We start from the raw sequence: 228,460 nt of genomic DNA on the forward strand, positions 1-228,460 counted from the left end.
TGTGGACTTTTGGAGATTTTAGAAGGGACTTTTTCAATGTCCTCTGGTCCAACCACCCTACAACCAGCAGGGACATCTTCAGCTGGGTCAGATTGCTCAGAGCCCTCAACCTGACCCTGGATGTTTCCAGGGATGGGGCATCCACCCCATTTCTGGGCAACCTGTGCCAACGTTTCACCCCCCTCCAGTGTTTTGCCACCCTCATGCCCTGAGCTGCTGTCACACAACCCGGCCCTTGGCTCTGCTGGTGACTCAGCCACCACATGGGAACACACACCTCCAGCTCTTCAGCCTTGGGCTCTTCATCTGGAAGCACAAAGATGGTATTTTTTAAGTCACAGCCATGCCGAGAGATGTTCCCTTATTTTAAGCTTGAAAGCACCTACATATTGTTTCTACAGCTTGAGATAGGAGATGCCACCAAAGGGAGGAGAAGAGTAGTAATTATCTGCAGTTCAGAAGTTCAGCCTTCAGAGGAGGAATTGGGCTCCCAGCTACACTTACCACATGTTTTTAAGCTGATCTTTTGAGAGAGGCTGTGCCTTTTATAATTGAGATTGCCCACCTGAGACATGAGCTTTTCACATCACTCCTGGGTTTACAGGTCATGGATAAAGACCAAGGCTGATGGTCTCCAAGAGGCACAGAGACACAAAAATGCCACAGGGAAAGCTCTAATGTCAAAGGATGTGATCCTCATCTCAATTCCCACTTTATATCTGAACAGCAGCTGGATCCACTGAAGTGGGACCTGCAAAAATACAGTGCTTGGGGATCAGCCAAGCCCAGAGGCTGATGGCTCTGCTTTGAAATGTGCTGCAGGATTTCCACTTTGAAATCCACTGGTAGGAACTGACACAATCGAGTGCTGAGTAATGCGACCCAGCCCCTGGAATGAGGTGTAAACAAATTGAAAGCAAGAAAGGATCTTGGATGGTGCAGCAGCGTCAGTATTAAAATAATCACAAAGAAAAAGTAAAACTAAATTTAAGGTGTTTCTCCATCTCCAAACAAGAGAAAATGCCTTTCCCTGTGGGGATGGATATGTCTCCTGCTATCAGAAGTGACCACAACCTAAAGAGTCCACGTCACCTCCACCTTAGGGCTGCCCTGAGTTATCACAAGAGAAGTGGACACCACTGAGGGCTGGACAGATCATTTGGGCACACACTTTGGTGCTGGTGTGCACGTGGCCATGAGGGACATGAGTGGAATTAGGCTTTTCTGAAAGCAAAATCACCTTTTCCCCCACATCAAGGCTGGCACTGAGATTTGCTGTGCCATCCCTAAACACCAGAGTATTTATTTCCTACATTTTCCTCCCAGGTGGCCTCAGATATGCAGCCTGCCCAGTGTCCCCCTCCCAGATCCCAGTCTGCCCGGTTGCTGGCCTTGGATATGCTCCAAAAATCTCAGGAGAGATGCTCCCTTCTCCTAATGACATGTGGGGCTGGGGTGTGGTCTCCTGACCAGGATTTCTCCTGCTCTGAGCCTGTAATTTGGTCTCCCATGTGCCTTTGTGTCTCTGACAGCTCCTGCAATGGGCCCAGGAGCAAATTGGACAGGGTATGATTTGGATTTCCTCCCACTGTTGCTTCTCTGTGGGCAGGCAACGTAGTGTTTATCCCATAACCTAACGCTGGTAACCAGGGAAAATACCAGGCAGATCTCAGAGCAGTCCAGAGACTGTAAGGGAAAAGGAACAACCTCACAAGGAAAAAACAAAACAAAACAAAACAAAACAACAACAACAACAACAACAACAAAAGTACATTTCTCTGCACACTATAGATTTTGTAATATTTCTTTCTTCTAAAATCATCATTTTCTCACCCAAGCTGTACAACTTTGTGCTTTTCCAGTGTACAGCATCCCATAAGGCTTTTCCTTGGCTCTGGGTAGAACCAGCCCAGGAGAAAATGTTCCTCACAGACAATCAGAGAGGATACTTTACTGTATTTTCACCTATTTCAAGAGGCTGAAGGGGAGAATTATAATCACAATTAGCTTTTTTCTTGCTTTTGTCTTGCTCTTTCGAAAAAGAGCAGGGCATGGGGAAGGACCTCCCCCCACAGATACCCCAAAACACCCAGCATGGCTGGAGGGGGATCAGCAACACCAGAATCCCATGACACCTAGAGCTACTTTGGGTGGCCTGTGCTGGAAAAGGAACTCCAGCCCTCCTCGCTGCTCTCTTTATAGCTTGTGAGCAGAGCTCAGCTGGTCACTGTGATGATGCTCCTGCTGCAACCAGGTGAACCTGTCTCTGTGCCCTGCAAATCCCTTCCCACGGCTTTCTCTTCTCTGGTTTTAAAGCATCCCCATTTTGTGTTCAGTGACAGCTTCCTCATGGCTTCAAGTAATAGAATCACAGAACCATAGAATTGGTAAGGTTGGAAAAGCCCTTCCAGACCATCCAGTCTAACATTAGCTCAGCACCCATCACTAAACCATGTCCCCAAGTGCCACAGCTACACATATTCTAAGTCCCTCCAGGGATGGTGGCTCTGTCACTTCCATGTGGGATGTGTCAAGCTTGTTCCAGTGCTTGACAAGCCTCGGGGTGAAGAAATTTTTTCTAATATCCCATCTAAATCTCCTCTCTTGAAATATTCCCCATCCCACTCTGCTTCGCAGCGATGCTGCCAAGGCTCAGCAAACACTTTTTGGTGTGGTGTGGTTGGCTCTAGTGTAACAGGACATTATGAGGCTATTGGGAGGAGGATTCCAGGCTACTGTGAACAGGGATCCATTATTTTTATCACATGCAGGCAATAAATATTGTTTTCAGTCCCTTGGAGACCAGCAGTGCCCTGCTGGAGCAGCCTCACGGGTGCTCACGTCTGCTGTCACTCAGCAGTGACCTCCTGGCCCAGCTGGCTCCAGCTTCAGAGGGAAATGGATTTGCACATCTCTGGCTTCCTACAAGTTACTGCATCTAAAGCTGCTTCCAAGACATGGACTCCCATGTACTGCAGGCAAGTTTTCCAAGAGAGGGAAATCCAGAGGGAATAAGCACCTGGGCAGCAGGGAGTGGGATGGTGACAGCTTTGTCAGTCACGCGTCTGGTGGGGTGAGTGGTGCTGTGCTCTGCACCATTTTTAAGAGGTTCTAACTGCAAAAAGGGGATAATTCCCCCTTCCCACATGCTCTCCCAGCTCCTGGCAGCAGGATCATATTCCTATGCAAAGCCCTGGTCAGCAATGTTGGACTGAAGGTCCTTCCTTCCTTCCTTCCTTCCTTCCTTCCTTCCTTCCTTCCTTCCTTCCTTCCTTCCTTCCTTCCTTCCTTCCTTCCTTCCTTCCTTCCTTCCTTCCTTCCTTCCTTCCTTCCTTCCTTCCTTCCTTCCTTCCTTCCTTCCTTCCTTCCTTCCTTCCTTCCTTCCTTCCTTCCTTCCTTCCTTCCTTCCTTCCTTCCTTCCTTCCTTCCTTCCTTCCTTCCTTCCTTCCTTCCTTCCTTCCTTCCTTCCTTCCTTCCTTCCTTCCTTCCTTCCTTCCTTCCTTCCTTCCTTCCTTCCTTCCTTCCTTCCTTCCTTCCTTCCTTCCTTCCTTCCTTCCTTCCTTCCTTCCTTCCTTCCTTCCTTCCTTCCTTCCTTCCTTCCTTCCTTCCTTCCTTCCTTCCTTCCTCCCTCCCTCCCTCCCTCCCTCCCTCCCTCCCTCCCTCCCTCCCTCCCTCCCTCCCTCCCTCCCTCCCTCCCGCCCTCCCTCCCTCCCTCCCTCCCTCCCTTCCTCCCTTCCTCCCATTTTACAAGTTTCTAACTCATCCCAAAATGTGCTCCAGAGGATACAAGAGTTGTCCAGAGCATCCAGGGCCTGTGAACCTCCTCATTTTTCCTTCTAATCCAAGCCCAAGGTGTCCAGCTTGGGGAAACCACCCTCTAACAGAAACAGCCACGTTTTACCTGTGTCCTGCAGGAATGGCAACAGGAATTTGCACACTGTGCTTTGCCTCAAGCCCCTGGAGCTGCACCTGTGCCCAGAAAAGCAGCAGACAGGGAGGTGAAATATTCAGAAGCATTCCAAGACTGACTCCTTTAGCCCGTGCGGCTCTTAAGTCAAATTTACTGCATCAGTTCATATCATGACAGAGCTGAGCCTAAGGGGATCCTGACCAGAATCATAACTAAACCCAGCTTCAGCCAAGACTTCACAGCAATTCAGAGCATTTCAGCAGTTCATACCTTTCATGAGATGAACTAAATGTGGTATTCTTAGACAAAGATACAACAAGGAAAATGCACACTTGAAAGGGTTTACAGTATACTACTTCCAATCACTTTAGGAAGAAAGTCTTTTGGATTCATCTAAAGCCAAAGAGACACCGAAGCAGTCCAGCCCATCATGGGTCTTTGGTCTCCTTTGTTTCAAAATTCTATTCCAACAGCTCATTAGCAGCTTCTTTTCCTTTGCCTCCTGAATCATGTGAGTTGTCCCGTGTCTTATTCTGCATTATAAAGTGGAGAATGTTGAACTTCATACCTGTGCCCAGATCCTTTGGGAACAATTGGGACTCCACCCAGACCGTTTCCCTTTGTGACATGGGGTTTGTGTGTGTCCAGATCCCACTGTGACCTTTGGGCCGTGCCCTGACCAGGAGGGATAAAAGGGGACAAAGAGCCTGGGGGTGCCCACTCCCAGGAGAGCAGCTCCATCAGGAGACAGCATCTTCCCGTGGGACCACAGTGTTGGAGCAACTCCGAGATGTCCACGGACAAGGAGACGAGCACTGACGTGAAGGCCAAGAAAACGTGGCTGATGTTTCACAGGAGGCAGAAGGTGAGGGGCAGAAGGTGAGGGATGGGGCAGCACGCAGCTGCCTCGGGGCCAGGCCGGGCTTGCCATCAGCCGGGGAGCTGCTGTGCCAAAGGGGCCATTTCCATCCCAGAGGGGAAGCTCATCCCCGTTCTTCTCGTCCTCTGTACAGATGTCCAGCTGTGAGGCACGGGCAGCACCTCAGAAGGCTGAGGAGCGCCATGACTCCTGTGCCGGCCCTGGCATGCAGGCTGCAGCACCACAGAGCCGGGCAGCGGCCCCGCACAGCCCCAGCTGCCCCCCACCCACCCCGCTGGAAGCTCTTGGTGGGCAGGGGGCAGGGGCAGAGCTGGTGGCTCTCCCAACAACAGCAGATGGTGAGGAGAAGGCCTGCTCCAGCCCCAAGACGGACTGGGAAGCGAGCAGCCCCAAAGAGCTGTCCCAGGGGGAACAGGACCCAGAGCAGAGCTGCAGAAGAGAAGTGAGGCCCCCTGTGAGGCTACACGAGGCCTGGGTAGAGCACAGCAACCTTCCCCCATGCACAGCCTTAGGCCAAGCCTCGGCTCTGCCCAGTAGAGCCTCTCACAGCGGGGCAGAGACCTCCAGTTCTGAAACAATTCTGGATCACTGGCCCCCCAGCCCCTCAGCAAGCCAGGTGGAAGCTCGCAGGCAGTGGGCAATAGCAACAGCGAGGATCCTCCTGGCAGGGCTGCAGAGTGAGGAGGGGGACAGCTCAGAGGATGTCCAGGGCAGCAGCAGCGGGGATGAGAGCGTCTGTGTGCCCCGTGAGTATGAACCAAAACCTCTGGAGCCATGCAAAGGCACAGGACTCTTGGAGCTTACTCCCCAAAATGGAGATCAGCCAGATGCCAAAGAGGAAGACGGGAAGAGCAAGGAGCCGCCAGAGGAGACGTGCACTGTCATTGCTCTGCGCACCATCTGGGTGAACCCCCTCTACCCACAGCTCCTGGTGCACCCTGACACGCCGCTGGAAGAAGAGGAAGATGAGGAGCTGCCCAGCACATCTCATGCCCTGGCAGCTCCCAGGGACATCCAGCTAGGAGCTGCTGCACTGGCCGGAGCTCCTGAGGACAAGGAGCACCCTGCCTTGCCAGAAGAGGTGGCAGAGACAGCAGCTTCTGCGGGTCCTGGCGGGCAGGCAGCAGAGAGCCGGGCAGCGACCCCGCACGGCCCCAGGGCCTGTGGCCAGGCTCTGCTGCACTCCCTGCAGCGCAGCTCCCGGGCCATCCTCAGCAGGGTGGCGGCTGTGATCCGGCGACGCAGCCACCAGCCGGAGACACAGCAGCACCTGCACCAGGGCGTGGAGGCAGGGATGGCAGCGAGAGCCCCTGCAGTGGGGGCAGAGAGCCAGGCAGCAGCCCTGCTCAGCCCCAGCAGCCCCAGCAGCCCCTCGCCCACCCCGCTGGAAGCTCTTGGTGGGCAGGAGCCAGGAGCAGCAGAGGAGGCAGCTCTGCCACTGCCAGCGGATGAGCAGAAGGCCTGCCTCCCTCTGGAGCCGGACTGGGAAGGGGACAGCCCTGAAGAGACGTCCCAAGGTTAATGAGACCAAGACCAGGGCTGGGGAATGGCAGAACAGAGGCCCCCTGCAAGGCCGTGCGAGGCCTGGCCATAGCACAGCAACCTTCAGCCGTGAACAGCCACAGGCCAAGGCCCAGCTCTGCCCAGCAGAGCCCCTCACAGCGGGGCAGAGGCCTCAACTCCAGGCCTGCTTCCAGAGCGCTGCCCTGCAGCCACTCCCCGAGCCTGCTGGAAGCTCCCAGTGGGCAGGGGCAGGGCCCGAAGCCAGCCATGCCTGTCACTGCCACCAGACAAGGAGGTCTCTGGCTCCAAGGGACCCACGACTGTCTGAAGTGTGGCCAGCACCTTCCACAGCGTGGCCAGAAGACACCTGGGCTGGAGCACTGAGGAAGAGGCGAGTGCCTCGCGGTCCATCCCATGTGTGCCTATGCTCATACCAGGAACACGAGGAGAATAAACAGGAGTGTTAATAGAAACTGTATAGAAACTCTGAGTTGTAGAAATTAGCAGTGCTCGCTGCTAGGAGTAAAGATAACAGGATGAAGGCCTCATGCCTTCTGTTCCTGTTTAATTAATGAAATACACATTGGATTTCAACATAGGAAGTGATATAAAAAAGCCAAGGGGTTAACATTAAGAGTCCTAAAGGCTTGAACTAGAGGTAACTTTTTTAAAAGAAAATTGTTAGGAAGCCCTTTTTGGTTTTGATAGATAATATTATGTTTGGAATATGTTTGTCTGAAATATGTTCTGTAGTCAGCTGAGTTGTAGCTTCTGCTAAGTTAGAAGCGGTTCAACTGGTGCTTTTGTTGAAAGAAAAGGACAGAATGAATGAATCAGAAGTGCTTTTTATTTTCATTGCACTGTGGTCATTGATTTGGAGGGAAATCCTGAAGCCCTTTGGTTCCCAGGGTGGTGCAGTGTGTGTGATGTGGGGCAGAGGAGAAAGGGCACTGCCTGGGCTGGGAAGGATGTGGGGACACCAAGTCCTTGTGCCTTGTGGCACAAGGCATTTGTTGGATGCAGGACCCCATTTTTTGTCCCCAGTTCTCCTCCTAAAGTGCTGCCCTGGTGCAGAGGTCATTCTGGAGCATCTCTGAGGGAAGGAGTGCTTGCCTGACATTGCAAATGGGAGCTCCTCAGCCACCAGGAGAAACAGATCTGAGAGCTGGCAGAGCCCCAGCACCTCTGTAATTCCTAACATCTGCACTGGGTTTCCTGGTTGTTCTGTAAGAGCACGAAAAGCGTTAACAGAGTGCAGAAAATAAAAATCTGTGCTTTCAAATGAACATTGTAGCCATGAGAAGAAGGAGAAGGGAGGTCAGATCTAAGCATGAACTGGTGTGATCAAGGACAAACCCAGCTCCATTAAGGAACAGCTGCCCAGCTGCTCTGCTCCTCACACCTGATATCCCCTCCTGCTCAAAATCCAGGTCCCTGCAGCAAAGGCCCTGGGAGTGCAGGAGCCCCAGAGGCCTCCTGGCCTCATGCAGGTGAGTAGCCTGGGAAGCCTGAAGAGCTTCAAATGCACACAAAGAAAAGCCCAAAGCCTCTTGTTCTGCCAGCGAGATGAGCACTGCAAAACACACAACCCACACAAACACGGAGCACACCGCATGAGGGAACTACAGAGTCACTTCAAAAATATTTGCACCCCTCACTCTCCTCTCTGCAGATCCCCTTTCCAAAGTAGAGGAGCACAGACTGCTTTTCCAGCAATCAGCTGCTTTCAGAGCCCGGGAACAATTGGCAAAAATGGCTTCTTTCAGGTACCTTACAGCTGAGGCAATTAAAAAATAATTAAACTGACATTTCTGACTTGCAATGCAAGAGGGATGTGCAGTCATGAAATAATTCAGAGCTACTGCTGGCAAAATACTCTTTTCACCTGTCTGCTGTAAAGAATAAAAAGGCAAGAAGAATTTTTTCCTTTTTTCCCCCCTTTTTTTCTTGTAATTAGTTTCTAGTTATTGCTGCATCCCCAAATGCCAGAAGCCAGGGGTTTTCCAAACAATGAGAGAGAGATTTAGTGCTTGGTAACTGGTTTATCCAGCCTCACTTGGTGACCAACAACATTTTGCCAACAAGATTTCCTTGCTCAAGTGATTCCCATGAAGAGCTCAGAGCTTCCTTTTCTGCTTTCCAGGCACCTTCTTCCAGTTTGGGGACAGAGCAGAGAGAGGGCTTCCCCTTGTGCTTTGGTGGTTCAGACCTTCACAAGGGCACTGCTGCCAGCACTGTCCCCTGCACTTTGGGAGGATATCCCACATTGCTCCCACAGATGGTTTTTGTGCATTTCTTATTCTGCCCTTCATATGGTCAAAACCTGCTGAAGAGCCAAGCCAATTCTCTGACCACCTGGCCACGCAGTGCTATTGAAGGCATGTGAATATATCTATGACTTGATAATATAGAAATGTGCTGCTAATTATTGTGCTTTTATTGTTACAGTACTGTAGCTGCCAAGGATGGGGGAAACCAGCTGTATTTTTCACTCTTGCAGTGATCACTTTGTGATCATTACAAGCATGATGCTGTGTCACAGTCTGCAAACAGAGAAGGAAATTATGTAGGTGAGCCTGGGGATATTATTTGTGTTTACATGAACTCCCCTGTGCTGTAGCTGTTTTAGAGCTGCTGTTACATCTCAATTGACTAAATTGGAGATAAATACTCTCTATCTAGTTATGAATGCCATGGACAGTCTAAAAGACTGCACCAGGTGGAAAACAACCCCAGTTCTCTGGATTTGGTGCCAGTAGCTGAGGCAGTGTGGTGTCAGTGCCCTGCTTTTCCCATATAGTAGCCCTAAGGAAGATTTTTTTTTTTTATGATGAGGGTGGTGAAATGCTGGCACAGGTTATCTAGAGAGGATGCCTCATCCCTGGAAACATCCAAGGCCAGAAACCATGGAAGTCACTGAGCCATTCCCTAAGAATCCCTTACAGCCAACAGGATGTGTGCTGGAAGCTTGAAGAGAAACAGAACAAATCACTGCTCCTGCTCTCAGGTGGAAAGCACTGGAGCAACAATTCCAACAGATCCCTTAATGAGAAAAGGAATTTATTGCTGTCATGCTTTTTTCAAGCAGATAAACAAGAAAGTCATTACATGAACTTCAGGAGCACATTGAGCACACTCTCCTCTGGGAAACAACATTCCTACAGAGCAGGGGCGGTTCAGCAGCACATCCTACAAGGAATTTACAAGTGGGCTGCACTCTGGTGCAGAAACCTGTATTAGCTGCTTCAAGGGCTTGCTCCCATTCCAGGCTTGCTCTTTGAAGATGGCTCTAACCTTGCACAGGCCCACAGCAATTTGCTGAAAGCATCAGACAGCTGAAATCACCCAAAAAAAAAAAAAGCATCGTTCTCCTTTCTATTTCCAGATTGTTATCCTAGGGAAAAAAAAAAAAGCTCTTCATCTGCTGTTCTGTTGGTGAGAGCTCAGCCCCTGCTCGGTTTCAGTCTGCAAGAAGGAAAAGTGCAGTGGGAGCTCCTTGTTCCAACAGAAACTCCACAAGGTCAGAGGCAGATGAAGCCTCACTTGAAATAAAATCTGCCTCCTCCAGAGATATCAATGCCCTTTGCTGGGGTTAACTGACAAATGATGGATTGCTTGGTGCTCCCTGTTTACATGGGAGACTCCTGCTTCAAACTTCTCCTTGCCAGGAGAAGACAGGCAGTGTAAGAGGAGGAGGATGCTGTGCAGGGGGACAGAGATTGTACAGCAGCAGCAGCTTTTCCTTTCTTCAAAGTGTTGTATCCACACTCCTCAACAATGGACATATTTAGCATCAACACCTTTGCTAGCAAACAGATTTACCATCCACATCTTTGTTAACAAAGTAAGAGAACAGTATCATAGCTGCCAAGGATTGTCTGGTGATTCCAGGTCAGTGGGGGCCTGGAATCTTCAGGGCTGGATCTATTTTACCTTCTTAGTTTTGAGAACACTTTTCTGTGATGGAAATGAGTTTGGCAGAAGTCATATAGGGGAGCAACAGAAAAATTAGCAAAAAGCAAAGGGTATTCCTATGTTCCACTGTTGACAAATACTATCCAGTGATCAAATCAGGATCCTCTGCCTAGCTCAGGGCTCCAGCCCTGTGTGCTCAGCTCATGTCCAAGGGCTTCCTGTAATGCCCTGGCAATGAGGGCTCTGTGAACACAGTGCCAAAGGAATTGTGTCTTCCACGGCCTCTACAGATCCAAATGAGCTAACGGATATTCTGGCCCCTCTGGACAAAGAAAAATTACTTCTGCTGAAAGCAGACCCTTCAAACCTTCCCTAATGCTGCAGAGCAGGTCTATTTGCCCCATGTCAGCTACATGTCATGACTAGCTGTGTCTGTTTTAGGCTATCACCCACTCTGACTGACACTGTGAGAGGGTCAGGGCCTGGGAGAGACTTCCAAACCTTTATGTGAATAATGTAGAGTGCAGAAGTGCTGATTTCTGGGTTAAATTAAGCTCCACGGGATCTCCTGTACCTCACACAGGAGTTGTGGAAGTTTCTTTGAGGAGAGTTCTACACACTTTTCCCAGAAACCATCATACATTTTAATTACTCCTTTCACACATTCAAGCACTTTATATGCAAGTCAACCTTCCAGGCAAGTGTCTTTTTAATAACTTTTTAGTTAAGCCTGGTACTTTTCATTTCACCAACCATTTACTCTTCCCATATAACAGACCTCTGCTCAAAATACTTCCACCATTATGCCAGAGGTACAAATTCCTCTGACTGTTAGCACTAAAAAGCAGAATAACTGGATGTTCCCAATTACCATAACTGCCTAAGCAGAACTGTCACACAACATAAAGGTGTGCATAAGTGATTAAGTTTAAATGGATATTGAACCACTCTACAGCAGGAGCATCCCCATACCCAAAGGAAAAGCAGGATGATGAACACGAGAGATTGTAGCTGATAACTTCAAAATGGGATTAGAAAATGGGTGTGGAAACAATGCATGATAGCCTCTGGGAACAGCTTTGTCACTTTGCTGTCTGCCCTCTCTCCAGGTCACCTCAGATGGTGCTGAACAGCACGGTCCCCACAGAGCATCACTGGTGACCTCCCTCTGCAGATCACTCACCCACAGCCAGCCAGGATTCTTTTCATGCAAAGATCTTTCCTCTCTGAGAGGCTGAACAGCCTTCAGATAAGACTGAGCTGTTGCTAAGGGGCCCCATCAAAGGCCTTTGCAAACCTAAAACCAAGCTGGAGCTTCCTGCAGAGGGGACATTGGAGAAATCTCACTCAGGGCCCAGCCATCCCCGAATTACAAACACACACAGACCACAGAACACATCCCTCAGGGGCAGGATGCACATCGGTTCCCTCATCTGGAGATTTCTTTAAGGAATGAAATGGAAATGATCCATTAGTGACACCAATTAGTCTCCCATTTATAATCAAGCTAAAGTTTTGCTGTGAACAGTGGTAAATCTTGATCTGAGCCAAGAACCTGACATCAAACACAACAGGACCCGCTGTGTGACACCTCAGCTGCTGCACAGATGGGAGGTGCTGAGCTGCCAACATCCCTTTTTGTCCTATCAAATATGGAAACAAACGGCACAATCAGTACTTTATATTAAATAAACGGGTAATAAATAATAAACCTGGCAAAGGTACATTACCCTGGAGCTCTACCTTCATTCTGCTGCACAACCTTCCACTGAAAAGGCAGAAAGCCCTAGAAAGAAATTAATTTATGGCAGCTGGTAAGGAAAAAGGAAGCAAAGAAGTAAAACCTTCTGACATGGAAAAGAAATTCAGGCTGCACCTTCAGGACAAACTGGATGTTTCTACCACAGTGATTAACAGCAAATTTAAAGCCATTATTAATTTTCAAAGTTAAAGCCCCATTGCTGACACTGAGGCATTACACACCTCTCAGAAGTTACAGCCTTGGGAGATTTGTCAACACCTGCCCAAGTCTGCCAGTCTGATTCCTAAGGAAGTTTTTCTTCACTAACTTTAGATTCATTTCACTAAGTTTTCTTCACTAACTTCACTAACTTTAGATTCATTTGAATCTAAATCAAAGTGAAGAGTCTAACAGACACTTTGGGTAGTACTTGGACACACCACAGAACTTGCTTTTGTTACCGGAAGCTTCCCTATGTGTGAAAAATGTAAATGAAGAAGGTTCTTGTGCAATGAGTAGCAAAAGTGGCTTCAGTTTGGTCTTTTTCTCTTTGAATTTTGTGTCCTCAAACACTTCCTTCCACAATACTCAGCTGGTTAGATTTAGTGTGCATGTTTCCATCAGAGACACAAGTGTCACCCCAGGAGCATGCACCACCATAGCCAAAATAAAGCCTTCACCATTATTAACAGACATTCAACCCACCACTCAAAAGTGCATAAAGTATTGGTACTCTCTCAGATAGAAACATTCTGAAATACAGCTGGTGACTGTTGTGTTTATTAAGGAACTGATTTGTAAGTGGAGTTTGTTTTGGGTTTTTTTTTAATAACCAACACGATACTTCCCCTTTCAAATAAAAAGAAGTGTAACAGAAAGAAAAATTCAGCAAAATACAAGGAAAGAGGGACAACTCTGGACTGTTCTAAGTTAGCGAGTTAAGAGATCTCCAAACCCAAAGAGGCATCACACTCATGAGGGCAGGGCCAATTTATCCAGTGAATTCTCCCAGCCTCTGCTTGCAGATCCTGCACAAAGCTCGAGCGGATACATCGCCAGTCCAGCAGAGCCAGTGCAAGCACATGCGAGTGGTTTCAGTCTCCTCAAGTCTCCCATTTCATTACTCAGCGGTAATTAAGTTATTTTCTCATACAAAGCAGTTTAAAGCCAGGCAGTGCAATCCTTCTCAGTACAAGTTCCAGAGCTCCCTGTGATGCAGCATTGCTGCATCAGCCACTGCTGGGCAGTGGGTCTGGACTGCGCAGAGCACACACCACAGGGTGCTTTTCCAGCCCAGCCCAGCAGACCTCATTCAGGTACAACACAACCACAGAGACCCCAAATTAAGGTTTGTCCAACTTGTGTGTGCGCTCATGCCTCCGTAGGGTCCCTGACTCGGTGAAGGAATGGCCACAGAAATTGCAGGAGTAGGGCTTCTCTCCAGTGTGGATGCGGTGATGGCGCTGCAGCGATGCCAGCCGGGTGAAGGTCCCTCCACACTCCTCACAGTAGAAGGGTCGTGCCCCAGAGTGAGTCTGCTGGTGTCTCTTGAGCCTGAGCAGCTGCACAAACGCCATGCCACACTCCTGACACTTGTAGGGCTTGTCCTCCCGGTGGATCACCTTGTGCTTGGACAGCAGGTTGGGCTTATCAAAGCTTTTACCACACGTCGGGCAGGCGTAAGGTTTGAAGTCATCCTCCTGAGGCTTTGGGTTTGCAGCACAAGCCTGATCCGGGCACTCGGCATTGTGCTGCTGGCCATGGTGCACCACGGACCAGGGGTTCCTGGCCATGCCGCCGGCCAGGATCACCATGGAGCGCTCGATCTTGTGCACGTTGCGCAGGTGCCTCCAGACGTCGGCCGTGCGGATGAAGCCCTTGTCACACTCGGGGCACTTGTGCGGCCTCTCGCTGGAATGGATGAGCTTGTGCATGCGCAGGTTGGCGGCGCGGGAGAAGCCTTTGGCGCAGATGGGACAGCGGTAGGAGTTCTCCAGCAGGTGAGCTCGCCTGTGCTCCTGCAGCTCGCCCATGCCGTGGAAGGAGGAGCCACACTTCTTGCATCGATAGGGCAGAGCCTCCGTGGGGACGCGCTCCAGCTCCTCTCCAAGAGCGGCACTTCTGTTGTCCTCACGGAGTTTTGTTATCATCCCTGGTTTCCTGGGGTGCTCAGAGGAACAGGGATCTAAATCCTCATCTTCTCTCTGCAGGTGGAAGCTGGTGCTAGAGGGGGAAAACTCCCCACCTTGTTCCTGGCAGTAGGGGTCACGGGTTTCTTTGCCTCCACACCGCAGGTCTGCGGGAAGCTCCTGCTTTCCCACAGGTCCAGCAGAGTTTCCAGGAGGACTGCGGGAGTAATTAATGTCCACCTCCTTCTGCGGCCTACAGCTGTGGCCCACCTGCTTCGTGGCCTTTCTGGGATAATTTGAATTCTTCCCCCCTGTGTCACAAATGTTATTCTCACTCACATCCATCCTCTGAGGCAAACACTGTGTTTATCTGCAGCTCACCATCACCCAGAGCTTTGTGTCTTTCATGGTAAGTCCATTCTCAGCTCTTCTGACAATCTTCCCTAGAAAATAAAACATCTGTTTCATCAGTGATTCTTCTGATATTATAAATTTAGAACAGTGAAGGTATTTTTCTGATTCAAAGAAAGGGACAGATGATTAGATATGCAGAAGAAACAGAATCATCTACTATTAGTAGAAAATACACATTCAGCACATAAAACATAGTTCAATAAAGTTAAATCCACTATCATCAGCCGGCCTTCACTACCAAATATAAATTGATAATTCCAATTTTAAATTTTTCTAAAGATGAGAAATTACAGTATCCCAGAATGGTTAGGGTTGGCAGGGACCTCAAAGACCATTTCATTCCAACCCCCTGCCATGGGCAGGACACCTTCCACTAGCCCAGATTGCTCCAAGCCCTATCCAAACTGGCCTTGAACACTTCCTGGGATGTGGCAGCCACAGCTTCACTGGGCACCCTGTGCCAGGTCATCACAGTAAAGAATTTCTTCCTAATAACTAATCTAAATCTCTCCTCTTTTAGTTTAAAAATGTTTCCCTTTGTTCTATCTCTGTAAAATGTTGCTCTCCTTCTTTTCTGTAAAATCCCTTCAAGTACTGGAAGGTGAGATAAGACATCTGAGTATAAGCATACATATCAATAAACACATATATGTAAAAACATAAATATTTCTGTATTTCCACATGTACATAAACGCAAAACTTGCCTATTTAGTTTCAGCAGGCTTATCAAATGCAGTGATCAAGGCAGTGCAGCAATGTGCCTTAAGTGAAAGCTCTTATTCACATTCCAGAAAGGCTGGCTCCATCAGCAGCACAAGCCACGCTTTCTTCTGCTGGAGACATGGAAAACAATCTGGATTAGTCCTCATTAGTCACTGCCTGGAACAGCGTGGCTCGACTCACCCCCACTCCAGCCATTCCCGACAATTTAATAAGGAGCTGCTAACAGCACTATTCCTCACCTCCTGCCCTCCAGCTGAGCTGCCGATGCCTTTGGAGCGGGAAAACTTTCCAAGGGATGCTGGCGCTGCTTGGCTTAAGGGAACTCCATAACCACGGCTACCCATTTCCTGCAGAAGGGGAGGGTGTAGAAACCACGGCGTGGCCTGAAAAACAATCACATCAACAATAAACACACACACATACATATATATGTATATATAATAAAAAAGAAGAATTTGTTGTTGTTGTTGTTCCAGGCAGCATGACCCCCCCCCAACTTTTCCCGTTCCCTGTTCTCCCGCCCTACCTGGGCGCTGCGGGTCCCGGTGCGGCCCCGAGCATCCCCCGCGCATCACCTGCGCATCCCCCGCGCATCCCCCGCGCATCCCCCGCGCCGGCGCGGAGCCCGCGTTAGCGGCACCGGCGCAGTGGCGGCTCGGCCGTGCTGGAGCTGCCGCCAGCGGGGCGGGACCGGACACCGTGTCCCCTCCCCGGCCACCGCGTCCCCTCCCCGGCCACCGCGTCCCCTCCCCGGACACCGCGTCCCCTCCCCGGTCACCGCGTCCCCTCTCCGGACACCGCTCCCCGCCCGGCTCCGCGGCCAGGCCCTTCCCACCGCCCCGGCCCGGGGGATCCCGGTGCTCCAGGAGGCTGTTCATGGAATCATGGAATGGTGTGGCTCGGAAGGGACCTCGAATGTCGTCTCGTTCCAGCCCCCTGCCGCGGGCAAGGACGCTTTCCTCTAGACCAGGGTGCTCCGAGCTCCATCCAGCCTGGCCTCGGACATTTCCAGGGATCCAGGGGCAGCCAGAGCTTCTCTGGGCAGCCTGTGCCAGGGCCTCACCACCCTCACAGGGAAAAAAAATCTCTCAATATCTAATCTAAACCCACTCTCTTTCAACTTGAACCCATTCTCCCTCGTCCTGTCACTCCAGCTCTTGCAAATAGTCTTGCCCCATCTTTCATGTAGGCTCCCTTGGCGTACTGCAAGGCCACAATTAGGTCACCCCAAAAGCTGAACACCCCCAGTTCTCTTGGCCTTTCCTCATAGCAGAGGTGTTCCATCCCTCTGATCGCCTTGGTACCCTCCTCTGGACCTACCCCAACAGGTCAGTGCCCTTCCTGTCCCTCTGCTCCAGCTCACAGCAATTCATGGAGTGTCCCCTGTGCCCCCCACCATGACAATAACTCTGCATCCATCTTCCTGCAGGAGTGTGGCAGGGATTGATTCCCTCTCAGGCCCTGCTTTGTCAGAAGAGAGAGGCTCTGCCCCTGTCAGGAGGGATCAATCCACCTCCCAGCATTGTGTCCCACTTCCTCCTGGAAAAGTCTGTGCACCCAAAAGGACATTCAGCATCTTCAGCCACGCCTCACTGAGCCCTGCACAGTGGCACCAGTTCCTTGGGGAACTCCTTTGCCCAACCATCACCTGCCTTTGCCAAAGGCACAGCAGGATCATGGTCCACAGCTGAAACCACTCTCCAACATCTCTGTGTAATCCCATGGAGATTGTTCCAGCTTTTTTTGGGGAAGCTTTGTACTGCCTTTTCCTAGCAAAACTCCTCCAGCTTTGGGAAATGGGCTCCACGATTAGCAGCAAATACAGAACTGAAATGACAAATCAACAAGAGTGTACACTGCCAGCATGCAGATATGGTATAGGAGAATGCTCCAAGCTCTGTATTATTTTTGTGATTGCACAGATCTTGCTAAAAATAGACATGAAACCAGAAACTGCTCTACTGGGAGTTGAGGGTGAGGAAAAGAAATGTATGTACTCCTTCCACATGGAAAAGCAGGTTCCTTCTGAGAGCACACTAAGTGGCAGTTCAGTTCCTTCAGAGGAGGCACTTCAAAAATAAGTTTGCAACAATCCTTTAATGGCAGTCCTTGAATCCATGAGGAGCCCACACTCTGCTTGGAGTGGCAAACCTTGCAGGGGAAGAACTGTCATTCCAACTTTCCCAAACTAGGAAAAAAAAAACAATACAGCTCAGAAGATTTCTGTTGTTTTTATTGTATTTTTTTTCAGAATTTAAATGCTTAGATGTGTCTTATCTGGGCAGGGTAAAGGCTATCTCCCACCTAGACCCAGGATGCACAGAATCACACACCCCTTCCACATCCCTCATAGAAGACAAACACACACCCCCTCCCCTTTTTCATAAGGAATACTCTAGGAATAAATAAGAACATGCATGCACATCCTCACAGCCAAGCAAGATGATGAATGGCCAGTTTTTAAAAATTCCAAATTGTGATTTATCACAACCACCAAGGAATGGTGTGGTGCCAGCAGTGTCCTTCCTCTGAGGGATCATGGAGGAAAAGGCTCCTTCTCAAAAGCATCAATAAAAATGACATTTTCCTCATCCCCACTTATCCTCCCTTGAGGTTCCTCAGAGTGTTCAGAGGAAAAGAATTCTCAACATTCATCTCCACGCTGCAGGTCAGGCTTGGTGGGTTGATTCAATCACTCTTTTGGTAGGAGATTTTTAGGTCTCCTCTTCTTGGCACTGCAGATCCATATGGGTTTCCTGTTGGACTGGAGGTCTCACAGGATGCACCTAAGGCTGGAGCGTGCTGAGGAATCTTCCATCAGCTCTAGCTTCCCACTCTTTGGGAGGCTTCTGTGGCATCACCTGGGTGTTCCTCACCTTTGTGACAACTGTGAGCACCAGGAAGCAAGCCTGCCTCCCACCTGTGGTATCACACAGTGCTCACTTGCTAGGAGCCGTGGAAACTCTCAGGCACTGCAAATTCCTGTGCCCAGCCGTGTCTGGCTTCTTTCACGTCAGCTGCCTCGGCAAAAAAACAAGAATTTCATTATCTGCCAGGCAAAGTTAGTATTTAATCTGTCAGTTTAATTGGAAATACTTCAGTGGTGGTAAATAATGCAGAGCACTGCAAATGATGCCTCGTGGGTGAGATCAAAGACCCCGGGCAGCACCAGGCAGGGCCTCGTGGCTGCTGTTGTTGGGCTGAGATGAGACAGAGGAGGATTCTGTAACAAAACCAGCATGGACACACCCCACGCCAAGACTGGAAAAGTGTCCCCACACTCATCAAATCCATCAGCACAACCCCAAACTTCCCTTCTGGCTTTGATAACACTCTGTCAGGGTCTCCCTTTCAGCATAAAATAACAACAAAATTCAGAGATCTTGCCCTGTTGGTCCTCAGACAAACACACTTAGCTCTATCAACTTCCACATATTTTGATTTTTTTCTCTTAATGTTGAGGTATTGAAATGTTTTCTGCTTTCTCTTTCACATGTTGCATCTGCAAGCCCATGATTTCATTAAACTCTGCATTCTGAGCCTTTCCCATCAGCCTTGATGAGTACTTCCAGCACACACACACACAAAAATCAGCTGCAATCCTCAAGGCAAAGGCAAAAAAACTAATTGAATCACCCACTTCCTTGCAATATATGATTCCTATTAAAACTGCATTGTTGGTGTTTTGTGCCTGCCCTACATTCATATATTCCCAACACACACATTTGTGGACGCCAAATCCTTTTTATTTATGCTGCCTCACTTTAATGTTTCTTAAATGTGAAGAGTCTGTCAGGACAGATGAGGATCTCTAATGTATTTGCCAGTTAGATCTGCTCTGGAGAGATTTCTTAATTCAAATTTTCTGTTAAATTCACTAAAATATGTGAACTCGTGGTTCACATTGCTGTTACAATGGGAGCTTAATACATTTTGTGAAGGGTTTAACATCACATTCCATCAAATTTGAAAATTTTATGGGTCATAGAGCTTTCTGACATCTGGCTACTCTGTTTTAGGACTGCCATAAACACTTTAAACATATGACAGCTTCCAACTTTTCTATGTAAAACAGGAAAAAAAATCTTAAGCAATGTTTCTTCTAAGAAGGAGCTGAATCAAGAGAGATTTCACTGATATTTGGCTGAAGTTTGAGCTTTTATCTCCCCAGGGGGAAGCTGGACCCCCTTCAGCTCACTGGACTTAAACCTGCAGTCCTTTTGGGGACACTGAATTTTTAAAGGACACCCACACAGGACCCAAAGAGTTCAATTAAAAGAAGGTTCAGGAATTGTTTCACTCCATCCAGCTCCATCCTGTTACCCTAACACACCTTTTCCTGACATTTTCCAGGATCTTCCACATCTTTGGGTCCAGTGAACTGGCGTCTCATGAATGAGGCATTCAGAAGAAACCCTGAAAAAACCCAAATTCTAACTACACCTGTTGGATAAAGCTTTTTCCTGACTCAGAGAGGGGGTAACTGAGAGGTGTTTTTAAAATTTTTATTCTGTTTTTAGTTTGATGTGAAGGGTGAGATAATATATACGATATACACTATATAATATATAATATATAATATATAATATATAATATATAATATATAATATATAATATATAATATATAATATATAATATATAATATATTATATATCATATATTCTATATTCTATATTCTATATTCTATATTATATATTATATATTATATATTATATATTATATATTATATATATTATAGAATATACTATATAGAATATATCTTAATTATATATTATATATATTCTATATAATGTAATATATTATATATATTGAGATATGAAATGTTATGATTTACACTATTATAATAGAACCAAACTATTTCTTAATTATAAAATACTATAAGTGCTTTTTTGGTTTATTAGCTTTTGTTACACTATGTTGTAAATGCTTTAAAGCTAATCACCTAAAATTACTCTTTGTGGGTCTTACTATAATGTATTTTTTTCAGTTTTATTTTTCTAAAGTATTTAGTCTTATTTGATAAGGCTATCTTTTGAAACTTGTTTTTAGTTTAATTTCTCTCTCAACAATATCTGTCCTATTCTATGGCATTTCTATGTCAGCATTTTTATCTCAATGTTTGCATACAGATGAACACTATGTGAGCTCTCTGTCAGGTTTTTTGGGAATTTTCTACAAATCCATTTCCCACATACACCAAAAGCCAGACAGAGGTCAAAATCCTGAATGAGGCTGTAAAGAACATGGAAAAATTAGCAGGAACAAACCAAGGAAGGGCTGTAAGAAACAGTCTGGTTGAGAAATAACTTCCTGGCGTGCTTTAGCTTCCCAAAGTTGCATTTTCCTCTGCACATATTGATGGAGACTCAGCAAATTTCTAGGCAAAAACTGCTGTCTGATTCTGTAAATACTCCTGGCTGGGGATCCGGGACTGTAAAAGAGCCTGGCGGGGAATAACCTGACCCTTCTAGTGCTGGATGAAAGGTGCCTGTGCAAGAAATTCCTCATCTGTGAGTTTGGAGGAGCTGCATCTCTGATCTGGGGTCTGGAAACCCCAAAAATGCATCCACGAGCTTGCTAAAGAGTAAAGGGGGAAATCCCTGCCTGGGCTCTGCACTTATTAGTTTTTTGATCTAACAGAATTCCTAGATTGGCTCAGGACAGCATTTAATAATCTATTCAATAAGCGTTCAGCACAAAGGGTTTTTACTGCAGCTCTTCATGAAGTTTATATGAGAAGATTTTAGTGGTGTCCCAGGAAATTTTGTGGTATCCCAGGAAAACTCTCGGCGAGGTCTTTTCTTTCCTCTTTTTCATGCCCCTGCTCAAGCAGAAAGGCGGGGCAAGGTGATCCAGAGCGGTCCCTTCCAACCTGAACCGTTCTGGAATTTAAAACGGGAACTGACCGAGCAGCTCCGGCTGCACCGGGGCCACCCCAAAAGCCTGCCGGAGGGATTGCCCCAGCCTGTCCCAGGGGCTGGGGTCAGCCCCTGTCACACCCCCTGTGACAGGCAGAGCCAGGGATCAGCCCCTGTCACACCCCTGTGACAGGCAGAGCCAGGGATCAGCCCCTGTCACACCCCTGTGACAGGCAGAGCCAGGGATCAGCCCCTGTCACACCCCTGTGACAGGCAGAGCCAGGGACCAGCCCCTGTCACACCCCCTGTGACAGGCAGAGCCAGGGACCAGCCCCTGCCACACCCCCGGCAGGGCGGACACAGCTGGGGACAGCCTCTGTCACACCTCCAAAGTGACTGACACTTGCCAGGGACGTCCTTTGTCACATCCCCGGTGTGACAGACACGGACAGAAACCTCTCCTGTCACACCTCCAGTGTGACTGACAGGGACGGGGACATCCCCTGTCACACCTCCAGTGTGACTGACAGGGACAGGGACATCCTTTGTCCCACCTCCAGTGTGATTGACAGGGATAGGGGACATCCTTTGTCCCACCTCCAGTGTGACTGACATGGGCAGGGACCTCCCCTGTCACACCCCCAGTGTGGGTGGCACCAGTGCGGACTGCCCCTGTCACACCCCGAATGTGACTGACACCGCAGGGACCACCCCCTCACCCACCCCCCCATCATAAGTGACGTGTTGTCACCGTCCCTGTCCCCTGTCGCGCTGCCCCTCAGTCATGGCACACACCTTGTCAGGGCACAAAAAACCCCAAAAGGAATGAAAGTGCCCCAGGGCTGCTGTGTGTCCAGGCCCAGCTGCTCAATCCTGCTCCAAAACACTCCTGTTAAATTTAAATTCAACACTCAAGTGCCCACAGACTCCTCACATTCCAGGGGAAAATCAGGGTAAGGAGCGCTCAGGTTTGGGGTGACAGCTCCTTTTCCTGCCCCTCATCCCGATCCCTTGCTGATAATCCCATTTTAGGATTTTTTTATCCCCCCCAAAAGCATCACACACCTTCAGCAAGTCTGAGGACAAACTTGTGTGCAGCTGCCAATCACAGGTCGTGGCACTTGGGAGATTGGACCCTCTGCTGGGACATTACTTTAACCTCACGCGGTTTTCCACACCAAACACTCTGGCTGTGGGCTCACACAGGTTTTTAATGCTCAGGATGCCTGGATAGAGTGTGGAAATCCAGGAGCTGTGTCCCCGTGCCAGGCTGTGCCAGGCTTGTGGCACTCTGTGACTCCTCCAAGCAGCACAGAAAATGGAGAAACGACAGCACAGGAGAGCACCAGTGCACGGGGGGTGTGTGTGAGCAATCCCTAAATATTCAGCAGAGATGGGAGAAGCCTTGGGATCCAGGACTCTGCTAAATCGAGGCAGGGGAATGATGCCTGTGCTATGCAGATGAGCTGTCATATTGTCTCCCACACAAGAGCGTCTCCAAAGGAACCTACACCTACTGCAATTATCCTGCAGCATATGGGCATTTATAGGTCAAAAAAAAGAAAAAAAGGAGAGTAATGGTTGGCCAAAAAAAGCAGGAGCCCAGATAATTCGCCAGTGTTATTTTGGAAAGTGCAGACACTGAGCAGGATAAATTATACATACCTGAGAGCCATTAGAAAATGTCAGGTCGCCTCTAAAACACGTTAGAAGGGGGGAAATGTCTCCAGCTTTCTTGTGCAAGAGGAGAATGTGGTATGTAAATAATATTCCCTAATAAAAATCATCACTGGAATGAGTTTTCAAGCAGATTCTGACCCTCTCTTGTGCTGGGGTCGGAGTGTGGAGCTGCATCCTGAGAGCCAAAGACATCACTGAGCTGAAGCTCTGCACTTTCATTGCTGGAGCAACCATGATGTACAACCCAGGAGCTCCTCCCGGAATGATTTCAGAGCAAACCCAGAATATTTGTTACCCTTCTCTAAATTTAGCTGGGGAAAAAAAATATAATAACTTCTGCTGCCAACTCTATGAAAACAACACATGTATCTTGACAGCAAATGATTTTAAAAATGAAGACCGACCAACAATGCAATGTTCTGGGTGTTGGGGGAGGAAGAGGACTGGAAAATCCTGAAGTTTGCATTTCCAAACTCTCAGCATTCACTTCCAGCATGTACCTGCCACATCCCCAGCTTTATGCACCATCCTCAGTGTATTTTTCCAAAGCTTCAGCCTCTGGTAAGAATCAAATCCTCTGCTGAATGATGCTTCTGCTGGAGAGCTGAGATTTCTATAATTAGCATTAGAGATAATTTAGGGAGGGATCTGTCTTTTTTTTTTGTTTGTGTTTGTTTGTTTTTTTTGTAAATTCGGATGTTACACATTTTAAAACAAAACACTTAAAACATCAGCACATTGGTTCATAATTGCAGAGTGGAGATGAGGAGCACGTCAGTAGTTGAAAAAACATTAAATTTGCAGGAAGTGACTGAAATGTTTGCACAGAAGGGGGCAAATGGAGATAAGACAGGCAGGCTGCTTGCATTCAGCTCGAGAAATTTGTACAGCAGAGATTTACCCTTTCCAAGAGAAGGAAGTGGGGGGAAAGCTTGCAGGACTATGCTGGGAATTATGTTCACAAAGAGGTAGAATACCTCTTGCCTGGATGTTTTGGTCATTGCTGGGATGACCAGGGTGCTGCTCTTTGCCCATTTGTATGAATGCCTTTTCCTTTGCCTTGTCTTAAATTCTCTTTGTCAGAATCTCCAGGAAGAGTCACGGCTCACAGATCACAGGATGGTTTGGGTTGGAAGGGACCTTAAAAGTGATCTGGTCCAACCTCACTACAGGGACACCTTGCACTAGGCCAGGTTGTACAAACCCATCCAGCCTGGCTTGAACACTTCCAGGGATGGAGCTTTCCAGGCTGAACTGCTCCAGCAAAACCCCTTTGTGCTGCCTGCAGCCACTGACTGCACAAGGAGGACACCCAAATTGTTTTAAACACACAGCAAAGTCCCTCTAACCCAAGAGAGACAAAAAAGGTCTGGTTTGATTTGCATTGCTCAGCTTTCCTGACCTGAGCTGTAACAGGCTCAGGATCATCTCGTCACACTGGGGAGAGCTCATGGAACATACCTGAAACAGAGGCATCTCTTCTCCATCTGGGAAGAAAACAAGCTTAACATTTAAATCTGTCTGCAAGGTGGGAGCAAATGAACTCCTGAGCAGCTGCACAAAGCAATAAGGGTGCAATAAAACTAAACAGGTAATTACTGATGGATTATCTGGAGGCACAGGCTCACACCAAACCAGCCAGGAGAGAGAGCTTAAAAATACCTGACAGTCAAAGCACAGCTCCAGAGCAGAGAATGGTAACAAGCAATCTCACCCTTGACACCTATGTATCTGATTTTTTATTTTTTTTTAATAAGAACAGCATTTATTCAGATCAAAAACCAGCCCTTGCATGAATCCAATTAGGTTCCTCACATCACTTTGCACACAGCTAATCTGCAAGTGCCTTTGTGACCACTTGGAAAGTAAACTTTATACAGGACAATTGCCAAGTAAAATATAGGTTTTCCTACTTTTTTTTCCCCCCAGAACTGAAACTTGAACTAATGGATCAGAACATGTAAAATGATCCCAAAACACCTGGACGGGAGAGGTTAAAATAGTTATCCGTGTTCAGCTGAAGAATCTATTGATTATCTGTCCTAGATTTAATTAGCAAAAACCCTAAAGATTGACTAGCTCAGCACAAAATTCCTGACCCGAGCCAGTTTCATATTTGACAGGATAAAATACAGCTACTTAGGAGAGCTGGAAGAACACACCTACGACAGGTGAATGCTGATGAGCTTTCAGAGGGGAAAGGGCTCTACAGACCCAGCCCTGTACTGAGGAAACAAATTCAAGATACTCAACAAGTGCAAGGAGTAACCTTTGGGAATAACTTTTGGGTGCCCAGCGCTGCCTTGGGGTGGGATTCTGGCTGCTGCACCCTTTTGGGTGACTTTTAAACTGAAGGAGCAGAGGCAACACAGAGCAGCCAACACAATCGGAGCCACTGTCAATAGGTAATAACTTCAGGATTCCCAAATTGCTGATAAATCCATGATACTCACATAAAAATTAATGACCCATTGGCTACAAGCAGCAAAGTACAAGGCAAAACCAGATTTGTTGCTGTATCTATTTGCCATTTGCTGCCTGCCCTCACACTGGAAGTGTTTCTGGTTATGGTTGCTGTTAATTGCTTTTTATCTAACAGTGGAGCTTAGAAGCTTCAGCTGAGATGAGGTTTCATGGTGTTAGGCAATTACACAAACATGCAGATGCACAGAAATTCCCTGGTTTGTAATCTGGATGAGGCAGAACACAGTGTGATATCTTGGGCCTGAAGAGAGGCTTCTGATTCAGAAAGAAAACAAGGTCTGACTGACCAAGGCAGCATCAGGGAAGGTTAAAAACTGACTCACTGCCTCTTTTCCTTGTGCTTCACCTGTTAGAGCTCCCAGATTAAAAATTCAGCCACGGCTGCTTGGATTTTTAACTCATCAACAGGAACACACAGAAGCATCATGTTTTCAAACACTCCACATCTTCAGGAGACATCCCTCCTAAGGAGGGCTTCCTTGTGCAGTGTCATTATCTCCGACAGATCTGCCTTGGAAATTTCCTCTCGGGGCTCCTCCACGCTGACAAGTGAATTCTCTGCATCAGAAATATTTGTTCAGAGGCTGCCAGGCTCATCAGTCACTTCCCTGTGAAGGAGGCAGTCCAGGGGGGATTCTGCTCTTCCCCCTCCTGTTACCCCTGCAAAAATGATGTTATTGAGGAGACAACGAGGACAGCCACTTGTCCCTCTGTGGTGATGCTCATTTCTCTGTGCCAGGGCTGGGGACAACGCTGCTGCCTTGTCCTGGCTTTCACAACCACACCAAAGGTGAGAGGGCAACCTGGGCTGGCCCAAGCAGGACCTCCAGCCCCGTGGGCTCCCTCCTTCTCTGGGGTTGGAGGGCTCAGATATTCCTGCTGGCTGCCAGCCACTGAGCTAATTATTTGGGAGCTACCCATGCACCCAAGCATCCTAGGAATGGGATTGTTTAAGGAGCACCTTTGGACTGATGGCAGCTCTTCACAGACTGCACGAGTGATTTGTGGTGTCTCCGTGTGCATGAGGGGAGGATTCAGGCAGCATCCAGACTGGGGGGTTACCAAAGGCCTCCTGTGGCTCCAGCCTCACCTAAGGAAGAGCTTCTTCCTCCAGCTTTTCTTGCCACTTCATCATTAACAAAGCACTTAGCTGTTTTATCTCTGAACAGGGAGATTTCTTGTACACACATAAATCTAGCTGGAAAGCTCAGTTTTCTCCTGGCCAACCCTGTCTGAAAGCAAAGGCTCTACCACAAGAAGGAAAAATATCTTCCCCTATTCATTCTCAGACATGGTACATGACAGGCTTTTCCCTTGCTGAAATGTAATTTCATCCCATGTTCACCAATTATGAAAATAATTTTGCTTAGACAAGAGACGAGGAAAACACAGCGCAGCTCGTTCTTGTTTGTGTCACCAGAGAAGGCTCGGTTTGGCCTCTTTGAAAGATGGCTAAGGACTCATTTGTCCTGATTATTCCACTTTGGAGCTTGTGCTGCTCTCCTACACGTTGGGAACCAGATGAACCCAGTGGTGAACATGTCAAGCTTTGAAAGGTGTCACAGGAGGAGAAGTGTTATTATTTCATCGTGCTAACAAAGGTGCCACGCTGGATTTCCAGCCTCTCCCTTGCTGCTGTGTCTACGGTTTCTGAAGCCAAAAGGCAAAGGCTCATTAATTAACAAAAGAAGCTGGGAGATAATCTTGTGATTAAGTTATTGGAGTGGGACCTGGGTTGATTTCTCAGTCCTGGGCTGGTTGCTATGTGATATTATTCAAATCCCTGCCTGGAGACGAGCAGGGAAGGCGGCGGTGGCAGCTCCCCATAGGCTGCTGGGGCTGTGGGCAGGGGCTGCAGCTCAGCACATTCCTCATTATTCCAGCTGGAGTCACCTCTGCCGGCAGACAATGGGAGAGAACCCCCCAACTCCCAATGCACTGCACGTTCTGCAACTGGCCTTTGCTCAAAAGCTTGCTGTTTTTCCAGAATCTCCTGTGATTGACTAAATCACTCCTCTTAGTGGGTTTTTTTCCCCCCCTTTTCTTCTGTTTCCTAGTGAATGTCTTTACCTTCTGTCTGTTGCAAATGTGAACAGTTTTAATTAGGTGCTGTTGAAATGTCTTTTGCAGTTTGGCATCCTGTTTGGTTTTGCTCCTCTCGTTCTCTTTGCAGTTCTGTTCCTTCCCACATTGCTTATGTTTTCTTGTTTGTGGAAGCTTTTCTCTATATGCATAATTTAATCATGCTGCACTTCAATTTCATCTCTAATAAGCATAAATAGGGAAGAGGGCAGCTGAAGCCCATCTCTCCAGATGCTCCTTAAATAATCTTCTTTTCCTCCAGAGTGTCCCTCAAATGTCTCCAGCTGAACCCAAGGACAAAGCTCTCAGCTCAATAGATTTGTTTTCAAATTATATTCTTAAATGACTTGTTTTTTTTCCACAACTTCAGAGACCAGACTGAGCCTACACCTTCAACTTAGGTCCAGAACAGCAGGGAAGTGTTCATGAAACTCAACAAAGAGCCAAAACCCCAGAGGAGGTGCCATTAATCCAGTTCCTCATCCCCTCCTTTTTCCTGCTCTGGGGTTGAACTAGTGAATTTTGCTTTTGCTCAAATTGTCCTTACTGAGACAGCAGCAAATCTACAGTCTTCTCAGGTAGATTTGGTTTTGGTGTCTCCCTACTCCATCCTCAGTGCCCTTATCTATGTGCACTTGGTGTCCTAAAGTCATTTTTTATATATTAACCAGATCACTTTATCACCATGATCCAGTTACATCCAGCTTATCTGGGGAAGTCAGTAATTTCAATTAAGCTGCATTATGCATTTACTTCTAGTTATGTAAGAGAAGACAGACTTTCCTTTTTATTCCTCCTGATCTGCAGCAGCTGTCCCACGAAAATCATGACAAATAGGGCTGAAGTGAGGGGCAGAGATGGGACAGCTCACCTCTGTCACCAGGGCGTGGTCATCTGCACCTAAATCCACTTCAGAGAGGGAACTCTGACAGCTCCACACAGAACCTTTTCAGCTGCAGCCTCTGCAATCCCTCCCAAGAGCTGCTCCAGCATTTACCTTACACCCATCAGGACCAGGTTTCCTCTCATCCTCTGTTGGGCTCAAACTGCATGTGGTGAGCAGGATTTGTGCAAATCCTGTGTGTCCTGTTATCAGACCTCCAGGAGAAGCTGTGGATGCCCTGTCCTTGGAAATGTTCAAGGCCAGGCTGGATGGGACTTTGAGGGCAGGCAATGCACCCCTGAGCAGCTGCACCCCACCAAAATAGGATGTTTGAGAGGCAAAGATGAGCAAGATTCAATTTCTGAGGAGCAGCTAAACTCCCAGCAACATTTCTTGAACATTTATTTTGCTGAGGTTTGACATGAGCCATCCCCTGCCATCACATTATCAGGGACAAGTGCCTTGCTGCAGGGAAATCACTGAGCCAGGCGTGGGAGAAGAGAGGATTAGGCAGGAGAAGGCTTGGGGTGTGATGAATGGGATTTGCAGGCAAGCCCTCGCTCTGCTCCATCCTTGAGAGGGGGCCGCAGACTGAGCTGAGCTCTTCTCTGCAGCACTTTGTCCAGTCAAAAAGTGCAGGACCTCACCACATTCTCCTCTGTGCTTTGGGGTGTGGGCAAAACACTTTGAGGGTGCTCTGGGGTGGGATCTGTGACTTTGTCCTGCCCTTGGGAAGCACAAGGGCTTGGCCCTTCTTCCACACACGGTGGGAGCACACCAGCAGAGCTGTCCTCAGCTGACTTGGGGCTGCAGTTCCATCTCTGCATGCAGTGAAACCAGGAATTCTGGTTAAAGATGTGGGGTTTTGCTCTTGTGTCATCAAATAAGGACACCAAAAATACCCAAAAAACAAACAAACAAGAAAAAAAAACCAACCAAAAAAAACCCCCAAAAAAACAACAACAAAAACCAACCAAACAAAAACCAAAACCAAACCAAACCAAAACAAAAAAAACCCATAAAAAACCAAAAAAAACCCCCAAAAAACCAACAAACCAAACCAAAAAAAAACCCCAAACAAACAAACAAAAAAAAAAAAACACAAAAAAGCCCCCAACCAAACAAAAAAAATAATAATAATTTAAAAAAAAAACACCCCCAAACCCCAACACCATTCTGTAGTGTTTTCCAAAGTAAATAGCACTTCATGACCAGCTGCTCCTAGCTCAGTCCTGGGGGACACCTGTTGAATTTGATTCCCTCCTTCCCCTAAGCCCTTACTGGAAAAGCTGCAGCCCTGCACTCCAAGCTCAGAGGTCTGTTCTGGGTTCATTGGTAAAAATCCAAATTGTTAACAAATGACCTTTCCCCTGCAGCAGATGAAACCAGCACCCCAAAAATCAATTCCTTCAGTGCAATTTTCAGGCTTCCCCGGGACAATTTGGAGGATTCAAAGCTTTGATATGACTCGTGGCTTGAATCCTTTTTAATTCCATCCCCACCCTGAGACAAGAAGGCCCAAAACACCAGCAAAGTTCTGGGCATGGGATGACTCAGCCAGAAGAGAAAGACTTTTGAAGAAACCCTTCTCAGGACAGTTTCCTGCTCAAGTTTTCCACCCTGAATTGAAGTGACCTCCAAAATTACCCAGTGTGTTGCTTAGCTAGGGCAGGCTCTGACACATCACAGGTTTGCTCCTGCTTAATTGAAGCAGGAGCAGCCCTGAGTAACCTGGCTGTGACAGGCACTGCTGACATTTTCTTTCTGAGAGGGGAAACCTCAAAGACACTCCTGCCTGATAAGGTCTGCCTGTTGCCACATTTACACATTTACAAAAGAAACAGGTAAAAATATCTACAGCTCCTTAAGAAGGGGGAAAAAAGCCCTTTTTGCCATGCAGAGTGGAAATCCTAGCTTCAGAATTAAGGCAGCTAAAATCACTAGTTGCCTTTTTGAAATGCTGGCCAAACAGCTGCTGTTTGACGTTTGTGTGTGCAAAGTTACTGTACAGAAAAAGGAAAGAGGGGAGACGTGTTTGGAAGCACAGAGAGAGCTGCATGCAGGGAAAAAAAAACCACATGGCTCTTTCCAGCCTGGATTGTGTGTGATTTAGTGCTTGCCTGGATCATGGAGCTGGAGGCATCACATCTAAGCTTCCTGCTGGTTATTGGCAAAAATTTTTTAAAAATTGCTTTACCACTTGGGGTAAAGCAGTGATGTGAACACTGCCAGGGGGATCACCCTGTTTGGGTCATCTCTTGTTGGAACCCAGGTCCTGACCCCCAAGGGAACACTGCTTTTGACCTTTCTTCTGGGAGAAAGCTTCCAAGACTTTGCGATGAATTGGAATCTATGAGTGTGTGAAATAGACAGTGGTATAGCTTATCACAGGGTGAAAAACGTAAGAGTTTTGGGTTTTTAGTATGGAGGTAGATAGGAGACAAGATGGAGGATTTGGGGTGTTGTCTGATCTCCTTCTTGTTCTTCATCTGCTCCATTTTCTGCAGTGTAGTGAGCGCAGGGTGATTGGTTAGAAAGAGCCACAATGCAGGTGTTGCATGGACAGAAAAATAATTAGTTATTGGTAGAAAGGTAGAAATAAAATACGTTCTAAGAGTTAATTGGACAAATTAGCTTTAAAACACCTTGAACCTGTGTGTCTTGTGACTTTTGGTGCCTTCTCTTTGTACTGTAAGTCTGAGATGTAGACAGCATGCAGAACTTCTGATAAGAGGGAAACAAACAACAACCTGAAGACAAAAACAAAAACAACCAAACAAACAAAACAAAACAAAACAAAAACACAAAAAAAAGCACAAAAAAACCAACCAACCAAACAAAAAAACCCAAACCAAAAATCCCATCCATCTCTCATTCCTGGCACAGAACTTTTTAGGGGTCTCCCCATCAGGGGAGGTTCCCACAATCCCATCCTCCTCCCATCAATGTAGACAAACTCCAGGGAGGATGCTGCTTAACGTGGGTGCCTTTTTGTGCTCCTGGGTGGCAGCCAGACCTCCTCCAGCCTTTGCCAGGGGTCTGTTGAGCAGCAGCATCTCCACAGGACTGGGCTCACTCAGGGTGGAGGAGATGCTCCAGGTCTGCCAGTGAGGGAGCCAGGAGCCAGAGCAGGGTGCCAGCAGCACTAAAGTGACATCCAAGGAAGCCTCACAGCTGGAGAGGACACAGTGAGATGGATTTGGGGTGGGAGTGCAGATCAGGGTGTGCCTCTGAGCTGTCAGAGGGCCAGACTGCAGCGTCAGCACCCAGCTCATTCCTGCTGCCAGCAGAACGGGAATGCTGGGCCAGCAGTGCCAGCCAGCAAGGAATGCCCTGGGGAATAGTGACAGATGGCTCCAGGAGGCCTTAAAATAACACTGGAGCAGGGCAGAGGGGTGGATGGAGCTGTGAAAGCTGAGCTGATGGCCTGAGCCCCTTTTCCAGCACAGCCCTGTGGCCACGAGAGGTGCAGCTACAACACAGCAGTGAGAGGTGCTTAATTAGAGTGAAAGATGGGGGGAAATGAAGAGAATCTGAAAGCCTTGAAATGAATGGACAGCAGAGCACAGCCTGTAGAGCTGCAGTGCAGAGAGAAAGCACCGCTGAGCCTGCAGTGGGAGAAAATCAGGGAAGAGGGATGGGAAAGAGGGAATTCCAGGCTCTCTGTCAGGCTGCCCCTGGGACATCAGCTCTGCCCTGTGGCAGCAGGATGACCATCGTGGCCGTGGCAGCAGGGGGATGATGTCCAGCTCTCCCCTCCTTTCACAGCTCTCCCTGGCTGCCAGCAAGAAACCAGACACCACAAACTCCTCGGCTTATTCGTCTTCATCAATATTTTAATAGATCCTGGTTTTTTACTGTAAGAGACATCACTTCTTGTTAATTTGAGTGCTGGAATGGCACTGGCAGGCAGAATACCTTGGCTCCAAGTGAACCCTGAGGGGCAAAGGGAAATATATTCCTAAGAACACCAATTGGAAAGAATGTAATTCAATAATAGATTTTGTTTGGTATCACTCTGGCACCAGCAGTCATCTTCCTGTTATTTTTAGGTTCTGATGACGCCAACAGGTTTTGTTGTTTTTTGGGGGTTTTTTTTGGCTTTTTTTCCTTTATGCAAAAAAAAATCCCCAGGAGAAAATTTCCATAGTTTAATCACACGGAATGAAATCACAATTATTTCCAGAATTTAAGACTTGGTGCTTAAATTCTCAGCGAAATATTCAGAGTTTTGCTAGAGTCTAGAGAGGAGGATAGGGATCCTTGGGGTTGGGGTTTGGGGAAGGAGAGAGGGATGGGATGAGGACAGAAAACAAATACGTATTTACCCAGCCAGAGAATAACAGGGTTTTAGATGAAAGATGTTACACAGCTCAAGAGGCAGAATTTGAGCTTAGAAATACAAAACAGACATCAAAATCATCCTGTTTCATGTGACAGCCTCTTTCTTTGTGCTTCTTCTTTCCAAGGGATTAGTCACGGAAGTATTTATTTGAGATATTAGCTGCAGTAGCTACACAAAACCAGCCACCAAATATTATGAATTTCTGTCCCAGTATTGTTTGTGCTTGCCACCAAGTCATGAAATTCCTGATCTGTAAAAAAACGTCGGTTCTGAAGCGCTTTTCCCTATGATTTCCTTGTCTTTGTGCTTCATGAAGACCTTTTTTTTTCATTTTTTTAAATGCACTAAGTGGCTTGATAGCAGGCTGAGGATGGAAATCCACCCCCAAAGCCACCACCAGCTGTGCACCCAGGGTGCTGCAATAGGGGAAAGGTGTCTGCTGCACCCCAAACCCCTTTTTTTTATCCCCTCTGGAAGGAGCAGCAAGCAGGGGAAGGTTCTGTGCAACATCCCCACCTCTTCCCAGAACAATGTGGCCAAGGGAAAAGAAAAGACCATCAGCTGTTCCTGCACAGCCAATGGTGACAAATTCCCAACCAAAGAAAAGATGATGTTCCAGGGCTGGCCAAAATGAGAGTTAACCAAACCCTTAGAAATGAGGGAATTTGGACTCAGGGACAGCAGGATCTGTATCCCTTCCCCACATTTACTGCCAGGCTTGAGGCATTTTCTGTTCTTTTTGGAGCACTTGGGATAAAGAGACATTGGTTATAAAACTGCTTGGCTTTGAGGAATAACTATAAATCCCTGTTTTCAGGGTTTTTTTCCAAGCTTACACGTCACTTCTGGGCTCCGAGTCATGTAAGAATCCCACATTTTTCAAGGTTTAATAACTGGTGAATTCTTGCTGCTTTGGATTTTTTTTCCTTTTAATTATTATGTTATTTTTACAATTACAAAAGGTATTTGCAAAACATTTGTTTTTTACCCAGATAGCTTCTGGCTGCTTTCAAGCTGAAATTTGGCAGTTGGCACACATCTCTTGTTCAACAACAGACACAGATTCTGCACTTTAAAACTTATGGTGATTCTGCACTTTAAAACTTATGGTGGATACATACCCAATAGATTTTTCCCCCTCCCTCTTTTCTTTCAAATCTGCATTAAAATCATGCATGATTTTTTTTTTTTTTTGGTTGTTTTGTTTTTAAAGCAAAAGCTGCCACAGAAAACCCAGGTCTGTGTGTTAACAGCAGCCTGTTAGCCACAGGTGGCTCTTGCAGAGAGGGTTTTTATCAACCAAAAAGCCTTGGAAGCTGATGAATTTTACAGTGGGGTGATTTGATATTGGGAGAACAGATATTTTGCCTTGGATGTAAAGCAGAAGTGAGGATGTGTGGCTTGCCAGCTAACATCAGCTTTTCCTGGCTGCCCCTGGTTGGGGCAGGAATGATTTGGGATTTGGACCTTCATTAGCACTGCTGGAAGGGATTTCCTGGCTGCTCCTGCTCCCCCTGGCCTTTTGCATCCATCACCTATTTCCCTGGAGGGAGGCACATCACAGGAGAGGGAAAGGCACACATCTCATTTTAACTTTGAAGCGGGGGAAATGGTGGCAGGGATTTTTCCTGGAGCTTCTTCTTACTCTCCCCGCTCCCTCCTCGCCCCAAATATCTTCCCAGACTTTTTAAAACCTGCTTGGTTTGAATATGCAGAGGCTTTCCTAGCTTTCCTAGTTTGCTCTGACCGGTGCCTTGGGGTAGCTTTTTGAAAAACATGAGGAATTAACATTTGAAAAGGTATTCCCACACACTCTTTGAGCAGGAAATGTGGCTTCCTTCTCCACCCACTGTATCACTAAGCAGCTTGGAGATAAATAACAGAGACTTTCACGGCCATTGTGGTTAAAGAACGGTCGCCCAGGCTGGGATAATCCTTCGAGCCTGTCTTTGTGAGCAGGGAAATCGGATGGTGAGCTGCACCTCGATATCTGTGTGTTGTCACAGCCATTGCCACCCACAGACCTGTGCACCCTCAGATCTCTGCTTCCAAGAGTGGCAAATGCAAGATCATGAAACAGTTTGGGTTGGAAGGGGACCTTGAAGATCATCTCATTCCAAGCCCCTGCCATGGGGTCAGGCTGCTCCAAGCTCCATCTGACTTGGCCTTGAGCACCTCCAGGGATGGGGCAGCCACAGCTTCTCTGCTGCCAGTGCCTCGCCACCCTCACAGTAATGGATTTTTTCCTAAAATTCAATCTAAACTTTTCAGTTTGAACCCATTCTCCCTTGTCCTGTCACTAAATGCTGCCCTATCCTTCCTGTAAGTTCTCCTCAGGCACTTCAAGGCTGCGATTGGGTCACCCCGAGTCCTTCTCCTTTCCAGGCTGAGCAATCCCAATTCCCTCAACCTTCATGGAGCAGGATGGAGTAAGCCATGTCCAGAAACACCTTTAAAGCAGTGCTGGCCCTGCCAGACCTCTCTTGCTGGCACTCAGTGAGGCTGGAGAAGATGCTCTGGTTCCTTGGTGCCTGTCCTTGACTCCAGACACACAACCACAGAATTGGCAGCTTAAACCAATCTCCTGGCATCCCTGGGCAGAGCAGCTTGTTTAATTCCTGTCCCATGAAGATGCCAGGCTTGGTCTAGGACCCAAATTTGTGCTGGTACTGACAGACCACCTTGTTTTGGGGTGGTGTGGGGAAGGAAGCAAAGGCCTTTGCAGGAGGGACGTGTCCTGAGAGGTAAAGTCCAGGACAGGGTCATGAGAAAGAATTGTCGTTAAAAAGATGGCAAATATTTTAGGTGGCCTGCACCAAAAATGGAGAAGAATGGCTGTACCAAATGGAGATAAAATTTAGGAATATCAGGAAGGCAAAGATCTCCTGAAGGGCAAGTTTCTGTGCAGCTGTACCCAGGACACTGCAAGCAGCACCTTCACAAAAAAAAAAAAACCAAAAACAAAAAACAAAAAGAAAGAAGGAGAAAACCAATTTGCCATCCAGGCCTCAGTGTTTCCTTGCCCATTTTCCCATGTGCACCAATCTGCCAAGCCAGATGTCCAAATGAGCTGTGTGGGCAAACAGGCACTCGTGTGAGCAAACACTGCCTTGATGTGGGCACGGAATCAGGCACTGCACTTGGCAGGAGCAGGAGTGGGGCTGGGGGAGGCTGACCCCTCTCCTGGGCCACACAAGACCTTCCCTGACACCAACAGGCCACGACAGCCAGGCTGGAGGAGGCTCAGGAAGGCTGGCACTGCTGCAGGAGCTCCTCCCAAGCAGTTTCCCCATCAGGCTGGGCCATCCCACCTTGCTGGTGAGGGTTTGCCAGGCTCCACATCCCAGGGGATGTGATCACAGTCACAAGGACATCCAGGCTCCTACCTCATCTCACCTGTGAGCTCCTGCCTTGCCCAGGCTGAGGAAGGACCCCCAGGGAAGTGCTGTGCCACCCTGATGTGACATGGAACACTGTTTATCTTCTACTATCTATGAATAAGCCATTAAAAGCAGAAGCAATGCATTTGCCACACTTTCACAAGCTATTCAGGAGCATTACAACAAATGAGCAGGTAATTAACCAGCGTCTCAACCCCAGTAATCACATATTGTAATTCCAGCAGAATCACAAAGACTCTGTAATATTGACTCCTCTTGGAAGGAAGCAAAATTAACATTATAGTCTGGATCCCTGCTCTTAAAGCAAATTCTCACAGAAACAGCAGTGGAAAGGGAATATTTTCCAGCTCAGTGCCCTTGGAGCACCCTGACAATCCTCAAGCATCACTCCTGACAGCTCCAGCTGAGCAGCCCCCTTGGGCAGAGCAGGTCTGGGAATGGCTGAGAAGGATTTGCCCTAGAGACAGCCTCAGCTGCAGGGTGGCCACGTGTGGCTGGCTTGGGATGAGCACAAAGAGCCATTTGTAGAAAAGCAGGGGCCTCTCAAAGCACATCCTTCCATCTGTGTGGGCTGGGGAGCCCTGGGCCTGTGCCATGGTGGATTTGGCAGTGCTGGGTTAGCAGTGGGACTCAGCGACCTTAGAGGTCTTTTCCAACCTGAAAGGACCAGCTCTCAGTGGGAAGGGGACATCAGACAGGGTGGAAGATCTTCATTCTAAACCCTGAGAGCCATGTGTGACCATGGATTCCTCTTCGTGTCAGAGACCAATTTCCTCTGCCTCAGGGCCTGGCTCACTCTGACTTGGTGGAAAGCAGAAAAAGCCTGGAACACCCTAAAACACACCCCAGGGCCTGAGTACGAGTGTGCTGCAGGTTCCTCTGGGTTCAGTAGCCCCACAGCCCCTGGAAAGGCCCAGGGTGGCTGAACACCAAGGTGACTGTGAGCAGAAGGAGCTGACACACGCAGCTCCTCCTGCAGCTCCCAGCACACTTTGGAGCACGGCTCTGTCTGATGCAGAGGATGCCAATCTGGCATTGAATTCCTCCTTTAAAATATTCCTCTCTCAGCTCTTGAAACATCCTCCTCCCTCCCCAAAATAAACAAACAAGTTAGGGAGCTCACGAGCCTGGGAACGGGCAGGAAGAGATGACGGAGCTGCAGCGTCCCACGGCGGGGGGGGGGCTCCTGAATCCTTCCGGCTCACCCTGGACTGATGCCTCAGGTTTGAGCTTTTCTATTTTTCAGATTCTCTGCTGCTTTAGTGTGTGGGTCTGGGCTTCATATTAGGGGATGGTGAGCTCTGTGCACAGAGCAGGGAGACAAAACAATTCCTTCTCCAGCTGGGCACCAAGGACAAATGATCCAAATCTCAGCCCAAGAGCACAAACAACATGGGCTGAAGAGAGAAAAACAAGGATGGAACTTCATGAGCTAAAACTATAATTAAACAATTAACTCCAATATGCAAATGGATCAGAACTTATAAAAGTGAGAGACCAGTTGTCCATTTTGTGGCCATTTTGGGTTGTGCTGCCCAAGGTGGATCCATGGAGGCCTCTTAATAAATCCCTACTTTATTCTTTAGCTCTGTCCAGTCTCTGTTCTAGCTCAGCCTGCACAAGGCATCAGGTGCTTTCTGGCCCCTCTGTGTCACCCCCAGAGCTCAGCTCCCTGGGGTGGCTCACGTGCACACAATGTCACATGCAACCAATGCAATGTCACAACAGGTCAGGACACGTCAGAGACACAGGAGACACAGGACAGACAGACACGGCTGGCACTGGGTGACCTTCAGGAGAGCCAGGCTGAGGCTGTGGGGCTGGTGGCTCGCTGGGGACACGTCAGATGTGTGTTGTCAGCTTTGGACAGTAATGATTTACCCCCGTTCCACAGCACAGCCAGTGGGACAGGAGCCCTGGCATGGTTTGGGTTAGAAAGGTCTCTAAAGATCAGCGAGGCCCCACCAAAATCAAAGGAGCCAGGAAAAGGTTTGGATGATTTCAGCCTCCTCCTCCCATCAGCAAGGACAGGATGAAGGGATGCTAAGGCTGCTCCCATCTGTGCCAAGGGCTGAGGCAGCTGAATCATCTCTCCCCTCCCTACCTAAACCTCATCTGCCCTTTATAGGTCTCTGCCCCCTCCTTCCTCGACAGCAACAAAGCAAAGTGGAAAACAGAGGCTTTATTACAAACAGTACCTGTTTCCATAGAGACTTGCTAAGAAAATTACACGAGACAAAGATGGAAACGAGTGAGGAAAACACAAGGGCTCGTCCTTGTGCATCAAGTGATGCCTCACCCACCTGCAGAGCCAGCAGCCCCCACCCTCCTGGAGGGGGTGATGTGGGTGAGGGTGACAAGCCCCCCAGCCCGTCCTCACTGGCCACAGGAGCTGGTGTCCCCTGCCACAGCACATCTCCTGGCACCCCCATGGAGATGTTCCCAGCCAGCCCCCTCCAGAGCTCAGCAGTAAACAAGAGCCCGGCTGTAAAATGGCAATGAAAAAGGCAGGAACAACATCTCCTTAAGATGGACAAGCTGGAAAAGTGTGAGGGGTGCAGGCAGGGCAGGGCCTGCCTGTCTGGCAGGCTCTGAGTCCCACCCCAGCGCTGCAGCTGCTGGAAGGAACAATCCTGCTGGTCCCACACATTTGGTAAAGCACACCAGGGGATGCAAACAGGGAATTAAATTGATAAGACACTTTTAGACCGTGATGTTTTCTTCAAGAAAGGCACACAAACTCCAAGAGAGCAATACCAGGCAGGGCTTGGGAATGCTGGCACTCAGCTGGAGAGCCAATGCACATTCCTGTGCCACAGGAGAGGTGTGTTCCTGCCAGGAACCTGCACCCCTCTCCTCGAAGCAAAGATCCTGCCTCTGCACTGTGGCAGGGACACTTTCCACTATCCCAGATTACTCCAAGCCCTGTCCAACCTGGTCTTGGACTCTTCCAGGGATGGGGCAGCCATAGCTTCTCTGGGCACCCTGTGCCAGGGCCTCAGCACTCTCACAGGGAAGGATTTCTTCCTAATATCCAATTTAACCCTGCCCTCTCTCAATGCAAAGCCCTTTCCTCTTGTCCTGTCACTCCATGCCCTCATTAGAATTCCACCTTGGAGCTCCATTAGGCACAGGAAGGGACTCTAAGATTTCCTCCAGAACCTTCTCTTCTGTAGGCTGAACAACTCCAGCTCTCTCAGCCTGTCTTCATAGGAGAGGTGATCCTCTGAGCACCTTTGTGGCCCTGCAAAGATGGACTTTATTGCTATTTTTGGCTGCATGGAGTCTCTCACACGTGTACAAGGCTGATCCATGAGTGTAGGTGCAACTGCTTCCCAAGAGTCCAACAGAGACAAGTGCCCCCAGAGCAGAGATATAAGAGTGGCAAACACCTCTCTCAGCTAAACAAACCCATGGATTCACCAGAAGAAAATGACCACAGACTCGTGAGGGACACAGGCTTTGCCACACAGGGGCAAACAAACCTTCTCCCTGAGGAACAGCCATGCCTCAGCCCCACCAGCTGGGAAAAACAACCAGACAGAGCCAGGCATTTCCTTAGCACAGGAAATCCTCACTGGGGAGAGGGCAGGAGGCTGCCCCTGCTCATTCCCACCCCACGTGAGGGAAAGAAGCCAAGTGTCCTGCTGTGCCCTCCTGAAGGAGCACCAGTGCTGTCCTGGCCACCCCAGAGCCCTCGGTGTCACTCTGATGCCACCTCTCCTGGCAGACAGAGTGGCAGCCTCTTGTATTTTTTGGGTCCCCGACAAAGGCGAGGAAATGATGAATCTGACTCTATGTTCTTAGAAGGCTAATTTATTATTTTATTATTTCTATTATATTAAAGAATACTAAACTAAATTATACTGAACTATACTAAAGAATACAGAAAGGATACAGACAGAAGGCTAAAAGATACTAATGAAAACTTGTGACTCTGCAGTCTTGACACAGTTTGACTATGATTGGTCATTAAGTCAAAACAATTCACATGAAACCAATGAAACAATCACCTACCACATTCTAAAGCAGCAAAACACAGGAGAAGCAAATAAGATAATATTGTTTTCCTTTTTCTCTGAAGCTTCTCTGCTTCCCAAGAGAAAAATCCTAGCAGAAAACCAAAAAATCCAAAGGATATAACAGTAACAGCAGCAGGGTGCTGGTGCTGCCCTCCATGCTCCGTGCCCACAGAAAGGGAGGACAGTGGTGTGTCAGCCCTTACCAACAGGGCTGGGAAGTTTCAGTGCCAAGGAGCTCATTTGGTGCTGTCTTAGCTGGGCATGTGGGGAAATCACCCAGCTTTTACATTCCTGCAGAGCAGGAGATGCTCCCCACTGCCAGAGCCTCTGCTGAGGAAAGGAGAAATTCCTGCCCCCTTGGCTGTGCCTGCAGGATCAGTGCCCAAGCACTGGAGCGTGGCTGCAGAACAAGGACAGGCCACACCACACGTCCCCCAGGGGGACAAGGGGGGTGGTGGCATCACAGGAAGAGACCAGCAGCTCAGGCTGCTTGTCCCTGCAGAGCAGCTGCTGCTCCCAGCTGTGAAAACCACGTTCACCCTCCTGTGAAAATTTAAAAAGTCTCATAAAGGACAAAAGGAGACAAGGACAAGGTTATTAAGGCCGGGTGCATCTTGGTATTTTGGAATCACCTTTTATATACCATTTCTATTACATCAGCCTGTTACATATTCATAGACCCTTATGCATAGTAAACTTTCCCCCCAAATAGTTTACATATTCCAAGAACTGTTTAGCATGGCTCCTCCTCAGTTCCACCTTTTTAGAGCACGCAGATTCCTTGGTTGTGGTTTTAGTGCATTCTTATCAACTCCAGGTTTTGGGCCTTGGTCCTCACTGTCTTCAGACAGTGAATGCTGATAGCTGACATATCAGTAGCAGGTTTCCTCTTCATGTGTTCGTTGGATGTTATCCCATCCAAGCAGGCATTTTAACACAAACATACTGATATCAGCTATTTCACTAAGCTTAACTAACAACAGAAATAAAAAATGTGTCTTTATAACCAAGTTACTTTAACACCACACATCTAGAACCCACTTTAATATTCGAGAAAAGCCAATATTATATTATGTATAATATCCATAATATATATTATATATAATATATATAACACATATAATATATATTATATATATTATACATATTATATATATGATATATAGGCTATATTATAAATATTATATATGATATATAATATATATTATATATATTATATATAATATATTATATATTATATATTATATATATTATATATATATTATATATATTATGTATATTATATGTATAACACAGGGGATGTGAACTGCGAGTCTGGGCCACCTCTCTGTGACATTCCTGGGCCACCTCTGTGACATTCCTGGGCCATCTCTGTGACAGCCCTGTGTCATCTCTGTGTGACAGCCCTGGGCCATCCATGACAGTCCTGGTCCATCTCTGTGACAGCCCTGGGCCACCTCTGTGTGACAACCTTGGACCACCTCTCCGTGACATTCCTGGGCCATCTCTGTCTGACAGCCCTGTGTCTTCTCTCTGTGACAGCCCTGGGCCATCTTTGTGTGACATTCCTGGGCCACCTCTGTGTGAGAGCCCAGGGCCATCTCTGTGTGACAGCCCTGGGCCACCTCTGTGTGACATTCCTGGCACGCAGCAGACACACAGGGACAGCTGGGAGCGCAGCACAGCGAGGGGAGGAGGAGGAGGAGGAGGAGGAGCAGGTCTCATTTGAAAACCACAGACCTTGTGCTCACTCTAACGCTTCAGCTGAAGTGCCAAAGCCCAGCAGGACCCACAGCTGGATGGGCAGGCTGTCAGCAGCCACGCTGACTCACCCCACAGAGCTCCTCTTCCTGACTCAGCCCTCAAAGATCCAGCAGGGGCCTCCTGGGAGAGGCTCTTAGGAGACACTTCTGTGTTCACGGCTGCTGCTGGAGAGCTTCCAAAACGCCAGCATACCTTTGCACAGGGGATCCTTGCTCTGCTGCCCTGGGAAGCTCGTGCAGCTGCTGGAGCCTGCTGGAGCACACCTTTTCCAGCCTCAGAGGCATTGCCATGCAGCCTCTTTTGCTGACAAACTCCCATATTTCACATTCCAACACCCAGACTTCTGTGACACCCCAGATCTGACCAAGCCACAGAGCACAGGCTGACTGCTGGGTGCACCTTGACTGTCTGAGGAGAGATTTTTAGATTCCATGACCATCGCTGCAGCCCCAGCAGCCAGGCAGGCGTGCAAAGTGGTGCCTTGTGAAGGCTGACCTAGAACTAGATGGAGCTAAAGAATAAAGCAGGGATTTATTAAAAGGCCTCCATGGATCCACCTTGGGCAGAACAAGAGCCCAGCCAGGGCTACACCAAAATGGACCCAAAATGGTCACAAAATGGACAACTGGTCACAGGGTCTCACACTTTTTTAAGTTCTGCTCCATTTGCATATTGGACTTCATTGTCCAATTCCAGCTTTAGCCCATGCAGTCCCATCCTTGTTTTTCTCTCTTCATTCCACGTTGTTTATGCTCTTGGGCCTGAGATTTGGATCATTTGTCCTTGGTCCCCAGCTGGAGAAGGAATTGTTTTGTCTCCCTGCTCTGTGCAGAGCTCACCATCCCCTCATATGAAGCCCAGACCCACACACTAAAGCAGCACAGAATCTGAAAAATATAAAAGCTCAAACCTGAGGCATCAAAAGAGCCCCATGCCAGGAGAGCTCAATGTGCACTGGGCAGGCAAGGCAGGAGCCACTGCCTGCACAGTGAGAGAGCTGCCTGCAAGCATCCAAAAGCATGTTCTGCTGCCTGCACTGCTGAGAGCTCACACGATCAGCGACCTCGTGCTCAGAGCCAGGGCTGGGATGCTCAGGACTCAGCATCACCTCCAGGACAGTCTCCTTCTCCCATCGACGGAGCTGCTTGTGCCTCCATGAAACAGGATTTGCTTCTTCCACCCTGAGCTGACACATTTCAGGGAGCAAAGGCTGTCTCCTCCTGTGCATCCAGATGGCCTCGCCCCCAGGATCCCTGTCCCCACTGAGAGGCAGGCTGTCACTGCAGCACAAAGCACCAGCCAGCCCGGGCCTTCCAACAGCCTCAGAGCAGCACCGAGAGAGCTTTTGGTGCAAAAGTGGCAGCACCTTGCAGGTACCTTGCATCCCATCCCTGCAAGTGCTCCAGGCCACGTTGGACAGGGCTCTGAGCAACCTGGTCTAGTGGAGAGTGTCCCTGCTCCTGGCAGGAGGCTTGGAACAACGAGAGCTTTAAGGTCCCTTCCAACCCCAAGCGTTCTGTGATCTGTCACCGTGGCCACGTGAGCACCACAGCTCTATTCATGAAAAGCTGTTAGCTTGCAGCTCCCTCCTTTCATCCTCACGCTCCCAGGGGCTGGTTTTCCTTAGGATGGGTCTTCATGGGTCACCACCAGCCCTGCTGCTCTCTCCCCTCCCTTTTGATTATGTCCTCCCTCCCTCCTTACACCCATCACCCATTTGGTGGCACAGTGACATTTAATCCTGTGTCGTAGCCAATTCCACCAGACAAGCCAAGATCAGGTTTGGACTCACAGCCCAAAAACCCACTGAAAAAATCCCCCCCACATGGTTCACCCCCCAATTTCCAAGCCACCATCACTGCTGGGATGACACCAGGAGAGTTATTGAGTCTGGCAGCTGCCCAAATAGCCCCCATAAAACAGAGATATAGCAACTCATGGTCCTTTAGTGCCTCCACTGCCGAGTGCACCACAGGACCCAGCCTTCTGCCAGAGCCCTGCAAACGCAAATTAAAACATGGCTGCTCAAAAAAAAAGGGAGGTTTTGCCATTCCCATGCCCTAGCAGAGATGAATTTTGCAGAGCCACGTTTCACATCTGTCCTCACACGCCGCGGCATCACGAACAGACAGGAGACAGAATTCCAGCTGCATCCCCACATAAATCCGAGTGCAGTTCTCCTGCTCGCCTCTCGGCTGTCCCCTCGCTCCTGCCTGCCTCATTTCTCCTTCTGCCAAGGGGGGTGATGGGCACAGCCAGGGTGTGACCCTGTTCAGAGGAAAACCTTTCTCCCGGGGACCAGGGGGGGCTGAGCAGGAGGAGGATGCCCAGGAGGGTCCCCTCCTTGGTGACACTGGCAAAAAGGGGCTCTCCTTCCTCTCTGCAGCACATCTTGGCATTGGCACTGGGCTGGGGATGCCAACCAGCATTCCTACATGGCTTCTGGGCTTTATGGCAGCTCCAGGTCTGTCCGGTCTGCTCCTCATGGGGACACCTCTGCCACCCTGTGCATGACACCCCACGGCTGGGCTCGGCTTCCAGCCCTGCAGGACCCAGCCTGGGGCTCTGCATCCCTGCTCAGGAGCTTTGCTGTGGCCTTCTGGAGGGCCCAACGACCTGCAGGGAAGCAGGAATTGCAAACACTCAAGAAGCTCCCTCTGCCTGAGCCCCTGCTTTCTATCCAAGCTGTCCTGACAGGCGTTTGTCAGGAACAGAGGATACAGTGTTCTCTGTCTGCAGCGTGTCTCCGTATGGCAGCGCTGGCAAAATCAACCATTTCTACTCAGGGCTGTGAAATTCAGCCTGCGAGGTCTGTCTGACCCTTCTGACCTCAAATTTCCCAGCTAAAATAACTTTTTGTTGTTGGGAGAAGAGCCAGACTCCCTCCCGGCACTGCTTAGCCTCTCCCCCAGGCTGTGGGACAGCATTCTCCCATCTCCCCCATGCCTGCAGCGCTGCAGAGCCATCCCCCTCCACTGTGAGCCCCAAAATGGGGCAGAATATGGGGGGAAAATACCTATTTGTCAGCCTGATTTCATCCAGGAGATGATTGTAGAGCACCACTTACCCACTTTCCCTTCCCAGCCTGAAACCTGACCTGTCCTCATAGCCTGTAATAACATCTCTGAGTTAATTCACTGGAGCTGTAGTCACTTGTGTGCAAAAATAGGGCTGAAACTCTGTCCCTTGGTGCAGAGGGGCAGGTGAGAGCCCTGGGGGAAACAGGGCAGCAGTTTAGCCCCACCAAGAGCAGCCCTGGCTGAAAGCCTCCTAAACTCCCACCAGAGGGCAAAAAAATTAAAAAATAAAAAAGGATTTCTGCAGGGGGGAAAATCTATGAAACACAATTAAAATATTCAGGCAGCAAATCCACCAAATCTCCTTCTCCAGCAGTTTCCTGCAGCCCTCTTGCTTTGGCTGACCCTTCCAAAGGATGGTTCTGAGGGAGTTGGGGGTGTATTTATCCTGGAGAAAAGGAGACTCAGGGTGACCTTATCACCCTCTATACCCCCCTGAAAGGTGCCTGTGCTCAGCTGGGGCTGGGCTCTGTCTCCAGGCAGCACTGACACAACCAGAGCACACAGCCTCAAGCTGCAGCAAGGGAAATACAGGCTGGATATTAGGAAGAAGTTTTTCACAGAAAGGTGATAAAGTTCTGGAATGGCTGTGTGGGGAGGTGGTGCAGTCACCATCCCTGGGTGTGTTTAACAAAGCCTGCATGTGGCACTGGGGGCCAGGGTTTAGCTGAGGTGCTGGGGCTGGGTTGGACTCCATGATCTTGGAGGTCTCTCCCAGCCCAGTGATTCTGGGATTCTGTGAAGGGGTGACAGAGGCAGAGCCTGCAAGGGCAGCAGCTTTACAGCCAGGGGTGACAATTCAGAAAGGCTTTTCCCCCGAGAGCTGCCGGGCTCTGCAGCACCCGAGAGGCTTTCCTGGGCACGCTGCAGAGGGAAGGCAGCCCTGCTCAGAGCCAGCCCGGTGTGTTTGAGCTCCCACCAGCTCTCCCAGACAGCGCCGGCGCTGTCAAACGCCAAATCCCAAATCACTGTCACTAGCACGGGCTGCAGGAGTCAGTGCAGGGAAAAAGGAGGAAAAGACAAGGAGAGAGCTGGCACGTGTGACTCCTGTCCCATCTGCCCTAGGTCTTCCTGCCTTCCCGGGTTGGAAGAGCAGGTGGAAAAGACGTTCTTCTTCCCAAACCTTCACTTTTGAGTCAGAAACAACACAGAGTCCAAAAGCAATCAGAAGGCACAAAGGCCAAAAGCCTCGCTTTCATTGAGACATCTTCTTTCTATCCAGACACAGGTGGGCCTGATTGGTAATTTAATCAATACATTTCACATGACTGACTAATCAAGACGACACCTCTAGGGAGTAAACAACGTGTTACAAATACCAGGTGCAGCTTGCTTCAAATTCCTTCTCTCCAGCTCCCTGAAGCTTCCCAGACCGATTCATGGGAAAAGCTTGTGTAGCTTTCTCTCTCTCTGACCAGACTATTGCATCCACAAAGCAGGGGTTTGCCAACATTCATCCCAAAAACGCAAAGAGCAGCGTGTGAGCTTTTCCTGCCCTTTTTTTTTTGTTTGCATCTCCCACCGCTGGGTGATGCTGGGGACGAGGATGTCTGTCCTGGCAGAGGGGATGGGGACACCTGGGGACCCCAGAGCCGCTGTTCCAGGGCTGTGGGTGGCACGGTGGCCGTGCCCGTGTCCTGGGCAGGGTGCAGGGATCCCTGCTGGTGTCCCCCGTGCCCCTCCGGCTCCTGCTGCGGGAGGCAGCTGCAGCTATTCCTGCTGGGAGGTGGAAGAGGAGCCTTTGCCAAGGGGCAGGGGAGGCTCTGCTCCTTCGCAGCTCCTTGGCAGAGCTCTCGCTGGTTTCCTGACGCGCTGCTGGCTGCTTGGGAGGTGAGACTTGCTGATCCAGCACGATGGCACATGCTGCAGGAAGAGGGGCTCAGGCTGGGACAAGCCCTGGAAAACCTAGGGCTGTGTAAATGGGGGCTACCCTTTGATCAGTGGGGGGGAAAAAAAAAACACCAAAAAAAAATCCAACCTAAAATAAAATTAAAAAACAAAAAATCTTTTAAAACCCAAAAAAGCCCCCAAAATTAAAAACAAAACAAAAAAAAACAAAAAATCCCAAAAAAACAAACCAAAACAAACAAAAAACAAACAAAAAAACCCCCAAAAAACCAAAAAAAAGAAAAAAAAACCAAAACAAAAAAAGAGCTTGATTGCACTCCCCCCCCAAGTAAATTATTATAAAGGATATTTGCAGGCCCCTGTCAACACTTCAGAGGCCAAGGGAAGGGGCAGCTGGGACTTGTGGCTCTGGCTGATGGTCCTGCACACTTCATCCCTCACCCAGAGGCCCCAGAGATGTACAAAACCCCCTTCTTTGCCCTGATACCATAGGATTGAATTTTGCTGGGAAATATAACCTTGGGTTTATTTTGTTCTCTGCTCTTCCTCTTTTGGAAAGGAAAAAAAAAAAAAAAACAAACCCTGCACAACTCCTCACATCGTTCATGATGGCCATGATTCTGTAGATCTGTGAAAATCAATCTGTGAAGATCACATCGTCTGTGGCAGAGTGCTCCATAAATTCACTGAGTCCCTGGGGAGCGTGCGTGGGAGGCAGGGAGAGTCTGGCCTAGGCCTGGCTTTAAAAAATAACCCATCCTATCCCTGATCCCTCTGCCTGCACCCCAAGCATCACTGGTACCTCTGCTGAGGTCTGGAGCTGCCACACCCGTGCCAGGGTCCCTGTGGCAGCTCACCCATGCACTGGGACACTGCAGGGACACCCAGCTCAGCCCTGCAATGCCTCTGAGCTGAGCACAGAGCGTGGTTTGGGGTGATTCTGGCTGCAGATCATCCCCTGCTGGGTTTCCACCCACTCCCCCAGCCCTCCCAGCATCCAACTGCCCAGTGCCAGGGACCCCCGGAGAGCCCTGCTGTGGGCACAGGGAGGTACCAGCTGGGGAAGGAGAGCAATCCGTGCTTTTGGCATTCATTTAGAAGCCAGAATTGTGTTGGCTTGGGGTTATTTTTAATTATCTACACAGAAATAGCAGAGTCAAATGAACAGTGGGCTCTTTCCTGCTCAGTGGAGTTGCAGCAGGAGATGGGATTGTGAGACCAGACAAGCTGAGCCCTGCCTACCCCCTTGCTCCCTGCTGCCTGTAAAGCCAAAGGGTGACAAAAAAGAGCTCCCAAAAACCTCCTGGGAGTCAGCAGTACCAGCTGGCTCTCCTGTGAACAGGTAGGGGTCAGTTTCCAGGGAATTCCGTGGGATTTTAGCTGCTCACCAGGCCCCTGCTCCCTGTGCAGATGTGCAGAGCTGGACACTGAGCAAGGCAGGTCAGTGCCAGGAGACAGAAATAAAGAGAAGAACAAAAAACCTGAGGTGCTGACCCCAGGCCAGGCTGTTCCAGCCCTTTGGGGAGCACAATCCCTGTGGGGAACACAGGGAAAAGGAGTGGGGTTGTAGGGGGTGGGTTGTCAGCGGGGTGCTCACCTGGGAGGGGATGCTCATCCATGGGGGGATGCTCACCTCTGGGAGTGAGAGGAATGAGGGATTTGTCTTTACAAACAGACTCTGGGTAGATAAAACTAGCACTGAGAGATAGAAGAAGCAATGGGGAGGATTCCTCTGTTTGATAAAGGGAATGAGAGAGATTTGTCTTTACAAACAAACTGTGGGTCTGCTGATTAATACAGTCAGATACAGTGAGATGAAAGGAACAATGGGCAGAACCATAAAGTCCATAGGAATTCCACTGGTTGACACAAGGTACAGAAAAAGGTGGGGAATACATTAGAGGGGCATCTTAGGCAGTAGGATTTTGGGAAGTCTGTACCTCTCAAGTAGCTCAGCCAATGGGGAATGAGAGTGGGAAATTAGGATAAAAAGGAGGCTGTGTCCTCTGGAAATTTGAGAGCCCCAATGGGAAATGCCCATGATCTGTCCCTTTATTCAGATAAAGTTACAGGACTCCTCTGTCTCCTTTTTGGACACAAACCTCTGGTGTTTGTGGGTAGATGTTCCTGGCAGGGGGATGCTCACCTGAGGGGGGATGTTCCTCCCTGGGGAATGCTGTCCCGAGGAACTGCCGGTGCTGGCCGCCCACGAGCCGGCAGCTCCACGTGGCTGCCGGTGTGAGTAAGCACCAGCCCCTCTTCAGAGCCCACGCACGTCCTCGGTGTGCTGCAAGTGCCACCAGAGGAAGGAAGGGGAAGGAGGAGGACGAGGGCCACCCCGGCGGCTCCATCCCAGCCATCGGCTGTGCCCCCGGGGGGAGCAAGCCCTGCCCCTCAGCCTTGAACCGATGGGTTCTAAACACCTCACTAGGGTGGGGAAAAGGAAGAGAAAAGGGTTTATTCTTTCGAGTTCCTGCCGCTCTTCTTGTCCTTTGCACCCTCAAGGAGCTTGGGTTGGCTCCAGCAGCCTCACAGCCAAGATTCCCTTGTGTTGCTGGAGGAGTGAGCAGATGTTTGACCAAAGGACCAGAGCCAGGCTTCCCTTGCAGGGATGCACAGTTCCTGACGTCCTGCCTATAAAATAATCCGGGAAGCCTTTAGAGAAGTGCCCGTGCCTGCAGAGCTACAGACACACCCGGTGTCGTGGGCTTTCATTTGGCTTTGCAGGAGGGAAAGCGGGGCAGAGACAGAGAGAAAAAAAATCCAGCACGATGAAGAATCCATCCTTCTCTTCCCAGGAAGGTCTTTTCCCAGGAGGAAGACCCATGTTATGAGGTGATGACCTGCAGCTGTCCCAGGACAGGACTGTTCATGTCCCCCAGGCCATGCACATCCCAGGGGCTGGGATTGCTCCCACGGGAGCCTGGGCAGCTCTGCTGGGACCGGGACTTGGAGGGGTCCTGGAGCACTCAGGGCAAGCTGAAAGGAGCACTCACAGCCCAGGATTTTGGGCTTTGTGGCCCTGCCCCCAGTGGCTCCTCGAGGAGGAGCAGCCCCGGCACTTCTGGCAGCCACATCTGTTTCTGGGGTACTTTTGTTCCCAATTTATCCCCTGTCTCCTGGAGCTATTATAAGCAGGTACAATCTGCATCGCCATTGTTATTCAGATGATGTACAGATAATTTTAACCTTTCTGTTCCATTTGTCAAGGGGCTTTTTTTAGCCTCTGTGCCTGCCAGGCAGAGCTCTGGCTCTCCGACAGCGAAGGCTCCCCATTTTGCAGCACCAGTTTCCCTTCTCAGGGGGAAGCTCTGCCTCTGCATTGCTCTGGGTGTATTCTCCATGGCCCCAGATATATTAGGGGATTTGGGGAAATGTGGTCATGCACTCAAGCAGCTGCATCCACCACTCATCCTCGTATCTGAGGTGGGGTTCCATGGGATGTCCATCACAGACCTGCACACTCCCAAGGCTTTCAGGGCTTTTGGAGCAGCTCATACTAAAGCAGTCACTTCGAGGAATGTTAATGCAGCACTTCTGGCCCACTCAGGAGGACATCCTCTCCTCAAACTGCTTCCAACAGCGCTGCAAAGGCCTCAGTGCTGAAGGTGGCATCACCACCCTGCAGAGCCTTCCCCACAGTCAGGACTGCAGATCACTTTTTTGGCTATAAAATGGGAACTCGCTTCCCAGCCTGGAAAAAATGCTGGGCTGTCATTGCATACATCGCCTCGGGAAGTGCTCTCAAAGCTGGGCCATCTCCTGGAACTCCACACTTCCCACTGAAAACTTCTTATCACTTCATGAGCCAGAGAAGTGAAAAGCAGATCTGTCAGCATTTGGGAAATAAAGGGAAATTCACACAAAGTGAAGGGCAGGATAAAACCAGATCCTGCTGCAGGTCATTTGGGCTCAGTCCTTGTGAAACGCACAGGATAAAGCTCAGCTCAGGGGGTCCAGAGGACACGACTGCCTTCATCCTTCCCTGAGCTCTTCTTGGCACAGTACTGGGAAAGAAGGAAAGTGTTCTTGAAAAGCCACAAACCATCCCTGTCACCCCAGCTCAGCCTGGAGGCTGCCACAGGCTGCTGCCTCAACTCTGGCTGCTGGAGAATTTTTCACACTTTAAACACTCCTGCAAAAAAAAAAGATGTGACTTCAGCATCTTTGCTTGACAATTCACCCACAAGCTTTGGACCAGGCAACAGCATCTGCAGCCACCTGACGTGGAGGGGTAGCCAAGCTCTTTGGGTGCCCCCAGGGCACAGATCCCAGCGGGGTTTCCAAGGCTCCCTTGCATTCCTGCAGTGACAGGATGGCACCGGGATGCTCTTGGCTTCCCCTGGCCAGTTTGCTGCAGTGGCACCATGAACAGCTCCTCAGGCTCCCGGCCCTGGCTCTCCCAGCTCCCCCAGACCCCAGCACCCCTCAGCCCCTGTGTCTGGAAGCAGCCAGGTCCGAGCCCAGGATATCTCAAATATCCTCCCTGCCCCTCTCCTCCACAGCCCCCCGCCCTGCCTGGCGTTGCAGAACACCCCATCCCACATGATGGCAGTGCCAGCACAGGCTCTGTGCCTCCCCCTCCCTGCCATGGGGACATTTTCAGGGGTCTGTGACATTGCCCAGAGTCCCCACGGCCCCCCCAGCACGGGGGGGGGGGGGTGCCAATGAGACCAAGCCGGCAGCAGTTCTTTACAACAAGGTTTTATTTTTCTTTCCTTTTGACAAAAAACATTGAGGAGTTGTACATTGTTGGTGGTCAGCTCGGTTCCCCGTTCGGGTCCAAACGAGCAGGTTATGTTACAACATCCCACCCCAGAGCCTGGGGGATGAAGGCAGAGCATCTCCCACCCACCCTCCCCGGGAGACACCAGCCCCACTCCTGAGGGGTTCTGCCATCCAAGGCCTCCTGGGGGGACAGCAGGATGGTGCTGGGACAGCCAGCCTGGAGGGGACAGCTGGGCTCCGTGTGCCAGGGCTGTCACACCTCCTCACACACCCACCACAGCCCCCCCAGGAGATCTGCAGGGCTTCAAATCCAGCCCCAGCACCGAACTGGGAACCAGCTGCATGCCACTGGTGAACTCCTGCATGTCCTGTGGTTGAAACACATCCCCCCCCGCCCATCCTGCCTCCCGTGGGCCAGCAGGCACCGAGTGGCACAGTCCTGGTGTGCGGGAGGCTGCGGAAATGTCCAAAAATCCACAGAGGAGAGGTTGCACAGCAGCAAAGCCGAGTCCAGCGCCTTGAAAGCAAGGCTGCAGTGGTGCCCCGGGGCCGGCTGACCTCCCCTCTCGGCACAGTCCTTCCCGTGGCTCTCCTGGGGGTTGTTTTTGGTTTCAGAGACGCGCTGTGGAGGTGCCACCGTGTCCCCCCCGCCTGTCCCCCACCGAGGCAGAAGCGGGGCGTTTCCGGACCCTTTCCGGGTGAAAAGGGGCTGTGTTTTGTTCCGCACAGTTTCTGTATGTTAGTTAAACGCAGGGCTGACATGCCAAAAAGCTCAGGTTGGGGCGCTGCGCCCCGGGGGCTGTGCCCCATCCTGCGCCGCATCACCAACACCGCTCGCCGGCCCCATGCCCGCGGCTGGGGGAAAGAAAAGCGCCCCAAAAAGCTCGAAATCCGCATGAAACGTGCCCCCGCTTGGAGAGCATCGCTGCCTCCCTCCCACCCGCCAGGCACAGACACAAAAAGCCGCCTCCTCCCCCCCTCCGCGGGCTCTTACTCAGAGCCCGGCGCATTGTCAGACACCTTTCCGCATTTAGAAGGAGACGATACCGACACCTATATTTAGAGCAGGTACGGCATCGCCTTCCCCTGCCCCCAGCAGCACCGCGTCCCCTGTCCCCGGCCCCACGGCATCCCACGCTGCCCGCCAGACCCGGCTCTCCCGAATTCCAAAGCTCCGCAAGCTTCAGGGTGAAGCCACGAAGCTGGAAGGGAGCAGGCGATGCCCGTGTCCCCGGCCACCAGCAGGGACCTTCCCTACGGCTGCAGGGGACATGCTTTGTCCCCAAGAGCCCAGAGGGGGGGATAAGCAAGATTTTGGGATCCCTGGGCAGGTGGAAGTGTCTGTTTGGGAAGCAGCAGGGACGGCAGAGGTGCCCCCCACCATCAGGGACTGCTTTGGGCCCTGTCAGGGGGCACAGAGGGCACTTTGGCCATGAGAAGGAGGGGGTTTGGTCCATGCACGAGCCCTGGAGCAGGAAGCCTTCAGAGCCACTGGGATTTGCTTCTCACAAAGCAGAGCTCCCTCGGGGGAGCTCACGAAGCGATCAGAGCGTGATCTGCACATGCAGGAGCAGGGCAGTTTGTGCATCTTTCCATCAGGAGAACACATGAGCTATCCAGGACCAAAGCAAAGCCTGAGCAGAGCTGCTGCTCAGCTGGACAACAGCCCCAAAGGCCCAGACCACAACAACCTGCAGCAAAGCAAAGCTGTAGGCAGGAGGAAGGGCAGGGAGAGGGCTGTGCTGCCTTCACCTGCCCGTCCCCACGTCCCATCTCCACTCAGGGCCACCACGCCTGGTCCAAACACACCGAGCATCCCCCAGCCCTCAGAACAAGCCCTTCCCTGAGGCTCCAAAGGCACAGCTCCCTCCAGCTCCCCAGGACCACGCTGGGGCTGACAACAGACACAACTCGTAGCAGAAACACAGCACTAGTCCCCAGGGCGAGCCACCCGTCACCACGGGCCACCAGCAGCACCTCCCCGGGCTGGCAGGCACAGCACTGCACCCACAGCGGGGATCCTTGCGAGCTGACAGCACATAATTAGCAGATTAATTAATGACTGGCGCTGGAAGGCGGCCCTGTTCTGCATTCTCAGTGTTTGCAGGAGGGCTGAGCCACCCTGCTCCTTCCCAAAGTCTGCCCAGCTCTTGGACACCCACACTGGAGCCGTGGGGTTTGCACAGCCAGCCCCCCATGGCAGCCCTTCTCCAAAGGGGTGCCAGGCCCCCAGAGGGGCCATGGCTGCAGGGGAAACTGAGGCAGGGCTGCTGCAAACCCGGATGCCCGTGCCCAGAGGAAAGATCTTAAAGGTACATCATGCACTCACAACATCTTCACTCCCCTGCAGACATGGATATCTTCTTTTCCTGGGAAGACAAGCAAAGAGGCCTCTGAGAGAGAGGTTTGCCATCACCCCCTTGGCACTGCAGTCTCCCTGGGACAGCTCTGTCCTCATCCCTTGGGCATCCCCCTCCTGCAAGCACCGAGCTGCCCAAGGAGCCCTCGCCACAGCCATTTCTAAGAGAGAAAATGCAATTCCCAGCGCTGGAAACCCCTGGGAGAGGGAGCAAGGTGACATTCCCAATGCTCTGTACAGCAGCAGCCCCCCGGGGATGCTCGGTCCTGCCCCCACCAAAGCAGGGTGCAGGCAGCAGGAGCCCCAAGGGGCTCGCCAGCATTGTCAGGTGATTAAAACAAATCTATGTATGTGTATATCTTTATATATACAGCATATAAATATATATACACACACACACCCCGTATATACACACACAGGCACACCTAGAGTTCTCCGTATATAAATAAATATATGTCAGCAGGACACAGGGTACATTCGGCAGCACTGAGCCCCCCACCCCCAGTACAAACCGGGAGTTTTGCCCCCTCTGGCAGCCAGAGCTGCTCTGGTCTGTCTGGGTGCACCCCAACCCCTCATCCCCTGCCCCCCACCGTCGCATCGTGCCCCTTTTCCAGGCAGGATGAGACCCTCGGGGAGGGAAGTTCAAAGCCACAGCAGCACAAGCCCAAGCGACAGAGCAAAGGGGGTTCCTTTGCTGGGATTCTCCGGCCATAGGGAGCAAAAAAATCCCTCGGGATGAGCTTTCCCGGGGATCCCTCTCGGGGCAGGGAGCAGGGCTGTGGCCGGGGGGCTCTCCCTTGTCCCCCAGCACACCAACCCGGCCGGGCTGCTCTGCTGCCCATCAAATGCTTCTCTGTGCAGAAAAAAAAAGTGATAATAAAAAATGAAAGTCGACAGATTTTAATTTTTTTTTTTTGCACAAAGACTTTTTTTTTTTTTCCCTTTCTTTGCTGTTGGGTTATTTTTTCCTCTCGTTTTCCTTCCCCCTCCGTTCCGGTCAGTTTGGGGTGGGTTTTTTTTTCATTTTGTTTGTTTGGTTGGGTTTTTTTTTGTTTTGTTTCGCTGTGTTTTATTTTCCCCCTGCGTTTGGTTTTGGTTTTTTCAGTTTCATTCCCAGGCGTGGCGAAGAGCATGCATTGGAGAAGGGCAGGGCGGGATGGGGGGGGGGGCAGCCGAGGTGGGGTCGGGTGGCGGGTTGGAGGCTCGGGGCGGGGGACAGCTTCTAGCACTTGTCATCTTCCTCGGTGTCGCTGAGCACGTCGATGCTGGCCCCGCACATGACGCCCTGCGCTGCCCCTCGCCTCCGCCGCCGGTAGTGCCCGTTGGGCATCTGCCAGCTGTGCCGCAGCGGCGGCGCCGAGCCGATGGTGTTGGAGCGGCCCAGGCTGGTGGCCACGGCCGCCTCGAAGGTGAGCGTCTCCTCCTCACCGCAGTCTGAGGCGTGCGAGTCGTCGTGCAGCGCCAGGTAGGGCTCCGAGATGTAGCGCTGCGGCGTGGACTGCCGGCTCTGCTTGCCCGCCGGGGAGCTGGAAGACTCGGCCGGGCCGGCCGTGCTGGGATCCAGGGTGGAGGAGAGCAGCGGGGAGCCGCCCTCGCTCTCGTCGGCCGGAGGAGAGGTGTCCCCGGCGTGTCGCAGCATGGAGGCGTAGGACAGGAGGGGACGCGGCTTGGGGGGCACCGGCGGCAGCTGGCGGCGGCCCCGCCGGGGCGTGCTGGTGTCCGAGATGGAGGGGATGGAGCTTTCGCTCAGGGAGCCCATGCCCTGCAACGCACCGGGACACGCTGGGGACTGCGGGCGGCAACACACCACAGCACAGCACCACAGCACAGCACCACAGCACACCACCACAGCACACCAGCACAGCACAGCACCACAGCACACACAACAGCACACCACACACACACACCACAATACACACAACACCACACAAAACACCACACCACAGCACACAACACACAGCACCACAACACACCACAGAACACACAACACCACACAACACCACAGCACACCACACACAACAAACACAGCACGCAACACACCACACACAACACCACACAGCACCACACCACAGCACACAACACTACATACCACACACAACACCACACCACACAACACCACACAGAACACACCACACAACACCACACAGAACACACCACACAACACCACACCACACACCACACAACACCACACACCACACCAGACACAACACCACAGCACACCACCACACACAACACCACACCCCACACAGCACAACAGCACACAACACCACACTATACCACACACCACACCACACACCACACCACACACAACACCACACCACACCCCCTCTCCCCCCACCCTGAGCACCCTTAGGAAGCCACCTCTGTCTTGAAAGAGAAGTTCTGCCCCATCCCTGCCCCATGAGCTCATTGTGGTCTGCGGCCTCCTTACAAACAGAAGCACACGGGCAGGCACTGATCACCCTGGTGACAGTGACAGGACCCAAGGGAACAGCGTGAAGCTGTGCCAGGAGAGGTTTAGGTTGCATATTTGGAAAAAGTGTTTCACCCAGAGGGTGGTCACACATTGGAAAAGGCTCCTCAAAGAAGTGCTCACAGCACCAAGACTGACAGAGCTAAAGATGCATTCAGATAATGCTCTCAGGCACATGGTGGGATTCTGGGTTGGACTCAATGATCCTTGTGCTCTGTTCCAACTCAGGATACTCTATGATTCCATGTTCTTGGTGGTCAAAAGCAAAAAGCACTCCCAAACCACTGTAGGAAGAGCTGATGGCTTGCCATCTGCTGCTCTCCACGGGTGGCATCTCCATGGGTGGCTTCAAGCTCACTCAAGCACTGGCACCTCCAGGCTGGAACACCTTGACCTTGGCAGGGAGTGGATGCCATAGCAGCAAGAGGACCAGCAGGGGATCCACCCCTGTCCCCAAATACTCTGCAGGGTGCCCGAGCAGCCCCAACCTGCTCTGCTCACGGGAGACACAGAGATGCCACCACCAGGAGATGAGACGGTTCAGAGCTCCCAGAACCGGGGCTTGTCTTCCTGGTTTTTCATTGTGCTTAGGAAGGAATCCAGCCACCCACCTGCCTGCTGGGTGTCTGTGACCTGCCCTCGCTGGGTGACCGGGACTCGCGCCGCCGCTCCGGCGACTCCTCCTGCGCCTGGGGACTCCTCTCCTCGGAGTTGCAGCGGGAGATGTCAGGGGACAGCAGGTGCTTGCGCTCTTTGGATCGGCCCCGCTCCCTGCCCGAGCGGTGCCCCTCGGACCGGTGGCCTGCAGGACAGCCCCGTCAGTCCCCAGCAGCACGCCCTCTGCAGCAGCCCAGCTGGAGGGGTTTTTGGGTTTTTTTTGGGCTCACCCGAGTCAGCGTTGAGGCGCCGGGCGGACAGCTGGAGCGAGGAGTGGTAGCTGCGCCGGCGGGACTTGTAGGTGTTGTCGCTGCTGCGCTCCATGGAGAACTCATCCAGCCAGGAGCTGTTGGGCCGCTTGTCCCGGATGGTGGAGAACGATCTCCGCATGGAGCTGGTGTCTGTCACCACCTGCAAGCAACCCCGGCCAGCCGGGGACAGCATTAGCCCCAGGCTGGGCTGGGGGTCAAGAGTGACCGGTTCACCCCCACCACGGGGATGGCCATGCTGTGGGATGGGGAAATTTGGGGTGGGGGGCAGCCAGCCTGAGAACAGCCCCCCCAGATAATCTCTGCACAAATCAGGGGTGGGAGGAAAGCGGGTTTTAGCCCTGGAGCTCGTGGGCTGCCCTTCCCCAGTGGGCTGGAGCTGTGCTGCACAGGCAAAGCCAAGCCCAGGGGCTGGGGGAGAGCAGCAGCACCTGCCCCTGTGTGTGGGGACACAGAGGGGCACCAGAGCATTGCCCCCCAGCATCCCTCCCCACTACGAAAGCAGGGTCAAGAGGAGCAATCCTTGAAAAGATTGTTGGCAGAGAGGGGTCCCCCAGTGCCCCTTGCTCTGTGTTCATTTTTCCAGCTGCCACCACTTTTCCACACGCCTCCCTCCTCTTCCTTTATTCCCACATCCCCAACCCTTTCCCCTGCATTCACTCCCTATCTCCTCACCCATGCTGTTGTTTTATCTTCCCTTTCCTTTTCTTTCTCCCTTCCATGCTTCTCCTTCCTACCTTCTCCCCTCGTTACACCCTGTGTTTTCACACGTTATGAGGAAAACATCACCTCCTTCCATAATTCCTTTGCTTAATTCTAGCAGCTCTTTGCCACTGCAGCCTCAGGCTGTTCTCCATCTCCTCTCACCTCTCCTGCTCCCATCCCCTCCTTCTGCTCATCTCCTTTGCTGCTGAATGACCAAGAAAGCCCGAGACAAAGCCTCCCTTTGTCTTCACACCCCCACAAAGTGCCACACCAGCACTTGGTGCCTGCACCAAGGCGAGACAGCAGACCCAGAGACTTCACAGCAACACCACACCCCAAAAAAACATCTGTGTCTTGGGGGAGGCTGAGCACAGGACAGAACAACAGAGAATCCAGGCAGACAGATGAGGAGGTGAGACGTGGCCTGGGTTCCCCTGGACAGACAGAGAAGTGCATGTGTTGGGACGATGGGAAAGGACGGAGAAGGCATTTCATCACCTGTGGTCATCTGACAGCTGGGCTGGGGCTCCTCAAACCTCAGCCAGTGCCCAGGGCTGGAGGAAAGGAGGCGAGAACATGATCCTGGACCTCCCCCACCAGCCTGGAGTTGGATCCCCCACGCTGCTCTCTGCTGCCAGCATGCCCCTTGTAGGGCAAGAGCAGCTCTCCTTGTGCAGCACCCAAAGAAGGGGAGAAGCTCCGGTATCAGGGTGCTGGGGATGCCACGGGGCTCAGCACAGAGAGGAGCTCCAGCGTTATCTGGCAGGCTTTGATCAGACCCAGCACCTGTGGGGGCTTTGCTTGGTTTTACCTGGGGATCCACAGTGAGACGAGGCATGGAGGAGGCCCTCCCAGAGACAGCGTGGTCCTGAGTGTCCACGGGAAGGTAGCTGCCACGGTTAGAGGGCTGCACTCTTTGAAACTCCCTAACCTCTGGCTCCTGGAAATAAACACACAGCCAAGCTCTTGGGATGGGCTTGGAGCAGGGCAGCACGCTGCTTTGGCCCTCTTGGCAGGGGACAGCCCTGCTTGCTCAGCCAGGGGCAGAATTTAAGCTGGCCAAAAACTGGTGGTAAAACACTAGCACGGGTTGCCCAGAGAGGTGGTGGATTCTCCCCCCCTGGAAGTGTTCAAGGCCAGGCTGGATGGGGCTCTGAGCAACCTGATCTGGTTGAAGATGTCCCTGCCCATGGCAGGAGGGTTGGAAATAGATGAGCTTTAAAAGGTGCCTTCCAACCCAAACTATTTGATGATCCTATGAAAAACAGAGTCTAGGCTATTAGAATTCATCACATTGCCACTGAAAAATACCCTGCAGTTCACAGTCCCCAGGTGAGCCCTGATGTGGTGCTTCAGGCTTGCCTGATGACCAGCTGCCCTTGCACCTCTACAGCAGCAGTGGAAACCCTGCCTGGGTCTGGGGACACACTGATTCCTCAGGATTTAACTCCTTCTGCCAGGAGGGGACAAATGGATTTTCAAAAAAATCAAATCTTCCTGGCCACATCCCTGTTAAAAGAGCACACACTGCCCAGAGCACTTAAATGCTTTGGTTAATTCCCAGTTTTTAGGGGACTCTATGGATGTTCACGTTCACTCACGGTGTCGAGGAGACGGGCACAGAGCGACCCTGGAGGTCACTGGAAGGTGACTTTAGGGGGCAGGGGGAGTCTGAGCTGCCCCCTCCCCACGTGGCTGGGGTGGCTGAGGCAGGGGACGCCTGCCTGTGTCATACACAGGTGACACAGAGCAACAGACCCTCGGGACACGGAGCGGGCTGGGGACACACTGCGCCGGGTGGTGCAGGAACGCAGACATAAAGAGATGTGTGATATATATAGATGTGTGATATATATAAATATGTGATATATATATATACACACACAGACAGACAGGAGGCCAGAGAGGGCTGCTCCTGCTGGAGACAGTTTGACAGCTTGGCTGGGGACTGGGGACGCCACCACTGACAACAAAATGGACACGAATCCGAAAACATCAGATACCATCACTCAGCACGGGGTAACCCACTGACATGAGTGCTCAGTGGAAAAAATAGCCTGTGGAGAGAAGGATATTTTACTGCAGGACATTGGTCATGGCTCTCACCCCAAAAGAACTTGTGCTGCCTGGCCCCACGGATCAGGGCAGGTCTGTGTGCCCAGTGCCAGAGGCGAGGGACAGGACATCCAGGGATATTTGTCCCCTGTTTTGGGTGTGTGCATGACCCAGCAGCTGCCATCCCTGAACTGTGCTCACTCCCCACACCTCCCCGTGCCCACCAGCATCCGTGCTGGGGCTGCAGAGGAGCAGTGCCTGACTTTACCAGAGACTGGTGCTCCTGGAACTGCTCCTGGGCTGGATCCATGCACGCCAGCTGGAAGATCTCCTGTGGCGAGAGCGGGCTCAGCGAGGGGAACCCGCCTCGGCTGCTCCTGCAAACACAGCCCAGCTTCAGGGAGGCCACGGCCCTGGGGTCACCTCTCCTGCAGTCAGAGCTGGGGAGCCCTGTGCCTGCCCCCCAGGCTGCTGAGACCCCATGTTTGAGACAAACATCAAGTTCCCTGCAGAGCTGAAGTGGTGCCCCAAGGCAGGACAGGACACCAGAGCCCCGAGTCCTGCAGCAGTAGAGGGACATCCCAAGGGGAGTGATATCCCTTATCATCTCATTCCCACCAGCCAGGGTGCTGGAATTCCCCAGTGACCCTGCACTGTTCAACAGCTCCTGGGGTCTAGTTTCACCCGGGGTGAAGAATGCCAGGATGATCCTGCAGGAAGAGCATCCACAGACCCCTGGCCATCTCCTTTTCCCACATCGGCTGCTGCTGGTGGTGCTGACACACACCAGGTACCCAGAATCCTGCCAAAGCTTTGTGCCAGGAGATTCCTCCCTGCTCCCAGCAGCAGTTTAATCCTTTCTGCAGCCCAATTCAGCTCCAAGAAGGAAAGAAGGGCTGCAGGACCAGAAAAGTGACTCACAGGCCCGAGAGGGTGTCCTGCTGGAGGTATGGCAGAGCCTTGGCATTGGAGATGATTTCCTGTGGCAGAGAGGACGGCTCCATGCGCTGGAACATGGGGGCATTTTTCTGCATTGGGGAGAGGAAGAAACTGAGCCTGTAGGAAACGTGGATGAACACCCAGTGCTTCCCCAGCCAAGCTCCCACCACTCAGAAAGAGGACACTGTGCTCGTGTTCCCTGCCAGGGACTGAGGATGACCACAGACGTGCCTTGTGGTCCCCAAACCCTGACCTGAGCCATTGTTTTCATCCCAGCTGGCTGCATGTTGGGTTGGGAGGTGATGGGAAAGCAGAGAGGGTGATCTGAGCGTCCCTGTCCTGCCCTGGCTGAGCCTCACCTGCTCCTCCAGCTGCTGCCGCTGCTTCTTGGCCTTGCTCTGCTTGTAGTAATCCATGATCATCATGGCTGCATATATTTTCCCAACAGTCAGGTCAGAGGCTGGGAGCGTGACAGGGAACAAAATGGGGTCACTTGTGTTGTAAGAGAAGGCACCAGCATGGATATTGGGAAGAGCCCTGCACTGGGATACCCTGGTGACCCTCAAACTCTTCTCAGCACTCCAAAAAAGAGAGTGCTGAGCACCCAGACACTCCCCATGGAGATAAAATAGATGGAGATGGCTTGAAATCATCATCACCCTGAGCCACCAAGGCACACGTCCTCATCATATCATCAGGTGTGTGTAGGAATGTGCTTTCTGTTGACGGAATGACAAAATTATCTTTTGTCTTCTAAAAAAGGAAAAAAGCTCAGAAGTTTCTCTTTTCAATTAGGTAAAAAGACACTTCATAGGACCTTAGAGACTTTACCTCAAACTTAAGGATAGCCAAGTGGACAGAAGCCAAAAAGTCTCTCCTAACCAATTTACTAGAAAAAGAAGAGAACAAAGAAACTAATCGCTTTTGTGACGTGTTTTACCAGGAGCAAGAACCTCTTGCCCTAGCTCAGTTTTTCTCTGTAAAGAGCTTTGTTATTTTGCTTTTTATTAAAACTGTTCTGTTTCCAACAGTAAAAAAAAACAAAAACACAAGAACAAAAAATAAACCAAACCAAACAAACAAAAAACAATTTTGTCACTCTGTCAACAAAAAGCACATTCCTACAGGTGTGCTCAGCCTCCCTCCCTGCTATGCTCCAGAGGGGATTTACAGGAGACTGGGGCTTTGGCAGGAGTAGATCCCTGCAATCTGGGTGGTTTTCCAGAGAGTTCCCAAGCAGAACAAGGCAGAACAAACCCTTCCCCCACTTCTCCCCGAGCTGGGGATGGGTTTGGCCAGTCTCTTTGGAAAGAAGTTGGTGTGGGTATGAGGGGAGTTTGAAAGCAATGACAGCCCCCCAAGAGACTCACTTTTTGGCATGGGTACCAAGAGGTCAAGCATCTTCTGGGAGAGGTGAGGCCAAATGGTCAGGATCTCCTTTTGAAGCTCAGAGTCCAACTGCTGCCAATCTGCACCACCTTCAACAGCAGGGAGCAAAAATGGCCCAAACACATCAAACCTCGGCACCAGAGTCCCAGCACCCCCCCTTTCCCATCCTGAAGTGAGGTTCCACCTCAGAATCCATCTCCCTGGGCTGGGAGGGCCATCTTGCATCAGCGAGCCTGGTCTCCTGCTCCCACAGGGAAACCTTCCCACCATCCCTTCCATATGTGCCTCCATCTCCCCATCCCCTGCCCTCCCACTCAAAGCTGCCACCTTCAAGCTTGCCTTGGGTCCGTCTCTGCAGCTCCAATCCCACTCCAGCCCACTCACACCTGCTGCTGCCCCACTTTCTTTTTGCTGGTGAGCAGATCATGTGCTGGTGGAAGAGCAGCTCCGCTTGGTAAATCCTGAAATGCTCGGCGAGGCGGTGCACGGAGAGCAGAGCTCTCTGGCCAGGGCTTTGCTGAGCTTAGGAAGCCCCAGGACCATCAGAAGCTGTCAGCGTGCCCCAACAGAGCCACCCAAGCACAGGGGAAATTTGGGTGAGCTGTAGGACACCCAGGTTCAAATCTCTGCTTTGTCTGGAGGGGTTTGAACCCATGCTTGTTGTCTGAGCACTGGGCTTTGGATGACATCTTACCCTGGGCTGGGTTTTCTCCCGATAGCTGAGCTGTTCCTAGGGGATGTTTTATTGAAAATGCCATGTTTCTGCAGGAAGTTTTTGATCTGATGAATCACAGCCTTTCCAGTAACAACAACAAAGGAGGTTTTCCTGCTCTGAACATTTTATCTTCCCCGAGAGACAGAGAGGTTTCTTTTCCCCACAGCCTAAGGAAGCCAAGCACGTATTTTCCATCCTTGGTTTGGCTTTTTACATGGCGAGGAAGGGGAACTCTTTCTCCTCCATTATACAGTGGACATCGAGCTGTTTCATTTCTCTAGAAACAGCTTCTGATGAAGAATTCTCTACCTCTTCCCTAGAGAGATAGATTTTTTTTTTAACAGAAAGTGGCAGAAATTTGCCTGTTCAATGTACTTGCTCCCATCCATGTGCATCCAGGCTCTGGATCCCAAATTATCTGTGAAGTCCTCAGCACGGCCAAAGAGAAAGGATTTTTTTGTGAGGTGATAAGACAAGGAAGAAGGATATTAAGCTGAGCGAGGGTAGATTGATCTTGGATATTAGGAAGAAATTCAGGAGGTGGTGAGGCCCTGGGGCAGATTGCCTAGAGATGCTGTGGATGCCCCATCCCTGGAAGTGTCCAAGGCCAGGCTGGATGGGTGGTGGGAGGAGGGTGGAACAGGATGATCTTTAAGGCTCTTCCCAACACAAACCCATGCTGGGATTCTACAAAAGGACCGTGGGCAGTCCGCAAAGCGTTGCAGAGTGCCCCTCTCTGCCACAGCCTTTACCTTTGGCAATTTTGATGTCCAAGGCCGTGCGGATCAGGGCCATGAGGGTGGAGGTGAAGTGGACTGTCATGTCCTCGGCCACGGGCATGTTCATCAGCACCAGTCTCTGCGCAAGAGAGAGAAGAAAACAGCGGACGGAAAACAATATCGAAAAACACATCGACCAGGCTGGAGGAAAAGAAATCAAACATTAAACAAAAGGGGGGTAAAAAAAAATAAAAATCGAAATTAAAAAAATAAATAAATAAAAAAAATAAAAAGCAACAAGGAGTGTCAAAACAGCACAGCCAAAAAAGAAGGGCAAGGATCACCCCACCGCCCCCCCCACCTCCCCGGCTCCTTCCACCCCAGGACACCGGCTCACTGCCTTCCAGGGCTCCTCCTGCACCCCAGGAACGGCCCCTGAGCCCCCCTCCCCACGGCACCGGGGCTGCCACAGCAGCCCCTGGCACTTTTGGGAAGACACACCCGATCCGTCAGGGATGCGGGCACGTGGGATGTGCGGGAGGGGAGACGGGCTCAGGTTTCCGTTCCCGGGTGGTTTGGCTTTCCAGCTCTCAACCCTTCCCAGCTGGGGCAGGGGAGAGGAGGGTCCCTAACCTTCAGGGACTTCAGATCGGCTGGATTCCTCTAGCATGCTACATCCTGGCACTCCCTTTTTGCGTCTTTCAGAGATGAAGTTTGCCAGCACATGCAGGGGGTCCAAATTATCCATGGGTGGGGAAGGGAAAGGAAGGGAAGGGGAGGGTGGAAAAAGTGCAGAAGGAAAGAGAAAAGGGCAACCAAGGCAGGTTAGACACGCCATGCTCCTTCCCACCCTAGCAAGGCGGGGTGCAAACCGAAGTGACCAGATCCACTTTCCAGAGAGTATATTTTGCTTTGTGAATACCTTGGGTCACCCTTCCCTGCCCATTCCTTTTCACCCAGCTTCTCACATCCCTTTCCTGCTTTCAAGACTCCCTTTTTCCCCTGGACAAGTGTGATGGTGGATGTATGCTTGTGTGAACAAACTCATGAGAGCCTGAGAGGGTGGAAGCGTCTTTGGGAGTGTGCAGGAATCCCTTTGTGCTATCCCTGCTAAAAGGCTGAGAAAACTCCTGATTTCCTCCTCAACAACAGATCCTCCTGTAGCTCTGGGCCTTGTCCTGGCCGCTGCTGCCCTGAGAAAGCCACACAGCTCCCACTGCACATCCTCCATGGCTTCCCATGCTCCTGATCCGTGCCTACACAACCGGGATCTGACTGACAGCCACCATTCCAGGTGGGACAACTCAGAGCTGCCTTTGGAAGGCCCCTGGCTTTGCCTTGCTCAAGCAAGGGAAAGGGCTGGGACAGCCCCTGCTGATGGTCCTGGCTCCTCACTCACAGCAGGCCTGCTCCTGTGGGATTTGGGATTTGTCCCCACTGCCCACCTGCTTCCCATCTCCATGGGCTTCTGCACCAGCTGGGATGAGGATGGTTCCAAGGCCCTGGGCACGAACCCCTGAGGATATCTCACTCTCCTAACTGTGCTACAGGGCTGTTCCTCACCTCACCTCACCTGCAGCCCTCCCACCTCCACGCTCCTGCTGATCCTGCCCCTCCTTGTCCCCTCGGAGCTGCGGGCGAGCACGGCAGCGTCACGTGCGTGGGGACCAGCCAGCGTGGCCAGGGCTCTTGTGGGCACACCGGGCTCCCCAGGAGTGAGCCAAACACACGTTGGACACCCCAACAACTCCCCAGCTCCCCACCTCCCGCAGGTGGCCCGGCTCCTGCTGGGCTCTAACCCCCAGAGAAGGAAGGGTTGATCTACCTTATAGGCCACTTTGGAAGGACATCTCTTGCCGAGGCCTAGCGGTGGTGACATAAGAGTCAGCATTTCATACATCTCAGTGTAATGGATTCGGCCACTGCTCATGGAGGGGGAAGGGGAGGGAGGGAGATGCAGAGAGAGAGGAGGCATTCCCAGAGAGCGGAAAAAAAACGTACGAACGGAAAATAGTACAGGAAAAACAGGAGAGAAAAAAAAAAAACAAAACAAAAAAAAAAAAAAAAAACAAACGGACAAACAGGAAAAGAACAGGAAACCCGTTAATCAAGGCAAATCATACATGAGAGACTGTCCTGATGTGGATTTATAGCACTGCTCACACAGACCCAGGAATGCTGGCAGAAAGCGACTCACCCCTCTCCTCTCTGCTGCTGGCCTCAAGCGCCTGTCTCGCTACCAGCCTGGGACGACTCCTCTGCTCTCAACCCCTCTCCTAAAGCCCTCCAGCAGCCCCCACCTCGTCCCACAGGTTCCAGGGCTGTGTGCGAGTGGTATAAATCAGATACACGGCACTCGAGCCATGGGTTATTTGATACAAGGGTGGTTTGCACCACGGTGCTCTGTGGCCTCCGGAGCGTCTTCCCTCCCGGGGGGGTGCCTGGAATTGCTTGGCATGGCCACCTAACCCATAGCCAAAGGCTGTGTATCCCCAGCTGGTGGGGTCTATGCAATTGGGAGGCAGCATCTTGCATAGAAGGCAGTGGGCCAGGGTCACTTGTCAAAGGAAGATGCCCAGTTGCTTCCGTCTGGCTCTGCGGATGGACCACTTTCCCACCATGCACCAGTGCAAAAAAGGCATGCTGAATCGGCTGGAAAAAAAAAAACGGGAGGAAAAGTTGGGCATGCCATGCTCCCGCCCTGGCTCTCTCCCACATGCGGCTGCAAGTTCCACCAGGTTGGAGTTTAAAGAGTCTCAGCAGAGGCAGCTGTTTGGGCCTTCCAACATCGGGGTTTGTTTGGGTTTCCCATGGGAGCAGTTAGGGCAGGACCCCCCACTCCCTGCCTTGCACTCCTCTGCTCCATAAGGACCTGCCTGGGATTGCTGAGCAAGGAATGCCACCAAAAACGAGCCACCCCAGGCTGCCCTCTGCCAGGCTGGGGTAGCTGGGCTGTGCCTCCCTCTCTCTGCACGTCCACATCTCCCAGGGATCCTGGGCTGGCTCACCTCTTCTTCCCCTCATGCCAGGACTCCATCCTGCACTGCAAGGTTCAGGATGGTTGATGGGCTGGGGCAACCTCGTGACACCAAAGGCATCAACCCTCAATGCTGGACAGCAGCCATCTCAGCTGGGGTGCCCTGTGAGAGAGGGCACTGCCAAAAAATTCAGCATGCCCACGGGATCTTGGCTTCTGCCCTAGAATGTGCTGAGAGCAGTGTGGAAAGGGGAGATGAGGTCTCTTCTCAGGAAGATCCCCCTGGTCAAAAAGGCCTCTACCAAGATAAGTCCTGACATTTCAGGTGTGAACAGAACTGATGGCAGGAGCTGTTTGGGGTGCAGGCACAGAAGGGCTGGGCCAGTCACACCCAAAATATGGTTGATAAGAGCTCTGGAGAATGATGAGCAGCATGATCAAGAGGAAATATCCAGGAGTCCACAAGCAGCACCTTGGCAGGGCTGGATGAGCACCAGCTCAGGGTGAGATGACTAAAATTTTCATGCATTAATTCAGTGCAAAAAAGGAAAGAAGACAGTGATCTTCCAGCCATCCTTCCTGGCAGGGGGAATTTTGGGGAACCAAGCATGAAACAGGCACTGCCCTCCAGACTGAGATTCTCCACACAACGAAGGAGGAATGGAGTCCATGAAAGGAAGAGTTTGCGTCAGTGACCAAGAGGGATCCCATGAGAACTGCACACTTTGCTGCTCCTCAGAGCAGAGATCTTGGAGGTTTCTGAGCAGCACAGCTGTGCCCAGACACCACTTCCCCATGGAGTGAAGCACAGGCAGGCACATGGAATGACATCCATCTGAGCAGGATTGATGCCTTGTGAAGGCTGAGCTGGAACAGAGACCAGACAGAGCTAAAGAATAAAGCAGGGATTTATTAAAAGGCCTCCATGGATCCACCTTGGGCAGCACAAGAGCCCAGCCAGGGCTGCACCCAAGATGAGCCAAAATGGCCACAAAAAATGGACAACTGGTCACGGGGTCTCTCACTTTTATAAGTTCTGCTCCATTTGCATATTGGAGTTAATTGTCCAATTCCAGCTTTAGCCCATGCAGTCCCATCCTTGTTTTTCTCTCTTCAGCCCACGTTGTTTGTGCTGCTGGGCCTGAGATTTGGATCATTTGTCCTTGGTGCCCAGCTGGAGAAGGAATTGTTTTGTCTCCCTGCTCTGTGCAGAGAGCTCACCACCCCTTTACACGAAGCCCAGACCCACACACTAAAGCAGCACAGAATGAAAAATATAAAAGTTAAAACCTGAGGCATCAAGATGACTCCCAAGAGCTGGTCCAAGCACAGGCACACCGAGGATGGGGGATCTGACCCATCTATCCATCTCTCTGGACAGAGATGTGACCCACAGCTACAGTACAAGGTGGGCACCAGGGATTAAACCCCGTAAAACCACCAGGCATTAATGGCTTGGCCCTGAGAGAAGCCTGTGAGTGGCAGGGGAGGAAATGTGGGAGACAGGACATCTGTCCTCCTGTGGTTAGGAAATAAGTGCTGTGCCACATAGTCGTTAGGAAGGGAGCAGCAGGAGAGCTGTGAGAGTAGATTCAGGAAGGGGTGAAGTCCACAGGGATAATTTCTGTGGAGCATTCACCTGGCAGGCAGGGCAGGCTCACTGAACTGAAAGGTGGCTGCAAGCTGACTTGGCATATTGGGATCTGGCAAGATGCAACAACCACGCGGAATTTTTTTTTTTTTTTTTGGGAATTGTTCCAGGGCAATAGGAACTCCTGAAAATCTCCTGTTCTTGAAATATCTCCTGCACAGGGAGGAGGAGACTGAGGTGACACAAGGTAGAGATGGGGATGTCTCCCCCACATGACAACAGAAGCTGTTCTTAGTACTCTTTGCTTCTTCCTCTCCCTGAGTTTATCCACCTTCATTGCTCTGCCCATCCACAGTCAGCAGAAATCCGATTGCTCTGAGACTCCCTCTTCCAAGGAAGCATTGCAGGTGAGCTCCAGGTGATCCAGCTTGGGAGAGCAGCATCTGACAGTGGAGCCCTGTTGGGAAGGGCTCAGCGCTCCTCCCAAAGGTGTCTTCTGCCTGCAGGGACCTGAGCAAGTGTCCTCAGCCATGCTGCCATCTTCTGCCAGGGATGCAGCAGCAGAGAAGAGTGGAAAGACTCCAAGAAGCCTTTCCTGGAAGAGATGACCCCATCTGAGATTATTGCAATAAATCCTCCGTTCCTAAATCCATCTTCCTAAATGAGGTGACCAATCATCTGGGCCTGGTCTTCTTTGTGCTGCTTTGCCTCTAGCAAAACCGTCCCCACGTCCAGCTGTGGGGGCTGACAGAGCTGTTCCAGGGGTGGCATCTGGAAGGAAAGCCTTTCTGATGTTTCCAGAAGGATGTGGTGACTACACCACGCTGCAGCAAGGAACCCTCCTCCTCTGCAGAGGCAAGAGCAAGGGCTGGGGTTGTCTGAGTTCCCTTGTGCACCTCAGAAGCTGTGAGGGATGCAGAAGGAAGAGCAAGCTCTGTGATTCATCCTTTTGTGCCATAGGCACAGACAAAGGTGTCATGGCACTTCAGAGAAGGCAGCAGATGCGGGATTTTGCTCAAGTGTCCCCCCAAAATAAAATATTCAAAAAACCCCTTCAAGTCAGAGAGACACAGGAGACCAAATCGCTGCCCTGGACTCACAGCCAGCAGCCAGGAGCTGAGCTCAAGGGACAGGAGCTGCCAAGCTCCAGAGGTGTGCCCTGGTGTCACCATCTCCCAGGCAGATCCAGCACGCTGTGTGCAAGACTAGCAGGAGTCCTGCTCCTCAGAGACGTGATTGCTTGTCCTGCAAAGTGCCCCACTTGAGGACAGGGCTGTTGGGTACAGCACAGCATCCCCCACGGGCAGGGGTCACCCTGGCCTCCTCGTCCTCCCCCAGCCCTCACTGTCCAAAACAACAGCAAAGTCCCCAACATCCTCCAGCCTTTGCTCCCCCTTTCCCTTGTGAGGAGCAAACCCTCCCCAAAACCTCGCTGTCCCCGTGAGGTGCTTTGGGAAGTCGAGCAGGGACAGTGGCATTTGGCCTGGTGCCCCTCGGGGCTCTCTGCACCGGCAGGACGGGGGAGGGGGGCTTGCTGGGGGGCACAATTTGTCACAACCCACCCCGGGAGGCTCTGAGCCCCCTTGCCCCACTGATGCCTCCCCTGGAGGGGAACAGCTGCTGGCTCTGGGAGGCAGTGGACCTCTTTAAACTCGAAGGAAAGCAACGTCAGGGTTCCCTGGGGAGGCGCGGTGGCAGTGGAGCGGGGAAGGAGGGGTGGATGGTGTGTCCCGTGGCCAGGTTGTGGCAGAGGACTGGGAGGCAAACCTTGCACGCCACCCTGTAGGGGCAGTTCTCTCCTAGGCCCAGAGGAGGCGAGATCACCCGTACTAATTTGTACATATCCTTATACGAGATCCTGCCGCTGCAAAGGAAGCACAGGTGGGTTAATAGGACACTGAGAGGGTGGAGGGGAGGATGGAAAGCTTAACGGGGGGATGCTGGGGCCATCTATGGGGCAAGACCCCCAGCAGGGCACAGCTCTTCTCCTTCTGGCTCTGTCAGACCCAGAGAGGAGAAAAAGCTGTGAGCATCAGCTACTGCCTTTTCCACCATGAGAGCTGGCTTGTATCTTCTCACACTGTCCCATCTTCACCCTGGAGAAGGACAGTTTTGGTGGTGGACACCATCCCATGACCCTTCCTCATCGTGCCCCTGACCCCTGCGCCTGGTGGGAGAGGGCTGGGATTTTACACAGGGTGAGCCTGCAGCTTGGTGGAGATCTAACCCATGGAGTGGTGCCCCATCACATCACCAGAGCCCCTGTCCTCACACAGCCAACCCTCTGAGACCCACGAGGTCGCAGTGAGGTTGGCAGCTGAGCCACTCGTGCCTCCAAGATCTGGGGAACCTGAGACAGGGAGGGATAATGTGACCAGCTGGTGGCTGTGGCACCTGGCGCTCTCCAGCCCAGTCCTGTGCTCTGACCACCAGCCCAGCTCTGCCAAGGGTGCACATTATTAGAAGCAGACCTCCCCAAACACACACCCCCCTTTCCTCCCACGGAAGCACATCTGCCCAGAGCCGGTGCAGCCATCCCAGGATACGGCCGTATCCTCCGGCACCACGGGGATGAGGAAGCAGCCGAGGCAAAGAGCTGGCAGGAGGGGGTGCAGGATGCTGAGCTCCCCACTCTGCTCCAGCCCAGAGCCCTTGGGGAAGCGTGGGGTGGAAGTGCTGAGGTGCAGCTGCTGCAGCCTCCTGGGCATCCTTGGACAAGCTGGGAGGGAAACCACGCGGGGAGGCAAAGAGCGGCGTCACCATCCTAGCCGGCGCCTTTGCCTCTGGTTTCTGTCTCCTTGCTCCTCTCCCATCCCCTCTCCATTGCTGGCCAGAGATAAAGAACCAACCAGACTCCAACCATGTGGACAAAACCCATCCCTGCTCCCCCCAGTGCTGGATGTTCTCCCCAGGAGAGCTCCGCGTGCTGCTGTCGGGATGCGCTGGGAGCTGTTGGGATGTACTCACCCATTCCTGGCCCGGCAGCGGGGCCAGGGCTGCCACCACTGCCTCCCGTGTCCCCTAACCACTGGCTACAAGCATGGCTTGCTCAGGAATCAGAGGGGGACATGGCATGGACAGGAGCTCAGGCTTGTTTCACAGTGGCTCCTGGACACCAAGGCCACCATCATGGGCCATCATAAACTGGCCACCGGCCACCATCAAGTGCCCGGTGTGAAGAAACCCTTCCCAAGAGCCACCCCACAGCTAGCAGCTGGGTGTTTCACTGCTCCACCTCCTTTTCTTTCCCTGGTTGGAGCTGATAATGGGCATAGAAAAATACCTTGGGTGGGGCTGGTCTCCTGAGGGCAGGACATGGAGGCAAAGAGTCTCCAAAAGGAGTGTGTGGGGGTGACAAGGCCGAGAGTTAAGATGGCACAGGCTCCCTGGCAGTGGTGGAACACGGGCCCAAGAAGTCCCTGGGCTCTGGAAGGGGACACACGAGGCACCCTGGTGGGGCTGAGTGAAGGACAAACAGGTTCCCAGAGTTTCCAAGGGTCTCCCATTGCTGTAGGGGTGCTTGGCACCATCTGAGGAGACGGAGCAGTGGAGAGCAAGGCCTCTGCAGCAGCAGAAGGAGGAGTAGAGCCAAAATCTGGCCACCCAGAGTGTGTATGGGCCCTGTGAGCCCATCCCACTACTGGGAACAGGCTGCAGCCTCCAAACAGGAGCCCTGTTCTCCAAGGTCCTCATCAGCAAGGGCAGGAGTGCAGCAGCCAAAGCACTCCCACCTCCAGAGGGGTGAGTGGGCTGGCCAGCACAGAACACAGCTCCCAAAATGCACCCCAAACAGGTCCTGTGCAGGTGGTTTGGCAGGAACCCAGCAGATCCCTATGGTGGGAACAAGCCCTGCTCAGCCCTGCTCTTATCAGGGGCTGTGGGTGCTGGGGAGCAAGGGATGGAGCCAATCTCAGGGCAAAGGCTCCCAGCTGGTGCATGGGGACAGGAAAGGAGGCTCAGAGGGATCTGCCTGCTGGGCAGGGAGGAGAGGGAGAGCAGGAATGTCCAGCACTCAGGATGAACACCCCATGGCAAACTGAACATCACCCAAGACGCCTGTGCCACCAACCAGTACAAGAACCAGCTGCTGCCCTTGTAATGACCACAGGTGACAGCAGCACGTCCCTGACTGCCCAGACATCACTGAGAACTACACTTCCAGTAGGAGAACACAGAGACCCTGGTTTAAAACCAGCTCTGAGAGGTTGCTTGGAAGAGAAGGAGCTGGCTACATACCACGCTGCTCGGTCATACTCTGCCCAGATCCGGACAAACTCATCCAGATGGTGAGGGCCCAGGATGGAGGAATCCCGTGTCAGGTACTCAAAGTTGTCCATGATGACTGCCACAAACAGGTTGAGCATCTAAATCAAGGGGGGAAAAGGCAGTGAGAAAGGAAGGTGAGGGGAGAGGGAGCAGAGAAGGGAAGGGAGAGAGTGGGGGGAAAGTGGGGGAGAGGGAGCAGAGAAGGGAAGAGAAGAAAGAGTGATTGTGGGAAGGTGATGGAAGATGACCTGATGGCTGGGGTGCTGACAAGGGGGATCCCCAGAGCCCGCAGAGGAGGCAACTCACCAGGAAGGAGCAGAAGAAGATGAAGGACACGAAGTAAACATAGGCTAGGTCGGTGCCGCAGCGCTCGTTCTCGTTCTGCCCGGACGTCGCCGTGGTGTCCGGCTCGCAGCCTTTGCCCTCCAGGCAGGACAGCATGATCTCCTGCCACGCCTCTCCAGTGGCACTCCTGTTCCCAACACAGCCCTGTCAGCAGCTCGTGGTGGCATGGGACAGAGCCAGGCTGCCCCCAGGGGAAACCTCACCACCCCCTGCCCAAATTACACACATCTCTGGCACGCAGAGGAGCGTTTTCCACGGCTGCTCACCTGAAGAGGAGCATGAGGGAGCCCAGGAAGCTGCGGAAGTTGTTGTGCCGGTTAATGTGGCTTTCCTCATCTAGTTTGATATTGCCAAAAACCTGCAGAAGGGAGAAAAAGGGCTCAGCTCTTCAGGCAAGAGCTCATCAGCCAGGGAAGCAGCCGCACATTCATATTCCTGTCCTTGAGAGCATTCCAGGCTGGGCTGGACGGGGCTCTGAGCAACCTGATCTAGCTGAAGATGTCCCTGCCTTGGGGCTGGACAAGGTGGCCTTTAAAGTCCCTTCCAACCCAAAGCGTTCTCTGACTCTGTGATTGCACAAAAAGTGCCCCAGCAAACACAGGCTGGTGCACAGCCAGCGTGCCAAGGAGCTGGTGCCAGGCAGCCATCGGGGAAGGAGACTCTCCTCTCCTTGGCAGGGATTTGCTGTGGGTGGCAAAGGCTGCGAGAGGCTGAGCTACCATGGAAACAGGAGCATGGAGGGCCTGGGATCAGCTGAGTCCAACCATTCCACATCCATCCCTCAATGCCATCTGAGCACCACATGGAACCCAGCAACTCCAACTACGCTGGAGGTGCAGGGACAAAGTCCCACCGTCCTGGGTGGGTGCTGGGTCACACTCCTGGACATTCCCAGGAGCTTTTCCCTTGGTGGAGAAATGGTCTGTGATGCTGGGGACAGGAACAGCTCTGCAAACTGGGTGGAGAAGGGTTCAGGGAGGGAGGGACAGACCCCATCATCCCCAGGGCCAAGAGAGGCAACAAAGATCAAACTGTGGGCAATATTCTAACAACAACCCTCAGCCAAGGCTGTGGTAAGACATACCGAATGTTCGTAAAGTGCCTCAAATTGGAAATATGTGCTGTTATTACTGTTAAATATTTATTCCCCTTTCCCTGAACCTAAAAATACACCAACTGCAGAGTATTTTTTCCCTGTACAGGTTTTTTGGAATGTGTAATTGTAGAATATTTTCTGCCTCCAGCTATTTTGCTCAAATAACGCCCACAGACTTTACTGCTTGGGGATTTGTTCACAATGGTGTTAAAAAAAAAATAAAAAAAATAAATCCAATACTACCACCCGGCAGGGAAGGGGGCTGAGTCAGATGGCGGCTGTTTAGGAGAACACCTGGAGCCGATGCCGTGGTGAGTAGGACAGGGTGGCAAAAATCAGCCACTGGAAGACCCTAAACAGCAGAGCTGCCAAGCTCTGTGAACCCAAAATCAGGCACTGGGTACTGTGGCAGCTCACTGGGCAGCTGCACATCCCCAGTGCTCGCCGTCGAGGATGCTTTGTCACATCTCCAGCGTGGGATTTAGTCACAGCAGAGGCGAGCCAGCCCTGCAGCACGTGCGGGCTGAGGGCTGGTGTTGTATTGCACTAAACCAAAGGCTCACGTGCCTCTTATTCACCAGCTGGAGCCTGTGAAGCTGACTGTGCTCTGCAGACCCCCCAGCAGCTGGGAGATCACAGCAGGGCCCCAAATGGGAGCACCCAAACAGACTAACAGCGGCACAGCTACAGGGACAAGATGGATGGCTGTCACCGTCATATTTTCTGGAAAAATCTCCTTGCCCAGGATTCTTCTCCTGGGAAGCTGAGAAGCCTCAGAGAAAAAGGAAAACAATATTATCTCGTTTGCTTCTCCTGCGTTTTGCTGATTTGGAATCTGGTTGGAGATTGTTTATCCAACAGGTGATTGTTTCATTGGTTTCATGTGAATTGTTTTGAATTATTGGCCAATTATGGTCAAGCTGTGTTGAGGCTCCGGAAAGAGTCACGAGTTTTCATTATTATCTTTTTAGCCTTCTGTCTGTATCTTTTCTGTATTCTTTAGTATAGTTTAGTTTAGCATTCTTTAATATAATATAGTATCTTAAAGTAATAAATTAGCCTTCTAAGAACATGGAGTCAGATTCATCATTTCCTTCCTTCGTCTGGGAACCCCACAAATACAAGAGATGGCAGGCACCCAGCTGAATCCCCAGGGCCACATCTCCAAAGGTACCAGTTGGGAAGGAAGTTGTGGAGCTTGACTGAACAAGCCCATGGCAGCTTCCCCAGTGCCCTGCAGCTCCCAGAGAAGCTGTTCCACCCTCAGCATCCTCCTGGCACTGTAGCAATGACAGGCAGGCACAGGGCTGGCTCCCATGTGCAATACTGGGGACACGCTGGTGTCACCGTCTGTGCCACAGGGACCCACGGACACGTCTGTCTCACCTGCATCCCAATGATGGCGTAGATGAAGAAGAGCATGGCAATCAGCAGGCAGACGTAGGGGAGTGCCTGCAAGAGAAGCAGATGAGTCATCTCATCTATCACAGGCCCAGCCCCAGAGAAGTACAGAACACACAGGTGAGCTGTGCTGGTCCATCTCTCCTACAAGGCCTTGGGAACAGCCTGTGTTTGGGAGCAGCACCACATCCCTGTGGCCTGGGGGAGGCCAGGGCACAGGAGACTGACCTTGAAGGACTGCACAAACGTCCAGAGCAGGATGCGGATGGTGTAACCCTGGCGGAGCAGCTTGATGAGCCGAGCAGCCCGGAAAAGCTTCAGGAAGCTCATGTTGAAGCTGCTGGTGTTCACCAGCTGGGAGGAGATGAGAGGGTCAGAGGGAGCTGGGAGGTCCCACCACCACCCCACAGCCCGCTGCTCCCAGCCCCTGCTCCACCTTGGTGTCCGTCAGGATGATCTCCGTAATGCTGCCGATGACCGTGATGAAGTCAAAGATGTTCCAGGTGTCCCGGAAATAATTCTGAAAAAAGAAAGAGGGAGAGAGGGAACGTGGATTTGAGCTCAGGGATGGCAGGTCTGAAGGGTGCTGGGCCACAGGCCAAAGCTGCTCATGGCCAGTGGTGGAGACCTCGCAGCCCATTTGTATGCAGCCACAGTCTGGAGCCTCGTCCTGTGTCTGAGACAGTGGCAGACCTGAGCATGCCTGCAGCAAGCAGCTTTTCCTGGGAGATAATTCATGCCTCCAACAGACCATCCTGGCAAATGGGAGCAGGAAAAGTAGCCACAGCCTAGGTCAGGCTGCAACAGCTCGCCACATTGACCCCCACGGCCAAGAGGCTGCTTTGGCCTCCTCTTCACAGACACCTGGACACATCTCAGCCCCTGCTATTTGTGCAGCTGTGTGGGAAATAGTAAAGGTAAGAAGATTTTCAGAAAGCTGTGAAAGCAGGCCTTAGAAAGAGAAAGAACAGAGAAATGAGAACTAGCCACAGCTGCAAAGTCTGAAAGTAGAAAACGTTAAAATAGTACAGCAAGCAAGGACATGAAACAATAGATTGAGTTTTAGGCTTGGCTGAGATAGACCTTAAGACTACAGAAAAATATGCTGAGCAAGATAGTAGAAGGTTTTAAGCTTAATAATGAAATATTGTGTATTGTTAACAGAGAGCAGACAAGCAAGCATTGGGTGAAGCAGGTGTATGGGTGCTTTTAGTGATTGGATAGAACAATTGTCTGTAAGCTTTAGCAATGTGCTATTGGCTAGAAAGTTTTTTAAATGCTCTGTAACAAAGACATTTTCTTTGGCTACTGTTGGCAAGACAAGAGCTTTTGCCATCTTTTTATTGTCTCAACCATGTAATGAGGCTGATGCTGCAATAAAACCCAAGGAATGTATCCCATTAATGTCCCATTAGTGGAAAACTCCAAACACAGCAGCTGGCACAAGACCAAACGTGACCATGACTGGTGCTACTGGGAGTAAGGAGGGTGGCCAGAAACCCTCCTGACAGTGGGCTTTGTCTCCCATAAGCAGCAAAGAATAGCTGAAGAAACAGCAATCCATAGTTTCAGACCCCACTGGAGGACTGGGAATCAATCAGGGAGGTCTCACTGCTGCTCAGGTACAGCCCAAGGACAGAAGTGCACCAGCACCTCCTGACTTGTGGGGACAAGGGAGCACAGCCACCAGCCTGTGCAGCAGCACTGGGCTCTAACAGCAGCAGCACAGAACACGCACAGCCCAGGCACAGAGCACAAGGCAAGAAGCAGCACAAGCCACAAGCAGTGTGGCTTCGTCCACCAGCAGCATCCAGCACTGGGAAGTGCAATGAGAACCAAAGGACTCCAGCCCAAAAGCAGCTCTCAGGCCAGGATCTAAAATAAGTAGCAGCAACCTTACATTATTAACACCTTCCCTCTGTGATCTGTGCGCTGCCAAAGTGCAAATTAACACCCTCATAAAGAACAGGAGCAGGCACTCACCAGGAAGCCGAAGGCAATGATCTTGAGGACGCACTCCAAGGAGAACACCATGGTGAAGGCAATGTTCAGGTACTTCAGGGCCAGCTCATAGGTGTATGGAGCAGAATAGTACTGATGGAAACAGAGACAGCACTAGCCAGGAGAGGGTCTGCCAGCCTCGTGGCTGATGATTGTCCCAGCACAGACCTGACACAGCCTGTGTTTGCTGCCTGGCTGCCTCCAGAATTCCTTCCTTTCCTCACCCCTCTCTCAGAACAGGCCTGTGGTGGTCCATGTTCCTTGCCTTGGGGGCATCAAGAACATGTCCTCCTTACTCTCTCCACCCCTCTCCCAGGACAGATGTCACTTCTTCTAAGAAGGGACCACAGAGAAAATCCAGATCTGCCTGCAGCAGTTAAGAGATCTAAATAATTTGGGTAATTTCCTTTAGAAAAGGTGCCACTCCAGTTTGGGTCCTGCGTTGTTTCACAGGGATGTGCCCAAGGAATTCACGCACTGTCTCAAAGCATCTCCACAACCAAAATTCCCTCTGCTCCCATCCTGACTGATCCCACTGCTCCAGACAAAGAGGACAGCCTCCCTCTGACCCCAGCTCACCTTCATCATGAGCACCACGGTGTTGAGGGCTATCATGGCCATGATGGTGTACTCAAAGGACGGGGACACCACGAAGTGCCACACGCGGTACTGGAAGGTGTGTCTGTTCTGGGGCATGTACCGCGTCAGGGGCTTGGCGCTGATGGCAAAGTCAATGCAGGCCCTCTGCAACAAAATAACGCCCATCAGACCCCCATGGACACCTGGGAGGTGCTGGTGGCTGCCACAATTCTTTCCTTCATTATCTGGGAAGGCAGCTGGCTCGTGGGTTTCTCACTTTTTCAACAGCAAGGGAGTTCCAAGCTCTCAAATTGCTAAAAACCCCATGGAAATATCCCCCTCCCCAGACCATACCTCATTCTTCTCCAGGCTGCACTCCTCCATCATTTTGTCTCCTTGCTCTTGGAAGGTGATGATGATGAGAGCCACGAAAATGTTGACGAAGAAGAAAGGGAAGACCACGAAGTAGACAACATAAAAAATGGACATCTCCATGCGGTTGCTGCGGCTGGGCCCGCGGTCCTCCTCCGTCACATCCACCGAGTGCTGCAGCACCCTGTGGGCAGAGAGGTGAAGAAAAGCAACCAGGGATACATCCATCACTTCCAATGGGACCCAGCTCTGTCTGTCCACGCTTGTGTAATGACAAGGTAAAGCTCTGTCCTAATCTGCTTTCGAGGATGACCCTTTTAAATGGCTACAGCTTGTTTTATGGTGCTTTGCCACATCCCTGATGGAAAATGGATTTTCCCGTGCTCTGCACACAGAGAAAAAAATATTGCCCGAGCTCACACGAGCATTTAGAGAGGTCCAGTCCTACCGTTATCCCTAATATTGACTTAAAATGTATCTCCAGGCCACACAGAAAAGGCATTATCCATCATTCACTCCCTGAGGAAGAACCTAACCCCAGCCACGGCTCCAGCCTCATAGTGGGGCTAAAACCTCTTTTGTACTGGTATAATTTGTTATTCTCTCTGACTCCCCGCCCAGCAGCTCCTCTCTCAGCCTCACTGAGTGTAACCTGACCACTCCAACAGGGTGACCACCCCTGTGCAAGGGGACAGATGGAGCAGAATACTCACTGGGGCCACCCCTCGCCGGTGGACACCGTGAACAGGGTGAGCAGAGCCCAGATGATATTGTCATAGTGAAACTCGTGCCGCTTCCACTCCCGGCACTTCACCTCCATCTTGTTCTTCTCATGGTCCACGTAGTTCCCTCTGCAAGGTGAAGAGGGAGCAGTGACCTTGGGGTTTTGGGCTGCCAGAGTAGGGGATGGTGGGTTTGAATGCGGGGGACAGCGTGGGTGTGTGCGGGGGTCACCTCTCCTCCCGCAGGGAGAAGCTGGATAACGACAGTGAGGGAGGGGAGGGAGAAGGGGAAAGTAAAACAGAAGAGAAAAGGAGGAAAGAACAGGAGCAAATTAAAGGCTCTGCACCCCACAGAAGGATGGGCCACAGCACTGGGGGCAGAGCTCAGCCCATGCTGTCCCCAGGAGCAAGTCAAGCCAAGGGCTCAACAGGGACCCACAGCAGACATGACCCAGCACCCTGCCCTTGCCAGAGGGGTCAGGAGCACCAGAGCTACTCCACAGGGCACCTACATGCAGTCCTTCTGCGTGTCCTTGGAGCTGTCAGTGCAGTAGAAGAACTTCCCCTTGAAGAGCTGCACGGCGATGACGGCGAAGATGAACATGAAGAGCTTGTAGACAATGAGGATGTTGAAGACGTTCTTGAGAGACGTCACGACACAGTCAAAAACCGCCTGGAAGAGAGGGCAGAGCTCACCCTGGGGGACCCACAGCCCTGCACCAAGACCGGGTTACTTGCTGGGAAAAGAAGGAAAGAGCTGGGCCTTCTCCAAGGCCAAAAGCTACTTAGTGAATGAGGTTAACACACAGAGCACCCACAGCACACGTGTAGGCACCATGCAGCCCCTGAGACAGCACCAGGGATGCATATTTGTGTCCTCAGAGTTCTCTGCAACCAGGGAAGCAGATGGGGGACCATCCTAATGATGCAATTAGCAGCACTCAAGACTAATTAGCGAACACTTCATCATTTTGCATCACCCCGAGTAACAAGGCAGAGCAAATACCTCTGCCTGCCACAGCAGCACGTTCCTTAGTGCTCTCAGCCCTGGCTCTCACAGCACTTCAAGTGGGGATTGTCCTTATCCCTGTTTCATGATGGAGACGGGCACTTCCATAAAGGAACTAACACGGGCTGACTCCATCCACTGATCAGGAAGAAAAGCTGGGGTCAACCCCCATGTTTCTGGGGTGCCACCCTGGGTCTCATCAATCACCTAAACCACTTACAAGTTTTAAAAAAAGGGCTTCCTCAGTATCATACACTTTTTTGGCCCTGTACCCCATCAGCTAAGGCAGGGAAATTTATAATCCTACCTGTGATGCAGAAATAATGCCATTATTGAGATGGGAAATCCCTCTTCAGTGCAACACCATGACAGCACAGCACACAAAACCCCGAGCTGTTTGCAACCTGCTCTGGTGGGAAAGATGAAAAACTTCCCAAAGAGATTTGAGCTCTCCAAAACCAGGGCAGCCTATTTTTCAGGAGAACATCCGGGCTTTGCTCCATTTTATTCACTCAAGCCCCACTTTCCCTGGCAGAAGAACTACTTCTGGACACCTTGCAGTGGTCCAGGCTTGTTTTTAAAAACTCACTGCACCTCCAGACATGAAGCAGTCTGAAGGGTGTGGTGGTTGCACACGGGGCTCCTAGAACACCCCAAAAGTTTTGAAAACAACATTTTTATTGCTCACAAACAAATCACTGTGGTGGTCCCTGCTCCCAGAGAAGAGGAGAAGAGGATGTAAGGCAGGAGATGGAGCTCGTTACCTTCAGCTTGGGCAGTCTCTTGATGGTTTTCAGGGGCCTCAAGACCCGCAGCACACGGAGAGACTTGATGGTCTTGATATCCCGGCCCTTGTTGGTCCTGCCACGTTGGAGGGAGGCACACGCACCCAAAAATGGAACAGAGAGACAATAACCTTGTAGACCTGGGTGCCCTGGGGAGCTGAACTGCCGAAAACACCTCCCCAGCACGTGTGCAGATGGGAACAGGAGGGGCAGAAACGCTGCTGAGCTCTCAGCCCACCTAAACGCGGCTCCTCCAACACGCGCTGACAGCCGGCAGAGATGGAAAACAAGGCAATCCTCTCTTTCCTGGGATTAGCACCCTTCCAGTGACCTCAACAAACCCCCTGTTGTGGGGCAGGCAGTGCCAGGAGGTTTGCCCCTTCAGGCACACGCTGTTTGCAAATGGGGCTTGCACAGGGTCACCACCGCTGCAAATTGTTTTCTTCCCGTTGCAAGAAATGCAGAATAAAATGAGGAAGGTTCGCTCAATGGGGTCTACATTGCCAGGGAAATTGTGGGTGACTCATCCCTGGAAGTGTTCCAGGCAAAGTTAGATGGTGAACAGCCTGGTCTAGTGGAAGGTGTCCCTGACTGAGGCACAGGGGTTGGACCTGTGGGAGGGTCTCAAAGGTCTCTCCAGATCAGGGCTACTCTTGCCTTCACCCCAAGTCAGCTGAGGGAGGCAGAGCTTACCAGGAGAATTCTTTTGAAAAGCCCCCTCATGACCCTCATTTCTTGCATATCATGATTATTCCCCAACCACAATACCAGGTGGGTTTTTTTTTCCTTGTCTTTTAACTAAAGACTGGATCTCGAGGTCCTGGTGAAGGTGGCACAGCTTGGATCCACCAGGCACCCTTGAAAAACCTCAAGGAAATTACTTGCAACAACAGATGCTCCCAATTACACAGCTCCTTGGCGAGGGTTAATGCAACAGGGAGTACAATAATGGGCTTAATCATTATGAGATGTAAACAAAACCACTAATTAATAGCCCTCCCTAGGAGCACAGCCCTCACATGCATGGGAAGCAACTGTACAGACGGACCTAGGACTCACTTTTCTCCTGTTTTGCTCAGAAAGAGGGCCTGGATAAAGGCCTGGGACATCTGACTGAGGGCTGGGGTGAGGGTTTGAGGGCAGCACTCAGCTGGTGCAAGTTGTCACCAAGGGCACCCCAACTGCAGTGTCTGACACCTGCTGAGGGGGGATCCCTTCAGCCCTCAGGAGTGCCTGCAGAGCAATGTGCTGCAGCCCCTGAAAACACAGCTGAAGGTCAGCCCAGGTGTGGGACAGACTGACATCCACCTGCACCCACCCCCCCTGCATTCCCAGGAGCAGCATCCCACAAGATCTCGAGCACCATAGTTACCCCAAAGCATTCCTGTCGGCGATCCAGCCCAGCAGCCACCGAGCAGCACCAGCAGAGAGATGGAAAAAGAAAGAGAGGAGGAAGGTAAGAAGAGGGTCAGGGGAGCTGCATGGGGACCCTGCAGCAGCTGCCCACCACCCCAGACCTCAGGAGAAAGGCACGGTGTGTAGACCATGCTGTACCCTTCAGCACAGGGCACATCTCCAGGGAGAGACTCATCCAGAAGCCCCTCCTGCCCTCCCTGCTGGAGGTTTTGGGTAGGGGGCACATGGTGAAAGCTCTGCTGCAAGAGGAACCTGCATGGAGTGGGACAGTGGGCAACAGCAGGAAGGCACACAGTCCTCCTCAGCCATGAGTTGTGGGGTCAGTGAGCCAAAGGCAGGTACCTCCAAGGGAACCTACCTGAAAGCCACAATAGTTCCCATCCAAATTCTGCTAAATCATCTCTACTGAGAGCTCCACTGAGTCCGAGCTGCAGTGCAGGATCTCCTGCAAGCCAGCAGGACGCTCAGTTGGACAAGGCATGGTGGGCTCCAAGGTCCCTGGTTGTAACCAAGCCCCTGTCCCTGTCTCAGCCAAGTCCCTGCCACGTGCACACAGAGTGCTCAGCACTGGGGGCAAAGCCTGTAAGTAAAACTTTTCCTGAACCACATAACTCCAGCCCCTGGCTGTGTGTCAGTCCAACATGTGGGAGATGTGCTGAAAAGGTGACAATTTAACTTTGCAGTGCTTCTGTGGTGGGACCTCTGCCCTGACCTGCCTCACACCAGGTTATTTTGCAGTACCTAGGGGTCCTTCTCCCTTCCAGGCCCTGGTGCCAATGGGCACAAGGAGATGCTGCAAGGAAAGAGGCCCCTCTGCTGGGTAATCAACCCCTGCACACCAAGGGCTCCACACTGGCCACTCAAACCTCTCCACCAAGCTTTCCACCAGCCCTGGACAGCTCTGCAAAACTGCTGAGAACTGCAGCCTTGGAGGGAGGCAAAGGCAAGCAGGAACTTTAGTTGTGGTCCTGGTTATTTCAGCTAATTTAATTTGAACTCTTCGGAGATTTACAGCTTTTTATTTAGGCTCTGTATGGATTGATGTATTAGCTTTCCATGTGGAAAGCTATGGGTGAATGGAGACAGCCTCTCTCAGGATCTGTGGCCTCTGAGGGAGCAGTGGACAAACCACAATGGCTCACAGAGAGATGGCTTTGTGGGTGGACACTTGGTGATCACTGATTTGGATGTGGCACAGACAACCTGTGGATGATGGTGGCACTCCTGAACCAGCTCAAAGACCTCCTGCTGTGCCCACAGCCACCCCTGTGGGAAAACCAGAATGCAGAGGGGAGGCAAGAGGGGCAGGAAACCTGCATGGCACATCCCAGCATTCCTACTGGGAAGTGCTGGACTCGGGCACCAGCTGCTCTCATCCAAGTAATTGCTACAGGCACTCCATGGCCACTGCTGTTCCCACCCAGCACCATGAAGGAGTGGAGGAGAAGAAAAGGAGAAGGAGAAGGAGAAGGAGAAGGAGAAGGAGAAGGAGAAGGAGAAGGAGAAGGAGAAGGAGAAGGAGAAGGAGAAGGAGAAGGAGAAGGAGAAGGAGAAGGAGAAGGAGAAGGAGAAGGAGAAGGAGAAGGAGAAGGAGAAGGAGAAGGAGAAGGAGGAGAACACTGCCCCTGCCCTGGCCCCACACCAAAGAGCTCACAGAGGGAGAAGAAAAGGAGAGGACTGGAACATCACCACCAGAGTTTTCCCCTGGAGATCAGGAGGGAGGGTGGCAGGCTGGGACATGGAGAGCTGGTGAATATCCTGCAGCTCCCGCGGCTGCGGCGGTGCTGGGCTGCTGAGGGGAGAGGCAGGTGTTCTTATAAATGCTTTATAATGTATGAACCCATCGGAAATCACCGTGGTGCCTTTGTTCCCTTCACTGCCGAAGCCATGAGCTCATCTCCTCCAGCAGGAGCCAGGCTGGAGGCGGGGCAGACGGACAATCCTGCGGGTTTACATGACAAAAAGCCCCGTCCATGGCACCAGCAGCTCAGCATCTCCCCAGCTACAGCTGCAGGAGAGAGCAGGAGACACCAGTGCTTGCTGCAAACGCATGTGGAGACGCCGAGGCCTCCTCCACGGGAAGGGCTTTGGTGCCACGGCCCATGGCGGGCCTCACCCTCGAGAATTCAGCTGCCCCATGCCCAGAGGGAATGTGTTTCCCTCAGGAGGAGGGGGGAGGCAGGCAGGCGGAAAGCAGGCCTGGAAGGTGCCGGCACTTCCCCACACGCTCGGTGCTGGGCCCTGCCTCCGCAGCAGGAATTGTGCCACCCTTGTGGGGCGAGGGCAAGGGGACAGTAAGCAATTCCTGTGTGTGGTGAGGACGCCCCTCCACCCAGGAGCAGGCTGAGCCAACAGCCTGTGCTCCTTCAGCCGTCGAAATTCTTGATGGAAGTCGCCGTGGAAGGAAAAGGCTCCCTTGCCCTCCTCCTCCTCAAAACACCCAGTGCATCTTCAGGCTGCTGATGCCCTTGAGCCCTGCCAGACACACGCTGAGGGTGGCAGAGCAGGGATCAGCCACACCCTGGAGATGCTTCATCCACCCTCGTGGTGGCCTGTGTGGCCTCCCAGAGGCTCAGAGCATTGTCCCCAGGCAGCAAACCTGCCCCAAGCCCCTTCCCCATGCCAGGGTCTGTGGTCAGCCCCCTGCCCTGCCCAGGGGCTGCTTCATCCCTGTGCTGGGCAAGCTGAATTCTCCCGTGCTCTTCCCAAGGAGAGAGCAGGGGCTGGAAGCACCAGGCGAGGAATGGGGTGAGGAGGGTGAGGAAGGCACAAGCAACGAGCCAGAGTGGGACAAGTGGGTGAGAACCAGGAGAAGGAGCTGCTGCCCAGTCCGGGGTGAGGTGGGAGGGATGGATTATGGGCTGTAATCCATTGAGGGACCTCATGGGCACCCTGAGAGCCCCGCACGGTACCTGAGCTGTGGACAAGGCCAAGGCTCCCGTCTGCGTGGCTGCCAGGCCTTCCCCTGTCACCAGCCACTGCTGCCAGTGTCACAGGCACAAAGAGTGAACAACAGCGTGACAAAGGAGCCTGAACCTCTCCTCTCTGCTCCTCTCCCTCCTCGGGCACCAATGGGGCAGCACAGCCCTGGGGACCAGGGGATGCCCCTTCCCTGCAAGCACCACACATCCCTCCCTGAGCTCACTGCACCCCCTGCCCCAGCCAGCAGCACAGGGCACGTCAGAGCAGCAGGAAACTCATCCCTGTGTGCTCCTGCCCTCCATGGCACATCCCAGCACCCACAGGTGCCACAAGCTCAGTGCCAGGGCCCAATCTCCAAGCAATGCTCAGTGGGGACGCAGCAGGGAAAGCACACAGCCTTCTCCGTGATGCCTCAGAGGATACGGGCACAACCCCCACCAGCCTCATCCCCATTCCTGCAGGGCTCCAGAGCAATGTCCGCCTCAGAACAGAGGAAAAGTCACCAGCCAGGGCTACCATTTCCAGCACAAATGTGTTCACAGGACAGCTCCACCTGGCAGGCTGCTGCTTTTGCTGTCTCAGCACACCCCAAAATGCATAGCAGGTGTGTAACTCCAGCTCTGGCACCTTTAGGCCATTTTTCCCCTCTGTAACAGCCCCTTCTGCTGTATCAAACCCACTTGCACCACCAACTTCTTCCTAGCATCTCCAGCTTGCCTTGCCTTGCTCCCTGCCTGCTTTCTCACCAGCTTCTGCCAAACAAGGAGAAACACCGGAACAGCCAAACACCGCTGCCAGGAGCCATACCAGAAGGGCGCAGAGAAATAAAATACAAAACAAAATCAGAGTCTAGTAGCCATAACACAGAGTTTCATCCTTCTCCCAGCCCAGCCCAGGGGCGGCAGGGAGCTGACAAGGACAAGGGCCACTTACGCCAAGGCAAAAGCCACCAGCGCTCCCACCACCACGATGAAATCCAGGATGTTCCAGAGGTCTCGGAAGTAGGAGCCATCCTGCAGGATCAAGCCCTGATCAATCATCTGGAGAGGAGATACAGAGAGAAAAACAGGCAGGGAATGAGCAGCTCAGACACCAAGCTGGGGGACCAGGAACACTGCAGACACATCCCAGTGTCCTGGGTGCAGGACTTGGTATTTTGGGGAAGCCTCAAGGCTGATAAAGGAGCAGCTGAGCACGCTGGACCAGCACTGCTGAGAAACAGACTTAAAGGTCTCCACCATCTAAATTTAGAACAGAACTGCAAAACGGAGCTATTTCCCAGGGCTGCTGCATCCTGTCAGGGCTCTTACCTTGATCACCATCTCGAAGGTGAAGACACCAGTGAAGACGTAGTCGAAGTACCTCAGCACCTGCAGAGAGGACACAGGTGCACTGCAGCTGCTGCCGAGCAAACCATGCCCACCCAGACACCCAGCTGCAGCAGCTTGCCTGGCTCAGGGGCAAAATAGGGTTGATTTGCTTGTCCCAAACCCAGTCTCATCTCCAAGAGTTCAGGACAGCCCCGAACCCAGCCTGTGCAGGAGGAGGGAATCATTCCCCATGCAAATGGCTTGGAAACGACACTGCTAGCCAGGATCACGGGCCCCACACCAGCACCAGCATCTCCTCAGTCCAAGTCACTTTACAGCTAACCAGGCATCCTGGTCTCTCCCCAGGCTCCAACCCCCACGTGTGGGAATCTGGGAGTGACTCCCACAGTTCACAACAGAAGGTGATGGGGGAAAAGCCAGATTCCACAGCACGGTGCGAGTGCCATCACCAGCTGCCCTGATCCTACAGATCCTACAGAGCTAAAACCCTGCAGGAGCTCTGCCTGCACTGGCAGTGGGAGGGGGTTGCAATCACTTTGTTGCGGTCGGAGTTGGTGAGGACGGGATCCTCGGCAGCGAGGGCGATGCTGCTGGCAGCGATCACCAGGAGGATGCACATCTCGAAGTAGCGCAGGTTCACGATGTAGTGGCAGGCCCTCCTCACCCTGCAGGGACACAGCCCACACCCCACCTGTGAGCCCCTGGCAGGCCACAGCCACAGACAGCCCTTGTGCAAAGCCCACCCCATAATGCCACCTTCCAGGGTGGGGAGGTGGGCAGGAAAGCCTGAGGAACAGAAGAAGGGAGCCCAAGGGGTGTCTGGGCTTGTTGATCCCTCTTCTCAGCTGCCTCAGCCCCACAGCCAGCCAGGGAGAGTTCCCAAGAAATTGGGGTGCTTGCTCTTCCAGGCTGCTGGATGTGGGGAAGAGCTACAGAGTAGCAGAAAACTGCAGGTAAGTATGACAGTCAATGAACAAAAATCCCAGCTTAGCAATCGGCAGCTGGGAGAGCGAGCCATGTGCCATGCCACAGAGAGAGAGCTATGTGGGGCTTGGGGAACTCTGTGGCTGCTTATTAAGCCTGTTTGGGAGACACTCAGCTCCCTTCTCACAGGGATTCCCCGGTTTTGGTGATATCTGGGGTCCTTCCCCTTGCAGCCCTCCCCAGCCCCAACATGAAACACATCTCACGGGTTGGTGGTGCTGAAGATGAACATGGAGCTGTGCGGCACCATGGCTTTGCCCGTCTCGCTCTTTTCCTTCTTCCTCTTCTTCTTCTCCATTTCTTCCTCATCCTCTTTGGTCTCGGCCTCCTTTAAGGGGCTGGCTTCGCCGTCTGTCTTGTTGCTAACTGCAGGAAAGCGAGAGCCTTTGCCCGACCTTGCACCCAGACAACACCCTGGGGTGTCCCTGCCACCCGAGCAACCCCCCTCTGGATTCCTGCTCTGAACTCCTGTGCTGTCACAGGGAGAGGGACTAGGTAGGAAGAAAACACACCAGCTGCTGGGATGGAGCAGATGAAATGGGTTTAACAAGGCCAGTTTTCACCTTGCTGCTTAATTAATAACACTGTTTAAAGCAGCTCACCTTGACAGCTAGGATGCCGCTAAGGGGTTTGAGTGACAGTGAGCTGCCGGAGGCTACAGATGTTCCAGGGAAAACAGGGAATGCCAGAGTTTTGCCCAGGCAGAGAGGAAGGAGAAATGATGGATCCGAAGAAGAGGTGGTGGGAAATGATGGATCAGATGAAGGGGTGGATGGGAAGAGGTGAGAAAGGGACAAACATCCCAGGGGATGCTGGTGCATCAGCGCTTGGGCTCCTGTCCAAAACAGGGGTGAGGCGCTGCAAGGAGCAGCACGGAGATCCCCCCAGCTGATGGATGCAGACAGGAAAAGCCATGCAAGCAGCCTTTCACCCCCACAGGATCCCCGAGGGCTGGGAGGGGGGCTCAGGAAAGAGAGACGGGTCCTCACTCTGTACCACAGCGGAGTCGTGGACATCGATCATGATGGCCGTGCTCTCGGTGGCCTTCTCGGTGTTGGGGGTGATGGAGGAGAGGTCGGGCTCGCTGCGGCTCACGCTGCGGCTGGGCTCCAGCAGCGCCTGCTCGCTCGTGTCCGGGCTGCTGCAGTCCTGCTCCGTCAGGGTGCCCGTCTTCCCCTGGGAGAGCTCGGGCACGACGTGCGGGGGGCTGCCCTTCTTGGTGCTCCCAATCAGATCGGCGTCGCCGGCAGGGACCCCGTTTGTCCTGCAGTAGAGACAGGGGGGGAAAGGAGGTGTGAGGAGCTAGGGGGACAGCAGAAAAGAATACAAGCAGCTGTGGGGACAGCAAGATGCCCTCTGCAGGTACCAACCTGATGGACTCCCCGCTCGCCTCTGGCTCCCCCGGAATCAGCGCCTCTGCCGCAGCCACGTCCCCACGCCGGTCCCCATCCTGTGTCCCTTCTGCGGCGCTGGCCTCCTCCAGCCCCATCTCCTGGCTGGCCGAGCGGCTGCCCAGGATGCCAGCCGTGTCCTTGCCCTCCACGCGGGCTCTGCGGTGCCGACTGCGCCGCTGGCTCTGCCTCATCCTCGCCCTGTCCTCGATGCTGCCTCCTGCCCCGTCCTGCTCTCCTGGCTCACAGTTCCCATGGCAAGACTTCTGCTGCCACACGTCCCGCTTGGCCCGGGGCGATGTCCTGTCCTCCCCACCGCCGGGGTTGGCCCCCGGGACCGGCTGCTCGGGTCCCTCGCGCTCTCCCTTGCCCTGCTCCTCGGCGCATTTCTCCAGGGTGACACCCTCCCCGGGTCTCTTCCTGCGGAAGATGCTGGCGTGGGGATTGATGAGGGGCGGCTCGTCCTTGTTGATGCCCTCCTGGCTGGACATCTGCATGTGCCGGCGCAGCTGGCTGGTGCGCTGCTCCCACACCGACATGTGGTGCCGCCGGCGACGCTCCCGCCTGCAACGGGGTGGGGACAGCGAGGGGTCACCATCCCGGCTGCCCACAGCATCCCCCCGGTGAAGCACCCACCCCGGATTTCATCTGGGAATCCCAGGCAGAAGGAAGTGCCACCGCCAGGGTTACAGGCTGTGCTAAGGCTTCGTCAGTGTCATTCTGGTGCTGGGAGTGCGCTTGTGTCCCTTCAGGAAGCACCAGGCTGATGGGTGACCAGCCCCAGCAGCCTCGCTGCTGCCCTGAAGCTTTCAGGCAGCACGTCCAGCTTCTGGGAGCAGCCAGCATCCTGGTTTGCCCTATCCCAGACAGGCTGAGACCACCTTCCTCTTGTGTGACTGCCTGGGGACACCTTAAACGCGGATGGCCAAGCCCTCTTGCTGCATCCAGGGACCTCTCCTCGCCTCTCTCCCAGCACATCCCGGGTAGAAAGCCTGCCCTGAGGCTTGAGGAGCAGCGACTTTGAGGGGAAGGAGCTGCACTGGGCTTCTGGGCCACGCCACGGAACCTTTGCAGCGTGGTGAAACAACACTTTGGAGAAGACAAGACGTGCCCTTCCCGACACCCCCGCGGCACAGGGAAACACCCAGGAGCACACAGGGGCACGGGCACTGCTCACACCCCACGGCACACCCACGGGCAGCGAGCGACGGGCGCCGGCACAGCCGGGGGAGCACGGGGCACACGGATACAGCACACACACACACACACACACACACACACAGTGAATTCCCACTCCCGTCCCTGCCGGCCGGGCCGGAGGGGAGCGGGGTGTGCCCCGGCCCCGCGGACGGACGCACAGACAGCACAGGAGGCACAGACGGACACGCGCCCCCGCCGCCCACATACAGGTGGCTGCTGCGTGGCTCCCACATCGACATGTGGTGTCTCCTCCGCCTGTCTCTTCTGCGGAGGAAAAACAAACGGGTTCAATCCCCTCCTTCCACTGGTGTGGGCAGCGCACAGAGCTGTCCCCCCTCCCTGGGCAGGGCTCATCCTGGCCCTGTGCTTCCACAGCGAGCCCCCACGGGCACGCTGGTCACGGGCTGCCCACTCTCACACTGGCACTCTGATCCCTGGGAGCCTTCCCCACAGGGAGAGCAGTGCAGGCTCCAGTCCTTCAGAACCTCCGAGACATCCTTGGATATTTAACCGCTATCTCAAACTGCTCCAAATTCACTTCTCCCAAGAAACACGTGGCAGTTGGAAAGAGGAAGCAATGCATCAGGCCAGCCCTGAGCTGCTCAGAGCCACCACCGTGAGCTGATGCTGCCCTGGGAGCACAGAGGGGAACGTGAACTTCCCCAGCAAACACAAGGCACAAGGCCAGGTTGAGATGCCACAGAGCTGCTGTCACCTGAGCAGCCCCCACACAGAGCAAGTTAACAGGGCTGGCAGGGTGAGATTCCAGGTTTTAACCTTTGCCTCAGCATAGAAAATATTCGGATACACACAGCTCCAAGAACGCTGCCCTGAAATTGTGCAATCATAGAAACACAGAACATCCTGAGTTCGAAGGGACCACAAGGATCACTGAATCCAGCTCCTGGCCCTGCACAGGAGAACCCCAAGAATGCCACCATGTGCCTGAGAGCACTGTCCAAATGCTTCTCAAGCTCTGGCAGGCTCGCTGTCATGACCACTTCCCAACAGTTTGAAGGCATTCCCCCTTGTCCTATCATTTATCAAAAAACACCTTGTCAGAAGTCCCTCCTCAGCTCTCTCAAGGTGAAGATCTCCAAGCTTAACAACCTCAATCCTCCCAGCTCACTGGAGAGGTGCTCTCTTCATGCTGGTCCTTATGGTCTCCATGGATCCCCATGCATGGGGAGGCCTCAGTGCCACGCTGGAGCTGCCAGCACCCACAGCATTCCCACAACAAGGCTGCTGAGCCTGCAGACGCATCCACGCAGCGCATCCAGCACCAATGCATGCTGGTGCATTGCTCAACACGCGCCACCTGCACCCAGGTGCAAACACAGAGCTCCCACGGGCACCAGGGCCACCCTGGCCATGTGGGAACACCCATCCATGCCCACGCTGCTGGCAGGAATGCCCCTGCCAGCCTGCATGCACCAGGTACCCGCGGGGAAATGGAGCCACAAAGGCAGGGCCCGGCTCTGAGCTCCCTGCTGGGCCAGCTCTGCTCTGCCTTGGCCACCACTGTGCTGTCCCTCCACAAGCTCAGCACCACCAAAAGCTGACCACACCATCAAGCCTAACCCGTGGCATCTACTGCCTGGGCCTGACCCCAACCCATCCTGGTGAGTGGGAGGAGCTGGAAAAAAGCCCCATGAATATCAATAAAAAAAAAGTCCCATGAATATCAATACCTCCCCTTTCAATTCCGCCAGAACAACAAGGAATGGTTGGAAAGATCTGTTTTCCCAACCAGCTCTATCTGGCGATGACTAGAGAGCTCTATCAGGGATGTGCAGTGTGGGCAAATCCTTCACTGCGCTAATATATTCCATCTCCCCCTCTTCCTCTCTCCTATCTGTCCATTCCTCAGCCTCTCCCGCAGCCTAAAGCTCTCTATTCCCTCACTTTATCCAACACATTCCCACTGGCATCCAGAAACAGAGCCAGCATACAGACTCCACCACCTCTGCCCTAAACCCCCCTCGTACTTGGGCAGACAGATTTATTACAAACACCCCATCAGCCCCAATCCAGGGTAAAATCTGTGGCTGCTGGGGGCATCAGACAGGCCTTACAAGCACACCCTGTTCCTGCTGGCCCTAAAACCATGCAGGGTGCAGGACCACAGCTTCCCACCACTGCCAAAGCAGGGAGGGGGCCGTTCCCAAGGCTGCCTCTGACCCCCCCAGATCAGCACTCGCCTGAAGACAGCAGTTTCCCTCAGCAAATCTGCAAGAGATTCTGCCGTGCACAAGCTTGGCTGGGTTTCAAAGCATAACGAAACCTAAAATTCCCTGGGAAGGGATTCTATTTAAAAAAAAAAAAAGAGGGAAAAAAAATAAAATAATCCCTTCAGCTGTACTGAAATGTACTGTTTTGGGAAACAAATCAAAACGCCTCGTTCCAATGTTGACTTTGAAAGTTTTATGTGATTTAGACCATATGACACCGCAAAATAAAGAGAAAAAAGGCAGCTAGGAAGGAAAAAACAGAAATTTCTCCTGCTGAAATGCAGAGACAAGGCTTCTTAACACCATGCTGGAGGTTTATGTGGTTTGGGGCTTTTTTTTTCTCACCCAAATCAAATTTTTGAACAATCAAACATGGTTTCACAAACCCGCTCCATCTTTCCTAACTGCATTCCCTCCCAAGGAAGGAGCCCGAGGGAGATTTGTGACACCACAGCTCCCTTCTCCCCCAGCCCTGGCTGCTCTCCTGCAGCTCTGCCATGAAGAAACACTCCCCAGGAACAAATATCACCCCTCCTCAAGAATAACTTGAGATACCTTCCTCCTCCCCAGCCTCCTACCCTCAGCCCTGAGTGCTTGAGCTCTATATTTGGGGCAGAAAGCCTCTTTTAGCATATTTTTGCCATGCCCAAGCACCGAGACTGCAGCTTGGTGTAGAGGTTGGCAATTTCAGGAGCTCCCTGGAGAGCTGTCACCTCTCCAAAAGCACTGCTGCTCATGGGGAGCACACTCCTAGACCTCCATCCATCCTCAGGAAGATGCCCAGAGGGGGAGTCACCCCATGTGGGGACCCCTTTTTTCTTGTTGGCAGCCCCCCCAACCAGCCAGGCCAGGCTGCAGCTCTGTGCCCTTCTAAGCCTGGCTGGGCTCGAGGGGGGTCACCAGGGTGGTGTTGGGGAGTCACTCACTCGATAGCAGGCATGTTTGGGGCAGACATGGGGCTGACTTCTTTGGCTTTCTGAAGGGCGTGCTTCTGGTTAAAGGCCTCCTCTTCCTCCTGCTCATCCTGCAGAGAAAAGAGGGCACTGCTCAGTGGGGCGTTGGGGCTCTGAGGGAGAGCTCAGCCACTGGGAGAAGTGCAGGGCAACCCTTGATGCCAAGGCTCGGGGGATTGAGGGGGACCTGTACTTCTGATGCCTTGGAGTGGCTGCCTAGAACAGAGGCTAGATCAGGTTAAGAGGATAAAGTGGGTATTTATTGAAGGCCTTCAATAGGCACAGCTTGGGCAGTCAAAGCCTCCCAGAGGGGCTACACCCAAGAGGGACAATGGTCATGAGTTTTTCAGATAATTATCAGTTTAGTCCATTTACATATCAGGGGTTAATCCTCCAATTACAGCTTCAGGTAATGAAGTCATTTACCCCCAGTTTGCTCCCCCCCAATTCACTTTTGTTCATACTTTTTGGTGCTTGAGGCTGTAGGGTATCCTTGAGTTTCAGGCTCAGAGGGATTATTTTATCTGACCAAAATGTGAAGACAGAAGCTAACATTCTGTATGGAGTTCAGAGTTGTAACTAAAGCAGTACAGGATTTGAAAAAATATCCAATTTTAAGGCATCACTTCCAGAGACACTATTTCCTTTGTGCTGTGGGGATGCAGGTTCCCCACTACACCAGGTCTTCCCCAAGGCATCAGTGCTGCTCAAATAAGTGAACCCAGCCCACTCCAGGCAAGAGCTGGGCTGAGCACGGTGGGACAACCCCAGACAGCGCAGACCAGCTCAGCCCTCCCTTCTTCACAGCCACAGGGGCCAGACAGGCATGCCCCAAACCGAGTGGGAGGTAAGGCATCCATGAATGACCCCGGTAGAGACCGGGTTGATTTAATGAGTATGGTTGTGTCTCCGGAGCAAAGAATGTCATTAGGAGTCATTAGCGAGCATTCAGCCTTTTCAAAAACTCAGCGCTCTCTTAATTGATGCTGCTGACACCCGTGAGGCTCTCCCATCCCTCGCACCCCCGCGGCAGCCGGCAGCACCTGGAAGTGCCTTCTGCACCCTCCCAGCGTGGGAGGACCCCCGCACACAGCCCTCAGGCAAACCAGCACCGTGCCAGGGTCAGATTTACACCGGTGTGGAAGCCTTCCAGGGAGCCCCAGGGATGTGAGTAATAGCACGGGCTCCACAAAAATCTGGGCACCACAGGATGATCACTGGTCTGCTCCAGAGAGTGGCACTGACCCTTGCAGCTCCCTCCTGCTCACCGTTATGCAGATGGTGCCCCAACAATTTCGAGTTCCCCAAATATTCCCCAGCATGGTCTTGAAAGCAGCTGAGCACCAGCCTAAATTGCATCCTAAATCACATCTGCTGCCCTATAGGCAGATGGGGAATAAATATTGACACCACTGGAAAATGCTTCCCACTCCACATCTCCAGAGTGCTCGGGCAGATAAGAGTCCCCACATCAGGTCACACCCAACAGATGAGGGTTATCTCCATCTGACTGATGGCAAACAGGACTGGGAACTTTACATGGAGAAACAGTTAAAGCCATACTTGAAGTGTGGGTGTTCCTGGAAAGACCAGCAGGTTTAGGCGTTTCCCTAAATCAAAGCCGAAATGGCTTTGCCCCCCCTCTCTCCACGGGAGAAGGAAAAGGAGCAGCAGGAACGTACCTTGGTGAGCTCCTGAGCGTTGGCCAGGTTGTCCACGGCAATGGCCAAGAAGACATTCAGCAGAGTATCTGAGAGCAGCTAAGGATGCACAAGCCGTGTGTTAAGGACATGTGTATCTGCAGCTCCCAAGGAGCCCAGCCAAAGGCACAAACTCCTCACCCATCCCACAGCCCTCAGTGCCCCTCCCCACAGCTCCTCCTCTGCCTTTGGGGCACCCGCAGGCGCGTGGTGGGTGTCCCTCAGCTGGGAGGGGAAGAAGGGATGCCCCCAGAGAGGGTGAGGAGGTGTCAGCACCGTCAGCACGGCAGCCCAGTGGATACAGTTCCCAAACAAGGTGAGGACGATGAAGTAGATGGAGGACCACATCCCTGAGCGTACGCCTCCCTGGGAGCGGATGCCGTTGTACATCACCTCGTTCCAGTCCTCGCCTGTCAGGATCTGCGGGGACACGGGGCAGCAGCTCTGTCACCTGCACTGCCCATCTGTGCCACCAACACGCAGGCACCATGTACAGGGACTCCCTGCAGTGGAACACCCAGCTCTGCAGCACCTCCGGGAGATCCCACTGCACACTGATGAGGATTTAAAGCCTCCTCAGAAGAGTTTTGAAACTCTTCTGTAACAGAGGTGGAAGAGTTTCCACCTCCTTCCATCCGCTTTGTTGGGTAGGAGAGGGAAGAAGCAACAGCTGATAGAAGGGAACTTGTGTGGTGCAAAGAGCCCCTCCCAGCCATGGGGGAGAAACCAGGTGGTGCCAAGTGCCTTTTCTTGGGTCTCCTGGCAGCCCAGCCCCTACCTGAAACACCGTCATGATGGCTGCAGGGAAGGTGTCAAAGTTGGCCGAGGGAGTCCCATCCATGAAGTTAAACCTGGAAAGGGAACCAGCTGGGTGAAATACCAAGGTCACCAAACCCCTGGCTGCTGTGCTACCAGTTCTCTTGAGTTTAGGAGGACCTTTCCCCACTCTAGAAAAGGTCTCCCTGAGCATTTGGTGCCAGAAAACAGAAGGTCTCCTGGCTGGAAGGACCCACACAGCCCAAAGGCAGCCCTCGAGCAGGGATTTTTGTCTGGGAGGAGACTGAGGGGGAAGGTACAGTCTTGCTGGGCCCCTGAAGAGGGTGTCATCACTTGGCTTTAACGCCAAGAAACTCCGGTTCCTCAGCCTTGAAATGACATACCTGCCTCCAAACAGCTGCATTCCCAGCAGGGCAAAGACCACAATGAAGAGGAAAAGGAGGAAGAGCAGACTGATAATAGATTTCATGGAGCTCATCAGCGAGACCACCAAATTCCTCAGGGATGCCCAGTACCTAGAAAACAGATACTGCTGGAGCACTGCCAGTGATGCTGGAGAGCAGGAGTGACTGGATCTGGGCTGCAGCCACAGTCTGAGGGTAACAGGCACTGCTGGTGGGTACGCACTTGGTTATTTTAAATATCCGCAGGAGACGAAGAGCTCGTAGCACACTGATCCCAAAAGAGGTTCCTGGTCTGAATATAGCCCAAACCACTTCGAAGATGCTTCCCACTGTGACCTAAGAAGCAGACACAGCCACAAGTCAAAGACAGGCTCCAGATGGGCTAATGCAGGGAACTTTAACATCCCCTAAGACAAGGCACCCACCACCCCATCCAGGACCCGGTGTCTCAGGCTGTCCTGGCAGAAAGTGCTCCCTGCCCACTGCGAGGGCCATCCTGATCCCCCCTTGGTGCCTTGCATTGCAGAGCCCTGCCAAGCATCTCCCCCCACACCCACAGCATCCCTGGGGCCGCTCACCCCACAGTCGAAGCAGTTGAAGGAAGAGTGGAAGTAAAGGCGTGGCCCCATCCCGTACATCTTTAAGGACATCTCCAGAAGGAAGAGCCCAAGAAACAGGAACTCTGCATAGTCTGGAAGACAAAACCCAGGCGTGCTTGAGGCACTGATCTGTGTGGAGCACACTGCTTGCGTGCACCAGGTGAGCATCCAGCACACCACAGAGATGGGACAAGTCAAGGACCACACTGCATCCCCAAACTCTCAGGGTTTGAGATGAGGGAATTTGATCTGTAAGGAGCAAAACCATATGTAATAGAGCATCAGGCCCATGAGTTAATCATTCAGGGGAGATGCACCAGTGTCCCAGGGGATTGAGAGGACCAGACATAGCCAGCACGGAGCAGAGCAGCTCTTTGGCATTAAACCACGGTGGCTGAGGAGCCTACAAAGGCATTAACCACATGAAACTGTAAGGGAATACTATCAACCTGGATTAAAATCATTGCATGGCTGGAATTTGGCCAGGAAAACAGAGCCAAACAGCCAAGAGCCAGTGAAAAGCCTTTCCAGCTATTTGATGAACATTTAGCAGGCAAGAGCCTGGCTCTTCACCTTTCCCAGAAGATGCTTCTCACCACGACCAGCTGCCACACCACGCTGCAGCGTGCTGGGAGCTCAGCAGGCCTGAGCCTACTACTGCAGATTTGGGTAGAGCTGGGGCTTGACAGGGACATTTTCAAGGTGAGGAAGAATAACATGTCTGAGAAAGCAGCACTGTCCCCACTGCAGCAGCTCAGGAGTGACACACGTGGGGCTGACCACGCTGCTCTGCAGTAGCCCACACTGCAGTGCTTCCAAGACCTGACCTTGTGCCCTGGCCAATGCTGGGCTCAGGGAGGCTCCATAACTGGGAACCTCCAAGCTTGGGATTCCCTCACCATGCTCTGCACTAGTATTTTAACCAGGGTGTTCTGCCACGACCAGTCCCATCCCTGCAAATTTACACCTTTCCATCAATGGCTTGTGCACATTCCGAGGTGGTTCTCCAGCAAGCTTTCCATCACCACTGTTCATAATTTTGGGCTAAACTCCGCTGAGGCTGTCAGTGTTTCTCTCTCATGACTAACACACCAGACCTGAAGGACACAGAGCCTCCATGTTTGCTCACAAGGCTGAGACAGCCCTCAGTGGCCATGAGGCCAAGGGCAAAGCTGAATTAAACACCTCTACATGGTCTTTTGTTATCAACAGTGGATAGAGCTGAGGTTATTCCCCATCCAGCTCCACACCAGCACGACTGTGGTGGGATTTATCCCTGTGCACATCAAGGCAAGCAGGGAGGGTGTGCTGCAACACTCTCCCACCTACACCAAGCCCAGGGACTCACAGAGGAAGTGGGTGAGCCAGGCTGGCTGGTTGTGATGGACGATGGCCACGCAGGCAGTGTTGAGAGCCACGAGGCTCAGGACGATCCAGTAGAAGACCTGGGATTTGACCATGTGGCGGACGGAGATGCGCAGGAGTCGCTCCTTGTGCCTTAAATAGGAGGCACCGTCCACCCTGGCACCTTTGAGGCCAGAGTGACTCGAGGGGTTGCCTAAAGGAAAAAGAAGGGGAACAAGGAGTTGGATGCTCCAGCCTCTCCTGTGATATGAGACAGGACAGATGGCTCACGGACATTGCTCTTATGGGGCACAACTCATCCGGAGAATTTTTATGTGGCAGCAGGAGGTTTGCTGCTAAACTAGCAGAGATATCTGGTTTGTGATGCTCTCCACATGATGAATGGGACTCTGGGAACCCAACCTGCTGACAGAGGTTTGGGGGAAGCAAGCTGCAGACTGCACTGACCCAAGGTTGGATGGAGAGGTCTCCTCTGTGCCAGCCTCCGCTCGCCCACGGAGGAGATGTCGACACAGTGCTCGTCACCCGACATGGCATCCGTGCGGTTCCGCTTGATGGTGGCTCGCCTGAGCACTGGGAAGGCAAGAGGAATAGCTGCTGGAGTCTCAGTGGCCCAACTCTGCCAGTAGCCAGCCCACTGGATCAGGACCTGGTGGTCAGTACTCAGGTCTGGTAACAGGATGAAGACACCCAGGTGATCCTAGTCCAGAGCTATCCCTTGTGTGGGATCAGACACCTCCCAGCCTTCATGCTCTCTCCGGAGTTAGGGTGCCAATCCACCTCCCCTCACCCCTCTCTTGGGCTGCAGACCCCACTGGGGCCTCCCCACCACAGCTGGAAGGTCTGAGCCTCCAGCTCTAGCCAGGCAGAAGGAAGGGCAGGCAGATTTTAAGGGCATTGCTGGTCTTACCTTCTAAGGCTGAGGTCCCCGAATTTTTGTTCTCTTCAGCCAGCATGACTTCCTCTACGCAAAACACACAGTTCAGCATCAGGAGACAAGGCACTGGCACATGTCACTGCCTGGTACTTAAGAACTTCCCCCAGCCCAGAGGCTGGCTCTAGATTGCAAACTCTTACCAAGTATTGGTTAAGGGCCCAAAAGCAAATTCGGGAGGGTAACAAGTGGCAGCTACCAAACATCACATCAGAAAGAAGAATTACTTGTGATCAGCCCTTCTCCCTCCACTGTCATTAAGCTCATTAGAGAAGTTGAAAACTGTAAGCAGGTTGCTCAAGCAACCCAGCCCAGGGCTAAAACTGAGGTCTGGTGCTCAGGACTCATTTGAAGACACCCATCTTTTACAAGTCTGAATGTTGGATGAAAGTGTAAATCTTCTCTTCCTGAGCTGAATGCACTGGCCTCATTCCTAGGAGGAGCAAGCAAGGACAGGGGCTGTGGCAGTTTGGGAACCAACACCCACGGGCTGTCATGCCTGGTGTCAGGAGGAAGCCTGGAACCTCCACCACCCCCAGCCCAGGTCCAGGAGTCCCGAGGTAGGAACCAGTAAGTTCATCCCCTCCAGATGGCTCCAGGAGCAAATTTAACTGGAAAACCCTTTTCCCTATTGACTGCTCTTCTTTCCCACTGCCCACCACTGCAGGGGACTCCAGCAAACACCAGGAGAGAGGAAACCATGGCAGAGCACAGCTGACAGCCGTGTTGCTCACAGCCTCCCGGGAGGTGTGGCATGCTTTGTGCACAGAACGTGACAGTTTCATGCCACAGAACACGAGGACACACCGGAGGTTGGTGATGTCCTTGGTGGGACCAAGCTCACCCATTCACTCAACATCACCATGCGAGCACTTTGGACACTTCAGGACTCAGGGATTCCTTTCTATCTCCACCACCCCACATGACCAGCAGTGTGTTGTCCCCCCAGACGTCCCCTGGCCACCATCCTTTACCCGCTTTGTCTATCCACGCCCGGTAGCCGTTGAGCTCCCTCTCGATCTGCTGCTGCCGCCGCAGCTTCATGAAGGCTCGGCGGTTCTCCACACGCTCTCTCTCTTTGGCAAACTCCCTGGGGAAGGGCAGAAGGGAGGGCTGAGAGCAGGCCCAAGGGGCAGCAGGATGCCCAGGGGGCTGGGGAGCCACAGCACAGAAAGCAGGGACCAAGGTGGTTGTTGGGGATGTGCACGGCTACCCCCAGCCAAAGTGTGGCCAGAGGATGGGTGAACAATCAGGGAGGAGAAAAGCAGGACTGGATGGATGTGAGCAGATGCTCTGCTGGATTGCTCAGTCCTGCACGCTCCAGCTGGGAGCTGCTGCCACTCAGGGAGGATGACCCCAGTGCCACCCAACTCCAGAGCCAGCTCAGCTTCAGGGAATAAAAGCTGGGCACTGTGAGGAGGCACTGAGGGGATGGAGGAGGGAAGGTCCTGTCCCTTGCCTTCACCTCCTCCTCTTAATCCTTTTCCTTTCCAGCCTCTCCTTGGAGTATTTTCCCAGAACTTGAGACATGGCTGTCCTCCTCTGGATCTCAGGGTCTCACAAGAGCTGTCCAGGTGTGATGACCAGCACAGAAACTCCCTGCACCTACAGAACTCCAGCCCACACCCTCAGTCCCTTCCCGGTCCCAGGATGCTCCGAGGGAAGCAGATTACAAAGAGCAAATGGCACTGTTCTCTCTGTGAGAGGAACATCTCTCTCCCCAGAGACCAGCAGCAATCTCGGGCCTCAGAAAAATAAAAACTATTCCAAAGAACGGAAAGAGCTGGTCTGTCTGCTGCAGAGAGCGTTCAAGTGCATTACCCCAGCTGAGCTATTACACCCTGATGCTGTGTGGGCTTTTGCATGTGTGTGTGTGAGTGTGTTTGTGTGGAAAGCCCGGAATGTTCCCTGCATCTCTTGTTTAAGATCCCCAGACAATTCAAGCGCTTTTAATTCCACCCCAGGAAGGTGAAGTTTCCTGCCGCTCTGGCATTAAGTGTCAAATGACTCCCCCTCCAGCCCTGGCTTTTAGACTGAAATGAGACTTTCTTCCTGGGGCAGGGAAGCGGGGCGGGGAAACAAAAGGCAAGGAAGAGAAAAGCAGCCTAAGTGAAGGGAAGGAGGGTGGGAGGAGATGGGGGAGAAGGAAGGACCTCCCCAGCCAAGAGTGAAATGCGCTCACAGTTTTGGGCATGCCATGCCAAAGCACCTCCTTGCTCTAGCTGGAGGAAAGGCAGGAGCATTTTGGCTGTGCAATCACCCCCACCACCCTTTGTCTGGAAATTTGGGATGTCAAGGAATGAGAAAATGCTGTGTAGAGTCAGAGTTGGAGGGGAAGTTTCCTGTCCTCTGGAAACTCTGCCCCACAGGCCATAATTCCATGGCAGCCTTGGCAGCACTTTTCCCAGACCCCATTACAAATCCTAGAATGATTTGTGTTGGAAGGGACCTTAAAGACCATCTCATTCCTTGCCATGGACAGGGACACCTTCCACTACCCCAGGCTGCTGAGAGTCTCATCCATCCTGGCCTTGAACACTCCAAGGACAGAGAAGCCACAGCTTCTCTGGGCACCCTGTGCCAGGGCCCCACCACCCTCACAGGGAGGAATTTGTCACTAATATCTAATCCAACCCTGCTCTCTGACAGTGAGTAGCCATTCCCCCTTGCTTATAACTACATGGCCTTGTCCAAAGTCCCTCTCCAGCTCTCTTGAAGCCTCTTTAGGCACTGGAAGTGGCTCTCAGGTCTCCCCAGAGCCTTCTCCACTCCAGGTTGAACAATCCCAGCTCTCTCAGCTTATGGGCAACTGGGAGAACTTGGGAAGCACCTCCTGATGTGTATCAGCTGGGAACGTGGCCACTCTCTGCTGCCTCCTGCTTGCCCACCCCTCTGTCCTCCAGCTCCTTTTGCTGCATGGCAAGAGAAACCATCAACATGTGCCCACAGTGGAAGCCACCCAGTGGAGCCTCAATCACCTCTTCCTGCAAAGGGGAACGGGGGCACTGGAAAAGGTGCTCATCAAGCAACGCTTCCCCCCTTTTCCTAAGGCAGCCCTTTTGCTCGTGGAGCACTAATTTACAGGAGGCTGGTGCCACACACACTCAGGGACAAGGTCCGTGCGGCTGCGGCAGCGTCTCCGAGGGAGCCACTTCCCACTCACTTGATCCCTAATGGAGCTTAATTGCTTTTGTCCATTAGAAGGAGGAAAGGGTGGCAGAAAGGGGAGGGGGGAAATAAAAAAAAGTTAATCTGAACTTAATGAATTATTACATTTCAGAGAGACACGTTCCCGAGCAGGGCAGCAGCGGGGGCTGGTGACATCTGAGAGTGGGTAGGCGATGCTGACAGATCAAGGATTGCTCAGAGCCAATTTGCAGCAGCGGGTAGAGATAATACTGTGTGTGAGTGAGAACAGGGCCAGCCATGGTGACTGACAACGCTTGGGAAGGCTCCAAGTCACAGGCAGGGCAGCCTGGCATTGCCCAGAGAGCGGGTGATGTCTCCCATTGAAGGGCTCTGCTCCAGCTCTCTTGGGGTTACATCACCAGGGACGGCCAAATTCTGCCCTGCAAAGAGCCCAGGGGTCCCTGCCCAAGATCCCAAAGCATCCCAGCAGATTGCACAGTCTCCACCAGCAGCACCTCTGCTTGTCCACCTGGGTCTTCTGGCCCCAAATCCCGATGGCTCCAGCTCAAAAACATCCACCCTGACAGCCAAGATCCGTGACGCCAACCTTGTGTCACTGCAGCCCCTCTCTGCCCAGCCTCATGAAGCCAAAGACACTCAGACAGCTCTAGAGGTGACTGCTGAAGGCCCTGGTGGGGTTTGGGGACCAATGTGCCATCTGTCCTCCTGCCCCCAAAGGCACCATTCCCCCACAGCCCATGCCCAGCCTGCTGGGGCAATGGGAGCACAGATGCTTCACTCCTCCTCTGCCTGCAAATTCTCCTCCACAGCCTTGGCATTCCCCTCATGTGGCCTAAGAGCATCTCTGCTCCTGGCAGGAGACCCTTGGGACACCACCATGCTCAGCCACATTCCTCTCCAGGCCCCCCCAGCCACCCTCACACCAGGAAAGAGATGGTTTTAGTCTGGAAAGCCCAGGCCTTTCAATGGGAGAACCACTTGTGGAAACATCCAGCTTGAAAACAGGTCCCCTCTTGAAGAAAACAAAAACAAAACACATGAAAACAGGAAAAAATCCCAAACAACCAATTACAAGAAAACCAAGAACCAAAAACAAGGTAAGAGAAAAGAGCATCACAGCCACTGTAATCCAATTTTTTCTACATTTTAGACCATTTTTGAGTTCAAAGCAGGTAAATAGTGCTGTTCACATCAATGTTGTGGCCTCCATGCTTTGCAACAACAAACCATCTATCTTCAAAGCCATCAATTCATCACCTCTTGCCTCTATTATAAAGATGATTCCAGTAAACCAGTTATCAAATCAGCCCTAAAACAGCTTGAGGCAGCAGAAAGGATAGGATGGAAATCAGAGAAATACTGGATTACACAGTGAGGATGTGGCAGCAGCACCACTCTGCTATGAAAAAACCCCAAATATAATGGGATGCATAACAAGAGAGACCATCTGTAAGACATCAGGTAACACTACTGCTCTCCTCGGGTCTTGGCTCGTGGCTCCACTTCAGGTCTGAGCGCCACAATCTGAGGAACACTGCCTCTGAGCTCCAGGAGGGTGTCAGAGGTGGTTATGGGACAGAACTGACAACAGACGGTGTGGCAAACACAGCTGAGACAGTTGCAAACGGGGGGATCAGATGGTATTTACCCAAGAGGTGTGCAGGAACTGAAGTGAGAGTGTTGAACTGACTGAGCAGTCTGTAACCTGGAGCCTCAGCTTAAACAGACGGTGACAGCAGAACTGGCGCTGCAGACTGGGATTATTGCACTGAACCCACGGCAGAGGCAGCAGCAGGGTGTCCAAAAGGCACCAAAACCTCTGCAGGGGTTAGGTGCCTGCTTTGAAGGAGACCACAAGTTTTCCAGTGAAGGTAATTGCTTGATTTAAGTTCACTTGAACTGCCAGAGCCAGAGAAGATCCAAGGCCAGGCTGGATGGAGCTCTGAGCAACCTGGTCTAGTTGAAGATGTCCCTGCTCGTTGCAGGGGATTAGACCAGATGGCTTTTAAAGGTCCCTTCCAACACAAACCATTCTGTGATTCCTTAACAAAGCTGTGCTGTCTCAAGTCTTCTCTGACCTTGAAGGACAAGGAACACAAAAAGAAAGACAAACAGCATCACCCTGTTTCTTGTACTGCCTGTCCACCAGCTCTGATCAGTCCCATGCACTTGGACAGCAGCTCCTGTGTCACCACGTGTCACCGTGATGTTTTCTGGAAAAATCCCTTTGCCAGGATTTCTTCTCCTGGGAAGCTGAGAAGCCTCAGAGAAAAATGAAAACGATAATTATCTGATTTGCTTTCCCTGTGTTTTGCTGCTTTGGGATGTGGTTTGGATATTGTTTACCAACAGATACATGCTTCATTGGTTGCATGTGAATTGTTTTTACATATTGGCCAGTTATGGCCAGGTGTGTCAAGGCTCTGGCGAGAGAGTCACGGGTTTTTCATTAGTATCTTTCTAGCTTTCTCTCTGTATCCTTTATTCTTTAGTGTAGTTTAGTGTAGTTTAGTATAGCATTCTTTAACATAATATAATATCATATAATATCATAAATTCTAAGAACACGGAATCAGATTCATCTTTCCTCCCTTTGACAGGGGACCCCGAAAATACCACAGCCAGGGTGTGACAGAGCTGCAGTGGGAGCGCACAGCTGACGCTGCTGAGGAGAGCACATTTATAGAGCACTGGCAGTCACACGAGCTGGGGAAGGGAGAGCTGACAAGCTGTTGGTGACATGGGAGGGTAAAACGGGAAGGAGCTGGGAGATACCAGCCCTGAGATGACCCATTACATCACTGTCCCAGTTAAGAAGGGGCAGATGTTGATGGGTGCCTTCTACCTTGCGGAAAGTTTGTGGTTGTCCACCTGGATTTCTCCAAGGCCAAGTGGGCTGATACCAAACCGAGTGGGGAAGTGGAGACTTCAGAAGGGAGAACAATCCTGCAGGAAGATCTGGGCAGGCTGGAAGAGTGGGCTAATGAGAACCTTATGAAGAGAAGCTGTGGCTGCCCCATCCCTGGAAGTGTTCAAGCTGGATGGGGCTTGGAACAACCTGGTCTAGGGGAAGTGTCCCTCTCCATGGCAGGAGGGTTGGAATGAGACAACCTTCACAAGGTCCTTTCAACTCCAGGCCATTCTCTGATTCAGTTGTAAGGTTTTGGAGATGGGAAAACAAAATCCAGGAGGGCAGCACAGGCTGGGATCTACCCAGCTGGGGAGCAGCTCTGTGGAAAGGGACCTGCAGGTCCTGGGGATGAATTCAGTATAAGTGAGCAGTGTGCTGCTGCAGCAAAGAAAGCCAGCAGGGTTCTGGGCTACATCAACCACGGCAGAGAAGAGAGCCACAAACATTCTAGCTGTAGACTCTCAATTTCATCATTTTGCCAAGGATAACACCGCTGAGGTTTGCATCGCTGTCCCACTGCCCAGAGAACTCTGTCTGCAATGCTGCACCAAAGGCAGCAATAGCACGTTCAGCCCACGCTGCAAAGGAGCTGCAGAAGGGTGGCAGAGGGTCTGGCAGCCCCAGCAGCAAGGAGCAGAGATGGCAGCTCGAGATTGTGCTTCACTCTTATCAGGCAGGACTGGCATAAGCAGCACAGCTTCAATGCTTCAAGAGCCCCGGGCTTTGTTCACAATCACTCCCACTGGCTCATGCAGTGCTGGGAAAATGTCACTCCTCCCTTTCCCTCCTGTGCTCCAGTTTTTATCCCCTCTGTAAGCAGAGAACATCTTTATAGTCTCCTTTTGCATGCGACAGCAGATGAAAGGTGTGTGGTCAGTACTGCAGGTGAGACGTAGTACGGGAAGAAAACCCCACTTCAATTTCCAGCCTTTCATCACATTCACTTCCCAGGAGCTTCCAGCACTCCAGTCAACACCTTCTTCACCCAACAGCAGTGCCCAGCACCCCTTGCCAGGGTGGAGCTGCTCCTGGAGGAACTGGGCATCTCCAAAGCCATCCACTGGCTCAAATCGCTGGAGCCACGCGATTGCTGCTATCGACCAGGAGGACAGAAATTACCATAATCTGGAACAAACAGCTCCGAAAGCAATCTGTAAGCAAGCACTATCTGCTGAATGCCTTGTTGAGAGGATCAAAACGGAGCCTTTTCACCCACAGCCTGCAGACCACAGGCAGTCCACGGAGCAGATTTGCAAGGAGGCAGGAATAAGAGCAATTTTGAAGCAGCGGAGACATGCTGGCAAATAATTTGCCAGGAGAAATCAAAGGGGAAACTCAGCGAGTCATCTTTTTGTTGTGGATTTTTTTTTTTTTTTTCCCTTCTCACCCAGCTGGCTGTAAGAGGAGTCATTATTCCCTGTAACAGCAGAGGATCCAGCACAGCAGCCACGCACGCCTCTTGTCAGGCAGCTTGTTTGCACGGGGCTTGGAGCCCTCGGCAGAAAGGTGGCCCAGCGAGCACGGCAGAGAGGCATGAATATGGATGCCCACCTGCCTGCTGAATAGAGATGAAGGTCCCCAAGACTGCTCTGCCTGGCCTGTGCTCAAAGACCACGGTGATGACAAGGAGCTTCCCCAGAACCAAGTGACGAGCGTGGATGTCGCTCACGGTGGTGCATCACTGCCCTTCCCTGTGACACCCACTCCTCCCTTCAAAAGGGGTCTCAGCTGCTGAGTTCCCAAGCACAACACAATTGCAGACATCTCACATCTCATCCCAGCCATGCCCTGAGATCCTACAACCATTCCAGGAAAAAGCCAACGTGATGCTTCCAAGCTTTCATACTTCCAACTCTGTATTTCTTGGGCATAGAAACACAGAGTCATTCAAGTTGGAAAAGCTGCAGCTCCTCGAATCCACCATGTTTACCACTACAGAATGTCCCTAAAAGTCACATCCACATGTTTTTTGAACACTTCCAAGGACAGTGACCCCACTACTTCCCTGGGCAGCCTGGTCCAATGCCTGATCATTCTAATGGCGTAGAATTTTGTTTGCTGACATCTTGCTGGGAGTTTATGGTCTCCCCACAAGCTTTCCTGCATTCCTTGCATGTCCCCCACTTCTCCCTCCAGGAGTCTTTGAGACATTGATCCTCTTCTCAATGCTTTTGGCTTCAAAGCACCAGATCCCGGTCGAGCGTGTGGGGCCCAGTTTTTTGTGTGGAGCTGGCAAAAAGAACCTTCTCTCCATTGAAAATGTACACTTGTTCCCTTAACACCCTTATTATTAATTGCTACAAAACTTAATTTTATTCATCGTTTGTTATGCATCCAAATTGGATGGGGAAAAAAATTCAAATTAACTGAAGTGAAAAGATTTCAGAAGATGGTACAGAAGGCTCCTGAAGGAACTGAAGAAAACTCTCCGGAGACTGGGAACGCAGTGCTAACCCAACCTGAAAGAAAGATCTTAAGACAAAGAAATCTTGCCAATTTGATCCTTTAATTATAACATTAGTCGTTTCTTTCAAAGCCTTAGTGTAAGAGCTGGGGGTGGGGGGCAGAAAAGACTTAAAGGGAGAAAAGACTTAACATCACCAGGATGAGTGGAAGCAATTAGGAGGATTTAAATTACTCTCTTGTTTGGTACAAGGCAGATAGATTTCATTTTTCTTGCCATCCTGCTCGACTTCTTGCTCTGCCATTAGCTTCCAGAGATCTTCTCCTTGGCTGGCCTGAGGGCCCAGTCTTCCCAGGTCAGGCAGCATCTCCTTCCACTCTGCACCCACTCTGCTGTTTCTGCAGACCAGTGACTAGAACAGCTCTGACACCCTGGAAAGGGGCTGGATGCACAAGACTGGATATGGGGATGGAGTCTCCCAGCTCTCAGCAGAAGGATGATGCTGCAATGAATGGAGGAGGGTGATTGCAAACCAAATTTTTTCTGCAGAGGCTGTGGAAAGGGAGGTGGGAAAGAGTCAGAACGCAGCCTGTTCGGTACTGAAGCTCTGTATGAGTCCTCAGGCTGTGGCCACTCCTGGGGCGGCACTGCTGCCACTGGCACATGACACCAGCAGCAGGGACAGAGCACTGTGGTTCTCGTCAGGTCTCTGCTGCTCCAGAGACAGAGCCCAAACACACACGTTCAAATTGTTTTATGTGAGAAACAGCTGAGGGGAAAAAAAACCCCAAAACTTAACGATTTCACCAAAAAAAAGGGAGAGCAGATCTTTGCAAATCGCCAGCACGAGCAATTCCTCCGGCCACAAGGCAGCTTCAGGTAGAAAATGGCATTCTAGTGGATGCTCCATCCTCACTGACTCTCCTCTGCCAGGATTATCTCAGTAGCTCGTGTAGCTTTAAAAGCTGAGCAGTCACATCTCCTTGGGCTCCGTACCTGCTCCCGAGGAGGAACGGGGCCAATTTTTTTATCTTTTCCTGCTTTCAGTCAGAATTAATTGATCCGTAATTGCACCCATAGAGGGGGGAAGTTAATAGACACGGTGATAAATGCCAAAGCCACAGCAGAACTGGCTCTCCCAGACCCTGCCTGGAGGAGCTCCATCTCCTCTTAATAGAGTCTGCATGCGATTCCAGTGCATGTGTGCCTGTTCGTATTTAGGGAGAAAAACTGAGGAGCCTGCTTATGATGAAAATCATTTCTTTTCCTCTCCCACATACTTTGTGCTTCAGGAGCAGATGGATCCAGGCTGTTTACATCACAGAGGTCATGCCTCAGCTTAACAGTTGGGGAACTGACTGTTGGGAGAGATGCTCATCGCAACCAGGAGACTGCTAAATCTGGGCTCCGGCAAACTTCTGCTGGTGGCAAGTGAAACACACAAATGTCCTCCTGCAGCCTCTTCTCGTTGGGGACCCACCCCGGCTGGTGGGCTGTTTCACCAAAGGGAGCCTCTGCTGAGACGAGGCGAGGGCAGAGGCAGCTCCTGAGCGTGAACCTTGAGGAGAAGGCTGGAAATCCCGAGTGGACCTTGTTATCCAGCGATGCAGATGGTGCAGTTTGCAAGATACATGGGACCAGCTTTCTGCAAGGAGGCTCCCAGTGGCCATGATTTCAGCTGAACATGGCCTGGCTTCCCCAAAAGCTCTGGTGTAACTTCCAAGGAAAGAATTCCGTCAGTGGAGGTGTTTCCACGGAGCTCATTCCCAAAGTGACCATCTCTTCTCAGTTCAGCACAGCCACAAGTGGGGGAATCTGGCCAGGCCCTGCCTGTTCATTCAGCTGAGAGCTGGCAATGGAAAGGTCACACCTCCCATCCCCCAGCAGAGCCAAGTACTCTCTTCCAGCACAAGAGGATTGTGGTGAGTGCTAAAACAAGAAGAGCTCAGCAAACAGAGCAGGGAGCGGGGCCCTTCCTGCTGCACTCAAGCACTGGTGTCCACAAGCACCTTCTCCTGCCCTTAGGTCCTACTCCCCCACAGCTCCAGCAGCACCTTTGGGTGATTCACCCAGCCAAGGTGCTGCATCCACTGAGCCACAAGGATGTGGCCGTGCCCAGGCAGGGGGACACCCACAGTGTCACAGGGTGGCAGAGCCCAGCTGGCCACCTGAGCCCACCTCCCTCAGCCCTCCGGGGAGCTGAGCAGTCCTGCTTTACCCTGGATATCTGCCACGCCACGAGAGCATCTCTGTTGCCAATTAGGCCACCCACCCACTTGCATCTTTCCCCAGTACAAACCCTACTAGCAATAAACAAACAGTGGAGATGCCAGCCGCTGCCTGGGAAGAGTGCATCCAACTCAGCGGGCATGGCAGCGGCTGCCTCGGGCAGCCCTGGTGCAGGGAAGCACCAAGGTGGGCCAGGGCATGGCCAGGCATTCCACCAGCCCCACTGTGGTCCTCTGGCCAGAGTCTGGCTGGTGTCCCCAAGCTGCTTCCAGCATCGCGCCAGCACCAAAAGCACCACACAACACACGACGCCGACACGATCCAACGTTGTAATAATGTTGTTCCCATCTTCCTAACTTTCCTTCTCCAGGCTTTTCTAGGAAAGCTCCTGCTTGACATCGAGACCCAGCTGGACTTTGCCCCAGTGCCCAAGCTGGATGTGGCATAAGAAGTACAAATTCCACCCAATGCTGCTTGGATATCTTCATCCCCCACAAGAATTCCCTCTCTGCAAGGCAAAGTGAGGCCCTTCCTGCAGTCTGTCCCCAGAGCCCCTGGACCCAGTCAGGCCCCAGAATGAGAGCTGGGAAAATTCAGGCCAATAACAGACCCCAACTTGCCACTCTAGAAACTCCTGAAACCACCACCATCACACTGGGACTTCCAGAGACACTCAGGAAAGGGACAGAGATGACCAAGGCCATTCTCCACCCTGACCCTTGCAGCTAAGGGCTTTCCATCTGGCCAAACCAGTGCTATGATGAATTTTGCATTTTGCCACGATGCATAACTAGCTAAAAAATGACCTGCTTCAGTCAGAACAGAGGAGCCCACATCTTCCCCCAGTGCAGGAGAGGGCACACTCTCACCGTTCACCAGCCCCTGCCAGCAGCTGAGGATGTGCTGGTGCAACCACAGTTCATTGTCATGGAGACAAGAAGAGATTTTGTCTCCAAACCCAGCTTAATGGCTTGGATTAAAACTGCCTTCCCCTTGGGAAGTGCAGGACAGGGACAGTTGCTTTGTCCCTACTTCCTTATTTTATATCTGGGCTCATCCACGTGCACCCCAAGCATCCCTGTCCTCACCAGCTTGCACCCCACCAGAGCAGGGCACATCCTCCTGGTCACAGCACAGAGGTGCTCTGTACCACTCCCCAAACCCATCCCAACCCACGCACACCCCACCACCAACAGCCTGGACTCAAACACATTCTCACAGACCCCCTCATGTCTCTCCCCTCTTGCAGAAGCCAAGCAGCCAGAAGATCCCCAGTGACCATTTCTCACACAGGAACCAAAAGCAGATCTTCAGCAAGGTGAAATGACAGTAAAAATAATTATCTTCAGGGCTGTCCCTTTCCCAGCTCCCCAGGTTGAGGAAAAACCAAGCACAGCCAGGGAGCAATCCCCTGCAGTGGGGCAGGCAGGTATGGAGGGGATTGGGACACAGGGACCAGCCTTAGGTGCCAGGAATGTGTGACAGGCACAGCTCAGAAGGAATGACCGCTCTGCTTACCCTGACAGCACTCCCAGGACAAGGTTGAGGACGAAGAAGGATCCAATGATGATGAGGGGGATGAAGTACAGCCAGTTCCAGGTGGCTCCTAAGGCATCATTGGTCTGGAGGAGAAAGAAAAAAACCGTGTGTGACATCACCTCCAACACCAGCAACGAGGCAGAGGGAGGGTGTGTAACTTCAGTGCTCCAGGCTGACACACCAGGCTCCTCAGGGTGACGTGGCCATGCCTGCCAAGCCTTGGTGAGCACCCTTCCCCACCACAAGAGCCCTGGCACCGCTCAGCACCCTGCCCCAGCCATACTCTCCAGTCTCCAGCCCTCATCAGGCAGGACCGCTCTCCCTCTCCTCCGCCCCCTCCAACCATCCCTGCAGAGACTGTAAGGGATGGGTATATCTGGAGGTGCAGCGTCCTGCAGCCCAAAACTGGGTGCTGAGGGCGAGGGGTCACCCTGAGCATGTTTTCCCCAGCATTTTGGTTCAGGGCCCCCATGCACATCCACTAGGATGGGGCAAAGCAGCCCCACGGCAGCAGGGCCTGCTGAGCACAGATTTATAGGGTGCCTTAAGACCAGGGAAGGTGGCATCTAAAGAAGAGGCAGCGAGTGTTTGTCCCTTCATGCACGGTGGGAAACCTCCAAAGAGGCATTTTGCTGCTGGCATCATCACTAACACCTTGCAGACACCCTCCCACCACAGGCAACATCCCCCAAAGCCACAGAGCTGAGACCAGACGGGAGCTCTGAGCGCAGGGCACAGCCCGACAGCTGCAAAGGCTCCTGATGAGCCCTGCCCAATCCCTCCAGACATTAATTCACCAGAGGTTTTAATAAAGCAGTGCCCCTCTGTCCCTCCCAGGCCCCATTTGTCCTCTGGTGTCAGGCACGGTGCGCATGACGCCGGGCTGAGGGTGATGCGGCAGAACGTGACTGTCTGGGGGAGGTGGTATCAATCTTCTTGCAATGAAAGACTCTTTCTCTTTTCTCTCTCTTCCCCCCTCTGCCTGTGCTAATTAAGCCCTCATCTTCATCTGAGTCATTGGCACCACATCTCCTGGTCGGCCAGTGCAGGAGCTGAGGCTCTGCGACGGGAGGAGCGCGGTTCCGAGGAGCAAAGAAAGTGTGTGATGGAGCCTTCCTCCAGTGGGAGCTTCTGCTGGGTGTCCCCGTCACCCTGACACTGAGCCCAAGGCAGGAAGGGTGACACCAGCCCAGCCCAGCAACAGGTATTGACCACAGCAGCACTGGGATGGGGGATGTGGGCAGCGATCCCAGTGACAAGGCATGCAGCAGCCGTAAGGGCTCTGAAAGCAGCCCTGGAAGGACTCACTGCTCTCCCCCTTTATCCCTGGGGAAACCACACATATCCTCTCAAGATCCTGCTCTTTTAAGATCCCCAGTTCACCTCCAGCCCCTTTCTTTAGGGCCATGGGACTGGCAGGGACAGGGAGGAAGGAAGGATGCACGGGAATTCCTGACATCCAGTGATCACCACAGCCCTACAGAGACCCCAGGGCTCTGTGCTCTGCTCTGGCAGCACCATCTCCCGTGGCATCAGTCTTCAAGGCATCGTGCAACCCTCAGCTCAAGCTTGGCAGGGCTTCAGCTCGCTGCCAAGATGCCACTGGGTACCTGCCACTCATGTCAGGATTGCTTGCCTTTGAAACTGGCTCCTGCCCAAAAAACACAGGCTTTCCCCGAGGTCTTTGTCACGGGGAATACAAAACAGAGGAGCTCCTTTCCTACACGAGAACAAGGCATCTTCCCCCAGAACTGGGCTATCACCATCCCTTCTTTAGCCATCTCAGCAGGAGAGAAAGAGGAAAATAGGAAAATCGGCAGTTTTCCCAGGGTTATCAGTGCCCAGATGTCTTCCCTCTCCATTTTTCAGGCACAGCAAAGCTGGTGGCACTGGGGACCTGCAGCAGGGACAGCTGAGGCAGGGGCTTGGCAGGACTCCGGTGGCGTGGGCTGACTGTGATCCCAACCTCTGCATTTGAGTGCCTGGCTCCCCTGGGGATGGAGGCAAAGGGGGTTGGAGAGATTTTTAAGGGAATTTGGGAGGTCACAGCATCACTTGCACCCAGCAGCTGCAGGAGGGGCACTTCTAGGGCAGAGGAGGAGATGAGGAGCTGTGGCCATGGACCCACATACTCAAGGGGACAGCACTGGCCACAGTGAGCTCAGGGATGGTCCCAAGCACCCAGGCTGCCACCAGCAGCTCCAGGAACAGCACTGCCACCAGCAGCCACACGGGGCCCCCTGGCTGGTGCCAGCTTTGCTGACATCCCCAGCCCCAACATGAAATCTCCCAGGGGACATCCCAATGCTCCCTACAAACCCAGGAACTGGTGATGCCCAGTCTGGATGCAGTGGCTCCAGACCATCATCTGGTACTTGCTCGGCCACTCAGGCTGCCAAAAACTCACTACCCCCACTGGAAGCCTCCTCAAGCAGATGCTCCAATGGCTGCAGTAATTTCCAGCCTAAATTTATTTGTGGTCATTTTCTACACCACTCCATTCTTTTGCCAGCACTGGCCTTTGGCTGAAATAGCTCTTTTCCTTCCTCTTTCCATCCTGATCTATTTCTGGACAGCAATCACAGCCATCTCCAGCCTCTGCTTTGCTGGCCAAAGCAAGATTCTTCCAGGTCTCTCTTGCCCAACTGGCTCTCCTGCCCTGTTTTATCCAGTAGCCCCTTCCCTGCTCCAGCCCAGGCTCAGTTCGTCCTTCCCGGACAGAGGAGACTTGAGTGAGCAATTTGAGGGGTCACACTCCATCCCTGCGTGATGCCACAGAGACTTCAGCATCTCCCCTGCATCCCACCATCCTCCCTCCTCCTTTGTGCCACCCCTGCCCTGCAGCCACCTCATGGTCACCCCGATGTCACCATTCACCCTCTCCTCCTCCACGCCGCTGCTTCCCAGCCAACAAGACCTGAGCTCCAAGGAGAGATCTTTGCTGCTCCACAGCAAGTGCTTGGATTTCCACTTCTCACTGCATCCATCATCTCAAAGGCCTCCCAGCCCAGGGTGGCAGCCTCTGTCCCTCCATCTCTGGGAAGCCAGTGGATGCTGGAGGCAGGAAAGCCCATGACGGATCCCCAAGGACTCCACGAGTCAATGACATCCCCTTTGTCCCCTCAACACCATCCCAGCACTGCTCACTTCCCCACCAGCCTCACAGAGCCCCTCATGGGGCGGCGTTTCTTGTTTGGACTCAGATGTTTATTAGTTCTTATCTATGTTACAGTCTCACAAACCCTGAGCTCTGCAGCACTTCACTCTTACAAACTCAAAATGGAGCCCTGTCTCTCTCTCTACAAGAACTTTTAAGGATAAACTGTCCAAGTAAGAAATTACACCTAAATTATTTTCACTTTTAACCCAATAACCAACCACCCATGGCCTGCAATGTGGACTTTTTTATCCAATTACACAAAACCACCCAGACCCATGGGGAAGAAGGTGAAGAAGAAGGACCAGCCTCTGCCCTAAAACCTCCATCTTGCTTTATAGATATTACTATATTCTAACACCTTAAACTGTAAGTTTTACCCAGTGATACTACACACTTCTATTTAAACTACACATCTATAATCTTAGTTCTATCATTCCATTTTGGAAGCCTTCTCCATGGCCTCAGGTCAATGCAGAGTTCTCTTGGGGGTCAGTACCTGTCAGCACAGAAAATCTAAAATTCTCAGCAGCCAGGGTTCCAACACATCCCCTTCCCCTCTTCCCCTCCCAATTTCCACTCTCCCACAGCAAACCCTTTATTACAAGGAGCAGCCCTAGGACATCTCCAGGCCTGCGATGCCAGGTTAGCCCGGCGTGACCTACCTTTGACAAACCCATGATTCACTTTCCTCTCCTGCCTCCCAAACCTGTTCTGAAATGCCACGAGATCGAGGTCAGCCTCACAGTCCTATTCCTGCCTGCCTTACTTTTCCTCCCCTCCTCCCCCCGATTTTAAATATAGGCACCGCGTTCGCTATTCTCCAGTCAGATGGTGCCTCCCCCAACTCCATGGAGCTGTTAAAAATACTTGTTACCAGACCTGCCATTTCATGTGCCAGCTCCCTCCGAGCTCGGGGGGAAGCCATCCCAAGCACCCAGGCTGGTGGGCACGGGGGTCTCAGTGCTGGGCTTCCATGGCTCCCACGTTGGCCATGCCCTCGTTGCCTTGTCGCGCCTTTTGCTGCTCTGTGTTGGCCAAAAGCGGGGCTGAAATGTCCATCTGTGCCCAAATCTCTCCAGATGTCATTTCACTGGGCCTTGCTTCCGTCTGCAGAGGTGGGGAACTGCTCACTGCTCCTCCGGGAGGTCTGTGTCAACACAACTTTGCTGCGGTCCTCATTGCACTTCCCAGCTTTTTTAGCACCAGAATGTTGTCTTGGCTGAGCAGCCTCTTTTCCCATTCCTTTGGGGCATCATTTCTTCTTGATATCCCTCTGTAGTTCATCATCTTGGTTCACTGTGCCTTCCCATAGATTTTTTTTCCCCTTTGTTGAAGGTATCAGGAGGTTGTTGTTTGCAGAATTCAGGGTAGACGCAGGAATTTTAATCCCTAAATTACACCAACTCCTTTCAAGAAGAACTTCCTGGTTCCTGCCTTGCTCCCAGCAGAGCTGAGCAGGTCCCATCACTCACCCAAGCACTTTGGGAGAGGCTTTTTCTATTTCCTTTGGGAAATGGAGGAGCTGCTTGGTGCCAAATCTTTGCTGCTTCTTCCCTTCCCTTTGAGAGGCCTCCTTGTCATTATGCACCCCACCCACCAAACCCTTCTGTGGCCACCAGACCAAGAACCACCACGCTCACATCTTGGCATGACCCATCCTGCTGCCAGGAAAGCCCTCTGAGCCTACAAATGGCACCACCAAGGCGTGGGAGCAGGACCCTCCTGAGGGAAAGAGCCCCCACCAGCTCCTGCTCCTCAACCCCCAGGCACAAGGTTATTCTTTAGGCAGCTCTTGTGGTGTTTGTTTGGGGTTTTTTTTTTTGGTTTTTCTTTTTTTCCCCCCCCAAAGGGCAGGAAAAGGCGCGGGAAGCTGCAAAAGCAGGTCTCACTCGGGGGGCCAGAAATCTAAAGAAATCTAAATATATCCTCAAGTTGAATGCACAGCACAAGCTCACAGCCCACACGTCCCCTCCCTCGGGCTGCGGCGCATGGGAACCTTCAGGATTTCTTTGCTATAGGGGAAGGGAGGGGGGAAAACCTCAATAAACCCCTCAAAATCAGTCTCTCCTGGCTAAAAATAAACAGAGAGCAGGTTCAGTCTTGTGCAGGGAGCCTTCGTGGCCACTCCATTGCTCACCAGGGAGCAGTTCCCTCACTGGGGAGGGGAACTGGGGACCTGTGGGCACCCAAAGCTTTCAGGGAGCAGCAGGGTGTGGATTTATTCTCATAGAGGTTTGGGGATGATGGGAAAAGCCATGGATCTCAAGGAGCTTTGCCCTGGGAGCTGTGCCTGCCTTCCCCAGCACTTCTCAGGTGCTTGCAGAGCAGGACAGCAGGTGCAAAACCACCACAGCTTCCATGGTTTGCGCTCCAAACCCTTGGCTTGGCAACTTCCAGTGGTCTTTTCCTGGTGGTGACACCCACCATGGCTGATGGTGTCCCCCAGCATCACCTCCCCAGCCCCTGACCTGCTCCCCAACTGCATCCAGCTGAGAATCACACACAGGGCAGCAGCCACAGCCTCACAGCCCAGCCAAAGGGGGAGAAAATGAATTATAAAAATACCTCTCAGCAGATTCCCTGGCCTAAGCAGCTCCCTGCAGACCCTGACACCCGCTGCTGCTCTCCCCAGCACAGTAATAGATCTCCCTGTTCCCCTTAATGGCAGTAATTGAATCTCCTGCATGCAGGGCCATGCTTCACTCCCTGCCTGGGATCCATCAGTGACCCTGGCACTGGACAAGATCTGAATGGAAATGCTTTGCTTTCCCAAATCAGGTTAATGAGGAAATGGGTGCATTTCCTCTGCAAGGGCCAGGGTGGAACACATCCTGCCACGGCCAAGTGTCAGGGTCTGCAGGCAGGGTGGGCACCTCCTGCCCCATGCCTCCCTCCAGCACTGCCCTCCACTGGCCCTGGGAAGCTCTGGGGTGCCAGGGACAGGCAGGAATAATGCCAGAGGAGGACACAAAGCTCAGCACAATCTTCTCTCTGAGTGTATGCAGGGAGGGAGGGAGCAGGGAAGCAGGAAAAGGACACGATGCATTTCATTTTTCTGTTTCCTAAATGGAATGCAAAAAATGCGCTGCTAGAAGCATTACTAAAAATCAAACATTTTTCCAAATATTTGAAATAGGCACTGAGACCAATTTTGGTGCTGTTCTCCTCCAACCCACCAAGAAATTGCACCCAGATGCCCCAGCATTGATGCACAAACCCAGTCCTCGTGTGTGCCTCCTGCTCTGCCTCTCCCCACATCATCCCTCATTGTGATTTTGCTCCCAAACTTTCACTTTCCCCCCTGCCCAGACCCCTCCTGCACCTTCCCAGCACCACTCCTCAGGCAGGATGAACTTTTCCTGATGGAGCATTTGCAAAGTTTCACAGTTCTCTCCAGAGCAGACGACATGCCAGCACCACTGCCTCTCCAGCTGGACACTGCAGCAGGGCATGGCTTCCACAGGATCAGCTTTAACGCTGTTTCCTGGATCCCTGCTTTGTTTTGGGCACGCTGCAAGCCCAGAGAGGCAGCTTGGGCCCCACAATATGATTTTCATTGTTGTATTACATTCCTACATGGAGGAACATCCCCAGCTTCAGCTGTGCTGCTCTGGGGCAACACATCCCTGCAGAACCTGACTTACAGACCCCAACAGCCCCACAGCCCAGCCCTGGAGCACTAGGAGGTCTGGAACCAGCTTTCCAACACCTCACTGCCACATCCATATTTTCTGAAAAATCCCTTCGCCCAGGATTTGCTCCTGGGAAGCTCAGAAGCCTCAGAGAAAAAGGAAAACAATAATTATCTGATTTGCTTCTCCTGTGTTTTGTTGCTTTAGAATGTGTTTGGAGATTGTTTATCCCACAGGTGACTGTTCCATTGGTTTCATGTGAGTTGTTTTGACTCTTTGGCCAATCAGGGCCAAACTGTGTCGGGACTCTGTCAAGAGAGTCACGAGTTTCATTATTATATTTTTAGCATTTAGTAAGTATCCTTTCTGTATTCTTTAGTATAGTTTAGTATAGTATTATTTAATATAATATTATAAAGTAATAAATTAGCCTTCTGAGCACATGGAGTCAGATTCATCCTTCCTTCCTCCCACGAGGGACCCCCACAAATACCTCACCAACACCAGCACCAAACCTGCTAATGGAATTATAAATCCTGGGCTTATCAAAGATGAGCAAGGCAGCCCTGAGGCCCCCTGCCACCTCCCACCCTTGAGCCTGGAGCTGCTGGGTGATGCCAGAGCACCCGTGGTACCCCCAGCAGCCCCCTCAGCTCCCCCAGTGCTCCCAGACTTCCCCGTGCGGGCAGGGAGGAAGGTGTGGGCAGGGAGCTTTTGCTAGAACATGCCTGGAAGATGGGATCCAGCAGACACAGTTTGTTTCTTGCTGTGTCATTTCATCGCATACACACACACACACAGAGGGAAAAAGGGGAAGAAGGGAATTAAAAAAAAAAAAAAGGCAGGAACATTTGGCAAGCTGGTGAGGGTCTGGCTTTGCTGAGTGTGGGGAAAGAAAGTGCTCTGTTTTTCCAAAGGGAGGAGAGGGGAGAGCAGGCTGGCTGCCACACACGTGCCTGGCAGCACCCACGGCTGGCAGCACGGGCACCAACTGGAGCCATTTGGGGGAAAACAGCTCATTTTTTGAGTTCGGAAGGGTTTGAACCATTGGGGTGGAACCTGCAGCCTCCTTTGTGAGTCTAAGCATGTTCAAGGCAGAATTTTGGAGCAGGGAGGAGGAAAGGGCTCTGTCCCACGGTGCCACAAGCACTGGGGACTTTTTGGCAGCCTCCATCCTGCAGCCGAGCCCATCCCACCAGGAATAGCTGTGGAGGCACCGCGGGCTCTGCTCGCTGCCGAGCTGCTCGGAGCTCTGGGGGCTGATTAAATTTTCATACCTCCCCGCCAGGATATTCTGTGTGCACTGTGTCTTAATTTCTAGCACATAATTCTTGTTCCCCTCGCTGGCCGGAGACCCTGGTGCCATCCCAGAGCACACAGAGTAAAGAGCTGTCACCGTGATATTTTTATGAAAAATCCCTTCCCCAGGATTTTTTCTCCTGAGAAGCTGGGAAGCTTCAGCTTCTCCCTGTGTTTCTACTTTGGAATGGAATTGTTTATGCCAGCACATGAATTGTTTTTACTTAATGACCAATCCCAGTCCAGCTGTGTCGGGACCATGGTCTGACACAGGTTTTTATTATTCATTCCTTTCCAGCCTTCTGGTGTGCTCCTTTCTCTCTATAGTTTAGTATAGTTTTAGTATAGCACTTTTCAATATAATATCATAATATAATAAATCAGCCTTCTAAGGAATATGGAGTCAGATTCATCTCTTCCTTCATCCTGGGACCTACAAACACATCAACAAAGAGCCAGGTGGTTTCCCTCTTTTTGCCATCCCTCCCACCTCTCTCTCTTCCTCCTCCTCCTCCTCTTCCCAGCTCCTTGCTATGCATCACACTCCCAGCTTCCTGCTGTGCCGAGCTCCTCCAGCCCATCACTGCGGTGTCAGGGCTGGTTTTGGGATCTTTGCACCACCAGCAGAGCTCCCACAGCCCTTGGTGCACGGCTGGCACTGCTGCAGCTCTTGCCCTGGGAGCCCAGGAGGCAGACGTGTCCAGAGGATCTGCAGAGCTCCTGGAAGTACTGGGGTGCAGGGGAGGTTGCCAAGCTCATCTCAGGCCTAAGCAAACCCCCTAAAAAGAGGAAAACCCTCTCTGGTCAAGGCAATTTTGCTGCCTCTATGGAAAGCCAGGCACTGTCCAAAAGGTTGAGGAGGAATCTCCCCAGAGCTGCTCCATGCTCAGGTCTCACTCACACTGCTCACACAAAGGTGCTTCAGGCAGGGCAGGTAAGGCTGAGCACCCCAAGGGATGGCTGTGAAACCCCAGAAATCAATGCCAACATGCAATGAGCAATTTTGTACTCACACACGTGGAAAAACAACTGTCCTGCAACAGATTGCTCCTCTGACCCCCTCCAAGGGTGACTGGGGCAAATGGGGCAGGAAGCAGACGAGCACAGCCTTGCTCACATCTCTGACCCATGTGCTCTGGCATGAACAGTGACACCAACACACCTCCCTTCCCCAGCATCCCAAACCAGGCTGGCCTGAGCAGCCCCTGTTTCAAAAAGGATGGAGGTGCCACTGCATTTCTAAGGCAGCCTCCAGCAGAAGACCTTCAGTACTTTAATTGTAAGGAAGACGAGGACAAACATTTCAGCAGGGCCTGTTGTCACAGGACAAGGGGTAGTGGTTTCAATCTGAAAGAGGGTTGATTTAAATTAGATAGAGGGAAGAATTTAATGTTCTGGAATGGCTGCCCGGGGAGGTGGTGCAGGCACCATCCCTGGGTGTGTTTAAAAAAGCCTGGATGTGGCAGTGGGTGCCAGGGTTTAGTTGAAGGGTTGGACTCAATGATCTTGAAGGTCTCATCCAACCCAGTGATTCTGTGAATTTCTTTCCAAGGAGGCTGGTCTCACACTGGCACAGGTTGCCCAGAGAGGTGTTGGATGTGCCATCCCTGGAAGTGTTCAAGGCCAGGTTGGATGGGGCTCTGAGGAACCTGGACTAGGGGAAGGTGTCCCTGCCCATGGCAGAGGAGTTGGACTGGATGATGTTTAAACGGCCCCTTCCAACCCAAACCATTCTGTGATCCTGTGATCTCAAGTTTGGTGCTTCACACACAAAACCAGTCCGAGCAACTTGTGCATACCCAGCACGAAATGCACATGGTGAGATTCACCAAAACCCTTCTGCACCCCACGCCTCGAGGAGATCCCAGACACTGAGGGGATCCTCCCCTCCTGGCCCCAGCCCCTCCAGTGTGCTGGAAGCACGTGGGGGTTGAGTCACACATGCTGCAAACCCCCGTCCTTGCAGCAGCTCCTGCTCCCAGCCACTCCTGCAGCGTGCCCGCACACACAGCTCACACTTGGCACCCAACCCACGGCCCTGCAGCCTCCTGGCTCTCTGCTGCAGCTGCAAGACCCAGACCCACCTGCCCCGAGGCCATGGGCACAGCTCTGCCTGCCACCACTGCATTTTGGGAGGTGTTTTTGGAAGCCATCTGCAGCTCGGTGTTCTTTCCCCCAGCAAACACTCCCCTCCTGCAGAAGCACCCAGAAGGCTCTCAGCACTCAGCCCTGGCATCCCCTAAGGCTCCCTGTGCTGTTGGACCCTTCTGCCTCCCTGTGGTGCCAATCCCTGGTGCCAGGAGAGGGTGAGGAGTTCAGCCTGAGAGGCAGATCATGCAGGGAAGCACGCAGCAGGCTCAGGGCCTGTGAGCAGCGCCAGCAGCAACCACAGCAGCGTTTGGGGTGGGAAAGCCCCTGAGGTCACCCAGTCCATCAACCCAGCAGTGCCAGCACAACCACAGCAGCGTTTGGGCTGGGGAAGCCCCAAATTTCACCCAGTCCAACCATCAGCCCAGCAGTGCCAAGGCCACCACTCAGCCATGTCCCCAAATCTGCCCATCTTTTAAATCCCTCAGTGTTGTGACTCCAGCGCTTCTCTGGGCAGCCCATGCCAGGGATTGACAACCCCTTTGGAGAATTTTGTCCTGATATCCAATCCTGGACCTCGCCTGGTGCAACTTGAGGGCAATTTTTCTCACCCTGTTGCCTAAAAAGAAGAGACCAAACCCCATCTGGTCACAACCTCCCTTCAGGGAGTTGCAGACGTGGTGGTTTTAGTTTGAAATTGGCTGGAAAATGTTAATTTTATGTAGTGGTTTTGGGTTGTTAATTTCAGATTTTCTTAATTTTGAGATGTTTTAATTAATGTGTTGATGAGTATGGTGGGTTCTAGTGTTGGTTAATTATTAGTGTATTTATTTTTTGTTGTGAGATAGGATTAGGAGAAAGGTAAAGAAGGTTTAAAATTTTAAAAGGTTATAAGGAAAATTTTATTAATAGTAATTAAAAGCCAGAAAAGTAGTAAGAGTCAAAATAAACTCTTTAGATTACTTCTTTTTTCTTTCTAATTTTTTCTTTTCTATTTTTAATGTGAAAAAATAAAACTTAAATTTTTTGTTAGTTTACATTTAAAATAGGGGGTTTTAAATTTAGTTAGGGAGAGAAACTTTGTTGTTAAGGTTATGGAGATTTTTTTATAAGAGGAAAAAAACAGTTCCCTACCATGACAGTAGGGAAGTGAGAAAGTCCCCCCCTGAGCCTCCTTTTCTCCAAGGTGAGCCTTCCCAGCTCCCTCAGGAAATTAAGATTTCACAGGACAGATCAACAGGGGACACAGATCCCCTTTGCCTGCTGGGATGGTGGGAGCTGGGCTGAGCATCCGAAGCCACCAGTGTCACCTGTGCCCCCGTGCTGCAGCCCTGCCACCCCCCAGGCCCCAGCAGCACTGTTTGATGACAAATGCATCCCTGCCCCAGGCTGGCACACAGGCAGAGAAGCAGGACAGGGAGTCCCTGTACTTCGCTCTGGTCCCTGCAGAAACCAGGCTTGCTCTGGAGCCAGCCCAGGGAAGGGGCCTCTGCTCCAGGACAAGAAAACCAAAATACTTCTTAGCCCCTGTTTAAAACCACAGAGGCAGCCCCAAAGCCAAACTCCCCCCCAAAACAAATCAAAGCCCTCCAGGCTCCCAGGGACAGGAGCTGGAAAAGCAACAACACCCCACAATTCTTTTATTTCGACCCATACTGTGGTTTTTACTTCATGAAGGCAAAGCTGACACAAAGAAAGCAAAAAGCAAGCACAAGGATGAAATAAACCATGTGGAAATTAGCTTGTTGTCATGCTGCCTGCAAATTCCAGGAGCCACACTGGCAAACCTGGTAGAATGGTGGAAAAACAGATCTTAAAATCATGATAATAGTCACACAGGGGAATTCTGTAGTAAGCAATTTCTTTGAGAGATTGCTAAAGTGGTTTTCGTGCCATCTCCCTCTCCCCTGCAGCGTTAATCCACAAGGACACAGCCCCCCATCACTTTATCCCAGTGGGAAAGTGGAGCCGCCCAAACCTGGGGCATGGCCTGGGCATGGTCAGCAGCAGGAGCCTGCCCTGCCTCGCTGCCCCAGGTGATGATGGTGATGGCAGAGCACCCCTGTGGTTTCCCAGCCCTCCTCCTGCATCCCCCAGGGACCGCATCCCTCATCTTCTTATTAAAACAAGAGAGACAAAAATCCATTTTTCTGTCTCCAAGAAGCAAAGGGACCGAGCACCCACAACCTTTGCAGCACGAGGCCCCCTGAGAGCCCCTGGGGAGGACGGGAGGTGCAGCCCAGCAGTGCTGGGAACTCCAGCTCTGGCCACCCCCCCGAGGTGAATCAGCAGCATTTAATGCTACCAAGGCCACAAACTCTCATTCAGTTAAAAGCCAAGGAAGGTCCCTGCTCCTTTCCACAATAATTGGTCAGTAACAGCTGGTTCTTTGCAGAGGAACAGGGAAGGGAGAAACCTTATTTATGGTCCTGGGAATGTGGAGACAGAGTGTGACAGTGACAGAGCAGCTCTGCCCAGCTCTGCTGACCGGGCTGGGAAGATGATTTGGGTCCCCACAGGGGTCCCAGAGAGCCCGCAGTTCAGCAGCTAGGGGAGGGAATAGGGGTTCCTGCACGGGAGGCACAGCTTTCAGAGCTCCCAGATCCCAGATGATGAATCAGCAAATCCCAGACACTGAAGGGATCAGCTCCAGCCTTCCCAGCAAGGACACCCCGAGCAGCAGGAGGCCAGACTCACTCAAACAAACCCCTGAGGTCCACCAGACCATAAACTGCCTATCTGCTCCCCATCCCCTCACGCCCCACCAGCAGGACTGGAGCATGGGCAGCACTGCTGCTGATTGCTGCAGGCTCCAAAGGCTGGGAAGGGGGAGACATGAGGAGCACTGATGGAAGAAGGTTTTGTAGGGAGACAGCCATCAACACAGGAGCAAGGCTCAGGGCAGGTGGCTGGCACCAGCCCCAGGCATGCCCAGGCTACACTGGCAAACCACCTTCCCTGATGTACTCAATTACACCTGGGCAACAGGTGCTGTGGGTGAGTCTCCAATCCCACTGACACGCCAGAAACAGACACAAAATTGAAGTTTTTTGGCCTGAACTCTCAGGTGGTTCAATCCTGATTCATTCCCCCACTGACACAGCAAGATCCTGACACTGCTGTCTCCTTCAGGAAGAGGAAAACCAAATCCTCGCGGAAAGGTCAATCCTTTGCAATGAACTCTCCCCTTTCTACTCCAGTCTGGGTTTCACAATCCATCTGTGCACACACGCCATCCTGCATCCCCAGAGGGACCCTGTGACAGACCCAGCAAGGAAGGGGGCCCCAGTGCTGACAGGCTGGGGTTTCAAAACAGCCTTTCCCCCGATGCCAGCGTCCCTCCTGCAGCAGTTTCCCCACCACATGCCATCCAATTTGCCTCCCGCAGAGCAATGCCACTCTGCAAATCCCCGGGCGTTATGGGAACCAGGGTATAAAAACATTCCCGGCGCAGTGACGCCAAAATTGATGCTGAAATTAGGCTGGGAACAGAACAGGCACGGGTGCTTCTAGCCCACAAACTCAAGCATGCCTATATGGCCAGTCGCCCACGGCACTGTGGCACTCTGGGATCGCCTGGAGCTTTTCATCCAGCTTTGCCCTCAAGCTGCTCTCTGGGCACCCCAAGGGCTTGGCCATCAGCAGCTGCAAACCACAAGAACTCAGCCCAGCTACTCCCTGCTCCATCAGCACAAAGATCCCAGCTCCCTGCTGGACGCTGAAATGCTGTCCCTGCCCCAGAGGAGGGATCTGAGTCCAGCTCTGAGGCTTTCCCAGGCCACCAGACATCCTCTGCCCACTCTGCAATGCCCAGAAAACGTGTCCACTCTCACAGAGCTGCTCTGGGGAGCACAGCAGGAGCAGGCAAGGCAGGAAGCCTCCCCAGGCACAGCCTTTGAGCAGGAGGATCACTGCAGGACATGCCCACGAGGCTGTGCTCTCTGAAGTGAGTCAGAGATGGGGACCAGGCCCTTAGAGCTCCCTTTGCCTGGAGGCACAGAACACACCCAAACTCTGGAAAAATTAACCCCATTTCCATGTCAGAAATAGGGACCAGGCCCTTAGAGCTCCCTTTGCCTGGAGGCACGGAACACACCCAAACTCTGGAAACATTAACCCCATTTCCATGCCAGAAATAGGGACCAGGCTCTTAGAGCTCCCTTTGCCTGGAGGCACAGAACACACCCAAACTCTGGAAACATTAACCCCATTTCCATCATGAAGGAAACTCTGGATCTTCTGAGCTTCCAGCACACAGAAACAGCCTCCAGCTGCTCAGCCCGAGCAGCAGTACTCACGTTGTACAGGACTGTGGTCCACCCTTCCATGGTGATGCACTGGAAGACGGTCAGCACAGCAAAGAGGATGTTGTCGAACTGCGTGATCCCGTCGTTGGGACCGATCCACTCCCGGCACTCGTAGCCCGGGGGGCAACCCTGCACCCCACAGGGATGGGGAGGGTCCAGCTCCTCTAGTTCACCTGCAGCACACAGCAGAGAGCCCAAGGAGGCACAGGTGAGGGACAGCTCATCCCAGCTCTTCTCCACTCGTGGGATGTGGAGAGGGTGCCTGTCACATTCATATTTTCTGGAAAATCCCTTCACCCAGGTTTTTTCTCCTGGGAAGCTGAGAAGCCTCAGAGAAAAAGGAAAACTATATTATCTGATTTGCTTCTCCTGTGTTTTGCTGCTTTGGAATGTGGTTGGAGATTGTTTATGCAAGAGGTGATTTTTTCATTGGTTTCATGTGAATTGTTTTGGCTCATTGGCCAATCAGGATCAAGCTCTATCAGAGCTCTGGAAAGAGTCACGAGTTTTATTATTATCTTTTTAGCCTTCTGTAAGTATCCCTTCTGCATTCTTTAGTATTCTTTAGTGTAGTTTAGTATTCTTTAATATAATTTAGTATCTTAAAATAACAAATTAGCCTTCTGAGAACATGGAGTCAGATTCATCATTCCTTCCTGTCACGAGGGCACCCCACAAATACAGCAGGTGCCCAGCCCTTGTGCCCACCTGAATTGTTTGTGTAGCAGGCTCGGTGCAGCTTCCCGCTGTAGAACTCCAGGCCGATGATGGCAAACATGAGGATTGCAAAAAAGAGCAGCAGGCCGATCTGCAGGAGAGGCACCATGGCCTTCATGATGGATTTCAGGACAATCTGCAAGCCTGGGAGAGGAGAGGAGAGAAAGGGCACAGTTCAGAGCAGCAATGCAAACCCCTTTCCAGGGACACATCCATCCCAAATCTGGCAGGAGGAAGACGGGGAGCTGAGAGGATGGACAGCCAACAGAGAGGTGCAAGAGACCAGCACAGCCTGGAGGATCCCTCTTGGCAGGAGGATCCTGGAGGAAAGCACCACTGCAGGGCAGGGAAAGCCAAGCTACAGAGCAGCCTCCAGCAGAGGTTGTTTCTGGCCCCCACTCCAATGTCCTGCCTGTCCCTGCCCCACCAGGACTTGGTGGGACATGGCTTCTGCATCTCTGTCCCCCTTGCTGCCCCCAGGGCATGGATCCAGCCCTGCCAGTGCCCAGGGCAGGAGGGGCAGGAGGACTGGTGCCAGCAGCAGCCTAGTTTCTTTATTTATCTCCGTGCCAACAGATGAAGTCTTGCAACAAAAAGTAAAAAAAAAAAAACACCACCAAGAAATCTCCCCTGAACCAACCCCAGTCCTGAAAGGATCCACCCACTGCCTTCTGGCCAGGGAAGAGGAGCTGCCAGCAGGCTCTGCAGGGGACAGTGCCACCCAGGGACACCAAGTGCTGCCACCTTTGAGTTCCCACTAGATGGAAAGGTGGGATTGATGCCTCAGGTTTGAGCTTTTCTATTTTCCAGATTCTGTGCTGCTTTAGTCTGTGGGTCTGGGCTTCATATCAGGGGATGGTGAGCTCTCTGCACAGAGCAGGGAGACAAAACAATTCCTTCTCCAGCTGGGGACCAAGGACAAATGATCCAAATCTCAGGCCCAAGAGCACAAACAACGTGGGCTGAAGAGAGAAAAACAAGCAGGATGGGACTGCATGGGCTAAAGCTGGAATGGGACAATTAACTCCAACATGCAAATGGAGCAGAACTCATAAAAGTGAGAGACCCTGTGACCAGTTGTCCATTTTGTGACCATTTTGGTTCACCTTGGGTGCAGCCCTGGCTGGTCTCTTGTGCTGCCCAAGGTGGATCCATTGAGGCTTTTTAATAAATCCCTACTTTATTCTTTAGCTCTGTCCAGCCTCTGTTCTAGCTCAGCCTTCACAAGGCATCAGGACAAGGTGGCACAAGGACCCCTCTCCCCCCAGGGACATCAGGGACAGATGCAGACACCCAGGGAGGAAGATCAGGAGCATCCAACTTACTGGGGATGCCCGAGACGAGCTTCAGCGGCCTGAGCACGCGCACGGCCCGCAGCGTCCGCAGGTCCACGTGGGTGTTGAAGTGTGTGCCGGCCGTGGCCAGGATGCTGTGGGCACACAGGGACAGAGCAGAGTTAGCCCAGGAAGAGCCCTTGGCCAGTTCAGTGCCATGTTGTCAAACCAGGCCACAAGCCTGAGATTAAGAGTGCCGTGCTCTGCTGACTGAGCTAGCCGGGCTACAGCCCACCAAGGGGACTTTCTGAGTTTGTCACCTCTTGGGAGCAGCAAGACATTTTATTGTTTAATATTGTTCATTTTTGTACTTGTGCCTGTTAAATAAACAGGTTTTTTCCCACTTTTCTCCAAGGAAATATTTTCCTGAACCAGCTGGGGAAGCCATGAAGCTTCTCAAGTTCTCAATCTCTGTCCCTGGGCAGGGACAGAGATTAACTCCTCCCAAAGGTCAGCGAGCCTCCTTTGATGCTCACACCCAAGTTCATGGGCAGCTATGACCAGACAAAGCCACACAGGGACCCCCCAGCCTCAGCAGCCCTCCATCAGTGCCCCCACACCCCAGGATGGCCGGGGACAGCCCCACATCACCCACAGATCCCATTTGGGGTCTCAAGGATCCCTCCCAGGAAGGTGGCACGTGGCCCAGGAGCAGCACCTCGGGGATGTGAGTCCCTCCCCTCCGTGCTCCTGTGGCAGCACCTCCAGCCATCAGCTGCCCTGGCTTTTTCCACACACGGAGCTTCCTCAGAGTCCCACCTCTGGGACTGCTGAGAAGGAGCCCAGAACCTCGCACACATTCCAAAATCTATAGTAATGAAAATTTGATGACCTTGGAAGGCAACCAGCAGGCACAGGAAGGACTCCAGAGGTTTTCTTTTAAAACACAAAGATTTTTTTTTTTTTCCCAAGCCCGTCTCTGGAAAACAAATTGGGGCAAGGAGGGAGCTGGTGCACACTGAGTCCAGCAGTAGAAACTGCTGCACCTGCTCTGGGAACAGGGATGCTGCACCTCAGGGAAGCTGGCAGAATCCTCTCCCATCCAGACTTGGTCCCCAGGTGCTGGGTGAGGAGCAGAGAAGTTGCAGCAGGGGTGGGAGAGGAGGGGATGGGGAGGAGAACGGGACAGAGGGAGGCAGCAACCTCAGGGCTGTTTGCAGCAATCCAAAAAACTGAGGGAAATTGGGTCATTGTTCCACTAATTCATCTAATTACAGGCCAGAGCAGCTCTCTGGCGTGCTGAGCAATTAGCACTCTTTCTCTCACCCTCTCCCTGAGGTACAGCAGGTACCAACCTGTCCCTCCAGAAAGGCGGCTGGGTTTCCTAGGATACCCTGGCAGCTCTCACATCTGCAAACCCGGAGCTTTCAGCTCCTTTCCCCAGCCTCCTCTTCCTCCCTGCCCCGGTGCAAGGCCCCTGCAGCAGTGGGATGCATCACCCACAACCCGCTGTGTATCACACAGCTTATCCCTGATATTTACAGGGATCTTTTACCCTTGCTCGCACTTTCCCTTTCTACACCCAGTCTCGGTGCCCCAGCCCGTGCCCAGCCCCTGCTGCCCACAGGACTGACAGGAGAGCAGAAAAGGGACTTAATTAAGTCAGGAGCAGCCAGAGCTGTGCTGTTAAATTGGTTGTAAGATCAAAATCAATAAGTTCGATAAAGCACGGCCACTCAGCAGCACGAGGGAGGCAGAAGAGTCACTTCCCACCCCTTCACCCACCCTGGCAATGAGAGCAGGGTACCCCAGTGCTCCCCAAAATGCCAGCACAGGAGACACACCGTGCTGGAAACCCTCCTTCAGCTTTTGCTCCTGGTGTCCCAGCCCCTGGAGTGCCAGCACCTCCCAAAGGGGCAGGAACAGCCGCAGCTGGGTCCAGCCAGGACTGAGCAGCTCCGGGAGGCCGGGGATGCTCCCGGGCAGGATGCAGGCTCCAGCCCAGCTGGAAAGGGCCCCAGCAGAGCAGCACTGGCATGGGCAGCTCCCTGCTCCCACCACGGATGGAGGTGGAGCCCTCGGCACCCCCCGGTCCCCGGGGCAGGAGCAGCGCCCGGCTGCCAAGTCCTGGGCTAACCCAGATTTGTGTGAAGGGCTCCGGAGCGCCGTGCTGAGCCTCCAGGCAAGGCTCGGGCGGTTTCAGGGCACTCCTTCCCCGCGCTCCAAATTAGCTGCTAAGAATGGGACTCCTCTGTGGCAAGGTGACATGCTCCTTGTCCTCTCCGGGGGACAGGGGACATCACGAGCTCTGTGGGAAGGAGGTTTGGACAGATCACCAGACCGAGGAGGTGGCACTCGGAGCTGTCACCCAAGCGGTGACACGGCTGACCCGTGACACAGGTGCTGCACATCCTGCTGCAGGGACACACGGCAGCTGCCTCCAGCCAGCCCAGAGCCCCTGGGCACGGGCTGAGCAGCCCTACATCACCCTTACACCTAACAAAGCGGCTGGGAAAAGCAAACCGAGCTTCCAGGCACGCCAGCCTGGCTGCTTTTCCCAAGCCCCTCTGTGGCTGGAAGTTACACACATCCCCTCTCCTGGATAGCCAGGCTTCCCAGGTAGGCACAGACAGCACTGCTAATTATAAATCCAGTGTTACAAACACACCGTGCTGCTTTGGACTTCAGCATACCTCACCTGGCAACTGTTTATTAACCCTCCAACCATGCCTTCTATTAATTTATTTTTTTAATATAAACTCTGTCAGCCAGAACTTTCTGAATTCAGGTTTCTCACAGCTCCTGAGATGGGACTTGGGCTGTGACAGACCTTTGTGCTGCCACAGGGCAGCAGCCCCGGTATCTGTAGAACAATTTAAACCCTTTTCGATCACTTACAATATCCACGTCTGATGTGCTAATAATTATTCTTTATTTTTAGGCAAGGACCCAAACTAAAATTACATCTCACCATCCAAGTTATTTGAAAAAAGCTGCCAGATTTAGGCTATAAAAATCCCAATGATCTCATGCTTTTCATCATATGTACTGGAGGAAAAAAAGAAGGGGGAAAAAAAAAAAGTGAAGGCGTTTTTATAGGTCACCCAGGCAAAGGGGTTAGTTTTACTTCAGAGGAAAGGGGGAAGAGAGACTTCAGGTGGAGAAAAGAGCAGAGAGGAGCTTTTGGAAGGATGCAAATGAGAGAGGAGGCAGGATGGGAAATATATGCTAATCCCCCGAAGTATAATTGAATAGTGAGCAATCACCAGCAGACAAAAACACTCTTTCAGGAGAGGGGAAAAAAATAATAATCCATTGCTTTGTGTTTGCAACCAGGATGATTATTTGATTTTATTTATTTGGAGGCTCCGGGGAGGGGGGCGAGCTCCCGCTGGGGCCGCCACACCTGCGGGCTTGGGGCTGTGCAGAGCCGGGCTCAGCCCCCGGCGCCGCCCCAGCCCGCAGCCGCTGAGCAGAGCATACGCCCTCGCCTCCAGATGAAGACCTGCACCTTCAGAGCTCCTCCCGCAGGGGTCAAAAGAAGGGAAAAAAAACCCAGAATAATCTCGTTTTAAAGGATTCCTGCTCTTTGGGACAGTGAAGAATAAAGCATGAGTGATGCTCGACAGCGGTGCCCACGCGAAGGCAACTCTGGATTCAGGCACTGTCCCACTCTACAGCAGCCAGAGTGGCCCCTATGCCTGTGTATTGCTAGGCTGCCATCCCTATCAACATCCCATCCCATCCTATCCTATCTCATCTCCATCATCATCCCCATCATCATCCCATCCCCATCATCATCCCATCCCCATCCCATCACCATCATCATCATCTCATCCCATCCCCATCATCATCCCACCCCTATTTTCATCCCGTCCCATCCCATCCCTATCATCATCTCATCACCACCATCATCCCATCCCATCACCATCATCATCATCATCCTTCCATCCCATCCCCATCATCATCCCATCCCACCATCATCCCACCCCATCCCATCTCACCATCATCCCATCCCCATCACCATTCCACCCCATCCTATCCCATCCCCATCCCATCACCATCATCATCCCACCCCATCCCATCCCCAGCTCTCAGCCCTAAGGAACAGCACACACAGCTCAGAGCTTCACATCAGAGATTCCAAGCAAAGGCTGAACCCCCAAATTACCAACCTGACCCTCGATTCACCCCCCCTGACCCCAAAGTGAGCCCCCCTGCAGCATTCCCCTCGGGGAGCACTGCTGAAGCTCACACAGACAAACTGTCCCAGCCAAGGGTGTGCTGGGTGGGGAGAGGCACAGGCTCAGACAGACTAATCTCAGCCCAAAATCTGGGGCAGGCAGGGTGCTGGCTGGCATGCAAATTAATATTTATAATTAAGTGGAAAGGCCCCTGAAGGCTTGCACTGCCACCTGACTCTATGAGGGAGAATGCTTCATAATTAATACACTGGTCAAACGGCTCACAGAAAGGGAGTTACCTGATGGGCTCACCCCATTCCTGCCCCGGCTGGGGGTGAATCAGTGGGGTGAATCCATCCCTGCCCGCTCTGCAGGCAGTACCACGTGCAGCAGGATATTCTCACATTTCTTGGGTGCCACCCAGGCTCGAGGCAGGGCCAGCAGGGTCAGGTCACGCACTCTGAGGATGCCACAGCACAGCACAGCCTTGGGGACGCCAAGGGACAGGGACAGCAGGGCCAAGTCCCGCCCTTGGCACAGTTCAGAGCAACGTCAAAGGCTCCACCACCTTGGCTTGCTCTTTCTAGGTTTCGGGGCTGTGACCCAGGTGGATTGAGCTGCTGCACAGCTCCTGCTCCTGCCCCTCCCAGCAGCTTGGAGACGGCTGGATGGGCACAAGTGACTCCCTGAGCGGTGTGATGAGGCTGAAGGACAAAATCTGCCTTTTTCAGCCTTTGATCTGGGGGCTGAGATGATCCCCCAAGGCCACCCCTTCCTGGAGAAGCCCCCAGGATTTGGGGCATGAGGGAGCATCCCCTGTCCTGGACCCTGCGGGTTGGCCAAACCCCACGTGTCCCTCCTGCCTCCATCCCCACACTGCCCCTCAGCAGATGCAGGATTTGCTGATAAAACTGCATTTGCACACCCAGGAGCTGGTGGAAACCTAAAGCCACCGATAGCAGAGGAGAGCTGGCCCCACGGAAGGAACAGAGAACAGGAAGGGCTGATCACAGCAGGGCCTGTCTGAGCTCGTGCCAAAGGAGGGGCAGGAGTCCCCAGAGCACCCCAGAGCCCACCTTCTCACTGAGGATGAGGAGGAAACAACCCCCTTTCCTCATGCCATGCCCCCACCCCATCTCCCAGAGCAGTGCAATGAAGGCTTTACCCCCAGAGGACAATGAGGGCAGGAGCTCTGCCAGGGTGCAGCAGGAGCCCCTGGGGACCACAGGGGTGCCTGGCAGGGAAGGCAGTGCCCCCAGGGACCAGCAGCCACGTGGGAGGGACTGACTCACTCTGTGGCTTCAGGGTGGGAAGGATGGAGCCGGGATCGCGTGAGCGGCACGCGGGCCGGATCCTGCACTGGGAAAAGGGGGTGCCTGGCTCCCCCAAAGCCAGGGCCAGAGCTCTGCCTGCCCAGGTGATGCCTCAGGTTTGAGATTTCATATTTTTCAGATTCTCTGCTGCTTTAGTGTGTGGGTCTGGGCTTCATGTAAGGCAATGGTGAGCTCTGTGCACAGAGCAGGGAGACAAAACAATTCCTGCTCCAGCTGGGGACCAAGGACAAATGATCCAAATCTCAGCCCAAGAGCACAAACAATGTGGAATGAAGAGAGAAAAACAAGAAGGATGGGACTTCATTGGCTAAACCAGTAATTAAACCATAAACTCCAATATGCAAACAGACCAAAACTTTTAAAAGTATAACACCCCGTGACCAGTTGTCCATTTTGTGGCCATTTTGGGTTGTGCTGCCCAAGGTGGATCCATTGAAGCCTCCTAATAAATCCCTACTTTATTCTTAAACTCCACCTAGTCGCTGTTCTAAGTCAACCTTCACAAGGCATCACAGGGATCTCCACACCCCATTCCCAGCAAAGGGAAGCTTTTTCCCTCACCAGCAGTCTGTCTGTCCTCTGGCCCAGCCAGGGGAGTGGTGCTGCCCTTTGTGTGAGGTGCTGGTCCCAGGGCTGTGGCATATGGCACATGAATCATTCACCAAGCTGGGAAATTAATTATTCATCCAAACGAAAGACCAAACATTTTGCTAATTGTCCTGAAAGGAAAGAGCTGGGAAAGGGGGCAGGCATCAGGTTGGATACTGCCAACATTCATGAAAGGAAAAGTAGGAAAGAGGGGGGAAAAGGTCTTGTATGGTGTGATCAAAGTATTGCTGGGCTTTTGGGCTTGGGGTTGTCTCTTTGCTGGTTTATCCCCATAGCACAGCACTCCTTGCAGTGTCTCAGGACACCCACATCAGGATGCTTCACCTCTGCTCTGATTCCACACTTGTTCTCCAAACCTCTTACCCACTCCCCCAAGCTTCCTCGCCTGGGTGTGCACTGCACTCCCTGGGTGAGGGGAATGCAGGTGTGGCACTGTGGGAAGAGCCTGTTCCCAGCCCAGGTGTGCTCCCACACCTGTGGGGCCAGCACCCCAAACCACCAGGGCATGTAGCACCTCAATATTGCCTCAATATTCCATCTCTGGAACTCTAAGACTGAAAAGAGCATCCAAACGCACAGAACTGGGCTTGTGCGAGGTGCACGAAATTCCTGAGGGCAAAACATCCCTGCCTCTCCCACGAGGGAGCTCAGGGGGAACTGTGAAAAGGGAACTTCCCAGGACAGTCGTCTCAAAATCCAGGCAGCATCAAAACCAGCAAAACAGCCAAGCTGCCCTCCTCATCCCTGGGCTCACCTCGCAACCCTGCAGCACAGCAGGGAACACCTTCCTTGGAATGATTCCATCCTGCTTCCCACCAGCCCCAGCAGGAAATCAGGGCACAAACGTGCACAGGATTTCCCTGGGAGGTCAGAAAGAGACACCAGGCTCACAGCTGCTGCTTGGATTTTGGGACAGGGCTTGGAAAGCCAGGCTTTCCTGGGCATGGCTGGCAGTGCCAGCAATCCTTCACTCCTGCTTTCCTTTGGCCACGCTCCACCCCACAAAACCCTTTAATGAAAACCACCGTGCCCAAGGGCTTCACAAAAGGCACCCAGGTGCGGAGGGTTATTAAACCCTCCCAAAAACCCTGACAGCAGCGCTTCCTTTTAGTGACCCTGGTGTTTTTATCCAGCTTTTACAGTGGCTGCTTCCCCAGCTCCTGAGCAGAACAACTTCACAAGGGCCTTTTGATTCCCGTTTGGATTTTTTTCCCCATTGTGAGCAGCGTTCCCCCACCCCTTCACCTCTCACGTGTTATTGTATTGCTGCTATAAAAAAAAAAGCCAAGGGTGCTTTGATAATGCTCAGGCACCGGAGTGTGTGAAGCACACACCCACCTGGATATTTGCAGAGGGAGTTTAACCCTTCCTGCTCCATCTGGCAGGGTGTAGGACAAAGCAGGCAGCTGTAGGGTCCCTGTGCCCTATTCCCAATGGCATCCAGGGAAATCCTGCTCCAGCTGCTGGTGGCTGAAGCTCTTTCAGCCTCACTTTCTCAGAGCCACCAATTAAGAGGTCACCAACCTTCCCCTGCCCTTTCTGACCATTCCTGAGCCATTCTCCCTTTTGGTCCAGGTCACACTGCACCAAGCAGGTCCCAAATCCAGCCCAAATCAGCACCCAGCTGGCTCTGGTTCTCACAGAGACAAGGTGAGTATTCCCAAACCCCAGGGGAAATGCAGATGTTCCCCTTGCTGGTTCTGCCTCAGAAAGAGTAAAGGTATTATATGCACACTTCATATTAAATTATTTTTAGCTGGGGGAGAACAGGCTGTTTTTTCAGGCAGCAATGATGATTTGGAAACCACAGGTTACAAAGAGAGCAGGTTTACAAATGTGACTATTAGTTCCCCGGTGGAAGCTTTAGCATCAGGGAGTTTTAGGTGGGTGTTGATTTCCACTGAGATGAAAAAAAAAAATTGATTTATTGACAGAAGAAGCAAACACCAGTTGAACTATAGTCAGTGCCATCCACTCCTGCACAAGGTCCCAGGAGGCCACTCATGGGAGAAATCCCTCATTAGGCTTGTTTACAGCAGGGAGAGGGTGAAGAAAATCCCACTGCTCACAGAAATCCCAGCATGGTGTCTGTCTGCAACCATGATGCCACCTGCACTAAGGACCTCTCCCATCAGATACACAGCAAAAAATGATTCCACCTGTACTGAGGACCTCTCCCACCAGATACACAGCAAAAAAATGATTCCACCTGCACTAAGGACCTCTCCCACCGCACACAGCAAAAAAATAAGTCCAGAAAGGAGCAGTAACACCTGTGTCACAACTGGAGGAATGCTAGCTCCCTCTGGGTCAGATCCTGGGATGGATCCTGCTCACATGGATGTTTTCTCTGGCCCATCATGGGATGCACCAGCATCCAAACCCACGAAGCACACCCTGAGGCAAGCACCACCCTGCACTTCTGATCACAACATCCCCTCCACCACAGCCACAACCTTTCAGTAAGCCACAACAACATCCCCACGGCCACCAAATCTCCATCCAGACACTTTTGCATTCACCAGGCAGAAAGTTTGAGCCGCAGAGGCGATCCCGGAGCTCCGCCGCCCGCCTTACGCAACCGACACAGAACGAGCCGCCAAGTGCAAACCTTCTCCCACAAGCTGTTTGCAAGGCATTTGCCAGCCAAGGATTATTTGCTGCAGGAATTTGCCAATAATTCAGCAGATTAAACAGGCTGAGAGTTTCCTGCATGGGAGGCGCAGCCGTGGCACCGAGGAGCAGCAGATTTGGCAGCACCGCAGGGCAAAGGCGGGAGATGAACGGTGACAAGGAGCCCGTGGCCTGGTGCAGCTGATCCCAGTGACCCCAAAGCCAGCCCAAGGTGAAAATCCATGGGTTGCCTCCACCACCCACCGCAATACAGGATTTGCCCCACGAGGTGGGTGAGGCAGGCAGTGCTGGGGCAAAGCCAGCAGGTGAAGGGGCATTCCTTGGGTTCCACTCTGCCGGGCGAATATCAGGATCTCAGGGCAGGCACTGCTGGGGAAGCAGACCCTGGAGAGCTGCACCCTGTGGCTGGCAGTCCTGGGGGGCACACGGGTACCTCCTGCCAGGGTGGGCAGCAGGGTGCTCGCAGCCCTTCATGGGCAGTGCATTGCCTGGCACGGGGCCCGGCTCAGCGCGGCACCGAGAGGAGCTGGCGCGGCTGCTGCCAGTGAGTAATTGCTGAGCGCTGACTCAGCACCAGCCCGGGTGCAGCAGCGAGCCCAGAGCCCTGGGGAGGGCAGGAACAGGGCCCTGGTGAGCCCCTCCTTCTAGCCCAGTGCTGCCCACGCCCCAAAGGATGCCCAGGTCAGGATGCAGGGGATGGGAATTTCCCAGCCCCGCCCATTCAGGCCAGCGAGGCCAAGAGCCCCCACACCAATGTGTGTCCCATGCTGTCCCCAGGGAAGTGAGCACCTTTGGAGCCACAGAACCCTCTCCATGAGTCACTCTGCAGATGTGGGAGAGCAGCAGCCTCCCATGTGAGAGCTGCACCTCCCACAGGCCGCCTGTGTGCTGCGCGTCAGAAGTGTTGCCCACCACCAGCACACCCTCCATTCCCAGGTGGCGTGGTCCCACTCCCCAGCAAGGCCACCCAGGTCCCCACTGGACCAAGGGAGTCAAAATGTCCCCAGCCATGCTCTCCTCGAGCCTCCCCTGGTGCACAGCCCCAGCCTGCACCCCCCAGCACACCCCAGCAGAAGCAGCCTCTGCATTCCCCCTCCTCCTCCAAACTCCCAACCAGGTGTCACATCCCACTCGATGCCACCAGCCTGCAAGCCAAGAGCCAGGACTGTGCAGCAGGAAGCTCTGTAGAGACCCCAGGTGTCCTGCCTGGTCACCATGCCTCAGTTTCCCAGCCAGCCCTGCAGCTGCTCTGTGGCCAGCAAAGCTCACGGAGCACTCAGACCCCGAGGCTCCATCTGTTTTACACATCAAACCAGCTCCTCTGAGCGTGACATTTCCATCAGCAGGCAAAAAGAAATAATTTTCCTGGCCTCCACACAGAGAGGGGCCCAAGGGGTCACCTTGGGTGGGCTTCTGCCCAAGCTGACTTCCAGTGCTGGCTAACACAAGCCCAAATGCCCCTGCCTGTTTCTGTGCCACCAGGACAGCCCAGCACACGGCAAGCAGGACTCCAATCTGGGCCATGTCCCCGGCAGGTGACACCACCAGTGACACGAGCAGCACACGTGAAGCTCTGTGTGCTACCACCCCCAGCAGCCCTGCTGCGTGCTGGGGTGATGAGCAGCATCACCTGGGAACGTGACCCTGCCCAGACCTCACTCCCAAACCTCCAGCACCAGGGCAAGCCTGGAAAGTGCTTGGGAAAGCAAGAGGAGATGCAATTTCCACCTCCCCATGAGGGTTTGACCAGAATCTCTCCCAAATCACATCCAGTTGCTTATCAGGTCATGCCACCACCTTGTCCTCACCTTGCCTGGTATTCAGGTGGGTGACAGGCCACCACCAAGTGAGGAAAGCTAGACATGGTGGCCTCAGAGCCAGCCCTACTGCTCCCACAGGGAACCTCGTCCCACCATCAGCAAAGCCACCACAGCACCTCCAGCACAGGCAGCCATCGTCCCCTCCCTCATCAGGACAACAAAACACCAGTGACAACAGCAAACCAGGGGCCTTCCCCACGTCCTGGAGCTCGTGTCCTCGCCAGGATGAGCCCCCAAGTGGCCCCAGAGCAGCCACTCACCCGCTGAGGACCACGATGAAGTCCATGACGTTCCAGCCGTTGCGCAGGTACGAGCCCTTGTGGAAAACAAACCCCAGGGCCACGATCTTAATCCCAGCTTCGAAGCAGAAAATCCCAATGAAGTAGGGCTCTGTCTTCTCCTGCCAGAGAGAAATCAGTGACCCAGTGAGGGGAGGAGGCTGAGTAAACACAGCACCAGGCATTTCACACTGACCCAGCTCGTGTCCCATCCCACCTCACCCAGACCTATCATCTCCTCTGGGACCTTTCCTCAGCCAGCAGCAACCTCAGAAATAAACAGAGGGTGGCTATGACATGCTCAGGTTGCCCAGTCCTTCCCTACCCCTTTTTAAGGGGCTTAAACCTCCCTGAACCTTTTCCATGGAGAAGGAATACGTTACAGCAGCCCCAGGAAGGCTGGAGGAGCTAGTCCCAGAGGAAACCTCCCATCCAGCCACCCCAAAATCAGAAGAAATTGCCTGGTAGGACTGTGTGGCTGCCCTTGGCTCAGCTCCCAGCCCAGCAGAGAGGGGTGGACACGGGGTACTCACTAATCTCCGTGACATGGGCGTCTTGTCATCCTCGGGGAGGTGCTGCTCCAGGGCCAGCACGATGCAGTTGGCAATGATGGTCGCCAGGATCATGTACTCGAAGGGAGTGGAGGGGAGTTAAGGAGCAGAGAAGAGCTGGGTGACACCCCCAACCCTCCAGCCCACCCTTGGTTTCACCTGCTCAGCCTCTGCTGCTGCTTTCCCCACAGGAACACCCACACACGCTGCCCCAGGCAGGAGGGTGAAGCCCACCTTGGTGTTGTTTGGAAAAGAGAGGGGTGAGACCTTCCTCCCTGCAGACCTGCTGGGCCTCATCACCTCCTCCCCAAGCTCAGGGGACATCTTTGCTGGGATGAAAACTCCCGTGGGAGAGATGTTACTTGTGCAAGGAGCCCAGAGGGTGGGCACAAGGTGTGAAGAGGGACATTCCAGGCTGGGCTTTGCCTGGAAGAAGGTTTGGCATGGTCCTTGGCAGAACCAGGGAGGCTCTCCCTGGCATGGCACACTGCTGGCCACGGCTGGCATGTCCCTGTTTCCTGCTCTGTTCCACCATCCCATCAGCAGCAGATGGGGCTCAGAAAGGGGAGGTGACACAAGGCAGCCCCTTTGTCCCAAAACATCCCCATGGGATGCACCTGCACAGCCTGAGGAGGATGGAGCATCCCTTGCAAGTCCTGGATCAGTCCACCTTGTGCCCTTGCCAAGTGCCCTGTGGGCAGCAGGATGAGCCCAGGTGGCACTGGGAGCTGCAGAGCACTTGGCTGAGCATTCCCAGCTCCAGGCACTGATGGCACCTGGCTTTGAGCTTCGGCTCAGGCAGGGTGGAAACTCCCTGTGGAGATATCCCAGCTCAGCCACACCCCAGCAAGACCCCACAGGGCAGCAGCACCTTGCCAATAGGACCTGGTTGGACCCTTATGAGCAATCCTAAATCCTACATCCACGACTAGGTCTTACACAACCCTTCTCCAGGAGCTGCCCTGAGAAGTGGCAGCAGGGCTGGTGTCTGAGGAAGGAAAGAGCAGGCTGATGCCCAGGAAAGCACCCCAAACTCAGCTTCTTCCTGCCTTTTGATTCATGGGATCGAGGGAGGGACAGGGAGTCTCTCCTGCCTGGCCCAGGGCCGAGCTCTGCAAACAAAGCACTTCCAAATGACAGCACGGCCATATCTTTCCAACTTCCCATCCATCTTTCCCAGTTCTCCACAATAAAAGCCCTGTTGTCCTCAATAACTGAATGTGGAGTGATACAGCAGCAGGCAGCACACCCCTGATTCTGCTCCCTCCTTGCCAAAACAGCTCTGTTACTGTCACCACTGGCACCAGCAGCCACCCAGGGAGAGGACTGCCACCTTCCCTTGTGGAAAGGGGATGTGATCCCAGCTGGGATGGACTTGCCCACGAAGGAATCATCCACACTCCCACCATCCCAAGCTGGCTAAGCCCCACCACACCAAGCTTCTCCACACCCTCAGGCTGGCATATTTCAGGAAGGAGGTGTCCAACACCCATCCCATCAGCTCTGGGAAAAGGGGTGATTTTCTTTTCCAACCTCACCTTTTGGCCACTAACAACAGCAAAATGCTTTCAACCAGTGGCCCTGAGCCCACAGGCAAGGGAAGACACCTCAGTGCCAACCATGAGCATGGGAAAAGGGAAAGCATGACATGACCCCAGCCCAGTGATGCTGGGCACGCTGGCAAGGCAGGAGCAGGGATGGGCACAGAAACAGAGGGACGGCCAGGAGAGGCAGCCAGAGAGAGCCTGTGGGAGCTGGGATGTATTTAACCCAGGCAGGAAGAAGAGCCAGCAAAGATGCATCCAAGGCGTTTAAAAAGCCACTCAGTGAAATTAATGGTTGCTACGTTAGAGGCAAACCCAAAGGGAGAGGCTGCAGAGCTCCCTGCTGCTGGCTCAGACCTTGCTGCCAGCCAGGCACGGGGCAGGAGCAGCTCCCTGTACTTGGGGAGGGGGGCCAGGCTCCAAAAGCTTTCCTCTGAGGCTCAACACAAGCGAATATTTCCCCGCATGGCTCCAGCAGAGTCCTCTCCTGCATCCCACCTCTGGCCGCCCGCGACCGCGGCGCTTGGCCCTGCGCCACCAGCCCATTCGGGATCCTTTTGCAGCATTTTCCTGAAAGTCTGCGAGCAATTAGCACCGGCTTAAGAGGCAGACAGCGTGTTAGTGGGGCGGGGCAGCAGCTCCCCAGGCACCAGGCACATTTGCCTAGATGAGAAGTGCGGGAACGGCGCGGAGCGTCCGTCTGTCCGCCCCGGCGCAGCCCAGCACCCCGCACTGCTCCCTGTTCCCGTGGGAGAGACACCCAGGTGGGGAAAACACAACTGCAGCAGCGTCAGAAGGGCCTGGGGGGCTCAGGACCACCTGGCCACAACATCTGGCTGACAGCACGAGGTCAGTGCACATCTGTCACAGCCCTGCACAGGACCACGCTCCTGCTGCACCTCCAGCAAGTGGGGGAACAGATGTCACCAAGCCGAGGAAAGAGCTGGAAGGGACCTTAAAGACCACCTCATTCCCACCTCTCATGGACAGAGGCCAGAGTGCTCAGAGCCCTGTCCAACCTGGCCGAGCCTAAAAGGGCAATCGCTCCCCAAAGCACTGACCTAAGGAGTGATCACTTTTGGTCACTGCCAAAAGTGATTCCCCAAACCCCGCTGGCCCAGTTTCTCCAGGAGTTGAACCTGGGTCATCACATCCAGAGCTGTGTGAGACATCAACCCCATGGAAACCAGCCCCCATAGCTCCAGCTGTGCCAGGTTTTGAGTTCCAAGAGGAAAAGAACCTCCCAAGGGACAGCAGGAACATCTGGCTGAACTGAGGGATATTTTACCCCTGCTCTTTACTTCTGCCAAGCCAAGCATCCTCCCAGTCGGGGCCACTGGACAACCCTCTATCAGTGCTTTGTTTTCTCCCACATCAGATGAATAACTACAAAACCTCACAGCCACCCAAAATGCAGAGTAGCCCTTGCCTCCCTCCAGGCCAAGTAATGAGAGCCCATCTCCCTCCAGCCTTCTCCTCCTCCTCTTCCGTCTGGCTTCTCCTGGAGGATCATTAGGGAGCCGATAAAAATAGGTTTTCTTATTGATTTATCTCCTTTACCCAATGCTCTCTCCCCTGCACCGTTGACTTGTTTCCTTAGCAACTGGGCCGATCCCTGTGCACGCCACACCTGCAGCTCCACACTTCCCTCCCGGTGCCTCTGAGGTGGGGACAGTGACCCCAGGCCATGGGGGCATCCCCCAGACCACCTGGAGCAGGGCTAACCCCATGCCTGGAGCTGGAGCTGCTTGGTGGGTCTGTCAGGAAGATCTTCCAGCTGTGACCTTCCTCTTCACCTTCCTCGCCAGCCAGAAGGCCAAACCAGCCCAGCCAGAGCACCCACCTGGATAGGGCAGGGAGTGAGCCCAGCTCCAGCTCCTGGAGGGGTTTGTGGGTTTGTGGTGCTGATGGGACATTGACAAATCTCCACAGGAGGCTGGGTACAAGATAAATCCCTCCCCGTATGCAGGCAAGGACAGGAGCTATGGAGGGATCCCCTCCATCCCATCCCTTCTCTCCACTCCTGGGCAGGCAGGTGGGGAAGGAGCAGAGGAGCCAGAGGAATGAGGCCTTGGGGAATGCTACCTTCCAGTGCCACCAAAAGAGCAGGAGCAACTCCAGCCCTGTCCATGCCTGCGTCATCCAGGTTTTCCAACATCTAGAAAGTCGTGTCTCTATTTCCCACCTCTCCCCACCCCTCCCCGGGGACCTGCTGCTCCGAGGGGCTTGCCCTGCTCCGAGATGTCAGGGAGAAAAAGCCTCAGTTCCTACACCTGTGGACTTCATCTTGCTGGTCCCACTCCCAGCACTGCTGCCTGTCCCACACAGACATGGCACAACAGGACCAAAGATCCACATCTTCAGCACCCACCCTTGGGATGCCCCACTCCTCCTCCTCTCAGCTCCACACCCCACCAGGAAGGAGCAGCTTCTCTCCAAGGTTGTTTTCAAAAAAAAAATCACAGGGTGTTTTGGGTTGGAAGGGCATTAAAGTCATCTGGTTCCAATCCCCTGCCACAGGCAGGGACACCTTCCACTAGACCAGGTTTCTCAGAGCCCCACCCCATCAGACCTTGAACAATTCCAGGGAGTCCACAACCCCTGTGGGCAAGTGAGGTTTTTGGTTTCCAAGAAAAAAACGAAAGTGCCAAGTAGAGCAAAGTCTGTGAGTGGCCCTAATTCAACTCTGGGATTCCCCATCCCCACAGTACCTCCCTGGCTTGTCCCTGGGGACACAAGGGATTTCCCTCCACTGATAAGACTATCCAGAGAGTTGTGGCCCCTCCTGGCTCCCTCTATCCCTGTGTCCTGCCACCCAGCGCTCCCAGCCCATCCATGCTGGGGGAGGATTGACAGAAAACAACATCCAGACCCCAAATCCTCCCGCTGGGAACACGAGCCAGCTGCTGCCTGCCTGCTACACAGAGGCTCAGGAGAGTGAACACGGGTTGTGCTTGCGTCCTGGAGCACCCAGCCCGCCTCAATCCCCCTGCAGGGACACAGGAGACCACCCTCCCTCCCTGCAGTCACAGCCTGCACGGCTCCAAAACGCAGCGGTGTGGTTTCCATCAAGGGTTAAACCGAAGGCAGGGACAGCCAGGAGTCCAACGGGGCAGAGCTGCCCACACTGCTGCCGCTCCCGTAGGGATGCAGGATGTGGGATGCCTGCCTGCCACGTGCAAACAGCTCCATGGAGAAGCGTCTCCTTCTCCCCCACCTCACCCTGGAAATCGAATCTCTCTCCTCTCCTCCTCCTTTTTTTTTTTTTTTTTTAAACAAAAAAGGACCACATCATGTGATTTTCCTGCCTTAACATCAGTTTTTTAACTTTGGTTGCCACAGCAACAGGATGCAACTTGGCATCACCATGACAACAGCTGCCTCTGTTTAAATTCACCATCTGACAGGCAGCCTCGCTCTCCCCGGCTGTCAAAAAGATGGACCTGCCATTACACCTACTCGCCCCTCCCAAAAAAAAACCTTCTAAAAATCTGATGAATGGAGGGCACAGAAAACAGGCTGGGAGCAGGGGGAGGGGGAAATGCTCTTGGGGAGGGCAAGGATGGAGCTGCCCAAGGATGGCACGACATGGCGCAGGCTCTTCCCTTGGGAAGGCGAGACCTGCTGGAATTTTGGCTGAGGAAAAGCCCAGGTGCCTGGCCAGGTGGGGTGTGGCATCACCAGGGTCCCCGAGGGGCACTGCCCATGCAGCACCAGGTCACAGGGAGAGCCATGGTGAGCAAAACAGCTCAAGCCACTCGTGGGTGTCCTTCCCGTGGAGCAAAATCCCCCTGACTGTTGGGATGGGGCTCTGAGGGCGCTCCAGCTGCTCCAGGCCAGCCCAACGCCAGATCTGGCACCCAAAGGGGACGAGAGAGGTGAAATCCCTCAGCACAGGGAACATGGACATCCTCTTCCCCTGCCACGCCGGGGGTAGGTGCAGTGGGCAGCCTGCAGCCAGATGCTGTCCTTGGGGACACAGCCAGAGGCACACAATGTCATCTGGCCTTCCTGGGGCGGGAGAGGGATCTTATCCAGGTCAAATGTGATTAAGCGGATGAGGAACGGAGCAGATATAGATGAGCTGCAGCCCATCTCGTATACTAACTGAATTGGAGCCTTCCAGGCAGCCAAACAAATGAAATCAGGGTGAAAGGCCTGGCCATCAGCAGGAGGAGAGCAGGCAAGAGGACAAGGCTGCGTTTCCCAAGGAGAAGAGAAGGAGATGTTCCCTACAGCCAAAACAGCAGCTGCCCCGTGGGTCGGGCAGGACCAGTTTTAAAAGAGCAGCTCCAGTGGAGGTTTCCAGTGAGCTTTCCAGCCAGGAACTCGGCAAAGGCTTGCCTCCCGTGGAGCTGCATCCCAGTCCCAGTTGCTCGTATTTCTCCTCCTTCTCCTCCATGCATCATCCCTATTTACACTGGGAAGCCAAACTGCAGAGGCTGCTGGTTATAATTACACAGTTACCCAGCAGATATCCAGGCCTGAATCACCAGATATTTTTAGCCCTATTACCTAGTCAACCAGAGCTGGATGAAGAAGAGCCTCCACTCGGCCCCGAGCTCCTCTCCAGCCCCTTTGGCTTTCCTCAGTGCTGTGCCCACCCTGACCCACAGCACCAGGACTGGCCCATGGCCCTCCCAGGGCCAGCAGCTCCTACTGACCATGGCCAAGATCCAGTGCTCTCCTCCCCAAAATGCCCTCACCCAGGAGAGATGCCATGGGCTCCAGGCCAGGCAGCTGAGGTGCTCACATGGTTTTTTCTGGCCCTACCAAAAGGCACCAGCTGCCTGTGCCAGGCTACAACTACAAGGATGCGAAGAACTGGCCAGGCCAGCCTGACAAAACTCATCACCAAAAGGCCTTGCCCGTTCCCAAGCCCTCAAAACTCCAGTGGTGCAGAGAAACATGCAGGGTGGATGCGTTTTTCTGGGAAAGAGATGGCAGCGGGGCGGGGGATAGGCAGGAACACCGAGCTCCCGCGCCTGGAGCACGCCTGTTCCCAGCACTCACATGGGAATATGTCACTTACTTCTGGAAAAAAAAAAAAAAAAAAAAACACAAAATGAGCCCATCTCCCTCATGCATTGCAAATTCCAGGGGAGAATAATGCTGGGGAGTTCTGCTCATGTGGTGGTGGTGGTGGTGGAGCTCCAGTCTCTAGGAGACAGCGCTGCCTGAAGATGAGACATCACGCCGGCACGGGACCCCAGCCCACGCCGCGAGCGCCGGGCCGGTGGCAGCACCCCAGCTCCTTCTGCCTCCCAACAAAAGCTGGAGGGGCGAGAGCCCTCCCACACCGTGCTGGAAAAGCACATGAATAATTTGGCATATTCTGGAAAGGCAGGCAGCCGGCCTGGCCGCTGCCCTGCAGGGCTCTGCGCTGCCACAGCCCCACGCTCCTGCAGCCACCCGCCCCAGAAGGGGCAGATCTGGGGATGCCAAGGGGAATTCAGCCCCTCCAAGCCGGCCCTCCACGCCCAGGTCACCCCCTGGAGCCTGGAGGTGTCACAGCTCCCCAGGTTCCTGCTTGGCAGAGGTTTGACCTGACGCGTGGGAGCTGCAAAGGGTCAATTCCCCTGCCACGCTCTGCAGGGAGGGTGACCTGTCCTGCACCCCTGGGCCTCACCCAAGGCTTTCCCCCGAGGCACCTGTTGCACCAAAGCAAGGCGTTGCTGCCTGGCACCAGGGAAAGCTCTCCCGTGCCCACCGGAGGAGCCAGGAACTCCACCAACAAGTTGCAGGGAGAGAAAGCGGCGGCAGCAGGAGCTGCATGGAATCACTGCTGCAGAACACGGCACGGGGAGGCTCCTACAGCCACAGCGCGGCCACGCTGAAGTTTTCAGGCTCAGATCCTCCGTGGGGGCAAAGCCCTGGAGGTGTCTCGGGGCACTGAGCCCAGGCTGGTGTGGGGCTGAGGGCTGTGGTGCTGGGCAGCAGCCAAGGCGCCCGGGGGCACCCACAGGGAGGGTGGGAGGAGAGAGAGGTGCGTGGGGAGCTATGAGAGGATGGAGGAACACGGGAAGGAGTGGGAGAGATCTGCACCCTCCACCCTGCGCTAGGAGAGGGGTCCCTGGGATAAAATCGTGGCTCCCCTGTGCCTGCCTCCCCAAAAAAAAAGGCCACGGGGCACAGCCAGAGGCTTCCAACATCCTTCCCTCTGCCGCAGGGAGGGGGCAGCCGGTTCCCAGAGCCACCGTGGGGGGCCGGGGGCTGCAGGGCGAGGACGGCTGTGCCCCTGCCGGGCACGGTCTGCAGCAAAGAGGGCACACACAGCAGGGACAGAGCCACCACCCAGCAGGGACTGGAGATCCGTGGGGCTCCCGGGGGGCCCAGGGTGACAAAACTCCACGAGACACCGAGGCACAGAGAAAAGGCCACTGCCTCCCAGCTCCCCAGGCGCACACACAGAGCATCCCAAAGCACGCGGGGATCAGAGCGCCCCATTAGCACGGGGATTTAATGAATCCAAGCCTCAGGAGGGGCTGGGGGACCCCCGGGAGCGGGGAGAAAGGGCTCGGCTCCTGCCAGGAGCAGGCAAGGAGCCGAGGACAGGAGGGAGAGCAGCAACAGGGAGAGGAGAGCATCCCCAGGGGCCGGGGCACCCCTCTCGGCACAGCTTACCTGCCCGAGAGTGCCACACACACGTGTCCTGGGCAGCCAGCGAGGCGAATCCCGGGGGCTGCAGAAAGGATATGGCCAGTCGATGAGCTTCTTGGCGTATTTCCTGACTATGTTCTCTTCCCCAAAGAGGAAGAGCGATCTGTTGACGGTGAAGCAGTTCTGCCGGACGGGGATGGGGTTGTACAGAGCCATAGTCCGGGCTCTCTGCGCTTTGGTTTGCTTGAAGGCTCCCGGGCTCCCTCCCGCAGGGGCAGGAGCTCCTTGCCGGCTCCGGTTCTGGTCGGAGCCCCCATCTCCGGAGCCCAGCCTGCCGGCCACTGCCTCCCCAAAGCGAGCCATCCTGGAAGAAAACACACAGGTGAGCCAAAGCAGCAGCACCGAGGCGGCGGGGTGGGGGGAGGGTGGGAGAGAAGAGGGAGGGGGTTGCGGGGCGCAGTCCCAACCACAGCCCCCTCCTCCTCGCCGGGTGATGCTCAGCTCCGTCTCTCCTCCATCCCCCTGGGGGAGCGGGGACCCGCGCGGACGAGAGGCGGCACGGGGGGCAGCCGGGCCCCCCCAGAACGGCCACCCGGGCAGCGGGGCGGACAGCGAGCCCTCCTCCTCCTCCCTCTCCGTGCCCAGCGGAGTCCCTAAGCGCCTTCCCCCTGGAAGCGAGGGGTTGAAGCCGGCCACATCCTCCCCACGGCGGAGCCCCAAGCAGCCCCCCTGACCCCCCCAGCCCCCCGCAAGGGCAGGGAGCCGAATCCCCGCGGCCACGGTCGGGAACAGCACCCAGCGCAGCAGCCGCGGCCGGGGGAACAGGTTGCAGCGTGGTCCAGCCTAGTTGGAGCCAAGTGTCCAACTCCTTCCTCCCGACTCCATCTTCAGCATCCTGCGGGAGCCGGGCCGCCCATCTGCCGGCGGGCAGGGGCAGCGGGCAGGGCTGGAGGGCCGAGCCCCCGGGCGGGCACCTGCGGCGGGCAGGGATGCCCAGCCCTCGGCGGCCAGGGCAGGAGCACGCTTCCTGCGGCGGCGGCGGCTTCCCGCAGGAGCCGGGCCACAAAATTAAAGGCTGCCGCGCCTCTGCAGCTCGGGGACAGCTCGCTTTAATGAAGTCAGTGGCAACACAGGCGCACACCAGCGCGCACACACGCGCAACACGCCCGGCTCGCTCCCTCGCTCCATCCAGCGCGTTCTTTTGGCAAGCACGGGAGCTGCCGCAAAGGAAAATCAGAGGCGAGGGGTGGGTCTGAAGGGAACAAAGGCAATGGGGGAGCCCCCACCCTGCCAGGAGCGCGCACACATCCCCCCCCGCCCTGGCTGCAGAGGGCTTTCCAGCACACGGGTGCTCCTGGGTGAGTGGCTAAATTGGGGAGCATCGGGGGGCTCCCCTCCCTACATCTCCCCCTGCGAGCATCTCTCTGTGGCCACACGCATCCCCCCGCCCCCATCCCCGGGGCACTTCGGGGCTGCCGGAGCCGCCCGGTGGCAGCGGGTGCCCGGGGAGTGCCCTGCTGCTCCCCCGCATACAGATGAGCTCCACTCCTCGGCGTTTTCCTCCTCTTGACACACGATGCTGTCTGGAAGGAGCAGCGGCTCATCCGAGAGGTGTAAACACCCCGGGCTGGATGTGCCCTGCAGGAGCTTCCCGGGGGTGGGGGTGACCCTACTGCACCCCTCCAGGCACCCCTTTAAGGGCAGGGGAGCGGGGATGCTGCTGGTGCTGCAGCCACACGTGTGCCAAGGTCACCCCGGGTCCCCTGGGGCTGTGCTGGGCCGTGCCCCGGTGTGGGGGCTGCCTGCCCACCCACCCACCTTTGGGGAACCCGCCCTGCCCTCCTGGCACACACAGGGCACTCCCAGGGATGTCCCCAAGTCCTCTTGGCACAGCAGGGCACAGCACACCCTGCCAGCTGCTCACACGCAGGGTCCCCCGCCCCTCCTGCTAAACCCCGAGGCCACACAGCTCCCCAGGGCCTGTGACACTCTCCACCTGCATTTCCCACAGCCACGGCTCCAGCCAGCAGCACAAGACATTCCGTGTCCCTGTCATGCTCATCCCTCGTCCACCCCACCTGCCCTGCAAGGACAGTGCCTGCTGCCCTGTCCCTCACACCTGCTGGGGGCAGCCAGGACTGCTTGAGGCATTTAAATTGTAATAAATAAATAAATAAACCAATCAAGCTCCTAATCACATGAATCATTGACTCGTTTGGGCCAGGGCTTCTCCCTCTGTGCAGCACCTGACCAGGGACTTCCCCACTCTGCAGGCTGAGAGTGCCTGAAGGGCCACAGGGTTTGTTTTTTGGCCCAGGCTGTCATGGGTGCACTGCCAGGAGCCCTTGGGCTGGCTGGGTGAGAAAGAGGAAGGGCCAGATCCTCCTCAGCAACATAACACCGGAGTGTTTGCAAAAGGGGTTGTGGGATCACTGCCCCAACCTCAGCCAGGCACCGAGAGCCCACCAGCTCTGCGTGGCACCCAACCCTTCCTCCAATGATCCTTATAACCCAACCCTTCTTCCAATGATCTACAACCCAACCCTGTCCTTCCAATGATCTTTGTAACCCAACTCTGTTGTCATCTTATTGCAAAGGTTTCATACCCTCTCGGTGGTTTCTCAGGGGCAGCTCCTCACAGCACTGACTTTTTCTTCTTCTCAGCACAGCCAACAAACTCCATCTCCCCCCTCGACCAGCCAACCTGCTCTTTTATAATACCCCTCTTAACTGGATCCAGCTGTGGCCTATTAAGGGCAGGCTTGTTCTTAATGCTTGATAACTAGCACAGCTGTAACTCCTTAGGGGTGAGATTACTATCACCACTATCTCTAGTCTCCTACCTTCTATCTATCCACACAACTCTGTCCTTCCAATGTTCTTTATAACCCAACTCTCTCCTTCCAATGATCTATAACCCAACCCTTCTTCCAATGATCTATTACCCAACTCTGTCCTTCCAATGACCTTCATAACCAAAGTGGGTTATCTGGGGGGTGCACAACAAGCCCCTGGTTAGCTCACTATAACCCTGCAGCACAGAGTGGAGCAGAGGTGCTCAGATCCCTCCCAAAACACTTCCCAGGTCACCAGCCAGCCAGAGTGACCCTGGCTTTTCATTCTGCTGACATCAGGAAAGGAAGTGGCCACAGCAGCCACCAGCTAATTACAGTCCCTTCCATCCAGCCCAGGCAAGACACTGCCCTGAACGAATCAATCATTATTTGGGGCTCACCCCACCTCCTCTCACCCTCCTCCTCCTCGTCCCCACCACTGGCTGTTGCCACCTCTGAGCCCTTTGAGGCACTGTGGATGAAGCCCGAGGCTGGGCCGACGGCCAGGAGCAGATCCTCAGCCGTGCAGAGCTCCTGCTCCTGCTGCCCCAGCCCTCTGCCATCCCAGGCCTCGCCCAGCCGAAATTCAGCTCTGCGTGGTACCCAGGGCCCGAGGACGATGGGGAGGGCTGCACCCAGCACTGCCCTCCATCCCTTCCTGGCTCAGGGCAAGGGCTGAGGGCGAGGAAGGCAGCCTTCCTCCTCCATTCCCTGAAAGCAGGGGTGCAGCCCTTACCTGGACACTTCTGCAGGGGCACAGGGCTGTCCCCTGAGCCCAGAGCTGGCTGCCACCTCTGCCCTACACTCACTGCTGCAGAGCAGAGCTCAGGATCACCCTGCTGGGAGCCTCTCTCCTGCTCAGACAGTGCTAAAGGATGGGATATTTATGAGAAAGCAGCTCCTTAAGAGAAGATTGAGAGCCAAAAGGAAATAAATAAGTCTCTGGCTATGCCAAGAGATGCAGGCTCTGTTTCCCAGGATGTTTATTGCCATCCTCGTCTTGACCCTCACCCAGCACGCTGGGATTTGTGAGTCAGGGAGAAGCGTGGCTGATGCCCACATGATTCAACATGGCACAGGGATTCAGAGCCAGCTCCTGGGGCTGTTTGGGTTTTTGTCAGGGGAGGAAACGGGAGAAGACAGGGAACAGCAGGTGCCAGGACAGGAAGGCGCTCGGGATGCGCTCGGTTTTATGGACACAGGCTAACACCCCTCCAGCTCCAGCAAGCTCCGAGGGGGAGCAGCTGAGGGAGCTGAGGGGGGGCTCAGCCTGCAGAAAAGGAGGCCCAGGAGAGACCTCAGTGCTCCTGAAAGGAGGCTGCAGCAAGGTGAGGGCTGGTCTCTTCTCTCGGGCAACAAGTGACAGGGAAGAGGAAACAGCTTCCAGTCATCCCAGGGGATGTTCAGGCTGGATTTTAGGGAAGGTGCCTCCTCCAAAAGCGTTCTCTAACCCTGCAGGGGTCTTTTCTGGAGCAGGCAGCCCAGAAAGCGCTGGAGTCACCAAGCCTGGGAGGATTTGAAAGACATGTGGCACTTGGGGACACGGCTGAGTGGTGGCCTCGGCAGCGCTGGGTTGATGGCTGGACTCGGTGAGTTTACAAACCTTTTCCCACCTCAACCACCCCGCAGTTCCGTGACTCTCACACCAACACCGCCTTCAATCCCCTCCTTGCTCTTCCCGCCCCTCTCCCAGCCCAGCACGGCGGGACAGGGAGGGGACACGGGGCTGTCCCCGCCGGGACCCCCAGCCCGGTGTCACATCCCCCGCCCTGCGCGGCCGCCGCCGCTCCGGCATTGCCATCTAGTGGCTGCTGTCCCCTGCTGTCCCCTCCCGAGCCTCCCTGCCCTGGGATGCTCGGATGGGATGCGGAGCCCCCGAGCAGTTCCCGCATCCCTTCGTGCGGCCCTCGGAGCGCCCCGGGATCTCCTGGCTGAGCGTTGATGGGCACAGGCACCCAAAAACAAACAAAAAAAAACCTAAACCAAAACAAAACAAACAAAAAACCCCACCTAAACAAAAAACAACAACAAAAAATCCTAAAAAAGAAAACACACCAAAAAAAACCAACAAAAAAAAGCCAACAAAAAAGCCAACAAAAAAATCCCAGCAAAACAAGAAACAACAACAACAAAAACCTAAAAACCAAAACACACCAAAAAAACCCACCAAAAAAAACCACAAAAAAAGCCAACCAAAAAAAAATCCCACCAAAACAAAAACAGCCAAAAAACAAAGCACAAAAAAACCCACAAAAAACCAACAAAAAACAAAAACAAAACAAAAAAAAAACACCAAAAAGAACAACAACAACAAAAAGACAATTTAAAAAAAACCACAAAAAACCAGAAAAAAACCCAAAACAAAAAAAAAATCAGAAAAAAAACCCCAAAACAAAAAACCAAATCAACCAAAAAAATCCCAAACAAACAAAACAAAACAAAAAACCTCCAGGAAATAGTGTTAAAAGCATCCTCTGCCAAGCCCCAGGCTGCTCAGAAAGCCAGAGCTGCTCCTCAGCTTGGAGGGAGCACCAGGCAGGGCAGAAGTCCCTGAGGGGAGGCTGAGAGTTTGGGGTTGTTCAGCCTGGAGAAGGTTCTAGGGAGGGTTTAGAGACCCTTCCAGTGCCCAAAGGGACTCATGGGGACTGGAGGAGGACTTGGGCAAGGGCCTGGAGTGACAGGAAAGGGGAAATGGCTTCACACTGACAGAGGGCAGGGTGAAATGGGATATTGGAAAGAAATTCCTGGAGACAGGGTGCACAAGAAGCTGTGGCTGCCCCACCCCTGGAAATCTTCAAGGCCAGGTTGGAGGTGGTTTGGAATAACCTCGTCTAGGGAAGGTGTCCCTGCCCATGGGACTTTCAAACCTAGGTGCCTTCAAACCTAGACATTCTATAATTCTAATACAGGGTCTGGAGAAGGAGGACAGGCTCCCCTTCCATGACTGATATTCCCAGGAGATGTGATGGACTGCACTCATCTTAGAAAGTGGCTTTTGGCATCCTGATTTATTTTTAAAATATGGCTGTGCTGAGATGAAAAAAAAATAAAATTAGGAAAAAAAAAAAAAAGATCAAATGAGAACCATCTCTCCAGTGTGCTCTGGCCAAATTTCAAATTGGGACTGAGTAGCTGTGACTCAGAAGGGTGTTTATAACCATGCAGGAATGCAAGGTTTTTTCCAGGAACAGTTTCATTACCTGCTGGATTAGAAGGAGGATGGGGATGCAAAGGAGAAGTCCTGCTGAGCCCAGCACCCCTGCAGCAGCAGGGACACAGAACCCCCGGGCTGGAACACACCAGCCTGTGCCTGATGCTCATCTGTGCAGATGTTGGCAGCTGTGGCACAGGCCAGGACAGCCCTGGTGGCATTTCTTGTGCCAGCAAAGCCCTGCAGAGGCTCTGCAGCACCTCAGGGCAAGGCAGCCCTCACCAACCCAGGGAAAGGGTTCCTCTCTGCCACCTGCTCCCACCTCCTTCCAACAACCCCAGCAGGATGTGAGGTTCTTCTCCAGCCCTGACAGAGGTGGGCACCACCATCCTCACAACCACCAGGACACGTTCCCCACACCAACCCAGAGCTGGGATTCTCCGGGATTTATCCACTGAGGGGTCAGAGGGCTGGGAGAGAAGGGAGAGGCAGCAGATCTCACACCAGGCTGTGAATTCTGCACTCCCTCACCTGCCCTGGGCTGCAGCAGCCACTCCAGTGTCACACAGCAGCTGTGGCAGGAGAACTTGGATGTGTGGGGCTGGAATTATCTGTGTGCTGCCATAAAGCATCCCCACACCCACAGACACTGCTGCTTTAATCACCAGGACCACGAGGCCAGCCTTGGCATCCTCCAAATCAACAGGAAAACAATATTGTAAAGCTCTCTTTTGCTGGGATAAGGGGATAATTCTCTGGGAAAGGAGATTTTGGTGGCTGTACCTCCCCCCAGACAAGCTTTTGCAGGTGATGGAGACACAGGAAAAGCAGTGCCAGAACAGCTCTCACCCAGGCTCCCCCCTGCAGCCCCTTCCCAAGACCCCAGCTGCAGCACACCTTCACTCCCACCCTTTTCCTGACCTCTCTGTAAGTGTCTGCCTGGACAATCCAGCCCAGAGCATCCCTGGTCCCACCTCTTAAAATGCCTGCCAGCTCTCAACTGCTGAGCAAAACACAACACAGCACAAACCCGAAGCAAAATGCCACAAAAACACGAGGGTAGCAGGTCCCACTCGAGGCTCCCAAGCCCACAACATCCCACCAGAACCCACCAGGGCCTCCAGCTAGCCTAGGGGTGAGAGGCAGCCCTGGGAGCATCCATCCCTTCACCTCCTCCCAGTGATCTGTGGTGACATCTTCCTGTGCAAGCCAAGGGGAGACACATTAACGCTGTCTCTGATGTCATTATGATATTTTTTATATATTTTTAGTGGTTTTAACATGCATATTTGTAATTTTTTAAGTTTAATCATTGAGCATAGTTTTGTATTTTGTGAAGCTAAAAAACCAAACATCTTAAAAACTTCGCAGTTAGAAGCTAAAAAGTCTCTTGTTACTTTGAAAAACTAAAGTTTCTTTTAAAGTACATCTAAAAAGTCCCATGTTACTTTGAAAAACTAAAGTTTCTTTTAAAGTACATCTTATAAATTAAGGTTAAACTCGTTTAAGGGAGATGTGGCCCCACATTGCACTGCTGTGGGAGCGGGGCAGTTCATGCACAGAGCTCCTGATACAGCAGAACATTAATTAATTAATTAATTAAAGGTGGATTTAACAACAAAATGGTGGGACCACAGAATGTACTGGGTTGGGAGGGACCTTTAAAGGCCATTTAGTCCAATTCCCAGTTTTCAACTAGACCTTTACATGATGGCAGGCTTGCTAAAGGACAGCAAAGGAACCTCCAGTCCTTATGGGGCACTTATGGGACACAGCAGGGATGTGCATGCAGCCCCACACAACCCACAGGAGCTGATTTGGGTGTCCCTCTGTCCCTGTGAGGCTCAGTGCCTGCACCAACCCACCCACAGAGGCTGCTCAGCACTTGGTACTCCCCAAAAACACCCAACCAAAACCCAGAGCCGCCTTTGTGGGTGCATGGCAGCACCCAAGCAAGCTCAGGGTTGTTGTTGATGATGCTTCCCCCAGCCTGACACTGCCTGCTCTCCCCTTTCCACCCCACTCTGAGAGCTCCTGGCAAGGCAGAGCTCCTCGGGCTAGCCCTGCCTTAGCCCTGGAGGCTTTGTGGCTCAGCTGAAGGGCCCTGCAATAATCAGCCATTAATAAATTGCCTGCAGTGCCCTGCTGCTGTGTTTAGCTTTGCCAGCCCAGGCTCTAATTGGCGTTTGCAGTCACATCCTGGCTGCTCTGGGCAGGCATGCAGCAATCCCCCCTCTCAGGGAACAGCTGCCCACCCTCCCCTCTTTGCCATCACATTCAAGAGAATTTCCAGCCCTGCTTCCAACCCCCAAACCCCTCCACACAAGCTGTGCCCTCAGCCAGAAGCTGTGGAGCATCCCAGGCTCACTGTGGCAGGAGGTGAGGTCACAGATCTCCTCCATCTCACACAGGTCCAGCCTTGGGCAAGAGAGGTCCACGTGAGAAGATCCAGTGGGGGAAAAATAAGAATATTTCAGAATGGCCCTGCCCAAAATATTGGGACTGAGCAGCATGGAGAAAGGGAGAGCAAAGAGATGAGGAAGGGATGGAGCAGAGACCAGGGGGATATTCCCCTTCTTGCCTCCAAAGAGCCAGACACCAAGCTGCCAAACTCTACATGTGTGTGGGAACAAGCTCAGAAAATACATCCTCAGAGCCATCCATAGACAGCCAACAGCAGAAAACTTATTTCTAGCCTGTCAAAGGGTTGGAGAGGGATTTCTAAAAGCATTTTTTCAACTGCTGCACTTCCCACAGCAAAAGGAAGCCCCCAGCATCCTCATGATCTCTCTGGCACAGCAGTGCTAGCTCCTGCCAGAGCCACCAGGGGATTTTCTTCTCCCTTTGACCCTTTTTCTTCTCCTCTTCACCCCTCCAAGAGGCAGGTCCATGCCTGAGGAGCACCCAGTGCCTCCTCTGATCTCTGCCCACCCTGCAAGGCTCGAGCTGGATAAACCCAGCAGAGCACCCTCTGCCAGGAGTGGGATGGCAGAGGAGTCTCCTTCCTGCCCTTGGGCTGCAAACACCCCCTGCAATAAAAAGAAAGCTGGACCAGAACTCCACCAACTCCACCTCCAACCCAATGCAACCAAACTCACAGGCTCAGCTTTCTCCAAAGCACCCTGCTAGCAAACAGGGGTGGCTTTGACAAAACCACGTTGTCAGGACAAGCGCCAGGAGAAGACAGAGCTGTTGAAATTTTTTTTTTTTTTTTTTTTTTCCAGCAGGTCTGAACTTGCACTGAGCAGCTGATGCTCAAGACAGCCAGAGAAGCCCCATCCCTGGCGTGCAGCCAGGAAGGAGATGCTGCTTCCCTCTCCCAAACCTGTGAAAGAGAAAAGGCCACGGAGCAAAACCTCTCTCTGAGAGCTCCTCAGTGCTGGGAGGTGTGAAAAAACGTCCCCCTTGCTGCAGTGACAGGCAGGCAGCTCAGCAGCCTCCCTGAAGGCAAACACCCTCAGCAGCCAAGGCTGAACACGGCTCCGAGACTCCTCAATGGGGAAAAAAAAAAAAAGTTCATTGAGGAATTTTTAGGCTTAATTCCATCAGGGAAAATGCAAGGGAAAGGAAGTTACAGCATATCAGGTGCTGTCTCACGAGTTGTGGAGGGGTGAGGGGGAAAAGTAACTCCTGTGAGGCTCCTCTGGTGCCAAATGAAGGAGTTGGGATTTGTAGCAGAGCTTGTGGAGATGTCACAGGTTCCATCACAGCATCACCCACCATGGTGGGGCGTTCTGAGCTGCCAGGAAAGCTCCTTCCCACCAAAAAAGCTGGTTGGCATCACCCAGGGAAGATGGGACAACACCAGCTGGGATTTCAGGTGGGTTTTGGGAAGGACAATGTCCCACTGACCTCCTTCCCCACGGCTGGGATAAGCACCAGAACATTTGAAAGCTGCTTTAGTACAAATCCAGGAACCTTCCTGAAGCTTTAAAGAATCATGGAAGGGTTTGTGTTGCAAGGAACCTTAAAGATCATCCCATTCCAACCCTTTCCATGGGCAGGGACACCTTCCACCAGACCACACTGCTCCAAGCCCCATCCAGCCTGGCTTCCAGGGATGGGACATCCACAACTTCTCTGAGCAACCTGTGCCAGGGCCTCCCCACCCTCAGTCGAGAAAATGCCATTTTAGGAGTGCCCAGTGAATGATCAGTATTTTTAAATTGATCATTTGAGTTAAATGAAAAATAAGTGATCGTCTGATCAAACTAGATACCTGCTGAGGTCCCTGAATTAATCTATTACACTGTCATCCCTGAAATTCAAACAGTGGGTGAGGGTGGGAGGGGCAAGGCAGGTACTACACTCATTGAAATTGAGAGTAAATAACATTAACCCTACAAACTGGAGAGGCTGGAAAACACCTCTGTCACAAACAGCAGCCACCCTCCCCTCAGAATCACACAGGGACAGCTGGGGGCTGCCGGGGAGAGGGGAAGAGGATGAATTATTCCAGGGGAGGGAAAGGACGAGGATGCAAACGAGCAGGAAATGTCAGAAGTTTGGGTGCTGCACCGATCACGCTCTGCCAGGGCAGGGAGATGCTGAAAAGCAGGCAGTGCTGAAGGAGAGGGCTGTGCTGCCATCCAGAGGGACTCAGCAGCCTGGAGGAACAGCAGAGGAGCAGCGTGGAGCTGGAAACACCAAACGCTGCACTTGGGGAAGAACGAACCCATCCGTGCTGGCTGGGAAGGGCTGGGCAGGGAGAGCCCCGCAGAATTCACAGAATCCCAGAATCACTGGATTGGAAGAGACCTTCAAGATCATCGAGTCCAACCCAGCCCCAACCCCTCAGCTAAACCCTGGCCCCCAGTGCCACATGCAGGCTTTGTTAAACACACCCAGGGATGGTGACTGCACCACCTCCCCGGGCAGCCATCCCAGAACTTTATCCCCCTTTCTGTGAAAAACTTCTTCCTAATATCCAGCCTGTATTTCCCTTGGAGCAGCTTGAGGCTGTGTGCTCTGGTTGTGTCAGTGCTGCCTGGAGACAGAGCCCAGCCCCAGCTGAGCACAGGCACCTTTCAGGAGTGATGATGGCACCCCTAAGTCTCTTTTTCTCCAGGCTGAGCACCCCCAGCTCCCAGGTTTGTGTTTCCAGCCCCTCTCCAGCCTCGTTGCCTCCTCTGGATGTGCTCAAGCATCTCAACATCCTTCCCAAACCGAGGGGCCAGGACTGGCACAGCACTCAGGGTGTGCCCTCACCACTGCCAAGGACAGGACCCAAGGGACCTGGTGGCCACCAGCACTGTGCTCTTAAAAAAATTGGCCAGCAGCCCCCTGGGATGTGTAGGCAAAGCCAGTGGGTCGAGGAGGTGGCCTGTCCCCTTCCTTTAGCCCTGGTGACACATGCAGAGTGCTGTGCCCCACAGGACAGGGGACATGGGCTACTGGAGCAGCTCCAGCCAAGGTGATGAAAGGACAGGAGCTGGCAGGGCTGGGGCTGCTCAGCCTGGCTGGAAGAGGCTCACAGAGGATCTGATCCATGCACAGAGCACCTGGCAGGGGGGGAGAGGCAGAGCTCCTGTCTGCAGCACCCAGGGGTTGGACTTCAGTCACGCCAGAGCTGCCCCAGCCCTATTGCCCAGCCCTCCCAAAGCCCTGGGGTCAAGGCAACAGGCACAAAATGCAATAAAACAATGCCTGGACAGAGGAATACACTTTTTCACTGTGAGGGCAACTAAATATTTGGGACAAGCTACCCAAGCTACCCCATGGACTCTCCATGTTTGGAGATGCTCAGAACCCACCTGGACATGCTGCTGGGAGAAATTTGGAGGACTGTGGAGCCTGCTCTAGGTGACCCTGCCTGGGGCTCTTTGCCACTCACTGCCTCACAATAATTCTGTTTCTGAGCCATGGCCAGCCCCAGGCCAAGAGGGAAGCTCCTTCCAAAGGCTGGCTCCTGGAAAGCACAGACCACAGCCTGAACACTGCTCCAAGAGGAGCTAACAAAGCTTCCCAACACCTGCAGCTGGGATTCCAGTGAGGGAAGCAGGAACTGCCAGGATGCAGTGGCAAAACACAAGGCAGCAGCTCCTGAGTGGAGGCATCTCCTGGGAACCACCTGAGGAGCTCCCTGGAACCACTTCTGAGCCTGCATTATTTCTGAATAAACACAAGAACAATCAACCTTAACAGAAATCAATCTTAATGGGAAAATGCTCTTAATTAACTCAATGGAATAATACTACCTAACACTACAATGAAAATAACAACATGAGAAATTTACTGGAGAAACTAAAAAGGGTATAAAAAGCATATTATGGTTTTAGGAGATTCTGTTTTGCTTGCAACCACTCGTGGCTTCATCAAAAACAAAGCAATCATTGTGTTCTCTTTTGTCCATATTGGTCCATATTAGTCTAAAACTTTTTCCATTCCATATTTAATGATTTTGTTCTGCTGGCAGGACTCCTGTCTCCCCCACTCTGCAGAAATAATAATTAATGCCTCCTGGGGGGCATCTCCTGGGAACCACCTTGTCCTTCCATGCTCAGCTCCTGAGGAGCTCCCTGGAACCTCCTCTGAGCCTGCAGTGGCTCAGCCACACGGGAAGGCTCAGCCTGTCCCACCCCTCTGGCAGCCCTCGGGAGGCTCTGCAGTCCCTGGAATTAACTCAGGGAATTCCTGCAGGGTGTGCCAGAAACCCAGGCGTTGAGGAAATTGGGTGAAGGATGCTGCTATTTCCATGCTGTTGCCAGGATATTCAGTGGAACTCGAGCTCGTGCCAAACTCCTGCCCAGGATGCCAACCTTGGTCTGCACTGGAGGAAGCAGGGGCAGCACAGGCAGGTTCAGGGCAGGTTCCTTTTGGAGAGATGTTTCTCTGCTGCTCAAGGCAAGGAGCCATGGCAAAAGGCACATTTCAGGGCACTCATTTCCAGGTTTAGCACGCCCAGAGTCCTTCCCACTGCCTGCACTGCTCCTCGTGCAGGGTGAAACATAAACAGGCAGAGCCCCGTTAACAAAGAGACAGTCGTTAGGCTCAGAGAAGTTAATTGCTTTGCAGGGTGTTGTAGAAGACTTGGAAGCATGGGTGGATGCACAGGAAGGATGCTCCCAGGTATGGAATTCCCAGCATCACCTGCCACCGAGGTCTCAGGGCTGCAGAGCCCCCAGAGCTCCTGCCTGAGCTGCCCCAACCTCATTTCCCAGCCCTCCCAAAGCCCTGGGGTGATGGCAACAGACATCTGAAGAGGAGCCCGTGGTGGGGAAGGACAGACCCAGAGGGTGCTGTGTTGGAACCCTGGCTGCTGAGAATTTTAGATTTTCTGTGCTGACAGGCACTGACCCCCAAGAGAACACTGCATTGACCTGAGGCCGTAGAGAAGGCTTCCAAAATTGAATTATAGAACTAAGATTATAGATGTGTAGTTTAAATAGAAGTGTGTAATATCACACAGTGGAAAACTTACAGTTTAAGGTTTTAGAATATAGTAATATCTATAAAGCAGGATGGAGGTTTTAGGGCCATGGTTGGTTCTTCTTCTTCACCTTCTTCTCCATGGGTCTGGGTGGTTTTGTGTAATTGGATAAAAAAGTCCACATTGCAGGCCATGGGTGGTTGGTTATTGGTTTAAAACTAAAACTAATTTAAGTGTCATTTCTTAATTGGACAGTTTATCCTTAAAAGGCCTTGTAGAGAGAGAGAGACAGGGCTCCATTTTTACCTTGTTAAAGTACTGTAGAACTCACAGTTTGTGAGACTGTAACATAGATAAGAACTAATAAACGTCTGAGCCTGAACAAGAAATACCATCTCATGCATGTAATCCCAACCTTGGCAGAAAAAAGAAGAAAAAGAATCGACAGTGCTGGGGAATATGCTGGGAGACAGCGATGGAACTGGCAGCCCAGCACACACCAAAAGGGCCCTTTGTCTCATTCAGCACCCGTAAAAAGAATTTAAAAAAAAAAAAAAAGGGGGGAAAAAACCCTCAGCTTCATTTGTAATCTGGGATGCAGAGCGTGCACATAACCAGACAGAGGCTGCCAAGTCACAAAAAGCCAGTGAGATGTGTGAGCAGCACCCCGTGTGTCTGCAGCCTGTTCTGCTCTCTCCTGTTCTCCTTCCCATGCAGCCACACGGAGGCAGAGCTGCAGAACGCCCCAGCACAAAGCTCCCTGGAGCAGGGATTTGCTGGGTCTGCTTTTCCTGGGAGCTCCCTAGGCCCCCAGGAAAACACACCTTGCAAATTCACAGCACAGAGACACGAATTGAGGTGCTGCAAGACAGGACATCACTTTTATTTCCATTACCCTTTGGGTCACTGTGCTCACTCAGGGACACTCAGACCCTCCACCCATCACTCAGGGTTGGGATATTGGGACACAGGACAGATGATGGACTTTGGGCCTGGCCAGCATAAGAGATTTGGTAACAGGATGCCTTGGCAAGAGCAAACAGAACTTTGAGGATTAAATCATAATTACAAGGAGATTCAATCAGACAGGTTTACTGGAAAAAGAAAATTGCATCATGACTTCTGCAAGCAAGAGATGTTTACAATGTGTAAGTTTGTTTATGTGATGATCAACCCAATCACTGTAGTAAAACATTACTAGCCTTCCTAGAATAAGTATAAAAGCAGTTGTACTCCACAGTAAAACTGGATTCTTTGACCACCTCAAAGTCTTCCCCATCTCTCCTCATCACCGATACCTCAGGTGCTCAAAGGCTGAATTACAGCAGCCACGGGTCTGCTGCTTTCCCCCCAGCTCCTCCATTCCCTGCCCACCACCTTCCTGGAACCAGGCTTTTCCACACATCCTGCCTCTAAACATCATCCCAAAACGAGGGCACAGCTTGCACTCCCCAAACTGCACAAGCCAAGCTTAACAAATCCCCGTGCACACGTGGGTTTCAGCCATGCAGAGCAGGACTGGGTCCTGTGGGCTTCAAATTCAGCCCGAAGCTTTTCTGGGATGTGCTCCCTGTGTGGCTCTGCCTGTCCTTACCATCAGCTAAGGAAGCAGCTGCTGCTCCTGGAGAAGCCACAGGAGGTTCCCTGTTTGCTTATTTTGATGAGGAGCTTTCCTTCTGAGCTGTCTCTAAGCTCCACACTATCCAAAGGATGCTGCCAGGCATCCAGAGCAAAGACAGCAGTGATTCTACCTTGGAGCACTGCAGATCTCTCCAGGTACCTCCATCCTGGCCCCAAGGTGTGAGCACAGGGATGGAGGGCAGGGCAGCAGGCTGGCACTCTGGAAAAATGGGGTTTAGGGTCTGCCCTGGGCTGAAGCCCCTCAGACATGAACAAGGTGGGCTGGTATATTGATTTTTCACCGCTGCCCCACAGGCACTTTGTGTTTTTTGTTCTCCGCCTTGGTTTCCTCTTGGAAAAAAAACTCAAAAAGCCAGGGAAAACAGCACTTTACCCTTCCTATTCTTATTCCACCTGTGGAATTGCTTCCCTGGCAAAAGGCAGCAGAGATGGAGGTTTAGTGAGGGTCAGACCTGCCAACACTGGTGAGCACAAAAGAAGAGCCTTTCTTCACTACCTCAGCGCAACCCAGATGGAGAGCAGCTAAGCCACATCTGGCTACACACCAGCAATGCCACATCTGCAAGGACAGGGGGGCAGGGGGCTCACGCAGCACAACAGAGGCACAGGCAGCATCTTTGGCTGTGCCCAGCACCCTGCAGACCACCCAGCCACTCAGACATTTTCCATGTTTCCCATGTCCCATTTAATGCCCTCCACCATGCTGGAGCTATGGGAGAATACCCTCCCCACACCTAACCAGAGCCAGACTGCTCCAGTGAAAGCCCCCAGGGTGATGCAAGGCACGTGAGATGGGCCCTTTGGAAAATGAAATCACAGGGAAATCGCATTATTACTAATAAAATTACACATAAGGAAATTAATTTGCTTTTTCTCACACATAGGGTAGCCATCTATTCCCAGAAAACATCTCTGCTGCTGGGGTTGCTGGTTCTGCACACCTGCCTGGGCTTTGGCAAAGCTCTTGGGGAGAACACTGATGGCTTGTGCCAGAAGGATGGAAAGGTTTGGATTGGAAGGGACCTTCAAGACATCTTGTTTGAGCCTCCCTTCCACCTGACCAGGATGCTCCAAGCTCTGTCCAACCTGGCCTTGAACACTTTCAGGGATGGGGCAGCCACAGCTTCTCTGGGCACCCTGTGCCAGGGCCTGCCCACCCTCACAGTCAAGAATTCTTAACCTTAAACCCACTCACTTCCAGCTTAAAGCCATTCTCCCCCATCCTGCCCCTGCATTCCCTCATCAAAAGTCCCTCTCCTCCTGATGTTTGATGTTAAAGCAGGACCCTCTGGCACGTGGTTTCTGTGGGCTGATGGGGTAGCAGGGTACAGAAATCTGGGAAAGGAGCAGACCAAGCCCCTTGGTGCTCACCAGACCCCAGGAAGGGGCCTGGCAGAGGCAGGCAGTGGGGCTCTGGTGCTCAGTGGGACATGGGGTCTGCTAAGCCCAAGGGCCAGAGCCCATTGTCCTCCCCAGGCTTCCAGAAAGCCATCACAAAGTGGGATGAAATCACAAACCCAGCACCCAGGAGCTGGGAAATGCAAAGACAGGACCCTTCCAGCCTGGGGGAACGTCCTCTTAAACCACATTGGGATGGCAGCACTTGGCACTGCTGTCTGAGCATTCCCACTGCGTTAAAAACAGAAATATTGGACTTTCGGGCTTTTTTTTTAGATATTGGGTTGGTGGATGGAGCAACTGAGGGCAGCCAAAGGTGGGCACATCCCACCAGCAGGAGCAGGAAGAGCTCCAGCTCCACGTCCCTGCCACCAAGCAGAGCTGGGGAGCTGCAGGCCGCTAATTAGAGAGCCGGCAATTAACGAGGCCACCCCTCGGCTTCCTGCCCCGCCATGATTTATTCATCTGGCACCCCCAGGGGGCTGCAAAAGATAACGAGGCACTGAGCCCCTGCTGAGCCCATATGGCAATTTATTATTTCCCCTGCAAAGCTGCCTGAGTCAGGCCAGGAGTTTCCCTGGGCACAAAGGGATGAGCAGGGCCAGGGAGAGCCCAGCCCCAGCCATGGGCTGCTCTCCAAAAACAGCAGGGCAGCCTCAGCCCTATCACAAGTGTTTTATCATGGAAACCATCCCAAAGAAACCCTACCAGCCTCACACGAGCAGCGGAGTGCTGACCTAGATCTTGCCAAAGCAACGTGCCACATCTAATTAATTCGGGGGCTCCCCTCTCCTTTGGGTGTTTTGTTAAACATTATTCCCCAAATCAGGTTCTGGAGGCAGGGAACTGCTCCACACCAGTGATAGTGGAGTAGGATGTGCTGCAACAGCTTATCCCAGGCTGATTACTGGGCAGGCACAGGGAGGGGAAGTTTATTAATAAATATAAATATAAATATAAATATAAATATAAATATAAATATAAATATAAATATAAATATAAATAATTATTTTATTAATGTATCGTTAATATTGATATGATTATCATTAATAATACTTATTTTTGTTAATCTTACGTTATTCAATGTGGGACTGAAGCACGTGGCCGCAGCCTTGTCACACAGTGAGTGTGGGGTGAGAGAGGCTAATCCAGGACTTGCAGCTGGGCTTTTCTCACAGCACCAAGGCAAACCATGAGAATAAGTTGATTAAAGGAAAATAATAAATAAAACCTGCAGGTCCTAGCTCTTGTTTTCTCAAGTTTGTTAATGTCGCAGCTTGCCCTGATTCAGGAAGACTTCGGTGCTTTTTAGAATTGAACACAAATCATGGAAAAAACCTCTAAGATCAAGTCCAGCCGTTGGCTCAGCACTTCCAAATCCCACAAAAAATGTCTCCAACCACCATATCTACAGATAATCCCCTCTCAGCTGGGTCAAGCCACAGCAAAAGCAGAAAAGCAACAGCCCCAAACATTATCTAAATACCCAGACACAGCCAAGGGAAACTGCCTGGAGGACTTCCAAAACAGAGAGCTTCCAACTTTTGCCTACCACCCCCCAGTTTGGGGACACGCCATTCCCACGGGATGTCACCCTCCAGCTCAGAGCCAGGAGACGGAGCACAGCTGGCCCTGGCTGCCCCACAGGGAGCCGAGAGGACACCTCCAGTCCCTCCCAGCTGCCCCACACAGGAAGGGAATGCTCCCACTCCCCCCAGCTGCCCACCTGGGCTGGGGGCTATTCCATTTGTAGGGATGCCCTGATGAAGGCAGGAATGATGCATCTGATTTTATGTCTTTAGAAGGTTAATTTATTATACTATATTATATTGAAGATTTCTATACTAACTATACTAAAGAATACAGAAAGGATACTTACTGAATGCTAAAAAGATAATAATGAAAACTCGTGACTCTCTCCAGAGTCCTGACACAGCCTGGCCCTGATTGGCCAAAGAGTCACACGGGAGTCCAACCAGGCAATCACCTTTGGATAAACAATCTCCAAACACATTCCACATGAGCACAACACAGGAGAAGCAATTGAGACAAGAATTGTTTCCCTTTTCTCTGAGGCCTCTCAGCTTCCCAGGTGAAAAATCCTGGGTGAAGGGATTTTTCAGAGAACGCGAACACCACACGGGGCTCTCCGGTACTTACTCCCACTCCTTCCTCCGCGCCTGGGGCGTGCTCTGCATCTTGTGTGCCTCGTGCGCCTTGATGATGTCCCTCTGCTCGATGAGCCCTCCCCGCCGCCGCTTGATCACCTCGGGGCTCACGGCCACCAGCTGGGCCAGCCCCAGCTCCACGGCGCCGGCCGCCTCGCCGTCGCGGCAGCGGGAATCGCACAGGGCGTCGAAGGAGGCGGCGCGCGACACCAGGGCCTGGGCCAGGCTCTGGGGCTCCAGCAGGTTGCAGGACTGGGTGTTCTGCATCAGGCCCAGGCGGTGCTGGCGCCACGTCTCCTCCTCGGGCAGGGCCAGGATGCAGCGGGACGAGGCGGCGTCCAGCTCAGCCGCCCGCGCCGGGGCGCCCATGGAGCACGTCCCGAATCCCAGCATGGCGGCTGCTGCTGCTGGGGCTCATCACTCTGGAAGGGAACAGCACAGGGAGGCTCAGGGGTTTGCTGGGTTTGCCCCACAATTCCCTCCATTCCTCCCACATCAACCAAAGGTCCCATTTCTCCTTGGTTTGTCGGGCTGGGGTTTGCTGGTTTTGCCCCACAATTCCCTCCATTCCTCCCACATCAACCAAAAGTCCCATTCGTCCTTGGTTTGTCGGGCTGGACCCTCTCACAGCAGGACACACATCACTGGATCCCCACGGTTGGGGCAAGGGGCAGCACCTCCTGCCTCCCTCATCCTTCCCAACTGAACCTCTTGAACCTGCAGCTCCCTGACCCTTTAGCCAGCCCTCCCTGGAGCAGCACAGCTCGATGAGATGGGAAAAAGCATTTGGGACACATGGATCAAGCCACGCCGGGCTCCTTCCATTTGGTTGGTTTTCCTCTACGCCTGTCTGGAGCATCCAGATCCCCCTCCAGCCCCACACTCAAGGGACCCCTAGAGACAGGCACCTGATGGGGCTGGATGGGGAAATACCAGCGTGGCTGTCAGCTGGGAGCTGCACAAGGGAACCAAAGGCAGGGGAACAGTGCCAGGAACACCACACGGAGCAGTGCTCTGCTCCTTGGCCAAGCAAAGCGGGTGATCTCCTCTATCCCTACAGACAGGAGATGCTCGTGGCCAAGACTACACCCAAAGCCATGGTGAAATGCTTTATTTTCATGTTGGAAAAGTTCTGTTCAACCTATTATTGGTGCAGGAAAGGCTTTGATTTGGCAGTCCCAGAAATTGCCTGTATAGCATTTGCCCGTGATGAAGGTAGAAGAGGGGATGAGAGAAAGCAGCAGGCAGCCAAAGCCATTGTTCCCTTCCTAACTCCATCTCTAATGCAGGAGAAAGCAACCCAGCAAGGAAAAGGAGGATTTGAATCCCTCAGTCATGCAGCAAGCTAAGCACATCTTCATCATAACCCCTTCCCAGGGCATCATTTGGAGATACCTCCAGAACAAACAGGGAGGTGAGAAGAGAGGATGGGATAAAGGCTGGGGAGCACCACACCAGAAGCAAAAATAAATTAAATACAGGGGGGAAAAAAATACAGTAACTGAGGGGACAACATGGCCACAATACTTGTCAAAATAAGCCTGCCATTCCTCACGAGGGGAAGGGATAATTCCCTGGGGAATATCCCATTTCCTTCAGGTAATGCTCTGTAAATAGAAAGCATCCAAAGTCACCCTCAGATTTAAAGCAGTCCAGCCCAAGGGGCACTCAGCCCTTGGCGAGCTCTCCGGAAAGAAGAAGGCAACTGCCAGCAAGAGCCTCAGCAAATTAATTAGCACATTGATAAGAGGAGTTTGGCTGCTCCCACTGAGAGCTATAAACGGATCCTCCACTCCACTACTTTGCTTACCCATGCGACTTTTTTTAGGAGCATTAATTACTTCTTCAAGTCAGTTCTGGACACCTTCATCATATCTCATTTCCACCAGCTTCTGCTTTTCCTTTTCATATTGCTCTGCTCATTCTCAACCCTCCCCTTTTAAAGTTTAACTCCAGGTTTCTTTGGGTTTTGGGGGCTTTTTTTAGGTTTTGTTTTTTTTTTTCCTGTGGTTGGTGAGCTTTCTGGTTTGGTTTTTTGTTTGGTTAGGTTTTGTTCAGCTTCTGTTTGTTTTGTTCTGTTTTTTTTTAAACAGCCATTAGCCCTGTTCCTTTCCTAAACATTTCCCTGGCAAGGACAGGAGGATTTCATGCACACCACGCGTGAACACTCCAGGTTTCAGCCATGCCTGAGGACAATTAGCCAAGAGCAAACGAGGATAAATCCCAAGGGCAGGTCCAGCACCCCCACAGACCCTGGCTCTGCTGATGCCTCCCAGGGCATCTCCCACTCCAGCTGACCCCCAGGCTTGGGGGCAAGAGGGAAAGCTCAGGAAGAGCCCTCAAACAAAACACTGAGAAAGTTTGAGGAAATAAACAGAAATAATTAGCTCTGCCTCCGCCCGAGCAAACAGGGCTCACGCTGCCAGCAGAACGAGCCACGTTCCCTCTGGAGAAGTGACAAGGAGAGAAGGGAGGATGCCAGAACATTTTGTTAAGGAAAGCTGACGAGGTTTCACGCTAACGAGGGATGCCACATGCCAGGTACAGAGCATCTGGCACCAGGGCACCTGCCCCTCTTCTGGCCTTTGGACCCCTCCTCACACACTGAAAACAAACACTTTATTTTTACCCAAAGTCTGAATTAATGGGAAAAACACCACATTGGCTCACATAATTTGGTTTCTGCTGTTTAAATGCCAGCCCTGCCCCTGTTGTTGGGGACCCACAGCTTGGGCTGTGCTGGAAAGAGGCATGGCCAGGGCCAGGACCACGGAGCCAGCCAGCAGCCCTGCCTCGAGCCTGGATTTTCTTAATAACATAGAACTTACGTGTGTGACAAAATGGCCTGGGTTGGGAAAAAAACTTTAAATTCATCTTGTTCTAACTCCCCTGACAAAGGCAGGGACACTTTCCACTAGACCAGGCTGCTCCAAGCCCCATCCAGCCTGGCCTTGGACACTTCCAGGGATCCAGGGGCAGCCACAGCTTCTCTGGGCACCCTGTGCCAGTGCTTCACAGGGCAGAATTTTCTCCTAATATCTAACTTAAACCTTTTCTGTCCGTGTGAAGCCACTCCCCTTTGTCCTGTCACTCCAGGCCCTCAGAAATAATTCCTCTCCATTTTTCCTGTAGGCTCCCTTCAGGTTTCAGTGCCTCTGAGCCCTTCCAGCTGCAAACCAACCCTTTCCTGGGAATAAACCCAGATTGCCACACAGCTCCCTGTTAACAGCAGGCAGAAAATGACTTCACACCTCCACTAATGACAATTAGAGGCTAAGAACAGCACAGGAAAACAGCACATCCACCTGTACTGACGCCCCTGTGGTCCCACATGTGGTTTCCCAGCCCCTGCCACAGGAACAGGGATGTCACTGCCCAGCTGGTCTGTGTTTGATACCAGAGACCCAAGGAACCCTGCACTGTGACACAAATCACGCTTCCAATACATTAAACTGAAGCCTCTAGAAGCTCTCACCTCCCAAATTTCATTCTAAAAGCAATAAAAGTTGGGAAAATCACTGTTAGCTCCTGCTGCGGAGAAATCATCTGAATAAAACCATGGCCACGGGGCACTGAGAATGGCCAAACTGAATCAGAGAGGGGATATTGAGCTACAAAAACATTGGCACTTGTGCTTTTCCTCTCCTTCCTTCCTTCCTGAAGCCCGTCCTTCCTTCCTGGAGTCCTTCTTTCCTGGAGTCCATCCTTCATTCCTGGAGTCCTTCCTGGAGTTCTTCCTTCCTGGAGCCCATCCTTTCTTCCTGGAGTCTTTCTTTCCTGGAGTCCTTCCTTCCTTCCTGGAGTCCTTCCTTCCTTCCTTCCTTCCTTGGAATTTCCACAGCCAAACCCCGAGCAGCCCTGGCCCCGTGGCCTGTACATCAGTGTGGGCTGAGATGGGACACAACAGCAGCACGCCCACCCCACAGACCACTGAGAAAAGGCTTTTTCAAGCACAGGACCACAAATGATGGAAGAAGAAGCACACAGAGATCCTCTATAGAGCATCCTGGAGAGACCCAGCCCGTTATCTCAGCCCTGTTATCTCAACCCTATTATCTCAACCCCGTTATCTCAACCCCAGCCACGTGCCACAGCCCCAGCAGGCAGGAGGAGACCCAGAGATCTCACACCATGCTTCATTTTTCTCCCCCTCTGGCAGCTGATTAACTAATAAAGAGCCGCAGGGAGGAGCAGGTTCGCAGCAGCAGCGAGGAGGAAATTCCTTTTAGGGTTTTTCTGTGCGGGTGTTTGTGTTACAATGGCAGCAATCAAGCCTTTAGCCAAGTGGAAGGTGTATTACCATAATAACTACACTCGGCACTTAAGGCGCTGGGTGAGCTCTTTGCTTCCATTAGCTGAACAACTTTTACCAAAACCCCCGGAGTTAAAGCAAAAGGTTTGAATGCTGTGCTGCTCCACAGGGCTGAGCTTCCCCGGAGAGCAGGGAAGCAGAAGTCCCTTCCCAGAGAGGGCAGCATGGACAAACCCTGGCTGTGGCGTATTCCACAGGCAGCCAAGCTGCTCAGCAGCCTTCCCTGGGAATTTGGAGGATGATTTTGACAGCAGCATCAGAGCAAGAAGCTGTTAAATATATGTATGCATGAAAAATGTGCATGATACTAGCTATATATACACATCATAGAAATCTGTGTGAGAGCATCTAGGATGCTGCTCCCAAGCACCAGGGGACACCTCAAGTCAGGAAAGGATTCTCCATTTCACCAGCCCACAGGAGCTTGGCTGGTCTCCCTGGGAGCTCACGTGCTGGGACATCCTGGCCTGGTTCCACCTTCCCGAGGCACGGGGATGCTGCCCTGCTTCTCCCCAGGTCAGGGCTTGGCTTCCAGGACAACCAAGAGCCTCCCTCCACCCAGCCATGCTTGCCCCGAGCTGCTAATTACCAGTCCCTGCTAATTAGCAGCCCCTGCTCCAAGGGGGAAGGGGAGCTGAGGCAGTGTGGAGAAGCAGAGCACCGAAGCTCTGAAGAATTTCAGCGTGGGGCCCTTCCAAACAGAGACAGATGGGCTGCGAGAGAGGCTGATTCATCCTCGTGGCCTTTTCCTCTCCTGCCACGTGCACTTCCCCTGGCAGTGACATGGATGCTGGGGTGGGTAAGCCCTGCCCGGGTCAGCTCTGGGCCCCCCTTGGGTGCTCCAGCCCATCTGGGGCTCTGCAGAGCGGTGCCAGCTGGTGAGTGGGTTATTTTTAGTCATTTGATGCTGGGTGAAGGTTTGTGGGATTAAACCCCCCTCCCAAAGCCCCCAGCACTGGCAGATCTGCAGTGGTTCTGCTGGGAAGAACTGCTCCCAGCATCCCTGGGACCCAGTGAGAGCTGGGGCTGCATCCAGCCTTGGGAGCTTTGTACAGCAGTAACAGAGGGATTTAAACAAGGTGGGAAGGGAAGGGAAGGGAAGGGAAGGGAAGGGAAGGGAAGGGAAGGGAAGGGAAGGGAAGGGAAGGGAAGGGAAGGGAAGGGAAGGGAAGGGAAGGGAAGGGAAGGGAAGGGAAGGGAAGGGAAGGGAAGGGAAGGGAAGGGAAGGGGAAAGGAAAGGGCTGCTTTACAGGCAGAGGTTTCTTGCACAGATTTAGTCCTACACACAGCAAAAGGTGTGGATGAAAGGATCAGGTCAAATGTACCAAACTGGGAGAGTCAGGAAAAGCAGGATCACATGTGCCAGTGTGTTGAGGGCAGAGGGACATGGTGGAATCAAAGAAAGGCCACTTGGCTCAAAAAACATCATTCTCTCATCACCCACGTGTATATTACGCACTATTTTCTGGGCCATAGCAACACCAAAACAACACAAAAAAGACTCCTGGAGCACCTGCAATGATCAGATGGAGGAAAGAGCAGAGCTCAGAACACCCAGGAGCTGCTCCGGGCCGGGAGAACCTTCAGCAGCAGACATCAGAGAACCTTTTGTCTGGGAAACAGCTTTTGTTCTGCCACACCAGCATTGTCACAGCTGGAGTGATGCTCCAGCAGCAGAGTCCACTCCCAGGGCTCAGCACCACTTCTGCTTCCCAGGAAAAGATGAGCCCAGGTGGAGCTCAGGCCCCATCCCAGGCAGGAGGCATCTCCAAGGCCAGCGAGCTCCCAGCAGGTTTGAGGGCTCACCTCGGGGGGCACAGCCCTGAGCACAGGAGCCCTCCTACAGAGCACCCCTCCCAGGGGATCAGCTTCAGGAGTACCAAAACATGAAATCATCTCCTCTCTCCTTTAAGAGCAACTGTTAAACAACACCACCAACTATTTATATAAATGCATGTCAAAGAACTCAGCACAGAGAGCCAGGAGAGACAGAGACTGCTGGGGGGCAGGACCCTGTCCCCAGGAAACAGCAAAGCCCAGCCCCAAGGATGCTTTCAGAGCATGGGCAGGCACACCCCTGCTGCAGTGGCAGTGAGAGACGGGGCTGTCTGGCCTGGCACGGGGGCAGAAGCAGGCACAGAGATTGGGAACACCCATCCTGACAACCCAAACCTCTTCCAGCACCTCCTTTGAGACAGCCTCATCTCAACCCCTCTGCCTGCAGGGCAGGCAGCTCTCTGCATCTCATCACACATCCAGCACACCTACAACCTGCCAGCCCCAATTCCAGCTCCACAGCAGCATCCCAAACCCCCAGGAGAGCAGAGCAGAGGCAGACAGACAGACAGACAGACCTGAGGGGGTGTGTGCCATCCGCCGTGGGCAGGAACGGGGAGGACGGGACGAGCCTGGCACAGCTCAGCGTTCCACGTAGAGCTCTTCCAGCAGCAGAGGAGGGGGATTGCTCCTTTGGGAGCAGCTCTGCAAACAGCAGGGACCAAGCTTGGCAACAGGAATAATCCAGGATGGGAGAGCCAGAGGGATCCGTGCAGCAGCAGTGTCCAGAGCCCAGCAGCGCTGAGCACAGGCAGGGAGCGCGCCCTCAGGAGCTTGCTTTCCAAAGAAGGGCACAGCCAGGACTCCTGAAGAGAATTTCCAGGCCACCCTCCAGGAATTAGCTCTGCTCCTGCATCGGAGTACAGGCTGCCACCCCTGTGGAACCACGCTGCTCTTCTCCCTCTGCTCCCAGCACGAGGAGATTCCCCTCGGAGAGGCTGAGCAGCCCTCCTGGGCTCCCTGCTTCTGTGCCCAGGGCAGGGCACGCAGCCAAGGCAGGGCACAGCTATGGGAACAGCCTCACGCTGTCCCCTTGCCCAGCCACAGGCACAGGGACAGTGCCATCTGCACGGCCCAGCCCACCATTCCATGGATATTTGGTGATCCAAGAGCCAGTGCGTGCAGGGGGCCATGGGCAGAGCCCCACCACCACAAGGACAGCTCAAATCCACATTTTTTTTTGAGTGCACAGCAGCAGCACTGACTCTGCAGATCACACCTCGGCTGCTCCCACACCCAGGGAATGGGAATATGGGAAGCAGTGCTGCCAAGCCTGGTAACTCAGCCTGAGCTGGCACACTTCAAAGGGGACGAGAGAACCTGTCACTGTCATATTTTCTAGAAAAATCCCTTTGCCAGGATTTCTCTCCTGGGAAGCTGAGAAGCCTCAGAGAAAAAGGAAAACAATAGTATCTCCTTTGCCTCTCCTGTGTTTTGCTGCTTTGAAATGTGGTTTGGAGATTGTTTAGCCAACAGGTGATTGTTTCATGTGAATTGTTTTAACTTAATGACCAAGCACAGCCAAGCTGTGTCGGACTCTAGAAGAAAGAGGCATGAGTTTTCAGTAGTATCTTTCTAATTTTCTGGTTGTATCCCTTCTGTATTCTTTAGTATGCTTTAGTATAGCATTATTTTATATAATATAATAAAATAATAAATTAGCCTTCTAAAATCATGAAGTCAAATCCCTTCCTTGCCTCGCCTTCGTCGGGGCTCAGACAATACAAGAAGAACCCACAAAAAATCAGAGCTCAGCATCAGTCCCCATCCCCCTGAGCCCTAAAGCAGCTGAAGGATTGCCAAGGTACAGAGAGGAGCAGGAGCCACCCGCACGAGCCAGGGTGTGTTAGAAGTTGCTGTGCAACAGGGAAAGAAAATGCTTTTAAAAATAAATAGAGCAGCCTCTGGGAAGCACTGCTGGCAGAAGGCAGCCAGCCCTGGCTCACTCCACCTGGAAGGAGGCAGCCTGCAGGAAGGAGCTGAGAGCAGGGCACTGCTGCTGCTGGGGGACATCAGGCCAGCTTGAAACCACAGACATAAAGAGGATTTGATGCAGGTGGAGAAGGAAAAATAGGGAGCCACACATGAAGCAGTCAGTTCTCCTGTGCACTGCCCTGGGAAAAGTTTGCTTGCCCATATCAGGGCTGAACGTGTGTGGTCCCAGGATCCCAGAATGATTTGGCTTGGAAGGGACCTTAAAGCCCATCTAGTTCAAACTACCCTGCCATGAGAAGAATAATTTTTCCCAAATATCCCATCTAACCCCACCCTCTGTCAGTGTGAAGCCATTCTCACTCTCCTGCCGCTCTGTGCTCTTCTTGAAAGCTGCTTCTTCTTGCTCTTCTGGATCCTCTCCAGATCTCTTGTAGCCTCTTTTAGCACTGAAGGGGCTCTAAGGTCTCCTTGGGGCAGGAAGGACACCCAGCTTGGATGGCAGCATCACAGGGGGTGGCATCCCGTGGCCACGAAATCAATGTTTGACCTGGCAAAGGCAGGGAAAACAAGCTCTGATTTCCAACAGTGCCTTGGCTGAGGTGACTCACGAACCACAATGTGTGTCAGTGCTTAATAGACCTGCACAGGTAATTACTCCATCCTGGAAACAGCAGATTCCTGGCAAAAGGAGTCACAGCACCCCTGAGAGGGGAAAACAAAGGGATGCCACCAAGGTGAGCGACAGCAGGCTTTATTCTTCTCTGACTTCTGCTCCCATTACGCACAAAGATTTGCTGAAAAGGTCTCATTGTTTGTGCAAAAATGAAGACGATCTCTTGCACAAATTGCACGGTGAAGAAGGGAAGGGGATAAAGGAGAAGTCTGGCCTGCCATGCTGGACAGGAAGAAATTCCTCCTGGTGAGGGTGGTAAGGCATGGGCTGCCCAGAGAGGTTGTGAATGCCCCCCACATGCCTGGAAGTGTTCAAAGCCACTTTGAGCAGCTTGGTCTCATGGAAAGTGTCCCATGGGGCTGGACCAAGATGATCTCTAAGGTCCCTTCCAACCCAAGCCATTCCAGAATTCCATGGAGAGCACGTGCTGTGCATCCTCCACCGCAAGGTCCTCACCAGCAGCTACAGCCACAAGCACTAGGACAGTGCAGAGCCCTAAATCCCTGGTAAACAGAGCAAAACCTTCCTGATCCCACCTTAAAGGAGGAAAAGTAGGCTTTCCTTTTGCTCTTGCTCTTTACCCCAGAGAGGATTTGCCTTATCCTGGCTTGAGCAGGGTTGGGACAAATGGACAATAAAAAGAAATTTCTTGCCCTGGCAGCATCACACACGCTGAAATCAGGCCCTGAGGACCCCTCAGCAAACAACCAGCTTCCCTACGGGCTAGGAAAGCATGTCCCAGGACACTGCTGCTTAGGGCCAATAGCCTGGACCAGCCCCTCCCCTTTCTCATCCTTCCCTGTTCCTGCCATCCTCAGCCACTCCAAGCTGCCACACACCCCCAGAGCTCATCCTTTGAGCCCAGTCTCTCCCACACTTTGGGAGATGGGAACAAAACAAATAAATGCTATTGTGGAGCTAAAAAGAACATTTCAGCAATCCTGCTTCTTCCACCAGGACTAATAACCTGGCTCAGCAAGCACACAGTTCTCACCTCCTACTCAATGCACACACTCCCAGGAAGTCCCAGGGGCCCCTCTCCTGCTCAGGGGACACCACCAAATCCCTCAGGAAAGCCTGGCTGCTTCCTCTTGGCTGCCAAAGGCTGGACCCTGCAGAGGGTCTGAGCCAGCCTGGCCACGAGCCCAGCTGCTTTGCTGAGGTGTCTGTGCTTCTGGAAACCATCTGGGCAAGGAGACAGGCATGAAGCACAGCATTTGGAGGCGCTGCTCTTTCAGATACACCCAGCTGGACCCCAGCCACCATCAGTGGCCTCTTCTCCCTCCAGCAGCACAGCTCTGCCCCAGCTCTGATGCCAGCTCTGCTCCAGACCGCAGCCCCAGCGGCGCTGATCACCCCCATCTGCCTTGCCTCCTCACAGCCAGCAGCTCCAGCACCTCCCTTTGGACCAAAGCCACTGATTTATCCTTGGGCTCCCTCCTCTAAATGGTTCTTTTCCCAGCAGGAGCTCACCCAGCGCTGCTTTCCCTTCTTTTATCCGCTCGCTACAATCGCTGGCGCCGAGCCGTGACTGCCTTCCCTCCTTCTCCTCTCTGTGGCATTATTTCCTCTCTGCTGTTCCATCCCTCTGAAGAACGTTTCTCAGAATAATTCCTGCCACAGCAACCTTTCAGCCAGACAGCTGCTTTGTGGCACACTTAAGCACGGTGCAAATGAGCTCAAATTTAGGATGAGACTAATTTGTGGAGGAGAAGAGGGCAGGCACAGCCAGGAATAACAGCCTAGCCCCAGCCTCCAAGCTGAGTGCTGCTCCAAGCTGGAGCCTGGGAAGGTCCAGCAGGAAAAGAGCAATGCACATCCCATTTCTTCTTTGTATAAGACCTGCATCAGTTCAACCCAGCATTCTCCACAGCCCTGGCTGAGCAGCCAGCCCAGGCACGGAGCTTTGCTCCGACCCAAGCTGACTGCTGCACTCATCAGCTCCATCTCCCTGCTGAAACGATGCCCCACAGTTCCTAATCCACCAGATCAATCCCAATTCAATCAGTTCCTAAATCCACCAGGGAACTGGCCCTTTTGCAGCAGCACGTGCCCTTGGAGCTTGGACTTCACCATGTTTGTGGTGCCTCTCACGCTGCGCTGGCTGCTCGCTGGTGGCCCTCCATCCATCCCTCTCCAGCTCTGGAGAGGCTCCAGACGAGGCTCCTCCACAGGCCACACACACACACGGAGCTCTTTTTACACCAGGGAGCTGCCATCTGGAACTTTTAGACATCTCCGGGATGGCGGAGGCCCGGCGGCGCGAGACTGCCGGCGTGTGCCGCCCGGCCTGCACACACCACGGGGCTCTCCCCAGCCTGGCACTGCCCAGCTGGCACTGCCCGGCTGTCCAGCACGGCCCTGTGCTCCCCACCAACCCACAGTGGACACCAGCAGAGCCCATTGGCTTGCAGCCCCTGGGCAGGGCTATTTCTGGCAGCGTCACTCCCCCTCTCTCTCCTCTTGCCCACTCACTCCTTCCTAAATAGCTTCGCACTGCTGATTTTCCCCATGCCAGCCATGCACCGTCTGCCAGCAGGATTCAGAGCCCCAGCAGCACGTCTGAGCTGGGGAGAACCAGGCAATCATCCTTCGTGGCCCCCAGCCCCCACCTGCACAGCTCAAAGTGGCAGCAACCAAAATCCATCCCTCCCAGAAGGGACCAGGCTGACACATCCACCCTCCCCAGACTGGCACTGATACATGACTGCCATCCAACATTTTGGGTTTAAACCAGGTCATTTTCTTGCTTTGAACCTTGTTTGTGTGTCAGCTGCCAACTGAAGCGCTTGTGAGGGCTCCAGTGTTCCTCCAGGCTCTGTGGATCTGCCTGGGGTGCATCAAAACTCTGTCACAGCAGCACAGAACCACCATTTGGGAATACCACACTCGTGTGGTGCTGGGTTTTACACCCTTCCCTCTGCCTGAAACGGGCTGGACAGTCCCTAAGAACAGTCCCAAGCTGAAAACAGGGGGTGCTCAAAGCCTCTGAGCACCCAGAGGGGATCCCCCACCTCAGGGAGTCCCTGGCTCAGGGTCCACAGGGTCAGCACTGCAGCCAGGACCAGGCACCTCCAGAGAAACCAAGGCTTCCCCTGAAGCTGTGGCTGCCACCACTGAGTTTATGGCCTCTCCAAGAGCTGCTCACAGGCTCTGTCACCCTCCACAGGCATTGCTCATTGGTCACCCCCCTGCAAGTGACACCCAGCTCATCACTGCACTGGGGCTCATGGAATGGTCAGACCCAATAAATGGTTTGGGCTGGAAGGGACCTTAAAGATGATCTTGTTCCAGCCCCTGTGCCATGGGCAGGGACTCCAGGGTGCTCCCAGCCCTGTCCAGCCTGGCCTTGAACACTTCCAGGGATGGGGCAGCCACGGGTCCAGGCAAACAGGTGAAGGCAAAGGGTCTGTCCTGGTCCTTCTTCCTGGGAGGGAACAACTCCAACATGCCAGCAGGGAGTTAGCAGGCCTTGTGTCCAGAACCTTGCTCTTCCCTCCTGCCCTGCTTGTGAATGCCCTGGAGCCCCTGGAAGTGTTCAAAGCCACTTGGAGCAACCTGGTCTCATGGAAGGTGTCCCCCCATGGCAGGGGTGCCAGACCAAGATGATCTCTAAGGTCCCTTCCAACCCAAACCATCCCAGAATTTATTGAGGAAGCACCAACTGGACACAAAGACATAAATCTGGCACATCTCCTCCCAAAACACCCTTGAGCCAAAGCACTGACACCTTCAAGCTAAAACCACTCCTCCACATGAGCCAGCCCATGACAGAGCAGATCCCTCACGTTTTTCCCACCTCCCACAGCCCCTCGGGAGGGATCCCCAGCCTTGCACACTCAGGCTGCACCTTGGCTCATTCCTACCACGGCCAGGTTTATTTTGCAGAGAAAACCTGGCCCCAAAAGCTCAGCAGGGAAGGTTTTCAGCACCAGGGAGTGCCCAAGGAAGGTGTGGAGCCACCTAAGATCTCCCCAAGCTGCCAGCATCCCTGCAGTGCCAGGAGGCACAAGACTCAACAAAGCCCTGGCACCTAAGGGACCCTTCTGGAGAGGCTTTTGGGAAGCAAGGATAATCCACAGTGGTTCAAGGCTCTTTGCAGGCACCTTGGATCTCCAGCAATCACCCAGAGCCTGGTGGGGATCCAGAGCAAGCCCAGGTACTCAGCTCACTTCCAGGTGTGTCCAGGAGCTGAGCCAACACCTCTGTCCAAGATCCCTTCACTTCCAGCCCACGTGGAAAGCAAAGCACCACAGCACAGACCCCACCACATAGCCCAAACCCCAAACAAGCCTTGGCTGAGGGTGCTGCACACCCAGCAATGCATCTCTCAAAGAGGTTTGGGTGCTTTCCACACCCACAGGAGCTGTAACACTGACTGTTTCTAAAAATCTCAGCCTGCTGGGAGACGTGGAGCCCCGTGGATGCAGAGCCTGCTTGAAACGGCTAACGGATTGCATTTTTCCCAAGCTTGCTATTTCCATATGCCAGGAGGAAAAAAAATAATAATAGAAAAAAAAAAGCCCTAAATCAGAGCAGTGATAAATTTATAAAGCTGCTGTAGAAAAGGAAGGAAAAAAAAAATAAAACCACCAAACCTGTAGTAGAAGCAGCCTCCCAGAAATTCCCCTGTGCTGCAAATGGCAAATTAAGTCAAAAGGAAGAGGAGGGGGAAAGCCACTTCCATAACAACATATTGTGGACAAAAGGACAGCAGCAACCACGGTCTGTCACTGCTGCCATCGACTTCAGCATTCACTGCAGCAGCTCATTATTTAAGGAGTCAAACCTGCACTTTCACCCCAGGTCCAAAGCAGGGCATGGAAACACAGGCTGGCCCCACACTGCCTTGGGAGGGTAAGAAGCATGGGGCCACCAGGCTGTCACCTGATGGGACTTGGGGAGGAGTGGCAGGGATGGGAGCTCCCCCTAAACCCAGCAGAACTGGCCTGATTTCACCCTTGCTGCTGGGCTTCCCCCCGAGCCCCAGAGGCTGGTGCAGAGAGCTGGCACATCTCCTGTGCCAGGCGCCTGCTCTCACCCTGCACGGCAGGGAACGAGGGGCTCGACCCCTCATCCAACCTGCACAGAGCCCCCCAGCACCCCCAGGGTCAGCTCTGCCCCAGCTGGAGGTCTGCCATCCAGGAAAGGCTCAGGCAGTGAGATTGCACTCCCAGCATGACCCAAGCTCAGCCCCCACGTCCCTCCATGGAGCTAAAAACTCGGTGTCACCTCAATCCACCACAGTGCACCCTGCAAACCTCGGGATGCTTTGGTTATTTATGGGGTCTGCAGGCAGGAAATCAGGGAAAATTCAGCTCGCTCGAGGGGAAAGGCTGGCCCAGCCCAAGGTGCTGTGCCATGGAGATGCAATCCTGGCTCAGAGCTGGAGGAACAGCAGTGCCTGGCAAGTCCCAAAGCAGCCCCAGCCACTGAGGCTTCAGGAAAACACACACCGAGCAAGCTGCTGATTTACTGAAGAGTCTAGAAAAGAAGCATGATGTGGAAAAACATGAGTTTGGGGAGGAGATGAGAAATGCAGTTATTTGGCATTCACAAGAGGAACTAGAGGCAACAGCCCCCTCAACTGCACCAAGCATCGCTGAGAGGCCACCAGAGTAAAACGTTCCACAACCAAAATAGGGCTGGACCAGAAATCCCTCCAGCCCTCCCTCCTTGTGCCCAGTTTCAGACAGACCTGAAAAAGTTAATACAAGAAGCCAAGAGTTAATACAAGAAGCCAAGAGTTAATACAAGAGCCAGTGTTTTCCAGCTATTTTTTTTTTTTAGGTGACAAACTAAAAGCCTCACACATTTCTATATCCCAGTGCAATGTTTACATTCCTCGGCTGAAGGGAGCAGCAGGATCAGCCCAGAGCCTGCAGCACTCAACCTTTGAATCCACAAAGCTACAGATCCGCCCCAGAGCAAGGGGAGAAAAGGGATTAAAAAGCCAAACAAAGACATTTATTGCGGCCAGCACACAAGGAGACCTTTTCAAGTCACCCACAGCCTCCAGCCCTTTGGACACACATTAAGCAGTCCAAGACAGATTTTCTATATCGTGCTGGGAACCATGCATGGCCCGAGGGAGGTGATTTGTCTTCTCCCCACAGTGCTGCACAGCCACAGCCACGAAGCCAGGGTGATTTGAGGGGTGCAGAAGGTGCCCCAAGGCACAAGAATCACACAGGCAGCCTCTTTCTGCAGCCACATCCACCCAGCCCAGCTTCAGAGGAGCCCCTAAAGCTGAGGCAGGGGATGGGGAGGTTATTCCCACCCCAACATGCCACTGTGAGTTAGCCCATCACACCTGGGCAGATGGAAACCTTTCCCAGTGCAATCCCACACAGCAATAATAATAATAATAATGTGCTGCAAGACAGGGTGATCAATTCCTGGTGTAGGGTACTTGTGTTTTCCAATAGCAAGGATCCAATATCACCCAGAAGGGAGAGCTGTCAAGGCTCAGTACTTACTCTGTAGCTCCAGGAGCCACATTCCACTCATTTGCCAAGTCTGGTCTGTTTAATATAGAAAAAACCCCACCTGAATTATTAAAGGAACTGAGGAATAACAGAGGGCGATGAAAACACCTCTCCAATCTGATTTTTTTCCAAGCATTTAAATCCTTGCTTTGACTCTGGTCCTGCTGCTGGGCACTTCATTCACAGAGGAAGCCTTTATTAGTAAAATACATATTTGAGCCATCACAGCAGCTTCAGCTTTTCTTTTCATCACCTCACCCCAGCTCATCTTGCAAAGAGCTGCACGGTGAGGAGAGCAGGGAAAAATGCATGCAAGAGCTTAACAAATTCAAAACAAAGAGAGCAGCCCTTGGGGAACAGAGCAGCATAATTAAAACATTAATTCAGGTTACAGCTTTTGCTCTGGGCGAGCTCCAGCCACCCAAAAATCCCAGCAAGGGACAGCGCCAGGTCAGAGCCCAGCTCTGAGGCTCAGCCACAGCCCCAGGCACAGCAAAGCCCTTTCCATCACCCCCTCTCCGAGGCAGAAGCTGAAAAACCACCTCCCTTCAGAGGGAATCGTAGGGAAAACAAGCTCCAGCTCTCAAGAAGCAAATTAAATACCTGGAATAACAAGTAGGAAATAGGTGACGGCTTCGAGGCTAATAAACGCTCTGAGCAGCACTAACTGCTCCCTGCATGAGCAACACAGCCAAAGTGACTAAAACAAAGTCATGACAGTCACAGGCGAGCCGAGGGAGATGTGGCAGCCACAGAGGGAGGTTTGGCAGGTGCCTGGAAGCAGGGCTGGAACAGGAGGCAGGCAGGGCACACCGCAGCATCCCCAGCCACGCAGCGCGGGGACAAGGGAAACAGCACCCCAAAGGTCCAGATCCAGAGCCTGGACCACCCCAAAGGTCCAGATCCAGAGACTGGACCACCCCAAAGGTCCAGACCCAGAGCCTGGACCACCCCAAAGGTCCAGACCCAGAGCCCAGACCATAACTCAGTGGGATAGGGGAAAAATCATGCAGGAGAGTGAGGAATTCTCCCTGCAAGATCTTTAATAGCACACACAGGTGCTGCCTGCCAGGGTGTGGGGTGGTAGCCAGGCACAGGGCAGGAGAGATCTGCTGGGGGCAAAAGTGCCAAGATGGGGGGACAAGAAAGGAAAAAAGTCATTTTGTCTGGTGGAAAGTGCCTACTCCAACACAGCAGACACACTTCACTTCAGTTTTGCTTTTTATGTCACATCCACCACAGGAAAAACAGCACCAGATTTAAAAGATGGCTTTCAAACCTGAAGCCTCCAAACCTTCAGCTTCCTATTGCATACACCATTAGATCTGGATGCTTTTAAAACTTCTACCCTCTTCTCACCCTTTTTACTGGCTCTCATGATTTTGCCTGGTGCAAACCAGCTTCACACCACAGAAGCATTTCAGTTTCTACCAAACTGCTGCTTCCAAGGCTGTGGGGACATCCCTGTCCATGGTGTGCTGGTTTTGCACCCTGGTCCAACACACAGGATTCCCTGGATCACCCTGAGGAGCTGATTTCCTCCCTCCTTGCTCAGCATCACTCCAACCCACAAAAAGGCATTTAAGGGCATTCCTCACTCCCTGTGACAGTGCAAAGTGCTCCAAGACCCAACAGCACTTCTGATGCCCCAGGATCTGCAGAGAGCATGGCCCTGGGACAGCTCCAGGGGTGACAGCTCCGGGACAAGAAGGGCTGGAAGGGGAAGGAGCCTCTCCCAGAGCTCAGGATGCAGGGAGAGGGTTTCCAGGACAGCAGGCTGATGTACAGGGTGCAAGGCTGGTGCCTTTCCAGCCTGGACCAGAAGCAGGCTGGAAGGAGAGGGGAGGGGCTCCACAGACAGGTGTGAAGGTGAACCTGGATAAAGCAAAGTTCTTCTGGCAGGACCAGCTTCCCACAGCTCCAGAGCAGCTGCCTTCCAGCCCATTCCTGCTGCCTGTCCATCCCAACCAACCCTGGACACAGTGCAGCTGCTCCCGGGCAAGGAAAAGGGCTGGAAAGACAGGCAGGGACAGGCAGGGACACCAGGAACCCAGAGCAGCCTCCAAAGATGGAACAGGGAGGCAGCAGCACCACTGAGCACAGAGCAAGGAGGACCAAAAGAAAGGACAAGTAGAGAGGAAGGAAGGATCCATAAATCCCCATGCAGATGTGGAAGAGCCACGTGAGCAGAGGACGCTGGTGGAGCAGCAGCCACCACACAGTGGCACAGAGCAAGAGATCAACCCAGTCCCCTCTTCCTCTTCCTCCTCCTCCTCCCAGGAATCCGGCACCCTGGAAAAACCTGCCCAGCCTTTGCATTCTGCAAACCTCAGCTCTAAAAATAACGCTGGGTGCAAGTGACACATTTCGCTGGGAGCCGGCGAGCGCAGCCCACGGAGCCAGACAGCAGGGACAGGTTCTGTAAACAGGGCTTTTTTAAGGTTTGGGGAGCCAGAACCAAACACCCAAAGCCAGCGTTGGGTGGGGCAGAACTGAAGGAGGGACCCCATCACGGGGAAAAATCCCACAGGGGAAAGCAGGGAGGGGAAAACTCAAGGGCTGCCCCTGTTTCCCAACACGTCCCATCTGTCTCAACTCACACTCGTAAGATTTTGGGATGGAATTTCTCACCCTGTATCACACCACAAGAAGGGTCCCAGCTTCAGCCATGCCCACAGCAACAATACTCCCCTCACAAGCTGCTTCCAGAGAGAAAATCTCCTATTTTTGAGGAAAGCAGAGGCTCAGGATGGCCAGACAGACAACCCCACTGCTGGGTGTGATCCTTCCCTGCCTGCTGCAGCCACTCACTCCCCAGGGGCCAGGATGAGAGGCAGAGCAGGAGGAAGAGTAGCCCAAAGTGTTGCTCAGTTAATGACAGTAATTAGCCACCATCTTGAGCGACTCCCATTCGGTACAGCCTGATTTGCTCAGGCACAGGCAGCACACGAGGTTTCAATTAAAACTCATCTCAAAACCGACGTGGAAGTACCACCCTGACCCGCCACGGGGCTCATCCAGGACACGGGAACATGATTTCACATGAGCACAAGAAGTGCTCTTTTGCTTGAAGGGCCCAGTTTAATTAATTTTAAACCAGGTTATGATTTCCCAGCCCTGCTTGGGAAGCCTCAGCACCTTCTGCCTGCAGCTTGGACAAACAAGGCAAGGGGAATGCAAATGCTCTTGGCTGCACCAGGAAACTTCACAAAAATATTAGCCACAGCTTAATGAGCCCTCTCCAGGGATGTGCTGTCAGGGGTAAGGCTCAGGCCTGCCCACACCTCTGTGCTTTGAGGCACCTTTCCAGCCTGGTTTGTGCTTATTTATAGGCAGCAGTCCTTGCAGAACCATGGGATCTGAGCCTTGATCCACTTCCCCTTGATAATTTTGAGCTTTCTGCTGCCTTTCCTTCAGAGATCAGGCTCAGACATCTCCAGTGCTGGTGGGCAGGGGCTGCACACCAGGAGTTTGGGGTGTTTTTAATGGGATCCCCCATTCCCTGCTCGTTAAGTGAGAGGAAATCGAGTGTTTTGGCACTAAAGAAACAGAACAATAACCCAGAACCAGGCAGGGAAGCACAGATGCCTGTGGAAGGCAAACTGCAGAGCGGGTGTTTTGGTGCCCGTGCTGCTTCCTTTAAACAACTGCCTGGAAAACCCAATACTGGATTTAAATCCACAGCAGGCAGCCTCTGAAGCAGGGAGCACAGATCCCAACAGATCTCTGCCAAAGAAGAGGAAGAACAACCCTTCTGAGCCAATAAACAGCACGATGGGAGGGTCGCCTTGACATGGGATTTTTTTGGGGAGAATCCCACCCCCCTCACTTTGCAGATGCCACATCCCAGCATCGCTGGGGAACTGTGCAACAATTGGTACCAGGGAGCACCTGAGCCAACCTGCTGGCTGAGAGCAAAGCCAGGATGATGCCAGAGGTGCCAGAAAGGGAGAAAGCCCAAAGCCTTCACGCCAAGGCCCTGGGCTCCCGCCTGCCCTGATCATTCCTCAGCCTGACAGAGAGCTCAGCAGCCTCTCCCCAGGCACGAGGCCTCACGCCCGTGACTAATGGTATGTTTTGACATCCCTGAAATACTCCAGCACTTCATTTCAGCCGCAGGGAGCAGGAAGGAAGGAGGGGACCTGCTGGTGGGGAGCCGGCACCGGGAGGGGAGGATGGAAAGAGCTTTCGCAAGAGCAACAGGCAGGGATAAAGCAAAGCAGCATGGAAAAGTCTCGGGAGATGGATGAGGGGCAGGCTGAGACCTGGAAGGCACCTGGGGAGCCTGACTGGTCTCCTCTGCTCCTTGGCTGTGCCTTCCCTGGAGCTCTGTGGTGCTGCAAGGCACTGGATTTATTTATCATCTCCAGCTAGACACACCACTGGAGTGGGGACACAGGGATGCTCCACTAACCCCAGCAAGCCTGTGGGTGGCTGGGGAGGAATGCAGGATGGCTGGAATCCCTGTCTGAGGCTGGGGAGGGATGCAGGGTCCCTGGAATCCCTGTCTGAGGCTAGGGAGGGATGCAGGGTCCCTGGAATCCCTGCCTGAGGCTGGGGAGGGATGCAGGGTCACTGGAATCCCTGCCCATGGCTGGGGAGGGATGCAGGCTCCCTGGAATCCCTGTCTGAGGTTGGGAGGGATGCAGGGTCCCTGGAATCCCTGTCCATGGCTGGGGAGGGATGCAGGGTCCCTGGAATCCCTGTCCATGGCTGGGGAGGGATGCAGGGTCCCTGGAATCCCTGCCCATGGCTGGGGAGGGATGCAGGGTCCCTGGAATCCCTGTCTGAGGCTGAGGAGGGATGCAGGGTCCCTGGAATCCCTGCCCATGGCTGGGGAGGGATGCAGGGTCCCTGGAATCCCTGCCCATGGCTGGGGAGGGATGCAGGGTCCCTGGAATCCCTGCCCGTGGCTGGCTCGCTGGAATCCCTACCCGGGGAGGCAGGAGAAGGCAGCGTGTCCCCAGGCTGCTCCTTTGGACTGTCTCCAGCAGAGGCAGGAAGGTGACAGCCAGCGGCCCCCGGGGAGGTTAATTAGCGAGTCTCTTTTGAGTCCCAGCGGGCACCTCCGGCCCCGGGGGAGCGAGCGGAGCCAGGGCAGCCGAGAGCAGCGCCGGCACCAGCCGAGCTGGCCACCGCCATCTGCCAGCCACCAGAGGAGCAGCCGGAGCCAGGGGGGATCTGGCGCTTTTCCTGACAGCTCTTGCTCATCACCAGCTGCTCAGCCGGGGCTCAGACAGCGCTGCTGCTCTCGGGGGCTGCGGAGAGCCCAGAGCAGGGGCTCTGCGTGGGGCTCCACACCACCGAGGCAGTGGGGGGAAAGAGAGCGGTGATGGGAGAACCAACCCAAAGGCACCCCTGGCCTGAGGGAAATGAAGGCTGTTCCCTCGGGCTCAGAACAACACCACAGTCACCCCAATCTGGCAAGCAGAGCACAAGAGTCACCCCATGACTGCATCAGCCCAGTGTCCACCCATAAATGCAGCCACGAGCATCCTCAGTGGCACCACGGATCCAGGCAGCCACGGGATGCAGGAGTGAGCAGAAACTCCGGCTGCCATCACCAGAGTGCCACTCACAGGAGTTCCTTGGGTCACCGGGAGCCCGCCTGGCAGCAGCAGAGGTGCTGGGGGAGCGCCGGGGGGACAGGTTTCTCTTCTCAGCTGTCACCAAAGTCAGCGGTGTGGCTGTGAGTGATTCACGGCAGTGCATGAAAAGCTGTGAGTCACACGCTGGATGCGGTGGGTGGGTGCATTGACTCAGCCACACCGGGGATGGGGCACGGGGGGCTGCAGCCTCACACGGCCCAGGGGACGGGGCTGCTGGCCTGGGTCACAGCACAGCTGTGGCCTCACACACATCCTCAGGGCCCCCTTAGTGCCCTCAGCAGCGTGGGTGAGCCAGAGCATCAGCATCAGCCTGCCGCCTGCCCCAGAAAGGTGCCAGGGTGCCAAGGGCCGTGCCCTCACCCAGCCTCCACTGGCAAAAGGTTTGCACTGCCCTGCGAGGCAGCAGAGGAGGAGGAACCCCCCCAGGCACTCCAGGGGTGCAAATGCTTCCCAAACTACAGCGAACAAACTTTCCAGGTATTCCAGGAGCGCTGAGGAGCGAAGCAACTCTGCCAAGCAGCAGCAGAGAGCAGAGGGGAGCCCAGTGCCAGGGCCTGATGCCACCAGCACCTGTATTCCTGTAGTGCCCCATCCAGGGGAGCTCAGCCCACCTGCCTTGGGCAGAGGGGCTGCAGGAAACCCTCCCATTTGGTGGCACTCGGTGTCTCCCGTCACTCAGAGGGTGGTGGCTGTGCCCCAGCCTCCGCTGGAGCGCCTCCCGTGCCGCCCTGCCTCCTCTGCCAGGGCAGACCGGGGCCAGCCCGGGGCATCCCCGCACCCAGGGCACGCTGAGCCCGCTGTGCAGCGCAGAGAGAGCCCCGAGATCACCCGGGGGACATCTCGGGAGGTGTGACCCCGGGGACACCGCGCGGGGAGGGTGCGGGTGGCACCTGTCAGTCCGGGATGGCAGGGATGTGACATCCCTGGCCCCGCTCCAGCCGCTGGAGCCACGAGCACCCAAACACAACGCCAGAGGAGCTGGGAGAGCTGGAACAAGGCGGCAAACAAGCCCTGATTTAGGACCCCGCTGGTCCACCACTGTCACCAGCGACACCCAGGCGCCCGGGAGCAGCACCTGACCCACAGAAAGGGGGAATGAGGGGAGAGAGGCACAGGGAGGGAACAGGAGACAGAGCCGTGGTGCCGAGGGCAGGCAGAGGAGAGGAGCAGAGAGATCCCGCACATCTGGGGAGCCCTGGGCTGGAGCCGGAGCAGCCCAGAGCATCCCAGCCAGGGCTCCCAGGGCACCCAGGCAGGTGAGCAGAGGGGTGACACCCCAATGCGGCTTCACCGCTGGGGCATGCACTAACACACGATCTTTCCCGAGGGTGGCGGGTCCCCCGGGACCCCCAGCCCCCCCAGAGCACCCCGAGCTGAGAGCCGAGCCTCCCTCAGTACAAACTTTGCCAGAGCCGATCCCCGCGCCTCGAAAACCTCGGGAACGGGAAAAACAGGGAGCCGGGCTCCAAACTTGGGGTGTCGTCCCAAAGCGCTGCCGGAGCCCCGGAGGTCGCGGGCGGAACCCACCTGTGGCCGCTGCCTGCCGCCGGCTCCTTCCCCCGCGCATCCCGGAGAGCGGAGACAGGAGGGAGGGGAGGAGGTGTCCGCCGGGAATCGCTCAGAGGGAGGAGGAGGAGGAGGAGGAGGAGGAGGATGGAGACAGCCCCAGCTGGCGGCTCCCGACCGTCCCCAACAGGTAGCAGCGAGCGGGGGGGGACACACGCGATGTCCCCGCGGACTTTGGGAGAGCGAGCGGGAGCTGGCCCAGGGCCACCATCCCGCTGGGCATGGCTTACCTGGGCACGGAGGCATGGATCCGGCCGGGGGTTGTTCCAGAGGCATGGTTTGTAATGGGAAAGGGAGGGAAAGAGCCGTGGGGAAGGGAGGGAAAAAAGGGAGGGAGGGGAGAGGGAGGGGGGAGGGAGAGACGAGAGGAGCAGGGAAGGAAGGGAAGGGGGAGGGGGGGATAAAACGAAATTTAAAAAAAAAAAAAGAAAAAAAAAGGGAAGAAAATAGAGACAGTTAAAATCTGTCTCCTGCCCACACAGTGAAAAAGAAATTTCTGACAATCGGAGGAAGGGAACTCGCACGTAAACCAGAGGGGGCAGACGGGGGATAACAAAGGAGGGAAGGAGCCGAGACAACACACGGCGGCAACTGTCCGGGCACACAGCCCCCGGCACAGCCCCGGGGCAAGGACGGGGCACACAGCCTCCCCTCTGCCCAGCCAGGCCCAGCACGGCCCGGCAGCAGCGCCCCCAAACCTGGCAGGGGCCCCCCACTGCCCCCCAATCCCTCCTCCTCCTCCTCTTCGGTCACCGGGGCATGGTGACCGTGACACCCAGCCAAAAGAAGGGCAGCTGTGGGGACAAGGGACACGGATGCGTGTCCCCCACCCCGCTCCCGATGGGCCAGGAATCGCTGCCGGGAAGGGGCTGTGCATTCCAGGCTCCCTCTTCAACCCCGTCTGCTGAGGTGCATCTCCTCTCCTTCTGCTTGGGCTCTGCTTGCCTTTCCCAGGCTGGGCTGGAGGTGACACAGCCGCTCCGTGTCACTCCAGGAGCCCCAGCACTGCCACAGATTTCTTCTATTCCCCCTGGCCCAGCTCAGCACCAGCCCAGCTGCTGGGCACGGCAGCCCCCAAAATCTCACTGCTCCTCTGGGAGACCACAGCCTGCAGGCTCCTTTGGGTGGCCCACAGCACCCTGTCCCTTTGCCTGGGCTTTTTCCTCCCACCACACTGCAAAGTATCCCAGGAAACCTGCGTGCCTTGGCAACACCCAGCAGCATCCTGGGCTTTTAATCCTCCAGGGCTGGCCCCAAAGCTGCCCCTGAGCCTGGGCAGGTGCTGCTCCGTGGCACACAACCCCTGCCCTAGCACACACCCCAGGGCTGGGACAGCACTTCTGTTCCCTGTGCCTTGCCAGGACACCGTGTGGTTCTGCAGCATCTCTGCCACCCCCTGACAGGGACACCGTGCCACCCAGCCTGGCTGCTGTCTCTTTAAAGCCTTCACCCCCAAATCTGAACGAGGAGAATCCTGGAGACGAGTGCTTCATCTAAACATCCAGCACTCCCTTCGTTCATTCATTCATGCTCCTGCCAGCACCTCGGGGAGGAAAACCTACATGTTCCCATTCTCCTTGGGATGGATATAAATCCCTCAAACAGCTCCCAGGACCCTGCACACCAAGATCCAGCCCAAGCAAGGCCGTTCTGGCACGTACAGAAGGGTGCAAATGCTGCCACAGGGTCCACTCCTGTCAGTAATCCTCCCACGAGCTGGCACTGGTGGGGATGAGAACATTCCCAGTTAGAGGGCATCCCTCCAGCTCCCCAGAGCAGGGCTTTGCCACCACCTCACACCCAGCCCTGCCTGCACGGTGCTCCCAAACCCTGCTTTCCGTGGCCTCTCTGAGCTGGGACTTACCCAGGTGGGAGCCAGCTCGAAGGCTCCAAGAGCACAAGGCCAGGGTGTGTTTATTTAAATACACACGTGCTGTTCCTCGGGGAGCCTGCCTTGCATTCAGATGTCTCCATGGTTACCTGCTCACGGTGGGAGCTGGGGGTGATTGGGCTCTGGGCAGTTCACCATCCAGCGCCCGTCTCCCTGTCCCCCTTCCCTTCTCCCGCTGCTCCCAGCTCCAGCGGGAGGAGAAGCCAGGTTCTCCCCAGGAACTCGTTACGTGAATAATTCTGCCGGCTCCGTGGATGACTGAGCACGAATGCAGATCAGCTTCCTCATCCCGAAAGAAAAGACACTCCTGATCAGCGCCGAGACAAAGCTGAGCATCTCCTCCCACCAGCCGGAGCCAGACAGGAGTGAAATGTGGAGCGACAGCATCGGGAGCAGCACCGACATCCCAGCGCCGAGCTGCTGCCGTCCCTGGGGGGAGCAGCGGCACTCCCGGGGAGCTGCAGGAGCCTCCCCCAGGGGAGAGCCCAAGGAAAAGAGCAAAAAAAATGCAGGGCTGCAAAGCCCAGCTAGGCTGGAATGAGCATTTGTACATCCAGGGGTGTCTGACTTTGAGCAAAGCCTCTGAGGTTCCTGGAAGAACCTGCAGGGTGTTGTCCAAAGCACTTGGACCCGATCTGTTGTACTTCTTACACTGATCCATGGGCTCTGCTGACCCTTTATCCCCACCCAGCAGCACTGTGCAGAGCCACCTCAAGGACCTCCAAGGCTCTAACCCACAGCACAAAACCCTAACTGGTTTTCCTCCTCCTCCTCCTTCTCCTCCTCCCCACACCTACAGCCACAATCATTCCAGGTGCACACTAACAGGGGGCAGCTCAGAGGGCAGCAAAACACAACTTTCCAGGGGAAAAATTTGGCCTGGAAGAATCAGATTTGTCTAGTCTGGGAATCAGAAGAGATTTGGTAGCAGTCTTCAATTATGTAGAGGGTTGCTGCAAAGGCTGTGGGAATAAATTGTTCTGCATCCCCACAGGGAACAGGACGAGGCTGTAAATTGTAGATTAGACTAGAATAAGAAAAAAACACCTCAGTGGCAAGGATTATTTAAGCTGTGGGATAGACAAGGGGGAAGCTGCTGGGATTTGAGAGCAGGGGAGACAAACACCAGTGAGGTGGGCTGGAGGAAGGGACCCCCATGCAAGGTCTGCTCTTGCCCAGGCATTGCAGCACTCAGTGCCTACTTCAAGCTGACTTTTCGCTGCTTTCTGCCAAGCAGGAGTGGACCAACAGCTTTTTTGGGGGTGATGCCTCCACCTTCTGCAGTGCCCATGCTCTCTGTCCATGCCTAGGACCCACAGCACATCAGGGAACACCACTCAGGGAGCACCTTCCCTCCCAGGGAAGCTGCAGCAGGATGGCATCACCCCCCCTCCACTTCCCAGCAGGAATTAGTGGTGGGGTCCATCTCCTCACCCTCTCTGGGGCCATCAGGACCTGTAAAGTTGACCAGTCTGGATCAGAAACTTCAGCTCCTTGTGCCTCTTTTGAGTACCACACTCATGCCTTTCAAGCTGATCTGCGTGGTTTTTCTAACCAATAAACCTCGGGGATTTTAAACAGAGCAAAAGAGACAAGAGGTGAAGCCCAGGGCCAGCTGAAAGCATCTTTAAAAACAAAGAAACCCAGTGAATTCAGCAAAACCTTCAGCCCAAATTGCCTGCTGGTCCCATCAGGTGCTGGGAGCAGGAGAGACCCAGATATTCACAGATTTCCATCAGGAGCAAGTCCTGCTGCCCTGGAGAGAGGAAGCTGCAATTGCCACAGGGAAGAGAAATTGGGCAAGGGGTGCTGTGTGCCTTCCACAGCTGGCAAATCCTCAGAATTCTACCTTGGGGTGAAAAAAGCACTTTCTAGTAAATGCCACACGCTCACACTAAGGTTTGTTCCCAAGCAGCTGCCTGTGCCAAACTACAGAATTCTGTTTAACAACAGGAGAGCCCATGGAGCTTGAAACATCTTTAATAATATTTACTCTCTCGCAATAATATCAACGCTAACAAGGCCAGAGGAGGAAAAAAAAAAAATCGTCCTACATCTCAGGATGTTTATGTAAAGTGAGACTAAACTTTCCTGAAGTAGGAACTTTTCCAAAACCAGACAATCCTCCCTGGAAAATTTAAAAAAGAAAAAATAAAACTTTTCAGTAATAAATTTATGAGAGGAGGTTGCAAAAGAAAAATACCAGAGTGCTGTGGGAGACAGAAAAAAACATGGATACTTCTCTTTTGGGATCTTACTTCTGGGCAGCTGAATGACAAGGAAGCTGCATCCTGAATGGGATGATCCAGAAGCACTAAACTTGTCTGAAAAAACATCCTAAAAATCTCATTTACCCATCAGCTACTCCAAGAAAAATTTCAGCAAATAAAAATATCAGCAAATTTCCCCCTAAATGCTCTGGCTGAGTTTTGTCACCTGGGTTATGACCAAACAGGCAGCAGCTGCAGCCTGTCACTGAGACCTGAGCACAAAGGAGAAGCCTTTGCCCTGCCTGCTGCTCCACCTCAGACCCTCAGTTTATTTCCATTTCTGAAACAAGTGCTGTTCTCCACTTCCCAGATCCCACCTTTCAGCTGGAGCACAGATTTTCCTGGCACTCGTTCTGCTTCGCCACCCATCCTCCTGTGTTTAAAATGTCTGTGCCATGTGGGAAGCACACAGGGACCTGTGCTCTTCCCCTGCTCCTCTGCACCTGCAGGTGCCTGCATTTCAGCACAGAGACATTTTTATCCACTTCCCCACCCTCCCCATCCCTGCCTGGGCTGTTTGACTCAAATCTGAGCCATTTCTCAGGGTCTGTCTCACAGCCCAGTCAACACAGAGGAAACGGGTGCCAAAAACCCATTTCTTTCTGATCTGATTGTTTGTTTTCCTGCCTTTCCAGTTTGGGATTTTTGACAGGGAGCCATGTGAAACCAACTGCTCATTGTTTACTGGGAAGCCTGCGGCAGCGTTTTAGTCATTTCGCTCGCCAGAGGACCCGAGGAGATGATGGAAAGTCAATTAGCTCCCTGCAAAAACCTCTTTGGCAAAGCTCTTTGGTGTCCACACACACTGAAAGTCCAACCCAAACAGTGGCCAGGCAGGACCAGGGCAAAGCTGCTGCCCAGTTTCCTCCTCCCCTGCTCCTGGTCCAGGGCTGATCCAGAGGGTTTGGAGAGAGGCACAGCAGGGCAAATCCTGTCTCTTTAAAACCTTCATCCCCAAATCTGAATGAGGAGAATCTTGGAGATGAGTGCTTCATCTAAACATCTCACCCAGCACTCCCTTTATTCATTCATTCATGCTCCAGCATCTTCCCAGCTCCTCCAAAAAGCTCCTTGTGCTCAGTCAGGATGGGCAGGACCTCACCCTAAAGCTCTGGTGGCAATCCAAGAGACAGATCCAGCCAGCTCCTCCCTGAGACAGCCCAAACACACCACCAGGTACCTTGGCAGTGTGGCACTTCTCCCCACAAACCCTCAGCATCTTTCTTTGAATCTGCTCCAAGGCAACTTCTCAGCATCCTCCTGACTGCAAAGCAGAACAGGGTGTTATCCCAAGAGAATAAATAAAACCAGTAGATTTTAAATGGCTGTATTTTTAAAACTTCCTTGGCACCTGCTGGCAGCTCCTCCCCAGCTCCAGGGCTCATCCAGGTGGTTTTAAGCCAGGCTCTGATGGATTTTTCAAAGCCCCTACTCCTCTCCAGCCACTCATTTCCACCCAAGCAGTGCAACAGAGTGCTCCAGATTCCCAAACACCCAACAGCAGCAGCATTTTGTCCTCTTCAGCTCCTCCACCCAGCTGCAGACCTCACCAGAAGCTTTGTTGTGTTTCACATTATTAAAATATTAGTGAATTATTAAAAATATTTTTAACGAGCACAGCTTAGGGCTGGGTCCCAAATGGTTCCAGAAACAAACATCTTGTAATGCTCCTGCACTTACAGTAGCACTGAAATGGACCAGAAAATGTTTTACTCACTGCAAGTTCTGACTTCATTCCTATCCAAGTCAAGCAGAGCTCCAAAATCACTGCTTTTGTCTATTATATTTGGGATGCTATCAGTTGTATGCCCTTCCCTCATAAAACATTTACCTTCACCAGATGAAGAGAGGGTTCAGCACTCCAGCTGCAGTAGGCAGCCAGTTTGTCACAATCTGTTCTAAAGACTCCAAAAAAAGTCAACATTTAACAGTTTTGCCTTTTCCATGCTGTTTGTAGATGCCAGAAGATGAACAGGGCCTTTTGAGAGCCCTGTCAAGAGCAGCACAGAAATCATGCAGGCTGCCAGTGGGAAAAATATTTTAAAGGTAAGACAACTTTTAAAAAGTTGAAAAAGTAAGTTTTAGAAACACAAAGAGTAGCAAAACTTAGAATTAGTTGTAACTGTAAAGTTTGGAGGTATAAAAAGTTATAATAGTACAGCAAGCAAAGATATGAAACAATAGTTTGAGTTTTAAGCTAAGATAGACCTTAAGACTACAGAAAAATCTGCCTGGCAAGATAGTAGAAAGTTTTAAGCTTAAAATGGAGAATTGTGTATTGTTAATAGAGAGAAGACAAGCAAGCCTTGTGTGAAGCAGGTGTATGTGTGCTTTTAGTGACTGGCTAGAACAATTGTCTGCAAGCTTTAGCAATGTGCTGTTGGCTAGAAAGTTTTTAAAATGCTCTGTAACAAAGAAATCTTTGGCTGCTTCTGACAAAACATGAGCTGATATATCTTTCAATTGTCTCAACCGTGTCATGAGGCTGAGGTTGCAATAAAGTTCCAGAAAAGTATCCCAGCAACTCTGTCCCAGCTGTGCAATCTGCCTTCATCTCCCCCATCTTCTCCAGCCTGGCCTGGGCAGAAGCAGGGGCCAGGCACAGTTTTATCCTCACCCCAGCTCCCAGAGCAGGGAAGCCCAGGAAGCTCCAAAGCCACCTGATATTCCTGTTCCAAACACACTGAGCCATCAGGCTGGGCCTCATCCACTCATTTGGGATGTCCTGGGCCTTGGCAGCTCCAGCCTCATTCACCTGCTTGGATCAAGAGGAATTTAGCACAAAACATCATGGAATGGAATCACTTAGGTTGGAAAATGCCCACAAGATCATCAAGTCCAAAGGAATCTGTCCTTTCAACTCACTTTGATCTCCAGAAACGAAGAGGATTTTGTTCCCCAAACCTTCAACCAATGGATTTACAAAGAGAGTGGCTCCCCCAGTGGGATCTGACCCACAGATTTGATGCCAGAGAGCTGCAAAATGACCTTAACACTGCAGATGGGGTCACTGCACAGCCCAGCCACGTGCCAGCCTGCCCCAGATTTATCTGAACACACCAAAGAGCTGAAGACCCCCTGAGCAGAGCTGAGAGCTGGGGATGGGCATCCCCAGGGAGCCCCAGTGCTGTTTGCATGGGGGTGATCCTGCCCAGGGAGCAGGGAGGCACACAGCGAGGCAGCCAGAATCCCCAGGGCTGCTCAGGCTTGCAGGCACAGCTCCAACACATGATAAACAACAATATTAGTGAAATAATGTCTAAACAGAGCCAAACAGGATCCTCTTGCCAGCAGGCAGGGAGGGAGCCTCACTGCAGGAGGCACCCAGAGATATATATACAAGGGAAACCTAATCCTGAAGAGCTTCTTTTTGGCTCCTCTCCCCTCCTGGTGCAGTTTTTTCCCTCAATCCCAGTCTCTGAGCAGTCTCTCCTCTACACCAGAGTTTTTCCTTGCCCCATGGCACTCCTGGTGGGCCACTCAGGAGTATGTATGGATGCAGAGTCACATCCTCCAGACAGCTGGCCTGCAAAGCCCCCATTCCATGGAATGCTTTATCCCATCCCTGGAAGGGCTCCAGGCCACACTGGAGAGGGTTTGGAGCAACCTGATCTAGAGGAAGGTGTTGGCAACGGGGTGGAACTGGGTGGTCTTTAAGGTCCCTCACAACCCAAACCATTCTGTGTCTGCCACCCCTGCCCAGAGGGAAATCCCTCTCTTAGCCCCAAGGGTTCCAGCTTTGGGCAAACCAGGCCCCAGAAAAACAAATCCTGAATGCCTCCCCTCTCCTGGGCATGATGCCTTGTGAAAGGTGACCTAGAACAGAGACTAGACAGAGATAAAGAATAAAGCAGGGATTTATTAAGAGGCCTCCATGGATCCACCTTGGGCAGCACAACCCAAAATGGCCACAAAATGGACAACAAGTCACAGGGTCGTATACTTTTATAAGTTTTGGTCTATTAGTGTATTGGAGTTAATTGTCCAATTCCAGCTTTAGCCCATGCAGTCCCATCCTGCTTGTTTTTCTCTCTTCAGCCCATGTTGTTTGTGCTCTTGGGCTGAGATTTGGATCATTTGTCCTTGGTCCCCAGCTGGAGAAGGAATTGTTTTGTGTCCCTGCTCTGTGCAGAGAGCTCACCATCCCTTTACATGAAGCCCAGACCCACACACTAAAGCAGCAGAGAATCCAAAAAATAGGAAAGCTCAAACCTGAGGCACCAGGCATGCAGCAGAGCCACAGCTCAATGCTCCAGTGCTCCCACCTAATCCCCAAGCTGCTCACCTGGAACCAGCACAAATCCTGAGCCCTCCTGCCCTGCCCTGATCCCTCTGCTTGCTGCAGCCACTGGCAATGGGTGTTAAAGCCTTACAGGAGCAGCTGTATTTGTGAAAGCTTGAGCTCTGAGCCAGCTCTTATCAGCTTTAGTACAGCTCTCCCCATGCGTCTGCCAGGAAAAATGAGGTTTCAAGGGGTTTTTGAGGAAATGTGGATCCAGATAATTCAGCTCAATCCAGGGGAAGCTGATAACCCCAGAGGAAAAACATCACCTGCAGCACACAGAAAGGCAGCACAGCTTTCCTCAGATGAAGGCCAGTGTCCCAGGCACTCCCCAGGGGCCAGCAGGATGCTGGAATGTCACAGCCCAGCTGTGAATTCCTCCAGGACAAACCTGGAGTGGTGGAGTTGGCTGTGCCAAGGAGAACCTGCAGTCCCAAAATCATGTGAAAAAAAAAGAAGATTCTAAGAATCAGAGGAACACAGAAACGAGGCCTACATGTACCAGCTCTGGGCACAGCCTGTTACACCCAGCTGATGTGGAACAGAAGCTTCTGCACTATTTTTAAAATCTGGAAAAGCAGACCTGGGTTGAGCAATGGAATAAGGGGGGAAGGAAATGGTTCTCATGAGCTGGAGCTGAGTGTCCCTGCTCTCACCTCCCCTCCTTGTGCAGGAGCTGCTAGGCTCCCCCCAGCCCACCTCACCCGGGCAGGCTTCAGAAAGCTTCTCCCTGTTCCAGGGTTTCACCTCAGGGCTGCCTGATGGGAACGGTGCTCCAAAACAAGAGCTGCAGCTCGGCTCTGAGGAGAGCAAGGAGAAGGTTTCAGCTCCTCAGCCCAGGATTTCAGCAGATTCAGCTGCAGTGCCTCCCCCCTCGCCTTCCCCAGAGCTCACATTTGGGCAGCTCCAGCTGAAGGCAGCCAGGAGCTCAGGGAATTGTTGCTGGGAAACTGTTCAGGAGCCCTGGCTGGAGCAGCACCTTCAGCACAGGGCACAGACAGCAAGGCTGGCCCCTGGATCCAAGCACTCACTCCCAGCCCAGGAAGCTGCAAATCACACCCTTGTTTAGGATCCTGATGGGACCAAATCACACCCTTGTTTAGGATCCTGATGGGACCAAATCAGACCCTTGTTTAGGATCCTGATGGGACCAAATCAGACCCTTGTTTAGGATCCTGATGGGACCAAATCACACCCTTGTTTAGGATCCTGATGGGACCAAATCAGACCCTTGTTTAGGATCCTGATGGGACCAAATCAGACCCTTGTTTAGGATGCTGATGGGACCAAATCAGATCCTTATTTAGGATGCTGATGGGACCAAATCACACCCTTGTTTAGGATCCTGATGGGACCAAGTCAGACCCTTATTTAGGATGCTGATGGGACCAAATCACACCCTTGTTTAGGATGCTGATGCTGATCACAAGAACACATCTGCTAAGCAAGCAGGATGGGGTGTGTGGCCTGCTGGATCCCATTAAAGGGTTTCTGGGGTTTGTTTTTTCCCCTCAAAGCACTCCAGGGCTGGGGTGAACTTGCTCCCCCTTGGTCTCCAGGTGCCTGGAGCAGCTTCTCCCCTCTGGCTCTTTTCCAGGGTGGATCCATGAGCACTGCATCCCTCTGCCTGGGCACAGCTCACTGCCACCAGGGACACCATCCTTTGCCATTCTGCAGGCTGGAGATGAAGCCACCACCCTGGAATGCCCACCTTTGTCCTACCTGGCACATGTCAGAGCCTGTAAAGAGCTCTGCTCCTCTGCCACTGCAGGCCTTGGGGATTTGGCTGGCTGCTTCCAGCCTCACAGAGGGACCCACAGCAACCCAGGGGATGCAGGAGGCAGCTCCCTACATTAAATAATACTGTTTCCAACATTAAAAAATATGATTTCCTACATAAAGAAAGCCTCTCCTTGTGCTGTCTTGCTGAGTAAACTGTCCTATCTAACACTCCCAGGCACAAGGTGTGAATTTTGGGACTGTGCAGGGCCAGCAGTTGGGCTCGATGATCCTTGTGGGTCCCTTCCAACTCAGGATATTCTGTGACTATAAAATCTGTATTTTGCACAAGATGGATCTCTTCCATTTCATTATAAGCACACACAGCCCTACTGTAAACCTGCCTGCTGAGCCCCACCAGCTCCCAAGCATTACAGGAGGACATGGAGGGTTTCACCCTCCCTTCAGGGTGGGTTTCTGCCTGCCCTGAGCCCAACAGGACCCACCTCCAGCCTGCTGCCACACGAGACAAATTTCTTCCACTCCTGCTCCAGCTGTGCTCGCTGCCAAACTCATCCAGCACAGACGGCAGATGGTTAAATAAATGTTTGGTGCACAAGGCACGGCCTTGAGGTGCTCTTTTGAGCTCCAGCCCTTTCCCCAGTGCCCAGCGTGGGGATTATGGAGAGCAGATCCCTCCTTCCTCTTGCTCTGAGGCTCCCATTGCACAGCTGGGGTGCAGCCCAGGGGACCTTGGCTTCAACAGCTGCAGCTCCCAAATCCAAACCTGGGAGGTTGAGGGCAGCAGATGACCCAGCATCTTGTCACAGGCCCAGCAGATGTGATGGAAAGAGCCAAGCACGGCTCCAGAGGCAGCAGGAACAAGCAGGGATGGAGAGTGATTTATAGAAAGCTGTTTCTATAAATAAGTGTGCCCCCCAGGGAATCACTCCCATTTCTGGGGAGAATTCAGGAGGAAAGCTCAGAGCAGCAGAGCTGCTGCCCCACACCATGATCTGCTTTCCCTGCAGGTGAAGGATGCTGCTGGCCTCCTCAGTGCCCCTCCCGGGCCAGGCTGAGCACGTGTGGGACCCAGATCTCAGCTGGGCCCCGAGCGCTGCCGTGCAGCTCTAATAAAGTGGGATGACAGCAACTGCAGGGTGAATTAAACATATGAATCACTTCCTCTCCTGGCTTTTCCTGCTCCCGTTGTTTCTCTTATCCCCTTGGTTGGAGCTCAGTGAGAACATCCATTTCCTGTGCCCCCCTCTCTGCAGCGAATGCCAAGGGGGGTGATTTTTGGCTCATGTTTCCAGCTGGCAACCAGGGAGCTGTGCCAACGCTCCCAAGGCCATTTCTCCATCACGGGGCAAAGCAGAACCCTCAGCCTGCCCCTGGCCCTGCCATCCAAACCTCACCTGCCTGTCCTGATGCAGCCTGGGGCTCTCTCCACTCATGCTCTTTGTGCAGGTTCCACGTTCCTGCAGGATGGGTGCACAGCACCCCCAGACCTCTCAGCACCTTACAGCCCCCCTGGATGGAGCTGGGCACAGCTGCCACCAGCCTTCAAGGCTACCAGACACCCCACTGCCTTTGGAAAAAAAAAAAAAAAAAAAAAAAAGAATATTATTTCTCCCCCAAAAATTGCCATTTCTCCCCACCAGCTCAGCCCCAGCCTGGCACCAGGGCATCAGTGGCACAGCAAAGGACAGCTCCAGAGCCCTGAGGTGGCTCGTTTGCAGAGGACACTGTGCCCTGCTGCCATCTCCCCCACCCTGGCAGCAATCCTGCCAGCCCAGCCTGTAATTAGGAGCAGCAGAGAGCTCAGGCAGCCCTGGGGGGGGTCTGGTCCCCCCACCCTGGTGGCACATGGCAGCACCAAGGTCCCCTCCCCTTTATCTCAGCTGCTACATGGAGTGCTCCAGCTCCCAGCTAATTACTGCCTGCAAGGAGCTGCTGCCAGAGAAACCAGCCAGGAGGGACACCCCGAGCCAGCAGAAAGCCTGGCAGGCACAGATGGGCACAGGACATCCTGCTGCAGCTGAAAGGCAGATGGATGCAGCCAGCAGCACCCGGAGTGCCCATTAAACGCCTCTGCCCACGGGCTGGGGAAGCAGCACAGCAGGGAAAGGCTTTGGCTCCAGCTCTTCCTCCCACTCTGGGGCTCCTGGGCTGTCCCTCCTCGCCTGGCTGCCAAGGGAAAGGATGCAGAGCTTGCAGCAGCCCTAAGCCAGGCTCTGGTGGGACCAGGAGGCTGCAAAGTCCCTTTGGGTTGTCAGGGAGCCACGGCCACTGCAGAGGTGCAGGAGGCCAGGAGAGACAGAGCCCTCCTCATCTCAGCACCAGGAGCTGCCCCAGGGGCTTGCTGCGTGTCTGGGGGTCTTCAGTGCACACCTAGGAGGGCACTGAGGGTTTGGGGTGGCAAATGAAGCTGCAGGTCCCTGTCCCAGCAGGCAGAGAACAGGGCCAAGGCTCCAGATCAACCTCCCTCGCCGTGATGGTGCTGAGGGGAGAGATGCAGCTCGGGTCAAACACCTCAGTGCACCAACTGGGAGCACTCCAGAGCCCAGCTCTGAATTCCCGTGCTGAATAATCACCTTTCCTTTGCTGTCTGAGACAGCTGAGCACTGAAGCACTGCAATTTCCTAGTGGGGAAAACTGTTTTGTCAGCTGAAGGAAGACTAAATTGGTGCAGTCAGAATTTTCATCCACCTCCCCTCAACGTGAGCTCCTCCTGTCCCCCACACAAGGCAGTCTGAAGGCTTCCAGCACCTCGGGTGCCAAGCACAAGAGTTCCTGCCACGATCCATAAAGAGCTAAGGAAAAAACTCCCAAATTCTGAGCTGCAAAGAGGGGGTCACACCACGGTGCCAGAAGATGCTGCCACCACCTGCGTCTCTAAGAAAGGTCAAAGCAACAGCAGAATAGCTCCATTAAAGCAGCAAAAGCAGATTTAATCATAAAAGGACGATTTTACGAGTCCCTGGGGGATCCCACAAGACACACACCGATGCTTCTGTGTTGCAAACACTTCCCAAGCTGCAGGGAGTTTGCAACAAGAATTCCAAGGAAGAATTCCAGCTCCGTGGGAGACAGGGAGGAGCAGACCAGGACATCAGGGTGTCTGCAGAGATCCCAGCCATGGTGAGACTGAGGAGAGCTGGGATTCAGGAGAGAGCAGCACTGGGATGAGAGGTGGGAGCTCACAGTGGTTCATCACAACCAAAACCAACAGAAACAGCCCTGAACTCATCCCAAAGCACAACGAATTTAGAGCAACAGACAGATCATCTCCTTGGTGTTTGGTTTGTTGGAGTTTTTTTTCCTTTATACACAAAAGCAATTAACCTGTGGGATTCATCAGCACACAGCTAATTGAGAGTGATGGCTGGAGGGAGCTGCACAGAGAGCAAGCAAAGAGCACACACAGCAAAGAGCACCCATGCTGCCTGGGGATGGGATAAAATACCCCTCAGGGTGGTGCTCTGGCTTGGTTTGAAAAGCCAGGTGTCTGCTAAGGAAGGCTGGAGCCTCCCTTGAAATAGAAAATGTAAACCCCTTCCTCCAAATTATTATAATTTTGAAATTAAGGAGTTCTCAGGCAAAGATATGGGAGTAGGAATAACAGTTCTTTACTAGGAAAACTAAAAATACAAATGCAACAGTACAAACAAAAAAAAATAACCAGTGACAGAGTCAGAACAGGACCTGACACCCTGCGGGTCAGGGTGTTGGTGGCAGTCCTGTTCAAAGCTGTTCCCAGAGGAGCAGCTTTCTCCTGCCCTGCATTCCCAGAGGAGCAGCTTTCTCCTGCCCTGCATTCCCAGAGGGAGAGCAGGCCCATCTCCAGCAGCCCTGGAGCTGCAGAGGAAAACTCCCCCCTTGTGCAGGATCCCTGCTCCAGCAGAAGCACAGCTGGCACTGCAGGAGGGCTGAGCCCCCATGGGATGGGACTGTGCCACCACCCTGACCCACAGGGTCAGCTCCTGCTCTGACTCTGGCAGTGGTTTGTTTTCTTTTTTGTACTATTGTATTTGTATTTTTAACTTTCCTAGTACAGAACTGTTATTCCCTCATCATTAGGAGAGCCTCTTAATTTCAAAATTACAATAATTCAGAGGGAAGGGGTTTGCATTTTCCATTTCAAGGGAGGCTCCTGCCTTCCTTAGCAGACACCTGTCTTTCCAAACCAAGACATTTAGTCAGATCAGAGAGAAATCAAGGAGAAGTGAGTCCATCTCAGCCAGGGGAGGTTATGGTGGCTTTGGAGAGGGCTGGCACAAGGAAGGGGTTTGCCTTTCCTGGCTAAGCACTGGCCATCTCCAGGGGCAGACAGGAGGGCAGGGAGCTGGATTCCCCCACATTTGGGGTTCAGGGATGCATCCAGCCCTTCTCAGCCCCTCTTTGTACACAAGGGGATCACCAGGCAAACCCCAAACCTCCCCACGCTCCTGAGGAGCTCCTTGAGCTGCCTGTCCCACCCCAGATCCAAGCACTGCCAGGAATGAGGATGAGGAAAGCAAACCTTCCCAGAGATTTCTGCAGGGTAGTTCACTCTGCCCAGCAGCCAAAAATCACTGCTGAAATCCACTGCAACTGCTGCCAGGGAGGAGAAGTGTTCAGAGGGGAAAAGGGTAGTGACCCACTGCCTCACTGCCTCCCATCCCCTTCCCTGTGCTCCAGAAAGGCACAAACCTCCCAGTTTGCCTAATTACATCCCCAGTTAAACCCCACTAATGAGAACGAGTTGATTCTACTTGCAGCACCACTGAGACAGTCCCAGCTCCACATGGGGCAATGCCATCACCTCTCGTGGCCCTCCCGGCTCTCAGAGCCTGCCAGCGTGGTGGCAGAGCACAGACAAACTCAATTTTATTTCATAGCCCTCTGTAGTCTTCCCTTTCCAGACTCTTTCACCACCTGAGCTCAGAATTAGTTTGGTTTTTAAGCACCCACAGCTCCATGAATCTGGATCCTGGGGCACTCCTGATCCCCTCCCAAGAGCACAGCAGCAATGCTGACAGTCATCTCCCAGCCAGGCCAAATGTTCCAGGCCATTCCTCAAGTCCCTTGGAGCTGTCCCCAGGGAGATGGAAAGCATGAGGAGAACGAGGAGCCAGGAGTGACAATGCCTGGGAGAGGATGTTTTACAGCTCGAGCCAGGCAATGAGAAAACCATTCATCTCCACCAACTCATTCAGCACCCAGGAGGTTTTTATTTTATTACTTTGGAGATGGCTGAGGGTGATTTATTGATCAGAGATGCTGCTGAACAATTAAAGTGAAAGCTGCATCTGGATGCTCACAGGACATCTGGCAGGAGAGTGCCAGGGATGCCTTGAGAAGGCTGAGCTAGAACAGAGACCAGACAGAGCTAAAGAATAAAGCAGGGATTTATTAAAAGGCCTCAGTGGATCCACCTTGGGCAGCACAAGAGCCCAGCCAGGGCTACACCCAAGATGAACCAAAATGGTCACAAAAAATGGACAACTGGTCACAAGGTCTCTCACTTTTATAAGTTCTGCTCCATTTGCATATTGGAGTTAATTGTCCAATTCCAGCTTTAGCCCATGCAGTCCCATCCTGCTTGGTTTTTCTCTCTTCAACCCACATTGTTTGTGCTCCTGGGCCTGAGATTTGGATCATTTGTCCTTGGTCCCCAGCTGGAGAAGGAATTGTTTTGTCTCCCTGCTCTGTGCAGAGCTCACCATCCCTTTACATGAAGCCCAGACCCACACACTGAAGCAGAAGAGAATCTGAAAATATAAAAGCCAAACCTGAGGCATCAAGAGGAGCAGCCTGGAGTGCAGTGCCAGGAGATGCCTTTGGAGGCATTCAGAGCAGGGAAGAAGCCAGGGGGACATCCCAAACGGCTGTGGGGTGCTTGGGCACAGCAGGAGCAGAGGGGACAGCACAGGACACAAGCATTCACCCACAGGGTCCTCCTGACCTAAACCTCCCTCTGGTCCATCAGAAGTGCCTAGCTGCAGACCACTTCTGTTTTAAAAAAGGAGAAGAAGGTTCCAAACAGACAGCAAATCCATGCTCTGGTGCCAGAGCATTCTCTACTCCAGTATTGTCCTGACCTGAGCTCAACCCCCAGCCCAGGAAAAAGGAAAAACAACACCAAGACTTGATAACTCACTGCAGAAATCCTGCATTTTTGGTACAACTCCACCACAAGGATCCCTCCAAGGGGAAAGAGGCCCCCCAGAGCATGGCCAGGAGCAGTTCAGAGGTGGCTTGGGGCCAGGCTGAGGATTCCTTCACCCCAGGTGTGCCCAGGTGTGTGCCTAGGCTCAGCACAGCAAGGAAAGCGTGGAGGAGATGCCGAGTTCAGCTGCCGTGAGACAACGAGGAGGCAAACACAAAAAGCCTGTGCAACGAGGCAGAAACTCTCCAGGAGGGGCTGGGGTGGGGAAGCATCCCTGGGGCACCCCGGCAGCGCCTGCCCGGCTCTGCAGCCTCCTCTGGAGCAGCTCGCCGTGGGCAGGAGCCCCATCTGCCGGCTCGGCCACGGAGGATGCACATTCCAGCTCGGCAGGGCCAGGGGAAACCTCCAAGGCACACAGCTCCGAGCTAAACAGGCAGCAGGGATGCTCCGAGGCAAGCAAGTCCACGTCCAGCCCTGCTTCCCCTCTGCACTCCACCAGAAAACCAGCTTCACCAGGCAACCCAAAAAAAATCCAAAAAATCTGCAAAAGAAACCCAAAAAAATCTGCCGAAATCACCTGCTGCCAAGCAGGCACAGCAAAGCTGGGGACTGCTTTGCTCCTCGGACACAGGAGCACAGAGATGCACCCACTCCCCACCAGGATGCAGCAGCAATATTGTACCCCATCAGGGTGGAAGTCAGCCCCCAGAGCCCGAGGAACAAGCCCCTGCTGGCAGCAGCAGAGAAGGTGGGCTGGGAAAACCAAGAGGCTGCTGCCAGGGGAGCAGAAACACTAAATATTTACACAGCCTGCCATCAGCCCTCAGGCAAGGGGGTGGCAACTCTACAATTTGAGAATTTAAAATTGCAGCCAGCATAACAATTTTTGCATCACTAAAAGTGCAAGAAAATTACTTAAACGTACCCAACAGGGGGAGTTAAAGGCAGCCAGGACAAAGGGAACCAAGTGCTTAAGCAGTGCAAAGAAAAATCCCAGCTCCTGGGGGTTTGCTGGGGTTTGCTGGTCAGGAGGTACAGTGCCTGAAAAACATAAAGGAACTTCTCACCCACCACCAGAACAGAGCCAGGACTGGCGTGGGAAATCACTCAATATTGTCAGCAGCACCAAAGGGGTTCGCAAGGAGGAAATATCCCCTTCCCTGGGTGCTGCAGGAGAGCAGGGAGGGAGATGTGTCCTGGTTTGAAAAGACAGGTGTCTGCTAAGGAAGGCAGGAACCTCCCTTGAAATGGAAAATGCAAACCCCCTCCCTCTGAATTATTGTAATTTTGAAATTAAAAGGCTCTCCTAATGATGAGGGAATAACAGTTCTGTACTAGGAAAGTTAAAAATACAAATGCAATAGTACAAAAAAGAAAACAAACCGCAGCCAGAGTCAGAGCAGGAGCTGACCCTGTGTGTCAGGGTGGTGGCACAGTCCCATCCCATGGGGGCTCAGCCCTCCTGCAGTGCCAGCTGTGCTTCTGCTGGAGCAGGGATCCTGCACAAGGGGGGAGTTTTCCTGTGGAGCTCCAGGGCTGCTGGAGATGGGCCTGCTCTTCCTCTGGGAATGCAGGGCAGGAGAAAGCTGCTCCTCTGGGAATGCAGGGCAGGAGAAAGCTGCTCCTCTGGGAATGCAGGGCAGGAGAAAGCTGCTCCTCTGGGAATGCAGGGGGCAAAGGCTGCTGGGGTGTCCCAGGCTCAGATTGTATCCAGGTAGGAATGCTTGGCTCCTCCCCTGGACAGAGCATCTCCCAATGGAGGATGGAATTTGATCAGCCATGCAGGGACACTCACTGGCTATGAACAGAGGATAATCAGTAATTAATGGCCCATGAACAGAAGAGATCTCATGGAGGGAAGACTGGTTCTGGAAGAGATAAAGAAAACTGCCCCATGAACAGCAGAGAATGCCCCAGCTCTGACAGATGGCAACAGAACACACACAGGCCCAGACACATCTTGCAAGCCTGGATGAGATGCTATTCCAGTCTGATCCACACCCCTGCCTTCATGCACCAGGCAGGGCCAAAGGGAGCCTCAGAGGAACAGAACAGCCCAACCTCCCCCAAAGAGCAAAACTAGGAACTAAGAGCCCTGGGCTGAGCTTAAATGCAGCCTTTGGCACAGGGTGTGGGTGGGATGCCCAGGTGGGAGCAGTTGGGAGCCAGCTTTGCAGGTGTGAGAGGTGAGAGCAATGTCCCATCACCCAGGGGCCACTGACACTGTGACACTCCCAGGGGAGCCAAGACACACTGCAGTAAATAAAGTGTCACCTTGGGAGTGTGGTGGGGGACAGGACAGGAGTAACACAAAGCCAGCCACTGTCCTGCCCACGTCCACCCTCTTGCACCTCCAGGAGGAATTCTGGGCCCTCAGTTTGGGAAGGACCTTGAGATGCTTGAGCACATCCAGAAGGGGCAACAAGGCTGGTGAGGGGCTGGGAACACAAACCCTGTGAGGAACAACTGAGGGAGCTGGGGGTGCTCACCTGGAGAAAAGGAGACTCAGGGGTGCCCTCATCACTCTGCACAGCTCCCTGAAAGGTGCCTGTGCTCAGCTGGGGCTGGGCTCTGTCTCCAGGCAGCACTGACACAACCGGAGCACACAGCCTCAAGCTGCACCAAGGGAAATACAGGATGGATATTAGGAAAAAGCTTTTCACAGAAAGGGTGATAAAGTTCTGGAATGGCTGCCCGGGGAGGTGGTGCAGTCACCATCCCTGGGGGTGTTTAACAAAGCCTGGATGTGGCACTGGGGGCCAGGGTTTAGCTGAGGGGTTGGGGCTGGGCTGGACTCCATGATCTTGAAGGTCTCTTCCAACCTAGTTAAATATTTTTTTTAATTGCCAGTGCCTCCTGTAGGAAGGCAGGGAAGCCATTGCAAAGCAGTGTCTTCCTCATCCCAGTGTCTTCCCTCCTCCCAGCCAGCACATCTGCCCCAGCAAGCTTGGGGGTTACTGGTGTTCATGCTGTTCCTTGGCTTGGCTTCATCTCTGAGCCTCTTTTCTGTCAGGCCACCCCACAAAAAGTCAGCACCCTGTGCTGCTGGCCCCAGGGAATTATCCCTGCCAGGGCTCTGGGGATGTGCACGGGGGCTGGGGCAGATCCAGGCAACAGCAGCTCTGGAACAACCACACACTGTGCCACCCTGGCATCCCTGTGCCAAGTGCCACAGGCTGGGGGTGTCTTGTGGTGTCCTTGCAAGTGCATAAAGAGAGCCAAAGTCACAACCATTTCCCCCACCCTTTTTTTTTTCCTTTTTTTTTTTTTCTTTGAGGGTTCCAGGTGCCAAGCATCTCCCAACACAGCCAAGAGAGCAGGTTCAGCAGCTCCCTGGAAAAACCTGGGAATCCCCATGGGATGGAACACAGCCACACAGCGCTGAGGTGCAGATGGGCACCTCAGGGGTGGGATGGCACCTCTGGGTCTGTCCCACCTCCTCTGAGGCTGGGGTCCCGGGGGGACAGAGTGGCAGAGAGCAGACTGCATCCCCCGGGAGCAGACAGCACATTACAGCAGCCAGGTTTTCCCTGGCAAGCTACTGCCAGCCTCCACGAGAGGGCTTTGCTGCACAAGGAAAGGAAACGAGAGGAGCTCCTGCTTCCAGTCAGCTCCTGCTTTTCCCCCACATCTCAGCCAGGGCTTAGCAGGACACAGTCACCAAGGATTGCACCCGCATTGGTATGGTGGTGACGGTATTGACGCTTTTTTTGGTCACTGTAGCCTCTCTTCCCATGGTGAGCTGCATCCCAGCGTGGCCGCAGCTGAGCCCAGCTTTCCCAGGGGACTCTGGCACTGAAGCTGTCCCCAAAGCAGGGACACAGCCCTCGGCACCCCTGGCACAGGAAGGTGGCCAGCGCATTTGGAGGGGCAGCGGGCTGTCACCGCAATCCCTCCGGGCAGAGCCGGGCTGGAATCCCTGCCAGCCATGCCCATCTGCTGATGGATGGGCAGCGCCCCTGTTCCCACGGGGATAAGCACCGCTGGCCGCCGCCGTGGGAACTCGCAGGGCACAGGAGGAGCAGGAGAGAGGATGATGAGTCTCCTGCCCCCGGCACGGCCAAAAGGATTCACCCTGATTTCCGTGCGCACTCACTGGGCTCGAGCAGGAGACGTGAATCACGGCGCAGGTACGTGTAGGGACAAGCCAAAGGCCACCGGCTCCGGGAAATGACAGCGCTGCACCTGGCCTGGGCGTGTCCTTCCATCACCAGCCCCTCACCTGAACAGATGCCGCTGGGGCTGGGTAGATGAAGATCTCCCAGACCGCCGAACCTCAAACAAATCCCCAAAGCGGCGAGGTCTGGGCTAGCACAGCCGCGGGGGCTGAGTTCCACGAGGCTGATCCCTTGCCAGGCTCTCTCCAGGCTGGCTGGAAGCACGCAGCATCTCTCAAGGTCACTCCAGCCTGCTCCACCCGCATCTAACACGGATGGGAGCCGCAGGGAATGCGCGGCTGCTCCTGCCGAGCAGCTGAGTCCCTCCAGGGCTGTGCTGGGAGCAGAGCACCGGGCGAGGCATGGCTGAGCCCCCGGCCGAGCTCCCCCTGCCCCCGGAGCTTCCCCGCAGCCCGAGGAGACACGGCCAGCCCCGCACCGGGAGCTCCGCGGCTCCGAGACCGCCACGGGCAGCGCCAGAGGGACGGAGCAGCCCAACCTCCCCCAAAGAGCCAAACTAGGAACCAAGAGCCCTGAGCTGAGTTCTAAATGCAGCCTTTGGTACAGGGTGTGGGTGGGATGCCCAGGTGAGAGCATCCCCACCGAAGCGGGATTGCCGGGCTGCCCTGGGAGCCGGGAGGGAAGGAGCGAGCTGCGGCAGGGACAGGGAGGCACTGGGGTGACCTGGGAGGGGACTGACCTTGCCAGCATGGCAGGGTTGGGAGCAGAGCCCGGCTCTGTGCTCGGCTCGCCAGGCAGCACAGCCGCTCTCCTCCCTCCTGGCGCTTGTCACCGTGTTTATTTTGAACAGCCCTCCCTCCTGCCTGGGGGTGAGCCCCCCTGAGAAGCGTCTCTCACAGAAACAGCCAGCCCTGTGGCACTCTGCGAGCCCAGCGTGGCTGGTCCCTCCCCACCTGGCCGGCGACCAGGGACATCGCGTCACACTCTGCCGAGCTGAAGGCAAACCTCGCTCCCTCGCTGTTTCCAGGAAGGGAATTTCAGCGAGCCCGGTGCAGGGAGCGCTGCCAGCACCGAAGGGAGACAAGGTCAAGCACGAGGCATGTGTCACCCCGGCCACCACCCTGCACATTGGCCCTTTAACACAAAACAATTCCTCCTGGGAAACCACAACAAGGACGAGGCTGGGAGAAATTCAAACTGCAACCGTCTCACCAGTGCTGTGTTCTAAGGACAGAGCCACGCTCTGAGAGGGATGGGAGAACAACACCACAAATATCCAGGGGGTTTATAGCCATCCTTCCATCCAGGGTTCACACCCTGCTGGCATTTGCTTTTCACTAACAGCAAAACCCAGGGCAGGGACACAGCAGTGAAGGAAGTGGAACGGGCTGGGTGCTGCCATGGCCCTTGCCAGGTGCCATTTGTATGAGAAGGTGAGTGCGGCATGGGGTAAATCCCTGCTTGAAAACACCACACAGGGTTTGGCAATTCTCCCTGGCCACCCATGCCACACCACAGAGAAGGGAATCATAGAGTAGTTTGGGCTGGAAGGGACTTTAAAAGATCCAGTCCTCCTGCCATATATACCCATGACACTTTATCTCAGGTTGCTCCCATCCAGCCTGGCCTTGGACACTTCCAGGGATAGGGCATCCGTTTATCTGGGAAACCCGTTCCAAAGGACAGGAAGAAAAGTCCCGGTTGCCTGCCCTGTCCGTCCTTCCGTCCCTCCTGCCTTCCCATGGGAGCTGTGCCTTCCTCCGGATGTGGCTCCTCCCAGCCTCCCCACCACGTCCAGGGCTCACGGGGTCAAACATTCCCAGAGAGCACACAAGGCTGCAAAGTGGCCAGCTCTGCCCTCCCCACACCCTCGTCCTGAGGGGTTTCCATCCACTCAGCCCTGGCTGGGGACAAGTTTGGGCTCCAGGGGTTTCTCTCTCACCCCACAGAGGTGAGGCTGTCTCACAAGTTGTCCATTCCCACAAGACTGTAGATGCTTGTTGCACTCTGACTGCTGTAAAACTGCCCTGGGCCAGTTTTGGGCCAAAAAAAAAAAAACCACATCAATTCCTCCTGCCTTAAAAAACAGCAGTCCCACTGCCATGGAGCTGGAGCACTGCACTGCTCCCACAGCCTCCTTGGTGGAGGCAAGGCAGGGACACTTGGTGCCCTTGGGGCAAACCTGCCTCCTGCCCTGGCTCCTGGCGTGGCACTGCCACCAACACACACTGCCGCCAGCATGGTGGATGGAGCAGCTGGCACGTAGGACATGAAATAACACAACTTGGACACGCAGCTCTCCCAAGGTAAAAAAGCACTTTTAATTTCTGGCTCCAACATTTATAGGTTTCCAAAAGTGACAGTGGATTGGAGGGTGAAAGTGCCACCTCTCCAATGACACTGGACAAACCAACAGTCCATCAAATTTCTCTTCCTCTACTAAAGAATGCAAAACAGTAAGTTATTTACATAAAGCGTGAGAGAAAGTTTGTTACAAGAATGTAAACATCAGAAGGCTTAGAAAAACTTATAAAATCAGATGGATTTTATGGAGAAGCACGTGTGCTGGCAAAGCCCACCTGCCTGCACTGCTCGATGCCCAAGTTAGCAGGAATAAATCTGAGGAACCGAGTGGGACACACTGAAACACACTGCCTCCTTTTTTTCCTAGTGATGCTCCAGCTGGGACCCCAGCAGGAATCCTAGTGATCCTCTGCTGCTTCCAGGAGGGGAGCAGACCCCCACAGCACTGCCACAGACCAAGCACTGCAGCTCCCACCTCTGCATCCCACTCCGGCCACGCTCCCTGCTTCCTGCCCTCTCTCCCCCTTCCTGCCTCTCCCAGCCCACCCTCCAGATTTCCGAGCCGGCCGTGTCCTTCCTGCCCTTCGGAGCAGGGCTGTGTCCCATCCGCCCAGCCAGCCAGGCTGCTTCTCCATTTCCCTCCCTGCTCCCCATTCCCTGCGCTCCCTGAGCCGGACCGCAGGGCTGCGCTGGCAGGGCGGAGGCTGGGGCTTGCCAAAGCAAACAGCACACAGGAGCAGGAGGAGGAGGAGGAGGAGGGCGGCCGAGGCCGGGGCAGGCAAAGGGCAGAGTCCAGAGCGGACCCTGCTCTGTGCTGGGCAGGTCCCTTCCCCTGGCTCGGCTCCCAGCAGCCGCAGCGTGGCAGGCAGCCTTGGCTCAGCAGAGCCCGGGGTGCTGAGCACCTGTGGGAAATCAGTTTGTATTCTCTATTGACCTTTAAATTATTTATTTACCTTTTTTTTTTTAATTACCTTAATAAAACTTAAAAAAATTTAAAAAATTACACCTTGGCTCAGCAAAGCCCAGGATGCTGAGCAGCACCTCAGGGGGCTGAGCGCCTGTGGGAAATAAATTTCTATTATCTACTTACCTTTAAATTATCTATGTACCTTAAATTTATCTATTTACCTTTTTTTAAAAAAAAATTACCTTAATAAAACTTTACAAAATTCAAAAATTCACACCTTGGCTCGGCAGAGCCCAGGATGCTGAGAGGCACCTCGGGAGGCTGAGCGCCTGTGGGAAATCAATTTCTATTATCTATTTACCTTTAAATCACCTATTTACCTTAAAATTATCTATTTACATTTTTTTAAAAATGACCTTAATAAAACTTTACAAAATTCAAAAAATTTACACCTTGGCTCAGCAGAGCCCAGGATGCTGAGTGGCACCTCGGGAGGCTGAGCACCTGTGGGAAATGAATTTGCATTCTCTATTTACCTTTAAATTATTTATTTACCTTTTTTTAAAAATTACCTTAATAAAACTTTACAAAATTCAAAAAAAATTTACACCTTGGCTCAGCAGAGCCTGGGATGCGGAATGGCACCTCAGGGGGCTGAGCACCTGTAGAAAATTAATTTTTATTTTCTATTTACCTTTAAATTATCTATTTACCTTTAAAAAATTACCTTAATAAAACTTTACAAAATTCAAAAAATTTACAAAATACATGATTAAATTATTCTTAATCCGACAAGCACCCTTTGTGCCATCCCTGCATGGGTCTGGGGTGGGGGCTGAGCTCCACGAGGCGCAGGAGGCCAAGGGAAAGCTGATCCCGGCTGGAGTTCTCCTGCAAGCAATTTAAAGCCAGGTCTTTTCCTCCCGCTCCGCTCGCTGCCAGGAAAAGCAGCAGGAAAATATTTCCCTGGGAATTGTTTTTGTTCCTTCCTCTGTGTCTGTACGCATGGAGCTCTCCTCCCTCCGCCTTGGGCATGCCTCAACCTGTCCCGAGGCTCGGATTAATCCCCTGCACCGCCAGGGACGACAGCTGAGGTCAGACGCTGTCAGCACAGGCCAAGAGGAGGAGGAGGAGGAGGAGGAGACCTTCCCCCTAGGAAAGCACACTCGTTCCCAGCCGGAGCAGCATGAAAAAAGCCAGCCCTGGCTGCCTCTCCCGGGCGGGAGGTCACCCTGCCACACAGCAGCACACCAGAGCATCCCGCAGGACAGGGACACCTCGCTGCTGGCACTGCTGCAGAGCCTAAGCCCGGCTTAAGTGTGAAACTGGGCTGAGCCGGGCTAGCTGCAGGCAGGCAGGTCACAGCCTGGCACTTTTGGGGCACGCAGGTGCCCGAAAACAAATCGGTGACAATGGGTAGCTCTGCTTTTCTGCCAGCCTGGGAGAGGTCTGGCTGGCCTCCTTGGCTGTAGGAGAGGGGGAAAGGATGAGGTGTCACCCCTGGCTGCCCCGGAGAGGAGAGGGCAGGGCCATGAGAGCCAGCCCAGATGGCTGCAGCAGCTCTCAGCACCCCACTGCCTCGGGAAGGGAGGAAAAGTGGGGAAACCGGGATAGAGGGAGAGGGCATCCACCTCAAAGCCGGCCCTTTGGTGTGCAAAGTGCTCCAACACCACCTGGGAGCAGCCGGGAGAGCCCAGCTCCGGTAAATGATGCTCCCCAGCCCTGCCCAGCCAGTTTACCTCCCTCTCCTCCCTTTTCCCCTTGCCTCGCGTGAGTGCTTGGGAAATAAGCAATGACTATTTGCCTGCAGCTCCAGGCCCTTCCCTCCCCCTCTCCCCAGGCTCCATCACCAATAAATCACCCCGCTGGGAGAGAGGGCCAGAGGAAACCAGAGGCACAAAACCTCGAACAGAGCTTTTTTTTTTTTTTTTCCTTTTTTTTTTTTTTTCTTTTCCCTGCTCTCCCAAGCAGCTCTGCATTTCATTAGGCGGCCAGGCCAGCCCTCGCCCAGCTGGGGAGAAGGAGGGAGGGGAGGGGGCCCCTCAGGGTTTGCATGTCGGGAGCAGAAATCACAACCAGAAGGCCGAGAGAAGGGAGCTGTTTGTGTTTGTCGCTCATCCCGGGGCTCGCCTGGCCCTGACCCTGCCTCCAGGAGCCCGTGCTGGCCTGCAATAATTCTCTTTATTGGGTTTCCTCCTTGCCAAGGCAGCTCTGGGCACCTTCCAGCCAGCCTCTCCCCACTCCAGCCATCCCCTCACCGTGCCAGCCCCTCTCTCTGCCCCGCTCCAGCCTCTCAAAGGATCTTCCTTGGAAGAAGCCCTGGAGTTTTCCATGAGGTTTAGCCCTGCCGGGAAGCTCCACCGCCTTCCCCCTCCCTCCCCCTGGGCTGGACCACCCTGCCCAGGAGAACACGGAGCCTCTCCTGCTCCCCTGCCAGAGCCCCCCGGCCCTCTGGGGACCGGGGAGGGGGCTATATTGAGGGTGGGTCCCCCCACCCACCCTAAATATATATTGGCAGAGCATCACTGGCAAGCACAGTACATTGGAGACAGATGCAAGCCCTGCAGCAGCACGGGAGAGCCAGGCATGCCTCTCCCCAGCCTTTGGAGCTGTCATCTAAGCACGCAGCACTGTGCCACAGCACAGCCCCACCCCTCCTTCCCCCCCAAAAAAAAACCTGTCCTGGGGTTCAGCCTTTGGAAAAACTTCCAGAGCTGTTCTGCTGTCCCCGGGCTCCCCAGGCAGGGAGAGGCCCCTGGAGGTGCAACCCCCAGGGATGCTCCAGTCCCTCCAGGCAGGGAGAGACCCTAGGAGGTGCAGCCCCCGGGGACGCTCTGGTACCCCCAGGGAGGGGAACTCCTCAGGAGATACAGCCCCCAGGGATGCTCCAATCCCTCTGGGCAGGGAGAGACCCCAGGAAGTGAAGCCCCCAGGGATGCTCCAGTACCCCCAGGCAGGGAGAGACCCCAGGAGGTGCAGCCCCCAGGGATGATCCAGTCCCTATGGGCAGGGAGAGACCCCAGGAGGTGCAGCCCCCAGGGATGCTCCAGTCCCTATGGGCAGGGAGAGACCCCAGGAGGTGCAGCCCCCAGGGATGCCCCGGTACCCTGGGGCTCCCCGAGCAGGGAGAGGCCCCAGCAGGCTCAGCCCCGCTGCTGGGCTGCCTCCCGCCCCCTCCCTGCAGCCTGCCGGATTCCTGAGCGCTGACACAGGATGCTACAGCAGTGAGTGTGCGGAGCCTTCCTCCCCTTCCCATGCCGCAGGAGATGGCCGGGTTGCATCAGGCCAGGAGGGAGCGAGAGCAGCCAGAGTGAAAGGTGGAGCTCCTGCGAACCCCTGGCTGCCCAGCGGCTCCCAGCCCCGAGGGTCCCCCCCTATCCTCGAGGGATCCCCCCAGCCCCGAGGGTCCCCCCCTATCCCCGAGGGATCCCCCCAGCCCCGAGGGTCCCCCCCCAGCCCCGAGGGTCCCCCCCTATCCTCGAGGGATCCCCCAAGCCCCGAGGGTCTCTCCCAGCCCCGAGGGTCCCCCCCCAGCCCCTGTTGACACCCGGCCCGGCCAGACACCTTTAAAGGCGGGGATGATTCACACCTTTGACACTCCCTTCCCGGGAGTCATTCCCTCTCCCCAGCAGGTATCCCCGAGGAGAGCCGCAGCCTGGGATTGCTCCCGGATGATTACAGCAGGAGAAAAGTGAAAGGCTGCTGCTGCCTGCCCTCCTTCCCAAGCACCACCCCGGCAGCCCAGCTGCCACGCTCCCTCTGCCAGCATCTATCCCAGCCTCCGGCTGTGCTGGAGGATTTTCCCAGCACTTCTCCTCTCCCACGGGAGCTGACCCGGGCTGGGGGAAGGGCAGCAGCCGAGGCCAGCGCTTCCAGCAGCTCGTTGCTATTCTAGGAAGGGTAGGATCCTGCCATCTTCCCATTAAGTCATCTCCTCCTCGACCCGGTGAGGCAGTTTCCATAGGAGTCACCCTCTGTCCCCAGTGATGGAAGTTTTTTATTTTTATCTGGCTTATTTATGCGCTTCTCTTCCCTCTTTCATCATTGGCCTGGGCAGTGAGTTTGGGTCATTAGCCTCGGCTTGAGCTCATTGCTTGTCCTTGCTCAGCTGTCCCCTCTGTCAGACTCATTCCTGGCTCTGTGAGCAGACGAAAAGTCCAGGGGTAGAAGCAGCACAACAGAACAGAGATGAACAAAGGAAAATAAACCCAGCTTAGGAAAAAATTATTATAGGAATTGGGGGAAAAAAAAAAAAGGCACTGAGTGAGTAAAAAATAAAATAAAACAGAAAAATCAATTCCAAAAGCAACACAGTGCCATTATTAGGGGTCTTTTCGATGTGAGGCTGGTTTGGCACAGAGCTCACCAGCAGCTATCGCATCTCTGTTGTTATTTTTTCTGTCCCCCTCAGCCACAGCAGCCAGAGGCTCCCTGGGGACACGCACGTCGCAGGGAGCAGACCCCACAGGTAAAAACCCAGCCACGGATCAAACGAGGCGTGTGGCAGCACAGCAGATGGAGCTGGGCCGGGTCTTTCGGGGACACGGCTCCACGGCCATGAGCTGGGAGGGGAGAACTCCACGGGAGGTCACACCAGCCCGAGGGAGCTGCGTGGGCATCCGTGGGCAGTGTCTGCCCTGCTGGCAGAGGCCAGCAGCAATTGAGGTGTTGCACAACTCTCCCCTGGAAGACAGAGTAGATCCGAGCGCTGCTGGGTGCTCTGTGCCAGGGGAGGTTGGGTCTTGTCTGTCTGAGGACACCAGGGCCACACCAACCAGCAGGACCAGGTGATCTTCCAGGGGCTGGATGCTAGAAAACTTTTGGAAATGCCAAGATCAGGAGTGCCCCCATCCTATTTTCGGGATTTGGAAGGTGGGCAAAATAATTCACTTCTGTGGAGATGCTGCTGGTGGACAAGGAGCAGGACTGGAACCTTGGTAAGGAACCAAGGAGCAGGAGGCTGTTTCCATCCTCTGACCTTAAGAGCAGGAGAGCTGGGGGAGATATCTGTGCAGCTATCCTCCTTTCTCCTGTTATTCTTTCACTAGAGATCCTCCTCGCCTCCCTTGAGACAGGAGTGAGTGTGGGGTTCTCCTGGAAAGCACATGTAGGAGGGAAGCAGGGATAGCGCCTTCCCATCACCTCCCAGAGGTCAGTGAGTGAAAAGAAATGTCTCATCACACCCCATTTCCTTGTGTCAGCTACCAGACTGAAATTGTGTCACCATTAGGTGCAATTACCTAGAAAATTCAGATGGCAGGACTTTTGCTTTTACCTAAGAATGAGGAGCTATTAAATTGTACACCAAGTAGCAGGGCTGCCTCAGAGCCACCCCAGACCAGGCAGTTTCTCCCAATCTCTCCCATCCCCCCAGCCCAACACCTCCAGTTTCTCACAGGCCCAAGGTGTTAAAACCCCCACGTTGGTAACTTCTCATGCCCCCACCACAAAACAGGCTCCCAAGGTTCAGCAAGATATCCCAGGCTGCATTTCACAGCACACAAACATCTTCAACTTGCCAGAGACGCAATCCCCAGTTGAAAAGTTCATTAATTAGGAGCAGAGAAGCCTCTAGTGAATCTTCCAGCAAGAAGCAAAGTAAGAAAAAAAATTCCCCCACAATTCAGTCTAATTACAACGCCTTCGGGCACTCCACTCACTGTGAAGCCGAGGCCAAACTTTTCTCCCCACCCCTAACAGCAGGAACTTTAACCCAGTTATAGTTTTACTGATAATGAAAGAGAAGGGAAAAAAACCCTCCTGATATTTATCGTTTGAACTGTTCTGCAAGTAACAGCAAAGCAGAGGCACAGAATCACTTCTTGCAGAGCAGCAGCTGTGTTCTACTGGGTAAAACCCATTCGCAGTCCAGATCTGTGAGCAGGCACTGCTGGAGGCCAGTGCTCAGCCCAGCTGTGCCACAGGCCGGGTCAGGCTGCACCCAGCTGCTCCTCAGGGATTTAGCAACCGCTTTCCACCCACAGCCAGGGACTCTGCACATTAGGTACTTTCAGAGAAAGACCTCAAATGCCACGGCAGCTCCGGCGCCGAGAAGAGGCTGCAGCCAGAAGAGCAGTGGGAGCACCTGGAAGATCCCGGGAAGGACTCCAGGCACCCTGACATAAGTTCCCTTTCTTCCCCGGCTCCCAGAAGAGCTGGACTCCAACCCACCCCAAGCCTCTGGCGAAGCTGGGTGGATCCAGCCGCAGACATGCAGAACCACACCCCGGCTGCTGCCTGCCCTCCTCCCCCTCGAGCCAGCGGGGTACAAACAGGAACTAGGCTCATACAGTTGAAAATATTTAATACGTGTTGTACACGTAGAAATTACATTTTATACAAAACATGATACATCACTGAAGGAGAACACTGTACAAAATTCCCTACGGGAGCCCCAAGCCTTTATACAACAAAGACCGGGAGTTACCAAGCCTAACAAACAGGCTCAAGGACTTTCCGTCAGAGCGTCTGTAAACTTCGTTCCTCTCAATAAACACTTTTAAAAAGCACCATGTAATAGTCCTGACCTAAACCTTTCCAAAATAGACACTTTATTTAATAAACTTAATACTTTCCAAGCTTAAAATATCACCCGCCGGGGGCGCCCCCGGGGTCGGCGGCAGCCGAGGAGCCTCCCCCGGGCGCCGGGGAGGGCGGCGGCTCTGCCGGGAAGGGGAATTCCGGGAGGGCAGGGCCGGGGGCGCTCCCAGGGCGGGCGCCGGCAGCCGGGACCGGCCGGGGAACGGGGAAGCGCTGCCGCCGCTGCCCCGCGCTCCCTCCCGCGCGGCGGCCAAGGGCGCCGGGTCTGGCCGGCGCCGGAGCCCCGCGGCGCTCGGTGGGTGTCACCTCCGGGCCCCCCGGCCCGCGGCGGGCAGCCAGTCTCTGCGGCCGGGGCATCAGAAGGCCACGATGGCCGTGCTCCAGGGGTTCAGGGTCCGCAGCACCGGCTCGTCGCAGCAGATCTGTCCCGGCTCGGCCGCCGCCTCGGCGGGCGCCGTGCCCGCCGCCGCCTCGCCGCCGTCCAGAGGCGGTCGCCGCCGGCCCTTGGGCTCCTTGCTGAGCAGTCCCGAGAAGCTGGAGCCGAAGATGCTGATGAGGCTGGCCACGTTGCCCGTCTCCATGTCCTCCTGCTCGCCGGGCGGCGAGGGCGGCGGTGGCGGCGGCAGCGGCGGCGGCTCCTCTTCCTCGCGGCGGGGCTTCTTCACCGGGGAGCCCGCCTGGCCGCGCTCGCCGGCGCTCCGCTTGCGGGGGCAGTGCGGCGGCGGGGGGGCCCCGGCGCAGCCCCCGCGGTTCTCGCCGCAGCAACAGCGCCGCGGCCGGGGGCCCTGGCAGTCCCTCCCCGCCTCGTCCTGCGGGGGCGGCGGCGGCAGCGGCGGCTCCTCGGCGGCCCAGGCGGCGGTGCGGGGCGGCGGCTCCTCCTCGGGGGGCCCGGCGGCGGCGGGGGGCGGCTCGGGCGGGCAGCCCGGCTCGCTCAGGTAGACCTGCCGGGCGCTGCGCAGCACCAGCGACACCAGGAGGTTCTTGTGCAGCTTCAGGCCGCCGCGCTGGCCCCGCGCGCTGTAGATCTTGCCCAGCGAGATGCTGACGATGCGATGAGCCTCCAGCTTGAACTCCATGGGGAAAGCAGGCGGGCGAAGGGGGGGTGGTGGTAAAAAATTTAAAAAAAAAAAATTAAAACTCCGGGCCGAGCGGGGATCCGCGCCTCACGCCAGCTCCGCACGCCGCCCCTTCGCGCCGCAGACTGAGCGAGCCCACGCGCCCGCCCGCCTTTTATACCGCCTCCGCCTCGGCCAATCAGGGCGCGCCGCCGGCCGCTCCAACCGCCGGCTGGCCCCCGCGCGCGCGCCGCGGCCAATGGCGGCGCAGGGCAGCGCGTTCGAAAGCTCGCCCCGCGGAGAGGGCTCTTAAAGCGGCAACGCCAGCGCGCCGCGCGCGGTGGGGCCCACCGCGGCGCCCCCGGCTCGCTGCACCCCAGGCGGGCAGCGCGGGGAATTCGGGCCTTGGAAAGCGATGGAAACGCTCCTCGGGGAGAAAAAAACCAAACAAACCCAACAAAACAAATCAAACCCAGCGCAGGCTCCGTTTGGTCAGGTTTCCTGCAATTTCAGCCCCTTGTCTGGGGTCTTAGAGAAGGAGCTGGTGGTGCTGATGGCTGGAGGGCGAAGCGTGTCTGTGAGGATTTCAGGGAAAATCTGCCCTGATGTGGAGCAGAAAGCCGTGCTTGCCCAGCTGCCAGGCAGAGTTCTGCTCCAGGGGTCTGGCAGTGGAGCTCTCAGAAAGCCCAGGGCAGAGAGAAGATCCACGAGAGGGCTGGGAAGGGCCACGGGAGGACAAATAGGGCATCTCCAAGGGGATGGGCACCACGGCAAACTGGAGCACCTTGGCTGGCAGCTGGAACATCACTGGGCTGTAGCTGTGAAAGCTGGTGGCAGGATCGGCAGGGTGGCTGGGGGACACAGCGGGTGACACTGTCACCCCCAGACACAGCTCCAGGCACCAGGAAAGCCTCCAATAAAGTTTCAGAGCTTGGAGTGCAGACCCTCCTCCTTCCACCAAGGGCTAACCACCATTTGCAAGCAAGAAAAAGAAGTGAAAGGGTCGAAAATTAAGGAAGTTCAACGTGGTGCCCCAGAGTATGTTTCCACTCCCAGCTGACACATGACAGCTTGCTTCCATCCCTTTTTTCCCAGGGGATGAACCCACAGACTCCCCCAAAAGAAAGCCACAGGCTGTCATGACATTTTGGTGGCCTGTAATCCTGTCCTGGCTTTCTAGAAGGACAAAAGGGTGGCTGGTCTCAGAGGTAACAAAAAAAAGGGTGAAGATGAGGCCACACCAACGCATAGTTGACATAGCAAGAGCCTTCTCCAAAAAAAAAAGAAAAACAACCAACAAACCCAGGCTCAGGACAAATGTATGTTTTCCTCCTGGTCCGACACAGATGGAAAACCTCAAAATGCCACTCTCTGGGTGTCAGACACAGCAGCGTGTCAGCCTGGGTGGTGACATCTCAAGATGCCAGCCCTCCTCCACCAAACCTCCGCGCTCCGTCCGGGGCACGCTCAGCCCCACGGCCAGAACAGCCGGGCCAGCTCCCCCCACAGACAAAAAGCGCCGGAGGCAGGAGGTGCCAGGCGAGCCCCCAGCAGGGAGAGCCTGTCCTGGCCCCGGGAGCGGGGCTGTCCCCTCCACACCCGGCGTGGGAGGCCGCAGGGACGCCGGCTCCGGCGGTGGGAACCGGGGCTCTCCCGACCTGCCAAACCTGCTCCCCGCACCCCAGGGGCCAGCAACACCCTGTCCTGAGCCCTCAGGTCAGCCCAGCCAGCCAGGGCGGGTCTGGGCTTGCGTGCCTGGGACTGCAGTCACGGCTCTTCACCCACATCTGCCCACCACCAGTGTCCCATTGGTGATGCATCGCCGGCTCCGGGATTGCTGTTTGTCAGATCTGGGTGCTTGCATCTTCAGCAGAGGGTCAGAAAGTCGGATTTATACACCCCAGCTGGGCATATCCCAACTCAGGGACAGAAAGCAGCAGTGCAAAGTCACCACACCAGCTGGGAAAAGCCCAGGGCAGGTGGAGGAGGCAGAGCGTGGGAGCTCTGTGGGGTGAAGATGCCTGGATGCGAGCAGACTGACCTGTTCTGCTGCTCACCACCTCACCCTGATGGCACGAGGTGCAGGCACTGCCTTTTGGCCTGGGAACAGGCGGCTCAGCAGCCCCTCCCGGCCCTGGGCAGGGATGAGCAGGACGGGGATGGGGACTGAGTGAGCCCTCATCCCCCTCAGTGCTCACACAGAGCAGCAGCAGGGAGGAGCAGGGGGGCAGAGCTGGTACCCAGCAGCACGAGTGTCACCCACCAACACCATTCCTGGTGTCAGGCTCAACCATCAGCACGTTTGTTGTTCCTGGGCCACCAAAGCCCTGCCTGGACACCTGCCTGCTCTCTTTGCAGAGATGGAGTGATGGTTTTCCCTTTTCCACAGCAACATCTCATCTCAGAATCATGGTCCAGGACGTCTGCCAAAGCAAAGGTGCATGCACACTATATTTATTATTATCTGAAGTGGGCTGCTTCACAGACACATTTAATTCTCATCCCTGGGAATGACCTAAAGGCTGGCTTTATTTGTGTGTTGTCAAAGCCATCTCTTTCATTTGTTTCCTAGCAGGCACTACCTTGGATGGCAATCATCCTGGGGGGGGATGCAGGGAGGAGGCGGGCGGGGGTCTCCGAGCAGCAGCAGAGGCAGAGGCAGAGGCAGAGGCAGAGGCAGAGGCAGAGGCAGCCGGTTGAAGGCAGGCAGTATTTTGGTGGCAGCCCAGCCGCTCCCTCCCAGGCTGATGTCATGCTTTAGTAACTTTGAGGCAGAGTCACATGGCAGCTTCTGAGGTCAGCGCCCGGGGTGGCTTTGTCTGCCTTCCTTGTGCCTGCCCCGAGGCTCCTCCGTGCCTGCACGGCCACCTCCGGCCACCCCCGGCTCGGCATCCCGGCGTGCCACAGCTGGGCACAGCTGGATCCGCCCCTGCCCTGCGGTGTGCCCGCGGCGGGGACACGGCCCCAGCCCCGCGGGTCAGGGGGGGATGCAGCAGGAGGGAAAGGGTGTGAGCGGCCGCTCTAATCTCCTCATGTGATCCAGCGGGCTTGGAAGGGGTTAGGCGAACAATTAACAATCCTCCGGCTCAGCTGCTGGTTCCCGAAATAGCTCTGGCAGCAGCGGCAGCAGGAGGAGGAGGAGGAGGAGGAGGAAGGGGAGGAAGGGGCGGCCGGGCTGGCTGGCAGGCAGACAAAGGTGGCCTCTCCGCGACAGGCACGGTGGCCAGGAGGCAGCCCCGGTGGGCCACCTGGAAAGGAAAGCAGTGCGACACAAAAGCAGCTCGAGGGAGGGAGGGAGGGAAGGAGGAAGCAGCTTGCGGTGCCACTGATAATCGCAGGGGGCTGCGCGCACACCGCCGGCTTTTTTTGGAGGCTTTTTTTGGGAGGCGTTTCAGCTCAGAGCAGAGCAGGTCGGCGCCGGGATGCTGGCCGGGGATTCGGGAGCGGGCCGGGATGCTGGGGAGCCCCGGCCCGGCCATCTGGCTGCCAGCGGGGCACCCCGGGAACGAGGATGTGGTTAGCGAGATCCTGCTCCTGACCCCCTCCCGCCCCCCTCGCTGTCACCAAATGTGCGGGCCAGGCCCCGGGGGGGCCGGATGCGGTAAAGAGGTGGAAAGCCCTGGGATGGACGGTGAAATTCGGGTCTGAAGCACACGCTGGAGTCATCCATCACCAGTGCCACTGCCTTCCACCACTGCCTCTCTCTCCTACTCAGAGCAGGGTTCAGGAGTTAGACCCTTCCTGAGAGGAGGATGGGAACAAACCCATCAAAAACCCCTCACCAGCAGCGGTGCTGAGGCTGCCCGGAGCAAAAACAGAACTTCAGGACGGCCAAAGCCCCTGGGAGATCCAGGCACGTCCCCCAGGGATTGCTGACGTAAACCAAACAGGACAGGGAGGAACATTTCCAAATGGGAATCTATCCGCAGCTTGAGTCCATTTCTGGATGGGAATAAACATCTAAATTGCAAGGCACCCATGTGGAGCTCGGGAGGAAGAGGAGGAAGGTTGTCTGGGGTTGGTTTTTTTTCCCCCCAGAAAAATCAATGATTCGTGTGGATGTGGCCTGGACCTGCCACAATCAGACATTGGTAACTAATCCCCCGGGGTTCCCAACTGCTCTGCTTCATCCTTGCTTGGAGATAAGGTCAGAAGAGCTGGGAAACATCCCAAAACACAGCCCAGAGAGCCAAACGCTAATCGCTGATGAACGAAAGCCAAACACAAGTGAAACAAATACAAACAAATCAATACAAACCCAAACCCAAAGGAGAGGAAGCAGCTCCCTCGACTTCTGAGAGCGCTGAGAGACCCGCCCCAAAACCACAGTGAGGTGTGAGCCGGCAGCACAGCCATGCACTAGAAAGCAAAGGGGTTTTCCAGGGTTAAAACCCTCTTCCCATGGCAGAGATCACAGTGCTGCTCTCCCAGGCAGGCAGGACTCTCTCCTACACTTTATTTTTTTTTTAATTTTCACCAGTGATCTGGGATTCCCCCTTCTCCCCCTGCACAAATGGTTTAAAATTTCCCTTCCCTCCCTCTGAGCCACTGGCTTGGGATTTCCCTCAGCTCTCCTGCAGAACAGTGACCTGTCCCTCTGCCCATCAGATATCCTGCTGCTCCTCCAGCAGCCTCTCCAAACACAAAGAGAGGGGGAAAAAAAATCCCACTCCCAGCTATCAGCTTCTTCAGGCAGCTGTTTCCCTTGGAAAAAATGTGACCCCGACATCTTTCAGTGGGTTATGGTACCGGCTTGGGTTTCCTGGGGAAAAATGCATTTATTTGTCTGGGGTTTCCTATCAGACAACCCTTCTATTGTAGTCCACCTTCCTGTATGTTTTTTGCCCTCTCTGATACGCCTGCAGTGGGTCCTGTGCCACTTCCAAAGGCTGCCTTGTGTCCAGGGCATAAAGAAGCAGGCCAGCCCTGCCATGCAAAGCCCGTGTTTTTCACTGGAGTGATTTTCTCCCCAGCAAACTCTGAGCTTAAGCAGGCAGCAGCCTCGGTGACAGGGGCTAAACATCTCCAATTAATCACAGGAACTCCACAGCTTTGTCTGCCCAGAGGAGGCTCTGCCTAATTATCTTTCCCCCCTCTCCCTGCATCTCAATGTCACCTTCCTCGTAGCCATGGGGCAAATGACAGCCGCGTTCCCAGAGTGCAGATGTGTCCTCGGTGCCACTGCTCCCCGCTTGGGTGGGATGGGGAGGTGGCACAGGGATGCTCCGAGCCACGGAGCTGCCTGCTCTGCTTCCCTCTTCCTTCCAGGTCCCCCAGGGCCACCGGGGACCTTGGGACCTGCTAGAAAATCACACCACAGAGGAGCAGCCACCGCTGAGAGCAGCAAGGGCAGAGCAGATCCTCTGCAAGGGCAGAGCAGATCCTCTCTGTGTCAAATCCCTCCTCCCACCAAGGGGAACTGAGAAATGGAACATCTGTGCCTGGCAGCAGGGGTTGGTGCCTCGGCTCCTGCTGATCTCTGCCCCTTCCCTCTTCCTGGCACTACCTTGTGCTTCTTGTGGTTTGTGGAGAGCCTGGAGCCCACAGAGATCATCCATGGGCACAGGGATTATGAGGAAGGTTTTAGGGTTTAAAGGCTGCCTGGGAAAAGTTCCTTCTAATTTCACCCATAACAAGGACCCTGGCAGTCCAGCACCTCGCTGCTTCTGCAGTTGAACAATCTCTTTTTGGATCCGTGTAAGACGTCAGCATTCCTGGCACCCCACGGCAGGCAATCCCAGGGATTCATCCTGCAGAAAGCAATGCTGCCTTTCCTCAACTTCATTTCCCCCTTTCATCCCCCAGAACACTGAATATTTAACTCCAGACCAGTGTTTTGTATCATCATCCCTGCCTTAATCCTCTTCAAACCACCACTGACACTTTTCAACTATCACTAAAAACGAAAATGAGGAGGAAAACCACCAAAGCATCCGAAAACCTTTATGGCTTCTTCCTTTAGCTGTCAAACCTTTTCAGGGGTGGGGAGGGGAAAGTCCCCTCTGCTTTTATAAATCCAAATTCAAACCAACCCAGCTTTTCCCTGAGAAGAAAAGGCACATCTTCCACACCAAATGCACATTCTTTGCACCAAGCCAGGATGGGATCACACCCCCCCCATGCGTGTAAACACATGCCACAAAGATTTTCCTGATAAAAGTTCCAGGGAGCCCAGCTCTTCCCTGCAGACAGCTGGGATTCTGATGAGTTGGCACTTTTCACGGCACAGAAATGTTTCATCAGATCTTTCCTGACCAGTTCTGCAGCTGTGTGCTCTGCACCCAGCTCTCCTCTCCCAGCAGGAATTGCTTAGCTGAGCATGCTGAAGAGCTCCCAAAAAACTCCTCGCTGCCTCCAAGCCCCAAATCAGAGCTTCCCTTATGGAACAGCAAAAAACAGCCTGGTTCTAAAAAATATAAACCACAGCGTGGTTGGAGTGGCTTTCAGGAGAAAATGTAAATTATTTACTACATCACCTAAATTAATGTCTAGCATCAAAGACCAGGCTGTCTCTTTTATCCCTTGAAAGTTTACAACTTCCCTAAATTTTGGTAAAAATCCTTATTTTCCTCAACAGCTCTGTGAAGCTTTACACTTTTTGGAAATGGACTCAAAAATCTTAGGTATTTCCCAAGCTAAGTGATTATGTTAAAAAAAAAAAAAAAAAAAAATTTCAAATAAATGAATAAAGCATTCAAATAATTTATTGAAGGATTTCTGAAAGTAAAATTCTAGGTAATTACTAGTAAATTCTAAGAGGCAACAGGACATTTCCCCTTTTCCATTCTCAGTGCAGCAAAGGTTTCAGGCACAGGTGGAAGTCACAAGAGGATCATGAGGTTTTGGGGCAGCACAAGGTCTTTGTGGGACAGGGACAGACAAACTGGACCAGCGACTCCTTGGAACTCTGTTTGTTCCTGGAGGGAACCTCCCATGCTAAGCACGCCTTTGGCAGGGACTCCCCAAATCCTGCCAGCGTGGGAAAGTCATCCCAAACTCAGCAAGGAAAGGCCAGCAAATGCCAGCCCTAAAGCTTCCACCTGTTGCACCACTCCTGGCGTGGGGCTGGCCAGAGCAGGAGGTGGATTTCTCAGCCCAAGAGCTGCAGAAACCAGTTCAACGTGTGCCACAGCCTTCCCAGCCCAGGGTGAGCGTGAGGAAAGCTGCTGGGATTGCAAAAGCTGGCTCTCCTGTTCCCATGCTGAGGAGGCACCTCTGCAAACGGGGTTTGTGCCTCTGCCCTCCTTTGCTCGGGATGCTGACTGCCACCTTTGGGAAGGGCAGGCCAGGGTGTGCTCTCTGCTTAAAATTTGGGGGATTCACAGAATCACTGGGTTGGAAGAGACCTCAAAGATCATTGAGTCAAACCCACTCCAACACCTCAACTCAACCCTGGCCCCCAGTGCCACATCCAGGCTTTGTTAAACACACCCAGGGATGGTGACTGCACCACCTCCCCGGGCAGCCATTCCAGAACTTTATCACTCTTTGTGTAAAAAACTTCTGGCCAAGCCTCTGCGAAACCAGCCCAGGTGGGAGTAAGGCAGGGACAAGCCTCTGCTGAGTGTGTATGGATGGGGACATCTCCCAGAGCTCAGCTCCTAAAGAGCCCAGAGATGTGGGAGAGGTGGGAATGAGGGATCCTCACCCAGGGAGGGACAACATCCAAGCCACAGAGGGCTGTTCTCACCCCTGACAAGGCAGGAGGAAGGAAGCAGTGCCTGTGCCTGTGCAGGGCAGGAAGGGCAGCAGGAGCCGAGCAGACTGCCTGTCGCTGCCTCCTGCTTCCTCCCTGCCTGCCTGGAGCACAGCCTGCAGGGTCACAGCCTGCAGGGTCACAGCCTGCAGGGACACAGCCTGCAGGGACACAGCCTGCAGGGACACAGCCTGCCTGGAGCACAGCCTGCAGGGACACAGCCTGCAGGGACACAGCCTGCAGGGACACAGCCTGCAGGGTCACAGCCTGCCTGGAGCACAGCCTGCAGGGACACAGCCTGCAGGGTCACAGCCTGCAGGGACACAGCCTGCAGGGACACAGCCTGCAGGGTCACAGCCTGCAGGGACACAGCCTGCAGGGACACAGCCCCACACAGCCAAGGGTTTGTGTTTTGCTCCATGGAACTGGCTGAAGAGGGCTGGCTGGTTTATGTGAGGTTTGAAACGCCGCAGATCCTGTGAGAGGGAAGGGGTTTGGTCTCCTGGCTTTGCACAAAGCACAAAATTCCTTCCCAACACAAGAGTCTGACATGAGCAACACTGCTGCTGACTGCAGGTGTGTGAGGAGATGCTGCTTCAATGCCTTGCCTCACTGCCCCTCTGCACTGACAGGCTGCTTGTAGCTCTCTAAAATAAAAAAAAAAATTAATATTTTTAATCCACATAACCCATGGAATGGGACACACAGCACCTTCTGCACGGTGCTGCTGGTGGCACAGTGCTGCTAAGGACTGTGGGCCACTGTGGGAAAGCAAAAAGCACACAATTTCTCTTGAGTTTGGCAAAAAGCACAAAATTCCTTCCCAACAGAGGAGTCTGACATGAGAAACACTGCTGCTGACTGCAGGTGTGTGAGGAGATGCTGCTTCAATGCCTTGCCTCACTGCCCCTCTGCACTGACAGGCTGCTTGTAGCTCTCTAAAACAACAACAAAAAAAATATTTTTAATCCACATAACCCATGGAATGGGACACACAGCACCTCCTGCATTGTGTTGCTGGTGGCACAGTGCTGCTAAGGACTGTGGGCCATTGTGGGAAAGCAAAAAGCACACAATTTCTCTTGAGTTTGGCAAAAAGCACAAAATTCCTTGAGCAACACTGCTGCTGACTGCGCTGTGCTGAGAGCAGAGTGTGGGGTCAGCAGTCCTGAGAGCTCTTCTGGAGCGCTGGGCTCCAGGGACGGGGTGCCAAGGATGTGGGAAACGCCAGTCGCTTGCTTTTAACATTTTAGAAGTTT

The 228,460-nt window shown here is 53.5% G+C and overlaps 3 protein-coding genes and 4 long non-coding RNA genes across 19 annotated transcripts; 2 read left to right on the forward strand and 5 right to left on the reverse strand.

Moving 5' to 3' along the window:
- Nucleotides 1-1,383: 1,383 nt before the first annotated feature.
- LOC135304802 (uncharacterized) lies at nt 1,384-4,753 on the reverse strand. Its single transcript, XR_010366036.1, has 3 exons — nt 4,181-4,753; nt 3,902-3,969; nt 1,384-1,978 (listed from the first exon to the last, which is right to left on the reverse strand). It is a non-coding gene; the product is annotated as an uncharacterized LOC135304802 (long non-coding RNA).
- Nucleotides 4,754-12,713: 7,960 nt separating this feature from the next.
- ZNF648 (zinc finger protein 648) lies at nt 12,714-16,143 on the reverse strand. Of its 4 annotated transcripts, none has more exons than XM_064427629.1 (4): nt 16,126-16,143; nt 15,455-15,598; nt 15,197-15,325; nt 12,714-14,521 (listed from the first exon to the last, which is right to left on the reverse strand). In XM_064427629.1, the coding sequence occupies exon 4, from the start codon at nt 14,421-14,423 to the stop codon at nt 13,293-13,295; it is 1,131 nt and encodes a 376-aa protein (XP_064283699.1). In that variant the 5' UTR covers nt 14,424-14,521; nt 15,197-15,325; nt 15,455-15,598; nt 16,126-16,143; the 3' UTR covers nt 12,714-13,292. The 4 variants fall into 4 exon arrangements, with proteins under 4 accessions (XP_064283699.1, XP_064283700.1, XP_064283697.1 ...); XM_064427630.1 differs by lacking the exon at nt 16,126-16,143 and adding an exon at nt 15,742-15,876 and having other exon boundaries at nt 15,197-15,322; XM_064427627.1 differs by lacking the exon at nt 16,126-16,143 and adding an exon at nt 15,742-15,876.
- An 824-nt stretch (nt 16,144-16,967) lies between these two features.
- LOC135304805 (uncharacterized) lies at nt 16,968-17,839 on the reverse strand. The gene is made up of 3 exons (XR_010366040.1): nt 17,707-17,839; nt 17,213-17,403; nt 16,968-17,042 (listed from the first exon to the last, which is right to left on the reverse strand). It is a non-coding gene; the product is annotated as an uncharacterized LOC135304805 (long non-coding RNA).
- Nucleotides 17,840-51,347: 33,508 nt separating this feature from the next.
- Nucleotides 51,348-188,583, reverse strand: CACNA1E (calcium voltage-gated channel subunit alpha1 E). Of its 9 annotated transcripts, XM_064427638.1 has the most exons (50): nt 188,496-188,578; nt 165,839-166,268; nt 147,383-147,649; nt 139,124-139,229; nt 138,573-138,712; nt 127,783-127,886; nt 126,449-126,601; nt 125,732-125,913; nt 111,234-111,337; nt 99,996-100,111; nt 98,998-99,051; nt 98,535-98,660; nt 98,071-98,280; nt 96,702-96,814; nt 96,347-96,459; nt 96,103-96,234; nt 95,721-95,793; nt 95,245-95,362; nt 94,925-94,992; nt 93,216-93,313; nt 90,266-90,322; nt 88,838-89,422; nt 88,457-88,731; nt 87,674-87,833; nt 87,019-87,148; nt 86,463-86,522; nt 86,086-86,192; nt 82,187-82,198; nt 80,794-80,890; nt 79,533-79,693; nt 79,012-79,149; nt 78,281-78,482; nt 77,927-78,091; nt 77,330-77,440; nt 75,783-75,866; nt 75,575-75,700; nt 75,332-75,397; nt 73,116-73,207; nt 72,811-72,976; nt 72,475-72,602; nt 65,496-65,592; nt 63,704-63,809; nt 62,218-62,325; nt 61,207-61,307; nt 60,830-60,936; nt 60,177-60,285; nt 58,665-58,793; nt 57,110-57,290; nt 56,834-57,024; nt 51,348-55,511 (listed from the first exon to the last, which is right to left on the reverse strand). In XM_064427638.1, exons 2-50 carry the CDS (start codon nt 166,237-166,239, stop codon nt 54,972-54,974), a joined length of 7,269 nt encoding a protein of 2,422 aa, XP_064283708.1. In that variant the 5' UTR covers nt 166,240-166,268; nt 188,496-188,578; the 3' UTR covers nt 51,348-54,971. The 9 variants fall into 9 exon arrangements, 8 of the variants coding, with proteins under 8 accessions (XP_064283708.1, XP_064283701.1, XP_064283703.1 ...); XM_064427631.1 differs by lacking the exon at nt 58,665-58,793 and having other exon boundaries at nt 188,496-188,517; XM_064427633.1 differs by lacking the exons at nt 58,665-58,793; nt 90,266-90,322 and having other exon boundaries at nt 188,496-188,548.
- On the forward strand, nt 147,530-161,263 carry LOC135304807 (uncharacterized). Of its 2 annotated transcripts, none has more exons than XR_010366042.1 (3): nt 147,530-147,667; nt 151,596-151,708; nt 156,495-161,263. It is a non-coding gene; the product is annotated as an uncharacterized LOC135304807 (long non-coding RNA). The 2 variants fall into 2 exon arrangements; XR_010366043.1 differs by having other exon boundaries at nt 156,498-161,263.
- On the forward strand, nt 188,246-198,922 carry LOC135304808 (uncharacterized). The gene is made up of 3 exons (XR_010366044.1): nt 188,246-188,395; nt 194,384-194,472; nt 198,306-198,922. It is a non-coding gene; the product is annotated as an uncharacterized LOC135304808 (long non-coding RNA).
- Nucleotides 198,923-218,197: 19,275 nt separating this feature from the next.
- On the reverse strand, nt 218,198-219,643 carry IER5 (immediate early response 5). Its single transcript, XM_064426368.1, has one exon. The coding sequence runs from the start codon at nt 219,524-219,526 to the stop codon at nt 218,807-218,809; it is 720 nt and encodes a 239-aa protein (XP_064282438.1). The 5' UTR covers nt 219,527-219,643; the 3' UTR covers nt 218,198-218,806.
- Between the last annotated feature and the right edge of the window lie 8,817 nt (nt 219,644-228,460).

Source organism: Passer domesticus, chromosome 7 (genome assembly GCF_036417665.1).
Source record: "Passer domesticus isolate bPasDom1 chromosome 7, bPasDom1.hap1, whole genome shotgun sequence".
In the NCBI taxonomy this organism is placed as follows: Eukaryota; Metazoa; Chordata; class Aves; order Passeriformes; family Passeridae; genus Passer; species Passer domesticus.

Excerpts from the sequence above, each read along its gene's own strand:
- CACNA1E (XM_064427638.1), bottom strand. The coding sequence starts at position 166,239 with ATGCTGGGATTCGGGACGTGCTCCATGGGCGCCCCGGCGCGGGCGGCT. Across the intron at positions 96,815-98,070 it reads CTGGCTCACCCACTTCCTCT|ACTATGCAGAGTTCCTGTTT; the intron begins GTGAGTCCCTGG and ends TTTGTCTTCCAG. Across the intron at positions 87,834-88,456 it reads CGACTCCGCTGTGGTACAGA|TTAGCAACAAGACAGACGGC; the intron begins GTGAGGACCCGT and ends GCTTTCCTGCAG.
- ZNF648 (XM_064427629.1), bottom strand. The coding sequence starts at position 14,423 with ATGGATGTGAGTGAGAATAACATTTGTGACACAGGGGGGAAGAATTCA.
- IER5 (XM_064426368.1), bottom strand. The coding sequence starts at position 219,526 with ATGGAGTTCAAGCTGGAGGCTCATCGCATCGTCAGCATCTCGCTGGGC.